Genomic DNA, 217,806 nt, shown 5'->3' on the forward strand with positions numbered 1-217,806 from the left:
ATACCTGTGCATTTGATTTTTCCTGCCTAAATGTAGAACTTTACTTTTTTCACCATTGAATTTCATTTTGTTAGATAGTGCCCAGTGTTCGAGTCTGTCCAGATCCTTCTGTATCTTAAGCCTATCTTCTGGAGTATTGGCTATTCCTGCCAGCTTGGTGTCGTCTGCAAATTTGATGAGTTCCCCATCTATCCCCTCATCCAAGTCGTTAATGAAGATATTGAAGAGCACTGGGCCCAGAACAGAGCCCTGGGGCACCCCACTACACACTTCCTTCCATGTAGATGCAGTTCCATTGAGGACCACACGCTGAGTACAGCCTGTCAGCCAGCTACGAATCCATCTGGTGGTGATGCTGTCTAACCCACATTTTTCTATCTTATCAAGTAGTAGGTTGTGATCTACTTTATCAAATGCACGGTGACATCACATATGATAATTATCAAGTGGAAATTTCAAAACTCCTGATACTTCCAAGTACATTTGTTTAGATTTTTTTATCCTGACTTTATTACTCAGTCTATAGTAACTCAAGGTGGCTAACATTTTTTGTATTTTCCCCACAACAACAACTCTGTGAGATAGGCTGGGCTAAGAGAATGACTGGCCCAAAGTCATCCAGCTGGCTTTGAAAAGGCTTGCCTGATTGCTAGTCAAATTGACAATTCTGAACAACAGTTTCTATGTACCTAAAACTTTTTTAGAAGACAAAGAACTTAACATTTACTGGAAATGCTGGTTATTTCACTATGAAACAAGGTTATGAACATATTTGTTCCTTTTCTTCATTATACATCCCATGTCACATCTATGACTTTAATGTTGAAACACCTTTTTAGTTTTATCAACCTGTTTTTAACAAAACCAGATGATTTCTATCTGGAAGTTTGGTGATGAGAGGGAATGCTCATAGTTGGCTGCCCAGCTGCAGCAAGTTCTAACTTAGCTACACCTTAACTAAAAAGTTACACCTTAACTCAGGGTGTCAAACTGCTGGCCTATGGGCCGGACATGTCATCTGGAAGCTGCGCCCACCCCATTGCCGACAATGGCAATACTGTCCAATACGTTGTGCGACATCCTGTGACATTGTGAGTTTGACATGTCTGCAAAAGTATTTTAAAATTGATTATTTTCTTCTCTGTTCAAGGCAAAGACACAAAAGACTTCCTGGTTCTGATTGTTTTAAAAATGCATTGTCTTCTTGCAATCAAAGAGATCAGCCTAGTTAAGATTTGTAATTCAATCAACCTTTCAGCAATACACCTACTTGCTTGCTCCATGTTCCCTCAATAGAAACATTATCTCTATAGGTAGTGCATTGACATTTAACCTGAGTAAAAGGTTAACAATACATTTGTAATGGTGGGGGAGGGGAGGGGAGGGTGAGAATCACTCTGTATAAATTTCATATCTCCTCCAAAAGCTGCTGTGGTTCTGGCAAAACTCTGTTCTGTGGTTCCAAGGATTTCAGTTTTATCATAGAGGGGAACAAGGGAAAGGCTCCAGACCGGAAGTAGCCAGAAGGGTTGAGAAGAGAGATATGCTAGGCCATTCAGGAAATATTTATCAGATGGTTATAAAAAGAAGAGAGGGACACAGGATATACTGTACTGTGTAAGTCTTGTGTTTCAGCTAGGAGTGAAAGACGAAAACTTGGCAGATCTAATATTGCAGGGACTGATTATTTCTGAGCAAAAGCTTCAAAGGATTTCCACTTAGCAACACAGGAAACATTTGTGAAAACTTCAAGAGACTAAAATAACCTGCTCCAGCTTGTACAATCAAACACTCATAGTCTATTAGATCACGGATGTCAAACTCGATCGTGTCACGTGACGTATCGTGACTTTTTTGCCTTTGTGGAGCCAGGGTGGGCATGGTCTGTGTGTGACACATCTGGCGTGTGGGCCGCCAGTTTAACACCTCTGGTATCGATGGAAAATTTAACCCCAATGCATGAGACTAAAGCTCAGAAAGTGAAAGTACCCATGATGGATTAAAGAAGCAGGATGAACTATAGCTATGAGGTCACCAAGGTGTGATGAGAAAGCTATTGGCTGAGTCCTTTTGATCTTTGTCATGACTCTAGTCAGAAAGAAAATCAATAAATACAGATAAAATGGGTATTTGTTCAAAAAAGAAATGTTGCTGAGAAATGTCCTATCTTATCCTTGCTGCAAAGGATTAGACATTGCCTTACTCCAGCAAAACAGAGATTGGGTTTACCCCAATTACATGACATTGTAGCTGGTGAATGCAGTTTTCCACCATGGCCAATTCTTGTTACGATTAAGCTGATTGGCAATGGTTTGCCACTTCTAAGGCATCATTTCCAGGGTGGTCTGATGGATGTACCAATGCCAAATTTCTAATGTTATATTCAAAAGAGGGGGCAATTTTATGAAATTATGTTTATATATCAATCCACTGTCTAATATAAACCAAAATGTTTGGCCATTTAGAAGATTGGAAATACCTTCCAAACTGCAAGGAGTTGGGTTCATTGATAAATCATTAAGCAGTTCAGATGCAGAGGTGAGCTCCCCATTCGCACAAATATTTATCAGGGATTCCTTGAGGTAAAAATTTCTCAGGGTGGAAGCAGGAAGTATAGGAATCAGAGCAATAGTAGAAAAGCAGTTGCTCTGATAAGTAAGTCCTTACTAGCACCTAGTTTGGGTAATGAAATATCTGCAAGAAAACAACCAAGCTCAGAGAGAAACAAGGACACCTCATTTCAACTCAGAGCTACAAATATTTTCCTTTATTGATACACTCAATTATAATAAATACCAAAGTAGTAGTAATTTAGAATAACAAAACTTGAGCTGAGAAATTTGTCTGCTCCTGCTGTAAGGAACAGGCTAAATTGAAGGCACATAATATAATAATTGGAGTTACATTACTTTAATTAGATTTATTGGAATTAAGAGGAGTTATTTTATCCTGAAGACAGTAATGCTGAGAAATGCCAGATGAGCACGCAACAACCTGCCCTATCAACGGTCTCTGAATTTAAAATAAACCTTTTAAAAAATATGTTTAAATGAATGATACCTGGTGAGGCAGCTCTACAGTCTTACCAGTTTACTTTGAACTAAGTTATCTATGATGTTTATATACTTTATCCCTACTTGGTAAAGTCATTGAAGGTTATATTTAACAGATGACTTGCTGTTGGCACCATTTAAATTGTTGCCATATATTTATTTTATTTATTTATTTTATTGGATTTATATACCGCCCTTTCCCGAAGGACTCAGGGTGGTTTACAGGGTATTTAAAACAAGAAATACAAAAGTTAAAACAATTTAAAAAAATTACATCAATCCCTGAAAAAAATAAAAACCCCAATTAAAATTAAGATTCTCAGCCTGGACCAGAGAGCTCGAAGAGCCAGGTCTTCAGATCCCAGTGGAATGAACGGAGGTCGGGGGCAGTCCTGAGCTCCACGGGCAGCTGGTTCCAGAGGGCAGGCGCACCCACTGAGAAGGCCCTCCCCCTGGGTGTTATCCGCCGGCAATCTTTTACCGGCGGCACCCTGAGAAGACCCTCCCTGTGGGAGCGCACTGGACAAAGGGAACTTGATGCTGGCAGCAGGTGCAAACTGGATCTCTCATAGATCCAGAACAATGGCAATTGCAATGTTATGTTCTTTTCTAATGTTGGAAGAAAAGTCTTCATCATGGTCCCATCCAAGATGGGAATAAACATGGCGACTGCTTTAGGAATAAGTTTATTGTAGTTTATTGAAGAGGTGAGCCAGACAGGAAGATGGTCTGGCAGGAAAAAAAGGACTAAGCACATGTAGGGAGTGGGTTTTTATACCCTCTTGAGCCTTTTGTTTGGAGTGATTTCCTGTTCCTGTTAAGGCTATTTCCTGTGTCATGAACTTTTGACCTGAGTCTGAGTGTGCCTTTCTGGTATTCTGATGGGTTAATCCTATTTATGTCCAAGGGCTGGACTGATGACTCTTAAGAATTTGGGTGAGGTATGCAGAGTGAGCGCCTGTTACTTGTCCCAGTTTCTGCCCACCTAGCAATTCGAAAGCACGTAAAAATGCAAGTAGAAAAATAGGGACCACTACGGTGGGAAGGTAACAGTGTTCCGTGCACCTTTGGTGTCTAGTCATGCCGGCCACATGACCACAGAGACGTCCTCGGACAAGCGCTGGTTCTTCGGCTTTGAAACGGAGATGAGCACCGGCCCCTAGAGTCGGAAACGACTAGCACACATGTGCGGGGGAACCTTTACCTTTATGCATATTTTAGGTATCTTTGTCTTCTTAATCTCCCTGCAATCTTCCTGGATTTATATCTACATTTGTACAGAACTGGTTTCTGCTTGGGGGAGGGTGACCTGGGGCTATTAAGAAAACTGGGCATGCTTTCCTGCCTCTTCCAAGATCCTTTGAGGAAATATATTTCTTCTGCCCTTTTAATATTTCCTTTTCTGGGGAGCTGACTTCCCACACTAATATTAAATTTCAAAACAGGTTGCTTTTAAACAAAATGCTTTGTCTTTACTAGAGAGCCATGGCTTTGTGCAACAGGAAATCTACAGAAAATCCTTTATAACCTAAAATATAAAATGATGAATTGCAAAATCAAGTCATCAGATGTCACATGAACTAGAACTACAATCTCATTTAAATATTTATCATTAGATATAAAAAAACCATCCCATCAGTAATCTTCAAGCATTGCTTTGGTTTATTAAGTTCTACAATGATTGCAATTCAATTTTGAAAGATTCATTCAAGTTCTAATTTGTGAATATAGCACCAATCTGCAACAATTTAATATCACTGTGTTTTTCCCCCAGGTTTGTCCCCAAATAAACATAAATATGCATTAGGCTGCATATACAACTACAATATAAGAAACAAGAGGAGCTAATGGATGATCTAGAATTAACTGACTCCACTTTTATGCTACAGTCACGATCTTATTAAATTAATAGTTAATGGATTAAAAATAAAAATGATGAAGTGATTTGATATGAAACAAGTGAGAGAATGGTGGGAGGATTATTTTAGAGATTTGTATAACGATATGTTGAAGAATGGAATTTAAATGAATGCTGTACATTTAGTGTCCAAGAAAAATACTGCAAAAGAAGTCATAAATGGTGTTAAGAATGTTGAAAAATGTAGACAGAGTGACTGAAACAATGTTAAAATATAGATACGCTTGCTTATGAAGCAACTGTGCAATGTGTTTCACATGTGTGTGAAAACTATATGGGTGCCTAACAGAAGAATGTCAAGGTGAAATGTAGCGAAAAAACATTGGTATAAATTATATTTAGCTGTATTTCCTTCTCCCCCTTTTATCTCACAGTTTTAAGTATCTTACTTTTCTTATTTTCTGTACTGTGATAAATGTTCTTACCTCAAAAAGAAATAGCTCATGGTTGTGCATTGTGTATGGATGTGTTAAAAAAGCAGTATAGAGTTTTGAACCTACTTGCATCATTTTTTAACTCCTCCTTTTAAAGGATTTAATTTTGTAAATCTATATTTAATATAGTATTAAATGAACATGCTCATAGCTGCAAGCAGAGAGAAGTTGCTTTTGATACTTCAAAATCCAGTACTCCAATGATAACCAAGATACGGTTTCATGTATGAACGCAATGGGTGCTATTACTCATATTGAGCAACATTTTAAAGGAAGCAATAGTTGTCAGAGAATGAGGCAAAAACCTTAAAAACCTCAGTCTTACCATAATTACTTAAGACCTGCTGATCATTTTGGAATATACTATAGACAAAATATGTATAATTATATTTATATAATTCACCATGGAAATACACCCGAGTTTGTTATGTACTTCTTTATGTCAAACATCAAAGGGGACGAGAGGAAATGAGAAACCTATAGGCAAATACATGATGCCTTATTAAAGATTTAGAAAACCTAGAAACAGAGATGTTAAGTTCTAATCTATAGCCCAGTGACATTTGAGTGTTAATTATTCATACTACCAGGCTTTACTTTGATCACTTCCAATTTTTCAGTGAGCTGTCAACAAAAACAATTCAAACCAAATAATAGGTATGCTAAAGAAAAGACTCCAAACTGCCTTTGTAATAAAAGCAGCTACATTTTTCCTGCAGGTTGTAACAAAGGGGTGAGGCCTATAGCAAAGACCCATGGATACTGAAAGCTTCCTGTTTCAAACACAAACATATATTTTGTGTCCTAAAAAGTTAGTGGCATTAGAAACTAAAGAATGTAATTAATTCTAGTACAACTTTTTTCTATGTTTGCTTATTTTCAAATACTCATTAAACAGCGGGGATATCCACAAAAACACTAAATAAATAAGATGAAGAAAAGTTCAAGAATGTCACATTTCAGCAAATAGACAGCCTCAGTTCTTAAATGGCTGCCAGGTTCTGATGTAACTTAGTCTCAACGCCAAACACCTTCCCTTTATTCTTGCACTTTGCCAACTCTCACAGTCTGTAATCTGCATGACAAGCAATAATGACCCTAGTCACAAGACCAGGAGTGTTTGCATTGTAGGAACAAGCCCAGGTGTAGCTTTTCTTTGCATGCCAGCACAATTGTAACATGTACAAACACACATGTATTGCACTTGGTACAAACTAAGTCCTGTAAAAATAAAAAAAACACTTTCAGAGTTAACATGACTCAGATTCATATGGGAAGTATAATAGCAGTGAAAGTTGAGAGTTCAAAAATCACAATGTTTACAATTCAAAATGTGCAGGATGGAATGCAAAAGCAGAACTTTTAATGGATGAAGTGAAGGAAGTTGCTATGGGATACCAGATTTCATAAATGGTAGTGGTGGTAGTATAGCTATATTTTTATGATTTTGTGTAATTCTGTAAACCATTTGGTGTATTTGAAAGTCAGTGGCACAGAAATGGCACAAATAAATAAACAGATCTAACTGGTGAAGTCAGGATACTACACAAGACTTTTGTATAGTTACGTGAAAATGTTCTAACCTCCCAGGACAACATTCAAAGGTTAATATCCTTTTACCTCAAGGGAATATACATGAGAAAACCTGTACAAGACATTTTGGCTTTACTCTTACATTGAGTTGACTCCAATCCTATGCACACTCATGTGATCATGAAAGTCTGTTGAATAGAACAATTCTTCGAGTAGATGTAGAGGTTTACACTGTAGATGAGATTAACAGATAGACATGATTGTTTAGGATTCCAAGATTCAAAGCTAGAGAGGATACTTGTTAGACTTTAAAAGTACTATACTGTATAGAACAGAGTATTTTGGCAGATACCTAAGTTGTCAAAGCTAGAGTGACCAGTTGCACCTGTGGCTACAGGAAATCAATATATGAGAGTTCATGAACCCTTAAAGACTTAGTTAAATACTTAGCCACAAAATCTAATGAAACCTAACATATTTAGGTTAATATAATTATATTATATTCTTAGAACAGGGCTTTTCAACCTTTTCACTGATTGTACCACTTTTAGGATATGGCAACATCCGAGTACCACCAGTTGCCTAGCAAGGTGTCAAAAACGTGATGTCAAAAAAAAGGAAAAAAAGTGATGAAGTACAGGTAGTCCTCGACTTACAACAGTTCGCTTAGTGACTGTTCGAAGTTACAATGGTACTGAAAAAAGTCAGTGCCGAGCCACAGCTGAGCAAGACACCTGCCTGCCCGGTGGTGCTCTTCCTCCTGTCTGAGGTTTTCATTTTTGTGAGCATTTCTGTTGAGGATTGGCAGAAGGGGTGGGGTGGGGGGGATGTTTGGTTCTTCTTCCCTCCCCCCATCTGCTGGGTGGTTGCAGCAGGTTTTGGTCACTTCACATGAGCCTGGGACACTGACCATCATAAATATTAATCAGTTGCCCAGCATCTGAATGTAAATCACAAGACCCTGGAGATGCTGCAACATTCCAGCTGATCAGCACTTCTTCTGGGTTCAGCAGAAACGCCAGGATCAGTGCCGAGCTCCAGCTAGAGCCTGGCACTGATCCTGGTGCTTCCACTGAGCCCTGACAGCCCTGCAGCTCCAGCCATCTCTCGCTCAGGCTTGTGCGGTGCTGCCACCCATTCAGCTCATTCCCCTTCACCGCTACCACTTTTCTAGAATGGTCATGTACCACCTGCTAGGTGCCAATGTACCACAGGTGGCACCTGTACCACTGGTTTGAAAAGCCTTGTCTTAGAATACCATGGACAGCCAAAAAACAAACTGATGGATCATTGAACAAATCAACTCAAGAGTTCTCACTTGTAACACAAATGACCAGGCCTAAATTATTCCATTTCATACACATTATGCAAAGACCTAGTTCTCTGGAAAAGGCTCTAATGCTGAGGAAGGTGGAAGGAAAGAAAAAAAAAGGGATGACCACCACAGCTTGAGTTAGAGGGGATAATTCATGATTCACCGTTGGGTGACTTAAAAGAACAGGTTGGGATAGATCCTCATGGGGAAAAAATCTACGGAGTCTTCAGGAATTGAAAAAGACTTGGTGGCATTCAACCAATCAATCTAATTAAAGGTACTGGACCATTCTATTATAAAAGCAAATGGGCGGAAAAGAAATCTACAAACAAAACCCTTAAAAGTTACTGAACCTTTCGATTGCATTTTTTTCTCACTGGTGCTCGCTAACTCGATCAAGAGGGAAGAGCCGGACTGAGTTGGGTTTGGCGGATCGCAGGATCCACTTATCCGAGAAACCAGTTGCGGCAAGGAATTCTTCCTTTCCCACGACTTGGTGCCGGCTAGCCGAAGCGAAAAGGCTAAAGGCGTTTCAAAAGGGATCCATCCACCTTCCAGTTTGGGTTTGGGGTCTTACAAATGATCAACAATACAGGTGAAAGACTTCTCGTGGAAATGGCAGTTTGCTCACAAGTTCCAGAAGCGCCGCGCTGTTTCATCCAGGAGCTGCCGCGGCTGCAGAAAGAGCGTTCCCTTCTCGCTCGCTGCACCGCCGGGCTTTTCCCCGCGGTGCCTCTCAAAATGGCTCCTCCGCCTCTTGCTCGAGGCAGATGTTCTCGCGGACTCGAGTCCATTTCGTCGTCTGAACAGCCTAACAAATGAGCCACACCAATATGATCTTCCTCCTCGCTAGTTATAGCGCCGATCCACTGATAACTTTCGGGCCCCGACACGACCAGGGCTCAGCCTGCACAGAATCCGCCTAAATTAAAACATAGCTGCCTTAATGGTAGCCAAGGCTAACAAATGGCTTGTGGTTGAATAAGATTTTTGCCAGGATATTCCTCTCCGTGGGCTTTATTTTTCCCTCGTCTCCTTAGGAAAATTGAGAATTGGATAAAATCAGAACTATATTCGCTTAAATGACAACAGATTTACTCTAAACGCAACTAAACTTTTACTTCTGTTTTAATTCGTAAGTTACGTATTTCCTTAACCTGGAAAACAGCTGACCAAACGGACAGCTTAAGCAAAAAGCGTCCATATTATAGGGCTTTTAAATTGGGAATTATGAGAAAAACCCTCCAAGTCACTACTTCTTTGCTGCGCTCTAGTGGCCGCCAGATTTATATGCACAGGTCTTCAAACGTGGCCCTTTGATGACTTGTGGACTTCAACTCCCAGAATTCCTCAGCCAGCATGCCTGGCTGAGGAATTCTGGGAGTTGAAGTCCACAAGTCATCAAAGGGCCAAGTTTGAAGACCCCTGAATTTTAAGGCTTCGATCATTCGCTTTTGCTGAGCCCCACCCCGTTCATTTGCATCGACACGCCCTTCTCGTTCGGTTGCATTAGTACCTAGGAGTCGCTTCCACTGTAGGTCGCGCGGGGCCTGGCAGTAGGCGGAACATTAAGTCAGAGATGGCCAATCCGCGATAGAAGAGCCCTAAAGCTCTGCTTGGTCCGCCTATCAGCAACAGAGCCTGCATGGCGATCCAGCAGGGACGTAGTTCAGGAATCGGGCTCACGGTACCGTAGGCAGCACTGGAAGAAACAGTGCTGCCAATAGGAGAGTTGTGCGCATGCGTTCCGGGACATCGTGACTGTTTGATAGCGTTCGGGAAAGGTCTGGTTGTGGATTCCGGAAATCGAGATATTTTCCTGCGAAGCTTCTGCTGCTGCAATAAACGTGTTGATCCTTATGTTCCAGAAGGTTCCGTCTTTTTCACTTTATTAAATCTGGCTTTGGTGCATATGCGGAGGATCCCTTCTTGCTTTCGCTGCTGATTAGCTCTCGCAGCCATGAGCAACCGTGACTAGCGTGTTGTTAATGTAGCTCTGGGCATTTGCACATTGGCTTTGCTTCCAAGCACCGACGGGAACTGTTTTTCAATATCTGCCAGCGCAACCTTAATCCCTCCTCGGACTTGACAGCAAATGCCATTCTTGTAACTTTTAAGTTTAGCTTTCCTGCAAAGATCTTATCGTTTTTTGTTTGTAATCAATCACTGCCAGATTAAAAAGGACAGTTAAATTAATCCAATGAGTTAATGTGGAGTTATATCACTGAATCATCTAAATTAAAAATCAGTTTTGATCTACAAACGGCTTTATTAAAAAAAGAATTTGTAGTATGACAGTTGGGACCTACATATGTTGATGAGAGAATCCAACTAGTATGTGCTGATGGAGGCTGGCCTCTAGGAAGTCAATTTGGGGAAGACAGAACGACCCTTAAATGAGTGTTTAAACGATGGGGAACCTAAAAGCAAGGAGCTGTTACTAATAAGTCTGCTTCCAACTTTATTAGTAATGACACCCAGAGAAAGTCCTGATGTGCAGGCTCTATGGATGGTAGATCAGAGAAAGCAGTCCCATGTAGATTTAAATAACGTGATTTAAATTAAATCAGTGAATCTTTAAAACATCTTTTTAAAGATTCAAATTGGGTAGGCTTTAAGGAATGATATTTGGAATTATTCTTGAAAAAGTAATGGCAGCAGTGAAGTTATATAAATACAGTAAGGGACCCAGATTGTTGGGGGCAGTTAAGCTGACTTTGTAATAATGCCGCTTGGGGTGTGTGTGTGTGTGTGTGTGAAAGCCCTAATAAGCAGGCATATACATAGAATGAAGGCTACTGCTAAGCTTGTAAGCCGCCCTGAGTCTTTGGAGAAGGGCGGGATATAAATGGAATTAAAATAAAAAAATAAAAAATAAAATATGATCTCTTTTCAATATTGTGCTAAAAGATTTGAGACTAGCTGGGATTTTTTGAGCTCTTTTTGGCTAACTTGTTCTACCAATGTGTTTATCGTACTAATGTCTACTATTTTTCAGATTAAAGCATTCATTTAATTTTACGCAGTACTCTTTCAATGGCACATATCAGTATCAACCAATATTTGCAGCAGGTAATTCATAAGTATAATTTGAAGAATTATTAATCATTCATTTTGGTATATTTTGAAAAATTCTTCTAATATGGCTAGAACTCTTCCAATCTTGATAATGCTCTATGGAATGTACATGGAAATAGTAGAAGCATTTCCCCTTCAATAATTGCATGAGATTATTTGATAAAAGTAATATTTTAATAGACTAAATTTCATGAAGGGTTAATAGTGATCCTTGCCCACTCTTCTGTTATTTTTAAACATGACTTTAACAAACAGTTAAAAGCATTTAAAACTCATTTTTAGTTTACGTTACCCTTAAACTGTCTACAAAAAATAGTACTCATACTTGTGTGCTTTAATTTTTCTATATTTCTGATACATCAATATTATTTATTATGTACTCTACTTTTATTTTACAAAGTGAATCAGCTCTTAAGCAGATGATCTATTCTAAAGAATTTGAATTTCCATTCAGTTATTACATAGCCACCTATTCTGCTATTAGTCTTATCCTCCTCTTAGAAACACTTGAGTGGGCAGCGTACACATAAATACAATCAATCTCAAAAAATATGTTTTTACTTATTGTACTGATTCAGGCAGGAGGTGTAGCTCTCTGACTGAAAGTTTCATTTATATGAGTGACATTTTGAATTCATTTTTCATTAGAAAGAATCAAATAAAAAAGTTCACTTTTAATTAGTCATATCTTTTCCTTATTTCATTGCTATTTTCGCTATTTTTAGTTCAAAAAATGAGGCCCAGCTCTATTCCATCAGTGATTCTGAGAGGTTTCTCCATAATATAAAACATGCATGGACAATATGTGATTTCCAAATGTTCATGGACTCCAGTTCCAATTAATAGTGGTGAGAACTGTATTCAGCAGTATCCGGAAGGTCACATGTTACTCCCTACTGCTGGCACTATGGTTGTCATAGTCAAAACTATCAAAGAGTTAATACAGTTTTCTTACTGGTCCTCTAAACTAATCCTAAATTTATATTGTTTTCTTTCACAGGTACTAGAATCTATTGATGGCAGAGATGGATTGTTTTGTGCAGAATTAGTGTCATTTAAACATCCTCATGTTGCAAATCCTAGACTGCAGGTAACACATTTGTGCAATCCTGTAAATGTACTGAAGTCCTGTTTAATTCAATAAAGGAACATAACCTATTTATTCCTAAATAGAAATATATAGGATTGTTAGATAGCCGTAATTAGAGCCATGGAAAATTTTTTAAAATACATCTTTGAACTGTTCATTTGCTGTGGATTCCATGCCTAAAAGTTATTGCAATGTTTGCTTATGTTTTTAATGACGAGGTATCTACAATAACTTACTCAATGTAAAAGGTCTATTCAACAATCTTCCTACAGAACTGTTTGGACATCTTTTTAAGAAAAGGCTGGATATCAACCTCTGAAAGAAGGTTTAACTTATTTTTCTATGCATTGCAAAGGATCGGAATAAATAATCTTTGTGGTTCCTTCTAAATCCAGAATTCTGTGATTCTAAAATCAGTATATTGTACAGTGTTTTTAATCACCAGCTTCTAGATTAAATGTTGCCTCATGAAAGGATTTGGTTTAACATGCATCATTGTATGTTAAGCTGTTGAAACCTAATTGCCTTCTGAGGCTCATTTCTTTCCTTTTTTGAGTTGCATCTATGATTTATCCTTGTTATAAAATGTGAACCTTAGTCATTCTTGAATCTGATTCCAGTGACACATCCCTCCCATGCTGTATATTATTGACAGAAAGAATAATGACATTGTAAATATCTTCAGGATTTCTTAAAAATGGAATTTGGCCAGGCAGTTTACTTATAAAATCATTTCTGTTATTTGTTCTGTTATATGAGAAAAAAAGACATAGGCAGTTAAGTTATACTTCTTCGGCTTCATGGGTTTTGTCAAACTGTTTTGTTGCCAGCAAGGCCTTATTTTCCTCTCTGGTCTCTATTTTATAACTAGCTTTCATCTCCAGAAGAAAAATGTCAACAAGTGTTGGAACCACCTTATGATGAGATGTTTGCTGCTCATTTAAGGTAAAATTGGGTGGGATAAGATGCCCCATGGAGCACAGTGCACTTACTTTCAAGTATTCCAAGTAGTCACAAATGGAACCTTGCACTAAAAAAAATGATATCTTAGCAATTATTCTGAAAGTGTGGAAGTGGCTGAAATGGTGTAAAAAAATTGTTCTGTCCCAGCCTATGTGAGTCCTTGTTATGCTCACAAGGAGAAACCCCTCTTCCAAAAACAGGCAGGAACCGCAAGAAAAAACCCTTTTATTCTCACAGACCTGAGTCAATGTCCAAGGCAAACAAACACAGTCCACAGAAATTCAATCCTCAACACAAACGGTTGCCTTTGGCAACCAGCACCTCCCATACCTTCCCTTTTATAATTCAGCCAAAGCGTGGCTTCCTAATGCCTTCTCCTTTGCCTTTGGAGGCGCCCCATTGCATTCCTCTGTCTTACTCGCTTCTCTTGCCTGCGCATTCATGCATCCGTGATTTGTCCCAACTGTTCTTTAACACTGTCCAACTCAGGCTCCCAGCAGACCTGTGTCTCAGCCTGCGCGCGAGTAGAGGGGCCAGGCTCCTCGTCCTACTGTAAGTCTTGGAGCTCCTCGGAGCCTTCCTCTTACTCTAATATCACTCTAGGCCCCTCCTCCTCATCCTCAGACTCAGCTGCCGGATCCACTGACTGGCGAGGAATCACAACAAGAATAGTTATTCTTTTCAAACCCAGTTATTCCATAAAAACAAAAGCATAGTTTTTTACCTGAAAAGTTTTAAAGTAGAAAAATAAAACATTCTAAATACCGTATATCAAAAGAAAGCATTCTACTCAAGTACCCTTTTTAGCAAATGAAATTAGGTATCATTTGTTGCCATTTAAGAAGTCTGATATTTAAGTTGCAAGACAAGCATACTAAGGAGCAAGAATCATGAATCATCAAGAATGGTTAAGATTTATTAAATTGAAGAAAACAATATAACCTAAATTAGTTTTGTTTATTACTTAAAATTCATGTTTCATTTTTCTTAATAGATGTACTTATGCAGTTGCCAACCATGACTTTGTAGAAGCGTATAAATGCCAAACAGTTGTTGTACAATATCCTTTATCATTCACTCTTTCAAAAACGTGCAGTGGAATTTGGAATAAAGCTTTCAGCACAAACTACAGAATTACCAGTGTTGGTTTAAGGACCAAGTAGATGTACGATCTACTACTTAGACTCAGGATCTATCTATACCAGTGATGATGAATCTTTTAGAGACCAAGTGCCCAAAAACCGCCCCTGCCTCGCCTGCCCACAGGGCCACCCACCACTTCCATGGCCTGCCACAGCAGATCGCCCAGGCGGCCCAGCAGCTTTATGGTGGCCACGCCCTCTGTCCGTGCTCCGCAGCATCATCTGCACGCAATGGGGTGTGAGAGCGGAGTCTTGTCCTCGCTGCCCGGCTGCCATGTCCTTGACTACGCTGCTCCGTGCAGGCTGACGACTCTCCTCTGGGTGGTTGCTGGTGAGGGGGCCATAGGGGGTGACAGAGCTGGGGCGATGGCATGCGTGCCCACAGAGGGCTCTGAGTGCCACCTCTGGCACATGTGCCATAGGTTTGCCACCACAATCTATATTATAGGGTCAACTATACTGTTGGATGTAAATACTTAAAGAATCCTGACTTTGTTAAATTGCTGGCCAATATAATGGGGAGCTGATTATACAAAACATACCCAGTGTAAAGAATCTTCATGTCTGGCTTTTATAGTCAATGGGTTTGCATTTCTAGATAAGGAGGATGCTAACGTTTTGTAATTAGCAGCATGGTGTAATAATAGTTGTTGTTTCTTCTGATCAGAATGTGAGTGACTTCTGTCATATATGTCCTTTGAACGTTCATATTAAACCATGGACATTATTCTTTTTATATCAGTGTTAAGCTGTGGGTTCACACTTAAAGTTGTGTCACTAAATTGCATAATGCTTTTTTATGAATCAAATTTCATCAAATTTCCCTATACTCTCTACATCTTTCCTGAGAGCTTTTCAAGCACACAAAGAAGAAAACTGGTAAGTACCTGGTTAACATAAATCTATATCTCAAAATATAAATGAATTGGCCTGATGAGAAATATTCCATTTTACGTAGGTAGAGGAAGACAGGGAATAACCCATTTTAATATCTCAAATGTTTCTCAACTTTGAAGATAAACAGAAGTAAAGTGATCTCTTAGTGGACCAAAAGTAGTACTTTGTCATACATAGAGAATGGCAAGGAGATTAAATAAAGATATAAAGACAACTAAATCAACATTTGATTTTATTTGCATTAAGCTAGCCTTTTCCTATAATTTTCAGCCATTTGACTATCCTCAACAAATACTAACAATAGCCCATGGAAGAATTTGAAATAGCCATGAAATCTCTCAAGGCCTCATTTGTCCTGGGTAAATATGGACTTGGATGTTGGTATGCTTTTTCCGTACCCTGAATATTTGGGGAAATTAAAGGAACTCATTAGAAACTGTAGAATTTCATTGTCCATGTTACAATAATAAATATAAAAGATGTTTTGTTGCTATGTTTAAAAGTAAGCAGCAGATCATTTATCAGTGTTTGCAAGATTAATCCTGGGTTGAATTCTCATTTGCCAGGGCTTTGCCTATTATGTATGCAGTGGCACTTGATCTTCGAGTTTTTGCCAACAGTGTAAGTATTGCTGCTTGGGCCAAAATTATAGATGCTGAAGGAATGGAAGAGATTGGGATGGACTCAGTAACAAATGGAGATGCTCTGGGCTTGGCCTGAAACATGCTCAAGAATACACAAAAGTATTTGCTCACTTGTGTATGCACTATATCTAAGTTCTGGGTGATTGTATCTCACTATTATGTCATGATAGGCTGATCAACAACTGGCAAAGAAAGGCAAAGGCAAAGTTGGTGACATGTTGGAAAAAGCAGCTGAACTTCTTATGAGCTCTTTCCGTGTATGTGCAAGCGACACGTGAGTATGTCCTTAGTCCTAGGTTAAATTATTTGGAAATGTAGATTATGGTTTTTTTACTTTGTAAATTGGTCTGTAGACTTGTTATATGCCAATCTTCCTTGGTTCAGGAGATAATTGTGTGAAATTGCCCATAAGTAGAATTTGGATTTCTTTTTTTTTTAATTACAAATTTTATTATTTAAAACTTTGGACAAGGTGTTAATGGTCTGACATTCCTTCTTGTCCTACATTATTTTTGTGTTTTATATACATTTTATATACATATCATTTATATACAATTATACAATATTCAATCTTATCGACCACCTTATTCTAGTAATATGTGAAATCAGCATCTTGTATATCTCTATTGAGACCTTCCTTTCTGTTCCCACCATAGGTAAAACTTACTCCAAATTTTGTAATAATCTGACTGATCTTTATTTTTTATTTCCAAAGTTAACTTGTCCATTTCTGCGTACGCCCATATTTTATTTATCACTTCACTCTCGTCAGGTATTTCACTATTTTTCCATTTCTGGGCGAACGTCATTCTCGCTGCTGTGATGATGTGTATCATTATATATAACTCTTCTTTGGTATGTTTCTCTGTTGTTATGCCAAGCAGGAAAAATTCTGGTCTATAATCAACTCTCTGTCCTGATATTTCTTCTAGCCATATCCATATCCTTTGCCAAAACTTTTGCATCTTATTAGAGGACCACCAAACATGAAAATAAGTGCCTAATTCTTCAGAACATTTTCAGCAACTAGGGGATACTGTTTTGTACATTTTGGCTAATCGTGCTGGAGGGTAAAATATCTTATATAAATTTTCTTTGTAAGCTGAGGCCAGCGTTATCGTTTTATTTCTATCCCAAAGAGTTTGCCATATATCAAGATCGATACCATGTCCCAAATTTTTAGCCCATATCAGCATTGGTTCTTTAACTTGTTCCTCAATCATTTTATACCAGTTAGGACGCTGAGCTTGTCGATCAGAAGGTCGGCAGTTTGGCGGGTCGAATCCCGAGTGCCGCGTAACAGAGTGAGCGCCTGTTACTCGTCCCAGCTTCTGCCAACCTAGCAGTTCGAAAGCACGTAAAAATGCAAGTAGAAATATAGGGACCACTCCGGTGGGAAGGTAACAGCGTTCCGTGTGCCTTTGGCATCTAGTCATGCCGGCCACATGACCACGGAGATGTCCTTGGACAAGCGCTGGCTCTTCGGCTTTGAAACGGAGATGAGCACCGGCCCCTAGAGTCGGAAACGACTAGCACGCATGTGCGGGGGAACCTTTACCTTTACTTTTTATAGCAGTCTATACAATTTCCTTATTTGTTTCTCATCTGGCCCCAATAAGATTTTATCCAATGCAGTTTCTTGAATATTTATCCCCCACTCTTCACCATATTGTGTTTGTATCTGTAAGTAAGCCCACCATTCCAATTTTATCCCTTGTTCTAGTTCCTGTCTGGATTTCAATTCTCCCACATCATATCTTTATACATAGTGCTGTTTTCCAAATTAAACAAATCTGGGTAAACTATCGCCTCTAGGGTGGACAACCAGACTGATACTTTAATGTAATTTTGTTTTCTAATTTTATTCCAAATTTTGAGTAGCGCTTGTTTAATCCGATGTTTTTGAAAATTATTATTATTATTTATTATTTATTTGACTTATATACTGCCCTATTCCCATAGGACTCAGGGCGGTTTACAGGGCAATTAAAACCATACAATACAAAAGTTAAAATAAATTTAAAACAATTAATTAAATTTAAGCCCAAAAGTTAAAACTTTAAAACCCAATTAAAAACCCCTCAGTCTAGGCCAGACAGCTCAAAGAGCCAAGTTTTTAGGTCCCGGCGAAATGAACGGAGGTCGGGGGCAGTCCTAAATTCCATAGGAAGTTGGTTCCAAAGGGCAGGTGCACCCACAGAGAAGGCCCTCTCTCTGGGAGTCACCCACCGGCAATCCTTCACCGGCGGTACCCTAAGAAGGCCCTCCCTGTGGGAGCGCACAGGACGATGGGGAGTTAATGTTGGCAGCAGGTGTTCCCTCAGATAATCCGGACCCAAGCCATTTAGGGCTTTATAGGTCATCACCAGCACCTTGAATCTCACCCGGAGGGCAACTGGAAGCCAATGCAGCTCGCGGAGAAGAGGTGTTACACGGGAGTATCGGGTGACTCCCATCACAACTCGCGCGGCTGCATTCTGCACCAGCTGAAGCCTCCGAGTGGTCCTCAAAGGCAGCCCCATGTAGAGAGCGTTGCAGTAGTCTAACCGAGAGGTCACGAGCGCATGGGTGACTGTGCGTAGGGCATCTCGGTCCAGATAGGGCTGCAACTGGCACACCAGGCGAACCTGGGTAAAAGCCCCTCTGGCCACGGCTCCTATATGATCTTCAAAACTGAGCCGTGAATCCAGGAGGACGCCCAAGTTGCGAGCCCTATCAACGGGGGGTAACACCTCACCTCCCATCATTAACGATGGAACAAACTGGTTAACCCGAGATGCCGGTATGCACAGCCACTCAGTCTTGGCAGGATTGAGACGAAGCTTTTTTCTCCCCATCCAAACCCGGACCACCTCCAGGCAATGGGACATCACGTCGAGGGCATCACTGGGTTGGTTCGGGGTGGAAAGAAAAAGTTGGGTATCATCAGCATACTGATGATACCCCACCCTGAAACCACGAATGAGCTTGCTCAGCGGCTTCATATAGATGTTGAACAAGAGGGGAGAGAGGACCGACCCCTGAGGGACTCCACAAACGAGAGACCGTGGGGCGGACCTCTGCCCTCCCGTAAACACCGAATGCGAACGCCCCAGGAGATAGGGCCCCTGAGATGCTGCAGTAGGATACCATGGTCGATGGTATCAAAAGCCGCTGAGACGTCTAATAGGACTAGGACAGAGGAACATCCCCTGTCCCGAGCCCACCAGAGATCATTCACCAGCGCGACCAATGCCATCTCCGTGCTGTACCCGGGCCTGAAGCCCGATTGGTACGGGTCCAGATAATCAGTTTCCTCCAGGAACAGAGGAAGCTGATGCGCCACCACACTCTCAACAACCTTCGCCAAAAAGCGAAGGTTGGAGACCGGACGATAGTTGTTCAAAATCGCCGGGTCCAGTACAGGCTTCTTGAGAAGGGGCCTTACCACCGCCTCCTTCAAGGCAGCGGGGAATGCATCCTCCCTCAAAGAAGCAGTTATTACTGCCTGGAACCAGCCTTGTGTCTCCTCCCGGGCCGCATAAACCAGCCAGGAGGGGCACGGGTCCAATAAACAAGTGGTGGAGCTCAGTCTCCTCATGATCCTGTCCACGTCATCGGGGGTCACAGGATTGAACTCAGTCCAGATAACATGCTCAAGACTGCTCGTTTCCTCCACGTCAGACTCTGCCCAGTCAGAGTCCAAACTGGCCCGGATCTGAGCGATTTTGTCTGCCAGATGATGACTAAACTCCTCGGCCCGCCCCTTTAAGGGCTCCTCCCTCATCTCCTGATTAAGGAGAGAGTGAGTCACCCTAAACAGGGCGGCCGGGCGATTATCTGTGGACGCGATGAGGGCAGCGAAGTAATTAGACTTCGCCGTCCTCATCGCCGCGAGATAAGACCTTGTAAAGGTGCTTAGTCGCAATCAGTCCGATTCAGACCGGGTGGACCTCCAACCACTCTCTAGACCTCGTCTCCAACGCTTCATCTCCTGGAGCTCCACAGAAAATCATGGGGCCCAGTGGGATCTGTGCTGGGTCAGGGGTCGCAAGGGTACAACACGGTTGAGTGCCTCGGTGGCCGCCCTTTCCCAGGCATCCACCAAGGCATCGGCCGGGCTGTGAGTGAGAGAGATAGGTAAAGACCCAAGCACCATCTGGAACCATTCTGGGTCCATTAGGCGCCTGGGGCGGAACCACCTGGTCGGCTCCGCAGCCCAGCGGCGGGGGGTGGCATAGCAGAAGACCAGCCGCAGGAGATAGTGATCGGACCATGACAGGGGGACAATAGTTGGCAAACCCCCTCCCAGATCATCCAACCACTGTCCAGATAAGAAAACCAGGTCGAGAGTGTGACCCCCCCCATGAGTCGGGCCCTGAATTACTTGGGTCAAGTCCATGGCCGTCATGGAAGCCATGAACTCCCGAGCTAACTCTGACAACCCTCCCAGGGAAGGCAGGTTGAAGTCACCCAGAACTATGAGCCTGGGAAACTCCACCGTCAACTCTGAGAGGGTGTTGAGTAGCCCGGGCAGGGCCGTTGCCACACAGCTGGGCGCCAGGTATGTTAGTAACAGACCCAACTGAACCCGAGGGCCGCACCTCAGGAGGAGGGACTCACTCCCGCCTATCTGCACAATGGTGGTCTCCCGCGGACATAGGGTCTCCCGTATAACCACCGCCACCCCACCGCCCCTACCCTGAGCCTGTGGCCGGTGTAGCACACAGAAACCTGGAGGGCATAACTCAGTCAGAGGGACCCCTCTCTCCGAGCCCAACCAGGTTTCTGTAATGCATGCCAGATCCGCATGTTCCTCCTTGATCAAATCCCGGATGAGGGGAGCCTTGTTTACAACGGATCTGGCATTGAAATACACTAGCCTGAGCTCAGGGGCCTGATCCCTCTCACCCCCAGACAAAAGGGTGCCAACCGGAGGGTCGGAGCACGCCACCGCTTGAAGACAGCGGGGTCGCAATCCCAGATGTTGATATGGCCCTCCGAGCAGACACCTGCTGCCATTCCCAATCGTCGTGGGGATTTGCAACCCCACCCCATGTTGATATAGCCCTTGTTTCTCATTCCATAGGAATGCGTGCCAGCCTAATTGCAAATCTTGGCCTTCTAAAATTAATAATCTTTTATTCTTTAAAATTATCCATTCTCAAATCCAGGTTAGCGCCGCTGCATAGTAATATGTTTCCCAGTCCGGTAGTCGAAAAACCCCATTTTCTTTAGTATCCTGCAGGTGTTTCATTTTAATCCTCGGTTTTTTCCCTTGCCATATAAAATTTAGTGTTAATTTGTTCAGGTTCCTGAAAAATTTTTCATCTAGTTGTATAGGAATATTTTGGAACAGGAATAGGATTTTAGGTAGTACATTCATTTTTACAACAGCAATTTTCCCTAACAATGAAAGACTCAAGTTTCCCCATCTTTCCAGGTCTTCTTTTATTTGTTTCACTATTTTGTCATAATTGTCTTCTTTGATTGAAGTGCATCTGGCTGTAATAGTATTTCCTAGATATTTTATCTTCTTAACTATTTGTATGTCCATAATCCTAGCCACGTTTTCTTTCTGTATATTCGTCATATTTTTAACAATCATTTTAGTTTTACCTTTATTTATTTTCAGCCCAGTGGCTTCTCCATATTTATCTAGTTCTTCCAACAATTTCGGTCCTGATTGTTGTGGATCCTCCATAATAAACACCAAATTGTCCGCAAATGCTTGAAGTTTAAAAATTTCTTTTTTAATTTCTAATCCTTTTATATGTGGTTCATTTCTAATTACCGGTATCCTCGTTAGGACCTCTAGCGTCAGTATAAATAGTAATGGGGATAAAGGGCATCCTTCTTGTGTTCCTTTTTGCATTTGAAATTTCCTGGTTGTTTCCCCATTTATTATTATTTTAACTTCCTGAGTAGTATATATTGCCTTTATTATTTTTAATTTCATCTGTAACTTTTGGTAGTGTTGCTTTTTTGAAACATTCCTCCGCTTTCTCCTCATTTTCCTGGTTATCTTCCTTGTATAATTTCTCATAGAATTCCTGGGCTATAATTTGGAATTCTTTAGAGCTTTATTGTGGCAAATCATTAACTGTACTTATCCAAAGCAGATGTTATTTTTCTTAAGACAAAGTTTCTTCACTCTTAAGATCTGAACTTGTTGGGTTGAAAATTAATGTAAATATTAATTTATCAATAAATGTCACAATTGAAACAAGCCTTCATAACATTTATATTATTTATTATGATTTTGCTTATTAAATTTTTATACGGCCCATCTCCCCTATAAGGCGATTCTTATATATGCCACTTCAGATTTGATGAGCTCAATAGAATGTTTCTGAATATGTGCAAAGAGGATTATAATGATTACAGATCTTGGTTATGATTTTGGTATGGAAAAATATTTGTTTAGGAATGTAGCTCAACGCCTAATATGTGTGTTTAAGGACAAATTTTTAATTTTGATCATTTTTATAATATTTGTTACAGTCGAGCCAGCATTGACGATTCAAAAAAGTGGGGCATGTTATTTCTGGTGAATCAACTATTTAAAATATATTTTAAGGTATGACATGAACCTTGAAAATCTTACCATGAATTCTTTATTTTTAACTCAAGATTATTGTTAACATGTAGCTTCCCCTTTGCTAATATTGTTGTTCTTTCCAGATCAATAAACTTCACCTATGTAAACCATTGATAAGAGCAATTGATAGCTCAAACCTTAAGGATGAATATAGCATGGCACAAAGAGTCACATACAGATACTATGTTGGAAGGAAGGCTATGTTTGATAGTGATTTTAAACAAGGTATTTATCATATTATAACGTGTTTTTTTGCTATGAGGTTTTGCAGATTGATACATTTAAAAAGTTGGTTTGATATGTCTGATCCCAGCATCTTAAAGATAGCACAGGTTACAGATGTGTCTGGATAAACTCATCTTAATTCATTGTAAATACACATTATTGAAATAGATAAATTGCTAATTTCATAAAACTGGGTAGAGGGAACATTATTTCCTATTTTTATTAGAAGGTCCAACCTGTTGTGGATTCTATTTATTTATTTTATTTATTTAATTAGATTTGTATACCGCCCTTTCCCGAAAGACTCAGGGCGGTTTATTTTTATTTATTTATTTTTTATTTTAATTCCATTTATATCCCGCCCTTCTCCGAAGACTCAGGGCGGCTTACAAGCTTAGCAGTAGCCTTCATTCTATGTATATGCCTGCTTATTAGGGCTTTCACACACACACCCAAGCGGCATTATTACAAAGTCAGCTTAATTGCCCCCAACAATCTGGGTCCTCATTTTACCTACCTCGGAAGGATGGAAGGCTGAGTCAACCTTGAGCCTGGTGGGACTCGAACCTGCACTAATTGCAGGCAGCTGGTGTTACTTAAGGAGGCATCAGCCCACTGCTCCACCAAGGTTTACAGGGAATTAAAACAAGAAATACAAAAATTAAAAACAATTAAAAAGATTATAACAGTCCCTGAAAGAGTAAAACCCCCAATTAAAATTAAAATTAAAATTAAAATTCTCAGCCTGGGCCAGAGAGCTCGAAGAGCCAGGTCTTCAGGTCCCGGCGGAATGAACGGAGGTCGGGGGCAGTCCTCAACTCCACGGGCAGCTGGTTCCAGAGGGCAGGCGCACCCACTGAGAAGGCCCTCCCCCTGGGCGTTACCCGCCGGCAATCTTTTACCGGCGGCACCCTGAGAAGACCCTCCCTGTGGGAGCGCACTGGACGAAGGGAACTTGATGCTGGCAGCAGGTGTTCCCTCAGATATCCCGGACTCAAACCATTTAGGGCTTTATAGGTCATTACCAGCACCTTGAATCTCACCCGGAGGGCAACCGGAAGCCAATGCAGCTCGCGGAGTAGAGGTGTTACATGGGAGTATTGGGAAACCCCCATCACAACCCGTGCGGCTGCATTCTGCACCAGCTGAAGCCTCCGAGTGGTCCTCAAGGGCAGCCCCATGTAGAGAGCGTTGCAGTAGTCTAAACGGGAGGTCACGAGCGCATGAGTGACTGTGCGTAGGGCATCTCGGTCCAGGTAGGGTCGCACCTGGCGCACCAGGCAAACCTGGGCAAAAGATCCCCTGGTCACGGCTCCTATATGGTCTTCAAAATTGAGCCGGGAGTCAAGGAGGACACCCAAGTTGCGAGCCCTATCAACGGGGGGTAAAACCTCACCCCCCATCGTTAAAGGTGGAATGGTCTGGTTAACCCGAGATGCCGATATGCACAGCCACTCAGTCTTGGCAGGATTGAGACGAAGCCTGTTTCTCCCCATCCAGACCTGGACCGCCTCCAGGCAATGGGACATCATGGCGAGGGCATCGCTGGGTTGGTCCGGGGTGGAAAGAAAAAGTTGGGTATCATACTGATGATACCCCACCCCGAAACCACGAATGATCTCACCCAGCGGCTTCATATAGATGTTGAACAGGAGGGGCGAGAGAACCGACCCTTGAGGAACTCCACAAACAAGAGGCCTCGGGGTGGATCTCTGCCCTCCCGTCAACACCGACTGCGAGCGGCCCAGGAGATAGGAGAACCACCGTAAAACGGTGCCTCCCACTCCCAAGCCCCTGAGACGCCGCAGTAGGATACCATGGTCGATGGTATCAAAAGCCGCTGAGAGATCTAATAGGACTAGGACAGAGGAACAACCCCTGTCCCGAGCCCGCCAGAGATCATTCACCAGTGCGACCGAATTCTCCTGATTCTTTTACTTCCTTTCCCATTTCGATATTCCTTCCACCCATTTGGATCTAGCTAGTATTTCTACACTGATGTTTTCACTAGTCATATATGTTGGATTAATACTAGCTTTCATTGATGCTACTACATTGACCACAATTAATCTGAGAGCTGAATATAGAAGCTTAGTGGAAAGAGGAGCATGTGAGGGCCTTTCTGTAATTATACAGAAAGTCTTAACATCAAATTGAGAAGTATAAATTGTTTCATATTCTTGTGTTTTGAGCTGTGCTCAAAATTGATTTCATTTTGTTTCTTATTTCCAGAGTTAAAAGTAGAATGTGGGGAAGAATGAGATGGTCTTGTTTCAGGTTAAACCAAACTCGTAAATTAGGTTGATTAAAAATTAAGCATTCCTTTCCACTTTGAGCACTGTCTTGTTTTCAAAGTGCTTAAGTTCAGACAAAGATTGGGAGGTTGACATTTGTTGCTCTTCAGAAAATTGATGTAGCAAAATTCAGGAATAATTATGATTTGGGAGAACAGTTTTGTTAAATATTTGTAGAAATGATTCTTGAGAATAATCATGATCTTTCTATTGTATGCTGGTTGAGGAATTCTGGGAATTGAAGCCCACCCATCTTAAAATGGCCAGTGTTGAGATACATTGCTTTTAATGTATATAATGTATACTGAAATCTCAGCTGATTTAATTTTGCCTTGATATGGCATAAAAAACATACACTTTGGACAATCATTTGTCTGAAATGGATTAGGATTTCCTGCCTGAGCAGGGGGTTGGACTAGAAGACCTCCAAGGTCCCTTCCAATTGTTATTCTGTTATTCTGAAGAGCTAGATTTTACATTGTAGTAGGATATCTGCATTCTTCCAGAGGACTGGCTATGGAGCCACATTTGGAAATATTGCTAAAAAAATGTATTGTCACCCAGTACTTGCTCATGGTCTATGCTGATAAGTTATGGTATTTCTCCTCTTTGTCTTCTTGCAGCTGAAGAGTATCTGTCTTTTGCTTTTGAGCACTGTCACCGGTCTAGTCAGAAAAACAAAAGAATGATATTGATTTATTTGCTGCCAGTGAAAATGTTACTGGTAAGTGGCATTTGAACTTACTAGTCTTCCAGAAAAGATTCCGAACTTTTGATGAATAGTGAAAGAATTTAGAATTATAAGAATGTCCTGGACATTCGCACATACCCCTTTTATCCACTCTAATTTCTATTCAAGGTTTGTCTTTTTTCTGAGCGATGTCCTACAGCCTTCCCACATGGGGAATGGGGAATGTGTTTCTGAAAAGCTTGGGCTGGCATCTGTCCATTTTTTAAAAAGAGACTAGAGCTCTGTTTGGAGTTCATTCAATGTAATGGAAGAAGCTGGCACTTTGTAACTTGCTGGGTTTCTGTTTTTATTCTTGCCAACCTAGTGAACTGTTAGAAAGAAATTATATAAAGAGCACAAGACTGTTTCTGTTTATTTGTTTGGCAGCAGGATGACTCTATAAAAATTAAACAGAATGGGACAAATCTGGAAGTCAACAGAAAGATAGTGTTCAGAAATGGGCCAGATCTGCCTTGGAACTGTAGAAAAAAATATCCCCATTTGGGAAGGCTGTAGGACATGGCTCAGATTGCTACCTACTCCACTCCTCTGAGTCCACTTCCCTCCCCCTTCATGATCATGTGATCCAGAGTTGAGTATATGTAGCCAACATATACACAAACACAGATATAGTTTAAGGATAGAGCAAAAATACAGTTGCAACTTGTTAATAATTCATTACAAAAGTACAGATGGTTCTTAAGGCTCCTGGCAAAAGGGGTTGTAAAGAATTCCTGAAGTCACACATTCTTTATCTTGTTTAAATGAAAATGAATGTTAACGTTAAAATTATTAGGATATGTATCTTGATAGATATTATCAGGTATCAGCAGAATGCCACATTAGAATCTCTGGTCTTAAAATATGTTCTGGTACTTAGTAAAGAACTGGGGAATGAGCCCTTTGTTAGCCAGAGATTTATGGACTTGCCCATCATAGGTAAAAGTTTACAGAAGACATGTAAGATTTGGGACCCACTAGGCCAGGGGTAGGCAACTTGGCTGGCTCAGGAATTCTGGGAGTTGAAGTCCATGAGTCATAAAAGAGCCGAGGTTGCCTACCCCTGCACTAGGCATATAAATTTGTTAGCTGCGTACTTGTTAATCTTTTTGTGTTTTGTAGCTCCAGTTAGTTAGGGAAAACATGAAACTGGATTGAGCACATAGTATGCCATCAGATGTGGTTTGAGAATGACAACCTGCATTCCAGAGAACTGGAATCATTAATGAAATTCCAGAACTGCTTAGTTGGAACTCCTGTTGCAAGCACTTAGGAATAAACTGTAGTTTAAACTTCAGAACACAGGAAGAAGAGAAAGAATAGTTCTTTGATATCTTTTGCTAAATGCAAAACTCCCAATTCCAAATCCAAGGTAGTGTGACTGCTTTCAGTAGATCCTTTCTGCTAGAATCAGAATTGGTCTTTCGAATTGGGCTTTCTGTTCAAAAATGGCATTCTGACTAGGAATAATATGTAATGGAAATGGGCTGTAGGACATTTTATAGAGATGACTTTGGTCCCCATATGATATGACCCAGTTTGGAATCCGACAAATGCTGGATATTATTTGGGGTAAGATACAGTCAAAAACAATCCCTGTAGTGCTAGGAGATTGACTGTGGTGGTAGAACAACTCATGACCATTTATAGCTTTAGGAAAAAACTGATTATTGGTGTTTCTAATTTTTGGCATTGAGTTTAAAATTACGCTTGGATTTTCAGGGGCATATGCCAATGGTCCAGCTTTTAAAAAAATATGACCTCATGCAGTTTGCAGAGGTTACAAAAGCTGTGAGGTAAGTTTCATTTATGGAATTGCATATTTATAATCCTATTAGTATAATAAGACTGCAAACTATATTTGTCTTACAATGTAAATAATACAAACTGCTTTATGTTAAAAAAAATGGAGAAAAAACCACAGTTTTTCTCTACTTCCTCTTCTTAGTCCCTAATTTCAGACAAGTGTAATGAAATAATGAGAATTGTAAAGCAGATTAAACCAACATTCTTCTCTTCCCAGGATATAAATGAAACATCCCAACCATAACCACATGTAACTCGGCCTGCTTTGTACTAATGCCTTACCATTCTTTGCAAAATAGATCCCAGAATCCAAAAAGTTGCCAATCCATTTGCTTAATATTGGTGTCTCTAAATATTGGTTTAGTGTGATGTGCACAAGCAGAAACACCTCAGGCAAAATCTTGGTTTGTGGACTCTCCTTGTTTCTTTCCTCCATGGAACCAGAAAGATGTGCTCTCTCTAGGCAATTGGATGGTGTATCTGTTGTATCTCTTCTTGCAACAGGATAGCTGCTTACAATGGGAAGTTAGTAGTGTGTAGTAATGATGCTTTCATTAGATTTTGAAAGAGCTTTCGGGTCTTTATAGTTTAATGTAGGGTGGGAAGAAGTAATTATGTTTGGGAATTCAGAGAAAAGAAAAAATGGGAATGGACCACTACTTATCATTGTTGCATAATGATTGTTGCTTAATTTAGATAATACCTCTGAGTAAGCCAGGAAAATAAACATTGAACAAGTCTATAACTCTTGGACTGTTAGATTAGAATTCTCCACATTCTCTTTTAATAACACGTCAGGTTTAAGTGAAACAAGACTTCTAGTTTACTCTTCCTCTTGGCTATGGGGGAGAGGCAAAGATACTGGAAAAGTAAAAAAAACTGATGAACTCCTATGAAGCTACTTGTTGCTTATCACTCAGAATGTTATTATGCACCCCAAGTTATATGTAGATAACAATCACTGAATTTTTGGGAATGTTCAAAATCTTGATTTTCTAATTTAGTGAAGGGAACCTTCTTTTATTGAACGATGCTCTGGCAAAACATGAGACGTTTTTCATTCGCTGTGGTATCTTTCTTATTCTTGAGAAGTTGAAAATCATCACTTACAGAAATCTCTTCAAGAAAGTGTAAGAATTTCATTTATATTGCTTGCCATGGCTAAGGTGTCATTAACTGTATACAGTATGATGTTATAATAGGGAAAAGGCCACATCAACCAGAATTATACTGCTTACTTTTCCTTTACTGTTAGGAATAATTTTTGTTGAGTGAAGAGCCTCTGGCTTTTAACAATTTCCCTAAATGGAAATTTCTGCTAGTAATTTTTTTTAATCAGTAGTGTGTTTTCCAGAAGCATCTGGAATCTATTGTTTTAAATGTAAGAACCATGCTTTCAATTTTCAGAGAAATGCCTGCAATATTTATTTTAAATATCTGGCAAGAGAAAAACTGTCCTCCATGCTTTAAAAAAAAGAGAGGTCTCTGAAATGGGAATTGGAAAGCTATCTTTTCTGATTGTAGTAACAATACAGACGAGCCGAGAAAAGTCATAGTCAGGGAATAAAGTGAAGCTTGGTTAATATGAATTTTATACTCTGTTTTGATTAAGCATTTATAGTTATTAATGCAATTAATACTTTTAATGAACTGATTTATTCTGGAATAAACAGGTTTGCTTATTTGGGTTACTTTTAACCCTAATCTATTAGTAAAATGACAAGATTCTCTCATTCCCCAAATAAAGTAATAATGGGATAGTTTGCTTCCAAATATTAGGGACTAACTACACAACTCATGATCCATTGGGTCATCCTTTCAGATATATTTCCTTACCAAAACACAGAATGCCAGTCCAGATCTGCCACAGTGCTTCTGTCATCAGCCATGTTCACATGCCCTTTGACTTTCTCCCTGCAAGCTTCCCCATTGACTTATGGGAAGGTGTCAGGGAATGTTGTAAATGAGGATCACATAACCATGGCAGCAGAGCAGTGGCATTGAATAGCAGTGCAGCTGTGCTGAAATAGCAAGAATTTTCCAAAATGTCATTCCCATAGGACTAATGGGTCCTGACATTCTGTAAGTTGGCCTATTTGAAGTACCTTAGTTGAAAAACTTTGTCCTTTTAATACACCTTTTCTCCCTAAATGAAATTTGGCTGGATTCACCAGACTATATGACAGAATCTACAATAATTTTCTCAGAAAAGTAGAATTTGTACATGTTTCCATTCACAGAAATATAAGTAGCCAACAAGGGGATGATAGATCTGGAGGTTGAGGCATAGCCTATTGTAAATTATAGCAACTGTGATGGGTTTTTTTTTCTTTCCTTAAGATACTTGTTACTTAAAACTCACCAGCTAGCTCTAGATGCCTTTCTGGTTGCGCTGAAATTCATGAAAGTCACTGATGTCGATATTGATGAAGTCCAGTGCATTTTGGCTAATCTCATTTACATGGTAAGTGTTGGCATTCATAACATGGTATGGATAGAAACAACATTTGCTATTGTTGTAAGCTTGCTGTACTATAACTTTAATGTCTCTGAATCCTACTTACATACACTGAACGTACTCTGTATATTCATAAGTATAAAAGGACAAATGGTTACTCAATAGGACAATGGAACTGGGCAATTTTTTTTCACAATTACATATTTCTCCAACATTGTATTAATGGTGTATTAATCACTAGCTTGTAGTCAGAGGAACGTTGCCAGCTGCCCCAGGTTCTGTATTAGGATGAAAGTACATCGGCCTTTTTCAGCCTTGTGTCTTTGGCCTTCACTGAGGTAACAGATCCCAAAATTCCCAGCCAGTTTAATCAGTGGCCAAATTGGCAGAGAATTCAGAAATTCATAATTTTGGTATAGCTGGAAGACAACAGATTCAGGGAAAATAGACATTCAAGGTATCAGCAGCAATGATGTACGGAAAGGATTATATATAACACAATGTTGATTCAAGAAAAGCAATTCCTTTATACCTGCTTGATACCTTTTAGTGCACCTTTCCCAGTCTAGTGCCTTCCAACCGGTGTTGAACTTTAACTGCCCAAATTCTTATCTAGCATGGTGAAAGAACATCTTAATTTGGAATTCAGGGATTTAACTATAAATACGTGTGTTTACATTTTGCTAATCTAGAGGATGCCAAATTGATTTAGAACAACAATTCTTAAATTGGAGATAATTTGGGCATATTTTAGGAATAATGGACTAATTTGTAATTGCTGGTTTGTGAGTTGAGGATTCAGTTTGGGATTATCATTCTCCTGAGACACTTGTGCAAAACAAGAAAATCTAATTTTTAGGGGGCGGGGAAGTGGGGTAATGACATTATTCAAGACCAGGAAAAAAGAACATTAATTCAGAATATGTCTTAACACTATTTTGTTTGCAGTGACTTTGTTTCCTTCTTGAATATTGATACAAAATAATCTGTTAATCTTAAAATCCCATGTTACCTACTCTTACTCATTACCACACATTAGCCCTGCACCCTGTACATGCTTATTCAAATTATCTAGTGCCTAAGTCACACAACCTTGCACAAGAGCATGTCCCTGTGTATAATATTGCTCTGTTCTGTAATTAATCTTTGAAAAACGGCATACATTGAAAAAATATACTTAGTTAAATAAACATTGAAACCGAAGAGAAATATGTAAATTATTCTAGATTTACCAGGCTGATGCTTGTGGGTTTTTCTCCCCAAACTAGGGTCATATTAAGGGCTATATATCACATCAGCATCAGAAGCTTGTTGTCAGCAAGCAAAATCCTTTCCCTCCACTTTCTACTGTATGCTGAACTGAGATGGAGGAATGTTGCTCCTGGACTAGGATTACGATTGGAGAAGCCCTCTTTAAAAGTCTTGTATTTAGGACATTGCAGTGGAGAACTGGCAAGGACTTGTTGAAGAGATGGCTGCAACACAGAAGAGAACGAATGGCTCCATTACTTTCTTCCACTCAAAGGAAATGATTATGGTCCCCTCACTGTAATCTTCAAAACCGCCTTCTGGAAGGCTATTTTCAGAATAGTTACAGATTGAACTATGTATTGTTCCAGCAGAACCTTTTTGTGGATTTTTCTTGATAAAAATCCCAATTTGAATAAATAGCATTATATTCTGTTGATAATCTCTAGTGAACTCTGTGTTCATAATGTGATGATAATGTTTTCAATTTTAATATTGCTATATTTTTTCAAAAATGTAATGACCAAATGTATTATCTTTCAAAGTTTAATTAAATGTAGAAAGTGAAAAATAATAGTAAAAACAGAACCCATTTTTGGATGTTTTACATTTTTTAAATTGTAAATTTAAGGGTACTTTCAGTGAGACTGGCTGTTGTGTTGTTAATTTGCCGTTAGCATCTATAAGCAATTTAAGGCTCTTATTAAGCATACTGTATCTAAGTAATTATCTGCAGGGCTCATACAATGAATTTAGTTTACAGTTTCTTCTTTATGTCATTGTGCTAGATTTTCTCCTTTGTATTTCCTCATGTTTATATATTAGAACCAGTGATATCAGAAATTATTCTCCTGAAGAGAATACAAAATTAAATGCACATTACTGGGGAAAGATAGTCAAATTTAATACCAAATCACACAATCAGAAAAATTGGTACTGGGATTTATACTGAGAACAAATACTGATTCTATCTCTGGATGTTCTATGAAATCTTTCCACAGAGGCAAATGAAATGAATCATTGCTTTGTTCGTGAAAGGCAAAAAGTTTTATTTCCATAGATAGTCATACATAATATTTACAGTAGTGGTTCAAACCTGAATATGTAATACACTGAATACTCATTTTATATACATATATATTTCTTTTTATATTTCATTATCCCATTATTCGTTTAAACCACATCATGTATCTTGAGGTCTTGGTAAATATAAATGTTTTCCAATTAACTATTTCTGTTGCCCATGGTTCTAAAACTCCGGTGAGAAACCATGTGCCTTTATAGGGAACAGCAATAAAACTTCCTCCCAGAAGCATCTCTTTTGCTTGTACTTGGTTGTAACCACAGAATTCCCTTGTTATCAGATTTCTGTTGAGAATTTGCTTGCAATTATTCTCACTGAGGTAGGAAATAGGCCTCTGTACCAGGCTGGGGGTCAGATGACTTCTGTTTGCATTCCAGCCACTAAGAGTTCCTTCCATTTCTGAAATCAACACATGCTCTGCAAAATCCCTTTCTGGAATGCATATGGGTAAATGGTTACTGTCACAATCAATTTGGCCGCTAAGCTCAAGCAATGCCAGGTTGTTCTCGCCAGTGGTGTTGTCATAGCGGAAGTGTATATTTGACTCTTTCACTGGTATTACTTGATTCAATCCTTGCACCTTGTTGATTCCTGAACAGGTTAAAAAAATGTATTCATTGGTCATTACAATAGCTTTTCTTTCAGCTGGGTTTACATTAAACGAAAAATGCCATCTTGCTATGCTAATTAAGTTGCTAATGTTATGGAATAGAAAAGAATAAGCACAGAGAGGAACGGTGTCTTGAAAACATTTAAATATATACATGGATATATTTAATCCATACATCCATAAATATATGGTTTATGCACCTCTTTTGGGATCTATGGGGTCTGTTCAATATAACAAAGATAGCAAAATTTATTCACTTTGCTTGGAAGAGTAGACACTGTCCTGGAGCAAGTGTAGAAAAAAGGAAATACATGTTGGCTGTAGTCCTATTTTAACTAGGGCTGAAATAAGCAATATTATTATTAATAATGTATGTAGCCGAGGCTGGTCCTACCAATTGGTGGGGTGAAACTAATTTTATATAGCATCACGGAAAAGGAGGAGGTGGCACCAATTTTACATAGTGGAATATATAGGCTGGCAACCTTTGTCACACTTAGAAGGATCTTGTGGTTTGGGGGAAGGGCTGTAGTGACTGGAACAGTGTCTGCAAAAATACCTATAGTCAGATGGCAGCAAACATACTGTAACCCATCATTTCTTGCATGGTGCAATTTGTATGAAAGGAATTGCCACACGGAATAACATAAAGATTATATCCACAATCACACCAGACCACAACTTTTCTACATCACATGACTTTCACTGACATTAGGGAGGAGTAAATAAATGGCCACAGATTACCATATCAGGTGAGATTTTAACAGTCTTATAAGATCTTGTGTGAGAAGACAGAAATCTTAGTAATCTTGTGACATTTCAATATGTTTTTATTTTTTTAGAAAAGTTTCTCTTGGCATCACTGCGGCTACATGATGCATGTGTGCACTGAGGAAATGCAATGTTACTGTTCCTTAACATTTCTTTGTTCTTGTCGCTTAAAAGGTTAAAAAACTTCCTTGATTCAAGCTTGATTCATGGTGGTATCATGGATGCAGCATGAAAAAGCACTTTGCATAACTACCTTGCACAATGTTCTTGGACTTTCTAGAGTAGCCTGCAGCACTGGGATTTTCTTACAAAGTCTCCCATCCAAATGAATTCATTAATGATGGCTGACAATAACTTGAGATTAGGCAAAGTTGTTAACAGTTAAGGTGATAGCACATCTGTCTATCGTCCATCCATCCATCCATCCATCCATCCATCCATCCATCCATCCATCCAAACAGTAGCATGGCAAGTTTGCAAGGTGAGCATTCTGAATTTACTAATACTTGATGTATTTGAGTTTCTTTCTTTGAAATTCCCAATACCGAAAGAAGAAGCGGTTATTAAGTTACTTACCAACCACAGCACTAACAGGAGACAGCACTGCACATTCAGCTATAGTCAATACAAAGTTAGTTTTCAGGAGAACACCTCCACAGATCCACTTTCCTTCTGAATTTAACAGCAAGACCTTAAAAACAGAGCAAACTAGAGTTTCTCTTCCTCTTTACAGGCAGCTTGCCCATTAAGGTCATAAGTAGTAAGGGGGTCATCACATGACTGACTTAATTTTATGATCTTTTTTGTTGCAATTGTGCAAATCATGGTCATTAAGTAAAGCTGTAGTCATTAAACAAATGCTGTGATCATTAAGCAAAACCATTATTTGCTGTTTTTTCTCAAAACGTAAACATCTGTTTCTGGCAAAACAATTGTAAATTGTCATGACAATGGGACACTGTAAATGGCTATAAATGTGGGCTTGCTGAGTACATGAAATACTGTCAAATCACCACAGGGGGGCCTGACTGTCAAAATTCCAGAACCAGGTCATAAGTATCTTTTGGGGATCTGTCATTACTTTGAATGTTCACTAAGTGACCAATTGTAGGTTGAGGACTACCTGTACATCCACTAGAAAGGATATGTTGCTATTTCATTCAAGATTTCTTTATCAAGAAAACTAGCTAGTAGCTGTAATCATTGTCTTTATGAACTGGATAGTTGGTAAGTCAATTAACATAGGAGAAAAGCTGTGCAGCTTATAGCAGCTTTGACCTTTTAATAAAATTTCTTAGTTGGAAAAGGTGCTACCAAACTCCTGATTTTAAGCCAACATTTGGGTTATGCTGAATTATGGCCAGGTGAGATTTAGTAAGGAATATGGGGTAGAAAATCCAGATTGGTGTAGACTAGCAAAAATTTATGCAAATCACAAATGGATAAGAAGACGGATTACCCAGCTGTAATTCTCTTAAAAAATGTTTGCTATCGTTTGAGTAGAATTCCAAAAATAATACAATAATTTAATGCTCTCTCTGATGCCACAAAGTTTTAAACAGTGCACACTACACTTCATCTTAGCCAAAAGGCCAGAATTAGCTCCCTAAAAGAGAGCTACAGAATGCTCATTACCATGAAATTTGTGAATCATTTGAATGTGTTAACCTTTCCCAGCCTAAGGGAAAAATCCTTTAGAGCTAGATATAAGATTAAATATAACATACATGAAATACGTCCATGTGTTTCTGAAGAAAAAGAAATTGTTGAGTACCGGTACATCCCCCCTCCTTTATTGCGACTACTATAGACAAGTGTGAAAGTACTATATACAGTATACCAGTCCTCAATTTCCATGAAAATTGTACTGTACTAAATTATTATCTGATGTCAAGATGAAATAAGGAGAATTGCCACCTATTGATGGGCAGCAGTAAAGACATATCAGTTAACTCCCTAAACTAATTTTAATTTTTTTGTAATTTATATTTTAAATTTTATTTTTCTGATCTACAGTCAGGATTTGGATTTGGATTTGACCACCTGTAAGCATTACAAGTCTTCATTTGAGCCCCCAAAGCCAGACCAACTCAGGAGCTCCCCCATCTCTTTGGGTACCTGCCAGGGGAATTCTCTGTCAAGCCTTCCAGCTGCATTGGGTGGACATGAAAGAGGATCTTGATATTTTCCACAGGCACATTCATCTAGCAGTATATTGTAAGAAAAGAAAACAATTTCATTTTTAATAGGTAGATTTCAAGAGGAACTATTTTTGTTAAATTTGATTAAAATAAAATGTTTTTTAAACAAGAAATTGGGTGTTTGATGAAAGCAAGCATGCTTTAACTATTTTGCTACCATTTGCAATTTGTACAGTGTAACATCTTTGTAGGTTATTTTTCCTCACAAAACTTTGGTATTCAGTCTAGGGGAGATGGCAAACACCTCCTGAGCTTTATTACTTTAAAATGTAGAAATAAATAAATTTAAAATAAATCTAGAAAGAATGCAGAGAAGAGCAACAAAGATGATTAGGAGACTGAAAGCTAAAACATATGAAGAATGGTTGCAGGAATTGGGTATGTCTAGTTTAATAAAAAGAAGGACTAAGTGTGACATGATAGCAGTACTCTAATATCTAAGGGACTGTCACAAAGAAGAGGTGGTCAACCTATTCTACAAAGCACCTGAAGGCAGGACAAGAAGCAATGGATGGAAACTAATCAACTTAGAACTAAGAACTTTCTTAACAGTGAGAACAATTGATCAGTGAAACTACTTGCCTCCAGAGGTTGTGGGTGCTCCAACACTGGAGTTTTTAAGAAGAGATTGGGTAACCATTTGTCTGAAATGATATAGGGTTTTCTGCTTGAGCAAGGGGTTGGACTAGAAGACCTCCAAGGTCCCTTCCAACTTTCTGTTATGTGTGTTGTTGTTTTCTGATAGTTAATTTTTTGGTAGATGTTGTAGAGCAAAGCTGCAGTAGGATCAAAACTGTTCATCATTTCTTATGACTGGAGACCCAACCGCTTCTAAAGGGAGTGGCAGTGAGTTGTGTTTACATTGCCCATTATGTTTAGAATGAGCTACATTTTGCACAGATAATCAAGGGCTTATTGTAATATGTAAACTTCTCCCAGTCCTTAATGCAACCTCAGTTACTGACAAATGAGCCAGAGATAATTTTAATTCTTTTGCTTAATATTTATACAATATTGACTCCTGGGTTACCTTTAAAAAATTCTACATACCTTGTGGAATGCATGATTTACTATCTTCCCCCAATTCATAGCCTTGGGCACATGAACAGCGGTAAAAGTTGAATTCTGGATAGCAGAAATGCTGACATCCTGTGTGGATTTCATGTCGGCACTCATTTTTAGCTATGGAAAATAAATTGCCACTTTTAGAAGGCAAACATGAAATGGGAAGTAAAAAATAAAATTATTCTGCAAAAAAACAACAAGAACTTTGTTTCTCTGAAAATATCATTTGCCAGACTTTATTTCTCTGAGATGTACAGATTCTTTGTAGCTCCCATAAGTTGTTGGTAAGTGTTTTTGGAATCAAAAGCTGCAGCTGTGTTCTGGAGAATGATGAGTAGCACCCAGATTTAGTCATAGAGAAGATTCACTGAAATCATTGCATAAAGTCCCATTGTTTTTTGCCACTCTTCTTGGACTATAGTATGACTAATTTTGGAATGAGTCATATGCATAGAGTCAGCTTTAAATTTGAGTAGTAGATTTGAGAAACTAAGAGTGGGAAAAGTCCCACAATGGACTGAAATGGCTGGATTGTATCTAGTTGTGATCATTCATGGTAAAATAATTTTGTATCTGCAGCCAAAACATCCCACATTGCTGTCATTTTCAATGCACCAATTAAGCAGAACTTCAGTTCCTTTACAGTATGAATAAAGTACAGAGACGGCCGTGTAATTTTCTTTGAAGTATGGCAAGATACAGCGATATATCATTAGATGATGGGCTGTGAGTAATTCTTTTTTAATCATTTTTCCCTTTCAACTTTTACTCATAAAAATAGATGACCTATTAAAGGCTTATTGTAGTTTTCATTTTGCAAATGCATGTACACAATGGAAAATCGTATGACTGCTATTGTGTGGTTTGTCTTCAGTGAGACAATATTGAAAGGAAAAGGTCTGTACTGTAATCCAAAAGGAAAAAAGGGAAAAGAGAAGTGGGATTTCTTCAACCATGGCAGGACATTTGGGAAGAAGAAGAGAAAGTACTATTTATATTATTTTATTTATTAGGGTTTTAATCCCAATTTTATTATTCAAGGCAACAAACATACATAATACCACTTAAGCATTCTTGTCCTTGTTGCCACCAAAACAATGTGAAAGCAGGCTTTTTTCTCCTAAAAATCTATTTGGGATGGGGGAATCTCCTGAAATGCTGCAGAGGAAGGGGACCTGGGCAGAATCAGTTCCCTACTCCTTATCTATTCAAACTCCAGGAGGTCCCAGGCCTTCTTTTGCAGTAGAGCTCTTCTGGAACCAGACAAATCTATCTGCTTGCAAAACAAAAGGATTTAAAGAGAAAAATGTCCACTGTGACCATATATTGCTTATACATTATTTTATGGCACCAAGTATTGGAAGACAGCAAACTAAATTACTTATAGTACCTACATTATTGAACTATTACTAATTTCTCATAAGAAGTAATGGCACACATTCTGGTTGATTAACAAAAATTGGTTTTTACCAAAAGCGCAGTTTACTCCTTCAAAGTCATCTCTACAGCTACATGTGTAGCTGCGAATTGTGTCCCTGCATACACCATTGTGAAGGCAAGGACTGGAAGAACACCTGATACCACCTGGGGGGAAAAAACACCTACATTTAGAGCTTTCTAACAAAGGAGTTTGTATTTTGTTCCTCTTCATATGTTTATCTGTAAGATACCAAGCAACATTTCCAAAAGAATTTCCTAGGCTCAATAATAATAATTAATAATAATAATAATAATAATAATAATAATAATAATAATAATAATAATAATAATAATAATAATAATAATAATAATAATAAGTTGGAAGGGACCTTGGAGGTCATCTAGTCCAACCCCCTGCTAAGGCAGGAAATTTAAATTTTTGAAATAATTTCTTCTATGCTGAGTGCTGTTCACCACTCAGGCATTCACTAGATGAGTTGGAAATGTCCCCCCACCCCCCAAAACCCCCTTTCAATCAGCAGGGCCAGTTGTAGTCCCAATACATATCACTGATGGCAACAAAACCCTTTATTTAATTGGCTTCACCCATCATTGGTTCCTGTCATGTGATCCCTGAATGCCAGTAGCCCCTAAAAGACTGAGGATTCCTGATGAGGCTCCAACACATCCCCAAAATACTCTTATGGGGGGAAAAACCATCAATAAAAGTGCAATGAAGATCAGATCACAGATATTCTCAAAAGAAACCAATGGTAAAGGTAAAGGTGGATGGAAATCAACCATATCTGAAAAATAGATCAAATTCTGCTTGCATTATTTCTGTTCTTAGTTTTTATATCAGGTATAAGCAACTTTTGTTAAGGGATGGAACATTTTTTGAAACAAAAAATCTAATAATTGCAGGGAGCAATGATTTAGAAATGTCACTTGGGGAGTAGAACTGAAAAAAAATCTTTTCTACTGTTTTCTGATACTGTTTAGAAATGAAATAAATGTAAGCCTGGTAGAAGCTTTTTGCAATTTTGTTTGTTTAACAAAAGCCTTAACTTATGGTCATCACTCTTTTTGCATTTTACTGGCATAATTAGGCACTGTGATCTAAAGTAACTATTGACTGAGACTATCTTTAGCCTGCAGAGCACAGTTTGACCTTCTGCTTTATTCAGAGATAGTTTTGCCACACTAACATGTGGATTACTTCCAAGTGCAACTAGATAAATTATTTTTATCATGATTAAATTTTAATAAATGTGTACTTTTAGTCCAGGGGTCCCCAACCTGTGGGCTCCGGCCCAATGGCTAGCAGCCCACGGCCCACTACTGGGACAGGCTGGCCAGTACATGTACGTGTGCACACGTACCCCCCCTTGTGCTAGCATTGCTGCCATGGGGCGTGAAAAAGGACACGGCACAGCCGCACTGCGTGAAAATGGGCCAACGCCACACCTCAGGGCACAAAAATGGGATGCTGCCTCACCTCAGTGCACGAAACCGGCTGATGCCGTGCCTTGGAGCACAGAAACAGGGCACTATGCACAAGAATAGGGCAGGGCTAGTGAATATCATGCAAGCACTAGCCCCGCCCTGTTTACACCACACTTATGCTTATGGCCCTGTGCGTAGGCATGCATGTGCATATGCATAAAATGCTTCCCCCTTCCTTTCCCTCTGGTCAGTTCCCTTGTTTTGTCATCAATTAAATCACTGAGTTTCCCTTGTGAAGGAAATTCAAGGTAATTAAAACATGCATAAATAAGATTATTTTGAAATACCTCTCAGCTGATTTGAGATTATTCTGCTAATAAGCCCTCTGAAAAAGCTTAGTGTTTTTCTAAAGAAAGATATGATGTATTTTTGTGGAAAAAAATTAAAGCAGATCAAACAAGAAACAAAAATAATGTATTCCTAGGGATAAATTTGTTGTAAAACAAATTAGCAAACTTAGTGCAGGATGAGCAGACCCATTTAATAGGTAACTGGAGAGCATGATTTATGAAAAAATTAAAAATTAAAAAAAGAATCTTCAAATATCACTATTATTTTTAAAAGAAAACACTGCTTTATGACATTTCTATGTTTGTTTATTACTGCTGCAAGACTAGCCTGGAACTGTTTGAAAATTCTTTCATATGATTTAAAGCAACGAATCTGGATTAATAATACTGACTAGAATTACTTCCTTTCTTCCTTTGTTCCTCCCTCCCAAAGAAGGCTAAGAATAAAAAAGCAAAATTTGCATTAATGGCAGTATCTTCTTTTGGGTGTCCTTTAGAATAGTAAATTATACCAGAATAGCTGGTGATTTATAAGAGAACATAAACACTGAAAATTCTTCTGTTACAAAATATTTTAAAATTTCTTCTTAGGAACTTACCAAAATAGACATTCCAAAATTCATCCTAGAAAAAAGAAATGTAATTGTTTTCTTGTGCAACTGCAGACATGTAAAATAACTGATTGTAAGAGACATAAAACTGCTGCTCTACACTGCAGTGTAAAGTTTATCAGTCTCTAGCATTTGGTCAACATCTTTCAACTTTCTGAGTCCTACTGCTAAGTAGACATAGATGTGATTATGTCATTCCTTTATTGTTGTTGTTGTTGCAGAAATAGGCTGCAGCAAATCACAAACATATTATTGCCCCGTACATTTTCTCTGCTCTGCAGAACACTAACTATACTGTCTCCCGGCTTTGGGCTCTTCCCCACAGCCAACTTAAAGTACATCCATCACTCCCTGAACTGACAGAAAAACATCCACACAAAATAAGAACAGTACTGGCAAATGGTGCTTCATATTATGGACAGAGATTGATGGATTGCTCCAGGTTTGTTTGCTTCTCTCCCACTAAATATTTGGTCCAGTTTGGTCTAGTGCAGACGTGTCAAACACAAGGCCCGGGGGCTGGATCCGGCCCACGAAGTGGTTTCATGTGGCCCGCGAAGCCATCCTGGAAACAGTGAGGGAACGGCCCCCACTACCTTGGCCCTGGCCCAGAGACCCTCCTTCTGCCAGAGACCCTCAGATCTGTCCCACTCCTGCCCAGGCCCCCATAGGCACCCTTGATGCGAATGATGTAGAGCTGGCCATGCCCACCCAGTAGGCCATATGCACTCTAGCCACGCCCACCCAGTAGGCCACACCCACCCTGGCCATACCCACCCGGCCCCCTGAGGGTAACTGCAATGCTGATGCGGCCCTCAATGAAATTGAGTTTGACACCCCTGGTCTAGTGGTTAAGGACTCTGGCTAGAAGCTGGGAGGCTATACATTTTAGTCCCACCTTAGGCAAGAAAGCTGGCTGGGGGGCCTTGGGTCAGTCATGCTCTCTCACCACCTTGAATTGTTTATAAAACATAGGAAAATATTTAACTTTTAAATATAAAAGATAAAACCTTGGAGTGGAGAAGGCATGCTTGCATTGACCTAAAGTGGTCAACAGGTGTCAGGCTTAGTTACTGTATATGGAGTGCAAAGCTAACACCCTGGTTAAGGTTTCTGCATTTGTACAGAAATGGTTACAATTCCAGAATAAGTTGTCTGAGGGTATTATAGCTGTGCCGTACCTGGATTGGAATGCCATTAAGGGGGCTTGTCTGATAAGGGAATTAACTTGTCTGTATGTGAATAATTGATTTTTGAAAATACATACAGTTTCTTCTGTGTTTTCGAAAGCCTCTCTTGCTTCTTCATATGTACACCTTTCCTCAAGGCATTCTCTTTCTAAATTCCCTTGGAGAATTTCCTCAAAAAACATAAAAGCAGCACGCCTGGATCTTCTCAGGACTTGATTTGCATCTTCTGTTTTCAGGAACACTTAAGAGAAGGACAAGGGGAAAAAATCAGATTTTTTTCCCCAAAAAGGACCTAACCCATCCCCATCTCAGCCCAGCCTCTTAAGTATGGAAAGGATCCAAAACATCCCCATGCCTTTGTGCCCCACCGCTGGAATAGATTGAAAATATCCTTCCTTGGGAGAGACGACTGATTAGATGATGAAAGTTTATCATGAAAGGATGAGAAGGTGCATGGGAGGACTACTTATCTCATGGTTTGCATCTGCTAACATTAATATGGGAGTTCTCCTCAAAATTCTCCTTCAACAACAGCAAAATGAATATGTTTGGTGCTGGATTAAAATGGTAAATTGGATGCGATAGCAAAAAAAATTGGTCTCCACCTATGTGCTATATACACATAAAACTGAATGGGGATGGGAAGGCTCTCATTTTTGTTACTAAATATGTCTCTAAGTATGAGAAGCTAAGCCCTGCTATTTTTGTTTCAATGCTTCATATGAAAACAAATCTGCAGGCTTCATTTTCCAAGCATATCTCCCTGGAACTGGTAGAATATCTATAGCAATAGAGGAGATAAGACAGAGAAGAACAAAATGTTCAGTTTCCTTCCTTCCTTCTTTCTGGTAAAAAGAAAAATGCCACTTAGTTTTGCATCTGAGGCTGCTGTCTCAGTTTACCCTTAACTAGGCAGTAAGTCTGGTAGCACTCAATAGAACAATCTCTAAGTATCATGCATCGGATTGCATTTCCACTTTATTATTAAGGGGTAAATGGCATGATTCATGTCTGGATGCCAGTACTAATCTAAAGCTTCCTTCTTCTGATTTATTTTTCCCTCCTGTGCAATAACAAACATTATTCGGGGATTAACTCTTAAAGATATAGAGTAGTAAGAGGTTAGTATATACTTTCCTTGTGCTCTTGTTTCTTTTTTGAAAAGTAACAGTTAATACTACGTGAGTAAAACTTCCTACCTGTTAGGTCTACGGAGTGAGTAATAAATGCAAATAAGAAAAAGCATATTATCCATTTGCGAATTCCCATTTTGGTTCCCTAGGCGTAGTTTGCTGAATTTTGTCTGCCTAACTGTGGCCCTTTGATGAAGACACAGAATGAGCAAAGTTTAAAGTGCAACTTTGGAAGCCCATTTCAAAAAAAAAAGGTAGCGCAATAACGCAGAGTGTCAACAACTAGAGATTTTGCTTAAAAGAAAAAGAAACCTATGGCATTTATATTACGTTTTATCTGATGAACTAATATGTGTTTTAAAACTGCACATGTGCATAAATGTCCTTCTGACTTTGCTCTTTGATAAAAATACTGTATTGTAAGCCTCAATAGGTGGACAGAAGATGCAACCCAGAGCAGCTGCTCAGAGTCTTATCCATATGGAGGGACAAGCTACTAGGGATATTTTGCTAAGTGTTAAGCACAGAGACAAACGTCATCACAGGCAGAGTGTTTTCCACATTGCTCTTAGCTAGGCAAGCAGGTAACATTATGCTTATGACCACTGTGTGAATGGTGGCGTACTGTAATATTTAAAACAATTCTTATCCTAATGTCCTTCACAAGGATCAATTTTACTTGTATTTATGACAAAGGCGAAAACTTTAGACTCCTAAAATGAAAGATGACTCACACCCTGGACGGTATCTCTTTACTCTCCTACCATCGGGTAGGAGATATAGGAGTATAGCCAGCCGTAACAACAGGCTGAAGAACAGCTTTTATCCATGGGCTGTTAGGCTTTTGAACAGGAAATAATTGTATAAACTTTATGCATGATTGACTTGCCAGGCCGGTGTATTGTGCAATTAGCTCACATGGTGTAATAAGATGGAGGGTTTGTTGTCACTGTGAGTTGGGGGTGGGGGCACGAAGGGAGGCTCAGCCAATCTCAATGTATACATGGTTGTACTTTGACAATAAAGGTTCATTCATTTATCATTCATGGTATTTAGGTATAATAAACACATAATTCAGGTCCCAGTGGCACTTCTAGTTTCCAGTTTCCTCTTAAATGTCTCTTGTTCACTACACTTTGCTGTTTCTCTTTGGAGATCTTTGTAAAGAGTTTAACAGGAATGTTTGCTGTGACCTTACAGTGTCACTTGTCTTGCAATCCTACATAAAGCTGTGAATAGGTATTATCGTGTCTTTTGACAGTAAGCAAACATACAGCTTTTTGTCCAGGTCTTCAAGAAACTCAGCACATGTGGACTGTGCACTGTTTGTTTTGTAGGGCTATAAACAGAATTTCTAACAAACCATTTGTCTGTAATGGGCAGGGATTCATAAACTGGGTCAAGACATTGGTCTACAAGATCTCTAAATACCCTAAATGATTCTTCTAACTAAAACCTTCTACTCATAGATGAATCACTCTAACTATTCCCTCGTTTTCTTACTTTCTCTTACTTGTCTAAACTTTAACTTACTGCTCAAGAAATGGGGCAGTGTTTCCCCAAAAGAACAGATTCTCTTAGTCTAATTACTTCACAAGGGCAATGCTGATTCTAACCTTCATAGCACAGTTGCGGCCACATTCCAGGTAAACTCTTTACAAAGATCTCCAAAGAGAAACAGCAAAGGGTAGTGAACAAGAGACATTTAAGAGGAAACTGGAAACCAGAAGTGCCACTGGGACCTGGCTAGGTTGCTGTCAGACTCATGAAATTTGGTCATAAATGCATGCACTGGTTAGAAAATATTTTTATTACTGTTATATTTATGAATGGTTGCTAACCCAGATAATTGCTAAAAAGTTTATTTAATTTTTGGGATAATCACACAGTGGTTGTCCTTTAGGGTCAGCTTTGTCATTGTCCCAATTGCATGTACTCATCCCATCCACTCTAACAGAAAAGGCATGTTGTGGGTCCCATCCACAAAGAAATGTCACCTGACAGGACCCAGGAGAGGAGCCTTTTCAGTGCAGCACCCGCCCTTTGGAACATCATCCCCCCAGAGGTCAGACTTATCCCACCCTTACTGGCCTTTCAGAAGAGCTTGGAAACATGGCTTTGCCATCTGGCCTGTAGATTTGATCACAAGGTGTGAAGCCTGCAAAGTGGTTACATTGTTAGTGAATTAACTGCATTTTCCCACTGGATATGTTTTCATAGTTTTTACTATTTTAATGTTTTTATTTTGTTTATGGGTTTTTTATTTTGTTTTTGCATTGTTTTTGTTTGTTTGTAATCTGTCCAAAGTCACATAGGCGAGATGGGTGGTTCTATAAAATGAACAAACAGAGAAATGAAACAAGTGTCCTCTTTGGCTCTGCATATCCTGCAAAGGGAGGGCTTCTTATTATGCAGAGCATTCATGAGGCACTTTCTTTGAATCACTGAAAGAGCTACCTCTTTTTCCAAGGTCATAAAGCTGCTATCGCATTGTTCCTGCCTGCTCTTATATGCACAGCTGTTTTGCTGGGCAGCTTTTAATAACCAAGCCAAGTTCAAGGTTTTGTTTTCACATCTGAAATATAAACAGTTTGGAATAGAATATTTGACAGACCATCTTCACCAATGCAGAGAAAGTCAGTCACTAAGATGAGCACATTAGGCTATGCATGCAACAAATTGGCGTATGAAGATAATTTTGACTTTCCTTATATTAATCAATATAATCTATGGTAATTATTTCCTATTCACTTTTCTTCATCAAGTATAAGCTCAAAAATACATAAAGTAATTTTTTTTTAAAAAAATCAGACATTCAATGTGTGTTAATGATTGCCAGATTAATCTTTGAACTGCCTAAACAATCAGTATAGTTAAATAAATAGTTATAGCTAAAACCTCCCCAAGTTCTGGTTAGAAAAAAGCAATTTCAATAGAGTAAACACTCAATATCTTTTCATGTTAGTTTTTAATTTAGTATTAAGATAAGGTTGTAGTGTCATAGAGACAGGAGATGGCTACATGACAACATCAGTAAGAGAATGTGATCCTAGTTAGGAATGAAAACAGGTTAGAACATGATCAGAGAAACATTTTGTGTGATGCCAAAAGTATGTTGAAAAGGGTTAGGGTGTAGATTTATTAGCCTGTGGGAAATATGCATGAAAAATCATTTTGAGTCAGCAGTGCCATGACCTATGTCATATAATTCTTCCCTTCCAAGAACTGTACAGATGTTCGGTAGTAAGATTTTGTCCCAAACTGACAGCATAATTTTGCTGATAACATTGGAAGAATGTTGGACTTTGCTACTGACTCATAGGATAGAATGTCAACAAGTGAATTTGGTGTTCAGGAGATTATAGATGAAAGAAAAACAAGAAGGAGAGACCTTGTCTAATATGTCTTGGACATGCAGATGAAGATTGATTTTCTTGTGTCCTTTCATCTTGCACCATTATTTCATTATTAAAGTACAGAGAAGGAAGCTTAGAAGAGCTCTGAGCTCTGCAAATACTTGCATGAAATTTTGTTGTAAATTTACCCAAGACATCTAAAAAGAAATAAACTTATTTTGCTGTCTTACAGTAAAATGGGAATATCTTTTTGCTGAGTCAGATGGCTTGCTGTAATATGCATTTTCATTTCGTTTTTAAAAGATTAAAGCTGAAAGTGGAGCACTAACATTCCCTTCTCTGATTTTTTCATACCACAACCACCTGTCAGGTAATGTGAACTGAAAATAATGACCCTGAAAATCATCTAATGAATTTCCATGGTGGGGATAACCCTGGATACATGTCTCTATGGTTCTTGGTCTAACTGCTACACTTGTAGCTTCAAAAGAGAGTACTGTATTTCATTTACTGGAAATGTAAGGGAACATTATTTTTTTGAGTCTGTAGTTAAACACAGACTGTAATTTTCTTGTTATTCAAGAGTTTGGATTCCAGTCAATATTTATGTGCCTGTAAACTGTAATATAGGGACGCAGTGGCTCAGTGGGTTAGGACGCTGAGCTTGTTGATCAGAAGGTCGGCAGTTTGGCGGTTCGAATCCCGAGTGCCGCGTAACAGAGTGAGTGCCTGTTACTCGTCCCAGCTTCTGCCAACCTAGCAGTTTGAAAGCACGTAAAAATGCAAGTAGAAAAATAGGGACCACTACGGTGGGAAGGTAACAGCGTTCCGTGCGCCTTTGGCGTCTAGTCATGCCGGCCATATGACCACGGAGACGTCCTTGGACAAGTGCTGGCTCTTTGGCTTTGAAACGGAGATGAGCACCAGCCCCTAGAGTTGGAAACGACTAGCACGCATGTGCGGGGGAAACTTTACCTTTACCTTTAAACTGTAATATGGCTTGAATTATTCAAGCTTGGGTTAGTGTGCTAGTAAACCTGGAAAGCATGTTAATCCTGCTACTTTTATATTGTATCTGCATGAAGCCTGTTTATGTAATGGAGTAATTTCCTCCTCCTCCTCCTCCTCCTCCTGTCCCGACATAACTCTCCACCATGATGTCAATGAACAAGCTGGCCTGGACTGATGAGGGGATTGGGGGGGTTTGTTATTGTTTTTACTGGGGTTTTTTTTAAGATGTATTTTAATATGGGCATTTATTTAATCTTGTTTTAACTTTTGTAATTTTGTATTTTTATTCTTGCCCTGTACACCGCCCTGAGTCCTTCGGGAGAAGGGCGGTATAGAAATATTATTAAATTAAATTAAAATTAAAATATTCTGCTCCATCATTAAAATCATAAATCACTTTGCCATTTAGCAGCTCAAGTCATTTTACAATAGAAAGTTGGCAAAGACTATGAATGAATGTAGAAACAGAGATGATCCAGGATTAACATTTTGAACAATTCATTGTAAAAATATCTGTTTCATAGAGAGATCTGTAAATTTTTGTGATATTTTCTATGCTACTTTAACATAACTAAACTTGAGAAGAGAAACTTCTAACTGCAGCTCTAATTACAAGAACTATGTAGGTATTTAATAGTATCTTAGACCTTCATATTCTGAAATCAGCTGGAATAGATCAATTTCTGGATCATATTAAATTAACAGTTTGCACAGCTATGGTTGCTGCATTGATTCCTTCTATTCTTGAACTGTCTAAACTTTGTCAACTTTCTTGTACTAAAGATTAGTTCAGTTGATGTGTGCTTCACATTTAAGTCTTTCATCTCTGTTTCCACTGGGGCATTGTTGTTGGAATAAAAATATTGCTGTACTCTAAATTAAGAATTTGAGATGAACATTAAGCATCTCTTAAGAAAACCTTCCACTTTATATTTATGAACAATGGGCACATTTAGACACTTTATGATAAAATATCCTAATTGTGTACCAGAAGTATGGGATAGAGGAGAGTTTATATAGGCCCTGATTCTTTTTAGTTTTGCTTAGACTTGAGTTCATGATGCATTTAGTAAGAATGGTCTTCCATATTTTTTAATACAGTTGGATCTTTTGGGAATATTGATTTGTAATAAATATGAAAGTAGTTCCAAAGCTGAGCATTTTATTTTATTACTGCATATCGGCATATAAATAAAAGAATCATTCTTCCGGTTCTTTTAAACTCAGCCCCATATTTCATTTATCTGTACGTGCTACTTTAGCATTCCATTCTCATTGCCAGAATAAGTGGTTGTTACTATTGGTTTGCCTCTGAATACCAGTGATGTAAAAATTGCCCATCACCTTCAAAACGAATATCTGATGAAAGTATGGTGAACTGTTTCACACATGGAAAAGGATTGGATAATAAAGTCACAGTACTGGTTTTATTACTTTATATATTTATATTGTTCATATAGGTATATTATACTGGTTGTGTGAACTTGCTACAGTTTAATATAGGATAAATGAACATGGAAAACCTACTAACCAGTAGCAGAGGAATATATAAACTTTGTGTAAATACGTGGAATGATTCTTGTTGGACACTAGCTATGAAAACAATGAGGTTGAATGATTCTTAAATTTTTTAAACTAATGCCTGCTACATTAGTTCAATGGAGAAGTACACATGCAATATTGTTTGCTTTCTTTTGAAATAATAGACAATATAAGAGTTGCATAATATTGTCTTCCTCTAACAGGGCTCTTCCAATAAATATTTTAGTTTAATTATTAGATATTTGAGAACTCTGTGTTCATGTCCTCTGTCAGCTAATATGTTTCTATGGTTTCAAAATTTAACACTTTTATGCTTACTGAGCTTTTAAATATTCTTCCTCTCTTGCCTTATAATTTAGGAGCGTTAATTTTTGTAGCTGTCAGTCATTGACAAGGGATTTCATTTCAAACCTTTACTAGGGCCTATTGTGCTGCTCCCTTTGCTGCTGAACACAAACATAAAAATAATTAGTTATATTGGAAGCTCATAACTAGATTCAGTGTACATTATTTTTCTTTGCTGATGTGTCAAAATATTAAGTTAATTGTATTAAACTAAGATTCATGGTACAAAACCAGAAGATAATGCACTGAAGTTTTCACCAAGAGAAAGATAATTTGTAAATGTGAAGTTTACACTCTATTTTAATCTCCCAAAAATCTTCTGATGTCTAGAAAATATACCAGTTCACTTCACAGGTAGATAAAACTCTCAAATAGCTTTAATTTGATATATATCACAAATCTCAAAAGTCTTTTAACTTTCAATTAAACATATTTTCATAACACCCCCCACAATGCTTGTGATACAATAAATAAAACTTTCAAATAGCTTTAATTTGATATATATCACAAATCTGAAAAGCCTTTTAACTTTTCAATCAAACATATTTTCATAAAGCCCCCCACAATGCTTGTGATACAATAAAAAAGTTAAAAAGCATATCAAATATATCACTTTTATCTTGTTCCTATAAGAGACTTAACCCAGTTAGTAATCAGATCAGTCAGATCCTGTCACTGGAAATTCTGTTTACACAAAATAGCACAAAATATGAGTGTGTGAGTGTAATTAACATTTGGGAAATAAAGAATCTCTGTTCACTTTCTTCAAGAAATTTCTGATATCCCATGAAATGTTAGATTAGGAGAGCAAGATTTTATGATATCCCCAAACTCTCCTCCATTGAAGTGGCAGGCAACAGTTCTGAAGGCCTGGCCTCTCTTCTGTTTGGGGTAAATTAAATTGAAAAACAATTAAGCTGATTACCCAGATGGACACTACTCAGATTAACTCAACTGGTCTCAAGGGAACTGGAGGTTGTATTACAAAGGGACCCAATATTGCTGCTGAGTTTCTACTTGAAGAATTATTGTTACCTTTATAAATCTTTTTTTTAAAGGTTGTAATAGACACACAAGAGGTGAGAGCTAAAATGACATAGTCTACTCATTCTGGCACTCTATTTGCCAAAAGAGGGTTGACACCGGAGGAAAAAGACCTCCATAAATTAAAAAGCTACATGACTTTAATGTTATATTTAAAAAATAGAAATATGTCTGAAGAGTTCAAACCAAATGAATATACTAAATGTAATCTAACCCAATGCATTATCTCTGCATGAAATGAGCCATTGAATGAATTTTAGGGCTGAGCAGTGCTTGACTCTGTTCTTGGTAGCTTTTGACGCATTATTCTTTTTATCCAAGGGATGAATTTGGACACTTTTGTGTAAACACCATATTTGCCTTTCTGTGCACACCCTTCCCCCCAGCTGATAATCCCAGTAACAAAGTAGGTATCACTGTATGCAGTGATGTGGGGGCCCCCACTGTCTCCCTGGCATGCATCTTGAGGCAGAGTATGATAGCCAGCACAGAACATATTTTCAGTAATTGGGAAATTGCTGGAAAGCTTGCAGGCATGCCTATCCACATAAGGAAGCTTAACAACTTTAAGTGTGTTGGAGGTTCGTCCTCTTTCTTGAGTACGCCCAAATCCACTAACAATGCCTACATCTTGTTTCATTAGGACTTGGTTGGCAAAATCAGCAGTAGGAAGGCAGGCAGGAATCACATTTTCAGAGAACCGGATAGGAGTCTTCAACTGGATGAGGGCTATATCATAGTCGTAGGTGGCCAGAACAAATTTTTGATGCACATATATTTTATCCACAGCGAGAAGACGTCCAGTTTTTTTTCTTGATATGTCCACTTCCCCTGTGGAAGACCAACTTAGTAAAATTATGGTGTGATACAACATAGCTATCCAGCTTTCTGATAATCAGAAAAATATTTTTAGATTGAAAAAAAAGTTATAAAATATATCTATCCAAGAAACATACCTAATCAGAACTATATATCATTGTTATAACTATAAGGCTACTTTTGTCTTATTTTGTCCCTGTGCAATTAATCTATGTTAAAGCAATGCTTGAATGTGTTTCTTACATAGGAAAAGCAATACCAGACCATAGGACAAAAATATAAATAGGCATGGTAAACTTCCATATATTTTTTTTAAAAATACTATGAAAAAAAACAGAAGGGGAGAATTGTGTAGAGCATTTCCATTTTTGCTGAGCAAAATACTGAGCCAAAATACATGATTTACAAAGCACAGTTGGCAGCATCTGTAACAGATTGTGGCAATGCCAAAATGCAAAGCACGTGACATCAAAGCATAACACCAATGCCATAACATATTTATACTGGGACATCTGATGCAAGCTGAAGTATTTCATCATCTATATTGCTTGTCCATTACCCATCTTCACTTCTCCTTTTTCCCCCCTTCCTCTGTGAATCCTTGTGACCACAATCCTTGGGTTACACAACATTCGCAGCCAAAACCAAACAAATTCTATTACAGCTTAGTCCAGTATTTTCCGACCTTGGCAGCTTTAAGATGGGTGGAGCATGCTGGCTGGGCAATTCTGGGAGTTGAAGTCCACGCATCTTAAAGCCACCAAGGTTGAGGAACATTGGCTTAGAATGTGTAAGAATCCAGTGTTGTGTGACATGAATAGAGTTATCACTGTGAAAACAGCATACAGGCTACATGTCCTGCATCCTTAAACATAAAATGTCAAACATGTGGCCATAGTAGAGAGTGAAGAATGTCATTAAATGCCATTGCCATTAATGTTAGTATGGCAAAGAGATTGTACTCTGATTCTGTCTGACTTGAGACATATTAGTAACCAAAATTATGTATGTAATTAAAGCTGCAATTTTAGGCATACTAATTTGGAATTACATCAGAAAACACAGATGCTGTTGGCTTGCACTATAGATATTTTTAAAGATAAAATACCCACCTACAACAACTTTAATGTGCTTGGTTTGGTTCATACAGTGGGCTGCAGTAAGCACATACATGGGACTCAAAATTGTTCCTCCACAAAACCCATCTCCTTGATCATTTATCAGAAGTGCCTAAAAATAGAAGTCATAAAGTTATATGAATAAAGCTATCCAGGATCACCTTATACGGATGATAGGTGGCATAAACATTTAATAAATAAAATAAAATAATTAATTAAATAGTCATTATTCTTGGAATATTGATTTCATAACAGATGGCCAGGAACATCTTCAAGGAGATTCAAAAAAGGCAGCTGAGAGTATAGAATTTAAAATCTCATGCCTTTTTATCTATGTGATATAACAAATATTAAAAAATAGGTGGAAATTTCATTGTACAATCACAGCCACACAGCCATACAGCCACACAGCCACACACAGCCCCACAGCCCCCCCCCCCACACTCACTCTCATTAACTTCTCATGAAGAGAATGGTTTTGGCCATGCTAAAAGATTCACTTGGTCTTCAGAAGAAGGGGTTTGCACATGTACAGTAAAAGGACATTTATTCCTGAAACTAAATCATATATATTATACTTTTCTATTATACTTGTGTGTATAATTTGAAAAGTTTATTTTTTGAAAAATTTATTTTAAAAAGTGAAATTAATTATGGTACCAAGTTACAGGATCATAGCCTCATTTGATTACTAAATTTCATGGCTGCTGTATTGCTGCTAATAAATGGTTGATTGAGCATCAAGGTCAAATCCTAAATATTAACAGAAATGTATTTGAGCAAAATTAAGATATTTTGGATAAATGACCATGTATAAACTGGGAAAATAATTGGCAAATTTTCCTTTCCTTTTCTTTTTCTTCTTTATTTCTTATCCTTTCTTGTATCTCTTTTGCCAGCTCCTTCTCAAATTATCTCCATACTTTTTACTTGCGAGGCCGCTGTGTTGTGCAATTAGCTCACATGGTGTAATAAGATGGAGGGTTTGTTGTCACTGTGAGTTGGCGGTGGGGGCACGAAGGGAGGCTCAGCCAATCTCAATGTATACATGGTTGTACTTTGACAATAAAGGTTCATTCATTCATTCATTCATTCATTCAATTATCTCCATATTTTTACAGCCACATCTGCAGCCATAAATCTTTACCAAAAAAAAATATCTCCCCTTAGCTGACAAAACATCCCCATCAAGTATTCATTACTGTGCAGGTAGGAGAGAGGAAGGATACAACCAACAAGAGAGGTTTAATCCCTCTCCAATAGCGATCCCATTAGGCTTTATTTTTTAAAAAGTCCATCATTTTAAAACTAAATTGCCATATTGGAGGAGAAAAAAGAACTCTTGGATCAGATGGAAAAGAACCATTGACTTTCAGTTTCACCTCCACTTTCTGATTTATACGATAAACTATAGTGATCTGTAGATCATGCAATTCCTTCAGACAGCGGTCCCCAACCTTTTTGGCACCAGGGACCAGTTTTATGGAAGACAGTTTTTCCAGGACGAGGTGTTGGTGGATGGTTTCATATGCAACATAGATTCTGCGCATGTGCAGATGAAGTTTTGTTTGCTCACCCGCTGCTCACCTCCAGCTGTGTGGCCCGGTTCCTAACAGAGTGGGATTGGGGACCGCTGCCTTTAGAGTTAGATTTTTTTACTCTACTTGAAGCAGGGTGAGGTATTTACATTATAGGTAGTCCTCAACTTACAACATTTCATTTAGTGACCATTCAAAGTTACAACGGCACTGAAAAAAGTAACTTATGACCATTTTTCACATGACCATTGAAGCATCCCCATATCACGTGATCAAAATTCAGATGCTTGGCAACTAGTTCATATTCATGACAGTCGCAGTGTCCCGGAATCATGCGATCACCTTTTGCAACATTCTGACCAGCAAAGTCAATAGGGAAGCCAGATTCACTTAACAACATTTTGACTATTTTAACAACTACAGTGATTCACATAACAACTGGGGCAAGGAAAGTTGTAAAAAGGGACAAACTCACTTAACAAATGTTTCACTTAACAACAAAAATGGGCTCAATTGTGGTCATAAGTCGAGGACTACCTCTATATCACAACATTGATTCTTAAATATATGTAGGCCTGTATACTTAAATGCACACATGGCTATGACTTTTTCCATATAGAGGTTATGAAAATGAAGGGTTCTGTAACTGGAACAAAAAGAAATTGTTTAGCCTAACTATCGCTATCTCGTTTCTGTAGTCAGTGTTTGCATCAGGGAAAAATTTCATGCAAGCATGGGAAACATGTACATGGATGGGATGTACTGAAGGAGGGAATAAGGGAGTGTACAGGAATGATTGATGTCTTCTTTATAATGTAATGACTCTGTTGTCTGATTTTCATTGGCTAATAAATTTTATAAAGCAATGCTACTAACTTTCTAAGGTGTGGCACTTCTGAATGCAACACTGAACACTGGTTCAGATTGTGTTCCCACCCAGTAATTATTTCAATCGAAAATAAAGTGATGTATCTTTAAGAAGCTTCCACTTGAGTTTTCATGATTAGATTTTTTTATGACTTCTCAAGTTTTGCCAAGGGCCAGTGACCTTACAAAATAATTGGAAATTAAAAGTAATGTATGTTTCATTGTTTCAACAAATTTGGGATGCAAATCAGTCAGTATTCTGACATACACATTGAACTCATTTACCTGCCATGGACATTCACCCGGTTTGCAGTCTGTTCCATTAACGACTCTCACTCTACGGCCCGAATCATTGGGCGAGGTTGCATTCTTGGACTGCACATTAGGACCCATGCTAGAGAGGTTTGTAGGAGATTCAACAAAATTAGCTTCATCAATCACATCGTAGGCCTCAGAGAAATCTGTTTGATCAGGCAGACTTGCTTCCCTTTTGTCCCTTGCTTTTTTAATTCTACCACATGAAAAGTCACCTGAAAAATATAATGAGAATTTCAAATTAAATGATGCCGCTGCAATAGAACATGAAGTCAAGAAACAAGAATACAAAAAAGGATAGATTTACATTTAAATAATCTCATTCTGAGTGAGAAAACTAACAAATTAGATAACTGCCATCTCTGTTCTTTTAATAAAGGATATCTGTTGCTGTAAACTACATTTTGGAATGCTGATTAATTAATAATAATATAGTAATAATAATTTCTATTAAAGTAATATTTAGATAGCCTTAGTCATCAATGGACAGAGATAAATTGTGTCAGTAAAATTACACCAGAATCAGATTTGAAAGTCTATCAGGATGCAGAAAAAAAGCAGTAGATAGAGCTCTGTTACTTTCTTGCCATATAAAATACTGCCTTTCTCCTTTATAATAAAATAATATATTATATAATACAACCAAACTCAAACTAATTTTTTTTAATGCTCTGACTTTTAAATTACAACAGCCCAATAGGAATAACACAGCAGTCTTTTGGCTAACCCTGATATGAAAAAAACAAAATAAAATGTTATAATTTTTTAACTGGATAAACACAGTCATACCTCCAGCAACACAAGATTGCCCATCATCTCCCAAAATGTAACCTTCAGCACAGGAACACTGAATATCATTCTGATCAAGTTTGCAGAAGTGCCAACAGTCACCATTGTTCAATCTGCAGGACTTATGTATGACTATGTAAAAAAAATAATAAGCAGACAAAGCATTAGCAGATAACAAACATCTTTTTTATATAAAGATAAAATTTTGACAGCCGTAGCCAATTTTCTTGGCACAGCAATCCTATGTTGCTTGTTTATAAAATTGGTTGCAGAAGCAGAAGTGATGCTGGCAGGACTCTGACCTCATCTCTCTTCTCTGGAGATAGACCTTGTCCTCCATTATTGATGGGGCAAACTGAAGAAAACTATAAGCCTCATTTATTTATCCACAAAATAAAGGAAATCTATCAGCTAAACCTGGAGTTCTATTTGGGGGGGGGAAGGGGGGAGTTAGTTGTACGTGGCTCCATCTTCATATTGGGACACGAGTGCTCTCATCCAGCCTGAGTAAGATTCAGCCCATTTTGGTAAATGTCCTTTAAACTAGAAAATGTGAGTTAGGGTAACAAAGTACCAGATTTTAGGTATTAATGCAAAAAACCCCACCTATTTGAGATACACATTAATTAAATATGAACTAACAATGACTGATCAGAAAAGGAATCTTGAAATACAATGACCAAATAGTTTTAAAAGAGAAGTAGACAAATTAAAGCTACTGCTCTTTTTCACAGTATACCAGCTGTACATCAATAAGAGAAGAGGATGTTAGCTACAAGACATAGTCTTTGACCTGATCCACCCAGGTGCTTTTTATATTCTAATATCTCTGAACTGATTGTCCATATATTTAGGAACATCCTTTTCCATTACTTCTACCAAGAATATTATTATTCAAGTTCACCTACAAAAGCCATTAACTTCCCATAAACTAAATTTGGGCCATATATGTTTTTCTTGGATGGCAGTTAAACCCTTGGAAAATTGTGTTTATTTTATTTTATTGCTATGACCTCTATGATGCTTCAGTCTAAGTGACTATCAGTTCTCATAAGATTTCACTGAAGTCTCTGAAGACTTAGGGGGGAAAAATCTCACACATTTTCAAATCTTGGCAAGGAGGGGGCGGGAGGAAGAAGTATGGCCACATGACTCTGATAAAAGATAATATTTGTAGCTCAGGATTGAAATGAGGGATTCTTGGTGCTCTCTGAGCTTGGCTGTTTTGATGTTTCATTACACAGTGAAACTGATGATGTTACGTAGTATGGGTGATGAAATGTCAAAACAAGCAAGCCAGAGAGCACCAAGGACCCCACACGACTCTGCTCTTGCCCTTAGGTCTTTTGACTAGCTCCAGTTCAACTTACTATATTCACAGTTTTTTCCTTGATAGCCAGCCAAGCATGTACAGGTATAGCTACCAATGCCGTCTTTGCACGTCCCACCATAATGACAGGGGTTTGATAAACACTGATCCCCATCTAGCATGAAAAAAAAAGAAGTTAAAATCCAAAATATAGAAATACTGTATTTACATATTCAGAACAAAAATCCAAATTACTGTTACATTGTTTCCTAGAAAAGAAGTTCAAATGCAGTACCAAGAATGGAATTTTTAAGATGTCCATAATGACTACTACTTATACTGACCATTGGATCAATCAACTTTACCAAATGAACACACTGCACAGAAGAAGAGTTTACCTGCAAATTACCAAGAAAGCTTTCTCATAAGGTATATAGCAAATCTAAGCCAGTTTAACATATGGAATTACATTACTTCAGTCTTCTATAGGAAAATAAAACTGGTTCTCTGGACAGATGGATACAGTTTGACCAAATCATATAGTGTACTTTATTAGAATACATAAAACTAGCCTTAGAATATAATAGAACACATACCCCCAAAATAATTATTGATCATTGAAATTATTAGAAGTTCTCCCCAGATGACTTGATTTGAATAGGATATTAATAACCCCATATATTATGGATATGTATCATCTTTGAAATGCCCAGTATATGGATAGTAATAAATACCTAATAAACTTAAAAGGTAAAGGTAAAGGTTCCCCCGCACATGCATGCTAGTCGTTTCCGACTCTAGGGGCCGGTGCTCATCTCCGTTTCAAAGCCGAAGAGCCAGCGCTTGTCCAAGGACGTCTCCGTGGTCATGTGGCCGGCATGACTAGACGGCAAAGGCACACGGAACGCTGTTACCTTCCCACCGTAGTGGTCCCTATTTTTCTACTTGCATTTTTACATGCTTTCGAACTGCTAGGTTGGCAGAAGCTGGGACGAGTAACAGGCGCTCACTCTGCCTTCTGATCGACAAGCTCAGCGTCCTAACCCACTGAGCCACCACGTCCCTTAGAATAACTATAACTTTTCTAAGCTTTGAAGAGCTTAAGAATCTGAATTATTAAAAAATGGGGATGAAGCAGTCATCTATCCTAGATATACAGTACAGTACTCTTAATTTTAATCAAAAGTAATATATTTATTTCATCAAATACACTGAACATATTTAACTATTGTTTAGGAAAAATGCTTGGAGCAAAAGCAGACGATCTCTTACCTACATAAATATTCCAGAAGTTCTCCTGATTAGAAAAAAAATACATACATATGCACATTAGAGTTTAGCAGTGTCAAATAAAATTTACATAGCTAGAGAATGAAACAAAAATAATTTAAGAAGAATCTCATGCAACATTTCAGTGATCAGCAATTAAGTACTAATGCTAATATATTACAATATATCATAAATAGTTTTTCTCTCTCAGCTGCATTTCCACTTTAAAATTATTTCTATACTATATTTTAAAAACTGTTATCTTTTTCTATTCTCTTGGTGCAAATATGAACAGTCCTTTATTGAAAAGAATGATCAAGAATTTACACATCTTGATCTATTTATGAGCTTGTTGCCTTTTAAGTAATGGATTAAACTGTAGTTGTTTAGACAAACATTCCAATATTTTGGATTATTAGTGAATTTTATTTTTATTTTATTTTTTGCAGGATTTTAAGCATGGTTAATCACCTGATTAATATAAAATATAAGAAGTGGATGAGAAATGTAGCAAGATAATAAATTAATACAAATCTAGCAAAAGCCAGTATGGGAAGAACCCTACAATGTTCTGATATTAGTGGTGGCAATATGGAATAGTTTATATAGCACCACTACCATTGTAGTACGAGGGCAATTCGGAAATAAACCTTGGTTTGATCATGTGCGAGAAATAGGCGGGAATAGTGATGCCCGTCCTATGGCACCATACACATTAGTTCAGTAGGCAATGAGAAGTGGAAGGAGAAGATTGTGTTGCAGATGACCCCAAGATGGATGAACTGATGTGCACGATGAGGCAAGATGTGGCCATCCATAACAAGCATCAGGACATGGGGACTTCCAGTGTGGTGTTGGTTCACAATAATGCTTGCCCGCATACCACTAGACGCACCCAAGAACTTTTGAAGCAGTTCCATTGGGATGTTTTTGATCACACCCTCTATAGCCCAGATTTGGCGCCAAGCGACTACCACCTCTTCAGGAACATGAAACAGTGGCTTGCGTCTCACTGCTTCAATGATGACAATGCACTTCACAATGCTGTTACAGGGTGGCTTCATTCCCAGATGGGAGATTTTTTTTTGCAGAAGGAATTTCAAACCTTGTAAGACGTTATGATAAGTGCCTCAATTTGAATGGCGATTATATCAAAAAATAATGTAATGTATTTTCTAATGTGTATAAAAAAAGTTCTGTATCTGTGAGTGTCTGTCATTGATAACCAAATGGAGGTTTATTTCCAAATTGCCCTCGTACAAACATATAAATTACTTCTTACAAAATATCTGTTGATTTGGTTTCTCTGAGTTTTTCATTTCTGCAAATTTGTCAAGTCTGGTTTCTCAAGAATTGATCCAATATTTTTTATTCAAAAAAAATATAAAATTATACTGCCAACTCTTCATCAATTCTCTTTTTCTACTTTTTACAACTGAACTTACCAAATATAGCACCAAACTCCTTTCAAAAGTTCAGCTTATCAAGATATTTTTTAAGTGTCTGAAATAAAACGTGAATGTATTTTCGTGCACAACCTTTTAAATATATGTATTTGTAGCTCAGATCAATATTCTACTGTCTGAAAATCCTCTAGTAAATATCCTAAGGGTGCTACCATACATTTACAAAATGTATTGTAAAATCTTTATATTTCCCTGCCTTCCCATAGTAGCCTTCCCCAAATAGATGCAGATAACTGGCACTGATAATAATGCTGGCGATGAAATAAACTGTAGTCCAGTGCATTGGAAAAATTACTTCACAATATGCTTCTTGGTTATATCATAGCTATTTAAAACTATTTAAAACTTAAAGCCTGCTGTATAAAAGGGGAAAATGCTGCAAATATAAGCAAGGCACATGACAGGATTTTGCTTCACATTCTTCCCTTTACAATCTCTAGTGCAGTGTTTCTCAACCCTAGAAACTTTAAGATGAGTGGACTTCAACTCCCAGAATTCCTTAGCCAGTAGAAGCACTGCATTAGAGCAGAAGTGGGGAACTATGGCCCCTTTATGACTTGTGGACTTCAACTCCCAGATTCTTGAGCCAGCATGGCTGGCTCAGGAATTCTGGGAGTTGAAGTCCACAAGTCATAAAATGGCTATAGTTCTCCACCTCTGCTCTAAAGATTCCTTCCACTGGTCTTGATCTCTGGATCATCTGTAGTTTTATTTTTGTCACCTTGTAGCTTGTTGATCAGAGGATAAAGATTGGTAAGAACAGAAAAATGAAGAAAGAACCAGTTGTTTCTACTTAAGCGCTAGACAAATGCAAGACAAAAACAGGACATACTATAGCCACCACAGTTCCTTCTCACTCATTTCTGAAAACCTCCCTTCCTATCTTCTGATACTCCATCCTCCATAGGGTGACTTCCTCTGTTTCTTTGGCAATGTGAAGGCTCTCTTGTGCTGAGATTGATACTTTAGTGTAAGAATGATCTTGGTCAGAGGTCCCCAGGGGACCAGGGACCAGTTCCGTGGAGAAAGATTTTCCCACACACCGGACAATACATTGTTTTGTGTGCTGCCTGCATCCCCTGTATGGGGCTTTGCTTGTTTATGTGGCCCGGTTTCTGGTATGCTGCGGCCCGGCACTGGTCCATGGACCTGGGGTTGGGGAGCCCTGATCTGGGTGACACACAGCTTTGTTGGATGCTCAGAGTGTGGGATGAGATATATATGGGTAGAGATATACAGTCAAGAGCATGGAGCAGCCAAAAGCAAAAGAAAGAACCACAGAAAAAATGATCTGGTAAAATATTCCATGATGAAGACATACTTCAAACCCATTTCATGCCATCTGATTTTGATTCTGAAGGCCTCACAGAAATAAGAGGCATAGAAACACACATGCACCAAAAGAGCACATAGAGACAGCAGTCAAAAATACACACTTACAGTTTTCTCTTGATCTTCAAATGCCTCCCTGGCTTCTTCTTTTGAGCATCTCTCCTCAATGCACTCCCTTTCAATGTTTCCAGATTTAAATTCCTCAAACAGCGAATTAGCTCGTTTTATTCTGTGCAAAAATCTATTTGCCACTTTGCTTTGTAAGAATACTAAAGAAGAGCAAAACAAAGATCATATGGATATGTACTGTCTATTTCTCCTGCCCCCCCCAAGCCAAGAAATAATATTCTGTATAATTATATTTAGGGAAAATGCTATGAGAAATTATGGTCCTGAGTTTTAAAAATCATTATTTCTGACACGGGAAGGATTTTTATGTGAGTAAGTGTGAATATGTGAAATGTGCAAGAGAGGAATAATGAGTTATTAGAGTGGCAACTATGGGGAACCTTTCATGATCACAGAGTTTTATCAGGCATGACCACAGGTAAGCTGAATAGAAATAGCCTGCTATGGACATACAGAGCAACACACACCATATTTATTTTACTGTAATGAGATTCATAAGTTTTCCCATAAACTTTTTCAACCACTGAATTCCACAATATGGGATTACAAGAGGCCCCAAAGTATATTTGGAGAACTTGCAGACATCAGAGAGCTGAGCTTTATAGCCAAAATGCTCCGTTTAGGCTGCAGTACATATTCTACATAATGGCTCATTCAGAAGTAAACTTGCAATCTGGGTCTACAGTATCCCCTACTTCCCTTTCCACCTCAGAAACCTATTTTTTCTTTCCAAAAACAATCTGCCACCATCCATGTTCGTTTCAGAGCAGAATTCAGTATTTTCTTTATTAGAGACCCTTTATTTTCAATTCTTTTACAACCTATCGCATTTAATTTTTTTTAAAAAAACCCTATATCTCCTTATTTATATTTTATAGTTTTTATTGTTTTACTTGTTCCTGTTCTGTTTTGAGAATGAATTGCCAACCCTTGATTGTTTCTTCGGTTACTTATTTGTACAACATAATCTATAACCATTCAATTAATCTTCATAGTCTTTTTTTAATGCTGATACTCTGCAACTTTCTATCTGTCACTGCCTCCCTTTCTCCTTTTTACCTTGATTTGTTTTTCAGTGATATGAAAACTTCACAGCAACACTTTTCTCAGTTTCCCATCCTTCTTGTTAATATTTAATATATAGAGATGGGCTTGGACTCTATGGCTACTAGACCTTGATACAATCACTTTAACCTGTGACTAAAGTTAATTTTCTTCCCAGTGAAGTTGACCCCATTGGTTCTTTTTTTGTTGTTGTTAGCTGCAAAGTCATGTCTGACTCATCCCGACCCCATGGACAATGTTCCTCCAGGCCTTCCTGTCCTCTACCATCTTCTGGAGTCCATTTAAGCTCACGCCTACTGCTTCAGGGACTCCATCCAGCCACCTCATTCTGTCGTCCCCTTCTTCTCTTGCCCTCAATCTTTCCCAGCATTAGGCTCTTCTCCAGGGAGTCCTTCCTTCTCATTAGGTGGCCAAAGTATTTGAGTTTCAACTTCAGGATCTGGCCTTCTAAAGAGCAGTCAGGGTTGATCTCCTCTAGGACTGACCAGTTTGATCTCCTTGCAGTCCAAGGAACTCGCAGGAGTCTTTTCCAGCACCATAGTTCAAAGGCCTCAATTCTTTGGCACTCAGCCTTTCTTATGGTCCAACTTTCATAGCCATACATTGAAACTGGGAAGACCATAGCCTTGACTATATGCATTTTTGTTGGCAGGGTGATGTCTCTGTTTTTTAGTGTGCTGTCTAGATTTGCCATAGCTTTCCTCCCCAGGAGCAAGGGTCTTTTAATTTCTTGGCTGAAGTCCCCATCTGCAGTGATCTTGGAGCCCAGTAAAACAAAATCTGACACTACCTCCATTTCTTCCCCATCTATTTGCCAGGAATTGAGAGGGACGGATGCCATGATCTTGGTTTTCTTAATGTTTAGTTTCAACCCAACTTTTGCACTCTCCTTCTCTACATGCAACAAGAGGCTCTTTAGTTCCTGTTCACTTTCTGCCATTAGAGTGGTATCATCTGCATATCTTAGGTTGTTGATATTTCTCCCGGCAATCTTAATTTCAACTTTTGATTCATCTAGCTCTGCATATAAGTTAAATAGGCAGGGTGACAGAATACAGCCTTGCCGGACTCCTTTCCCAATTTTGAACCAATCAGTGGTTTCCTGTCCAGTTCTCACTGTTACTTCTTGACCCGCATATAGGTTTCTCAAGAGACAAATGAGATGATCTGATACTCTCATCTCTTTAAGAACTCATTGGTTCTTATAGGCTACTTTAAGTCATTCTGGGTTTTTTAAAAGTTACTGGCAATCTATGACTTTTTAGAAAGTTCTGACCAACAAGTTTTGACCCATCACCCATCATCCACATTACTTATTCAGTTCTGGTGTCTCTTAGTTTTTCATTTAATTCTTACATGAATCTTTGTTCTTATGCTTTTCTGGATCCTAAATTTCATGTCTCAAACAATGAGCCAATCTTGTACCACACCAGCCATTCCTTTAATTTCTTATAGAAAGTAAATAATTTCAAATAGACTTTTTATTTCTGCAGTCCTGAAAACTGCTAACTCCCTGAAAATTTCTTTCCCTAAATTTGGCCAATCATATACATGTATTCTGAATTGCTGGAATATTCTTAGATTTCTCTTTTTGTATGTATTCTTAACTTGCTACAAGCTGACTCTTGGCCTCTGTGCTCCACGCATTGAAACTGAAATTCCAAGTTGTTTCCATACTACAGTACCAGATCTAAACGTCTCTCACTTTGATCTTTCTTGACCTTTCTGCCACCTTTGATAAAAATGCTCCAGTCTCTAGCTTATCTGGTTTTCCCCTTATCAAACAATCATTTTCTGATGTAGAAAGCTAATACTATCTGCTTCTTAGTTCCTACAACAGAAGTTCTCTTTTTTTCGTCTATTGCAATAAATTTTCCAGTCTTCTGCCTCTCTGTATGTTCAATATCAATTGACCCTAACTGACCAAATTTATTTATTTATAGAATTTGTTAAAATTACCCAGAAGGTTTGGGTAGCTCACAGTATAAGAAATATATATACCGAAACCTAGGTCTAGGAAGAGGCCCAAGTCTTAAGAACCTTCCAGAACTCTAAGAGAGTGAGTGCTTTGTGTCTCTGGGGGCTGTGAAGAGAAAGCATGCTCCTTCAGTTCTAGAAAATGACATTTAATTAAAGGGCACCGCTATTTGGTTTATTTTAAACATTCACTAAGCACCTTTCACAAAGAATTCCAAGACAGGTATGCAATGCATAGAGTAAAACAGTTACAGATAGTCCTCAAATTATGACCACAATTGGGACTGGGTTTTCTGTCTCTCAGCGATGATGTGGTCGTTAAATGAATCAGCATGTGACCACACTTGATTTTACTACCTTTTAACCATGGTTTTTCATTTAATTATGTAGACATTAAAAGAATCACATAGCGATTAAGCAAATCCAGGATCCCCTGGCTGCAGGGATGCTTCAATAGTGGTAAGGGTGAGGAGTGGTTGTAAGTCAGTTTTTTCAGCGCTGTTGTGTTTTTGAACAGTTTCTAAACATATGGTCATAAAATGAAATATTATATATTATACCATAACTATATAACAAATAAGAGAGATATAAAACCTGTTCAAATAGGAATTAAACAGAACCCAAAGCAATTAAAATGCCTGAGAAAATGTAAAGGTTTGGTTTTGTAAGAAAAAGAGAGAATAGTACCAGTGTACATAACTGCAAAAAGGGACACGGTGGCTCAGTGGGTTAGGACGCTGAGCTTGTCGATCAGAAGGTCGGCAGTTTGGCGGGTCAAATCCCAAGTGCCGCTTAACAGAGTGAGCGCCTGTTACTCGTCCCAGTTTCTGCCAACCTAGCAGTTCGAAAGCATGTAAAAATGCAAGTAGAAAAATAGGGACCACTACGGTGGGAAGGTAACAGCGTTCCGTGTGCCTTTGGCACATGACCATGGAGAAGTCCTCGGTCAAGCGCTGGCTCTTGGGCTTTGAAACGGAGATGAGCACTGGCCCCTAGAGTTGGAAACAACTAGCACGCATGTGCGGGGGAACCTTTACCTTTACCTTTACATAACTGCAACATTGAGGAATACAGAATAGACTTTCTTTCCCTTACTAATAAGGGAAAGATAATAATATGATAAGCATCTGCATTCCAAAAAACAGGAACAGCAGATTTGCCTGATCTCTCACAAGCAGCAGCTCTATCTTATTTGGATTCAGTTACAACGCATTATCCCTCATTCTAGCCAGTCATTGGTTCAAGCGTGGGAGCCATAGTATTTCTTGGAGAGGTCATAGAGAAATAGATCTGCACTTCAAGGATACCTTGCTCTAAATTTCCTGGTGAATTTCTTCAGTGTTTTCATGTAGCACAGGAGATAGAATACAGCCCCGAGGGATACCACAATATTGCTGCACTTGAAAAACTCCAAGAGACACAGACTAAACATAACCAGAGAGTCAGGAATGGAGCCACTGAAACTGTTGTCATAACAGGCAATACAAAAAGACATTATGCTTGACTCAGTAATAAAATACCGGAAGTTCAAGAAGAACCAACAACCATAACTCCCTCTATCCATGCTAAAAGATTATCCATCAGGCTAATCAAGACAGCCTCAACCCCAATAATCTGTAATAACGCTAATTTGAAACGAGTTGAGATAATCTACTTGTCAGCCCTTTGAGGTAACCCAGACAAGAAGTACCAACCATAAGTATCGGCATTACTTTAATTGTAAGATTACAGTAATGAATCATGCAAATCTGAAAGTAACTCCCTCCTACCTTTTACTTTCCTGAAAATGAGGAGGTTCAATAACTGTCTACCTCTGGTGGATAATTGCCTTATTTAAATGGGGTGGAATATTTCTATACTCAAAGAGGCATTTATGAAAGCATCTCTAATTACATCCTGGACTGATGTTACAAGCCAAATATCTAGAGGACAAGTGCTGGAACTTTCCATAGAAGACACATGCCCCTCTCTGCATATTGTCATCACAGGGAATGCTGGGCATATCACTTTGAACTTCTAAAGGAAGGCATGATATAAATCTAAGAAATATTTAAATACAAAAAATAAGTTGCTATTTGAATAAAATTCTTTATTAAAAAATTTGGAGGGAGGGGCCAGGACTGCTACAAGGCTGGAAAAAAATAATAATTTCCCCACACCAACCTCAGTGAGGTTCTGTTACATTCAGTGTATTGAATGATCATTGTTCACAAAAATCTTTGCAAGTGTCTAGAAGTACATTACAAATAGGTCAAAGGTTTTCCATGTCAAGTGTTCCTCTGTCCTCCTAACTTGTGAAATGTAAGGAAATCTTTTTCTCTCCAGGCACTTCTTTCATATTTCACAGCGGCCATTCTTGCATTTTTGACTTTTCAAAGGTTATCTTCATTTGTCATTGTACACTTTTTAATTCTATTTTTTAAAATATAGTTACCTGCTGATGATGGGAACTATTACATACAATGATTGTGTGGTATATGTGATTTCCTAATTCTTCTGAGTGGACATAATTGCAATGTGAAGGTACTTAAACTCAGCCTTCTCTATTCATCTCCTGCCTCCCACACCTGAAACAGGAGATATTTCTGCAGTCTCAGAAATAGAATAAATTGCACTGTTGTTTTCATCTTTAATAGGAAATGAAATTACACAACTCATGCACAGAAGACAGCAGATATATGAGTATTTCAGCATGAAGACTTCCTCTAACCTAATCCTTAGGTTAGAGGGCATTCTCTGTGGGCACGCCTGCCCTTTGGAATGATTTACCGGTGGAACTTCGGACCGCCCCCGATCTGCGTTCATTTCGCCGGGACCTAAAAACCTGTTTTTTTGATCTACCAGGCCTGGACTGAAGGGGTTTTAGCTTTTAATATTGTTTTAATTGTTGGGCTTAATTAATTTAATCTATTTTAATTTTATACTATTTTTATATTGTATTTTATGCTGCCCTGTAAACCGCCCTGAGTCCTTCGGGAATGGGGCGGTATAAAAATTTAATTAATTAAATAAATAAATAAATAAATAAATAAATAAATAAATAAATAAATAAATAAATAAATAAATAAATTTGTGGCTGCACAAAAAATGATTAGTACTTCTTCAAAATATATTAAACCAATTACAGAAAGAGAAAAGTTGTAGGGGGAGAGCCGTATGTATGACTGCACTAACTCAAAAGTCTGGTAGCACCTTTTCAGACTAACATATTATATTAAAAAGCATAAGCTTTCAAGAGGTTCGTCAGGTTCACGGAGAAGCTTAACTGATGTGGGGTTTAAACTGAGACAGAGGAAAGGGTGAGAAAGACCATGCGACCGTGCAAATGTGAGATAAATTATAAGGAGGAGAGAAAGAAATCCAACAAAGAGCTTCTTACCATTACTTTCAGCCTTTGGGAGACTCCACAGAAAAGTGAGGATCAGACAGAGGAGCAGCTGAGGAGCCATGGTGCCTATCGGTGGAAAAGAGCACTTTGTTCTCTTTCAGGGCTGGCTATGAACAAGGTTCAAGCAAGCAGGCTTCCTGTTGTTCTGCTCCAGCCCTTATCATGTCCTCCAAAGCCTGTTTGTGTTTAGATATGGATTCTTCAGATCATTGTGCTGACTAATTCAAAATTCGGGTCTTTGCCAAGTAAGGTCATTTTAGTCAGTACAAGATTAATAGTATGGAGTAGGATGGATACCTCAAGAGAGAGCTGCCCCTCACTGTTAAGCATGGATACTGATATTTAAAGGAAGTTCACCCAGAAGTTGAAAGCAGATTATAGGGGAAGATCTTCACTGCTCTTTGAGTTCTTCATAAAGAAATCTTAACACGCTATACATCCAGAGCAACTTGCTCCTAAGGAGGTCCTAGCAAATGCTACCTATAATAAGCATACTTCTGCAATATTTGAACATAAGAGGAAATTGCATTTTACCCCTTTCTTTCTCTCATACATATCCCCCAAAGCAGCAGAAAGCAGAGCACAGTAAGACATGTTTTTCAAATCAAATCTTTATTACAATATTTGATTAGCCTTCACAATAAAAGTACAGTAATTTTACAGTACAGTAAAAAAGAGAAATACTTGAACACAACATTTATTACTGAGAATAAGAACAAATAGGGCAATAAAACCATATATTTAATTAAAGTTTTGGGCAGTTGTAGGAAGGTAACAGCGTTCCGTGTGCCTTTGGCGTCTAGTCATGCCGGCCACATAACCACGGAGACATCCTCGGACAAGCGCTGGCTCTTTGGCTTTGAAACGGAGATGAGCACTGGCCCCTAGAGTTGGAAACGACTAGCACGCATACCTTTACCTTAGAACTTGGGAAAGATATTTGGCCACTTGATATGTGATGTGAGGTTACCCTTAAAAATAATAAATGTAACATTTATCTGTGTGGCCTTCTTATTTGGAAATGATTGGAGTGATTAGAACACGTCTTGGGGCATCATAGAAAGGACACCATATGAGGACATGAGTGAGAGTTTCTGTTCTGTGTGTCCACAAGGGCAAAGTCTCTGCAAATAAGAAGTCCCATGAAATCTTCCTGACAGCTGAGCTAAGAGAACGACATCAAAGCAGGCTTTGGAAAAGGCCCATCTATATTTGCTTAGGATTAGATCCTATAGATTAGACCTGGGAATTTTACGGCCCAATGGCACATATGGCCCTTTGGCTGTTCCTGCCCAGCCCACATAAGATCAATTGAAAATTAAAAATCCAATGTAAATAAGTGTGCCATAGGGGGCAGGAGAAGAAGCCAAGTTGGCTCCCTCAGTCGGCTGCTGGCAACAGGAAGGCAAGGAGAGAAAGCCCTTTTCTGAGCCTGTTCAATGCTCAGCCTTACCTGGAGCAGCCTGAGGAGTTGAGGTGATGGAGTTTGAGCACATCAAATCTCTGCAGTAAAGGGCTTATGACTGTAACATTTAGCAATCCAAAGGCACTGGTGATAATATTTTGATGATCAATGCCCGAGCAGGAGGTTGAACTAGAAGACCTCCAAGGCCCCTTCCAACTCTTACACTATTAACTGCAAAGTGCTTATGAGATTGGTAATTATATGACAGTAGCAGAGGCATCAGGTCTGTAGAGTCAAACATGATTGTAAGTTTTTATAAACTCCTAATATTTCAAGTAACTTCTGTTATGTACTGGGCTCTTGTGTAACACCACGTGGGTTGCTGGAGCAGCTAACGGCTCTTCAGCAACCCAGACTTTTAGTCTCCTGTGCTGCAATTGGCTATCTCCAGGTGGCAATGGTTGTTTCAAACCTATTGGCTGCCACCTAGGGGCTAGACTATATATTGCGGCTAGTTGCAGACAATTCCCCAGTACAGTTCCAGCACAAAATAAATAATGAGTTATCCTGTACTCAGATTTGCATCTTCATTCCTGCACCGAAGAACCCACTATTTAACAGTGGCAACAAAGGTGGGATCCTGTTTCACCGATTAAAGAGCTGAAGTCTTCGAGGGAAAGGCAGCACATGCCAGAGGGAAGAGGCATTTCCCCCCACCTCTCTCAAGGTTGGCTAGCATCTACGATAGCAACCTCGTGCTCAGGGAACTCACTCCCTGAGTCTGAAGCAGGATCCAGAAGAATGCAGGAACCACATAGAAAGAATGCTGAAGGTTGGCAAACTGAGAGAATTTGACGTGAAATACCCGGAGGAATGGCCATCATATCTATCTCAAGTAGAAAACTACCTCAGAGCCAATCAGGTCACAGAGGAAGGACTGAAGGCCGCAACGCTACTCTGCGTGTGTGGCCCTGCTACCTTTGATTTAGCCGAGAACCTTTTCGCACCGACACCAATCGAAGTGGTCTCTTACGCAGATCTTAAAAAGAGGCTAAATGGGCACTTCCAGCTCAAGATGTCTGAGAAGGCTTGGTGGTTCAAGTTTGACAAAAGAGTGCAGCTTCCCGGGGAGTCAGCGTCGGAGTTCATAAAATCGTCAGAAGATGAAGAACCTGAAATCAACCGACTCCAAAAGCAACCCAATGCGCCACACCGCAACGGCCAGCCACGAGAGGACAATTACAAGGCAGTTCTCTTACTGAGATGTAAGGGGTGTGGCGGCAATCATTTTTTGCACCAACTGCAGATTTCGTTCAGCCATGTGTAGAGCTTGCGGAAGGACAGGCCACATGGCGGTGGTTTGCAGAGCCCAACAGAGACCGGCCACCTAAACACCTGTCGGAAATACCGACTAGGAGAGGTACTGGGGCCCAGGGTCCAGTTAGTGTGGGATTCTTCAGAAGCCGTAGAAGTGTATGCCGCACCAGGGCTCGACGCCCCCTCAAGCCCAAACTTAAGCTCATGGTAGAGCTGCAAGGAGTTCCATGTAAAATGGAATTGGACTCTGGCTCTGCAGTCTCAAACATTTCTCAAGACACGTTTAACTTCGTGTGTAGGTGCAGTAACAATTGGGCCAAACTAAGATCCTCAGATATAATCCTAATGGATTTTCAAAATGCGCATGTTAAAGTTAAGGGAGAAGCCACCTTGTTGGTTAAGTTTAAAGGGTTTTTGGGGCACCTGGATGTAATAGTAGTAGGGGGCCAGAGAACGAGTCTCATTGGACTCAATTGGTTTGATGCCTTAGGTATTCAGATTACTGGAATAAACCGGACACACTGACCTCGCATCAGTGTGCAAGGAATACACGGATGTTTTTGATTCAACCCTTGGAACATACATAGGCCCACCTATCTCATTTAAGCTTGATCCCAATGTAGTTCCAATCAGGGTTAAGCCTTGTAGGGTCCCCTTTGCCTTAAAACATAAAATTGATTCCGAAATTGATAAGCTGGTAGAACAGGGCGTGTTACAGCCTGTTGATGGTGGGGAGTGGGAAACTCCTATAGTCACCCCACTTAAAGCCAACGGGGAAGTTCGCATTTGTGCTGACTATAAATGCACACTAAATAAAGCCCTCAAGCAACACGCTTACCCGGTCCCAGTGGTCAACCATATTTTAGCCTCCTTGCAAGGGGGTACTATTTTTGCTAAACTTGATTTAGCACAGGCCTATCAGCAATTGCTGGTTGATGAGGCCACAGCCGCGGCTCAAATGATCATGACTCACAAGGGGGCTTTCAAAGTTAAACGTTTACAGTTTGGAGTCAGTGTTGCACCGGAAATTTTTCAGGGAATCATGGAGCGTACACTTAAGGGTATTCAGGGCATCTGCCCTTATTTTGACGATGTTCTTATTGCAGGGGAATCCCCAGAAGTGTTGGCCAGTAGGCTCAAGGCTGTTTTGCAGAGGCTTCGCGAAGCAGGCCTCAAATTAAAAAAGAACAAGTGTAGTATTGGGGTTTCTACAACAGAACTCCTGGGTTTCCAAATTGATGCTAATGGTATTCACCCTGCTGATTCTAAAGTGAAGGCCATTAAAATGCCCCCTAGGCCCAAATCAAGAGAAGAGCTACAAGTATTCTTGGGTCTCCTAAACTTCTATCACACATTTCTACCACATAAGCAGAGTCCCTCCACAGACTGCTGGATAAGAAAGCTCCATGGAAATGGACTAACTTACATGAAAAAAGTTTCCTGGAATTAAAAGCACTATTGTCAGAAAAGTCCACTGTAACTCACTACAAAGAGTCTAAACCTGTATGTCTTGCATGTGATGCATCTCCCTATGGGGTGGGGGCAGTTTCGAGTCACATAGAAAAAAATGGGAAACAGGTTCCAATAGCATTTTACTCAAGGACATTTTCTTTTGCTGAGCGCCACTATGCTCAGATTGACAAAGAGGCCCTAGCCATCATTGCTGGAATAAAAAAATTCCATGACTATTTATATGGCAGGGATTTCACGGTCTACACTGACCACAAACCTCTGTTGGGACTTTTCACAACAGACAAACAAACCCCCCACATACTATGTCCAAGAATGTTGTGATGGTCTATCTTCCTATCTGCATAGAATTTTAAATTAATTCACAAACCAGGCAAGGAAATGGGCCATGCTGATGGCCTCAGCAGACCTACCACTGCCACTAATGGATCCAGATCCAACTCCTGCTGCTAGAATATTGTCCATACAAGACATACCTGAGTTTCTCCTCCATGCAGGGGACATTGCTGCTGAAACAGCAGAGAGTATTGTAGAGTATTGTCATGGGTATACATGGGCGGGTTGGAAAAAAATCCAGGCTCAGAATTTCAAAACTATTTTGTCAGGAGGCATGAGCTATCTGCACATAAAGGGTGCATATTATGGGGGAACAGTCATAATTCTCACTTCCCTAAGAGACAGGGTTTTATAATCATTACATGAAGGCCATCCAGGCATTGTCAGAATGAAAGCTTTAGCTAGAAGCAACCTCTGGTGGCCTGGCCTTGATAAGGCCATTGAGGGTCAAGTCCATGGTTGTTATACATACCAGCAATCTAGGCCTGAAATGCCACAGGCTCCAGTTCACAGGTGGGAGGAAATGCACATTCCCTGGTCTAGGGTTCACATCGACTATGCTGGGCCTTTTCAGGGGCAGCTCTTCCTGATAGTAGTGGATAGCTACTCAAAATGGCTGGAAGTAGTTTCAGTTCCTAACATGACTACTGCTAGGACCATCCAGGTGCTGAGAAAACTCTTTGTCACACATGGGTTGCCAGATGTCTTAGTTTCAGACAATGGGGCCCAATTCACTGCTGCTGAATTTCAGGCCTTTCTTAGAGCTAAGCTCATCAGACATGCAATGTCTGCGCCTTTTCATCCATCTTCTAATGGTCAAGCTGAACGCGTAGTGAGGACAACGAAGGAAGCACTCAAGCGCATTGTTACAGGTGACTGGCATCACAGATTGGCAGATTTTTTTTACTCTGCCAGCATACTACACCCTGCACTGCTACAGGAAAAAGTCCTGCAGAACTACGTTGGGGGAGGCGTTTGATTACTAAACTGGACAGGTTGCATCCAGATAGAGTGGCAGCAGAAGCCTCTTGACCCAACCCCCTGAGGGGGCTGTACATGGGCGATTGGGTTTGGGACAGGAACTATGGTCATGGGAATCTGTGGGTTCCTGGCATCCAGACTCCTATCTTATGAAGTGAGGGTAGAGGGAGGGCGAGTTGTCAGAAGACACATTAATCAGCTTAGGAAACTAAGTGAGGACTGCATCATAAGTCCCTCCCAAGGTCCTCAGACTTGAGGCCAAGCCAGCTCTCACATGGACTACCAGGATTTTTCCTTCTTAACTGAGGTGGAACCAGAGGGAGAACTGGGGAGCTCTAGAGTGCAACATGGACCTCCTGAAGGAGCAAGCCAACAGAACTTCAGCAACCGCTGTGCCTACTCTGCCAATCAGTCTGACTCTGGGGTGGGCCAACCTGGTGCAGCCAGCCAGAGTGCATCGGATCCCCTTGACTCAGGAGCACAAAGGGACACAAGTCTACCCCAGCCCACTGGGTAAGCTGGTAGACCACAAAGTGATGGGAACTCCGAGACATTCCTCTAGGGCACACAAGCCTCCTTCATATCTTGCAGATTACATTGTAAAATAAAGAGCTATATATTGTTGTAAAACCTGTTGCCACTAGACTACAGAAACTAGTGCTATGATGTAACTGCCATAGAGCAAATGGTGAAGGCTGTTCATTGAGACGTTGTTTAATCTCATTGTAACCTAGTGTAAATGGTGAAGCCTTTTTATTGAGACGTTGTTTAATCTCATTGTAACCTACATTGTTTTTTATTATTATTTTATTATTATAACTTTAGTGTGTTGGGATAATGAGTCTTGACAATTGTTGAGACTAATTGTTGTTGTCATAGTCTGAGCTAAGAGGGGAGGGGTGTTATGTACTGGGCTCTTGTGTAACACCACGTGGGTTGCTGGAGCAGCTAACGGCTCTCCAGCAACCCAGACTTTTAGTCTCCTCTGCTGCAATTGGCTATCTCCAGGCGGCAATGGTTGTTTCAAACCTATTGGCTGCCGCCTAGGGGCTAGAGTTGCTAGACTATATATTGTGGCTAGTTGCAGACAATTCCCTAGTACAGTTCCAGCACAAAATAAACAATGAGTTATCCTGTACTCAGATTCGCATCTTCATTCCTGCACCAAAGAACCCGCTATTTAAGAACTTCCTAATTCAATCAGAGCATTTAGCTTACGTGGTGAATTAGCTCTCCCTCTATCCAGGTTTGCAAAGTCTCAATTAGCTTTTCAAAATGTAGTGTGTGTTTCATTTATTAGTCTACAAATCCCCAAACAATCAGACATAAAAGGAGGCTGTATTTGACTAAGAGCTCTTGAATTTTTTGAGGGCAAAATTGTGACACTTGAAACAAAATGAGTAAACCACTAGAAAAAAAAAAGAAAATATCCAGAGCAATCAAAAACACAATGAATCAAACATTTAAATATGCTTCCCAGCTCTTAAACAAATATTTTCCATGAAATTTTATGAAATTTATACACAATAGTCCCTATAACACCAGAAGTTAATTTATTTTAAATGTATTTCTTTTAAAGCTAACTTAAGAAATCAATAAAGTATGAACTCAATTTAACCAGCCATATAGCAGTATTTTATTGCTATTTTTGTTGTTGTTAGCTGCGAAGTCGTGTCCGACCCATCGCGACCCTATGGACAACATTCCTCCAGGCCTTCCTGTCCTCTACCATCTTCTGGAGTCCATTTAAGCTCACGCCTACTGCTTCAGTGACTCCATCCAGCCACCTCATTCTCTGTCGTCCCCTTCTTCTATTACCCTCAATCTTTCCCAGCATTAGGCTCTTCTCCAGTGAGTCCTTCCTTCTCATTAGGTGGCCAAAGTATTTGAGTTTTAGCTTCAGGATCTGGCCTTCTAAAGAGCAGTCAGGATTGATCTCCTCTAGGACTGACCGGTTTGATCGCCTTGCAGTCCAAGGGACTCGCAGGAGTCTTCTCCAGCACCAGAGTTCAAAGGCCTCAATTCTTTGGCGCTCAGCCTTTCTTATGGTCCAACTTTCACTGCCATACATTGCAACTGGGAAGACCATAGCCTTGACTATACGCACTTTTGTTGACAGGGTGATGTCTCTGCTTTTTAGTGTGCTGTCTAGATTTGCCATGGCTTTCCTCCCCAGGAGCAAGCGTCTTTTAATTTCTTGGCTACAGTCCCCATCTGCAGTGATCTTGGAGCCCAGGAAAATAAAATCTGTCACTACCTCCATTTCTTCCCCATCTATTTGCCATTTTATTGCTATATGACTCGTTAAATTGAATTCATACTTTATTGATTTCTTAAGTTAGCTTTAAAAGAAATACATTTAAAATAAATTTTTATTTTATTTTATTCATTTCAGAACATCTCTAGAATCCAAATGTGTCATTTACAGCAATGGACATAATTTGTGTATTGACAGCATTATGCAAATGGCATGATCAGGTTATTGGATATTTACATCATGTGCAAATAATGTAAATAAAGAAACATTTAAAGTAAATCTAAATGCCTTGTCTAGATCCATTATGGTGGTACCTCAGTACTTGGAGCTGGTTCTGAGAGACACGAGTAGTAAAAATGATGAGGGCCAAACAAACCATGTGACTTACCATGTGACCTTGTTTTGGCCAGGAAGGACTTCCTGTCTGTCCCTTTTCCTATGCCAGTGACCTTCCCAGCATGGACAACTTTCTGTCCACTGTCCCCCTTTTCCTTTTGCAGCAATCTTCCTGGCATTGCTGACTTCCTATCTCTTTTCTATGTCCATCCCCCTTTTCCTATCACAGCGCACTGAGTACCAAACAAATACTGGGACAACATTTTTGTGTCAAAATGCGTCGATTACTAAATTAAATGATTTTTGTAGTAATTGAGTACCGAAGTATCACTGTATTGTGAATGGTTGAAAGTTTTTAGCATTCAAATTATTTAAGGGCAGTTAATTAAACTGAAGTTTTACTACAGATTTAAAATGTAGAATCTAATTTAAAATATATAATCTAGTTATAAGCTAAATTCAAACATTACGGATTTGGACAATGAAAGGACAATGAAATTGGAAGCAATATGTATTAGGAATCCATATGATTAATTAGCCACTGATAGTATCTTATAACTTTTGTATAAATTCCATATGTTCCTAATGAAGCACACCCTTCACCCCAGCTCACAATTCCTGTTAGATACCAAGTATTTTTGTATTCAGTGACATGCGGTCCACCACTGTCACCTTCACAAGAATCTTTACTTCCGTCGAGATAACCAGCACAGAACATGTTGTTGGTAATATTGAGTTTAGTGTGCAAAATGCATTCCTTTTTGTGTATTTTGGGGATTTTCACTTGCATAAGAAGTGCTGAAGTAGCCCCGCCTTCCAAAAGACGCCCCCACCCACTCACTGTGGAGAATTCAACATAGTTCAATATGTTTGCTGCAAACTGTGGAGGTGGCAAGCAGATGGGCACCACATACTCAGAGAAGTTGACTGGGGCTGATAATCGCAGCAAGGCAATGTCATTGTCAACGGTTTTGGAAGAATACTTTTCATGGATTATAACTTCAGCAACTCCTCTTTCTTGTTCACCTTCATCTCTCTGATTTATATTGTATTCACCTGAAAAAGCAATACTTGATTTATTTAGAAGATAACAAGTCTTTTCACAATGCACAAGGCCTAATCTCTTCATTTTTCACTGGAAGTAAATGAATACAAAAAGATTTATTTATTTTCTTCCTCTCTTACAACAGAAATATTTATTTTTTCCTCTCTTTTTATAGAAAGTTTTTAAAATGTTCCTTTTCTCTTAGAGTGCTGGATTACTGTTACTGACAAGTGTTTACTGAATCAGGATATCCTTTCTGGAATATAAAATCTGATTTTGAGGAATCATTTTTGAGAACTGTGCAGAACATTTCAAACACAAAACTTGCTTAGTTCAAAATGGCTGTTCAAGTGTGCCAAGTTTGAGACATACCCCTATTCCAAAATTTTGTCTTGACCATGAAACAAATCCGTACTTTAGTTATTGTTTGCAGTATGTGTTCAAATGAATCCATTGCTGCTGATGCTGATTTGCTATGCTTACATCTAATGCTGTCTGACATTGGCTGCAAAATACATACTTAACTGCTGTAGTCATGTCATGGGACTTAAGGTTTCTATCATCATTGTTATAAGGTGCCCTGGGTGCAATCCTAAAACAAGTGGAGCATCACTTGAACACCATCAGCACTGACAAAATCAGCACCAGTCAATTGCAAAAGGCAGCTTTACTTAGAATAGCTTACATTCTGCGACAATACCTTTATAACAACCAAACATTCACATCCTGCCTATCCCAAGTTCCACTCAATAGGTAGGAAAAAATGCCAAATCTAATCTAAACATCTGGCTGACTGGGCAATGAACCATAATGATAATATTTATTTTAAACACCTCCTTGCCAGTTTTCTGGATATTGCATTGTAGGTAGTGCTCTTAAAGGGGTACCACCTTACTTATGTTTGTGACCTTAGGATGAAGAACAAGGGGATAAAGAGTTTATTTCAGGTTCCCATTGTTCCTTATTTTGGAATGCTACAAACTATTTCAATTTTTTTATTATTATTTCAGACTAGGAACTGTTCAAAGCAGTGGCGTAGCGTGGGGGGTGCAGGGGGGGCCGGCCGCACCGGGCGCAACATCTGGGGGGGCGCGCTCGCACTCGGGAGGGATGGAAGACGCGCCGAAGCGCCCTTCGCGCAGCTGGAGTCCCGCGGGGGGATCCGGGGCTGAGGCGCACTCGGGGAAGCAGCAACTCACAACCAGCTACTCTTGGGGGACGGAGGCACAAAGCCGGCCAGACAGGGCTCGGAGCCATCCCAGACCACAGCTGCACTTCCACCTTTCCCAGGGCGGCCCCCGCAGACGGAGCGCAGTGCAGGGCACCAGCATGCCCCACTGCCAGAGAAGCGCCCGCCGGTGCGGCCCCGACTCCCTCACCCCGCGGCAGGTGGCGGCGGCGTAGCGGGGCTTGCGAAAAGCGGGGCGGTCGGCGGCGGCTGCTCCCGGCGCCGGGCAAGGGCAAGCAGGGCAAGGTCGCTCCTGCTCAAAAGCCAGAGTTCAGCGGCTGGCGAGGCGCTCGCGCGGGGCTCTCCCGGGGCTGGCGGGCCGAACGGGGACCGGCCTCCCCCTCTCCGCGCTAGAGCGGCCCCCACGGTGGCGGCCCGGCGCACGTGGCTGAGGGGGCGGCGGTGGCGGGAGGGGGGTCAGAGGAGCGAGCCGAGCTCTCCCGGGGCAGCAGGTGCGGGCTGGTGCGGCTCCAGACTCAGCCGCAGCTCCGGCCAAGGGCTGCCAAGCTCACGGGGCATCGTGCCGGCCCCCTCCCTCGCTCCCTGCGCCCGGATGCGCCCCCGGCGGAAGCCCCGGCCAGCCGCGGTGCATGCCTGAGCGAGATGGGCAGCTGCGCTGGCGGGTCCCGCTCTCTTCCAGGCATCAGAGGTAAGAAAGGGATGGCGGCGCCCCCAGCCGCCCCCCCGCCGGCTCCGAAGCGGAGGCTCCGCTGCGCCGCCCGCCTCCTGGCACGGCCTCGGGTCCCGGCGCTTCTGCCGCACGTGAGGGAGGGGATGCCGGACCTTCCCCCTTTTCCCGGGGGAGGCGTGGGTGGGGGGTGCGGCGGACGCCCAGGATGCGGGGCTCCCTGCGGCAGACTCGAGTGCTAAAATCCACGGGTTAGGGGGCGCAAATTACTTGCCTTGCCCCGGGTGCTGACAACCCACGCTACGCCACTGGTTCAAAGAAGTCATATAAAGCCAAATAGTTCGTGTGCAGGAGCAATTGATATGAAATGTTTAAAGATATTTAAACATAGATGTTTAAAGATATAGGTGAAATTAATGGGATAGGCCTTCTTGTGATTTTTCCTCCTCAATTTCACTGAGTTTTAGAAAGTTAACAAAAACCATCTTACCAAGCCTTATCCTGAGATTTTGTTGGTGGACATGATGAAAGCAGTGGGCTGCTGAAATGATCCAGGACGGAGCAAGCAGAACACCTCCACATTTTTCATTTCCATTGTCTAATATGAGAGCCTAAATATTTGATAATCAAATCATACGATTTACTTGCATGTTATGAAGGAGTAATCTTGCTGTATCATCCAGACCAGAGAACAGATGGACAAGCATTTTTAGGTTAAAGGCTGCATTCAGTTTTGTGTGATGTGCCAAGGGCTGCACTCAAAAAGGGGGCAATGGGAGAAAAGATAGGATAAGTAAAGGGTAAGGCCTGTTATCTATCACAACATTCTGCATAGCTTCAGTATTTTATAAAAAAATTTTTTTGTGCACTATAGTTAATCTATTTCTTTTGAAACTAGTGATCTGACCTACATTCTCCTAACATACCTTGCAAAATACAAAGAAAGTGGGTGGATGAATATACAAATGTGAGTGATTCAACTGATTTTAATTTAAAGTGTATTAAATTCTTACAAGCACTTACTTGCCATGGACATTCGCCTGGAGGACAGTCATAACCACCTATGATTCTTCCTTGTTGATTTGGCCTTTTTGCAAGAACAGGTATTTTCCCACAGGGATAATCAACTGTAATATTACAGTCAGAATAATATTTCAAAACCACATTAAATATTTTCAAGCAAATCAATAATATTTGAACTGTAGTACGGTGAATGCTTTTTAAAGTCAAAATATGCAGACTTCTTTATTCACACAGGTATTCACCCATTCACATTCACACATGTAGGGATATACACATAGGCACATACACAAACACACACATACACACAACAAAAGCTCTATTTCTGTAGCCCTGCTCGACAGAAATACTGCAATATTTCAGTTGTAATAATCTGTCTATTTGCTGTTCATTTTCTATAATTTCATGTTCTTAATAGTGTTCAACTATGTTCAAGTGTGAATTGCTATCTTTCCTTTTCTGTCAAATGAAAAATCATTAATTATAAAAATTAATGATAGCCAATGGTGAATTTCTCCTTTTCCTTCTTCTGAAACAGTTTTGTGATTTCCAGTTCAGACGACAATATTTGAAAGTGAAACAACTCCCTGAGATATGAACTTCCCCAAACAAGGCTCTTTCTTGTAGAGAGAATATTGAATTGCATTTTCCAGCAATGCTACTGGCTCAAACAGTTGAGGAGCAGGTAAAATTTATGTTTCCAATAAAATCAAGGCCTATCTCATAGGGATCCAATTATTCATGGTCTTTAGGATTGGACACCAAGAAGGCATCAGACTGTCTTCACTGTAGAAAGATCTTATTCTCACCTACCACCACTCTCTCTGCCCAATTTTGCCTCATGCAGGCAGAAGCATGACTTAGACTCTGGCATCTCCTAGTTGATGAAAGATGCCTACCTGAAGCCATGAAGAGTGCCAGCATGACATGGCATGAGGCATTTCCCTCCCAGTGCAAATGAGATGTCCTAATGGTGAGCTCTGGCCAAGGGTTTGAATGTTGGCTCCACAGGATATTCCTGCTTTCCATATTGAGATCAGTATTTCAATACCGAGACTGATAAAATTAGAAAAGGCTGGAAGCTGACCACTTATGTAATTCATTCTACCATTGTGACCAGTTCACTGTATGTCAATTAATAGTAAAAAGGCATCTATCTATACCAGTGTTTCTTCACCTTAGCAACTTTGAGATGTCTGGAGTTCAACTCCCAATATTCCCCAGCGAGCAACCAATGTTGTCAAGGTTGGGAAACACTGGTCTATACTTTGGCATCTATCTGGAAAGGAATATCACGACCATACACTGGTGTGGTGGCTCATGCTTACCTTCTGCAATGCATGAAATTTGGTCACTTGCTAGCCTGTATCCCTCTGCACAAAAGCACTGCCTTAATGTGGTTGGGGAATCTACACAAAACTGCTCACAATTGCCATTTTTAAAAAAGCATTTCAGCTTGCTTTCTGGTCCTAAGTATAGAAAAGAAGATGTGAATTAACATTTCCTGGTTTGGGTAGAAAATTGTTATGGGGTGGGATTGCCACTGGCAAAGAAGATTAAAAAGTCAGATTCTGGAACAGGAGCCTCCATGTTCTTAATTCTAAGGAAGAATGGAAAACAGAGTTAATTGGGATTGGGATTCATATAGCACCTTAGAAGGAAGGATACTGCTTGCTAATGAATTTGCATCACCATTGTTTTGGACTGCACAGCTATGCAAATCTGGATAAGCACCTGCCTCCATTTAAACTCAAAAAATGAAGAAAGACAGCTCAAGTCTCAAAAATCTAGATTTTTAAATAAATGGCTGAGAGACTATGGAATGATTCAAGGTTGACTCAGCCTTCCATCCTTCCAAGGTAGGTAAAATGAGGACCCAGATTGTTGGGGGCAATAAGCTGACTTTGTAATAATGCCGCTTGGGGGGGGCGAAAGCCCTAATAAGCAGGCATATACATAGAATAAAGGCTATTGCTAAGCACATTGGTTTGAGCTTAAATTGTAAGCCGCCCTGAGTCTTCGGAGAAGGGCGGGATATAAATGGGATTAAAAAATAATTTTTTTTAAAAAAAATGATGACTAATCATCAGGGGCACAACACTTGTTATTTTTTTACCAAGTTAATAAGCATTTACCTATTTCACAATTTCTGCCTTCATGTTTTGGAGAACAAATGCAAAAATAGCCTTGATATCTATCAATGCAAGTCCCACCGTTCTGGCAAGGGTTGGAGACACACTGATCAGGATCTGTGAAAATGAGCACTCAACTTTAGCACACATTTTAGGAAGGCATTTGTGGCAGAATTGGCTAATTGGTGTTCACATGAATGACCCTTACCTGTATAAATTGCCCAAAATTCTTTCTAAGAAAGAAAAAGATAAAACAAATTATCCAACATTTATGTTAATTTTTTTCACAAGAAAAGTAATACTTGGATCAATCCCCACCAAACTAATATTCCCTAGGGTGTTCTTCACTACAATTCCTACAATGCTTAGTGATTGCTATGCTGTCTGAGAGTGATAAGAAGAGTAATCCAAAATAAATGGAAGGAACAAATCCAGAGAAAAATTGCCAACACAGAAACAAGGAGATTTCCAAGCTGTCAGCTTCAGCTTTAATATAGAGAAACATGAATTCTTCCATCACTAATTCTGATAATCAGGTTTTGCTCTTAAAACATTTCTAGGTCTATTATTAGTTAGAAATGTTTTGGGGATCCTCGACACATTCCATTCATGTATTCAATAAGCTCCAAAAGTAAAAGTTTTATTTTATTTTATTTTTATTTTTATTTTTAACCTCTTTTAATTTTGTATTTTAACCTACCCCTTTTTAACTTTTTAAACCCATTTTTAACCTACTTTAACCTTTTAAACCATAGTTTTAAACTTATTTTTAAACCTGTTTTAACAAACTTGAATGGGGAAAAGAAGGAAGAGACAGCACTCTGCAGCAGAGTTTATCCAAGCCTTTGAAGCAGCAGAAAATGGAAGATTATATTGCAAACAGACAGTCTGCTCCAGTAAGTAACTCATTCGCAGGCACCTTATCAGATAAATTTAATTTATGTCTCATTGGAACGGGACTTACAAACCAAACTGGAGAGCAGACAGCGTGTGGAGTTGTCCTCCTCCCTCTCGAATGGCTCCCCTCCTTGGAACCCAGCAACAGCCTTTTTTGCACAGGAGGGAGATGTAACAAATTTAAAGGGGGAAAATGTCACAGACTTCCTCTCTAGACAATTTGCTTACATCTCAAACTGTAAACTCAATATATGATCTTTTGTCAATTGTCATAAATAAGGTCGACTGCCTGAAAGAATCTTTTGTAAAGTTTGTTAGGAGCCACCCAAATACTGTGGAAGGACTTGGGAGGATAACCTTGGACAGACATGGGATGGCTAACTCAGAAAATGAAACTAGAGAAGGACCTTATTTTCCTCCCAAAAATTTGAACACCCACAGAGAAAACACTCAATCAAGCAAAGGCCTAAGAGATGACCAATATAACTATAGTCTGCAAACTAACTAGGTTACTTTGCAAATTTATGACAAGAGAGTAAATAGAAGGCGTTGGAGTAATATTGAAGCTATTAGGCTGTCCCTGAGCCAGCTGCTCCACTGTGAATTCACTCTGATAGATCTACTACATGCAGAGTGGCTGCCAGCAAAAACACAATGTATGAGAATTCTCCTATTGTTCAAGCAGCCCACAATTCCCTCCATGCTCTTCAGAATGAAGCCCTTTCTGAGCATCTTCTCAATATTTCCAATAAGGGTCTTTTGCTCAGAAAAAGTGTGCCCACTCCTGAAACAGCATCACCAAGAGGGAACTGTCACTTTAAATTAGGCTGCAACAGCCCTCACACTACTAAGCCTGAGGCTGCTGCAACTGAACTGACCCTGACAAAGAAAAGAAGCAATATACAAACTGTGTTACCCACAGCTGCAGGAACTGCTGAGGATGTGCCAGAGGAAATGTTGATTGACCTATTCAGTGCATTGCCAGAACCTGAGCAAGTTAACATCATTCAAAGATTGGATGACCTAAAAGAGGCACTGACAACAACTCAATCTACAGCAAAGCCTCTATTTAATTTGGCTCCATTAACCACGCAACCTTGTGACAAGATATTTAATCAACAATCTGCCTTTACCTCAACAGTAATAAAAGGTGCTGTCACACAGGCTGAGAGTGGGGTAACTGCACTGACTGACCCAGCCTCTGAGAAACAACTGAAAGAAAAAGGGCTTCATCACACAGTGCCCCCTAAACTGACAAACACTAAGGATATAATCCAGCTTCCATCCCCATTTGATTTAGAAGTTCCCACAACATCTTTCCACAAGATGAAACCTCAGCTATACCTCTCCAAAAATGGACATAAATCTACATTTATAGACTTAAGCCAGAGTACCTGCCCATTGGAAAAAAATCATTCTTGGAGCAAGAGCAGAGGCACACTGGCAACCGAGATATAGAGGAGCAACAACAAATTCTGCAACCCATGAGGAGAAATATCGAACCTCACAACAACTGTGTTTATATGGAAAGCTTAGATGATATCGACCCAGCTCCAATGTCAAGTTGACATCTGGCATTTTTACCATCTAGCCAATCAACCAAGCCAGACCACCTTGCCTCTGAGAACTCCATACAGTTGATGACCTGGAACATAGCTGGCTGGAAAGGGATGGTTGATAGTAGACTAATGAGCTTTCTGTCTAGATTTGACGTAATAGCCTTTCAGGAAACCTGGCTAACCAAAGTGGATGAACCAGTACAACTGCCAGGTTTTCAGGGATGGACCTCCCCAGCCCTAAAAACAAAGAACAAAGGGAGACCCTTTGGTGGGCTATGCATTCTTATAAAGCAAGAGTTGCAATGGCAGGGAGAGAAATTATATAATGAAGATAAGTATCCGTACTTTCTAGCTGTCAAATTTGAACATGACCAGTTTGAGTTAATATTGGTAAATGTGTACATTCCTCCAAGCACATCCCAGCACTATAATTCCAAATACTGGATGGGCTTGGAAGTTATCCTAGAAGATATATCTATACTGTACCCTCAGTCCATAGTGGTATTATTAGGAGATCTGAACGCTAGACTGGGTCCCTCTCTGTATGAGCTTGCCCAGAAGAAGGGAATTCCAGGGGAGTTCTTTGATAACCATCCTCAGTGGCTCTTGAGAGACTATAAAAGTAATGCCGCTGGCCTGCTCCTAGTCTCCTTAATTTTTAAGGGTAATCTCCAAATTTTGGGATGTAAGGACAAGAATTACACATACCCTTATACATACCACTCAGCCAATTCAAGTAGTTTACTGGATCTCTTTTGTGTGTCTAGAGATAAGGCTGACCTCTTCTTGGAGGTCACAGTACACCTTAGTGACAATAGTGACCATCAGCCTGTAAGTGTGACATTGCAAGGCCGCTCAGATTTAAGACCATATAACATGGCTGACAGATGGCTCACCAAAAAGGTAGAGGTGACCCAAAATAAAAGGTTAATTTGTGCCAAAGTTGATTCTAAGGTAAAATTAGAATGCCTTAAAACAGAGAATGCTACTAAGTGGGCTAGAACAATCCAGTCATCTACTACTGACTGGATGTCAGCCTTCAATGCATTCTCCAAACTTTGTAACATACCCTATTTTCCGGTGTATAAGATGACTTTTTAACCCATGAAAATCATCTCAAAAGTTGGGGGGGTTGTCTTATACGCCCAGTCGTCTTATACGCCGGAAAATAGTACATAAATCAATCGAGCGCCCCCGTTCTTGCAAAGAAACTTCAAGCCTCCTTAGTCCAGTCCCCCCTCCAATGTGACTCTCCCTTCCCACCCCCAAGAGCCTCTCAGCCCCTTCCCCTCCCCCTTGCAAACGCCAGACCCCGGGAGCTCTTGCTTCTATTCCAAAGGGTGGGTAGAAGGAAAAGCCCCTTTCGGCTCCGGCTTGGCTGCAAGTCAGCGAGCCCGGGAAGGCACGCCCTCCCCTCTCACTGTGGAGGAAGCAGGGCAGGCTGGCGTCTGGCGGGAGCCGGCAGGGCAGTCCTGCGCACGTGTGCGCTCCCCGGCTCCTAAGGAGTCCTTGGGGAGCCATGGCAGGCGCCTCACACTCTTCCCTCTTGAGGCAGCATCGGCAGAGCTGTCCGGCGTCGGGCGGGAGCTGGCAGGGCAGTCCTGCACATGCGCGCACTCCCCGGCTGCTAAGGAGTGCTCCTTAACAGCTGGGGAGCGCGCGCGTGCGCAGGACTGCCCTGCCGGCTCCCGCCCGATGCCGGACGGCTTCGCCAATGCTGCCTCAAGAGGGAAGAGCGTGAGGTGCCTGCCATGGCTCCCCGAGGACTCCTTAGGAGCCGGGGAGCGCGCACGTACGCAGGACTGCCCTACCGGCTCCCGCCAGATGCCAGCCTGCCCTGCTTCCTCCACAGTGAGAGGGGAGGGCGTGCCTTCCCGGGCTCACTGATTTTCTGGCGTATAAGACAAAAAATCTTGAAAATCATCTCAAAAGTTGGGGGGTCGTCTTATACGCCCAGTCGTCTTATACGCTGGAAAATACGGTACAAAGGAATCCTACTGCCCATATACAAGCTAAGATGCTGCACACAAGAAGGGAATATAAAAAAACTATAACATTAAAGAAAAAACGTTTTGCCATTTCAATCTGGTCAGAACTTGAGTTGGCTGCCAGAAGTCATAACTCAGTATTATTTTGGCACTCTGTAGCAGGTATCCTGAAGGAACGGAGATTTGCATTTGACATACCAATCTCTGCTGCGGACTGGAAGAATTATTATCAGTGCTTGTTTGCCCCCACTGAACTGGTAAAGAAATTATTTTTAAAAAGTGATTTGGTAAACCCTAGAACTCCCCCCCCTTGGCCACCAGTCTCAGAAAAGGAGATACAGTCCATCATTAAAAGCTTAAAGAGCAATAAAGCCCCAGGCGAGGATTTTTTACCAGCAGAATTATTTAAGAAATTTCCCAACTGGTGGGGCCCTGTATTTGCAGGTCTTTTTACACACATAAATAACACCTGCCATATACCAGATGGGTGGAAGATGGCAATAGTTGTCCCCATATATAAAAAAGGGAATAAAAAGGATCCTAGTAATTATAGGCCCATCAGCCTGATTGACATTGTAGCAAAAATATATGCTAGGTACCTTTTGAACAGAATTGAAATCTGGGTAGAGGAAAACAACATCCTCACAGAAGAACAAGCAGGTTTTAGACAAAACAGATCTACTATTGATAATTGCTTTGTCTTGAACCATCTAATTGCCAAATATGCCTATAAGAGGAGACCCCTGTTTGCTGCTTTCATAGACCTTACAGCAGCATTTGATATGGTAAATAGAGATGTACTATGGAGTAAACTGACATCCCTTAAAATAGAACCCAGACTCCTGGCTTTGATTAAAGCCCTTTACACAAGTACCTGTTTGAGGGTGCGGTATGGGGTTAATGGGGCCCTGACTAACAGGATTCACACAAATAAAGGGATAAGGCAAGGGTGTATCCTGGCCCTATTATTATTTAATTTATACATCAATGACTTGCCAGGGTTAATGAAGGATACCATGGTACACATGCCGATGATCCTAAATACTTACTGTAACAGCTTGCTTTATGCTGATGATATGATTTTATTATCATACTCACAAGTAGGATTACAGAGGCTATTAAGAAGATTCAGCTCTTATTGCAAGGATAACTCCCTAATCATTAGCAAATCTAAATCGAAAATAATGGTGTTTGGAAGAAACCATCAGAGACATAAATGTCAATTAGATGGTGAACCAATTGAGCAGGTTAATACCTTTGTATATTTGAACGTAACTTTTTCCAAGACTGGATCTTGGGCCTGCCATCATCAACGGAGTACATTTAGAGCAAAAGCCCGTTTGAATTTATTGCTCAAACTAAAGAACCATAGTTACCCAGGTTCCCTAGCCCCATTAATCAAGGTTTATAAGACCAAGGTTATCACAATGCTCTTGTATGGAGCAGAAATTTGGGGTCTTTACTCAACCACAGTACTAGAACAAACACAGTCCCAGCATTTGAGATGTATTTTGGGTGTAGATCCAAGAACATCTGCTGCAGCAGTTAGAGCTGAATTGGGAATTCATACAATTCAGGCATTATCTAAAATTAGAGCTTATAACTAATGGTGCAAAGTTAATGAAATGGAGACTGATAGACTCCCCAAATTATGCCTACTAGAGCAAATAAAACCACAATCACAAATCTCCTGGATCACCAAACTAACAAATTTTGTAAGAAGCTGTGGCCTTCCTGTCTCTTGCGTAACAGGAGAACAATCTAAAAAAAGAGTTGCCCAAAGAATTAAGGATATAGAAGCACAAACTGATATAGCTATCCTTAGTAAGGTGGGTAACTTGAAATGGCTGAGTAAATACAAACATACTTTTCAAGTAGACAGTTATTTGAAGTTACAACTCCCAAAACATCTTAGGGAGATATTTACGAGAGCGAGATTTGAACAGCTTGACACAATGGTCAGATATGGGAGATTTCATGCTATACCGTACAATGAGCGTCTCTGTATTTGCGGAGTGGCAGAGGTAGAGGACCTGGCTCACATCCTATTTGACTGTTGTCTGTATAAGAGGGTGAGAGACAGGTATCTTGGTCTATATACCAAACGAATGACCCATTGGGATCCCCACATCAAAATAACTTACCTTATTTCCAGCCAGAACTTGAAAATAACATTTAACGTAACACAGTACTTAAACAAAATGATCTGGTTGAGATCTGCATATGTGGGACTGATTGGGGTAGATTGCAAGGGCGACTCCAAAATATAATGTCATCATATTTTATCTATATCTTAAATTATTGTACATTATTACAATTTCATTTTAGATTGTATTTTATTACTATTTTATCTTAAATTGTATTTTATTTTAATTCCATTTTAAATTGTATTTTATCAAATTCCATTTTAAATTGTATTTTATCAAATTCCATTTTAAATTGTATTTTATCAAATTTTAGTAACAATTTGTTGCTGGAACTTTGCACTTTGATATGGCCCAAGGGCTAATCAATAAAGTTGTTGTTGTTGTATTCAATAATTTATCCTGACAAAAATTAAGCAAAGGAATTATATTGTTCTTTTGCTTAAGTTGGCTTTAGCTCCCTTGATCTGCATTCTGTATGGTCAATAACAGAAAATGCTGGGAGCTGTTTAACATCTAGGAAGAGAGACTTTTTTTCTAAAGCTAGCTTAGTAAAAGTGCCTCAAAATATCCTAACAGTTCAAAATGGTGTTCTATTACCAGACGTAGCATATCAAAGGAAATTGATACCTATCTGCTTCATATTCATACATTTTTGTTATGTAGTATATACATATACAGGGAATCACAACTCCTTTTAACACAGATTGTCCCATTACCGTACACATGAATTATCAAAATAACATTTTGTGTTTCCTTTCACAACCAGACAGAATTACCAAACAATTAAGTTGGCAAATCTAACTTTGACATTTTTATTTGAGTGCAAGTGCAGATAATATATTTTCTGGGTTAAATGCATGCAAGCTAAGGTTTGAAATCAAAGTAGTGATGGTGTTGGTGGAAAGTAAGCCTAAGTCAAGGCAGGGAAGAAATGCTGTTTAGTTCTTGTTCAAATACAATTTATTTCATTAAAATTCTTTAAACCTGCATTAGCTACTTGGTACTGTAGATTACTTCAGGTGACTTGGACCTTTCACTTAGCATAATCTGAACTCTTCTTTTCTTCTGAAGAATGTAACTATAGGAGATCGTAGCCTCCTCTACCTTCAAACAGTTCACAATTTCTTTGGCATTCCAAACTTACCTTTTCAACCACTAGCTTCAAACAGCATTAGGCCTCTGCACAAGTGCCTTTTGCTTGTTTGAGCCAGTCAGTGCTCTCTTCAGCCAATTTTAGGGAATGCCAAAACCAAGACACAGTTGGCATCCCATTCCCTCACCAAAACAAGGGGTCAGAATTTGACAAACAGGAAAGCTTTGGTTCTGGAAGAAAGGAAGAATCTGAAAATCAGGAAGAAGGATGAGATGGAACTCCTACCAATCGTAGGCTCCCAGCCTGCAGCTGTTGGGGAATTGTTGCTTCTAGATAGAAAACATAGCCAGAATTAATAATTCCACTTTTTAATGAATGTTTGAAGTCCCGCTTTGTTGTGATATTATATAGGGATTATGGTTTGGCATCATAGAGCCTCTCTCTGAGGGAGATGGGTGGTTAAGGAATAAGAAATATAAACAAACAAACAAATAAACAAATAAATATCCTGGAATGTGAAATGGCCATTAGTCTGTCTTATTGAGATTTGCTTTGAGATCCTATGGAGTCATTAACAAGCTGTCTGCAGGAACTGTTTCAGGCCTTGGATTCTCCTAATACTTTAGATTTTTTAAAAATAAAATTATTCCCTACTCTACCCTAAAAGCATATTTTGAAAACATTCTGCCTAGATAATACTTAGAACTACTTTGGCCTATAGAAGTTCTACCCTTTCTTTTTCTACATATTTCTTTTTCTGGATGTGCATCAAGATATGGCCCAGAAGAAGGGCAAGTGTGGTGGGATAAGGAGGTTACAGACCAGACTTGTTGCCTGTTGGCCAACAAGACAAAGAAGGTGAGAAATCTACTAGGGATACACGTAAGGAACCATCTTTGGAAGAAAGAAGTTGGAAGAGACCACAACTTAGGGTTATCCAGCTTTTCCCATTCTTTGATGCCATTGTGAATGAATTCTGGCAAAGTAAGATAACCCAATTTAGATTTTGTATAAGTGCTACTTGGCTATGTGAGATCTGCTGAGAGGTTTAGAATTTGTTTGTGAGAATTTATAATAATATGCCACGGTTTGTAGTACTCATTTAATATTCTCAATGGAATGTCTTAAACAGGATTCCTGGTATGTCCTATATTTTGGCTCTATTTACTCTTTATAATAATAACAGACTTATTATCAAGTTCATTAGAAACAATAATAGGTCAGCAAAAGACGACTATTTGTCCATAATAGTTTGTTACTTACGGTCCTCAAATCATCTTGGAAGATTTCTCTTGCTTCCTCCCATGAACATTTCTCTTCTTGGCATTCCCGCTCGAGTGATCCTGCTTTAAGCTCCTCTAAGAAATAATTGGCTCTCCTATATCTTTGTAAGATGTTGCTGGCTTCCTTGTGCCTTATGAAAACTTAAAAATAGAAATAATGAGCAAGCTGCATTCATCAGACTGAAGTGTAACACCATCCCACTAGAAATCACATATCCTATCTTAATATCCATTTCAGTGGGCAAAGTGGTTCTCATCTGAAAAAGTTTTCAACATTTAGTGTGAGATATTGACATCATTTTAGTGCTAGCTCAGCTCAGTGTCTTCTAATGCTGCTTGTCTGCATCATTTTCCTTGCCTGTTCACCTGAAGGCAGTAGCAATCTCCATGACCCGTCTTCAGTCTACTTTTTAACAGTAAAGTTATACTATACAACACATACATCACCAATCAGATTAAATGGCAGTGATGATGGTAGTCACTGTGATTAGGTCTAGCAGTAATTCTTCAACTAAAAAACATCCTTTCTTGTCTAGGATGGTCAACTTTTCCTTGATCCTATGAAGTGGACTGTACAGGATAAAGTTAGGTTGGCTTTTAGGCAATGCCAGTGTATGGAAAACAATTCTTTTAAAACAGGAAGCCTCCTTCTCTTTTCATACAACTGAGCTAATTCTCTATCTTGCATCATATTTCAAAACAATTAGCTCAGGAACATCCAGGAATGTCCAACAAATACAAATCTGAAATTCTCTTGGATTTACTAAGGGTCGTAGAACCATTAGATATTAAAAGGAATCCATGCATCCTCTGTACAACCATTTAAAAGTCTTTTCAATATTTCTCCCACAATTTTATGATTTAAATTTTCTGCTTGAAGGACTTAAGAATCTAGGAACCACCCTTCTGAGTACGCCAAAGTTCTTCATAGAGCAGCAATTTGTTTCCCACTGTACCCAACCAGAAGCCTCTTGGGTGCTCACAAACAGGAGACAGAGATATATTCCTCTACAAACTGATATTTGAAGGCACGCTGGCCCCAGTCAAGAGGTAACACTGACATTTCAAATCTAGTAGCCCTTGATAGTCCTGTCCTCTATTATTTCCTTGATTCAAAGACCATTAGGCACTAGGCCTGTATTTTTAAATTCTGTCAAGGAAAGCATACAAGAATTTAAAAAAGAACCAGTTAATACAATGAAGACATTATTATCATTATTATTATTGACTTGGGAGGCCGGTGTGTGGTGTAGTTGGTTAACATAGTGTGGTGGGATGGAGGGTTTGTTGTCACTGTGTGTTGGGGGGAGAGAGCACGGGGGGAGGCTCATCTAATCTCAATGTACACATGTTGTACTTTGACAATAAAGGTTTATTATTATTATTATTATTATAATTATTATTATTATTTAGTATTATTATTATTATTATTAATATTTTATTGTATTTTACATTTACTAACTGGGAACTAAGTTGTATTTTAGATGGAATGGAAAATGACTTGGTTTTAATTTGTGACTTTAAAATGAAAGAATGAATCTACAGCTAGGCTTGTGTCATTACTTTGATGAATAAAACCACATCATGTTTACTATAAATTCCCTTCTTGAAAATAGACAATACAAAGAGATTTTTGTTCACCCTAGAAGTCTTTTATAATAATGCTTCATAAATTGATTACAGAAAAATTTATAAAATGCTATTTAAATACATTGTATAACATTTCTGTTTAGATGTGTTTCTTCATACTAATATCTGCAATATACAACAATCAGAAAATTTGTTTCAAAAATGGTTCAACTTGCTACTTTTTATCTTGTTCTTGGAATGTGATTGCTGAGTTATGAGGCATTAAAATCTGGTTTACTAAATATCTTAAGTATAGTTTTTCTAAGACATTGAACACTATTGCATAAAAATTGGATTATAGAAAACAAGACAAGCATTTAATAATTAATTCATGACTGCAATAAACATTTTCAGATGTATCATACCTGAAGCCCTTGCAATGGGAGATGCAAGCAAAAGAAGACAAAGCAAAACACCGATGTGGCAGGAAATCATGATGAAACCAAAATGTTGTGTCCAAATAGTGTACTGATATTTCAGCAAGGACTCTGAGAGCAAAGTTCTCTGTTTCAACGCTTCAGTTGGAGGAGGGGTGAAGAAGAAAAAGCTCCAAAACCCGAACACGGCTCTGGCACACCAGATAGGCCAAAAGAAGGGGATGGAAAAATCAGGTTTCCAATTCCGGTAGACTCAAAACAGGCAGGGTTGATTGATTAGTGCGATATCTTCTCACTATTAGTTTGATATTTGTTCTGCTATTTGACCCATAGTGCTTGGAAGACATTGCCAGGAACAGTCAAACAAAACATTAGATACTTAGAAATATGTAAGTGCATTTTAAATAAACTAGTAGATTAAATGGAAGAAAGCTTGAAATCACCAGAGGAAACAGGTAAATTATTTCAAATAGAAACAACAGAACATTATAAGACTTCGTATTTGATGATAAAAGGGAAAAACCTGGAGGGATAATAGGGCAGGGTGTTCAAAGGAGGTGGTTAAAGAAGTCACAAGTGATACACATAAAAAAAACTAACAACACCAGGCAGCGCTTTGATTACACCATATCTATCTATTTATCTATCTATCTATCATCTATCTATCTATCTATCTATCTATCTATCTATCTATCTATCTATCTATCTATCTATCTATCTATCTATACACACACACACACACACACATATATATAAAAATAAATAAATAAATAAATAAATAAATAAATAAATAAATAAAAAAATAAAAATAAATATATATAACTTGCAGACACCCCCAAAGAGGGAGTTCTGAACCTCAAAGAATCTCAGCTCCCTATTTGGTGACATTAACACTGTTCTGATTTATTTCATGTACAGTTACAGTTCAATTCTATTTCCCTGGCATAATTTTGTTACTTTATAATACTCAACCCACTCTGAATATCTCATTCAGTTTGTTTTTTATTTTATGTAAAATAAATATTAATTACTTTATTAACTGGTAGAAGTCTGGGCAATAAGTTCTTTATCCCTTATTTTACCATCCAAGACTGAAATATTACTTGAAATATTAGAGATGTGGGTAAGTCCCTCATGTGAAATTATCAATACTGGTGAGGTCAGTAAGGCCCAGACTCACCTAATGAGTTCCATAGCTGAACAAGAAGTTAATCACACATATTTTCTGAATTTAAATATGCTGTAGGGTTTTTTTTGGTTAAGATTGGAAAGACTGCTGATTTTGGAATGGAGGAAAATATTTGTCAAGTATAGAAAACAGACAAATAATAGTTTCCTGAAAAAGTATGTGCATGATACAAGATGTGAGGAGAAAATTTCTGCAAAACAGAAAAGAGGAAGCATGACTTGCAAAGTTATAAAAATTTGGAAATGTTTCAATTCTGGCCTGTCCCCCCTGCTTTGAGATGTTACAGCAATAGCTGCAGCAGCTTATGGAGAAGATGTATTTTCTCCATTTTATCTGATAAATTACATATTTTTAAATAATTTGGATCTTCTATTGCTTTAAGTTTAAGAAATTCCTTAAATGGAATCCAGGAACTGAGCTTTACCTATTATCTATTCTCCTAATTAAAATGACTCCTCTAGCTTTTTTATTTGTAGTCCACACAAAACAAATAAGTAAACTTGAGAGATGGAGATCTTTCATTTAGAAAAAAAGCAGATACCTGGGACGATTCTCATTCTACTGAATGCTGAATAGTCTTCTGTGCTGAATGGTCTTCTATGGCCACGTTTCTGAACTTTGGCCACCTGAAAATGTATAGATTTCAATTTCCCACAGCTGGCAGGGCAATTGTGGGAGTTGAAATCCACACATCATCAACTGGCCAAGGCTGAGAAATCATGCTCTCTGCATTATTTTTTTATATTAGATTTTTTTAACCTGCCTTTATTATTTTTATAAATAATGCAAGGAAGTGAACATACCTAATACTCTTTTCCTTTTTTCCTAAAACAGCAACTTTGTGAGATGAGTTGGGATGACTGGTCCAAAATCACCCCACCAGCTTTCTTGTCTAAAGCAGGACTAGAACTCACAAATTCCAGGCTTCTAGCTTAGTGCCTAAACCAGGGGTCAGCAACCCAAAACAGCAAAAGAGCCACTCAGAACCAGTTCCGTCATACACACAAAAAAGTGGGAGCTGCAAAATGTGCGCGCGCATGTGGGCATGCACGTGGGCATGCACATGCATGCGCAGAACAAGCAAAAACATACACCACCCCTACACCCACACCGCATCCTGAGCCGCACGCACCTGTCGCTGCCCAGTGCCGCCAGCTTACACGGGGGGGGGGGAAGGGACGGACTCGCAGGCGACGGGCACTGGGTTGCTGCGGCGCCTTCAGCCCGGGCGCCGCCGGAGCCACCTGAATGCCCTGTCCCTCTCCTGGGACCTCCAAACCTGTGCGTTTGATGAATGCAGCAGCTCTCCAAACCGCCGCTGCCCCATTTGCAGAGCTGCTGCATTCCTCCGTGTTTGAAAGAAACTGAAAGAAACACGGACGAAAGCAGCAGCTATGCAAAGAGGACGGTAGCAGTTTGGAGTGGTGCGCGTGCACTCTCCAAACCACTGCCTTCCCGTTCGGAGGTCTGCCAAGCTCATCAAACATGAACGAACGCGGCAGCTGTGCAAACGGGACGGCGGCAGTTTGGAGAGTGCGCGCGCACTCTCTCTCTCTCTCTTCCCATCAGCCGGCTCTGGTGGGGCTGCCTGCCATCCTCTCTTTGCTCGGCTCCGCTCTGCCCAGCTCGCCTCTGCCTCTCTCGCCCGCCATTACCTCAGGCAACATCCTCGCTAGTCCGGAGGCGGCCACTGGAGCGGGGGTTTTAACGCCTCACCCCCTCCCTTATCCTTTTCTCTCTCTTCCCTGCCACTGCCAGAGAGAGAGAGAGAGAGAGAGAGAGAGAGAGAGAGAGAGAGAGAGAACTTCAATCTGCGTGTGCCACTTCTTTCCCATCCTGCCAAAAGCACCCAAGCAGAGCGATGGCATTCCGTCCCAACCACCCCAGGACTAGCGCCGGCGGAGATTCCCGCAGCACCTCGCTTGCTCCTCCGCAGACTGAGGAGGGCCTGACTAGGCGCTCCCTGCCCAGAGTGGAGTGGAGACGGCCATGGAGGGGATTTTAGCGCGCAGGTCCAAGCAGTCCCACGCTGGTCCAAAAAGCGAAGGGAGAGGCGAGACGTGGCAGCAGCAGCCCCGGCGAGCTCCTGCCGCTTCCCCTCATAGGAAGGGGAGGGCAAATCGCCCCTTCTCCCTGCCGGGGCTGCTAGCCACGGCAGGAAGGAAGGGGGGGACGCGCCTTCTCCCTCGCCGGGGCTGCTAGCCACGGTGAGGAGAAGGAAGGGGGGAACGTGCCTTCTCCCTCGCCGGGGCTGCTAGCCACAGCAAGAAGGAAGGGGGGGAACGCACCTTCTCCCTCGCCGGGGCTGCTAGCCACGGCGAGAAGGGGGGCAATGTGTCTTCTTCCTCGCCGTGGCTAGGAACCACGGCGAGAAGGAAGGGGGGATGCGCCTTCTTCCTCGCCGGGGCTGCTAGCCACGGCGAGAAGGAAGGGGGGACGCGCCTTCTCCCTCGCCGGGGCTGCTAGCCACGGCGAGGAGAAGGAAGGGGGGGACGCGCCTTCTCCCTCGCCGGGGCTGCTAGCCACAGCGAGAAGGAAGGGGGGGACGCGCCTTCTCCCTCGCCGGGGCTGCTAGCCACGGCGAGAAGGAAGGGGGGGGCGAAGGCAGCAGATCTGCTCACCTTTTTAGTTCTCCTGTCTCTTCCTCCACTCTGCCAAGTGCAGTTAAAAAAACAAAGAGGTTTCTGGGTAGTCCCACAAACGGTTTGTGGGCGGTCCCACAAACCAACCAATCAATTTAAACTTTTCAAGTTTTTTTTGTGAGAAGTTTTAATTGATTAATTTTTTTTTAGTGCCACTTTTTTCCCCAAAAGTAAACATGGCAGAGGGAGAAGGCCTGGGAGCCACATGGGACGGCTCAAAGAGCCACATGCGGCTCCGGAGCCGCAGGTTGCCGACCTGTAGCCTAAACCACTGACTCTATAATCCCTTCATAACCTCTCATAACTTTCAGCTAACCCACATCATAACTAGTTTGGCTTTGATACAAGTCCTGGCAGAAGACAAAGGAACATGTTAAACATAAAAGTTGCATATATTAGGAATTATTTCCTTCTTATTCTTCCAAAATTGAAGTCTCAATATTAGTGGTCCAAAAGAAAATCAATATCAAGTTATAACAAATCCAATAGACAGAATCCAACTGAAAGTGATAACTGCCATTAATAGACAGCTTTGTAAGAGACACTGATTCGTAGCTTCTATTAGATATGATAATTTCACTCTATTTGTTCCAGCTATTTATTCTACAAGAAACTCATTTACATGATATTTATCATTTAATCTAATCTAATTTAATCTAATTAGGAGGAGAGTGGAGTACCGCGGCCTCTCTGGTATGGCGACCTGGCCTGGTGGGGGAATGCGGACGCTGATGCCTCGGACGTTAATGAGACACAATTTTAACCTCTGCGCCGCCAGAAACTGACTAGACCATGTTTTGTGGTTCGGTTGAACTACCATGGTCTTGGTTTCCCTTCCTGGCCGACTATTATCTGGTCCTCTTACAACATGACTTTGAACTGTAACCGGAGTTCTCCTACCATTCTGTATCTCGACAGGCTTATCAGCCCTGATGTATTTCGCTGACTCTCTTGCTCTAATTCCCTCTTCTCTCCTCCCCTCCCCTATAATTTTGGAAGGTCTGGGGTACAACCACTGTGGGAGAGTGGTTGGGAGTTTACATCTGCTGCCCCCAGAGGTGAGAGCTCTGGGCGGTATTGCTTCCCCCCCCCCCGGTTGCATGTACCAGGCTGCTCCCCGGCCCTGACCGCCGTGAGAGGGCGGGATTCGATCTGTTCTGGGGTTTCCAGCTCTAGTGGCAGTGGAGCTGGGCTGGCACTCTGGTCATTTGCCTTCGATTTATTTTGAGATCCTCCCGTATCGATCTGGTCTGCCTTACTGCCTTTTGTCAGACTTAATTAATAACCATCATGCGTCTGACTTATCCTAGCACGGTTTTACTCGCCCTCAGGGGGGCCCCCCCATCCTGGGAGTGACCCGCCTTACTTTTTACACCTCCTCTTGATGAAGGGCCCGATTGTTGGGACCCTGAGAGATGGCTGGGCACGGATAGGGGCCTCCGATATAAACCAATTAAGAGGCCCCTGGTTAGGTTTTTGGCTAAATTTTTTAGGAGGTTAGGGAGGGGGGTGGGAACTTCTTCTGGTTGTTTGGATATGGGGGGTAGTCCAACAACCGTTGTTCAGGCCAGGTCCGGGATTGATCGCGGGGGGGGAGGAGCGGGGGTCGGTTGCCCCCGGGGCTCCAGGGCAAGTCGTGGGATTACCCATTCCCACGACGTTAGGGAATGGCAGCAGGTGCAGGAACAGAGGGCCGTACCGATCTCAGGGAAGGCCTCTCCGCTACTTGCAAGCGGTGAGGCGTTCCGACCCTCTTGTTCTGCCCCGAGGTCCCGGGAGTGAGGATGTGCAGCCTCCTGGGCTCCGGCTGGTGTGCTTGAATGCCAGGTCTGTCGTCAATAAAGCTCCTCTCGTCCGTGACTTGGTCGAGTGTGAGCAGGCGGACCTGGCTTGCATCACGGAGACTTGGTTGGGCCCAGAGGGCGGTATTCCTCTGGCTGATCTTTGCCCACCAGGTTTCCAGGTGCTACACCGGCCTCGGGCTCAGGGTAGGGGTGGGGGAGTGGCTGTTGTTATGAGGGAGACCTTAGGTCCGCGGGAGGCCACCGTTCCGCAGATAGTCGGTTGTGAGTCTCTCTTTTTGAGATGCGGCCCTGGTGCGCAGTTGGGCTTGCTGCTGGTGTACCTTTCGCCTAGTCACGCAGCAGCAGCCCTGCCTGAGCTTCTCGATGTCCTCTCTGGGCTGGTGGTTGAGTTCCTGAAACTTATAGTTTTGGGGGACTTCAATCTACCATCTCTGGGAGGATCATCTGAGTTGGCTCGGGAGTTCATGGCTTCCATGACGGCCATGGACCTGACGCAAGTAATTTCAGGACCGACTCATGAGGGAGGCCACACCCTTGACCTAGTTTTTTTATCTGGTCGGTGGTTAGATGATCTTGGTGGGGGCTCTCCAATTATTATGCCCCTGTCATGGACCGACCATCATCTCCTGCGGCTGGTCTTCCGCTTTGCTACCCCCCGCCGTGGGTGTGTGGAACCAGTTAGATGGTACCGCCCCAGACGCTTAATGGATCCTGAGAGATTCCAGGCAGCGCTGGGGTCCCCACCTGCCTCCCCCACTCACAGCTCGGCAGATGCCTTAGTGGAAGCCTGGGAAAGGGCAGCCACTGAGGCTCTTGACCGAGTTGTACCCTTGCGGCCCCTGACCCGATGCAGATCCCGTCGAGCTCCATGGTTCTCCGCGGAGCTCTGGGAGATGAAGCGTCGGAGACGGGGCCTAGAGAGCGGTTGGAGGTCCAGCCGATCCGAATCCGACCGATTGCGACTAAGAACCTACATTAGGTCTTATCTCGCTGCGATAAGGGTGGCGAGGTCTAATCACTTCGCTACCCTTATCACGTCCACAGATAATCGCCCGGCCGCCCTGTTTAGGGTGACTCGCTCCCTCCTTAATCAAGAGGTGAGGGAGGAACCCTTGCAGGGTCGTGCCGAGGAGTTTAACAATTATCTGTCGGACAAAATCGCTCGGATTCGGACCGGTCTGGACTCTGACTGGGCAGAGTCTGGCGATCAGGACACGGGCGGTCTTGTCGATATCACCTGGGAGGAGTTTGATTCTGTGACTCCGGAGGAAGTGGACAGGATTATGGGGAGACTGAGCTCCACCACATGTTTATTGGACCCGTGCCCTTCCTGGCTGGTTTATGCAGCCCGGGAGAGGACACGCAGCTGGTTCCAAGCAGTTATATCAGCTTCTTTGAGTGAGGGTAGCTTCCCTGCCGCCTTGAAAGAGGCGGTGGTGAGGCCTCTCCTCAAGAAGCCTGCCTTGGACCCAGCTGTATTGAACAACTTTCGTCCGGTCTCCAACCTTCGCTTTCTTGCGAAGGTTGTTGAGAGTGTGGTGGCGCATCAGCTCCCTTTGGTCCTGGATGAAGCGGATTATCTAGACCCGTACCAATCGGGTTTCAGGCCCGGGCACAGCACGGAGACGGCATTGGTCGCGCTGGTGAATGATCTCTGGAGGGCTCGGGACAGGGGTCATTCCTCTGTTCTAGTCCTATTAGACCTCTCAGCGGCTTTCGATACCATCGACCATGGTATCCTGCTGCGGCGTCTCAGGGGATTGGGAGTGGGAGGCACGGTCTTACAGTGGTTCTCCTCCTATCTCCAGGGACGTTCGCAGTCGGTGTTGACAGGAGGGCAGAGGTCGACCGCGGGGTCTCTCGTTTGTGGAGTTCCTCAGGGGTCGGTCCTCTCGCCTCTCCTGTTCAACATCTACATGAAACCGCTGGGTGAGATCATTCGTGGCTTTGGAGTTGGGTATCATCAGTATGCTGATGATACCCAGCTTTTTCTTTCGACCCCAAACCACCCCAGTGATGCCCTCAACGTGATGTCCCGTTGCCTGGAGGCGGTTCGGGTCTGGATGGGGAGGAACAGACTTCAACTCAACCCCGACAAGACCGAGTGGCTTTGCATACCTTCATCCCGGGTCTATTCGGATATTCCATCTCTTTCTATGGGGGGTGAATTATTACCCCCCGTGGATAGGGCTCGTAACTTGGGAGTCCTCCTAGATTCACGGCTCACCTTGGAAGATCACATGGTGGCTGTGACTAGGGGGGCTTTCGCCCAGGTTCACCTGGTGCGCCAGTTGCGGCCCTATCTAAGCCGGGATGATTTATGCACGGTCACTCACGCGCTCGTGACCTCTCGTCTAGACTACTGCAACGCTCTCTACATGGGGCTTCCCTTGAGGACCACCCGGAGGCTCCAACTGGTACAGAATGCAGCCGCGAGAGTTGTGTTGGGAGTCTCCCGATACTCCCATGTCACACCTCTGCTCCGTGAGCTGCATTGGTTACCAGTTGTCTTCTGGGTGAGATTCAAGGTGCTAGTAATGGTGTTTAAAGCCCTTCATGGCAGGGGTCCGGAGTACCTTAGGGAACACCTGCTGCCGGCGTCTACTTCCCTCCGCCCTGTGCGTTCCCACAGAGAGGGCCTCCTCAGGGTGCCACCGGTCAGAGAATGTCGACTGGTGGCCCCCAGGGGGAGATCCTTCTCTGTGGGCGCCCCAGAGCTATGGAACCAGTTACCGGTTGAGCTCCGGACGGCGCCCGATCTTCACTCCTTTCGCCGCGATCTGAAAACATACTTGTTCGAGCAAGCCGGCCTGGCCTGAGGGGGGATTGGTGGGGTTTTTTACTATTTTTATTGGGGTTTTTTTATTATGTATTACTGTATTTTTAATTGGGCATGTATTTAATTATCTTTTATCTTTTGTAAATCTCTGTGTTTTATTCTTGCCCTGTACACCGCCCTGAGTCCTTCGGGAGAAGGGCGGTATAGAAATATTAGTAAATTAAATTAAATTAAATTAAATTAAATTAATTCCCATATTGTTGAACAGTATTTTCTCCCTGAATGTGTTAGGAATATAGCCAGTTTTGCACCTCACAAGTGACATTTTTTCTTTTACAAATCATTTCTCAACATATATTCCCACAATTTTTCTGCAACTAATTATCATATGGCAGTGATTTCCACACCAATTCCTTGCTCAGGTATTAGCAAAAAATCAGGACAGAAAAAATCAAGTTAGATAACCATTGCTTCTCTGTTTTAACCAGATGTTAATTTAAATTTCAATTACATAATTGTAGAATTCTGTAAAAACAATGATGTTGGATGGGCTCTTAAAGGCCTATACATCAGTAGATTACAGTTCAGTTGTTAGAACTCTGTCAAATGTCTTAAGCTGGCAATACATATCGTTTCTCTTTTCTAAAGTCAAGTTTTACCATGGAAAACTAGAAACAAAAACTAAGCTTTGACAGATTGTAATGGTAATACAGAAGACCAGTTATTTTAAGGAGTTTAATGACACATTTTGATTTCTTCCTATTAATAAAATTGTAGAAGTTTAGAGCTCATTTTGAGCTAACCTGTTTTGTTTTTTTATTCTTATTTATTGCATACAGGAGAAGAGTAGGGGGTCTTCATGTAGCTGCAAAGCTTTTCTTTTTGTGAAAGTCTCAGATTTTCAATTCCCAATGCCAGTCATGTACCACCCAGTCAAGGTCAGGTCTTGTAGTTTCATGACTATAACCATGGCACCATGTTTAATAAAAAACCTTGAGGCTATTGTTGTTTATTGGGAACTTCTGCACAGGACCTAGCATGGGATACTCTGGAATTTGGTCACACCTGGAGTATTTCTGCTGTTATTAAGGAGCTCTTGGTAACTTGTAAGATATTTGGGTATCATCTTGTTTGATCTGTATGCTTATTATGTTATGCTTTTAAATCTGTTTGGTTAACAATAAAGCTTAAAATCCATTTATTTACTGGTGTGCTTATTGTCCAAAAGAGTCAATTGCCTGGGCACCTGATCATTGCCCTCACACTTGGTAAAATACAAATTTATATTGTAAAGTAAGTGGTTTTGGGGAAAGGGGAGTAGACAGCCTTGAAATGCTGCCTTATGAACAGAGACTATAAAGGCTTTGTCTTGTTTTGCACCCACTATGAGTGCAATTGGATTTACTACACCAATTCAACTTCTGTTTGTGCCAAGAAACAAAACAAAATCAAAATAATACACCCGTGTATGCGTGCGTGTGTGCACACCCCTCCCCCCTCAATATGTTCAGACCAACCAACAAGTAATGTTTAAATTTATTCAAAGTTTCATACATACAATAAGGATACTGGATTCTGTAGTAGTAATTTACATCAGCAGTAGAAAATTGAAATATTGGCTATTAAAGTGCAATGATACATGTACAAGCACATGAAATGACACTGGCAAGTATAAACAGGGTTTGATAGGAGAGCCTTCTGCAGAGCTTTATTTCCCTGCGGTAGCTCTTTCCAGAACTCAATGATAACCAACCATTTTATACATATTAAAGAGTCACTTACTGTTTCCCAAGCCAAAGCAGACTGGCAGAGGGAGGAAGCAATAAGCCCTATGTATGTACTTCAGCATTACATTCTTCTTTCTCAGTCAATGTTGTAAATAAAAAAAAGTTTTTTTCCTCTTTTTTGTCACACTCATATTTACAAAATAAGTTATAAAGAATATTGCTAGTAGATTAGCAGAACAGAGCCAGTGCTGACTTTGCTGGCATGGCCCTATTTTCTGAGAAGGTTCAGAGAAAGATAATTTTATGCTGAAAGTGTATTGATTAAAGCCTTGGAAAGACTGCACACTGCTGCCTTTTAAAAAGCTGAAATGCAAAGATTGGAAAATTATAAATAGACATTTTTACATTAATACATAGCACAGATACATATAAACAGGCTTACAAAAATAATATTTTGGTGTACTAACCAGGTCAGCTGCAGAAGATGGTAATGTTGGCCTGGAACTTTTCTGACATTTGGAACAATCAAAGTCAGTGGTTATAACGTATATCCAGAGCCAAAACCCAGACAAACTGTTCTGTTTTTACTGTTTTCATAAATATTGAAAGTCAAACATTCATTTCAACATAACACCAGCATGAGTTGTAAATTAATTCAGATGATAGGTTAATCCAGCATGGTTTAAATGTGGTTTTAAGTAGTACTTCCTTTGGCAAGATAGATTTATGAACCATTTTCTAAGAAGAAATTGTTTGTACAATATCACTCTATTTCACACAAAGAAAGTAAAATACTTAATAATTTCTTTCTTGTTGTGTGATGCCTTCAGTTTTGCAACAACCAAATAAAAAAAAATAGCAGCAGGGTTTCAGTCACACAGAGAATTAGAAAATTCTGAAATGATTGGACAGCTTTTGGCCTAACTGCAACAACAGAGGACAATTTTGTGACACTGTAGCATCATCTTAACTAATACAAAAATGGATTTCAATGTTTTTACTTCTTTTTTTACAAAGATTTTTATGACCAAATAACTACTAATTTATCACAATTCCATAAACAGTAATTGGTCACAAAATTTGATTCCGTGTTAAAAAAATATCTGAGTTATTAATTTTGTTCATCATGGCTAAAGGAAATGCCACAGAAAATGAAGTTAGAAAATAATTACTATATCAAATTAGCAAGTACCCAACTCTGTAATTTCATGCACATTATATTTTGACCCCAGAGTTTTTATTCATTTATTTATGAGGATCAAGTTTTTCAGTTGTTGTTTTCTACATTCTATATTAATTTAATTATTGATTTAACTAGTCAGATTTACACAATGGAAACTACTAGCTGCTGGTAATATTCTTCCCAAGTTATCCATGCCAAGGTCCATTTCCTTCTTGATGAGTGAAAGGTTTCTGTGATGCAGCTTCCAAAAGTGTTATTCCCACTAATCCATTACAAATGTATTCAGGTTCTTCAAGAATAACCACTAAACCATCTTTACACACAAGAGGAGAGATGTGCAATTATGATGCTTCTTTACTTCTTTAACATCTGATAGTCACACTGGCAGTTTTAAGTCTTCAGAGAGTTGTGGTGGAATTTTCAATTTAACCTTTAGTATCTGAGAAAGTGGTGCTACTGACATTGCAACTTTCACTACAACTTGAAGATGAACTCAGTGTACTTGAACCCGCTGCAGATTCTGGAAAAAAACCCCACATATATATTAACAGAGTATTATACAGTTAGGATTGTATGTATTTCTAAATTGCTTATTGAGATTTTCCCTAAATGTAAAAGAAACTTGCACAAGATAAAACTGAATAAACCATTTCTGTAAAACAATGTAGATACAAACATTTGTATATTAATCCAAAGAGTACAACATTTCACTTAAGGCAGGGGTGTCAAACTCGCATCGGCATGTGACGTATCATGACTTTTTTTCCATTGCCGGCAATAGGATGGGTGCAGTTTCGGCATGACACATCTGGCCCACAAGCCAGTAGTTTGACACCCCTGACCTAAGGAGAAGAGATACCTAAGCAAAGACACATTTCTTTAAGATATATAATGAAATATATTTGATAAATGAAACTAAATGCAATCATCTGCAAAGTGAACCTTACCTGAGCTGCTGAGAGAGAAAACAGATTTTGAGTTGCTGAGTAACGGTATCAAAATGTTGATAGGAACCCATCCTTCTTTGTTTGTACTCAAATTCCTAAGATACCTAAAAATACACATACGCTATCAAACTGTTTGAAAAACCCAGCATCTACAAGAAATCAAAACATTATGGCTAAATTCAGAAGCAATCTGGCCACCCTGTGTTTAGATATAGATGGTATTTGGAATGTAATCTTATATACACTCTGAAGATTCCAGATTTCCAGCTGTGGCATGAATGTAAGTCAGAATCTCATTCTCCCATCTCAGACAATATTTTGTCTTGTAAATTCTCTCCTGAATGGTTCTAGCCATGATAACACCTATATTAAATGTAAATTTAGTTTGAGAGACAAATTGGAAAATTTATTACATTTGTAAATCAGATTAATTTCCCAAGACTCTAGGCTATTTATACTGAATTATTTTAGTTTGTTTTATACTGTATTGTTGTAGTTTTATCAAAGACTGTTCTTACCATGGGGGGCGGGGGAAGCAATATTCTAAGCTTCTTCAAGATTTCTTAACCATGGTTATATATATATATATATATATATATATATATATATATATATATATATATATATATATATATATATATATATATAAGGTAAAGGTAAAGGTTCCCCCGCACATGCGTGCTAGTCGTTTCCGACTCTAGGGGCCGGTGCTCATCTCCGTTTCAAAGCCGAAGAGCCAGCGCTTGTCCGAGGACATCTCCGTGGTCATGTGGCCGGCATGACTAGACGCCAAAGGCGCACGGAACGCTGTTACCTTCCCACCGTAGTGGTCCCTATTTTTCTACTTGCATTTTTACGTGCTTTCGAACTGCTAGGTTGGCAGAAGCTGGGACGAGTAACAGGCGCTCACTCTGTTACGCGGCACTCGGGATTCGACCCGCCAAACTGCCGACCTTCCGATCGACAAGCTCAGCGTCCTAACCCACTGAGCCACCGCGTCCCTATATATATATATATATATATATATATATATATATATATATATATATATATATATATATATATATATATATATATATATATATATATACTTCAATATATTTTGTATTAAAATACAATACCAAAGACCATCTGCTCCTTCATGGATTAGCTGAACTACCTCTCCACTGTTCAGGATCAAGCCATTTGAGTTGCCTTTATTATAACAGGCTACAACAGTGTATTTACCAGGAACCTAAATACAAAAATAAGAAACCATAATTGGTTTAATAAGAAATAATCATCTAAGTATTAGAACTGTCACAATAAATAGATTTGACATTTGGGACATAACTTAAACAGTTAGTTTTTCTACAGCAAAGCTCCCAAATGCAGTCTTCAGGGTTAAATTAAAGACTATTTTATAACATTTCAGGATTATAGCTTTCTCATATATATGATTTTACATTCATACAAACATCTAAAATTTCAGAACCTTTGAGAAATGTTATAATTATGACTTATAATTATGTTACATTATTAGTAGCTACATTAGTAAAGGTAAAGGTAAAGGTTCCCCCGCACATGCGTGCTAGTCGTTTCCAACTCTAGGGGCTGGTGCTCATCTCCGTTTCAAAGCTGAAGAGCCAGCGCTTGTCCGAGGACGTCTCTGTGGTCATGTGGCCGGCATGACTAGACGCCAAAGGCGCACGGAACGCTGTTACCTTCCCACCATAGTGGTCCCTATTTTTCTACTTGCATTTTACGTGCTTTCGAACTGCTAGGTGGGCAGAAGCTGGGACGAGTAACAGGCGCTCACTCTGTTACGCGGCACTCGGGATTCGACCCGCCAAACTGCCGACCTTCTGATCGACAAGCTCAGCGTCCTAACCCACTGAACCACCGCGTCCCTTTTAGTAGCTACATTAGAATTGTTCAAAACTATATATAATTCTATTTTGAATTATAATTATAAAAACCGCAAACATTAATTTTTTCCTAGTGATTACTTATTGAGTGAGTGGATTCATATATCTCATCACACTTCTACATCAAAGATGAAAATTACCAGTTTCTTCTCTCCCTTTCCCTCTTCTTCTGCATCTGATGAATTAACTGGATCTTCTGCACTAGACCAACCATCATTTTCTTCAGAAGCATCAAGAGATTGAGATGTTTTGGACCAACCTGAACAAATCAATACTTATTATTAGAAGATATTTGAGATTCTCTCTTTCTCTGACATATACACATAGAGACACATAAATGGTTTTAATATAAAAATGCAGAATATATTTAGAACTAGGAATGACAAAACAAAATGAATTTAATTTTTTTTCTGCTATTAGTTTTACATTCCCCAAATTTTGGTTTTAAATATGAATAACGTTGCATTAAATCATATAGAAACATTTAATAATACCAGTAGTTAATATTTTATACTACAATACACAAAAAAGTACAAAACGAGTTCATTCAATATTGGCAAAGGTATGCTTAGAACAAGCAAATGATAATCACTGCATTTAATTTTGAATCTCTCACTTCCAATATAAATAACAACTACAAACATATAATTTTCTTTATTTAACAATACAATTTCAAACAACTGCACATATTGTCTCATGTATCTTTCTATATTGGTTCAGTAATCTATCTTCCTCTCCTACTTTATTTATCACATGCAAGAAAGTAAACATAGCAGCAGGAATATAATTAGAAAATATTTACTTGCTAATAAGAGTTTCTATTGAATAAAATAACAGGATGGTTTAGGGAAAATCTGGCAGGATGGTTCAGGGAGAATTTGAATGTACTTTTCCTAATAGCTAAGATTTATTTTTATTTTTAATTTTTTTAAAATTTTAATTCCATTTATATCCCGCCCTTCTCCGAAGACTCAGGACGGCTTACAAGCTTAGCAGTAGCCTTCATTCTATGTATATGCCTGCTTATTAGGGCTTTCACACCACACCCCAAGCGGCATTATTACAAAGTCAGCTTATTGCCCCCAACAATCTGGGTCCTCATTTTACCTACCTCGGAAGGATGGAAGGCTGAGTCAACCTTGAGGTAGGATGCAAACCTGCACTAATTGCAGGCAGCTGGTGTTACTTAAGGAAGCATTAGCCCACTGCTCCACCAAGATTATACATTTAATCCTGCCCAACTGATAGCAATAAATAGAACAACTTCTTTAATGGACAATGTCTGGAAATGTCAAACAAAGGAAACAAAGGAGATATATTTTTGTCTGAATTTTACTTTCTGAGATTTTTGCAGTCTATCCTCATTTCCACCAGATCCCAAAGCATTTATACTTAGCCAGTCGCAGACTGCTAGTGCAGGGTTACGCTGCAGCTAGACATACTTGAGCTTATATTGGTCATTATATTGGTCACCTGAATCAAATTAGATCTGATATGGGGTCAGAGGGCTGAAAATTCCACAATCTTTGTTTTATTGAAAAAGCAGAAATGAAATTATTTTTCTTCTATAGCCCTGCTAACTCTCTGATCTAAATCACATACTCACTCAGCTACCATCAGAGGACTAAACAGATACCTAGTACAGATGGTCCTTATTTAGCAATTGCGGCATTTAGTGACCATTCCAAGTTAACTAACATTATGACCAATACTCACATTTATGACCTTCACAGGTCTGTAAAGCTGAAGCAAGATCATAAGCACAGTCATGGTTTCACTTAGCAATTGCTTTGCTTAACAACCAAGCTGCAGATTGCAATTGCTAAATAAGGACTATCTGTGCCTTATTTTTTTTCCTCTCCATTAGTAGCTCCTTGAACAAGAAACAGATCAATTTTTTGTGATAATGGTAAATGGGAAACCTTCTGATTACATCCTGACATCTTTAGAAGGAAAAATATACAGATCTGAACAACAAATAGAAATTCTAAAAAGAACTAAAAAGGAAGCTTTTATCAAATAAATGTGCACAAATGAAGAATTAAAGGCAACAATAAAGGTAAAAAAGGTAAAGGTTCCCCCGCACATGCGTGCTAGTCGTTTCCAACTCTAGGGGCCGGTGCTCATCTCCGTTTCAAAGCCGAAGAGCCAACGCTTGTCCGAGGACGTCTCCGTGGTCATGTGGCCAGCATGACTAGACGCCAAAGGCGCATGGAACACTGTTACCTTCCCACCGGAGTGGTCCCTATTTTTCTACTTGCGTTTTTACGTGCTTTCGAACTGCTAGGTTGGCAGAAGCTGGGACGAGTAACAGGCGCTCACTCTGTTACGTGGCACTCAGGATTTGACCCGTCAAACTGCCAACCTTCTGATCGACAACCCACTAAGCCACCGCGACCCTCAAAAGGCAACAATCCTATCTACCAAATCCTACAAAGACTAAATCAAGCAATTAACCAGTGTTTGAGAGGTCTGTTGTGTCTCAAGAGGGCAAGGAAAGAAAGTCACAACAAACCACACCATGCAGAAAGCTCAGTGATCTAGGCCCAAGAAAAATACGTTACCTTGCCTGCCTTGTGTTGTTAGTAAAAGGTAAGTGGCGCTGACCCACTTTGCCCTGTTCCATGTTAACACAGAACTTGCATCTGTGAAAGAACTGAATAATAAATATCCCTTTTTCATTACACTGCAGCTATATTATTTCTCTATTATATCCTTATATCAACAGAGCTTTCTCCTGTCTCTAATGCCAGTTGCTTGCTTGCCAGGAAGAGAGCTGATGAATAAATAAACAAGAGCAATAGCAGCAGGTTTTCTTTTTCCCCCTCACTTACTCATATCTTTAGAACGGAGACAGAAAACCCTAACTCTTTTTGTCATTTACCAGACAATCTGATTTTTGGAGTCCAAACCTGGTAGCCCTAGTAAGGGACAACAGTAGCCACAGGCTTACAGTTGTGAGACTCCTACCAGGTCAAAACATGCTGATGTTTGGTGCTACCTATATTTCAGATATGAGACTCACGTTTTACACTGACAATTTTTAATAGTTTCCAAATGAGAGCTGTAGGTAGGTAGATCAATCAAAGGGATCATTCTAGTGCTTCCTTATAATGTTGAGTTCATTTTATCATGGATACAAATTATTGTGGTTGCTATGTCAAAATATCCTTAAATGCCAATTAGTTGGATTGACATCTTAGAGACAGCATTGACAAATGCTGACTATCTCAGTCTCTACTTAGCAATATGCTAATATGTAGCACTATTAAGGACATTCCTACAATCTCTTTGTTCTCACCCATACCCTTCATCCAGTGATCTTCTATCAATGTCACCCTCAGCCTTGCAGAACATAATCATATCTTTTATCTTTTAACAATCATATCTATCATCTGCTCACATTATCTGCTTGCAGCATAACTGCTTATATTTCATTTGAATGGAATATTTCATATTTCCCTAGTTTAAGGCTGATTGATCAGTTCTTCTGCAGTCTTTAGAACTGTAGTAACAATCAGATCCATTATTTCTACAAATGTTTCTCAATGTTCATGTTTCACAGACACACATTAACACTGGAAATACCAGTGATTTAATTATACGGATTGCTGTTGCCATCAAAATAGTCTTATCATTAATAAATTTGCCTAAGTTTTCTTATTGTAACTTTACTTCCCTAAGATTAATCTGTTCTTTTATCTCTTTAGCACAGTCTATCCTTATTCCTGATTTAAAGAAAATTGAACTGTTGACCATCTTCACTATCAAACTTAAATTTACTAAGCAATTCATATTGGAATCCATATCAGTTCTTCAATTCTTCAAAGAATTGACAAACATAGCCAGCACATAGTAGAGACTTTATTGGGATTCTCTATTTATAAATGTGATTCTACTCTTTCACTCAAACAAAAAGGAGCTGGTAACCATTTCAGTGCAGTTGTTAAACAAGACTAAGGACAGCAATGGATAAAGCTAAGCCCACATTTTTTGAAACCTGAAAGTCAAATTCCATAGAGGCATTAACCTCTATAAATTTTAATATTTTATAATATTTACCAAGATCTTACATCACAATATAATAAAGTGCCACAGCATTTTTTGTTTCATACCATAACTCTTCCAATTGGTTTCATGGAAAGCTGAAGTGTATTCTGAATTTACCTCTGCTTTTTTCAAGATTCTTTGATGCTACTGAACTGACACAACCATCTGGACTATCTGCATTTCTCATTTCTTGTTTTCTTAAGTATCTTCCCTCATTTTTTGAAGGGCTATTCATGGAAGAAAATGAGATTATATTTATCATTTATAGTTATCTTAATAGCACTACATGCATGGATGATTTACATCACAGAAAGATCTTTAAAACAAACTGCAGGGGATGGGATATATTTAAAAGAACCCCCAAAGTAAATGAAAATATTGACTTATTTTGCATTAGAATCTAAAATCACATGGGAAAACTGGTTTTAGGAAACCATGTGTAACCTGAGTCCACAGTCTATTTCTTGGGAAAGCCCCTAAGGGACATTTAAGTACTGTACAAAAGTTAAGAATTTAAATCTCTTACTTGGCCCATGACACTTGAAATCCAAGAGCGTCAGTTGTTTTCAATATTTTAAAAATAATCTTTGAGGTAGAGAGTGACTCACCTGGTACTAGCTGAGAGAGACAGAGGTAAGCTCTGAGTATGTTCAAGAGCTTTATGCTGGATAGCTTCTGTGAGTGAGAAAGAGAGAGAGAGAGATTATCTTTCATTGACAAGCTTACGTTTTGGAGACAAACATTAAAGTTCTCTAATCATGAATGAAGGCAAACTGTAGTTCAAACAGGATAGCTATTTTATCTGCAACCTAAATACCTTAATAAATGTATACACATTTTTTACACTATAATTTACTGAGTGTGAACAGAATTCTCACTTAAATAATAAGGTTTTAACTAGAGTAACTGCAACTTATGGTAACTTGCTCATGGCCATCACTTCTAGCTCGCAATATTTATTTATTTATTTTATTACATTTATATACCGCCCTTTCCCGAAGGACTCAGGGCGGTTTACAGGGTGATTAAAAAAACCAAGATACAAAAGTTAAAAACAAATTTTAAAAAAAATTATATTTGTCCCTGCATAAATAAAACCCCAGTTAAAATAAGATTAATCCTCAGCCTGGGCCAGAGAGCTCAAAGAGCCAGGTCTTCAGGTTCCGGCGGAATGAACGGAGGTCGGGGGCAGTCCTCAGCTCCACTGGCAGCTGGTTCCAAAGGGCAGGCGCCCCCACTGAGAAGGCCCTATCCCTGGGTGTCGTCCGCCGGCAATCTCTTACCGGTGGCACCCTGAGAAGACCCTCCCTGTGGGAGCGCACTGGACGAAGGGAACTTGATGCCGGCAGCAGGTGTTCCCTCAGATATCCCGGACCCAAGCCATTTAGGGCTTTATAGGTCATCACCAGCACCTTGAATCTCACCCGGAGGGCAACTGGAAGCCAATGCAGCTCGCGGAGTAGAGGTGTTACATGGGAGTATCGGGAAACCCCCATCACAACTCGCGCGGCCGCATTCTGCACCAGCTGAAGCCTCCGAGTGGTCCTCAAGGGCAGCCCCATGTAGAGAGTGTTGCAGTAGTCTAAACAGGAGGTCACGAGCGCATGAGTATATACTTTGCCATCTCTATTTATCTTTGCCTTTTCTTTATTGGGGCAGAGAAATGTCAAAAACAACCTTGCAGACAGATGAGAGTTTTCTGATGTGAAGGAAAAAACATGCTATACCTTCCCCTCCCCCATTTTCTATAGGAAAAACTATGAGGGTGCATCTAGAGATGGAAGGGTGTTGGGAGTTCTGCCTCAAATAATGACCACCATTTCAAGGAAGAAGAGTAAGCTTTGCTCTTCTCCTAAGAAATGTGTTTCTGTTCAGAAAAATAAATGCAATCTTCACTCTATGCGGATATTTTACACCTAAGTAATAGATATCTGGGAGATTGGTGAGAAAGACTTAACTTACGCCTGCAAGCCTGTAATTGGCCAGTCAATACTTTTCTAATTTCATTTACCCAGGTAGCTTTGATTTCAGGAGTTGCAGCCTATGTCAAAAAGAAAAAAAACAGAAATTTAATTCTTTTGTCTTTCTGAAGGCAGTCGGTCAAAAAGAAGAGAATTTCAGCAAATAAGGTTAGAATTGCGTCAGAGTTGAAACTGGCAAGAATTGTGACTAAGTCTTATTATGTGTGCAATATTTATAAGTAAATGTGTGCAATATTTATAAATATCCCCTTGTATTTTGACCCCCACTGGGATGCCACTGGCTTGTTGTCACATGCAAGTAACTGTTTCTTCCTTCTGTTTCCCAACCATCTCGCCCCAAGACCTAGAGAAAAGACTGGAGCAGGTTCCTTATTGCTGCATAAATTATGTTAATGATATTCTTGTATTTGTAATTATACTATTGTTTTCATGTTTTATTAGCTTCCTGGAGCATCATAGTTGGCAGAAGTGGGAAATAAACTGATCAAATAAATAGCCTTTTCAATAAGTAGTATTTAAAGAAAAGATTTTTACCTGTATTATGTAAACTTCTTCCCTTGCATTATACCAGATTTCAAATTTTTTAATATCGCCTTTCACATTTTCTGTTATTCCAACTGCAGTCATCTAGAAAACAAAATAAATTTAAAGCAATATTCAAGCAGATAATCTTGTCAAAACAAAATTCACACAAAATTTATTTAATTAAATACATTTTTAGTTTAAATACATTTTTGCAATTTTTCTTTTTTATATATATGGAATTATGGCACTGTACATAAGGAAATAATAACTAAAAAGAGTTTAGCTATTTGTGTTATTTTAGAAAAAGACATGTGCAGAAGAAAAATATACAAGAAATGAAGAGAAAACAAGATTGAATTTGTTGGCTCGATTGACTAGGTACTACATTAATTAAACAGTACACTGATATTGTTATCCTAATTTTCCAAGAGCAGACATTGGAGTAAAGAAGATCAAAAGCTTTAAATCTATTTAGACTTCTTTGGTTTTATGAGATATATAAAATGTATATCAGGTTTATCCACCACTTTAACAGAATAGAAACAAGGCAATTTTAGTTTTATTCCAATGTAACTGGACTTCGACCCAACACTCAAATATTTAAAATTAAACAATTCAACATTCAGAACTTCACATCCAAACATTTGTCTATATATTTTAAATGTATCTTTAAATCTTACATTTAAAGAATTCTTAAAACTGTACGAAGGAGCTTTTTCATATCCTTCTCCATTTTCTTCTCTCTTTTTACAAAATAAGATCGCCTTCTCGTGGAGGAAGAGGTGTCTTTGCATTGGCTTAAATCGAGCCAAATCTTTCACTATAGAGTGGCCCTTTTTATGATCAATCCATACGTTAAAGGATCCTTGCATTAAAAGTTTGCCCAGTTCATTCAGGTTCCCCTTCAAGAAAAAAAGTGTGTGTGCGTGCACATACACACAAACACACACACACACACAAGTCAATAGAACTGCAAGTAGATGATTTTATTTTTGATTACTAACATTTGATTGTTAAACAATGATGGCCCAAGTAATATAATTTAGCTGAAGTTCAAAACCAAAGGAGAGAATGATTATTTTGTTTACATGTAGTCCTTAACTTATGACCATAATGGATCCTGCACATTATGATGATAAGTATCATCATTAAGTGAGGCACCCACCTGATTCCCTCACTTAATGACCACATTCCCTGCTCTCTCTGTTGTAGAGCACAGGGTGCCTGAAGGATGGGGGGGAGGCCCTGGGAAGCCTAGCCCAAGCCCAGGCCTCCATTGCCCAGGCCCACCCACTCTCTGTGAGGAACACAATGCTCTGCTTCCCACCCCGCTGAATCCCTGCAGGTCTTGAGCCTGCTTCCCAACAGACTGGGTCTTACAACGCTCTCTTCCCTATCACAGCTTAGTCTATATTTTCTAAAGGTTGCCTTTGGGAAGAAACAGCTGACCTTCCCATAGGACATGTGGTACCATCCTGGAAGCAGTGACCATTTTGGGATTGGAGGCAATTCACAGATCATACTGCAACTGCTTCCAAAATGGTGTCTGCTTCCAGGACAGCACCACACAGCCTCTATACGTACAGGAAGGCTGTGGGGCAGATTGGCTGGTTCTCCCTTTCTGAATGTGATATCAGAGAGACTGGAGATTGATGCCAGGGGAAGGTAAGCAGGTGGGGAATACTCACCCCAGCAATTTGTGAGTTTCCCTGTTGACTTCCACATTGACTTTGTGGGGAAGCCAGCAGGAAAAATTGAAAATTGCAATCGAGTGTGGGGTGATTTGCAGCCTATCTTAAATGTGCATGGGTTGTCATCCAGATAGGGGGCATTGGAATGACTGGAACTCTGAGAACTGGTCCCAGGCAGCATTTGCTCAGGACAAGTGTAACTTCAAGCAGTTGCTGAAAAAATGCCATAGATCAAAGAATACCTGTATTAAGCAGTAAACATAGGCTACTATTCAAATATCTGATCTCCAAAGTATGGTTTGTAATAAAACAATCTTATCTCTTTTTCCTCAATTAGCTTTATGGGAAGAAAAGCTTGCAATTTAAAACTGTGTATGGAAGAAATCAAATAGGCAAGTTCTAAAAAATTCCAATTACAGGTAGTCCTTGACTTACAACAGTTCATTTAGTGACTATAAGTTACAACACCACTGAAAAAGTAACTTAGGACCATTTTTACACATACAACCGTTGAAGCAACTGGCTTGTATTTATGACAGCTGCAGTGTCCTGGGGTCATGTGATTATCTTTTGTGACAAGCAAAGTCAATGGGAAAGCCAGATTCATTAACAACCTCTTTACTAACTTAACAACTGCAGTGATTCACGTAACAACTGTGGCAAGAACGGTTATAAAATGAGGCAATTGTCTCACTTAACAACAGAAATTTTGGGCTCAATTGTGGTTGTAAATCAAGCCCTACGTGTATTTATTTTTAAGTTGGGTTAAAGACATTTCCATTTCATTTAATTAAAGGGAGAGATAAGATGCAGAGTTAAGTGAGAGATATCACCTGAAAAACAGAACTTTCTGCAGTTTAAAAAAATATTATGAAAGGTACAGTATATGGAATTATGAGATGTATATAACACTTTGTTTATCATCCTCAGCTCTTGAAGGATCCTGGATGCCTTTGGGTCAGCCACCCTCTTGCAACCCAACCCACTTTACATAGTTGTTGTGATAAAGAAAAATAGGAAAGATTAACTATACTGCCTTGAAGTCCTAATGAAATTTGGGATTTAATTTGAACAAAAAATATTTTTTTCATGCTACTGGAAAAATAAAATATTTGTACTACTTATATAGGCTTGGTATATAAAATATGAGATAGCAAAAACTGACAGTTGGCTTGGGATCCCAATGGGGGAATATCACACTAGAAATGGTTGATTGACTAATATCATCTCCCACCCAGCCCCTTGTATATTCAGTCTCCTTCTTCCCTATCTTTGGTTATAATTTGGAATTTATTGCAATTTTAATGTAATTTTAAACATTTATGTGTATATTTATAGTTTTATTTTAATGTTGTAAGCTCCCCAGAGTCACTTTGTGGCAAGATGGGCAGCAAATTTAATAAACAAACAAATAGTTACCTCATAGCCAGTGATCGCAATCTGATGCATGGAATCATTAACTGCTTTAAGAATTCCCAATATTGACGTCAGGGCCACTTGGAGATCTTCAGCACCTTCACAATTTTTACTATATTTTAACATTTCCTGTTGGAAAATTACATATACTTCAGGCAACAGAAAATCACCTGTAGTGAATCCTTAAGGGAATGCTTAATAGGCATTTTTTAATCTACTGTGGCAAAAGTCTTGAATGATTTCAAAGATGAATACAATTTACATTTAATTATTTTCAAATAAATAGATATTAAATCAACTGGATAGAATAAAAGACCATTAGCTTCATGATCAATTATTGATCACTTCAAGGGCCATCTTTGTCCAGTGCCTAAGTTGTCCTCCCCAGCCACTTTCAGAATGGAGAGTTTGCTTAATCAAGCTATTGCTTCTTGAGTAGCATTTCTCTGCAGAATACTACTTCTGTAAAAAAATGCTGGCAACTTAACAAACTCAGCTGTGACCTTAATTAGTTGATCAGAACAGTCTGAGCAGGCTGCTGCCTGAAACTGAGTAGATCTTAATCAGTTTTATAGAAAGGGTTTTATTTTTATTTTTCCCCTAAGTGTGTGAGCATGCTAGCCAAACAGTCAGTGGTAGCACATTTCTCTCAATGTATATTCTCTACTGTGTGCCTACTTACTCATCTATAACCCATCTTTCCCAATGAATGTAAATTCAAATATTAATTTACTTCTTGCTAATTATCTGATCACCAGAGTGAACATTCCAAAGGATAGGAGAATGAGAAAAAGCGCTACAAGCTTGGCCTCTCAAACTTGGCTTCCTTGGGAATCAAATTTCAGAGATCATCCTTACAGTTTAGGCTCACCCAGATCATAAATTTCTCTGACACTGTAAGTATGTTCAGGGATAATTTCTTAATAATATTTTTGAAAGGTTTGCTGCCATCCTGGTGTTTCCTGGTGTTTCCCTTGGTGCTCTTGTTCTTTGATATCTATCCTGCAAATCCTAAATTAAATGATGATGCACAAACTAGCAGCAACCATCATTTTCTGTATTCCTTCTATCCTCTTAAGGTGTTACTGAAGGTGTTGAGTAGTCAAGGTGTTACTGTACAAACTCTACTTTCCATTTGTAAAGTAGAAGCATTCAGAATCCTGGATTAGACTTTTTTCCTGTAGAAAGAACCAGTTTTGATTCAGCAAAAGGATCCGACTTTCAGAAAGGATAAATTTTATTGCCCTGAAGTCTTTCTTGGAGCATCATCTTTTGCTTATTTCGGGGAAGAGATTATTCCTTGATCTTCCAATTATGGTGAAAGTAAGTTATACAAAGAAATAGTAAATGTAACAATGTTTGCCTTTCTTTGTCCCTTCCCAAATATCCCTTCTGTCTGAAAAGATGATTCCTTAAGAGGAACATGGAGTTTTCTATGTCATAATTTGCTAAGGACAACCTCAAAGCATATTGCAAATTTCAAGTCACTGGACAAAAAATTATTTTTTTTACAGTTATTAAAAAAAGATAATCTCTGAAGTGTGCCACAAATGTGACTGCCTGCATTTCCCCTGGTATGTACTAGATTTCCTGTTTTTTGTCCCACATGATTTCAGTTGATCAACCAACCATTCCTACCTTTAGCAACAGTTGATATTTGGTTATTCTTTGAACGGGCTTTAGTAAATAGGAATCCAAACTCAACTTGTGATCAAGTTTTCGTTGACACTCCTACAAAAAAATAAGACAGACAATAACATCTTCCCCACAAGGTAATAATTTACTAAGCAATATGGTCCCAAGTACATAAAAAATACCTGGAAAAATGCTGAATCTGAACACTGCCTCCAAAGGCTTTCTGATCGAGGTTTATTTTGACAATATTTTTCATAAATTTTGAAGTCTTTCATCTTAATTTTAAAAAAGAGAACCATGAATTAAACAATGAAGCATCCATTTAATAGCTACATCTATAATAACAACCTTACCGAAAGACCATATTCTTCTGTCTAGAGATATTGGCAGAGAGTACTGATGCATCTCAAAAACATTTTTCCTGTTCATATTTCTGCTATTATTTTTCCTTTATAGGAAACCTGAAAATCTGTAGTATACATTTACATAAATCAAGGAAAATAATGAGACATTAAGTGGGCACTTTGCTTCAAAGTAATGCTATCTCTTTTTAGGGAAAATGAGCAATGGGGGATTAGTTGGATATACAAGTCCCATATGCAATATCCCAATGTGTATGTTACAGTGATCATCATTTATTTAGTGTAGTATTTCTCAACATATGCAATGTTTAAGATTTGTGGACTTCAAATCCTAGAGTTCTCCAGCCAGCCATACTGCCTGGAGAATTCTGGGATTTGAAATCCACATATTTTAACATTGCTGGTGTTGAGAAACACTAATTTAGCATAAAGATCAAGATCTATATAGACCACTATATGAGAATGGTGGGAGAGTAGCTTGACTTTGCAACAAAAATTTCTTTCTTTATATGCAAATGTAATCTTGCACTGATGATTAAAATTTTTCTTACTTCTGGAGTATTATGGCACTAGTACAGCTGATCTGTAATTAGGCACTTCATATAATCAAAGCATTACATGAAATGGAAATCTGGTTGTTACATGGTCAAAGTATCTGTTCATCTATCTGAGACTCATCAAGGCTCTTCTGAATGAACCTGAGATCTCCTCCTTCTCCTCTTTCCATTTCCTTCTTCTCCTCCTCCTGCAAATGTTGTGTAATTCGCCTTCTGAATACAAATCCTAGCAGGGTTTTTTTTACAAATAGTACCAGCAATAACAATTTCTGGAATTTTCCCCACAGGGTATCTGTTATAGCACTAAGGGAGAAGACTTATAAAATGTTGGTGAGTATAACAGGGATACCTTGGTGGTATTGCTCTGCTGTTCTCACCAACATTTAAAATCAGTCTTATTGGGAATGATGGAAATGCCAATCAGAGGTCAGCGAGTCCCAGGGATATACATCCTTGGATCCTGAAAGAATACTGAGAAAGAGCAATTTAGTAACAAATGTTGATTCCAAGTGACTTAAAATCTAATACTTACCCGTTCAAGGAAACAACGTCCTATCAGTTGAGGGTAGTCTATATAATCTTCTATTTCTCTCAAGAATATTCTATCAAAAATAATAACTGTATTTTATTGATGTGATGAAATAATGTAACATACCTACATGTGCCCACATGTATTCTATTCTAAATTTACATGCACATTCTAATACATTTCTGGAGCAGGAATCTATAATGGCTGTATGTGCATAAGCAAAATTTACTATTTGCATTAAAAATAAAACAGTTTACCCTTACACTATATAAGTTACTGATGATGCCGGAAAAAATTCATTTACATAACATTATTGATATGTATGGTCATAACACTGAGCAGTACTGTCTTCTCCAACATGATGCTATTCAAATATCCTGAATTTACAGTTTCTAATAAACCTTACTTTCACTGCCAACTCATTTAGTTAATATCAGGTTTTGAGCCATATAAGCAGTCTCTACCTTGACTTATATCTGACTATATGTAAGAACAATTGGAAAAGAAAAAAATAAGAGGAAAGACAATGAGACTGAAATATATACATGCACATGTGCATTTTATATAAAACATAGTCTGAAAGACTTTGAAAAATGATTCTACATAAATATTAATTTCAAATAAAAGCTTAACCACATTCAAATGTTTATAGATAGGTATTTAGAATATAAAAAAAACAACACTGAGATTTTGTTTTGGTTATAGTGAGCAGCTAAAAGATTGCCAGTAATTTTTGGAAATGAACCAATTATAGCATGAGAAAAAATTCTCCCAGGTAATTTACCAGCAGATGACTTGTTATTTCGATATCTAAGCATAATTCTAAAATTGTTGCATTTAAATTAAGTTCATATAATTTTCATACACACAGACAACAGTTCAAGTAGGTAGTAGTATAAAGTCAGGACTTCATGAAAGATATAAAAGGACAAGAGCAATAATTGTACTTAATTATTTCCAGTAAATCACAATTTCCAGCTTATTCATTAACAGTGAATAACAGAATCAGCAACCATTTTTTAATTGGAGCAGTTAATATCACATAAGGGTGCATTTCTATAGTTTGGCCACTGGGCGGACTGTGAGTCATGTGGGCTCTAAAGTGAGGAATAATGCTTAAAAGTTTTTAAAAAGCAGATGCCCAATTCTGAAATCAGAAAGCATCCTTCCAGGATCTCTTCCTCTGTTTGCTTAGACCCCCTCCCCCTCTATTCCAATTCACATAGAAAACCACATAATTTTGTCTCCCTAGCATTATATTCATTGAGAAAGATGCCAGGCTCATATTGCCAATAATAAAATGGCATTTATTTCATTCAAAGTGTTTCTCAATCTCAACAACTTTAAGATGTGTGGACTTCTGGGTTATGCTGATTGGAAAATTCTGGGAGTTGAAGTTCACACATCTAAAAAATTGTTGAGGCTGAGAAACACTACTGTACTCTATTGAGAAACACAGTTTGCAATACCTGTATGAATCCTTATAATATCACAGAATCAAGGTTGGGATTTTAGAGACCACTAATCCCAGCCCCTTGCATAGTGCAAGATCCACTGGAGTTATCTCTGACAGATGACTATCCAGCCTCTATTTGACCAGCACAAGAGAATTCAGCATTTCATCTGATATTTTGTTCCAGTGGTTGATAGCTTGTATAATCAAGAACACACTCCTGGCAGCTAATAGCACATATATTTAAATTTGCACACAAAATGCATGATTCTCTGTTGCCCCATTAAAAATACAGTGAAACTATTACTTCTGGTCCTGTCTTCTGGGCAGCAGAACTCAAAAAAAGAATCATGCATTTTGTGTGTATATTACGGTAGATGTATACATGCATGTGTGAACTCCATGGGAATCTTAACAACATGGATTATGAGGAATCCCTATTCAAGAAAGAGAAATTAAATTTATTATAAGTGAAAATTTTATGAAAATTATAAGCAGGAGTCTTATGGAAAGAACTTATGCCATCATTGTTAGTTTTGTTTGTCAGACTATTATGAATTTCAAAATTTCTAATACAGCCTTTATTTAACACCCTGGTTTTCATCCTATGCTGGACTACAGTCTCATTGTTCTTGGCCATTATGGCACACTGGAGGGTATCATGTGGGAATATGGTGTTCTAACTGTGTTAACAATGGGACATTTCCTTTGTTATTATTTTAATGCCCTATTTATATTGCCAGAAAGCTTGTATGAGATATAAATCCCAACCTGTTGTGAAAGTGATAGATTTCTTCCATATTTCCAAACAACACATCTTTCTTATTTTGTAGCCCAGATGAAATGAGATGTGCCATTAAGGGGTTGTCCATTTCTGCTGCATAGCCCTGTAATACAAAAGGGAAGCAGATTCATTGCTTCCACTGAATTCCATTTAAGAGTCTTCTATCTTCAACAATTGCAGCCTGCTGACTGCTGATAAACATGTTTCAATATTAATTTGCTCAGGCTTTTAATACAGAGTTTGCATATCTTAACAGTATTATATAATTTAGTTATAATCTATGAACATTTAATTTAGAAAAATAGTTAACGTGAACAAATTTTGTAAATAATTAACATGTGTTTTTGAGCTGTTTATTACATGCAAGTCAGAACTATTTATAGCCACATATACAGATGCTAATTTGAATGTTTTGACTCCAGAGTTGATCACAAAGTCTGCAGGTTTTCACAGAATGACCTTTCAAGGCAATTGTTCTTTCTTCTTCCTTCCTGACCCAAGTTCCTGTTTATGGCTTCTGCTCTAGGCAACAAGACTAAACCTATTATTTAGCATACCAGGAAAGACGCAGAAACCTGCTCTTTAAACACTCATTAGACTAGAGAAGATTCTGCTTTTAGTTGATGTATCCAAAACAGCTGGCTTTGAAAGGGAAGTAATACAAAATGGCTGTATTTGGTCCCGGGGAACTTCTCTCAAGGGAGAATACATACTTAGAAAAGGAAGAAGCTTCAATGACATTCTAATTCTCTCTTCCATGCCCTTATATTTAAGCCCTTATATTATAGTCTTTATTTCATCCACCACTAGAAACAAGAAGAGCAAAAAAGGGGATTGTCTTAATCTTAATGGGAACCAAAAGAATATAATGTCCATGTCCTTGATTTTCAGTTTCTCTTGCCTTCAGTAAAAATAACTTTAAATTAAAATAGGGGGGATCAGAATATATTCACAATGGGCTAGATGGTTGTGAATCAAGCCAGAAAAAAGGAAGCTTTTCACCTTCTTGACTTCAGCGATTGTGGTGGAGAAAATACTGACGGAAGCTGAAGCTGTTACTTTTTTGGTCACAGAACAGAATCCTTCACAGCATTCATACATTGCACTTAGCCATATTGTTTCTTAGTTTATTTCTTCAGCAAATTTTAATTAGGAAAAAAACCCACAGATTAAGGTGACATGTGAACTCAGTGGACCACCTCTTTTAAAGTGAGCAGTGCCCAGCAGTATTCACTTTAAGAAAAAGACTCCAATTTCCAAAAGTCAAATCTTTCTAGAAGAAGGCCGATATATTTTTTAGAACATTTGTGTTCTGTAAAGTAACATTTTTGTCCCACAAATATTTGATTCCATGTACTACCTATGTAAATAAACCACAGCATTTTCTACATTACAGATTAACTAAGGAATCATTTGAAATAAACCATTGGCAAGGATTTAAAAAATGTACCTCAAGAACACAGAGAAGTTCCTCCACATAAGCTCGTTCAGTTTCAAGAAGTTCATTCATTACATGTCTATCAACATTAAGGAATAAATGAGTTATTAAATGGTTTCAGATTTTAAAGCCTTTAAATGTGTAGAATTTTCATCAGTGGAGATCAAGAATTGATTTTTAATAAATAGTAGCAACTGCAAAACAAATTGGATGGTGTTTCTTAGATCTGATCACAGAGAAATATTTTACCAAAAATTGTTTGCCTTAAGGCAACTAATATGACAGAAAAAGGGTTTTGCTGTAGCCAAGAGGATGGATACAGAAATATTGCCAAAAAAGGATTAGTGATTAGAACTGAATGACTCCTGCTTGATTAACACATTTGAGTTGCCCATTAATAACTTCTACTATCTTTAAATGCATTTGTTTGACATTATTCTGGAAACATTTCTTACATATAGTTGCTTGGATAAAAATATACTCACTTGCGTAACACTGCTAGATTTTCTTCATCATCTGTCACAGACACACTTCTAGACTGCTGTATTTCACTTATCTCACTCTAATAAAAACAAGAACAACAACTTGGCATCAATTCTTTAAAGCCAAACCTCTCCTTTCCAAAATGTGTTTGGCTAGAGACAGACGGCTCTACACATGGACATCACCAGACGGTCAACACAGAAATCAGATTGACTATATGCTCTGCAGCCCAAGATGGAGAAGCTCTATACAGTCAGTAAAAACAAGACCAGGAGCTGACTGTGGCTCAGATCATGAGCTTCTCCTTGCAAAGTTTAAGCTTAAACTGAAGAAAGTAGGGAAAAGCACTAGGCCAGTCAGGTATGAATTAAATCATATCCCTGTTGAATATACAGTAGAGGTGACAAATAGATTTAAGGAATTAGATCTGATAGACAGAGTGCCTGAAGAACTATGGACAGAGGTTCGCGACATTGTACAACAGGTAGCAACCAAAACCATCCCAAAGAAAAAGAAATGCAAGAAAGCAAAATGGCTGTCTGAGGAAGCTTTGCAAATAGCTGAGGAAAGGAGGGAAGCAAAAGGCAAGGGAGAAAAACATAGATATGCCCAATTGAATGCAGAATTCCAGAGAATAGCTAGAAGAGATAAGAATGCCTTCTTAAATGAACAGTGCAAAGAAATAGAAGAAAACAATAGAATAGGGAGGACCAGAGATCTTTTCAAGAAAATTGGAGAGTTGAAGGGAACGTTTAATGCAAAAATGGGCATGATAAAGGACCAAAATGGCAGGGACCTAACAGAGGCAGAAGAGATTAAGAAGAGGTGTCAAAATTACACAGAAGAACTATACAAGAATGAGCTTAACGTCCCAGATAATCACAATGAGTTGGTCACTGACCTCGAGCCAGACATCCTAGAATGTGAAGTGAAGTGGGCCTTAGAAAAGCTGAGCAACAACAAAGCTAGTGGAGGTGACAGTATTCCAGCTGAGCTATTCAAAATCTTAAAAGACAGTGCAGTAAAAGTGCTACACTCAATTTGCCAGCAAATTTGGAAAACTCAACAGTGGCCACAGGATTGGAAAAGATCAGTTTACATTCCAATTCCAAAGAAAGGCAGTGCCAAAGAATGTTCAAACTATCGCACCATTGCACTCATTTCTCATGCTAGTAAAGTCATGCTTAAAATCCTACAAGCTAGACTTCAGCAGTATGTGGATCGAGAACTACCAGAAGTACAGGCAGGATTTCGAAGAGGCAGAGGAACTAGAGATCAAATTGCCAACATACGCTGGATCATGGAGAAAGCTAGGGAGTTCCAGAAAAACATCTACTTCTGCTTCATTGACTATGCTAAAGCCTTTGATTGTGTGGATCATAACAAACTGTGGCAAGTTCTTAAAGAGATGGGAGTACCAGACCATCTTATTTGTCTCTTGAGAAACCTATATGCGGGTCAAGAAGCAACAGTGAGAACTGGACACGGAACCACTGATTGGTTCAAAATTGGGAAAGGAGTCCGGCAAGGCTGTATACTGTCACCCTGCCTATTTAACTTATATGCAGAGCACATCATGAGAAAGGCAGGGCTAGATGAATCAAAAGTTGGAATTAAGATTGCCGGAAGAAATATCAACAACCTAAGATACGCAGATGATACCACTGTAATGGCAGAAAGTGAAGAAGAACTAAAGAGCCTCTTGTTGCGGGTGAAGAAGGAGAGTGCAAAACTTGGGTTGAAACTTAACATTAAGAAAACCAAGATCATGGCATCTGGCCCTCTCAATTCCTGGCAAATAGATGGGGAAGAAATGGAGGTAGTGACAGATTTTATTTTCCTGGGCTCCAAGATCACTGCAGATGGGGACTGTAGCCAAGAAATTAAAAGACGCTTGCTCCTGGGGAGGAAAGCCATGGCAAATCTAGACAGCACACTAAAAAGCAGAGACATCACCCTGTCAACAAAAGTGCGTATAGTCAAGGCTATGGTCTTCCCAGTTGCAATGTATGGCAGTGAAAGTTGGACCATAAGAAAGGCTGAGCGCCAAAGAATTGAGGCCTTTGAACTATGGTGCTGGAGAAGACTCCTGCGAGTCCCTTGGACTGCAAGGCGATCAAACCGGTCAGTCCTAGAGGAGATAAACCCTGACTGCTCTTTAGAAGGCCAGATCCTGAAGCTAAAACTCAAATACTTTGGCCACCTAATGAGAAGGAAGGACTCACTGGAGAAGAGCCTAATGCTGGGAAAGATCGAGGGCAATAGAAGAAGGGGACGACAGAGAATGAGGTGGCTGGATGGAGTCACTGAAGCTGTAGGCGTGAGCTTAAATGGACTCCAGAAGATGGTAGAGGACAGGAAGGCCTGGAGGAACATTGTCCATAGGGTCGCGATGGGTCGGACACGACTTCGCAGCTAACAACAACAGAGACAGAAAACTTTGGTCCACATAAACGCAACACATATCCGATTTTTAAATGGTATGACATACATGCATATGCTAATATATATGGCCTGTCATTTAAAATTAAAGATTAAGTACTTATATTGCAAGAAAGTATCCCAAATGCATTATGCAATTAATAGAGAAGATGAGAACATTAGACAAACTGTATAATATGAACTCATATTAGGCAAAATGCATGTGACACATAATTATTGCTAAGTTCTTCCATGTTAAACAAAAATTTATTTTCCAAATCCTGGTATAGGATGCTGGGACACAATTCGACTGTTCCTGATCTCCAAATCAAGGTCACCTAGCAGATCAAGGAAAAAAGTGTTAATGCAGAGTCTTTCTCTTGCAGGAAATGCCTTGCTCTACTCCTTACTGTAGCACCAGCAATAGAAAAATGATATCTAAGCTCAGATGCATCAGGAATCTGATTCAATAGGCTGCTTCATATGCTTAGGGAGAATTTAACATGTCAACTGTCTCTATTTCATTCATACACTGTTACCTTCATTTTTCTGACGGTCACTCCCCTTATTGCATGGTTATCAGAGCTGGACGAATCTTCAAACTCTATTTGAAGGCCTGGTATGTGAAACAGAATCAACCACTGTAACTAGAGCTCATGTCAAGCTAAGCATACTTGCCAGATCAATAATTTTTGTTTTCAACTAAAACAATACCTTGACTGATTGGTTTCTTACCTGGATAAGGACAAGGTGATTTTAGATATCCCTCTGGTCTAGGTGCCACTGGTTGAACAGGGCGTGTTTGCTTAGCTGCTAGCTTCTTAAGGCTGACTTGCCTCTTTTGAAACATTTCTTCCATACTTTTCTGTTTCTGAAAAACCTTTTTTACATGTTTCTGTAAAAAGAGGAGGCAAAATTCTATGTGGACCATTGAATTCATATGACATCATTTTAAAAGCTGAATATGGAAAGCGATGCACAACAATGTGCTCAACATTAAATTGATGCACTATACAAAATACATTTATTAGACCGAATCTAAGCCAGTGAATTATGTCTTCTTAAATAGAGCAGGACTGGGATGGTCTGGAGAATTTGCAGCCATGGTGAAAACCAAGTGACTTACCACTCTTTATGTGAGTATAGTGCCTCTGTTAAAATAAGGAGTGTTGATATAAGATAGCGTATTTAAGAGTATCTGAAACATTTATGATTCCCAAATCTCAAAAATATTATATTGCAGTAATTGGGTGGCTTTTCCAGTAAATTAAATGACTTTTGGAAATTTAGCAATGACAAATACACTGCCACTATCTATGTTATGGTAGACATCTATAAGTGAGTTCTTTAACCAAACAGTTAATTTACTTGAAAAGTTACCCACCTAGGCCATTGATGTTATAGTTTATGGAGGTTTTGGTTCAGTAAGCTGAACAGACATATTAAGTGGTTTCAACTCAAATATTCCAAGTCACTACTTATATATGTTTTTGTAAAAATGTGATGAAATATGGTTCTGAAATCTTGATATTAAGATTACCATTAATTCCTCAGTAAGGATAACTTCAAATTCTTTGGACAAGTAACTTGGTTCCCTGAGTTTATTATCACCACCCATGTCCAAAAACTGCTCAATTTCCTGAAGAGCTGCTTCTGCTCCATCCTGCGATTGGCATTTGTCTACAGGTTGAGAAGCCAGCAGATAAATTCCATCTTCACACCACTTCATGCACTACAAGGGAGCCAAGAAAAACACATCGTGAAAATGCTGCATTATACAAATTATTTATGTTATCAAAATTACCAGAATGATGATACCAGAAACCAGGATTCTTTTGATTGTACTATTCAAGCTACTATGTTGTGAGGATAAGTGAGCTTGGCTGATCCAGAGACAGAACTGTGAAACTTGGAAATGGTGGAAGAGATGAAAGATTTTATCTCCAAAGACAGTTGAAGCAAGAAAATATTCTGAAGTTGCAGCCTCAGCAACAGTAAGAGCACATATTACTGGCATTTTTAAACAATGCATTGTATTATGTATAATGTTTACCCTAACAGAAACTGTTCAGAAGATGAACAAAAAATGAGATCAAGTTTTTCTCTCTTCACACTAACAGTCCATAACTGTATGACATGACCACATCCTATATATTGAAAGAAGACATTTTCTGATTTGCCACAATCTAAATCTAGGCTCCATTAAGATTATACTTTGAGGATTACCTGTATATTTAAAGCTTAATCAGCAAATAAGAGAGAAAATGGAGAGAAAAGACATTAACTAAGTTTAATGCTGACTATAATGGAAACCCCTTATAGACCTTTTGTGTGAAACCAAACAAATGAACTTGTGAGCACAGGGTTGTTGTGAGGAAAATAGGAGGAGGAGGACGATATGTTGGGTATGTTTGCCACCTTGAGTTATTTGTAAAAATAATAAAGGTGGGATGGATGGATATATAGATAGCTATATTTGAGATTTAGAAAAAATATAGAAAAAATAAAAGCCATGCTATATTCACAGAGGAAGATGTTAATTTATATTTATAACTGCTATAAAAGACAATTGGAAGTTACTTCTTTATATTTTCTTTCTTTTTTCTGCACTTTTGACTTTCTTTCCTTTCTTTCATTTCCTTTCTACTTTATTCTAAATATGACTTCTTTTTAGTTTTTATCTTGTTAAAAATCTTAATAAAGTTGTATATAAAAAAATAAGTAAGAAGGGAAGAGGGTAAGATTAGGTTTACCTTTTCCAACCGTCTATGTAATTCAAATGAATGGTTCAGGAGAGCCGTTTTTTTATTCACTTCTGAAATAATCGTTTCATAGTGATGTCGGAGTTCACTGCACTTGGGAAGAATAGAGTCCACTGCATAATGCTTGTTTTCTATAAACTCGTCTCCTTTGGAAATTAATAAGCTGGCTTTTCCCAAAATTTCCTAAGTAAAATAATATAGCAGAAAAAATAAGTTGTAACATTATCTCATTATAAATATGTCCCACAGAAAAATGTGTCAAAGTAAAGAATCCTTATATCTTTACTTGTGATTTTTCTTCAAAACTGGCAAGATCTTTCAGAAGGTGCTCCACATGTGAACTGCTGTTTCCCATTTCAGTGAAATGAAATAATTTCTCAGACACACTATCAAGTGCTGTTTTGACCTAAATGAAATAGAATATATCATTTTTTGTAAGTCACAACAGTGTAGGACAACTACAAATCAGACTTTGGATCACAGAAATCAACTAGCGATCATGATCATAGAAACATATATAAGCAATATTTTTTTAAGAAACTTTATATTATGGTTCTTTAGAGCATACAGAATAACACCATTGGAAAGGACTTAGAGTTCTTCTAGTCCAGCCCCCTGCTGAGGCAGGAGACCCTATACCATTTCAGACTGATGATTGTCTAATCTCCTTCTTAAAAACCTCCAGTGTTAGAGCACCCACAATTTCTGGAGGCAAGTCATTCCACTGATTAATTGTTCTAACTGTCAGGAAATTTCTCATTAGTTCTAGGTTGCCTCTCTCCTTGATTAGTTTCCATCCATTGCTTCTTGTCCTACTCTCATGTGTTTTGGAGAATAGCTTGACTCCCTCTTCTTTGTGGCAACCCCTGAGATATTGGAAGACTGCAATCATGTCACCCCTAGTCCCTTTTTTCATTAAACTAGACAAGTTTTTAAATTATTAAGACACATCAAGTAAGCCAATAAACTATAACTATTATGCTTTTAATTTCATCTTATCACTTAAATAAACTACTATTGTATGTATATTGTATGTAAATTATTACCATACAATGGTAATCATACAATGGATGATCAAAAACATCTCTGATGAAATGTTTTGTCACTTAAATATTTAAATTACTATTTTATATATATTGTATGTAAATTATTACTATACAATGGTAATCATACAATGGATGATCAAAAATATCTCTGATGAAATGTATTTTCTAGTACAGAATAATGGAAGCTTTTAAATTCAAAATTTTAAATAAAAATACTGCTAATCCAGAATAGTTTTAATTAGACCAACATATCATATACCTCTTTGAAATCCACTTCAAAATACCTAAGTTGTAAGCACTGCTCAAGCTTCTGTTGATGTTTATACCAAAAGTCATCAAAAGCTGCTTCTGTCTCATCTAGTTGAGATAAAAGCCTTAAAAGAAAAAAGATGAAGCAGTTTTAGATCATGTATTCCCCAATTGAAGATGGGATAAGGGAAATGAGAAATCCCAAGAAAGGAAAGGATATGAAACCGTTAGAAAAAAAATCACAGCACTGAAAAACACAGTAATTATCAAATGAAAATCTCATGTAGTGGAAAAATTGGTGGAAAAGGCAGATTGATGGGAGGATGGTGAGTGCGTGGCAGGAAGACTGTTGGCAGATTGCTAGAAAACTGAGGGGCACAGAAGCTCAAAATATACTTTTAGGAACATACAAAATAATGGATGTATTTAATTTGCACGGGAAGGCATGAGGTTTCTAAAAATCAAAAAGGGAGATAAAAAGCTTGGGCGTCTATTCTATTTCTTTTCCAAGTCTAATATATTAAAAGTCAAAATTTTGATATTCCATGCAAACAAACAACATGCATGTTAAACCACATGTAATGTTATAATCTAGTTTAGCCTCTTCCAACCTGGACTCGCTTCCAAATATACGGACTGCAGATCCCAGAATTCCCAAACCATCATGTGTATTAATGAGAATTTGGGACAGTTGAGGTTTATACTGGTTGGGGAAAAGTGGTTTAATTAATTGCTTGTCTGACTCAATCTAAGCAATTTATTATACCTACGTTCTTCCGTGTGTGTGTGTGTGTGTGTACATAGCCCTGTATTTTGCCTGATACTCGAGGTTTACACTGGTTGGGGAAAAGTGGTTTAATTAATTGCTTGTCTGACTCAATCTAAACAATTTATTATACCTACGTTCTTCCGTGTGTGTGTGTGTGTGTGTGTGTGTGTGTGTGTATGTGTGTGCGTAAAACCCTGTATTTTGCCTGATACTCTCTCATTCTCATTTTCATTCTTTTGCTGAGAGGATAACATAACTTGCCAGATGACACTGGCAAGGTGAATATTGGACCTTCACAAAAGTATTAAAATATTAATATCAGGAAGATTTTGGAAATAGAATAACAGGAATACAGTGAAAATATATATTAAATATTCTATTAAATACTAGATGTATCTCACCTTTCCACAGTAATTTGATTTTCTATTTGATCTGGATTCAGTTTGTACTCTGGATTTTCAAGGACTGGTTTTTGAATATCTTGGAGAATATCATGACCTTGCCTTAAAGCTATTTTCAAATCTTCCTATAGAAAAGTTTAAGAATATATAGTTAGACTCTGTTACATCAGAATTCAACTTGGAAATGCCATCCCAGGGTTTTGAAACAACACAGTATAAGCCAAGAATGGGTAACCTGTGGTGTGTGGCAAACTCCCATCTGTGCTTTCAATTTTTTTGACACAGTTGAACAACAGTGTGATTTTACACTGATAGAAAATCAGCACCAATGTATTATACTGCTCATAGTACATGTGAAATCTAGAGGTGGTATAAATAAATAAATAAATCTTAAAAATTGACTTCCGGTTTGCCAAGCCAGCCGACATGGATGTCTGGAGGACGGCTCTTGTCTTCCACGTCCAGTTTCGCATCGCTGAGGGGGTCCTAAAAGGGCCAAAGAGCCGCTTTGGAGGGGTGACCAGATAGAAGGGGCTTTTGCAGAAACATGGGGGAGCTGCAACCCCCCGTTAGTACCTGCATTCCCTTCGTACCAGCAGATGAAAGACGGGCCATAGTAATATGGCCAGTTACTAGGCTGCAGACAGCTGAAGTCAAACTCACCATCAGGCAACATTAAAGCAGCGTGGAAGAGATGGGGGTAAGATTCCTCTCTTATACCTTAATCTTCTTCTTTTCACCTAAATAAGCTGCTAAGTACCTTCCCCCCTGTGGAGAGAGGGAGGAATTCAACCCTCCCTTCAAATAAGCGGCGAGCAAGCCCAGGGGTGTTTTTTTAAAAAAAAAGTTGAAAAAAGAAACAGACTAAAAGAAAGAACTTTCAAAGTACTTGGGGGACACCCAGTGGCTAAATCTGAAATTGCAATCTGAGTTTCTTTTTAAAAAATTCAAGAAAATATATAAGAAAAACAAGATAAGATTAACCTTGAACACCAGATGTGAAACTCCAACATGGAAGAGTTTCAAAAACAAATCTATGCTATGTGGGAAATATTTTACCAAACTTATATCAGTTCCTTTCTACAGCTGGCGATGAAATAAGAGCTTTTGGAAAAGAATTAGAAAGCATCTCGAAGAAACAAACTCAAACTGTGACTACAACTAATATTTTATCGGGACAGAACTTAATAGAAGAAATTGAACAATTAAATACATTGGCAGAAGAATTAAATATTCAACAAATACAGACTTTTGAAGACCATAATGGGAAACAGCTGGAAAATTTTTTATTCAGTCCAGAACAATTATATCAAGAGGTGAAAATAATGAGAAGATTTGGCGCTGTTAACAGACTCCTCAATTCTTCAAAAATGGAGACTGGAGGGCTACTTCAATATGATATAACAACACAATAATGCTTTGATGACCCTGAGGCAAAAAAGCGAAAAATGACATGGCAAAGGAAGAAAGCAAGAATAAGATTGAAGAAATATAGACATTTTTAAGAGGCCTGAAATAGATAATACCAAAATAGACAGGATTGTACTTGGATTACGAGAGATTGTTTTGATGAGTAGACAAAAATACTAATTAAAAAACAATACAGATGTATGAATACTAACATTGAAATATTGAGCTCTTTAAATGACATGGATTAAGATGTATATATGTTAAGAATGATAGAATGTAACTAATATACTTGGATGTAATGACATGAAAGGATGTATTAAATGTTGAAACGGAAGAAATTTTGGTTAATTTTTAATATGTGGAAACTATAAATGAGAAATAAGAATATTATATTGTCCTCCTCCTTTTTCTCCTCCTTGCAATTGGTATCCTAACGACTACCATTCTAATATTGTACTACTAACATTGATATGAAAATGAGATAAATAAGAAGTGTATTTACATGACTAGGTATCGGAGAAAATTGTGTAAAGAGAAAGGAAGTTATTTAGCAATATGAAAAAGAGAAATTTTAAACGTTTAATTTTAATATCAATGTAAAATTAAAGCTGGAAAAATATATAAGGTGTTTGATCTTTTAAAGATGGAATGTTAAAATATAAAATAAACTAAAGTATTGACAAATATAAGAAAATATTAAATGACTGATGGATAGCAATGAGAAGTATGTTAATTTAGATAAGGGATAATATGTATTAAAGGAAACAAGAGAGAGGAAGTATTGGTTACAACAATTTGGAGATTTGTAATAATATGTATTTGTCTGAAATGGAACTATTGTAACCCAGACACCATGTTGCTTTTAAAAGATACTATTGTAATACTGGAAAACTAATAAAAAGTTATACAAAAGAAAATCTAAAAAATTACAAAACCTAATTGTGTGTGTGTGCACAAACTCAAAAAACGTATTCTAACATTATAAGGCAAAAATAAATGTTAAATAGTCCACTTGTTAGAGATAAAAATCATGTCACAGGAATTGCTTTGCCATATTTATAATAATCTGCATTTCGGGATTTTATTACTGTTTAGTTCCATGGAAAATGTGAAGGATCATAAAATTTACTGGCACTGATTTAAAGGGAGGATATCACACAACATTCAAATGAAACATTTGTAAAGGAAAATAAAACTAAACACCAATTAATGGGCTAACTCAATAAAATTATCTTATGTAACAACTGCTTTAACATACCTTCAGCTTGTCTCTCCTTTCTGTATGTGTTGCAAGGAGGTAGCTGGTGGCCTCAGCATCATTTGGTAGCTCTGTTTCTGCAAGCTCATTCCCAAAGGATTGAAGTGTTCGAGCTGTCTCCTTAACCATTTGAGCAAAACTCTCTATAGCCTTATGAATTACAAATACAAGACACACACACATTGGATACTGAAGAGATGTATTTATATATTTTGTTTTAAATATAAATTACATCAATAGGCATAAATACAATTATCTGTGGAAGTCCTTGGTGCTTGCAGACATTTCATTACCCAACTAGGCAGCATTAATCATGCAAATTAGCATGGGGTTTACTCCTTGTTTATATTCAGTAGCTTGCTTTGCCAGTTTTGGTGACCTTAATGTTTTTTCCTTGAGAGTTCCAAGACTCCATAGTTCAAACCCCAGTTAAATATATTCTAGTAAAAATTATCTCCACTATTAACTCCTTAATAATATATCCTTAAACTTTTAAAGAATACTTATGATATTAAATATCATTTTTAAAATGTTTGTTATATACTTGCATATTCACGAAAAGTGCACAAAGGAAGCAAGCTACAATAAGCCAAAGAAAAGACACAATGAAAGAAATGGAAATATAGCTAAATTATATTAAACCTACCCCTCTGCACCTGTTTATTTTTTAAAGTCCTCATCTCATACTTCTTCAGGGTTTCTATCCAACCACAACATTCTCATCTATTCCTTCTTCTTCCATGCATTTGTTCTGCAACTGAATCATTCCACCTGAGATTAAACCACCTTAATGTACTTCTTTCAGTGGTTCTCAACATTTTCTTCCCCATGGACCCCATTTAAATATCTTTGTGGCCATGGATTATGGCTATGGACCCTGAAGATTTAACTCAGGATTTAAATCATAACATTCCTTCAAGTTTTCATGGACTCTGTGATGACATTGCAGCCTGCCAGGGGTTTGTGGACCACAGGTTTGGAACCACCAATATAGATCCCTTCTGATTTTATATAAAAATAATTCTTTGCTGTTGTGCAGCCCACGCAAGATCAGAACCAGGGGCCCATGCAACAGCAAAGAACTAAGACCGGCGAGGGGAAGGAATACCCAATACGATCCGCGCAGGAACTCATGATGGGAGGTGGGATGCTACACACACAATGGCCATAGGACAGGAAACATTGGAAGACCATCCCACGGCAACAGGTATCCAGCCACGCCCAAAGCAGGCAAAGAGAGTGACAACAGGTGAGGTGAGGATCCCTGAACTCATGAATATACAGACAGATGCAAGAACTAGAAGCAATACGATTAGCAGGGGTGGGTAGACTGGTGGCACATTCCATGAGCAGAGCACAGAAGCAGTTGGTCTTATAGGCAGGCTTGTGAACCTCCGGCATTCCACTCTGACGACGTTGGCAGTTAGCCGACAAAAACTAAGTTTATTAAACAGTGTTCGACTATTTTTCTCAAAACACACACACACACACACACAGACACGATATGTTCATGAGGACAGTTTTGAAAAAAATGTATTTTCTCAAAATTTACTTAAACATTCCTTTTAATACAAATCAACACTTCCAAAATCATTAGTCCTGATGTTTTTGAGATGCAATAGTTCGTATCTATTAACAGGGTATAAAATAGAAAGAGAAAAAAAACTTACAGTGCGCTGTGCAAGCCACCTATTATGGCAATAATCTAGGGAACCCCCGAGATCTTCAGTTAGCTGGGCTGTATCAATATAGTTATTTAATTCTGTTAGTGAGCTCAGCATTATGATCTATAAGACAGAAATCACACCATCAATTGAATAAAATCAACATTATTTTAGATTTTTGCTTTAGTAGTTTTGGCAAATTTGTAGTCATGAAACTAATAATATTCAGTGAAACATTATTTATCAGACAAAGGAGAGTTTCACTATGATAACAGCATATAAAGTATCTCCTTCAATCACAGCTGAAAACCATTATGGAGAAGTTTGACATTTGTAGGCCATGTAAAATAGCAGAAGACCTTATTCTTATCTAATAGGGCTGGCAATGTTTTATATTTGATTGAAAAGTGTTATTTTGGAGCGTTAACAAAAGTAAACATTTTTTGGAAGTCTTTAAAGCAGCCATTTCATTTCCTAGGTTCATGTGGCAACTTCAGAGAACAGTGATATAATCCTGGAAAAAGACAGGACTGTTTTAAAGAACAGCAAACAGATGCTATGTTTGTACTCCTAAGCAATCAGATGAGCCTTTCTGAATGATTTACGAAGCACTGCACAGCCTTATAATCCAATGTAATAGCATTTAAACTGCTTGAAGAACAATTCTGAAAAACCCAGAAGCTTTTGTACAAATGTGTATTATTTTGACTAATCCTAGAACCTATTAGCCTAAAGGCTTGTGTGTGAGTTTGGGTGACTTTTTCCCACGTTAATTGCTTTTTACCAAATAATTATATCAAATAAATATTAGCTGAGCATGGTTTGAAAACGTTTTGGAAGAAATTCTTTTGACCTCATGTAAAGACAGCACTTCTCTATTATTCAAAAACCTATGGCAGCATGAATACAGATAAACCTGTAGCTAATTTAGAGTCTTTTAATTAATATTGAAATTATTATCAAACAATTTTTAAAGCTTTTAAAAGCCTGAAAAAGCGAGCTCTTTAATGAAAAGCAGATAAATGCTTTACTCTTTCTCTCACAATGTCCAATGTAGTTTTTCCAAGTCATTTTTAAAAAAATGTAGTTATATAAGAACATTTACAATATTTATTTATTTATTTAAATTTATATGCCGCCCTTCTTCCTGAGGACTCAGGGCGGCTCACAACAATAAAAATTAAAAAACGTAGGATGAAAAGTTTTTAAAAGAATTAAACAATAAATACAACAATTACGTGACAATTTAAAAAACCTGATAAAACCTAATTAAAAACCGTAGTCAGTCCAGACCCGCTTGTTGGAATAACCAAGTCTTCAGATCATGGTGGAAGGACCGAAGGTCAGGGGTCATCCGCAGCTCCGGGGGTAATTCGTTCCAGAGGGTCAGCGCGCCCACAGAGAAGGCTCTCCCCCTGGGGGTCGCCAGCCGGTATTGCCTGGCCGATGGCACCCTGAGGAGGCCGACTCTGTGGGAGCGAACCGGGCGATGGGATGTTGACAATGGCAGCAGGTGGTCTCGCAAGTACCCCGGGCCTAAGCCATGCAGGGCTTTAAAGGTTATTACCAGCACCTTGAATCACACCTGGAGGGCAACCGGAAGCCAATGCAGCTCGCACAGGAGTGGTGTAGCATGGGAGTACTGAGATACTCCCATGAGCACCCGCGCAGCCACATTTTGCACCAGTTGAAATCTCTGGGTGCTCTTCAAGGGCAGCCCTATGTAAAGAGCATTGCACTAGTCCAGGCGAGAGGTGACGAGGGCATGAGTAACCGTGCATAGGGCATCTTGGTCCAAAAAGGGGCGCAACTGGCGCACTAGGAGAACCTGTGCAAAGGCCCACCTGGTCACGGCTGTTAAATGATTGTCCAAATTGAGCCGTGAATCCAGGAGGACACCCAAGTTGCAAGCCCTTTCTGAGGGGGGCAATACCTCCCCCCCATTAAAAGAGAAGGAACTAGTTGGACAACACAAGATGCACAACCACTCAGTCTTGGAGGGGTTGAGCCTGAGCCTGTTCCTTCCCATCCAGACCCGCACCGCCTCCAGGCACCGGGACATCACGTCAAGGGCATCACTGGGTTGGCTCGGGGTAGAGATGAATAACTGGGTATCATCCACATATTGGTGATACCTCACCCCAAAGCCACGGATGATCTCACCCAGCGGCTTCATAGAGATGTTAAACAGGAAGGGGGAGAGAACCGACCCCTGAGGTACTCCACAAGTGAGGGGCCTCGGGGTAGATCTTTGTCCCCCTGCCAATACAAACTGTGAGGGGCCCGAGAGGTAGGAGGAGAACCACCGTAAAACAGTGCCTCCCACTCCCAAGCCCTCAAACCGTCGCAGCAGGATATCATGATTGATGGTATCAAAAGCCACTGAGAGGTCAAGTAGGACCAGGACAGAGGAACAACCCCTGTCCTGGGCCCGCCAGAAATCATCTACCAGTGCAATCAATGCCGTTTCTGTGCTGTAACCGGGTCTGAAACCGGACTGGTACGGGTCCAGATAGTCCACTTCCTCCAGGAATTGCGGGAACTGACGCGCCACCACACTCTCGACAACCTTTGCTACAAAGCGAAGGTTGGAGACAGGATGGTAGTTGTTCAACGAGGATGGGTCCAGAGCAGGCTTCTTGAGGAGGGGCCTCACCTCTTTCAAGGCAGAGGGGAAGTCACCCTCTGTCAAAGAAGCATTGACCACTGCCTGGAGCCAGCCCCCTGTCACCTCCCGGGAGGCCGAAACCAACCAGGAGGGACATGGGTCCAGTAAACAAGTGGTAGCGCTCAGTTTACGCATGATCCTGTCCACATCATCCAGAGTCACAGGGTCAAACTCACCCCAAATGGTATCATCAAGACCTGCCCCCTCCACTCTGCCGGACTCCGCCCAGTCGGAGTCCAAGCTAGTCCGGATCTGAGTGATTTTGTCCTGCAGATACTGTACAAATTCCCCAGCCCTACCCTGCAAGGGGTCATCCCTCGGTCCCTGGTTAAACAGGGAGCGAGTCACTCTAAACAGGGCAGCAGGGTGGTTATCTGCGGACGCAATGAGAGCGGAAAAGTAAACAATAGCCTCATTGTGCATGTTTTTTTAAAAGTGCTATCATGTGCTCAGTGAAATAATCAATAAATATTAGTTCATGAATAGTAATTAGTACTTTTTCCTATCTTCTAGGTAAAAATATTAAAATTATTTAACAATGATCTAATTTCAAATATGACACTAAAAGCATAGGAAAATCAGTGCTTTTTTCAAAGCCATCATTTTGTCTACAGAAAATTCTGTCCATTTATTAGTTATGAAAAAAAATGCCTATGCAGAAAAAAGTGTAAGAAGTTATATTAAAGACATACTTTTTACTGTTCCAATATACTTATTACACTACTCTGTGCACAAAAATAAATTACAAGTGAAAATAAAAAGATTAAACACTAACCGGCAGCTTTATTTTATAGTCATCTCTATGAAATTTAAAGGCAATGTCGAAGAGAGTTTTTTGAAAGAATCCAGTTGGACGCAAAACCAGAACGAGTTGCAGATTTCCTGGAAATGATGTCTGCAAAATGGTAAAACAGAATTGTCATATTTAATGTATTACAATCTAAATTATTTCTTGTAATATTTTGATATATCAGATCACATGTAATAGATTCAACAAATCAGTTTACAAATTACATTACACTTACTTTGTATTAACCACAGATTAAATTGGACCACATTTTGAACTTTAAAAGATATAGACAAACTAGGGTTTAATTTCTATGGAGTAATAGATGTAATTATAATCTGCCAATGCAGACATTATACCAAGTTATAATTTATGGCTTCCAAGATCTATGTTCTGAACTAGCTTCTGTATGTGGTATCATTTTTAATTAAGCTATTGCACCAAATCTTAGATAAGCTTTCCTAAAAGCATAATTTGATGTACTGCCTAAACTGAGCCAGTATATTATCTAATTGATATATTTATACTGAACAAAAAAAACTGTGACTCTTTGAAATAACTTATAAATAATAATGTGATTGTGTACTTGAAAAATGCATAATCATTTTTTCCTATGTGTCATCTTTTACTTAAGAATGGGCATTTTATAGATAATAACATGTTGCTTGCCACAAGCTAAGCTATATATATAGTTCCATCCATCTCTGCCTTCAAAGATTCTTAGTCTGACAAACAATCACACATACTTTTTTCCTCAATGGAATTTTTATTATAGGCAAAAAAAACCAAACCCCAAACAAACCAGATTTTAGGCACATTTGGAAACAAATAAACAAAAAAGCTACTTTCTCTGTTTAATAAAACAGGTTAATCTTACAGAATCATCCCTACAGTTGGATCCTTTGGTTGTAATCAGAAAACAGAGATGCTTTATTATATTTTAGATAAGGTGTGTGGCATTTGAGATATGTGTTCCTATGTTGGTTTTCTGTGAGGAACTGAAAAGAGTAACAAAACCTGAATGGAAAAAATACAATAGAAGAAAGTGATTTTATGACTCATTGTAGACTCAAGAAGAGATTTCTCCATTAAGTTGCAATTTTATTTAGGTTTCAATAAAATTTTATTTCATATTAGTTCAAGAAATCCAGACATTCTGAGAAACAATATATTTTCAATAGACATTATGTAGAAGTCATTACACTTTAAACTCTGAAAGCTTCAGAATTTATTTTCTATTTCTACTTCTATAAAGAATTTGGAGCGGAGAAATGATTTCTGGAATATAGGTAAAACTGCATGCTATACTTCACTGACATGCCCTGGAACTTGTCACATTGTCTACAAGCTAATGAGCTGAAGATTCTGAAATGAATAAACTTGTCACCTGGAAGGATATGTAATGGTTTTCAAGGCCCTACATGGCATGGGTCCGGAGTACCTTAGGGATCACCTGCTGCCGGCGTCAACTTCCCTCCGCCCTGTGCGTTCCCACAGAGAGGGCCTCCTCAGGGTGCCACCGGTCAGAGAATGTCGTCTGGTGGCCCCCAGGGGGAGGTCCTTCTCTGTGGGCGCCCCGGATTTATGGAATCGTTTGCCGGTTGAGCTCCGGATGGCGCCCGACCTTCACTCCTTCCGACGTGATCTGAAGACTTATTTGTTCGAACAAGCCGGCCTGGCCTGATGGGGGATGGGTTTGGATTTTATTGTTGTTTTAAGTGTATTTTATCCTATTGCTGTAACTTGGGCATCTCGTTTAATTCTTTCTTAACTTTTGTATTTTTGTACTTTTATATGTTTGCCCTGTTCACTGCCCTGAGTCCTTCGGGAGAAGGGCGGTATACAAATAAAATAATAATAATAATAATAATAATAATAATAATAATAATAATAATAATAATAATAATAATAATTATTATTATTATTATTATTATTATTATTATTTTGTTTCCATTTTCTCCACAGCTAGCTCTTTCGGGTTGATCAAGCTATGCTTCCTCAAGTGGTTACCTCACCATAATCAATCTGTTCTCCCCTAAAGCTTTAGATGCCAATGAACAACCATGGTATCCTGCTGCGGCGTCTCAGGGGGTTGGGAGTGGGAGGCACCGTTTTACGGTGGTTCTCCTCCTACCTCCAGGGCCGCTCGCAGTCGGTGTTGACGGGAGGGCAGAGATCCGCCCCGAGGCCTCTCATTTGTGGAGTCCCTCAGGGGTCGGTTCTCTCGCCTCTCCTGTTCAACATCTATATGAAGCCGCTGGGCGAGATCATTCGTGGCTTCGGGGTGGGGTATCACCAGTACGCTGATGATACCCAACTTTTTCTTTCCACCCCGAACCAACCCAGCGATGCCCTCTCTGTGATGTCCCGGTGCCTGGAGGCGGTTCAGGTCTGGATGGGGAGAAACAGGCTTCGTCTCAATCCCGCCAAGACTGAGTGGCTGTGCATATCGGCATCTCGGGTTAACCAAGTTATTCCACCTCTAACGATGGGGGGTGAGGTGTTACCCCCCGTTGATAGGGCTCGCAACTTGGGCGTCCTCCTGGACTCACGGCTCAATTTTGAAGATCACATAGGAGCCGTGACCAGGGGGGCTTTTGCACAGGTTCGCCTGGTGCGCCAGTTGCGTCCCTATCTGGACCGAGATGCCCTACGCACAGTTACTCATGCGCTTGTGACCTCCCGTTTGGACTACTGTAACGCTCTCTACATGGGGCTGCCCTTGAAGACCACTCGGAGGCTTCAACTGGTGCAGAATGCGGCCGCGCGAGTTGTAATGGGGGTCTCCCGATACTCCCATGTAACACCTCTACTCCGCGAGCTGCATTGGCTTCCGGTTGCCCTCCGGGTGAAATTCAAGGTGCTGGTTATCACCTATAAAGCCCTACATGGCCTGGGTCCGGGGTATTTGAGGGAACACCTGCTGCCGTCATCAAACGCCCTTCGCCCAGTGCGCTCCCACAGGGAGGGTCTGCTCAGGGTCCCGCCGGTAAGAGATTGCCGGCGGGTGACACCCAGGGATAGGGCCTTCTCAGTGGGGGCGCCTGCCCTCTGGAACCAGCTGCCGGTGGAGCTGAGGACTGCTCCCGACCTCCGATCATTCCGCCGGGGCCTGAAGACCTGGCTCTTCGAGCTCTCGGGCCCAGACTGAGAAGAAATTTTAATTTAGGGTTCTTTTTAATCGACTACAGGGTCAATTTAATATTTTTTAATTTGGTTCTTAATTTTTGTATTTTGGATTTTTAATTCCCTGTAAACCGCCCTGAGTCCTCAGGGAATAGGGCGGTATATAAATATAACTAAATAAATAAATAAATAAATAAATAAACAATAGCTTACTTTTTACAGACAGCTCAAAACCAGTTTTTTAAAGTAGTTCCCAACCATTGTGAGTCTTAAAAAAACAACAAGAACACTAAAAGACAAACAAATCACCAAGTTCACAAATGCCAGCTTAAAACTGGGTGTGGGACCTGGAACACACCAGCTCTACAGAATCATCTGTACTGAAAAAGAATCAGAAAGTAAAAAAATGGAGAAAATTCTCCTGCTATCCTGCTAGGAAATACATTTCTGAAATGCCATGGAACTAAACACCTTTCAGACAGAGCATTGTAGAGGACATAAAGGAAACACAGGCAGTGTCAGATCACAATGAATATTTAGCCACAGGAACTATTCAGAAACAAGTCTACCTGACTAGGTGGTATTGCTATAAAATTAGCTCCAACTTTCCTATCCTTATTCTTTTTCCAAGAGTGTCTTTGGTTGACATCAGTTTGTCCCCCAGAATATTTTTTTTTAATTTTGGAAAATCAAAAGGACCATAAAGCTGGAGAAGCTTGGAGAAAATGCAGAAATTAAAAACATATATTTAAAAAAATCCAAAACTTTAGATGTGTTACAAACTAGTTTATAAGATGATAATCCAAATACAGTAAGGTTTTCACCTTGGGAAAAATTCTGTATCAGAACAAGGCCAGAGGCAATAGATCTGAATTGTTTCATTTTCTATATTTGTCTCATACTTTGAAGACAGTACTTATTATTGAACAATCCTTGATAATATAACCCCTTACTGTACGCTGCCCAGAGTTGTTCAAAACATTTATGTTTATAGTCTGCAGATCAGAAATGTGTGACAGGTTCACTTTTCCTCCCCTTTTTCCATACCACTTCCTTTCTCCTTTTTCCGATTGAAATAATGATGTATGCTATGCCAGATGAATCAGACAAACTATTAGCACACATCAAGAATTATTCAAAACCATAATTTAAATGACAATGGGTTGGTCTTTCATAGTTTGTACTAATCATAATGTCCTTACCGCAGGTAACTCAAATGGCTGTAAGCATAGATTAGAATAGGGTAATTTGGTCACAAAGAATGATATTGAACGTAACTTTATTCTGGTCACATCCTAATTCAGTGATGGCAAACCTTTTAGACACCAAGTGCCCCCAAACCAACCTGCCTGCCTTCACTCCACCCCTGCCCACTCCTTCCCCGCTCCACCCATCCTGCCCGCAGGACCACCTACCGCCTCCACAGCTCTCCACAGATCGCCCAGATGGCCCTGTAGTGCCAGGGCAGCCATGCCTTCTGCCTGCACCCCGCAGCATCATCTGCACGCAATGAGGTGCGAGGGCAGAGTCTTGTCCCTGCTGCCCGGCTGCCATGTCCTTGGCGACTCTCCTATGGGGGGTGAGGAGGGGGCCATGGGGGGAGGCGGGGCTGGGACAACAGCATGCCTGCCCACATAAAGGGCTCTGCGTGCCACCTCTGGCACACATGGCATAGGTACACCACCACTGCCCTAATTGCTACAGTATAAAATGAAATTAATAAGGGATATTGTCCATTGATTATAGTTAAAAAGTGGAAAACACTTTTTAACTATATCCAAACAGGGATGAACAGTTATTAATTTGTGGTATAAAAACTGTTCATCCCTGCAAACCTCAAAGATGAGGCAAGCATGTCAACCCACAATCAATTAACTAATCTCCCAGGACAGCAACTATCTTGTTGGCTAATTATAGCAAAGCTCATGTCAAGGAGAAAGCTGATGGACCCAACTGCTCAACAGAAGAGAGAGAATCATGCCCTCAACTTTCTATTTGTCGCCTTTCCCCCCCATTAAAGGACCAATACTTATTGCAAGTTGGAAAATTGAGATGTGGAATATACTTGAACTAGGCCAAACATTGCTAGACTTGGAAATGTTAATGTTATCAACTTAAAAAAAAATCCTTTGTGAGATTCTAATCAAAAATAACTTTATAACTAACTCCAGTGTTCTTGTGCCATAGAAATATTAAAAATCCTGATTTTGAAAATGGGCAGTATTTTCTGGAGATTATTCCTTAAATCTTCAAATTTCTGAACCCTGCCCTTATTATTGCCTTTAAGTAAACAATTAATAGCTCTAGATTTAATATTTTTCTGTATGTAATTATGAGATATAATTTCCCTTAAATGGAAAACTTAACAACTCAAAATTTTTACTATATAGATGATGTGGCTGTTTAAAAGAGAAGAAGATGCTTATCTCTAATCCATTGAAAGTGTAAAATTGAGGTAACAGTCAGTAATTTTATCTTTCATTCTCATTTTCCAGAAATAACCAATCAAACCGTGTATAAATGCATACTGATTTGCATATCTCATTTTAATATAGTATTTTTCAGTACTAATGAGGCCTCCCTCCAAACTAACCACAAACACAAAAACAAAGAAAAAAAACATATATCTATAGCACAGTACTAGAAGACTGTTTTACATTATAGAAGCATAAATGAAGTATCAGTTTTAGTGATAATTGGAAGAATTGCTTATAAATTCTATCAATTTCTTTTTATATTCCTCATTATAAACAAAATCATACACAATTTTTTGTTAGTGAATACAACACACATCTTAAAATGTTTTTAAGTTTCAACTCTGTTAAGTAGTTTATCATGGACAGATATTTGATTAAAAGCAAGTCCCTGGAATCAATAAAAACAGAATATCAGTAAAGGTTCCGTAATTTGTATATACTTTTACAATATATACTTTTACAATCAACTAAGATACAATATTGATAAATATTGATATAAAAATATTAGATTTACTGAATCTCTCGATATAATGCAGCAGCTTCTACAAACTTCAAATTTTATTAAAGCCGTTTTTATATTACTACAGATTATTTCTGCTTCTCAAATAAACAACATTTATTTTAAAAGCAGATAATTTTATAAAGTTTCTAGATTAAAAAAAATAGTATCCAGGTACTTTGGAAAACAAACATGTTACTCAATGAAATTCACACAGATTTGTCAAGGGGAAAAAAGCATTAGCTGCACAGCAACTCACTGCAATTCGCATTATAGAGGCGTGCACCGATGTCCATTTGTCTTGCCTGCGGTCTATGACAAGGATAAATCCAATTCCAGCATCCTGTGAACTGAGTTGGAGAGGGAGGAGGAGGAGGAGGAGGAAAGAGAAAAGAAGTTATTCGCCAGATCTTACAGCAACAATGCCCTATAGAGCAGCTGATTAAACTACGTATGTTAATTAATTACAAAAATAGAGTTAATCCTCATTAAAAACAGACTCAACAAACATTACATGCAACTTCAGCTGCTAAAAACATTCATTATCCTTCTTCCTGAAGACCAGGTCTTTATTAATCTGGTATACTACTTTATACACAATTATCTCTTTTTTTAACTCACTGTTTCCTTGTACAGTGACAATCTATCCTTTAAAGAATGATCGATAATGTCCACTCCAGAATAAAAACCATTTTCCTTAAGTGATTTTTGTCGCTAATATGTAATTTTATATAGAGAGTAATGTAACTTTCATATTATGAAATACAAGTTCCTAGGTTTTCTATCCCGATTCTGTCTAAGAAATCTGGCATTGCTAGCCCCAATCTTTAAAGGATCATGTGAACAAAAACAGGAAACTGAGATATGAAGGAAGCTCCATGACAGCCTACAGGTGAGAGGTACTGAGAGGGAAGAGACAACAAAAGAGCCTTGGTGGAGCAGTGGGCTAATGCCTCCTTAAGTAACACCAGCTGCCTGCAATTAGTGCAGGTTCGCATCCCACCAGGCTCAAGGTTGACTCAGCCTTCCATCCTTCCGAGGTAGGTAAAATGAGGACCCAGATTGTTGGGGGCAATAAGCTGACTTTGTAATAATGCCACTTGGGGGTGGGGGCGAAAGCCCTAATAAGCAGGCATATACATAGAATGAAGGCTATTGCTAAGCACATTGATTTGTGCTTCTTAGATTGTAAGCCGCCCTGAGTCTTCGGAGAAGGGCGGGATATAAATGGGATTAAAAAAAAACAAGATCTTTCCTTCTTTTGCTCTGATCAGCTGCATGTGAAGCAATTGGAGAGTTCAAAGATACCCACTCTTGTTTTCTACTTGACAATACAAACCCATCATGTAATGTCAAAAATTGATTGCCAACCAGTTGCAATATAATAGAAGTGGCAGGCAAGCATAAACCAAATTGACTTGAATGTCTAATTATTGTGTATGCTGAGGAGATTGTGTTTGAAAAAAAAGTTGCAATGTTTTTTTCTTTATTGGAAAAAGGAACTATGTTACTGAAACAGAATCTCAGTGACAAAGAAGAGACATACCGCCACTTACTTGAGGGATAGGGAGTTTTTGCTCTTACCAAGTCCCTCATAAACAAATACAAATTTTCAAAATATAGGAAAATGAAAAATGTTTAAAGATTTTTTAAAAAAAATTTCAATTCATATCATGATTGTGAGTCTCATGCTGTGCCCAATCTGAACTGACTGAAATTGGCATCACGGATAGGAACAGACTTTAAAAGAAACATTTCTAGCTACAGGAATTGTGTCATTTTTAAAGATTGATACGGCTCTGCATGCAGCTTTCTGAACAACCAGATAAAACTAAGAGTATTGCTAAAAAAATATTATTCAAATACTTCAGTACCAAACACTGAAGTAAGACAAAGGCACTTTCACCATTTGCATGTCATTGTTCTGGCAAAACCAGATCTCGTATCCTGAGCTCTGAGTAAACACCTTATTTAACCAAATCTTTAAAAACTGCTTAAATCTGCTTTTTTTCTTTTGCTTTTAGTTATCTATTTAAGTTAAGGTCCAATGAATAAAAAGTACGTCATGTGAGCAAATATATAGAAGTATTTAAATGTGCTACATCTCTACTCTCATCTTAGCAGTACAATCTCCTAACTCATTTCTTCTTGCAACTTATTGAGGCTTATTCTCAGGTAAATGGTACCTAATGGCACAGAATGCAATTTGGAGATGGAAAAGGAAATCACTTAAACACTACATTAGTTTGAGAAAAGGACAATTTGCATTATTTCTGATAGGAAGGACTGGATTCAAACAATGTTTAAATTATCTGTTTTTGAAAAGGAAATTTTATCTAATCAAAAATGGCACAATATATTTTCTTCAGGAACAGATTTCATGACCTTATCATATCTTATTCTCCTTAATTTAGATTTAGAGGTGTTTATGTATTGTTTAATATTTGAAAGTGTGATATGTGTAGAAAGTTTGTAATACCTTTTTGGTCAAGTTATTATTATTATTATTTGGAGTTTAGCTTGTTTCTTTTGTTGGTTGGAAAATTTTCTTTGTTTCTTCTTTATTGTTCTGGTTAAAAATGTTAAAACAAACGAACAAATCAAACTCCCACTTCCAGTTTCTTTCAAATAATAATATGCCCTGTTTTACATTAACAGTGTTCTGTCATTGTCTTCCCTCCATTAAAAACTCCCTCTGTCCTAGATTTCCTAGCCAAAAATGTTACAAGAGTGTGCATTCTATGAATCAAAAATTTGGGAAGACTTCAGTAGGTTGTACAGATTGTTCAATTGTAGCTGAGAATTTTACCTGGGAATATTAGTGAGGTATGTCAAAACACTCTGAAACTCCTTTTCTGGAATTTCACTAAACATAGAGAATTCAGGAAAAGTGATGACAGGACAGCCATCTCTTCCTCGCCCACCTAGAAAGACAAAAGAATTTCATTCCCAAAATAAATCTTACCATGTTATTTAAAAGGACTAATATGAAACCAGATGAACTGATCTTTACTGATTGTTTGTAGTGACAACCTCATCCATGGGGATCAAGATCAAAACCAGTGTTGTAGATACAAAATGAAGACCAAGACACAAGTTATATAACTGATTTTTGGCAAAATTAGAGTAGTTTTGCCTCACTGCCCAAAAAGTTCACTTCAAAAGAGAAATGTTGCCTTTGCTTATGGATTTGATTTGTACAAGATACTTGACAGAATACTGTATAGTTTGAAAACACTGTATACCAATTCAGATCAGGCTGTATATCTGTACTGAATGAAAGTGGAATATTATAAAGTAGGAGGACAATATGTGTCACTCCAATATCAGTATTTGCATATCTCTGGCTTGCTACATTTTTTTTTACTCCTGTTGGGTTAGGAGAGAAACAGAAGATATAAAAAGCGTTTTATCTTTAAAATGCACATCTTTGAGCTTTGTAAGGCAAAGACCTTTTTAATGGTTCAAACTTTACAAATCTTAGATTTTAATTGGTTTTAGCTTTCAGTATTTCCTTTCAATTCAGGCTTCTTTTGAAATTTATCATTTTTAGATTCTTTTTATTACTGAGATCATGTTCAACTTGTTTTAGCAATGCAACAAGCTTTAGTTAGTAAGTATAGTTGATACATACATTCCACTAAAACAGCCACCATAACAAGTTGCACCTCAACATCTTCCCTAGATTTTCTGGATGCTTTTATCCTACTTCTATACTTCTGATTTTTCATGAAGGGGGAGCACACAAAAGGAAGTTTAAAAGCAGAAAAATGTCTTGTGAAAGGGCTCTGAAGGACTGCTTAAGAAAGACCTGTAGCTCAAAGTTTAATCTGGTGGCAAAATACTCAGCTGTGAAATACTGTTGAAATCAAAAACAGAGAAATCAATAGAAAGAAAAGAACCATCAAGTGCACTAGAGAAGAGCACAACAAAAGTAGTACCGACTGAAAACAAAAAAAAAAGAACTTTAAAAGGAAAGGGAAATAAGAAAAGTCTTCTGAAGATAAGACCAGGTGTTAAAGTAAGCATAGTTGGGCCTAAGAAAAGGCAAGTGGAGTTCCTTTCAACATTAAACTTTATAGGGACAAAGGAACAGCATTATTGCCAAATTTGATAGTACCTTAGATAATAAATGGGATAAATATATCCATAAAAGAGCCTTGGTGGAGCAGTGGGCTAATGCCTCCTTAAGTAACACCAGCTGCCTGCAATCAGTGCAGGTTAGAGTCCCACCAGGCTCAAGGTTGACTCAGCCTTCCATCCTTCCGAGGTAGGTAAAATGAGGACCCAGATTGTTGGGGGCAATTAAGCTGACTTTGTAATAATGCCACTTGGGTGTGTGTGTGAAAGCCCTGATAAGCAGGCATATACATAGAATGAAGGCTACTGCTAAGCTTGTAAGCCGCCCTGAGTCTTCGGAGAAGGGCAGGATACAAATGGAATTAAAATAAAAAATAAAAAAATAATTAAAGGCATGCAGAGTAAACAAACAAGAGAAAGATGGAAAAAAGACATAGAAGGATATTATGGCCCGATGAACAGTGAAGGTGGGTTATAGCCCCACAGGACCCCAGCAAAACCAGGATGAGATAATGCAAGCATCCCGTTCTTTTTGATCTCTCAGCAGCTTTCATGGTATCCTTCTGGACTGATTACAGGGTTTGGGAATGGGAAGCACAGTATTGTACTAGTTCTGCTTTTTTCTTGGTCAATGCCACTCAGTATTGACAAGAACAAAGAGGTCCAGCCCAAACCTCTCATTTGTGAGGTGTCTCAGGTTTCAATACTCTTCCCATTCCTGTTCAACCGGATGTCTCTGGGTAAGATAATCCATGGGTTAGGCATCATCAGTATGTTGATATTGTGTGTGTTGACCTTCAAATAACTTTTCGATTCCTGATGACTGCCTGGACTAGTTGCTACATTTTTCTTGGCAAGATTTTTCAGAAATTGTTTGTCATTGGAAACTAGGACTGAGATAGACTGACTGGTTCAGGGTCATCAGCTTGGCTTCATGCCTAAGGCAGGACTGGAACTTATGATCTCTTGATTTTCATAAGGGAAAGAACTCCTTTAACCCTCATAAGACAAAGTGGCTATATATGCATCGTACTTCTGGTACCAAAGATTCTCTATCTAAATGAGGTGGCAGTTTGAGGGTCCTTGTGGACTCAAAGCACTTTCCTGTTTTCTAGCCAGGAAGGTTGAGAAATAAGTTAAATTCCTCATATTTAGGATGTTCAGGTTGGGAAGGATGGCATATAATAAAAGGACTTCAGAATGTCACTTTGTGAGGCTATAATCTTTAATTCCCACACCAACGCTAACATCTAGAAGAATATTAATTTCTGTGAAAAGATCATTTTGGAAATTTCATTGATCAGATTTCATTTCATTTCATTTCATTTATTATATTTGTATACCGCCCTTCTCCCGAAGGACTCAGGGCGGTGAACAGGGCACATAAAAAATACAGAATACAAGAATTAAAAAAGAATTAAATAAGAGCCCGAGCTAAAAACAGTAGAATAATATTAAAAATCCCCAATAAAAACCCACTATTTCAGTCTTGACATTTTAATACATTTTATCAAAGGAATTAAACAAATAGGATGATTACTAGGAAAAGAGATGAACTTACACATACTGATTAGTAGAAAGTCCAGCAGAATTTTTCTTACCTGAAAGATATGCAAACTTTTTTCTTAACTCATCTTCAATATCTTCAGCACAGAGGGGAACAATATCCTGATGCATGATTTCATCTGAAACCAAACATACCCACAAAATCAAATTACATGGAAAACATTTGGTTCACATTTACATCTTTGTTTACTAAAAGCACTTTATGATTTCACAACTGTACTTAATGTCAGTTTAAATCCTTTTATACAATCAAAGATATATATAGGACTAAAATTGGCAGTGTTAAAATCTAACTATCAGCAGCATAAAGCAATGCCACAGTATTGTAAGGAATCTAATGCTCAGGTGTTAGGATCAGAAGCTGGCAATAGTGTTCTAAAATGAGATGTCATAAAATCATGGAACACAAGTTGAAAGATGAGTTCCATAAGCAAAATGATTATTCTTACACAAAAGAGCCTCTCATCTTCCTTAAAGTACTTACAAAGCAAAACACTCAGTCATTAAATGTGTTTTAGTTAGCAAGAAGACTCTTGAAATAAGGAAAATATGATAATTTATATACACTAATGCTATCCAAGCACATTTATGTGTACATGACACTATCATGTTCCTATCAAGTGTTACGTCAGAAGTTAAATTAAAACAAATTTATATTTGTATGTTCAACTGTTTAAGCTAGTTTTATATCTAAATTATTTCCATGCATTTGTTTTTCTTTCCCTTCTCTATTAATTAAAGCGGTTCCATTTTAAACTATCTAGAAGAGATAGCTGGAAAAGTTGCTCCAACCTATTGCTTCTAGGTCTAAAATTAATGGACAAAAATAAAAATAGCAAGTCTGGAACAGACCTAAAAAGCAAAAAAACCCTTAATTGCAGTCATTTGTGTAGGAGTTTCTAAAAAAAATGTTTGCCCCATCTTCTCTAGCCACTTTTAAAGTGATTAAATAACTCAGAAGAATTTATGGTGGCCAAATTCAATATATTTCATGTGATCACCTTTTGCAATCTTCTTTTTTTTAATAAGAGTTTTTATTGAATTTTATAGGGTTAGGAAGGGGATATAACCAGGGTAAGGATCAGGATTTGGGATGGGGTTAGGATCGAGATTGGGGTAGAAATGGGGTTGGGAACAACATTGGGGTTGCCCCCCAATAAGATTTTCAAGCTTTAGCACAGACTATTGTCTGGGTACATATGTTCAATTAACGCTAATTAATATAACAGTAAATAGCTATAATATATATGCTAAACAATAATCATAAATGGTATCAATTAGTCAATACATATCATTCTTCTTACTAATATATATTCAAAAAAACATATCATGTTCATTTCTTGCTAGTTTGTTTTCCTAACCATTGGTAAAATTTATCCCATGTTTTAAAATAAATTGAATCCTCTTTCTCTTTAATCTCTAAGGTTAATCTGTCCATTTTTGCACACTCTAAAATTTTGATTAAAACCTCCTCAGTTGGTAGGTTTTCATTTTTCCAGTATTGGGCAAATGCTATTCTCACTGCTGTCAATACATGTAATATTAGATACACAGTCAGAACTTTTTCACTTTAGGGCATACCCACCAGATATGGTAGTAGGTACCTGACCTTTGTTTACATTTCGAGCAATTATTTGAAGTATTTTTAAACATTTTAGCTAATCTTACTGGTGTCATATGCCATTTATAAAACATTTTATACAAATCTTCTTTATATGAAACTGCTTTAGTCAATTTAATACTTCTATCCCATAATTTTTGCCAGTCTTCCAAATCTATAGAATATCCAAAGTTTTTTGCCCATGTTATCATTGTATCTTTTACTTGTTCTTCTTTCATCTTCAAGTTTAGTAGAAATCTATAAAGTTTCTTAATCAGGTTTTCATCTGTTTTTAATAATACTTGATCAAATTCTGTCTGTTCTTTATAAAATCCCATTGTCTTTGCATCTTTTCTGTATCGTTTGAATTTGTAAATATGGCCACCATGCTAAGTCAATACCTTGTCGATGTAAGTCCTGTCTGTCTTTCAATTTTCCTTCCTTATCTAGAATATCTTTGTAGGTAACGACTTTGTCATAGTTAATTAAGTTTGGGTAAGCAAAAGCTTCCATTGTTGGAAGCCACTCAGGTAGTTTAATATAGATTTTCTGCTTTATTCTTTTCCATTCTGAAAGAAGTACATTCCTTATAAAGTGATTTTGAAAATATCTATGTATTTTACTTTTCTTGTACCGTAGAAAGGCATACCAACCAATTTGAAGGTCATGCCTCTCTAGGTACAATAGTCTTTTATTTCTCAACATAATCCATTCTTTAAGCCATGGTAAAATGGCTGCTTGATAATATAGTCTCCAGTCCAGGTGTCCAAATCCTCCACTATTTTTAGCTTCTTGTAACATTTTTACTTTAATTCATGCTTTCTTCCCTTGCCAGATAAATCTCAATATTCCCTTGCCAGATAAATCTCAATATTAGGTCTTCAAAGAAGACCTTTCCCAATTTTACAGGATCGTTTGAAATAGGAAGAGTACTTTCGGTAAAATATTCATTTTAACTGTAGCTATTCTTAACAGCAACAGTTGAAGATTTTTCCACTTTTCCAAGTCCAGTTTTATTTGTTTCAACAATCTTTCATAGTTATCTCCTTTTAATGTTATACATCTTATTGTTAGGTGGATTCCTAGATACTTAACGTTTTTAGTTATTTGTAGGTTTGTCTTTTTTGTAAGTTGAGTTTTCTGTTTGTCTGTTAGGTTTTTTGTTAATACTTTTAGTCTTATCTCTATTTATTTTCAAACCTGCCAGTTCTCCAAACTTTTCTATTTTCTCCAACAGTTCAGTAGCTGTTTAAGTGGCTCCTCCAAAATAAAAACCAAGTCATCTGCAAAGGCTTGTAATTTATATTTTTATTCTTTTATCTCCAATCCTTTAATTTCTATGTCTTGTCTAATATTTCTGGTCAATACTTCCAATGTTAATATAAATAAAAGTGGGGATAATGGGACATCCCTGCCTTGTACCTTTTTTGATATCAAAGTTTTCTGTATGGTCTCCGTTTAGGATTATTCTAGCCATTTGTTTATGGTAAATTGCTTGAATTGAATTTATAAAGTTTTCCCCAAAATCCATTTCCATCAACAGTTGAAACATAAATTGCCAGTTTAAATTGTCAATATTAATGCCATCTGTTTCCCTGAATGATTTTCATAGTACTCTAAGAAATCCAAAATCATTCTTAAGTTGTTTTTTATCTCTCTTTTAGGTAAAAAGCCATTTTGATCTGTATGTATGAATTCAGTCGGGAATTTCTTAATTCTTTCTGCCATTATCGAAGCAAAAATTTTATAGTCCACATTTAATAACAATATTGGTCTATAGTTTTTTATATATGTCAGATCAGTATATTCTTTAGGTATCAAAGTAATATTAGCTTCAGTCCACGACTTTGGTATTTTAGTCTCCAAAAGGATTTCATTACACAGTTTTTTCAACCTTGGACCTAATACATCTTGTAATGCTACGTAAAATTCTGCAGAAAGTCCATCTGGTCCCAGAGTCTTATCTTTCTTTTGTCTTTTTATGGCTTTAGTAATCTCCATCATTGATATTTTCCCATTTAATATATTTCTGATATTCTCCGGGATTTTTGGCAAGTCTGATTCTGTATTTTCTCTTGGGGAACTTCCTCTGCCTTACAGAGTGCCTCATGGTAGTCTTTAATGATTTTTCTCATTGCAACATTGTGGAACTGTAATTCTCCTTTTGAATCTTGTAGCTTATTTATCAATCTTTTTTCTTTTTCTTTCTTCAGTCTATATGCTAGCCATCTTCCCGGCTTATTGGCATTTTCAAAAAAGTTCTGTTTAGACTGTTTAATCTGTTGTGCCATTATGTCCATCTCAGCCAGGTTTAGTTTATGCTTTATTATCTCCATTTGTTTCTTGAGGATTTTCTTTTGTGGGTCTATTTGTAACTCTAATTCCATTTTTTAAAGTTCTCTCAGCTTCAACTGTAATCGTTTCTTTTCCTTATTCTTTTTAGAGGTGTAAGTTACAGCCAACCCTCTCAAATATGCTTTAGCCGTATCCCATACATTTTGGAGTGATGTTTCTTCTTTCTTATTTTTTTAAATCCATTTCCTTTGTTGCTAGTTGTAAAAATTCTTTTTCTTTCAATACAGATTTATTCAGATGTTTGGTCTGCCCAAACATTAGTTTCTATCTCCATCTCTTGTATTACCATTTTCAAGTCAAAAGATGTCCATATCACATCAATTCTAGACCATGATTTATGCCTATTTGAATAGAATGTATATTGTGGTTTTTCTGGATTTCTCTCTCTCCATACGTCTTGAATACACAATTCTTCTTGCATTTTTGAAAATGCTTTAGGTAGTATGTTTCCTCCTTTTCTTCTTTGTTTATGGCTTTTGTAGTCCAGAGTCGCATCTACTATTGCATTAAAGTCTCCCATTATACAAAGATTTGGGTAATTTAGCTCCAATATTTTCTTGTGCAGTTGTTGGTAGAATCGTTCTTGCTTATCATTAGGCACATATATTGCTACCAACAATATCTGTTTTTGATCCATCATGATTTCCACCATTAATATTCTCCCCTCTTCATCTGCATAAATTAGTTTGGGATTCATCTTTTATTTAATATAAACGGCTATTCCCCTTTTCTTTTGAGATGTGGTTGTTCGGTTGTTCTAAGATTTTAAAGTGTTGTCTCTTAATATGTGTCTCTTGGAGGCAAATTATATCCATTTTTAATTTCTGTAGTCTTGTAAAAAAAATTCATCCTTTTAAAGGAGAGTTTGGTCCATTTATATTTATTGATAAAATTCCAATCTCCTCCATAATTTTCAATTATATCTAGGTCTCAGTCTTCTAGTCGATCTAATCTGTCTCTGGTCTCTTGGTCTTGCACCTTCTTCTAAGCATGTGTTTTTATCTTCTTTCTCCTCTGTTTGTTTGGCCGCTCCTTCAGCTACCATTTCCTCTTGTTTCTTGGGTTCAGAATCACCTTTCTCAAAGAATGTTCCGTGAGTGTCAAAAAATTCCAATGCTTTAAGCGGTCTATATCTTTTCGTATCCCAATAGATTAGGATCCCTTCTGAGATCAACCATCTAAAATTGACTCCTTTTTCAACCAATTTCCTGGTTAAGAACTAATAATCTCTTCGAGCCTCTCTTACCCTTCTAGGAATTTGTTTGAGCACAACTACTTCTTTGCTTTTGTATTTTAATGGCTGATCTCTTACTTTTCTCAAAATCTTGTCTCTTATGGATCTTTTAAGAAATCTAACATGGACTTCTCTAGGCACTTTATTTCTTCTAGCATAGTTTGAGTTAACTGTTAATCCAATTCTCCTTCCATTTGGGTCTTCCCCATTCCTAGAACATCTGCAAGTAAGTCGGTTATCAGGTCTAGGAGGTCCTCTTCCTTATCTTCTATTAAATTTTGAAATCTTCCAATTCTTCCTTTATTTGGACCAATTTTTCATTTTCATCTTTTAAGGATTCTAATTTCTGGTCAACTTTGACTGACTTATCTTCCATTTTTTGGATCCTTTGCTGATTATCTGTAATCATTTGTTTAAAATTTTCAATTTGAGAATCTATGTTAATAATTTTTTTATTCATTTTATCAAGATCATTTTTAAAGTCTTCATAGTTTTTTGTCAAGGATGCCGTCTGGGCTGCAATTTCCTGCAAAATGGTCTGAGTGTCTTTTTGTTGGGCATCCATTTTTTCTTGCTGCAGCACTGTCGTAATTGATTTTTGATGTACTGGACTTGCAGAGGTCAAGGCAGGGGCGGAAGATCCTTTTCACCCAAGTTCACCTTTTGCGATCTTCTGACAAGCAAAGCCAATGGGGAAGCCAGATTGACTTAACAACTGTGCCACTAATTTAATAACTACAATGATTCATATAGCAACTGTGGCAAGAAAAGTTGTAAAATGGAGCAAAATTCATTTAACAAATGTTTCACTTAACAACATAAATTATGGGCTAAATAGTGGTCGTAAGTCGAGGATTACCTATAACAGTTTGGTTCTACTCATATGCCCCTGTGAATTTGGGACACATAATCAGTGGTTTATGATGCTATGATTTTCGTGCATTATTCATTCATTCATTCAGTTTCGATAGCCACCCAATTCAACCAAGTGACCTTACAATTCTAAAATTATAAAACAATTAAAACAATGTAAAAATGTTAAAGTAATAAAAACATCCACAATAACATTTATTATTATTTTTTTCCAAGCATTTCAGCAACATAGCTAAATTTTGTACTATTATTTTCTGTGTACATTGGTTTCTGGTAAAGGCAAGTCAATGAGTTCTGGTTTGATAGAGAAAAGATTTTTAAAATATTTTAAACAGAGGATATTTTAAAAATGAAGATATTGTAGATGGCATTTATAATAAATCCTTGTACATTCAATTAGCAGTACTATGCTGTACTGCTAAAATATATCTGTAGAGCTTACTCTATTTCCATTACTGATCACCTATTCTAAGTTACCCCTTCATGGATTACTGCCTTGTCGTGGCGAAGGGGCTTGCGTAATTCAATGAAGCTATGAGCTATGCTGTGCAGGGCCACCCAAGACGGACAGGTCATAGCAGAGAGTTCTGACAAAACGTGATCCACTGGAGAAGGAAATGGCAACCCACTCCAGTATCTTTGCCATGACAACCCTATGGACAGTACCAAAAGGAAAAAAAGATATGACACTGGAAGATGAGCCCCTCAGGTCAGAAGGTGTCCAATATGCTACTGGGGAAGAGCAGAGGGCTAGTACTAGTAGCGCCAGAAAGAATGAAGTGACTGGGCCAAAGCCGAAAGGACGCTCAGCTGTGGATGTATCTGGTGGTGAAAGAAAAGTCCGATGCTGTAAAGATTTTTTCTCCATAGGAACCTGGAATGTAACATCCATGAATCAAGGAAAGCTGGATGTGGTCAAACAAGAGATGACAAGACTGAACATCGACATCTTAGGAATCAGCGAACTAAAATGGACAGGAATGGGTGAATTTAATTTAGATGACCATCCGGTATACTACTGTGGGCAAGAATCCCTCAGAAGAAATGGAGTAGCCTTCATAGTCAATAAAAGAGTAGGACAAGCAATACTGGGATAAAATCCCCAAAATCACAGAATGATCTCAGTTCGAATCCAAGGCAAACCATTCAATATCACAGTAGTCCAAGTCTATGCCCCAACCACTGGTGCTGAAGAGGATGAAATTGACCGGTTCTATGAAGCCCTACAGCACCTTATAGAACTAACACCCAAAAATGATGTCCTTATCATCATGTGGGATTGGAATGCTAAAGTAGGAAGCCAAAAGATAATTGGAATAACAGGCAAGTTTGGCTTTGGAGTACAAAATGAAGCAGGGCACAGGCCGACAGAATTTTGTCAAGAGAATACGATGATCATAGCAAACACTCTTTTCCTACAACCCAAGAGACGGCTCTACAGATGGACATCACCAGACGGTCAACACAGAAATCAGATTGACTATGTGCTCTGCATTATGTGCATTTGGTCACCTAATGAGAAGGAAGGACTCACTGGAGAAGAGCCTAATGCTGGGAAAGATTGAGGGCAAGAGAAGAAGGGGATGACAGAGAATGAGGTGGCTGGATGGAGTCACTGAAGCAGTAGGCGTGAGCCTAAATGGACTCCAGAAGATGGTAGAGGACAGGAAGGCCTGGAGGAACACTGTCCATGGGGTCGCGATGGGTTGGACATGACTTCACAGCTAACAACAACAAATTCTAAGTTAGCACCACGTATAAAATTATTTTTAAAAAACTGAAAATGCATTGCAATTAATTTCATCATATTGAAGTTTAATTCTTAGTTCTGACTAAGGATGTTGGAAATCACAGCTCAACAAATTTGACAAGTCACATTGTACTCTGTTCACGAGCTACAGACAGATTAAAACAGAGAAAGTACATTAAAACATTAAAAAGCAGAAGTACTGTATCATGAGTTTGTGGCATGACAAATCTATGGATTTAAGGGGGAGAATAAAAATGACAGGGAAATCCAATATTACAGTACATTTTTTCTGATGTAAGCAATATGTAAAACATAGTAATGTTAAAACCAGAAGATTTTCTGGCTTCAGTTTCGTTCACTGGGTGTGGTACTTTACTCTTGCTTTGGACATATTGCATGGGGAATGAAAGTCATATTAAAGAGACAGTAAGATAAGATAAGATAAGGGACGCGGTGGCTCAGTGGGTTAGAACGCTGAGCCTGTCAATCAGAAGGTCGGCAGTTTGGCGGGTCGAATCCCGAGTGCCGCGTAGCAGAGTGAGCGCCTGTTACTCGTCCCAGCTTCTGCCAACCTAGCAGTTCAAAAGCACATAAAAATGCAAGTAGAAAAATAGGGACCACTCCGGTGGGAAGGTAACAGCGTTCCGTGCGCCTTTGGCGTCCAGTCATGCCGGCCACATGACCACGGAGACGTCCTCGGACAAGCGCTGGCTCTTCGGCTTTGAAACGGAGATGAGCACCGGCCCCTAGAGTCGGAAACGACTAGCACGCATGTGCGGGGGAACCTTTACCTTTACCTTTACCTTTAAGATAAGTACAGTACAGTAACACAAATCTCACACTTTTGAACAAGAGTGCTGATAAATGTAACACCAATTAAAAAGTTTTATTACTTCACATAAACTTATCAATTAAGTACTACTGAACTTATATATCCAAAATACTAATAACAGGGCTATTTCTGTACAATTATACAGAGTAGTTTGATAATGTAAATGTGAACTATAACTATCTTATTGCAACTTCATTAAGCTACCTACAGTAGAGATGTACCATGGACAGCACCACTTCCACAATACTTATAAGGATAATATTTTCATACAGGAAACTGAACGCTCAAGTTTTTAAAGATGGATATTTATACCTATAATGAAAAAATCAGCACAACTATTGCATATATCCATGATCATCTTCAGTAGCTTTCAAGAGTGCCTATGCAGAAAGAGAGATGTTTTTCTTAACACATAATAAGAGCACAAACACATGGAAACAGAGATGTATTGGAGAAAATTGTTAATTTTGGGGGATTATCAAAAGTCCTAGGTTGATAAAATTTAACATGGTAATCAGGAAGAATGGTGAGATAATACAGAGAGCAGACACAGAGAATGATCTGATTACAATGATCTTATTGTTTCCGTAAGGGACTCAGCTATAAAAACTGTAACTCAATCCTATATAAGGAATACAGGTAGAACTTACAAGAGTTTTTTCAGTGACCATTCAAAGTTACAATGGCACTTACGACAGTTTTTCACATTTACAACCACTGCAGCAGCCCCATGGTCATGTGATTTACATTTGGATGCTTGACAACTGACTCACATTTATGATAGTTGCAGTATCCTGGGGTCATATAATCACCTTTTGTGACCTTCTGGCAAGCAAAGTCAATAGGGAATCCAGATTCACTTAACAAAAGACAATAACAGGGATGCTGAAAATGAGGTTCTATGTATGTAAAACATAACAGTAACACTAGAAGGAAACACTTTTTCCCATATATCCTTGTCAACTCTAGTTTGAGAAGCTGTCTGGCTGCAGGTAATTGCTGCTGTCCAGTGGTGGGATTCAAATATGTAAACAACCAGTTCTCTGTATGGATGCCGCTTCCGGAAGTCCATTCTGGGCTTGGGCAACAAAAAATTAGCTACCGGTTCTGCCAAAGTGGTGCATACTGGCTGAATCCCACCACTGCTGCTATCTAAATCTTGGTCTTGAAACCAAAGCTAGACAGGGTTCAAGCAAGTTATTTGAACGCAAAAAGATTAGAGCTTTGTCACTTACACAGTGTCACCCACATACTGTATATGGATCTGGTACTGCTCCTTATTAAGCAGGGACATAAAGCTTTGTCCTAATACGTTAACAGATGTTTGTCTCCTCTTCTTCTTTTGAATAACTGAAAGTATAATTCCCAGAATATTGAGTGACCTATTAGGAAGTGAATTCTAATAACTCATCAACATATTGGAAAGATATTTTATTGGGGAAGGCAGAAATTAACTACCCTTTAGTAATAATACGGATGCTCTTAAAAGTATTTATTTTTTTTAAGCTCTTAGGAATCTTTAAATTCTGTTATTAAATAAAGCAATGCAAAAAATAAATAAATAAGAAAACACCATTTCTGACAATATTTTTGGCATTCTTAACAGCAGACATATTGGACAGCCAAAGGAAAAACCTAATGATAAATGTTCTATTTTAAGTACATAAAACACATATTTGAGAATCATGTCTTGGAAGTGAAATACTGTTCAGAAAATACAAGGGAATCTTTTGTAATAGTGTACAGCATGAATCTTTCATTTTATTTAAGAATGTTCACTATATTATGACTTAAATACATAGCATTCATCATCTGCAAATGGGAACTGAAGCCCTGAGGCTCATCTTTAATTTTGTATTTCTTTGGGCTCCATCTCATCTCTACCAGCAGCTGGTCTAACTCTCAACTAAGGAGGCTGTAATTAGAAAATGATTAGATTGTTGGGATCTTTATGTGGAAAAAGACTACAAAGCATTGAATGAACTGAAGGAGCAGATGTCACTTTAGGTCTTCTTCACTTAGCATGTCCTTACAAAGCTCTCCTTAACAAAGTCAGACAGAACTGGTCAGAAACAGAGATGGAGTAAAATGACTGAAAATATTTATTAGTTTCAAAAAGAAATAGAAGGAATAGCAAAGCCACAGAAATATTCACCTCTAACTTTCCTTCTTTTTTAATCTTAGTTTTTCTTTCTCTTTTAACTTTGCTGGATGGTTTCAAATGCATCGTCATTTCAAAATATTCTATCTGAAAATTATATATAAAATTATATATCTGAAAATTATATATAAAATTATATAAGCATCGTTTTTATTGAATCAATAACTACACACTTAAAATTAATAGGTTTTAATAAATGTGTAGTGGTTATGATAAAAAAGATGGTTTTATTAAAATATTATCAATTATCAGTTGTGAAGTATGTGTATTTTTAGGTGCAGTGCAATGGCTGAGTGGTTAAGACACTGAGCTTGTCAACTGGAAAGCTGACAGCCTGGGTTTGAGACCTGAGCGCCATGTGATGTGGTGAGCTCCCATTACTCGCCCCAGGTCCTGCCAAAATAGCAGTTTGAGAGCATGCAAATGCGAGCTGATAAATAGCTACCGCTTCAGCAGGAAGATTACTGGGTTCTGTATTTTCATTCTGGACACATGATGACAGAAGTGTCTCTCTGAAAACACAGGCTCCCTTGGCTGAGAATCAGAGATGAGCATGCCCCCGTTGGGTTCCTCATGACTGGAGAGGGGACACCTTTAAACCTTTAGGTGTATTTAATTGTAATAGATGATTGATATAAAGGATTTTTTAAACCCAAAACAGGAAAAATCTCTATGAATTTAGTGAATGCAAGTAATCATGAACATATGACAGAATTTGCATTATGAAGAATTATCTCTTTGCAAACTAGAAAAGTTGAAGTGACCAATGGATAAATGCCACTGGGCATTGAGATTAATGCATAGTGTGATTTCTAGATACAACTTCTCCATAAATTGAAAATACTGTACTCAGTGAAATGATAGATTTTAACCTTCTTTAATCCTTGTAAGGTGCCCAAAGTCACCAAAAGTGAGTTGGATGGCTATATAAATTTTTGTAATGAATAATAACAATGATGCTCTAAAGCAGTGTTTCTCAACTTTGATGATTATAAGTCATCTGTACTTCAATTCTCAGAATTCTTCCGTCAGCCATGATAACTGAGAAATTCCAGGAATTAGTAGTACAGACATCTTAAAATTGCAATGATTGAGAAGCTCTGTTTTAAAAGGATCTTTCTAGTTGCTAAATGTTACCTATATAATCTATAAATTGTACATATAGCAAAATAACAAAAATATAATTATTGAGAAATTAGTAGGGATTCCTCTAATATAATTTCTTTTCAAATTTACTGAATTACAACTAAGCCCAACTACTACTACTATAATCGTGTCAAGAGCATCAAAGCACTTCTGGCTTGAAAGGATTAGCCAGTGACATCACTGTTGCCCAGGAGAAGCCCCGTTGGGGGCTCCTTTCATGTCCCTATTAAGCTCCCCACCAATACTGATACCCAGCTACCTTCCTACTCGTGGTCACCTACTTTCAAACTGCTGGCTCAGCAGGAGCTGGAGTGAATAACAGGAGTCACTCTTTCCCGCGGCAGCAACTGGGTCTCAAATGTGAGCCTGCCAATCATCAGCTCAGCATCTTAATCATGTGAGCCACACACACACTTCTACATCCCAAGTTAAGCATAAGAACAATTATTTCAGATACTGTACATCAATTACAATGTTGTAAAAAGAGATTTTGAATTGAAGATCATTTATCTTATAAATTGCACCTGATTCAGTTTACCCCAATCTAGTAAATGCTCCCACAGCCCAGAAGTAAGGATATTATTATAAAAGCTGCAGAATGAGCTTAGGTTGACAAAAAATGCTAAAAACAACATAAAAGAGTTTTCTGCATATGTTGAAAGGTTAAGAAAAAGAATTAAAACAGCAGCTACTTAGTAAAGATGGCAAGATACTGACAAGTAATAAAGGAAATGCAAAGCTATCATATCTTATTTTTTCTTAGTCTTCTCCAACAAGAATCTGGGTATTCTAAAAAAAATAAATTATGGGTCAATTATGGGTAACATGATTAAGGGGGAGGGGGAAATTGTGATTATCAGTAAAGTGACCAGGGAATGCTTAAGGTACTAAATGAACTTTCTGATGGTCTGGCTAAAAGTTTATTTTTGAAAAATTATGGCAAAACAGTAAGGAATCCAATGATTGAAGGAAGGCAATTGTTTATGTCTTCAATAACAGAAATAACAGGAAAAAGGTAAGATCCAGGAAACTACAAAACAATTAGGCAACTTATTTTATTTATTTGTATTTCAATTTCTTAACCACCTATCTCCCTCAGAGAGGGGCTGTGTGCAGCATACAATTTAATCAATAAAATTAAGCATTAAAATTTCAATATTTGAGGAAATTTTAGGACTAATTAGAAAATGATTCATCTATACTTTGCTTTATTATTACCTAATGAGGGAATGAGATTTTGTAAAGCTAAACGATGAGAATTCATATTGATCCTGTAAACTAAACCCAACAAAGAATTAAAACAAACAATCAAAGCTAACAAGGTCATGTTCCTATTGCAAGTCAAACTCAAACTCATGTTTATAACTATTAATGTCCTGCTCTTATCCTTATCCTTATCCTCTCTTATCCTTATTGTTCTATTTTGAACCCACAGTTAATATGCTAAGCACTCTCTTGCCTACAATGTGAACTATCAATAACATTTTAGAAAGGACCAAGAGTAGTCTTGTAGTTTAGGGTATTTTTACAATAAATGAACTACAAGACAGTCAAGATTAAAAAAATTATTTTCCTCATAGGTTATCACAGAACTGTCAAGCAGCTGTGAAAAGGTTTCATTTCTATATATTATTTTGGCATAACGCCCATCTGCAAGTTTCATGAAATTTCACCTGCTGTTTAATAGCAACAGCAGCAAAAAAATTCTCTCTCTCCAATGGCAACTTAAACTGGGTTGAACAATAATTCTAGCTAAAAGATGATTCAGGTGATTCATGATTCTTTGATATTATTTATACCAAAGCAGCTGGACTAATAGCTGAATAGATTTCTATTAGAATTCACCTAAAATAGTTTGTTCCCATTTCCCATAAAATGTTGCAAACCTGTAACTGACGCAAATGGTTAAAATTTAATTTTTTATAAGCTATGTTTCAGCTTATTTAATGTTTACTTAACCACAAATTTTATTATGTTCAGCAGAAACTATGCCATCAAAAGGATCACATTGCAATGAATGGAAAATACCCTGGGAAGACTGAAGTCACTCTAAACAGAAAGCTGTTCATTCACACTATACAATGATGTTTCAACCGTCACTTAATGTAAATCTTACTCTAAACAGAATTTAGAAAAAAGAAATGTTAAAATGCAAATCACCAACCTGACATGAGACAGCTCTCTATCCTGTATTCCTTTGCAACAGTTAGGCACCAAAGAGAATACAAGGCAAACGACGTGAATAGAATCAGCAGTATTTGGTTTCTCCCTCCCCTCCTCCCAAATTTCCACAAAAACAAGCTTTCAGTTTCATAGTGGACTGTAGCTTCCCTTTTTGCTGAAAAGAGGGTCTCCGATGTTTCATTTATACCCTTTTAAAAGGTAAGATTACAATGGAAAGTTTAATTAAGTTCAATTAAATACAAGGTTCTGTGTGTATGAGTGAACCTTTTCTGCTAAAAAAAAATCAGAAACAGTGGAATAAAAACATTTAAAAGCACTATATCCTCATGCCTGCACTAGTCTCAAACAGCATGTTTCAAGTCAGAGAAGGGTTTATAAAAGAACAATCAACTATGTGCAATCATTCTGTGCAACATCCTGTAGCAAGTAACCTAAAACATTTAAGTAATAAATGCAAATGAATTTTTAAGTGGTTTTGTAATACATGAACACTTCAGTTTTACAAAAAGAAAATAATGTAAATGGTATTATAAAATAATCTAACAATATACAAAAATTACTAAAGTTACCAGTTACATTACTACAATAAAGTCAACACAAGGAAAACACAGAGCAAGAGTGGGGGGGGAATCATGAAAGTCAAACAAACCTTTGTTTTTCTTTAGAAGATATTATAATTCTGCAATAATCTTGGAAAACAAAAAGAAATTGATTCAAAATCTTGCAATAAATTAATGTACTGAAAACTCAGTATATCTGTGAGCACTGCTTTAAAAGAGAAAAAAAGTAACTGCCTTTCACCATAAACTTCCAGCTCAGTGGGTTACACTGCCTTTTTTCAAATTACATTTAAATCAGTATGTTTTTCAACAATCCAGCAAGGGTTAGCTTTTACTGGCATAGCCTTTTCTATTCTATGGTCATAAACAAACATCCACTGAATTTACCAACTTGAGTTATTCAGAATACGAGGGCAATCCCTGAGCAAATTTAACACCCAATTTTCCAAACAAATTAATTCCAAACCTCTCCTGGAGTGGCATGTCAAAAGCCTCCCTCAAGGAACCCTTCTTTAACAAATGGTAACCTATCAAGTAGAGCCATCTCTTTTCAGCTGCAGAGAACCTCACAAGTCACCTGATAGTTGCCTCTCTTAAGGAGCTTTGTAATGGAAAGTTTCTTTGAAATGGAAAGGGAAGTTCACATTTGAAATAAAACCCCCAGATCTCATACTTTTACAGCAAAGGCAGACAAGAAATAATCACTTTAATACAGCTCTTAAATCTCTGTGTAGCTTTTGAGCATCACAGAAATGTGTGTATGTGTATAAAAAAATTGTACATACTGTAATAAATATGATTTTTTAATTTTTCAATCATGGCAAATTTTCCCTTTATACTCCTTACAAGTCTTTCTTTGAAGTAGCATAAATGCAGTCATTCTCGTTGTTCTTGATACACTGGCATAAAATAGGATAATTGAGATTTTACAGAAATTTAGAGATCTATAAATATTTCTTATCCATGCAGATGAATTAGGTTACAAAGCGTAATATGATCTAATTCTGTTTATTTGTATTCTTTTTTAAATCCCATTTATATCCCGCCCTTCTCCGAAGACTCAGGGCGGCTTACAATCTAAAGCACAAATCAATATGCTTAGCAATAGCCTTCATTCTATGTATATGCCTGCTTATTAGGGCTTTCGCCCCCCCCAAGCGGCATTATTACAAAGTCAGCTTATTGCCCCCAACAATCTGGGTCCTCATTTTACCTACCTCGGAAGGATGGAAGGCTGAGTGACATTTATAAAATAATTTTTTAAAAAAGATATGGTCCTCCTTAAATCTAATTCAAGCAGGCCAGTGAACTCCCAGCTACTATTGTTAAGAAAGTTCTTACTTCATTGGATCCTTTTAAGTAACTGTTGAGCAGATTATCTGTTAATTAGTGACTTCAAGATTACTTATTAGCAATCTTGGACTCAGTAAAACAAATAAGCACAAATATAAATGAAATTGACAGAAACAACAGTTAAGGATTTCAGTTTTGCTTTTCCTTGTATATTTATATACTAAAAATATTCAATCTGCATTTTTATATCAATAGATTTTGTCTGATCAGTAGCAATAAGTTAAAACAATATTCTTTGTAAAATAAAATTTATTTTTAATGCAGTATTTTCTCTTTATTTATAAAAGATGGGTCAAAACATTAAGATACTTAAATGCTATCATGGTAATTCTACCTAAAATACACTTCACATTCTATACTGTAGCAAGTAGTGATGAACGTACTTTGATTTCATTAACATAAAAACTAATAATTCATGCAAACTATTAGTAAACACCACAAAACAATAAGGAGTGTTGCACATCAAATCAAAATGAAAGTTTTTCAGTGGAGTCCGTTCACATGCTTGATCTATCAATAGAGCTTATGGACTGTATGCAGGTCAATACAGACAGGATAGCAACATAGCTTCTACCATCTTGCCCCCCAGCAGGAGCATCTGAAATCATATGAACCCATGGTAATTATTTCAAATTATTATTGTTACTTCTTATCATGCTCTGACATCCAAATGAGAATTTCAAGAAAGAATCTCTGCAATTCATATTGCAGAAAGGGTGTGATGTATCACATTAATAGGACCAAATCATGATTCCAAAGAGATTTGGAGCATGAGGTAGTGTGAACCCAACATCTGTCTACAACTCCTTAAAGCAGCTGCATTGTTTTCCAGAAGCACACTGCAACTGCAGAATCACAGAAAAAGACTAATCTGTTTTGAAGAGTTGCAAATGGGTGATAAGTTTGCATTTCCATATATCATGAATATCTTGTTCAGGTTACTTACAAAATGCTGCATATTACTCCTTAATATTTATATTGTTTTTAAAAAGAGAAAGAAATACTTTTTTGCTTTGGCTATGTCTCTCGAAGCACCAGTATTTGCCTTGATGTTGTTGCTGAATAACAGCATAAAAGTCTTAAATCTAATCATGAAACTTGGCAGGATTTATCTCTTCTGAAAATGATTTCCAATCTGCCAAGAGACAAAAATATTTGCAGTGAAAATGAAAAAAAGGAAATAAAAAAATCATGTTTTGTCACATGTCATCCTCTTATCAGAGGCAATCATTCCTGCAAATGTACCTCAGTTTCACTTTAATTTAATGGAAAGCAGGCCAAAAAAAGAATTCATTCTATCACAGAGAAAAAAAGTAATTGCCTTTTAGTCTTTTTCAACTGTGAGTAATGAGGAATCTTGAACGTTTGGGATTTCAGATTAAGTTTAATATTTGAGCAAAATACTTACCTCCTAGGGCTGTCTTGGATAGGAAGTTACCAGCCTGGGAGAGAAACCAGGGAACAATTTTGCAATGGACAAAGGCAGGAATATGGTGGGAAAGGCCCCTATGGGAAAGCACCTGGTCCAAGGGTAAAGGGGAGACCTAGAGAGGATGACGTAGCTTTTCTGCTTCAGCCCCAAAGCCCAGCTGGAAGAGGCTACACCAAGAGTCAATATTTGCCTTCCTTCATATCAAGAGGAATACTTTCCTTCCAGCCAGGTTTCCAGAGGCAATCTGCAAGCGCTTACCATTCTTTGCACAGTAAATGGGTAAATCTAGTGAATAGCCGCAGAACACGAGGAAATAGGGAATAGGAGCAATAGCAGCAACTCTCAACCTCCCCTGGAAAACGTGGCCAGGACATGCACCTCCGGCTGTGAAGGAGGGCAGAATACCAACCCCATTCAAACAGAAGAAACAGGTTCCCTATAGATTTGGCCATTAGCTATCACATTAGTGGTGAGCTGATAAGACAGTGGCCGGAGCTAAGGTAGTGCTACTGTGCAAAGCTATAAGTCTGCCAACCTGTCACAATTTCTTCATGGTCAGAGGATCAATAGTACTGGCTAAGATTGGCACGCTGCTGTTATACTTCCTGCTACTGCTCTCCTGCTTTGTCTTCGTGCACAGGCTACACACAATTAATAGGATGGTTCCATGCACTCATGACTGTGGCTGAGACCTTTGTTAAATCTCAGGTTTCAACAAAAATTTTTAAAAGGTAAACATATAAATGGTAGGCACTTATTTCTCTTTACAAGCAGCCACATTCTGGTTTTGTTTCTTCAAATAATGGAACAAAGAGAAGCAGTTGTTTGATTGCATCATTTTTGATAGGTATGCAAAAAGTGTGCATTTGGGACCAAATCTGGATAACATTATTCCAAATGATAAATTGAAATACAAAACAGACAAGTATAAAAAGTGGAAAGAGGGGCAGATAACTAAGGCAGAATATCAGGAAGTAGGCTGAATCTGCAAAGATGAAGTGAGGAAAACTAAGTCTCAAAATGAACTAAGGCTTGCGACAAAAGTCAAAAATAACAAAAAAAAGCTTCTTTCAACATATAAAAAACAAGAAAAAAGTGAAGGAAATGATTGGTCCATTAGTGGGAGAAAGTGGCAAGAAGGTAACAAGCAACAGGGAGAAAGCAGAACTACTTAACTTGTTTTTTGCATCTGCCTTTACACAAAGGGAAAAAAGAGTCCAACCTATCAAAAACAGTACCATAAAAACAGATTAGAAACACAAGTAAGTGAGCACCTGTCCACCCTAGATGAGTTCAAATCACCAGGACCAAATGGATTACACTCCAAGGTTTTGAAGGAACTGACGTGATCCCCAAACCACTGAACTATATATCTTTCAAAGATTCTGGAGCATTGGGAACTACCAGAGGACTGGAAAAGAGCTGATGAAGTTTCCATCTTCAAAAAAAGGGGAAAAAAGATCCAAGAAACTACAGGTCTATCAGCCTGGCCTCAATTACCTGGGAAGATTCTGCAAAAGATTATCCAACAAAGAATCAGTGAACATCTGGAGGCAAATAAAGACATAACCAAAAGCCAAAATGGGTTTATCAAAAACAGATAATGCTAGAAAAATCTTATTGCATTCTTTGACAAGGTGACAAAATTAGTGGACCAGAGAAATGGTGTGGATTTAATTTACTTGGACTTCAGTAAGGCATTTGATAAAGTAGACCACAATCTACTATTTGATAAGATAGAAAAATGTGGGTTAGACAGCATCACCACCAGATGGATTCCTAACTGGCTGACCAACTGCACTCAACATGTAGTCCTCAACGGAACTGCATCTACATGGAGAGAAGTATGCAGGGGGTACCCCAAGGCTCTGTTTTAGGCCCAGTGCTCTTCAACATATTCATCAATGATTTGGATGAGGGGATAGATGGGGAACTCATCAAATTTGCAGACAACACCAAGGTGGCAGGAATAGACAACACTCCAGAAAATAGGCTTAATATACAGGAGGATCTGAACAAACTGGAAGTAACAAAATGAAATTCAATGGTGAAAAAAGTAAAGTTCTTCATTTAGGCAAGAAAATTAAATGTGCAGGTACAATATAAGTGGTACCTGGCTCAATAGTAGTAACTGTGAGAGGGATCTTGGAGTCCTAGTGGACAATCACTTAAATATTAGCCAGCAGTGTGTAGCCAGCAGCTGCCAAAAAAGCCAACACAGTTCAAGGCTGCATTAACAGAGGAATAGAATCAAGATCACGTAAAGTGTTAATACCATTTTATAATGCTTTGGTATAAGGCCACACTTGGAATACTGTATCCAGTTTTGGTCACCACAATGTAAAAAGGATGTTGAGACTCTAGAAAGAGTACAGAGAAGAGCAACAAAGATTATCAGGGGACTGGAGGCTAAAATATGTAAAGAACGTTTGCTGGACTTGGGTATGTCTAGTTTAATGAAAAGAAGGACTAGGGATAACATGATAGCAGTGTTCCAATATCTCAGGGGCTGCCACAAAGAAGAGGGAGTCAAGCTATTTTCCAAAGCGCCTGAAGGCAGGACAAGAAGCAATGGATGGAAACTAATCAAGGAGAGAAGCAACCAAGATCTAAGGAGAAGTTAGAACAATTAACCAGTGGAATAACAATTAACCTGACAGTTAGAACAATTACCCAATGGAACAACCTGCCTCCAGAAGCTGTGAATGCTCCAACACTGGAAGTTTTTAAGAAGAGACTGGACAGCCATTTGTCTGAAATGGTATAGGGTTTCCTGCCTAAGCAGGTAGATGGACTAGAAGACCTCCAAGGTCCCTTCTAACTCTGTTATTCTAATTTCTAAATGGAAAGAGGTGGGGTTGGGTGGAAATCAAATGTTTGTGGACCTTTTGCAATTTCGTGGACTGAAATTAAAAGACAAAATAGATTTTTTTTGCAGATGTTTAATGTGTCAATTTCTCCCTTAAAGCACCTGAAATCCCTTCCATAGGTGAGCATTGCCCTCATCTTGATAAGGAATGCTGCCTATAAGCCAATGGAAATTCTGCACTCGGATGTGTGGCATAATATTGAAAGTCTACTATATAAAACCAACAAACAGCCTTCTGAAGAGGAAGAGAAAGAAGGAACTTGTTCATCTAGTCAGCTAGAATGTTACAGTGCAATCTTTTTCTAGCTAAAGTTTGTACCTGACATTTAAGAACTATGCAGGTTATTATAATCCAAAAACCTGAATGGAGCATGACAAAAATTCAATTAACTACAAATAAAATTCAGCAAGTCAGTAATCAGAAATTATGCATGGGTTGCAAAGATGAAAAATCAAAAGATGGCAGGAAAGAGATATGTTAAATATTCTGACTCTGCTATTATCCAGCATTTTTGCAGTTCAGCTAGAATAACCCTATTCATACAGAAGACAGTCTCCCTAAAATGTGTTTTTCATAACAGAGATACACAGTGAACTGAAATGTGCCTCAGCTCCTTTGCAGATCCAAAAGGAAATATGCCCTTACCTCAAAAAAGAGTTTTAATCTTCCAAAAGGTCTTCTATTTAGAACAATGACCGCTCTCTTTATTTTTAATTTCCTACGAAACTTCCTGTTCAATCCCAGATGCAAAGAATGGAATTGAGTAAGAAGACGTCACCTTTTACAATGCTGTTTATATTATTTCTCTATGTACTTTTCTGCTATGTACACAAGGGATAACTTCCGTATTAAAGAGCCTCTGCCCTACAAATGTGCTAGAGGAAGTTATTTTATTTTACATTAGTTTGTATATTACCCTTCCTGATGTTCAAAAGGCAGTGTACTTGAAAACCATATCTAAAAAATTACACAATGTGTATGTCTGCAAAGTAATTCCCATTCTTTAGTCTCCAAAGGGAGATTTTTTTAAAATGCCACGTTGAATTATTTATCCTGTCCTGGACTGCATTTTTAAAAATTGTTCTTGGTGACAAACGCTACACTACCATGGGTTTGAAGTGTTTTTTAAAATCCTGATACACCTATCCAATCTTCAAGTACAGATATTCATAGAACGGTAATATTTTGGGTTTCTTTTTAATATTTACCTTTCAAGTATAAATATGGCACACAGCCAGTATAAAGTTCTAGCTCACTTCCATTTCTTTACTATTATATTTTTATATTTTGTTGGTTCTTATCCCTCTTGCCATCAGCTTCATCTTGGGGAAGAACCCTAATTAATGGCAAATATCACTGGATCAAACTTTTTTTTTTTAAAAGTGGATACTGTAGTTGATTTTTATATATTTATTGAAATAATTTAGAGCTGCTCAATTCACAGCAGTAACTCTTATGTCTCCAGTTAAAATCACTAGTACTGTGTTACCAGAAGGCACCTACATATTGAATTTATAACTTAACTTTTGAGAACTGAAGACTGCTGACAAGGCATTTTCCTACAATATGATGCTGTTCCCTAATTTTAGAGAATGAGTGACTTTCAATTTAATCAATGGACTTTATATCTTGGTGGGGCCTTAAACATGGTAACCTTAGCCATGTTCAGAACGGTACAATGGTTGTAAGTGTGAAGAAAGGTTGTAATCACTTTTTATGCGGCCATCATACTTTTCAAATGCAGTTAAATGAAATGGTTGTAAATTGAGGACTACCTGTACAAATTTGCATTTTTTTCACCTTCCCTCCAAATCTTAATTCATTTTCAGTATTCTCATCAGAGTTCCACTTTGTATTTACTGTAGTTTCTCTCACATCAATGTATGCAATAAAGAACAATTCCCTCCCTCTTCCCATTCTGAAAATAGTGGTTGAAGAAGGGTTACTATTAAATGAAAGAACCCAGCCACAGCTGGAGAATGTGATTTTGAGAAGTGTGTGATGACTGGACACATTTCTTCTCCATTAACATCTTTTGGATTTATCTGTCTCTACAAGAAATATTTATGTCAAAATACAATCTTACTGTAGAGAGAATTCTTCCTTCAGCCTCTCATTGAATACACATTTGCACTGAATGTCCCAATTGTTCCAAAATAGCCTTTAAAGCCAAACTGCTGTTTAAACTGACCTTACCTTGTGCTCTCATGTGCTTCCCACATATTTCAGTACCCTCAGATGTATAGATTTGAACTCTCAGAATTACTAGCTAGCTGTCCCATTTGAGAATTATGGGAGTTAACTCCCACAATCAAGTTGCAGAAAGCTAACATAAGTCACATAATATAAACTGTAACTTGAATGCTCTAACCTGGATAACAAAACAGAAATTATATACTTACCAGGAACCATAGAAACTAGGCAAGAGCAATGATAGGAAAAGAAATAGTAACATTCCATTTCTTCTACTGAAATATCAGCATAACTCATCTTTACACAAGTGGGATTTATTTTACTCCTGGAATGAATTGTGTTCCTTTAAAATCATAACCTATGTAAAGCAATTTGTAACTGCCCGTCATACTTAAATTACTCTTAGCAATACAAATTATTTACAATAACTTTAAGCAGGATGTTTACTTAAACCTGGTAGGCCTACTTTACTGACCACACCTTTAGAGTACTCTTCTGATCTAAAATTAACTACAAGGATACGGATATATCTTGGTTTTCATTTTTTTTCAGTTTTGAGAGAGCACAATCTTTATCAACTAAAAGATTTTTATTGAAATAAGGAAACATCTCAAAGAAGATCAGACAGATAAACAAATAGGTGGTAAGTTACTATGGTTCTTTTGGTATAAACTCAAATCTCTTTTGAGCAATGGCAATATTAGAGCTTCAGCAATATGGTGTTATATCATTTCTGAGAATGTAATACTTAACTACTTAGAACAAACAAGTGTGTGAGCGATAACCTCAAAATGTATAGGATAATACTGTAAATAACATAGGTGATCCACCTTATGGTTTACAGGAAGTTTGAATACTGATCTGGTAGATGCTGGAGAAAAATTGGCAGAAAGTATGGAAACTGGATGGATTCAGCTTCAATGCAAGAACTGCAGTTGAAGATTATACATGGCTCACATGTGACTCCAGTTAGATTGGCATAGTAAATATATCAAAATTATTCTTCCAAATGTTGGAAATGTAAAAAAAACATAGGGAGCGGGTTTATTTGTGGTGGCGGCTTTATTTTGGGATAAATATTGGGGGGAGATGAGTACCATCACTAAACAAAGAACTGAATGAGCCTCAAGAGTTAGGCAGTGCATTTATTTACAGGACCAAATCTCAAGCTTAAAAATAAGGAACTCGTCTAATTTTAGCAGATAAAATAATTGTCCAATATTGGAAAACTCTAGATAACAACTGAAATACTCATTAATAAAACTACTTCAATTGCTACAATAGGAAAAAATTATAAAGCTAAAATAATAAGGTATCAGAAACAGACACAATTTTATAAAATTTCGATGGATTTGATGGATTACCTCAATAGCAATAGACTATACCAGGGGTCCCCAGCCCCTGGTCTGTGGACCAGTACCAAGCCGCAGCATGCCAGCAACCAGTCCGCACAAACAAGCAAAGCCCATCTGTGGGATGCAGGCAGCACACAAAACCACGTTTCCTCCAGTCCACGGAAAAAAACTCTCTCAATGGAACCGGTCCCTGGTGCCCAAAAGGTTGGGGTCCTCTGGACTATACTATGTTAATACTTTACATATATGGTAAATCTGTACATGTATATTTTAATAGATTAATATCGGAAGTACAAAACATCCATTTCTGAGGTCCAGCCTGAACTTCTAACATCTCTCCCCAGCCCCATGTACACATGATAAAATTGTAAAAGTGCATATGATACTATATAAATAAATAACCTGAACTTTTATTCTCTGTACTTTGAAACTAAACTTTCCATTGACCAGAACCTCCTTGTGTAGTTGGCTCACCACTGTGTGAACTGGTGGAATAGATGGGCCAGGAGTCTGTTTCAGGAGACATTGTTTGCTATGTTCTAAAAGCACTTGATTTCACATGCCAGAACATAATTTGTACATAGGAATAACGGTGTTGGGGAAGGTGAGAGGGTAGTATAAATACTGCCCACAAGATATTCAGTATCCTGAGAGGATATATTAGTACAGGCATCTAATAAATTTTGCAAATCCAATCCTCAAGGGCAGGCCTTAGAAATGTTGCTCATGCTTTACTATCTATTGTTCCTCTGCTATTTACTTGTTACATTTATATCCTATTTTTCTTTCAGTTCCAAATGGCATATGGAATACTTCTATTTTTTTCTCCATAACAGCAGGCCTTTGGAGAAGTTTGAGTTTTGTTTGTGTGTAATTGTGTGTATGTGTGTCTGTCTGTCTGTCTGTGAGCCTAGTCGAAAGTCGCTCAGTGGCTTTCACTGTTTTTGTAGTAACTGATCTTGAATCAGTTGCCGGCGTCAACTTCCCTCCGCCCTGTGCGTTCCCACAGAGAGGGCCTCCTCAGGGTGCCACCGGTCAGAGAATGTCGGCTGGTGGCCCCCAGGGGGAGGGCCTTCTCTGTGGGTGCCCCGGCTTTATGGAATCAGCTGCCGGTTGAGCTCCGGATGGCACCTGACCTTCGCTCCTTCCGACGCAGTCTGAAGACCTACCTATTTGAGCAAGCCGGCCTGGCCTGATGGGGGATGTGCTGGGGTTTTTATTGGGGATTTTTATATTATTCTACTGTTTTTAGCTCGGGCTCTTATTTAATTCTTTTTTAATTTTTGTATTCTGTATTTTTTATGTGCCCTGTTCACCGCCCTGAGTCCTTCGGGAGAAGGGCGGTATACAAATATAATAAATGAAATGAAATGAAATGAATCTCCTCAGTTCTAGACCCAACATTTTCTCCACTACAAAACTCTTGATTTTCTGTCAGTTTTATTTTGTCTTTTCAATTCATTTAATTAAGATGCACTTCATTTTTACTATAGTGTGTACTGTGTTGTAATCACAGCAGAAGCAACCTTTTCTTGTGACTTCTTGTGGCTTATTTAGCTTAGATGAATACTTTCTTCTTGGCTTTTAAGGAAGATTTTATGAATTATTTTTAGTCTGGATGATGACAATGAAATAAAGGATTTTGACTCTGCTAAATTTAGGCCAGACATTTTAGCCTAAGGGGAGCATGGCAGTGAACAGTTAGGCATGCTTTAGTCTTGTAGCATCTACTTTGCTTTCATTAGAATCCTAAGATCCATCAACAAGCAAGAAGGAAGAATCCAGAGGGTTTTTTTTTCCACCAAGAGAACCAGTGCAATCAGTAGAAAGAGGAAGGAGGGCTATTTTCCTCTTTGTTCTTGAAATTTCCTCAAACGCTATTCCAGAGGTCTCTGGGGGAATCGTCTGAAAAAGGACTGAGGCTAGCAGGGATGGGGAGAAAAAGATTTGCTGTGCAAGCAGAGTGCCTGTAATGCAACTTACACGCTTTAAAAACCATCTTGAACTGAGAATGATGGGAAAACTGAATGCAAAGCACACTTGTTTCAAATAAAAATTCACAAGGATGTCAGAAAAAGGCAGAGAAGTTGGGATACTTTGAGCCATAGCCTTGGAACCCATGTTCTGAATGCTTATCATGTATTGATGATATTAAAGTATTAAGAAAATTACTAAATTTGGAGGAAAAATAAATATCTGTAGAAAACCATTTTAAAAAGCATTTTTGACATATTAGCATTTCTAAGATGAAGGCTACAAAGGGTTAGCTGTCTCCAATTATGAACACAGGTTTGTAAGATCTCTTTTCAGAATATCTGATTTGCCTTCTAATACTCTTACCTTGCATAAATACGTAAATATGCTGTGAGCAATAATCCAAAGATTTATGGAACCATCTTCCGGTTGAGCTCCGGATGGCGCCCGACCTTCGCTCCTTCCGGCGCGATCTAAAGACTTACTTGTTCGAACAAGCCAGCCTGGCCTGATGGGTGATGGGTTTGGGTTTTATTGTTTTTATGTATTTTAACTTAACTTATTGTTATAGTTTTTGGGCATCTTGTTTAATCTTTTTTTAACTTTTGTACTCTTGTTTTTTAACATGTATTGCCCTGTTCACCGCCCTGAGTCCTTCGGGAGAAGGGCGGTATACAAATATAATAAAATAAAAATAAATAAAAATAAATAAAGTACAATAATGGCAATAATACAAGTAATAAAATGGCTATGTATTTTATTATTCGGTTTAAACCTTTAAACCACGTTATACTTATGTCACTATATTCGTAAATCCATACTTCAGTTCTACATTTTGCCTATTACCTAGTCAAGAGGTATGTCATTTTAAACACAAATATTAATATGATTACAAGGGTAAGGTAAAAAAAATGTTATTAAGAAGTGAAGAAAGTATGTTAGAGGGGACTTCCAGGCAAGGAATAGGGAACTAGACCTCTCCAAAGGTGCAAAGATGATGCAGCAGCCAAACTGGCAGCAAGCACAGTCTAATGGAACATCTCTGGAAAAAGAATGATCATCAGCTTGTGCTCCAGAGAGCTGCTCCTTGCAAGGAGATGGCAAGATTTCAGTCAGCCCCTGTGACTGAGTACCAAAAGACAAAGGAAGCCAATGAGTTTCAACTGCAGTGTACCTTCTAAGGACACTGGATTTGTCCAGCCTCACTTTTACATTTATAATAATTTTGAAGTTAAAAACTACTTGGTGAGTAAATTTCATCCCAAAATAGTTATAAAATAATAGTATAAAATAAATGAAAAAAGGCAAGTAAGAATTTAAGGCAAGAAAACTACAAGTAAACTAACAACTAGACAAATTTGTAACATTTTGCTCAGATTTTTGAAACAGTGAAGTAAACAAATTATGCTTGTAGGAACATAATTAACATTTATTTAATCTATCAAGGAAAGTGATGCTTGGTTGAAATTTGAAAACAAACCAAGAAATCTCCGACTGATTAGAAATGGGACACCAGAGGGGACTAAAGTTCTAGAAAAGAAAAGAAAAAAAGTGGGGTAGAGGGAACTTGTGCTTTGTTTTTGAACCCAAAGAAGAGCGGTGAAATTTGTAAAATGATAAAGGTATGACACTTGAGACATTTCTAAGGAGTTTTGAAAAACTGAAAGCCAATTTTATCACTAAATTGACAGAAATATTTTCTGCGCTTGCAAGTGCATTTTTTGAAGAGATTATAAAGAAGAAAAAGAAACATGTAGAAGAAAACAATATGAAAGAAGTTATAGACCGACAGGACAAAGAGTTGAGACAAGCACCAGATGAGTAGAAATAGTGAAAAAATAAAGAAATTGTAGATTATAAGACGGAGATGCCAAGGTGAAAATGCAAATGACAAACCAAATGATGGAAAATGACCTGGGAAAGAATTTACTACTGGATTTACAAAAGAGAGATTCTAAATCTTTGAGAAGGGAGAAAGTTGGAATGGAGATTCAATCCTACAACAGCAATTTTGATGAATTAAAGATCAAGATAGGTAAAAACAAAAGAAAGGAATATAAAGTTGACTTGTTTAATCAGTGTTAAAATAGAAATGTTTCTACAGAATTCTGGAAATGCTTTATTTAATGTTTTGCTGACAGAAATGAGAATTTTTGGAATTACAAATGGATAAGGGGGTGTAATGGAAAAAAGTGAAATATGTATGTAATCTTATAGTGAGTGGGAAAATGTTAAATTTGCCTGTACTTGTTGCAAGAGAGATCAAGAGTAATTTCTTTAAAAAAATTTCTGTTGCTTTTTATTTTTCTTTGTTCTTTTTACACTTTGTATTTCTTTTCTACTTTTATCTCTTTTAATACAAGTTTTTTTTAAAAAAAGAATGTCTATTGGATGTCTTACACAGTCCCTTATAGCAGTAGGTCTCCAACCTGTCTGGCTTTGCAGACCAGTGAGGGAGGAAGGGGAGAAAGGGATGATTCTGTGCAAGTGGTGGGCAACCGCATCTGCGCTCACCTGCTGTGTGCACAATTTAATTTAATTTAATTTAATAATATTTCTATACTGCCCTTCTCCCTGAGGACTCAGGGCGGTTCACAGGACGGTTCACAGAAGCTGCGCACACATTCAGACTCATCCACTGCTTCCATGGGCCCATTTCTAAACAAGCCACAGCCTGGGGGTTGGGGACCCTTGCCCTATAGTCTTCTAATTTACTATCAATATATGAAGTGGTAACATTAAGTAACTTTAATTGCCTGAGTTTAATTGCAGCAATTTTATTGAGAACCAAATGGATGAAAAATCAGGTTAGAAATCTGATAAGGTTTATTACAGGTGTGTATTTGTGTATGTGTTATTCAAACAAATAAATAAACAAAAATCAAACATTACGAAGAAAAGAAATCCACTAAGGACCTAGCAGATAACTGTGGATCATTTTTGGACCAGAGTTACCTCATACAGCAAGATGGGGCGCATATAAATTTACTGAAATAAACAAACAAGTAAGTCCAAACTCCAAAGTTTCTTTTCTGCAAACTCTACAAGCAGAACTAAAGGACCGATTCACATCCCTGGATTCAGCCAAAGCTTGTTTCTGATAGTTTTAAAACAATGAAATATTAAAAGTTATTGTGTATCTGAACATACACTTACTAAAATTAATATAGAAAATTTGAGGATGTCAACTTAGTCAATTCTAAATTCACTTTTAAATGATCTTTGGTCAGCATAAGACAAGCACATCAGTACCATCACAGAAAATAAAAACATTCAAAATGATGTAGTGATGATATTGGCTAAAAGGAAGATTTCAAATGAAAACCATTTGTACCAACGCATGCAGGCTTTTCTAAGGACTATAAGAGACTTTGACATCACTGTGTTGTGAAGAGAATGGAGCTGTGCTTAACTATTAGTTTAGGTAGAGGAAAATCCAGGTTGGTTAATGACCCAGTAGGATACTAACATAACCAGTTGATGCACATACTTTTCCAATAAATTAAGAGCATATTTTAAAGCATATTAAATAATGGTGCAGTAATTTAAAAAAATACAGATAAAATTGAAGGGGAAGAAAAATAGAGACAAGTGCCATAAGAATGAGCATACAAAACAAACATTACACTTTTATGGATAGTTAGTAGATATATGCTAAAAATAATTTGGGACAGCTCTCACCCGACCAGGTGTGGGAAAGGTAATTTCTTCCATGCCTTTTTGTAAGAGATCGCTGAACGGCTGAGGTAACCCTTTGGCGGAAATAACTGACTCTGCGAAGTATCTGGTGGTGATTTTCTTGCCCATCTCTTGAATATCCACGCTGCGACATGGTGTTGCTGTCTCATTAACTTTTAACGTTTCCTAGAATGAAAACCTGCACAGTATTTCTCTTGAAGCTTTGATTGCAGTTGGTACTCCAGTGCTACTTAAAAGGGAGTCTTTTTAAAGTTACCAAACAACGCAAGGCAAGAATAAAGTTAAATCACATTTATTTAATTAAGAATAGCAGTGAGTTTCTTGAAGAGCTTACTGTATACTTTGTTGAGCAAATTTCAAAGCACATCCAATTTCTTGATGCACAAAAGACATTCACTATTTCTCTAATAGCCGGTCCTTCAAATCAGAAGAAACTAGACATACACTTGATCCAGAAGTGTTTTTCATTAGAATCTTTGACTGCAGATGCACCCAAATCTTTCTCTTTACCATGTATCTTTTCATAGCATTCTCATCTGTTTTTCATTTCTAATTGCACAGGAATATCCTCTGAATTGCCAAGCAACAGTTATCCATACAGGTCCCTCTTCAAATATTGTAAACAGACATCTTTCTTTTGAAAACTAAAAATTTCAAATCTTAGATCTGGCTGTTAAGAATTTTGTTTTCTGTCAAGGTTGTTTCTAGAGGCAGAGAAACCTACCAATATTCAAATTCAAGGTTTATGGAGTCATCATATAACAAGCATTAATTGTTCGTCAGCCTATCCAGTACAAAGTATGTTGCTTCGGAGCTCTTCAAAGCTAAAATTGATTTTTTTGTCAAAGCTTTCAAAACGGAAAAGAACAACTCCCAGAAAAACTCTAGTTTAATAAACAACATGCAATGGGAAGGAAGGGAGGGGATACAGACCACTGTTCTGCAGGATTTGTTCTCATCTTATTCAACATAGAAGAGAGGAAACTGCTTGCATTGCTTTCCTTGGCAGAAACTCCTTTCCATGAAAGATAACTGGGGTGCATTCAGAAAGCCAGCACTTTCCCACAATAGTATACTAACATCTGCAAATACTGAAATATAACAGTTAATCTAACACAACATGAGACTTAAGAGTTGGGCATTATCTGTTTCTTATGTGAAAAATGCATAAGGAGCATTATTGTCACTTTTCTAACAAGTGTGTGTGTGTATATATGTGTGTATGTATGTGTATATATGTGTGTGTGTGTGTATGTATGTACACACACACATGCGCTTATGGAGTTTTCTTTTAAAAATGTGATGACATAATAAAAGACAATGTCAATTTTTTTACATGAAAAGAACCAACACCTTTTAGAGTTGTATCATTCAATTTGTACTACAATATTTTATTTTCACTATTTTTTTATGATACACAATTTGACTATTTTCTTTTTGCAGTAGGACTTTAGAGTTGCTTTTTAAAACACTCACATGCTGCATGTTGTAACAATGGTTTGGGAAAACATAACTTATGGTATAGCTACATTGAATATAGAATGTCTACACACCCGTTAAAATTTCAGGTTTTTGAGATGTAAAAAAAAATCAGACCAAGATTTTTTCCCACCTTTAATGTAAGATATAAGCTATACAATATAATTAAAAACAAACTGAAATATTTTGGGGGGGGGGAATAAAAAAAATTTACAATGAAAAGATTGCAGAAGTGTGCACACCCTTAAACTAATGCTCTATTGAAGCGCTTTTTGATTTTATGTCAGCATTCGGTCTTTTGGGATAGGAGCCTATCAGCATGCCGTATCTTGCCTTGGGAATCTTTGTCCACTCTTCCTTGCAAAAGAGCTCCAAATCTGTCAGACTGTGAGAGCCTCTCCCACACACAATCCTCTTCAGATTTTCAATTGGATTCAGGTCCAGGCTTTGACTAGGCCATTCCAAAACTCCAAGCTTCTTCTGGTGAAACCATTGTTTTGTTGATTTAGAGATATGCTTTGGGTCATTGTCATGTTCCTCTTTATCTTCAGCATTTGAGCAGAGACCTGGAGATTTTGTACCCAAATTGATATTTAGAACGGTTCATAAAATCCCTCGACTTTTACTAAAGGCCCAATTCCATCCGAAGAAAAGCAGCCCCAAAGCATAATGCTGCCATCACCATGCTTCACTGTGGGTATGGTGTATGTTTGGTGATGCACAGTGTTGTTTTTCCACCAAGCATACTTTTTGGAATTATGGCCAAAAAGTTCAATCGTGGTCTCATCAGACAACAACACATTTTCCCACATGCTTTTGTCAGACTTGATCTAGGTGTTTCCAAAACTTAGCCAGGCTTGGATGTTTTTCTTTATACAAAAAGGTTCCACCTTGCCACCCTACCCCACAGCCCAGACATGAAGAATATGGAAGATTGTTGTCACATGTGATACACAACCAATACTTGCCAGAACTTCCTGCAACTCCTTTAATGTTGCTACAGGCCTCTTCGCAGCATCTTGCATCAGTTTTCTTCCTGTTTTTTCCATCAAGTTTGGAAAGACATCTAGTTCTTGGTAATGTAACTGTTGTGCCATATTTTCTCCACTTTACTGTCTTCAATCTGTGTTTCATAGTATTTACAATGCCTTGGAAATTGTTTTGTACTTGTATCCTGACTAATACCTTCCAACAATGAGATCCATTTGATGCTTTGTAAGCTCTTTGCAGAACATAGATTTTGCTGTAAGAGGCAACTGAGTAAATGTCAGAAAAGTCCTAATACTGTAGAACAGCTGAACTTTATATGGGCTTGATCAGAATCAATTGATAGCAGGTGTGTACTGACTAGTATTTAACAATAGTTTGATTAACTCTAATACAGCCACATCCCTACTTAGAAGAGTATGTGTACACTTATGCAACCACATTATTGTACATGTTTATTATTATCCATTGTACATATAAAGACAAAGACAAATCAAACAATATGAAAAAGTGAGTTCCTGGAAAAAGTAAGAGTACCAATGATTAGTAGTAATTAAAAGTACTATAATGTGTGTATGTGTTATTGATGTGCAATGTCACAGTGATGTCATTGATAATCCATAAATCTTGACAGAAGCGCACAGAACCATCCGGTTTTTTAACCGGTCGTATTGGTGTATTATAAGGACTAACAATTTCCCTTAGAAGCCCATAAGCCAGGAATTTAGTGATGAGGGGTTCTAATCCTTGTAAGGGCTCCAAGCTAATTGGATATTGATGAATAGAGACTGGCTGTGCATCAGGGTGCAAGGCTACTTTCACTGGAACTGCATTAACAGCCCAGCCAGGAATTCCCGAATATGATACATTAGGGCAGGGGTGTCAAACTCAATTTCACTGAGGGCCGCATCAGCATTGCAGTTGCCCTTGGCGGGCCAGGTGGGTGTGGCCAGGGTGGGCGTGGCCTGCCAGGTGGGCGTGGCCAGCTCTACATCATTCACATCAAAGGTGCCTGGGGGCCTTCCTTCCTAGAACAGAGTGGTATGAAAATATTTGAGATGAGGGAGGTAGAAAAACAGGCAAGAAACACAGCTGGGGAAGTGTCACCCTTCGTGAGGAATGAAGAAATGCATCATCGCCTGGAAGTGACCAGCACATGGCTCTCGCCTACTTCACATATCCGGCTTGGTGGGCTCTGGTGGAGGGGATGCCATGAGCAGCATGAGAGTCGATGTTACCTGCACAATGCTGCCCAGCCCCCAGCCTTCCCGGTTTTGGCAGACAGCGGGGTGCTGTCCTCACAGTGCTGAGAGGCTGAGCCAGCTGGCATGAATCTGAAGAGAAGCGCAACGCTGCCCAGGCCCTAGCCTGCCCAAAGTAGGCAGGGCCATGTGCTGGCCCCTGAGCTCAGGCTGGTCTATTTTAACGCTAGATCCGTAGTTAATAAAGCTCCCCTCATCCGTGATCGGATCGAGGAGGAATGTGCGGATCTAGCGTGCATCACGGAAACTTGGCTGGGCTCGGAGGGAGGGGTGCCTCTCACCGAGTTATGCCCGCCGGGTTTCCGGGTGCTGCACCAGCCACGGGCTCAGGGCAGGGGTGGTGGGGTGGCAGTGGTTATTCGGGAGACATTGTGTCCCCGGGAGGCCACCATTGTCCAGATGGCCGGGAGTGAAACCCTCCTCTTGAGGTGTGGTCCTCGGGTTCAGTTGGGCTTGTTGCTTACATACCTGGCGCCCAGCTGTGTGGCAACAGCCCTGCCCGAGCTGCTCGACACCCTCTCAGGGTTGGCGGTGGAGTTCCCCAGGCTTGTAGTCCTGGGTGACTTCAACCTGCCATCACTGGGAGGGTCGTCGGAGTTAGCTCGGGAGTTCATGGCTTCCATGACAGCCATGGGCCTGACCCAGGTTATTGAGGGCCCGACTCATGAGGGGGGTCACACTCTTGACCTGGTGTTCCTGTCTGGACAGTGGTTGGATGATCTGGGAGGGGGTTCTCCGTCCATCACCCCTCTGTCATGGTCAGACCATTACCTCCTGAGGCTAGTTTTCCGTCATGCCATCCCCCGCCGCTGGGCGGCGGAGCCGACCAGGTGGTTCCGCCCCAGGCGCCTAATGGACCCAGATCGGTTCCAGAGGGCGCTTGGGCCTATACCTATCACCCTTACCCACAGCCCAGTCGATGCCCTGGTGGAGGCCTGGGAAACGGCAGCCACCAGGGCACTCGACTGCGTTGTACCCATGCGACCTCTGACCCGACGCAGATCCCGTTGGGCCCCATGGTTCTCTGTGGAGCTCCGGGAGATGAAGCGGCGGAGACGAGGTCTAGAGAGCGGTTGGAGATCCAGCCGATCCGAATCCGACCGATTGCAGTTAAGAACCTTTATAAGGTCTTATCTTGCGGCGATAAGGACGGCGAAGTCTAACTACTTTGCCGCCCTTATCGCGTCCGCAGATAATCGCCCGGCCGCCCTGTTTAGGGTGACTCGCTCCCTCCTTAATCAGGAGGTGAGAGAGGATCCCTTGCAGGGACGAGCCGAGGAGTTTAGTCATCATCTGGCGGACAAAATCGCTCGGATCCGGACCGGCTTGGACTCTGACTGGGCAGAGTCTAATGTGGAGGAATCAGGCGGTCTTGAGCACGTTATCTGGAATGAGTTCGACCCTGTTTCCCCTGATGATGTGGACAGGATCATGGGGAGACTGAGCACCACCACCTGTTTGTTGGATCCGTGCCCCTCCTGGCTAGCTTATGCGGCTCGGGAAGGAACACGAGGCTGGTTCCATGCAGTAATAACTGCTTCCTTGAAGGAGGGTGTCTTTCCTGCCGCCTTGAAGGAGGCAGTGGTGAGACCCCTTCTCAAGAAGCCTGCTTTGGACCCGGCTGTTTTAAACAACTACCGTCCAGTCTCCAACCTTCGCTTTCTGGCGAAGGTTGTTGAGAGTGTGGTGGCGCATCAGCTCCCTCTGTTCCTGGAGGAAACTGATTATCTGGACCCGTAGCAATCGGGCTTCAGGCCCGGACACAGCACGGAGACGGCATTGGTCGCGCTGGTGAATGATCTCTGGAGGGCTAGGGACAGGGGTTGCTCCTCTGTCCTGGTCCTATTAGATCTCTCAGTGGCTTTCGATACCATCGACCATGGTATCTTACTGCGGCGTCTCAGGGGGCTGGGAGTGGGAGGCACCGTTTTACGGTGGTTCTCCTCCTACCTCCAGGGCCGCTCGCAGTCGGTGTTGACAGGAGGGCAGAGATCCGCCCCGAGGTCTCTCATTTGTGGAGTTCCTCAGGGGTCGGTTCTCTCGCCTCTCCTGTTCAACATCTATATGAAGCCGCTGGGCGAGATCATTCGTGGTTTTGGGGTGGGGTATCATCAGTACGCTGATGATACCCAACTTTTTCTTTCCACCCCGAACCAACCCAGTGATGCCCTCTCCGTGATGTCCCGGTGCCTGGAGGCGGTTCAGGTCTGGATGGGGAGAAACAGGCTTCGTCTCAATCCCGCCAAGACTGAGTGGCTGTGCATATCGGCATCTCGGGTTTACCAAGTTATTCCATCCTTAATGATGGGGGGTGAGGTGTTACCCCCCGTCGATAGGGCTCGCAACTTGGGCGTCCTCCTGGATTCACGGCTCAATTTCGAAGACCATATAGGAGCCGTGACCAGGGGGGCTTTTGCTCAGGTTCGCCTGGTGCGCCAGTTGCGTCCCTATCTGGACCGAGACGCCCTACGCACAGTTACTCACGCGCTTGTGACCTCCCGTTTGGACTACTGTAACGCTCTCTACATGGGGCTGCCCTTGAAGACCACTCGGAGGCTTCAACTGGTGCAGAATGCGGCCGCGCGAGTTGTAATGGGGGTTTCCCGATACTCCCATGTAACACCTCTACTCCGTGAGCTGCATTGGCTTCCGGTTGCCCTCCGGGTGAAATTCAAGGTGCTGGTTATCACCTATAAAGCCCTACATGGCCTGGGTCCGGGATATCTGAGGGAACACCTGCTGCCGGCATCAAATGCCCTTCGCCCAGTGCGCTCCCACAGGGAGGGTCTGCTCAGGGTCCCGCCGGTAAGAGATTGCCGGCGGGTGACACCCAGGGATAGGGCCTTCTCGGTGGGAGCGCCTGCCCTCTGGAACCAGCTGCCGGTGGAGCTGAGAACTGCCCCCGACCTCCGATCATTCCGCCGGGGCCTGAAGACCTGGCTCTTCGAGCTCTCGGGCCCAGACTGAGGAGAAATTTTAATTTGGGGTTCTTTTTAATCGACTACAGGGTCAATTTAATATTTTTTAATTTGGTTCTTAATTTTTGTATTTTGGATTTTTAATTCCCTGTAAACCGCCCTGAGTCCTCAGGGAATAGGGCGGTATATAAATATAACTAAATAAAATAAATAAATAAACTTCCAGGCGATGGTGCATTTCTTCATTTCTCACAAAGAGTGATACCTCCCCAGCCTGCGCCCAGGGGGCAGTGCCGATGCAGCATGGGCCGGTCCCTCACTGTTTCCAGCTGGCCTTGTGGAGCTAAGGCTGAATGTATTTCAGCATAGATGACCACCATGAAATTGTACATTGGCTTCAGGCAGGCTTGGGCCGGGGCCAAGGCAGTGGGGGCCGTTCCCTCACTGTCTCCAGGATGGCTTCGCGGGCCACATGAAACCACTTCACGGGCCGGATCTGGCCCCCGGGCCTTGTGTTTGACATGTCTGCATTAGGGTCAACAAAGCAATCTAACAAACCTGAACACTCATGTGTATCCTCAGATGAGGAAAGTTGAAGGGTCTGGACATGCCAGGCTTGTTCAGGAGGAACTGTCAATTCAATCTGGTCCCCTTTGAAAGAGATAGTTGCCTGTAACTTAGCAAGCAAATCATGCCCTAAAAGAGGCATAGGGCAATCTGGAAAGTAAAAAATTGATGAGTAAGGCAAGTATCACCTAAAGAACATTCTAAAGGGTCCAGTATTACTGCTGACATAGATTGACCACTGGCCCCAATAACCTGAAAGTTTTGTGAGGAAGAATTTCCAAGGGGCTTATTTAATACTGAATGTGATGCCCCTGTTCCCTCTGACTTTAAACTTTACCAGAGGTGCAGAGAATCATTTGAAAGGGCAGGGAGACAAAGGCCCCCCAGCCCCTGACCCCCCTAGTATTTAAAGCATAGTTGTGGAGCAACATGCCCTAGAGGACGTATAGGAAGAGAACGTAAAGGACATTCCCTGCCCCAGTGCATTGGACGTTCCGCAGGTGCCTGGAATCTTGGTGGCATCATTCTACTCTTCTCCCCAGGAAACCCTACTGCTCCTCGCCCTCCTCTTTCGTGAGTCCCACTTCTTCCCCCTCCCACTAGGGGTGTCCTTTGTAGAGCTTGAGCCAGTAAAACAACACTCCATTTTTCATCCTTTCTAACCCCCTTGGCTGTTACTTCTGATCTTGAAACGTAAGTTTTATAAGCTACTTCCAACAATTTTCCAATTGTGTCACCTGAAGCCCCCTACAGCTTCTGTAATTTCCACCTAATATCTGGGGCACTCTGCCCAATAAAGAGCATCTTCACCAAACAGGAATTTTCTGGAGCTTCTGGATCCAAATCACTATATTTTCTGAAGGCTTGGTAGAGGCGCTCAAGGAAGTCACTGGGGCTCTCTGATGCCAATTGATGAACCTCATAAATTTTGCCCAAATTCTTCTGTTTAGGGATAGCAGTCTGCAATGCAGTGACAAGAAGGTCTTGAAAGCCTTTTAAATATTCATAGTCTTTGCTTTCATAAGTATCAATGACCCATCTAGGGTCAGTTTCAGGACAAAGAACCTTCCTTTTTTCAGCTAATCATTTTGCAGCATTTCCTACCAGACGTCTTTCCTCTGATGTTAAAAAGACATCCAGCATGGCTTGGAGGTCTGCCCAATTAGGGTTATGTGTTCATATGATAGATAGAACCAATTCAGAATATTTATGTGGTGCTGCAGTATAAGAACCTAATTGGTCTTTCCACGCATAAAGATCAGATGTGGATAAGGGGGTATGAACCAGGACCCTATTAGTGTCCCCCCTTCCAATAGGTACCTGCCCCATGACGGGTAAATCCCCTTATAAGGTGGTGGAGCAGAGGATAAAGCAGGAAAAGGTGGTGCTGTGGGAAGTTGCCACAACCCACAGTTTTTAAGCATCTGCTTATTCCTTTGTAAAGTCCAAAAAAGTACATAATAAGCCTATTGATCATGATCCATGCCTCTTTGAGCATAATCTCCCATAGCTTCAAAAACTCCCAAATCTATGGACCTCCCCTTTGGGCCAAACAGTAGGCATATCCTGATGCCAAAGAGCATTGTATTTAATCAGAGTGTCAATTTTCATATCCCGACAGGTTTTGAGCTTATCACAGTTCCTGATAACACACTCAAGGGGGCTGAGGGCACATTCCTTTGTTTTATTCATTTTAATAGGTTTTTCCTGGGCTGAACCCATGTGTCTAAATCTCTCACATGCACAGCCTGTTGGGCCACAAGAGATCAATCACTTCCCCTTGCTATGCGAGACCCCCAGTCAATGGTTTATCCTCACAGGGGCCCATGGGCGGCTGGAAGTGATATCATGCCTAGGCCTGGTCAACAGTGGGAAATTTATAAGGAACAACACAAACCACAAATCATTCACAACCCATTGGAGCAAAAGAGTACAATTAACACCCCTTGCTTTCTAGGAACCCCCCCAAAAGGGGGGGCTAGGTGCAGCTGGCATAAACCCCTCCACCAAGCTCTGGTCAACAGTGGGAAATGATTCAAGGAAACAGACACACGTTTACACACACACACACACACACACACACACACACACACACACACACTCTCTCCCCTGGGCAAGCTTGTGTAATGTATGCTTACCTTATCTTCAGCCCTCCTGAGTATGCAGGAACCAAGCAAAGGCAACAACCACAACAAAAAAGGAAGAAAAAAACCTAGTTCCTGTAGAAAAGCCAAAGGCAAGAGTCAAGAAGGGGGGCACCAACAGGAAACCCCAGAGCGCGCTCGGCGCCTTCCCTGTCCTGAGCCCTCCTAGGACCAAGCCCCTCTCCTGCCTGGCTCGCCAACAATGATATGCAGATTCTGAGGTTTTGTTTGATAACAAAATACAGGAAACCAGAATTTGCCTTCAAAAATATGTGTTCATTCAGCTGGATAGAGACAGGCTTCCCTAAAAAGAGGAAAAGTCCCAAACAGCAAAAATGTCTTATTTATATACCTATTTTGGTTATATAAGCAATTCACCCAGCAAATCTGACACACATAAGATCAAGACTTCACCCCTTAGGGCTAGCACACTATAGATAAGAAACTAGAAAGCAGAAGTAGCTAGCATGTTCCCTTTTGGGTGTTTCCCCAGGACACATCCAAGACTCTAGTTGTCCCCGGGTGAGTTAGAATATTGGGTGTTTCCTTTGCTGTCCTTTCATGACCCAGCATTCAGAGGCCTGCAAGTGACCAGAGAGAGGGGGGCCATCTGAACATATTAACTATTGATACTGTCCCCTAAGTCCTGGTCAGCATTATGCCCTTTCTATCACATCAACATTTTAAAAAAGATTTTAAAAATATAGCCAATAAGTACCATCTCAAGATTCTAGAGTTCAATAATTGTTTTCATTTTATTCATCTGGTTTGAAATATTGTTTCTTAATTTGAAAGTCTGCTACATTGAGCAGAGTCTCTAGGATAGGAAGCATATTAAGGCCTCATACAGTAAATATTTATTTACTATATGTTTAAATGAGGCCATTATAATTCAATGTGAACTTGCAAAATATTTTAAGTGAGCACACAAATGCTACTGCTGAGCATAGGCAATAACAATATGTGGGGATTCAACTGCATGGTTGGCACCATCTAGGCTGCCATTTTGATCGTTTTGATCCCCTGTCTGTGGACACCTCTCACTGAGTAGTGGAACTTTCCCTGCAAAAATGTCAGAACCATCCTTGGAACCACTTTTGAAAGCAGCAGTAAAGTTGAAGATAAGCAAAACTCAAGATATTACATGTATCTCCCTATCTCCCTCCCTCCCTCCCTCCAAGATGGCTATTAGTTAAGTTTAACATAGGCAACAAAACTTGAAGATTTCAAAGTATTCCAGCAGGATGCACTCACAATCACTGGGGAAAAAATGAATGGTAACTCATTTTTGCGTATTCAGAGTTTGTGGCTACAACTACAGCTGTCATATAAATCATAATTTGTAAGAAAAAGGATAGCCGCTCCGATTTCTTCTGAACACTAATCTGTAAGGTTCAACCAGATTTCTCCCTTCTCCATAACAACCCACAATTAATTAGCACCTTCAAAGAGAGCAAGGACTTAACAGCATTAATTGGAAGTTCTGAACAAATACCACCTGCTCTTCTCTCTCCCCTGTGCAAAGATGAAACAAACTGCATTGGAGCGCAAACAAACAAGGCCCTGAAAATCTGAGCTATTCCTTGGTCTTTTTAATGCCTGGCAATTCTAATGAAATATTAGTCACACTTTTTTCATACTTTTGGGAAGACAGTTGGAGGAAAAGCCAGCATGGCACAGAGATCAAGAAACTGACAAGCTCCAGGCTAAACCAGGTCCAAGCCTTTACCTACTTCACAGGATTGTCATTGTGGGAATGATTCCCATGCAAGCTGCCATGGGTTCTTGGAAGAAGGTTGGGACATCAAGTAATAGATAAAGTGCTTGCAACAAGATGGAATATTACCTGAACATATGCACACATAAATAATTAGCATTATTGCTAAAGGGAATGGTTGAGATATAGTAGCAAATCACAACTGATTACTAAAAGAGTAACTGTCAGTGAGGTGCTACTGTTTGATGCAGACTATTCTACCTGTGATTAGTTCAAGTGAGCTTTTAACACTCAGATGTTAAGCAAAAACCATAGTTTATTCAAAATTCATAGTTTTTCAATCTCTTTCTTTCATGCTACTTATGTAAAATATTTACATTACTGTCCATCTTATGTACCATAATCCCAGATGGCTTACAAATAATGCAGTACTACATATGGAAGTTACTTCAAGTATTTTTTAAATAACACAAACATTTTGTTTATCCAATTATTTTTCCAGAACTTCCAATTGCTCAGAATCTTACAGTTTTTCAGTGACACCCCCTTAACATTTCTATAAGGATGTCAAGGTCAGGGCTTTTTTTCTCATAGAACGCTCAGAACGGAGTTCCGGCACCTTTTTTGGATGGAACCTTGTAGGGTAGGCAAGGTGGTTTGTATGACATGTGTGAGTTCCGGCACCTTTTTCTTTTACAAAAAAAGCACTGGTCAAGGTCATATAAAAATGTCAAGCTTCTGAGAACTTAAACACGACATCAATGTAATACAATTCCCAACATTTTAATAGGATTTAGTTTAACAAAATTTAAGTTGGGGGATACTATTTCCAGTTTTTTTAAAAGCCAATGGATACATTGTTTCTCACAGAGCATTAGTTACAAACACATCAATCACTAAGAGAATAGATAGTCCTGTATAATTAATATATGAATCTCCATATAGACATAGCTACTTTAAATACTTGTAGAGAAGTGGTACATCCATGTTCTCACATCCTTTGAAACCAAATCAAAACTGAAGAACTGCAATGCCCTAATCTGTAGTTCTAAAGACAGACCTTTCTATTAGTTTTAGTAATCATTTTATTTTATTTATTTATTTATTTTATTTTATTATATTTGGTGGAGCAGTGGGCTGATGCCTCCTTAAGTAACACCAGCTGCCTGCAATTAGTGCAGGTTCGCATCCCACCAGGCTCAAGGTTGACTCAGCCTTCCATCCTTCCGAGGTAGGTAAAATGAGGACCCAGATTGTTGGGGGCAATAAGCTGACTTTGTAATAATGCCGCTTGGGGTGTGTGTGAAAGCCCTAACAAGCAGGCATATACATAGAATGAAGGCTACTGCTAAGCTTGTAAGCCGCCCTGAGTCTTCGGAGAAGGGCGGGATATAAATGTAATAAAAATAAATAAATAAAATAAATATTTGTATACCGCCCTTCTCCCGAAGGACTCAGGGCGGTGAACAGGGCAATACATGTTAAAAAACAAGAATACAAAAGTTAAAAAAGATTAAACAAGATGCCCAAAAACTATAACAATAAGTTAAGTTAAAATACATAAAAAACAATAAAACCCAAACCCATCACCCATCAGGCCAAGCCAGCTTGTTCGAACAGGTAAGTCTTTAGATCGCGCCGGAAGGAGCGAAGGTTGGGCTTCATCCGGAGCTCAACCGGAAGATGGTTCCATAAATCTGGCGCGCCCACAGAGAACGCCCTCCCCCTCCCCATTCTTTTATCAGTACCATTAAGGAAATATGAGTTGAACGCTTGTGGAAAGAGTATTTACATCAAATTTGTTTTTGCCAATGCAAAGGCAAACAGTAGGAGACAATCATTTATTAACTTTATCTAATTTGTCTTGGTTACTCAAGAACAGAAAATGACAAACTGTAGCATTTGTGTTACATGTTTTGAAATTTCCTTTGGCATTGAAAGGGTCACCAGTAGTGAGTCTGCTTTGCATATGCTGTCTCTTTTTCTGCTTCAGAAGTTATTTTGGAAAAGCATGTTCAGAGATTGTTTGGAGGTGGCTTAGTCCCCTTGCCATCAATCTAGATGGAGAATGAGACTTGGGATGTTCCTGTTGGTGCATTTCATTAGCCTCCTCTTCCTAGGAAATACTAGATTTGGACTCTGAAAAAGGAATCTGGACTATTTCCCTTTGTGACAGTCAGGCTGGACTTTAAGTCTCCTGATTTTGTGAGGGCCTCCCACTCCCTTGTGTGGTATGTATACAAATGTGATGGGGGGAAGGGCCAGGTAGGTAATGTACTATATAATGAGGAAGTAAAATTCTCACTACAGTTTCTACTGAATGCAGGTAGAGACTTCAAGTAAGAGCTGTGAAGGAAGCAAGAACTTGGTACTCCAAATCCAAGAAGGTCTAAAGCACGGGTGTCAAACTCGCCATGTCACGTGACATGTCTTGATGTATCGTGACTTTTTTCGCATTGCCGGAGCTGGGATGGGCGCGTCCTCCACATGATGCAAACCACCCTGTGGGCCGGCAGTTTGATACTCCTGGTCTAAAATATCCCCAATACATTATTTGTTCTAGAAGTACTTCTACATTCATCAAGTTTTTCCCATGGTCTTTTGCCTAGACATAAAACAATATCTATGGAGACCTTTTCCTTGACTGAAGAGTTTTCCTTTATTGTAACCATACTAATGTAAGTAGGGATTAGAATTGTTCTTCTGTTGTCATAAATTTCCAATTCTGCCATACTTTTTGTCAATTGTCTAACTCCTCAAAGTGAAAATAATATTCCATAAATATAATTTTCATAATATTAATATTTTCTTCCATTGAAATGCCCACTGATGCTATTACTATATTCAAGTTTTGCATCTAGCTAAACATAAAATACTTTGGCCACCTAATGAGAAGGAAGGACTCACTGGAGAAGAGCCTAATGCTGGGAAAGATTGAGGGCAAGAGAAGGAGGGGACAACAGAGAATGAGGTGGCTGGATGGAGTCACTGAAGCAGTAGGCGTGAGCTTAAATGAACTCCAGAAGATGGTAGAGGACAGGAAGGCCTGGAGGAACATTGTCCATGGGATTGTGATGGGTCGGACATGACTTCGCAGCTAACAACAACAACAAAACATAAAATCTTTAAGATTTTGAGATTCTGAGTCATATTTCACTAGTAGCGTATAACTTATACCTAACTGGTGTTTGTCATTATGAGTAATAAGTTTTCAAATTCAATTCTCTCAATATTATTTCTACAATTCTTTTGATGCTATACTATTACTTATTTGGAAATATTGCAACCAGTCAAGTGGAATACACTATTATGAAATGAGAGATTTGTTTTCAGCCTATTAACATTGAAATCTTGCAATGTAAACAAATAATTGATTTTCCACTGAGTAAATTTCTTAAGTGTTTTCATCTTTATCTTTTTCAGAGTAACAAAGCCTAAAAACAACACCCAACATAAATCAAAGGGATAATGAATATATTTCTACTTTTTAAATATTAATTCTCTTTTAATAATTCCCCCAACTGTTCAAATCAAGACAGTAATTTTTTTAATTTCTTATCTTTTGCCAAGGAGTTCAGGGCAATGTATACCCTCCTCCAATTTTCTTCTCACAACTACAGTAGTGAGGTAGATTAAACCAAAGATTTAGTCAGCCAATAAATGTCCAGAGCTGAACAAAGTCGTGAACAGCCTGTCTAGCCTTTTGCAAGGCTCTGAAGATCCTGGCAGTTTGTCCAGGTTTTGGAGACATGCAGTTAGGCAAGCTCAGTTGGTGTTGGTGATATGGTTTTGTTTCAGGGATTATTGTGATAGCTGTAATCTCTGTATGCCACCCTCTACTATGAAATGAACAGTTCTATAAATCATTTAGCAAATCAACCAACTTGGGCTTCCCTAGACTTAATCCAGCATTGGCATAGTATAAAAGATATGTCATTCCTAGAGAGAATGTCATTGGTCTGAGGACACCCAATGGGTTTTACAGTTTAATAAGGATCTATGCATGGTCATCCAATGTTTCAAGTCCAATACAGCATGTTGATTTCAACTGAAATCAAACAGACTTAATTCCAAATACAAGCACCTAGAATTTAAGGTCAATGTCACATACATAGCCCAACTTTTTCCTGATAAATTGACCTCACTTTTGCAAAATTACTAGTTATTACAGTACTTTATAACAATTACATTTTGTGAACATAAACATATCCCATTGAAATTGGATGAAATATTCTTCAGTGTATGTGTGTGTGTATATATATATATATATATATATATATATATATATATATATATGTGTGTGTGTGTGTGTGTGTGTGTGTGTGTGTGTGTGTGTTAAATGTTTGTTAAGCATTCAGAATACACTTGCTTAGTCCCAGACACGGGACAAATCTTATTTCCTGTTTCAGCCTAGCCCAAGGCCATCCACAGGCAGTAGCCACAGCAGTGGCAGCTCATATTTGTGTAAATTTTTTGGCTTGCTAACAAAGGTTCAAATCTCAGAAGGGTATGGCTGACTGATGAGAACAAATAAGTTTGAAATGATCATATCAGTCTCCCTTTATTCTTTGTTAGCAAGCCAAAAAATTTACACACACACACACATATATACACACATACACTTCACAGTATACCTTTGTCTCCAGGATGCTTGCAGACCCCATAATTGGCAGAGCTCAGGCAGCTGAGCCAATCCTATTTCAGCTGCTGCTCCAAAGGGAATACTATAAAGACAGCTTTACAGTATTTCTATTGGAACTATAGGATCTTACAAGCAGGAATTCTCATCTCCTAGATTTTCCTCCTAAGTGTTTTAGCACCATTTGCTATTTCTCCCTTCGCCTTCACTAATTAGGGAGAGAAAGTTGGTTTTGCCATTATCAGAGAAGCACTTCTTTTTCTTCCTTATTGTGAAAAAGCCAATTCAGCAAGGAAATTATGAGGGTGGAAAGTGGGTGCAGAATAAGGAGCTAAACTTTTCAATCCCTCACTGGTGAGCAAGAACAGAAAAGAGCAGCAGAGCCAAATGCCATAAATAAAAATCAACCACTGTTGACTTTGACTGTACCCTTTGGTTTGGAACAGAATATTTTCATTCCTGAAACAGAACAGCTTACTACTAAAACTCATATGAATTACCTTTGTCACCTAACGTCTTACTGAGGGAGGCATAAAAGCACAACATTTCACAAAATGTTTATGGTTAATGACTACAATACATTTATTGCAAATTCTTATTGAATCAATTTGAGAATTTAGACAGAGCAAAATCTATGTTTCCAGGTACAGTGAATTCTTACACATCTAGAGAACTCCATCAATTATTTCCAATATTTCTAAATAGAAATTGATAAGCTGATTAGCAAGAGGAGAAATACAAGTAACCGGTATCTTACTTTAAGGGGAGGTATTGGAAATTCTAGCTAAGGAAATTTTCTTCCATCTTTCCACAGCTGTTCAAAAATGTTTAATTATTTTATTAAATATTTTAATGTTGTTCTTACATTGAATTAGCAGAACTAGGAAAAGCTAACAGACCCCAAACACCCATGTATAACAACTAAATACAAATTATGAACCACTTGTATTGTACATGAACACCACCCATTTAAAAAATATTTCATCTATTGAACAATTACATGTTTTTATTGCATGTAATTCATAGCAAGACAATACTGCTTATTTTGTGGTATGAATATTTTTTTTACAATCTATTACCTGGATTATATATTTGAAGTAAAAAGAAAAAGCCCTCTATAAATACCCTAAAAGCTTTAACCTATTATTACTTAACAATTATTGCAATTCTAAAATAAAATAAAGCTTATTTCTCAATAGCATATAGACAGTAGAATAAAAAAATTCTATCATACAGTTGCTTATTTGTGTGAAAGTACACAAATAGGAAAAAATGCTTTGGAACAACTAAAATTATCTGTAAAATTTAAGATACATCCTTAAACCAGGTTCATCACTCATATCAGATTTCTAGTCTACAATGATTCATAAATAATGTTCAGAAAGTTCTGTGTTTCTATATGATTCTACAGAACAAACCATCACACACAAATATTTAAATATTTATTTAAACATTTCACTTTTAAAGATTAAAAACACAGATACATATTTTAGATAGAGACATTATCTGTAAATAATGCAATTTTAAACAGATTCAAACATTCCTTTTTCTATAAAAAGCCAGTAAAGATGCAACCCACCATTGGCTTTTAACCCTTTGCATTCAAAGCAAGCATTTTCAGGTTTTAATTTTAGAAGACAACCCTGGAAGAAAATCATGCATCTGAGTGGAACTGATTTCCTTGAACAAGAACAATCCATGAATAGTATCTTTCAAAAAGCTGTATTGCTGACAGCTATAATTTATTGTTACAATAGCTGTAAAAAGGCATGCTAAAATCTTATTCCCAATTAATGAATAATCACCTTTCTCATCAGCACAGCTAAACAGGATTGAGTAATTATTCCAGTGACAATTTGATTCAAATAAAAGATACTATCAGACACAGAGATAAATCCCATGTGCCAAATGCACAAATAATTTAAGGCAAGCAGGTCTTCCTACCGATGTTCAAGGAAACAGAACACAATCTCCATATGAATTCTTCTGAAGCCGTTTCTTGGATTTTCTGCCAGCATTTCATTGTCAAGCATTAACCAAGAGAACCCACATTTCAGAATACAAAAATGGGGAATCTACAGCCCTGCTTTAGTGCTGCATTTCAATTAACTCTCTACACAGATCCTCCAATCCAGCTCAAATGGAGGGGAAGTACTCTTCTGCAATGCACCGGCAGAAGGATGCTCTTCAGAACCAGAGGCTTATCATGTAATCGCATTAATATCACTTTAACATGTTCGCTCTTTCCCTGTGACGTGTTCCCCCTCTCTGGCTGAAAAGATGTCAGAATTAATGCGATGCTTTCTTTAACCAGTTCTTTCCCTCTGGAAGATCAGAGCAAACATTTCTCAGGGTATCTGCATTAGAGCAGCAGATACAGCTTGTTGCTGATTGTTGTTCCCTTATAAGAGGAAATATAACAGAGCACTCACAGAGAATCTTCATTCTCAAAGTAAGGTGAAAACACAACTCTTAACTCTGTTTCAATCTCTTGTCTGACATCAAAGCAGATTTGTATCATTTTAATTTTGGTTACCTGAAATTTACATAATTTACTAGCACATTAATTAATGCAGATATTTTGCTTTTTAAAAAGGGACCATGAAACAATGTAGGGACAGAGCATAATTAGGCTTTGCATAGATAAAAGACATAATTTCAATTCCTGGAATTTCAAGAGACTATAAAAATTCCTATCTGAATCACTGAGAAAGAGGTTGCAGGCAGCGCTTACAATATTGGAGTAAATAAAGTAAGGATAAGGCAGCAACTTAGATTGACATCCAGTAATTCTTTTGAGTTGTTCTTTTTCAACAGAAATCTAACTACATTCAGTTGATTGATGATTTTACCCAACTGGTGAAATCAAGGAATTGAATAAAGTAGTGGCCATAATCTCTCTGTCCAATAGTTTTAATTCAATACTAAGTGCAGAAACAACTACTGGGTTTACAAAGATGTCAGATGAATTTACAAGGGTTCTTAAAGTTAAGGAGCCTCTTCAGCATTTTGCTGATTTAAGCTAGGATATTTTTTTTATTCAATTTGGAACCTACCTGATTCCTAAAAAAATTCTGGTGGCTTATGAAATATACAAAGAAAAAGAAAACCACGTATTTTCTAAAAGGCACTTGGAAGAGTAAAACAACTAAACATACCAAGGCCTGGGAGCAAGATCCATATTGTTGATTTCTGGAACAGCTGTGGGGTGGGAGCCATATGAATTTCTGAGGTTATATTTTTCCAGAGGGCAAGTGCCACAGTAAAAAAGGTGGATTGCAAATCCCAAAAGATAGCATGGTTTGATTGAGATGACCTTGAATGCTACCATTTCATCTGATCTCGATGGGAAAGTTCATTGGGTGTATACTGAAATGTAGTATAAAGGTAAAGGTAAAGCTTCCCCCGCACATGCGTGCTAGTCGTTTCCAACTCTAGGGGCCGGTGCTCATCTCCGTTTCAAAGCCGAAAAGCCAGCGCTTGTCCGAGGACGTCTCCGTGGTCATGTGGCCAGCATGACTAGACGCAAAAGGCGCACGGAACGCTGTTACCTTCCCACCATAGTGGGAAATGTAGTATACCCACTTCTAAAGCTGGCAGAGGTTTTCTGGGCATAAATCTCTGGAGAATAGTACCCTTTCTTCCTCCCATCAAATCTGGGAAGCCACTTCACATATAGGACTTTTTCTGAAACTGTTTCCTTCGAAGTGGATGAAAATTAAATATTATAAATTTTGAAAAAGGGGAAAATGAACTGGCTAGATTGCTTCAGTTCAGCCTTACACTGTTAAATTAAATTATAACCCAAGCATATGTTATTCAGAAGTCAGTTATGTAACTTCTTTGATTTGAGAGTTATAAGCATTATGAATGAAGATAATAAATCTTATTTCCACATAAAGCAACTAAGAATCAGTTATGCCCATCATTACAAACAACTATTGACAGATGACCCTAATCAGGATGGCTGCCACAGGAGCGTGAATTATGTTCCAAATTAGAAACAACATATTTGATCTCTCACATCATACATTAAAAATTCTTATATGGATACCTGATGATAATGCAAGCAACTTGCTAAAGAAATAGTAAAAGACTGCAGTTTTATTTATACTTACATGGTAGTGAAATTTCACTCACCTACGTAGAAAATGGATACAAAAATTATTCTTCTGATTCCATCTACTTCCCCACCAACATCATCATATATGTGCTCTCATTCATAACATTTCTGATACCACACTTAGTACCAGAGCTTGTTTTGTTCTGCTTCATTTTTGGCAGTCTGCCTACCATTGCATAAGCCTATCAAAAGCAACTAAGGTTCTTTGCTGATGTTTCTGCTTGCACATGGGTTTGCTAGGTGAAATAATGACAATAATAGTCACTGATGTATCATTGAATGAACATTCCAAAAACAAAACATAATAGCAGACATACAGGTGAAACTCAAAAAATTAGAATATCGTGCAAAAGTTCATTTATTTCAGTAATGCAACTTAAAAGGAGAAACTAATATATGAGATAGACTCATTACATGCAAAGCAAGATAGTTCAAGCCGTGAGTTGTCATAATTGTGATGATTATGGCGTACAGCTCATGAAAACCCCAAATCCACAATATCAGAAAATTAGAATATTACATGCAATCAATAAAACAAGGAGTGTACATAGAACAATATCGGATCTCTGAAAAGTATAAGCATGCATATGTACTCAGTACTTGGTTTGGGCCCCTTTTGCAGCAATTACTGCCTCAATGTGGCATGGCATGGAAGCTATCAGCCTGTGGCACTGCTGAGGTGTTATGGAAGACCAGGATGCTTCAATAGCAGCCTTCAGCTCTTCTGCATTGTTCGGTCTCATGTCTCTCATCTTTCTCTTGGCAATGCCCCATAGATTCTCTATGGGATTCAGGTCAGGCAAGTTTGCTGGCCAATCAAGCACAGTAATCCCACGGTCATTGAACCAGGTTTTGGTGCTTTTGGCAGTGTGGGCAGGTGCCAAGTCCTGCTGGAAAATGAAGTCAGCATCTCCATAAATCTCGTCTGCGGAAGGAAGCATGAAGTGCTCCAAAATCTCCTGCTAGACGGCTGCATTGACCCTGGACTTAATGAAGCACAGTGGACCAACACCAGCAGATAACATGGCTCCCCAAATCAACACAGACTGTGGAAACTTCACACTGGACTTCAAGCATCTTGCAGTGTGTGCCTCTCCATTCTTCCTCCAGACTCTGGGTCCTTGGTTTCCAAATGAGATGCAAAAGTTGCTCTCATCAGAAAACAGGACTTTGGACCACTGAGCAACAGACCAGGTCTGTTTTTCTTTAGCCCAGGTAAGACGCTTCTGACGTTGTTTTTTGTTCAGGAGCGGCTTGACAAGAGGAATACGACATTTGAAGCCCATGTCCAGGATCCGTCTGTGTGTGGTGGCTCTTGATGCACTGACTCCAGCCTCAGTCCACTCCTTGTGAAAGTCCCCAACACTTTTGAATGGCCTTTTCCTGACAATCCTCTCCAGGTTGCGGTCATCCCTGCTGCTTGTGCACCTTTTTCTTCCACACTTTTCCCTTCCACATAACTTTCTATTAATGTGCTTTGATACAGCACTTTGGGAACATCCAACTTCTTTTGCAATTACCTTTTGAGTCTTTCCCTCCTTATGGAGGGTGTCAATGATGGTTTTCTGCACAACTGTCAGGTCAGCAGTCTTCCCCATGATTGTGATTCCTACTGAACCAGACTGAGACACTATTTAAAGGCTCAGGAACCCTTTGCAGGTGTTATGGCTTAATTAACTGATTAGAGTGGGACACTTTGAGCCTAGAATACTGCACCTTTTCACAATATTCTAATTTTCTGAGATTGTGGATTTGGGGTTTTCATGAGCTGTACACCATAATCATCACAATTATGACAAATCACAGCTTGAACTATCTTGCTTTGCATGTAATGAGTCTATCTCATATATTAGTTTCCCCTTTTAAGTTGCATTACTGAAATAAATGAACTTTTGCACGATATTCTAATTTTTCAAGTTTCACCTGTATAATGCAGAAACGCATCAAATGTCAACAAGTCATGTTAACAAGATGTCTAGCTTCTCCCTAGCCAGGATGTAATCAGTTTAAGTCAGCAAGAACGTCTGATACCATGAGTGAATTTCCTTCACAATGTCCTCCCTTGAAATTGAATTAAAGGATAGGAAGCAAGGAAGATTCCATAATGCTGGAAATAAAGTTGTACAGTGAAAGACAGATCAGTCTCATGTGCTGTTTTCAAACATCTTTAACTATAATAAGGAGAGAAATCCTGCTTCATACCTGTTATGTCGTGGGTTCTGGTGAGCAGGAATGAAGACTCAAGGCTGAGTACAGAGAAACTCATTCTTTATTTCTTGATGGAACTGTACTTGGGCTTGGGCTGCTCCCAGCCCCAATATATAGCCAAGCCCTATGGTAGCAGCCAATAAGATTGAACCTGCGCTTGCCACCTAAGGCTGACCAATTGTAGGCCTGGAGATGGCCTGTCTGGGTTAGCTCTCCAGCAATGCATGTGGTGGTACCCAAAAGCCCTGTACATAACACCCCTCCCTCCTAAGATCAGGCTACAATCCCCTTAATAAACTTGACAACAGCCAAGACTTATGAATCACTCCTAACAACCAAAATACATAACAACAAAATAATAATAATAATAAAATAATGCTTATGAATTCACGGTGGCTAGAATGACATTACGCGACCTTTACAGATGTGCCATTGCAGTAGGGACTACAATAAGATTTAACAACGGCTAAATGGCTTGCCAATGCCGTAAATGCTACCAAGAGATTAAACAATGTCTCAATGAACATGCTTACAGGCAGTTTCAAAATGCCCCAATTTCTGTAGGTAGTGGTACAATTGTCACACACTATACATCACTTTATTTTACAATATAGTCTGTAAGATATGCTGGAGGTTTGTGTGGCCTGGAGGAACGCCTTGGAGTTCCTCTCACTTTGTGGTCTACCAGCTTACCCGGTGGGCTGGGTAGACCCATGTCCCCTTGTGCTCCATCGTCCAGGGGAATTGAAACGCTCTGGCTGGCCTCACCAGGTTGGCCCACCCCAGAGTCAGTCTGTTCTGCAGAGTAGGCACAGCGGTTGCTGAGATTCGGCTGGCTCGCCTGGTCAGGGGTTCCATGTTGCACTTCTGAGCTTCCTGGTTCTTCCTCGGAATCAACTTCTGCTGAGAAGAGGAAACCCTGGTGGTTCTGGTGTGGGCTGGCTTGGGTGCCAGTTTGAGGACCTTGGGAGGGACTTATGCCACACTCATCTCTTAGTGACCGTTCTGGAAACCTCTTTCTAAGCTGGTCAATGTGTCTTCTGACCCGTTGCCCTCCCTCCAACCCCACTTCGTAAGATAGGGGTCCGGATGCCTTGGTCACCTGACCAGGAACCCATAAATTTCCTGGCCCATAGTTTCTGGCCCAAACCCAATCACCCATTTGCAGCCCCCTTGGGGGTTTTGGTCTAGACTCGAGGCTTTTGATGCCACCCTGTCTGGATGCAACCTGTCCAGTTTAGTAATTAAACATCTTCCCCAACAAAGCTCAGCAGGACTTTTACCTGTAGCAGTGCAGGGTGTAGAATGCTGGCAAAGTAAAAACATCTGCCAATCTGTGATGCCAGTCACCAGTGATAATATGCTTGAATGCCTCCTTTGTTGTCCTCACCATGCGTTCGGCTTGTCCATTCGAAGAAGGATGAAATGGTGCAGACGTAGCATGTCTGATGAGGTTAGCTCTAAGAAAACCCTGAAACTCAGCAGCAGTGAATTGAGCCCCATTATCAGAAACTAAAACATCAGGCAACCCATGTTTTGCAAAGAGTTTTCTCAGCACCTGGATGGTCCTAGCAGTAGTCATATTAGGAACTGGAACTAATTCCAGCCATTTTGAGTGGCTATCCACTACTATCAGGAAAAGCTGTCCTTGAAAAAGCCCAGCGTAGTCTATGTGAACCCTGAACCAGGGGGTGTGCATTTCTTCCCACCTGTGAACTGGGGCCTGAGGCATTTCAGGCCTAGATTGCTGGCAAGTATAGCAACCATGAACTTGATCCTCTACAGCCTTATCCAGGCCAGGCCACCAAAGGTAGCTTCTAGCTAAGGCTTTCATCCTTACAATGCCCGGATGGCCTTCATGTAAAGAGTGTAAGACTCTGTCCCTCAATGAAGTGGGGATAATGACTCTGTTGCCCCATAAAATGCAGCCCTTGTGCGCAGACAACTCATCTCTCCTGATAAAATAAGTTTGAAATTCAGAGCCTGGACTTTTTTCCAACCAGCCCATTTATTTATTTATTTAATGGGACTTATATGCCGCCCTATCTCCTGAAGCACTCAGGGCGGCTAACAACAGTAAAATACAAGTAAAAATACAAATATTAAAAATTAAACTATATCTATAGCCCCAACTACAACCAATAAAACCTTAAGTAAAGGTAAAGGTTCCCCCGCACATGCGTGCTAGTCGTTTCCGACTCTAGGGGCCGGTGCTCATCTCCGTTTCAAAGCCGAAGAGCCAGTGCTTGTCCAAGGACATCTCCGTGGTCATGTGGCCAGCATGACTAGACGCCAGAGGCGCACAGAAACCATATTAAAAACCCCTTATCATCAGTCCAGGTTGGCCTGTTGGAAAAGAAATGTCTTAAGGTCACGACGAAAGGACCGGAGGTCTGGGGTCATCCGGAGCTCCAGGAGAAGCTGATTCCACAGGGCAGGTGCCCCCACAGAGAAGGCCCTCCCCCTGGGGGTCGCCAGCCGACATTGTCTGGCCGACAGCACCCTGAGAAGGCCCTCTCTGTGTGAGCGCACAGGGCAATGGGAAGTCGTTCCTGGCAGCAGACGGTCCTGCAGGTATCCCGGGCCTAAGCCATATGTATACCCATGACAACACTCTGCTCAGAATTTTATCTGTGGCAGTTTCAGCAGCAATATCCCCCGCGTGGAGGGGAAACTCAGGTAAGTCCTGAATGGACAATATTTTAGCAGCAGGAGCTGGTGGCAGTGGTAGTCTACTGAGGCCAACCGCATGGTCCATTTCCTTCCCTGGTTTATGAATTAACTTAAAATTGTATGCAGACAAAAATATAGACCATCTCAGCATTCTTGGAGATAGTATGTGGGGAGTTTGTTTGTCTGTTGTGAACAACCCCAAAAGAGGTTTGTGGTCAGTGTAGACAGTGAAATCCCTGCCATATAAATAATCATGAAATTTTTTAACTCCAGCCACTATGGCCAAGGCTTCTTTATCAATCTGTGCATAATTGCGCTCAGCAGAAGATAAGGTCCTAGAATAAAACGCAATAGGAACCTGTTTCCCATTTTTCTCTATGTGGCTTAAGACTGCCCCCACCCCATAGGGAGATGCATCACATGCAAGACATACAGGTTTAGACTCTATGTAATGAGTTACAGTGGACTTTTCTGATAGAAGGGCTTTCAGAGCCTGGAAACTTTTTTCGTGTAAGTTAGTCCATTTCCAAGGGGCTTTTTTATCAAGCAGCCTGTGGAAGGGCTCTGCTATCGCAGCCTTATGAGGTAGGAATGTGTGATAAAAATTTAGGAGGCCCAAAAATGATTGCAGCTCTCCCTTTGATTTAGGCCTTGGAGCCATTTTGATGGCCTTCACTGTTGAATCAGCGGAGTGAATTCCATTAGCATTGACATGGAACCCCAAGAATTCCGTTGATGAGACCCCAATACATTTTTCTTTAATTTGAGGCCCGCATCGCGGAGCCTCTGCAAAACAGCCCTGAGCCTATTGGCCAACACTTCTGGGGATTCCCCGGCAATGAGAACATAATCAAAATAGGGGCAGACACCCTAAATACCCTTAAGAGTGCGTTCCATAATCCCTTTAAAAATACCTGGTGCAACACTGACACCAAACTGCAAGTGTTTGATTTTGAATGCCCCTCTGTGAGTTACTATTGTTCAGGGGTGTCAAACTCAATTTCATTGAGGGCCGCATCAGCATTGCAGTTGCCCTCAGGGGGCCGGGTGGGTATGGCCTGGGTGGGCGTGGCCTACTGGGTGGGCGTGGCTAGAGTGCGTATGGCCTACGGGTGGGCATGGCCAGCTCTACATCGTTCGCATCAAGGGTGCCTATGGGGGCCTGGGCAGGAGTGGGACAGATCTGAGGGTCTCTGACAGGAGGAGAGTCTCTGGGCCAGGGCCAAGGCAGTGGGGGCCAGTCCCTCACTGTTTCCATGATGGCTTTGCGGGCCACATGAAACCACTTCGCGGGCCGGATCTGGCCCCCGGGCCTTGTGTTTGACATGTCTGCTATTGTTTGAGCCGCGGCTGTGGCCTCGTCAACCGGCAATTGCTGATACGCCTGCGCTAAATCAAGTTTAGCAAAAATGGTTCCCCCTTGCAAAGAGGCTAAAATATGGCTGACTACAGAAGCCAGATAAGCATGTTGATTAAGGGCCTTATTTAATGTGGATTTATAATCTGCACAAATGCGAACTTCCCCATTGGACTTCAAGGGGGTGACAATAGGAGTTTCCCACTCCCCCATCAACAGGCTGTAATTCGCCCTGTTCTACTAACTTATTGATTTCGGAATCGATTTTGTGCTTTAGGGCAAAGGGGACCCTGCGAGGCTTAATCCTAATTGGCACGTTAGGATCTAACTTAAAAGAAATTGGTGGGCCAGTGTACGTCTCCAGGGTTGACTCAAAAACATCCACGTATTCCTCGCAAATATTCATGATGTCTGCTGTTTGTGTACGATTAATGCCTGCAATTTGAATGCCTAAAGCATCAAACCAATCAAGTCCAATGAGACTCGTTTTTTTGGCCCTCTACTACTATGACATCCAGGTGCCCCCCAAAACCCTTTAAATTTTACCAATAATGTGGCTTCACCCTAAACTTTAACGTGAGCATTCTGAAAATCTGTTAAAATAATATCTGAGGGCCTTAGTTTAGCCCAGTGGTTACTGCGCCTACACACAAAGTTGAATGTGTCTTGCGAAATGATCGATACTGCCGAGCTGGAGTCCAACTCCATTTTACATGGAACTCCTTGTAGCTCTATCAAGAGCTTGAGGGGACGACGAGCCCCGGTGCGGCAAATGCTCCTCCGGCTTCTGAAGAACCCCACACTAACTGGACCATGGGCCCCAGTACCTCTCCTAGTCGGTTCCTCCGACTGGTGTTTGGGTGGCCTGTCTCTCTGGCGGGCTCTGCAAACCACCGTGATGTGGCCAGTCCTTCCGCAAGCTCTACACGTGGCTGAGCGAAATCTGCAACTGGCGTGAAGATGGTTGCCTCCGCACCCCTTATACAGTCATGCTCGAAATTGTTGGCACCCCAGAAATTTTTCCAGAAACTCAAGTATTTCTCACAGAAAAGTATTGCAGGAACACATGTTTTGCTATACACAGGTTTATTCCTTTTGTGTGTATTGGAACACAACAAAAAAAGGGAGGAAAAAAAGCAAATTGGACATAATGTCAAACAAAACTCCAAAAATCGGCCGGACAAAATTATTGGCACCCTTAACTTAATATTTGGTTGTACACCCTTTGGAAAATATAACTGCAATCAGTCGCTTCATATAACCATCAATAAGCTTCTTACACCTCTCACCTGGAATTTTGGACCACTCTTCCTTTGCAAACTGCTCCAGGTCTCTCTTATTGGAAGGACGCCTTTTCCCAACAGCAATTTTAAGATCTCTCCACAGGTGTTCAATGGGATTCAGATCTGGACTCATTGCTGGCCACTTCAGAACTCTCCAGCGCTTTCTTGCCATCCATTTCTGGGTGCTTTTTGACGTATGTTTGGGGTCATTGTCCTGCTGGAATACCCAAGATCTCGGACGCAAACCCAGCTTTCTGACACTGGGCTCTACAGTGCAACCCAAAATCCTTTGGTAATCCTCAGATTTCATGATCCCTTGCACACATTCAAGGCACCCAGTGCCAGAGGCAGCAAAACAACCCCAAAACATCATTGAACCTCCACCACATTTCACTGTAGGTACTGTGTTCTTTTCTTTGTAGGCCTCATTTCATTTTCGGTAAACAGTAGAATGATGTGCTTTACCAAAAAGCTCTATCTTGGTCTCATCTGTCCACAAGACGTTTTCCCAGAAGGATTTTGGCTTACTCAAGTACATTTTAGCAAACTCTAATCTTGCTTTTTTATGTCTCTGTGTCAGCAGTGGGGTCCTCCTGGGTCTCCTGCCATAGCGTTTCATTTCATTTAAATGTCGACGGATAGTTTGCGCTGACACTGATGCTCCCTGAGCCTGCAGGACAGCTTGCATTCCTTTGGAACTTGTTTGGGGCTGCTTATCCACCATCCAGACTATCCTGCGTTGCAACCTTTCATCAATTTTTCTCTTCTGTCCACGACCAGGGAGATTCGCTACAGTGCCATGGGTTGCAAACTTCTTGATAATGTTGCGCACTGTGGACAAAGGCAAATCTAGATCTCTGGAGATGGACTTGTAACCTTGAGATTGTTGATATTTGTCCACAATTTTGGTTCTCAAGTCCTCAGACAGTTCTCTTCTCCTCTTTCTGTTGTCCATGCTTAGTGTGGCACACACAGACACACAATGCAAAGACTAAGTGAACTTCTCTCCTTTTTATCTGCTTTCAGGTGTGATTTTTATATTGCCCACACCTGTTACTTGCCCCAGGTGAGTTTAAAGGAGCATCACATGCTTGAAACAATTTTATTTACCCACAATTTTGATAGGGTGCCAATAATTTTGTCCGGCCCATTTTTGGAGTTTTGTTTGACATTATGTCCAATTTGCTTTTTTTCCTCCCTTTTTTGTTGTGTTCCAATACACACAAAGGGAATAAACCTGTGTATAGCAAAACATGTGTTCCTGCAATACTTTTCTGTGAGAAATACTTGATTTTCTGGAAAAATTTCTGGGGTGCCAACAATTTCGAGCATGACTGTATCTAGGTAAGAGAACTGCCATGTAATCGTTCTCTCAGTGGTTTCCGCGGTTTTGCGCATTTGGTTGCCTTTGGAGCTTGTTGATTTCAGGTTCTTCATCTTCTGATGATTCTCCGACGCATTTGACGACCTCAAGATGGATGGAATCTTCAACCCTTGAAGGTTTGGTGGGCTGCACTGTATGCACTGCACCCCCGGCAGCTTTGTTGGCCATGACCTCATCCTGTGCCTTGGAGAATGTGAGATTGGGTCTAGCAAACAGTCTCTGCTGAAGGGTTCTGTCTCGAAGACCACAGACGAGTCGGTCTCTCAGTCGTTCCTCTAAGTTCGAGAACGTGCAAAGGTATGCGGCCTGCCTTAGGCCCGTGATAAACTCTGAAGCTGTCTCACCAGGTAGCTGCACTCTTTGGTCGAACTTAAAACGCCACGCCATCTCCGACATCCTGTGCTGAAAATGCCCAGTCAGCTTCTTCTTAATGTCTGTGAACGATACAGCTTCGATGGGCGTCGGCGCGAAAAGGTTTTCTGCTAGCTCGAAAACTGCTGGTCCACACACGCACAGCAACGTGGCAGCTTTTAGCCCTTCCTCTGCAATTTGGTTTGCCCATAGATAGTTCTCCACTTGCGAGAGGTAAGACGGCCATTCTTCTGGATGTTTTACGTCGAACTCTCTGAGCTTGCCGACCTTCGGCATCTTTCCTCGATTCCTACGTTCTTGGTTCCTGCTTCTTGGGCTCAGGGAATGCATCCACTGAGAACGCGGCTGCTAGTGTAGCTTTACTAGCCGGCCTAGAGCGGGGGGGAAATGCCTCTTCCCTCCAGTGTGTATTGCTGTCCCCTCGGTAACTTCAGCCCTTTTAAATGGTGAAGCAGGATCCCATCCTCATCGCCACTGTTATGTCGTGGGTTCTGGTGAGCAGGAGTGAAGACTCAAGCCTGAGTACAGAGAAACTCATTCTTTATTTCTTGATGGAACTGTACTTGGGCTTGGGCTGCTCCCAGCCCCAATATATAGCCAAGCCCTATGGTAGCAGCCAGTAAGATTGAACCCGCTCTTGCCGCCTGAGGCTGACCAATTGCAGGCCCTGAGACGGCCTGTCTGGGTTGCTGGAGAGCCATTAGCTCTCCAGCAACGCACGTGGTATGGTACCCAAAAGCCCAGTACATAACAATACCCATGAGAATTTAATTGACTTTTTAAATATATATGGTTGGGGCTACAAAAAGAAACTATGTTTTCCATATAACTATGTTTCTCTTTTCATGGTGTATGCTTTCAGTGTTCTCATTATGACATACTCAGACATGAATCATTCCAAATTTCTTTTTCCCCATTCTGTTACTAGTTTTACTCCAGAAATTCCATTTTCTTTAAGGAGCTTGCTCTGCTTGCACAGATATCCTGTCCTTAGGACGGGGATTTCTATGACATTTTCTTTCCTAGAGTGATGCTTTCTCACTACTTGCTATCACTTCTTTATGAATACTTGGATATTCTTCTTTAGCTATGAAGGCAATTTTTCATATATCGAGCTTTCCCATTTAGATAAAATGGGGATAACTACAGAGTGTTATTTTTAAGCAAGATAGATGAAATAATGAAATACATGATCTACACAAAATTGAAGATCACACCAAATATAATTTTTTGTGATGGCAGGCAGACTTATCTAATATGGAATGAATGACCATATGAAAGTTATTTGAAGAAGTAATTTGCATCATTGTAGATCCAGTATCTTAAATCTTGTAATTTTTTTCTAAAATGCAAAATGAATATCACTATTTTGGGGGGGTCTATGGAGTTCTGTACTGTCATTCAAACACTTGTCCCAGGAATCCTATTAACTTTTCATGTAGCTTTTCTGGTATTCCAATTCTGCTGTACTAAAGCATTTCATATTTAACTCTCTGTCTCTATTTGAATAAAATAAGTTCAGAAATATTTTTTAAAAGTCTCCAATTCACAGTGACATAATCAAAAACAGTGTGACAGATTCAGTTTAGTGCAGTCTCTTCACAGTGGATTGGTTACCTTGGAAACTGAAATGATCACGTCTTGCAACAGGGAAGAGAATTTTTCCTGCAAAATTCCAAGCTCACTTGGAACAGATTCAAGCAAAGATAATTTATTAATGTTCAATTATTTTTATTTTAGGCATTGCTATTAAAAGTTCCACATAGAATATATACAGTATCTCATTTAATTTAAAGAGGGAAGAAATAGCAGATTGAAGCTTTACAATCAGTGTTTCTCAATCTTGGCAACTTTTAAGTTGTATGGACTTCAGCTCCCAGAATTCCACAGCCAGAGTCTAGCATGGCTAGCTGGGAATTCTGGGAGTTGAAATCCGGACAACTGAAAGTTACCAAGGTTGAGAAACACTGGCTTAGACAATCACTCTTACATTGTATAGGGAAATCTTTCCCCTCTCCTCTCCTTTCCTTTTGGTCATCAAGCCTACTATAATGATTCAACAGCAGCATCTACTGGTCATTGTTGCTAAATACAGTAAACTTGATATAATTTTTAATATCTCAGACTATTTTATTACTATACAAACAAAATGTTAACAATGCAATACAAAATCTAAAGCTATGGAATCATGTCAAAAATCCACAGTCCTCACTTTATGCACCAAATAAGGATCAGACCAGAATCAGAAGTGTTTAAACAAATGCCTTTGTTATAAGTACAATCCACTAGATATGGCTGTTAGAAAAATGCATAGCTTTTTTTGTCATAGAATGCACCGTAACGGAATTCCAGCACCTTTTTTTGACGGATTTTCCATAGCTGCGTTCTTTTCCTATTGTTGCCCTTCCTATCCTCATTTGCTTTTGAAAATGCCCCACTGGTGGTACGGTGCGAGTGGGGTTCCCTCCGGTGCTGTCTGTCTCCTCTAAGAGGAGCCATGAGGCACTGGAGCACCACAGCCAGAGCGTGGCTTGATTGGCTGGGTCAGACCATGTGGTGTGGAAGCCGATGGTCATGGTGGGAGACACAAAAACATGGAGGCCATATTTTACCAGAGGGTGAGTGAGCCTTTTGCCTTCCCTTATAGAAGGTGGGGTGTGAGGTTAAAAAGAGGCGAAATGAGAGGAAAGAAAGATGGCTGGCATGGAAGCTTGCCCAACAGCGAAACTTTGCTGTTTTGGGTCCTTGGGTAGTTCAAAGGCTGGGATGTCTACAAAAATCTCTTTTTGGTCTTTTATACTTCAAATTCAAACTGCAGAGGAGAAGAATAAGAATAAAGCCAATGTCTTGTGATTTGGAGGTGTTATTATTAATAATATATATTAATTATGTATTGGTCAGATGTAAAGGTAGACCTACAGTATGAGGTTTAATCAAATCTATTTACTAAATTGGGTTTAACTTAAAGGTAAAGTAAAAGTAATCTGTTCACTGACAAAGTTTCAACTTAGTTTGTTTCAAGTCAATATCCATATTAAACTCCAAATGTAAATTTTTCCACCTTGTTTGACAACTTCTTAAAAATAATCCAATCTTTTACAAGCAACCAAGTTTTGTTTTATTGGGCCAATTTCATTCCACACAGAAAGCTGACATTTTCACTCATTAAACTAAATGGGTATGTCAAAGGTAAATGTCACAAAAGATTAATAAAATGCCTTCTTGTAATTTAAAGTCACACAGTGCATGGTAACATTAATAGTATTAACTTACCTTGAACAAAATCCTAGTCTTTTAGATACACTAAAAATTGAAGGGTAAGGTTTTTTTTTCCAACTACAAAGGTAAGGCTTGTAAGGTAGGCAAGGTGGGTTGTATGATGTGTGTGAGCACTGGAAAAATGTTATATTTAATCATAGCTTTTAGGTGCTGCCAGTTGTAATAGTTACAAACATTACTGTAAGATAGGAGATCATTATTATGCTTGCATTTAAAAATTCACTAAAAAAGTGAAAGAGTAATTTATTATGAGATTTCAACCCTGACTTCAGGTTGACAACTCTCTGTTTTAACAACTATATTATTCTAATTATCATTTTTCTACTTACTTACTTCTTACCCAGACCAGACTGTACTTATAACAAAGGCATGTGTTTCATCTGACAAGCTGAGTGTCTTTAATCACTAAGCCATTGTGGTAATTCAACTACTTGTATTTTAAGAGTTGGTGATATCTCTTAAAATACAACAAATCATCTCTTCATCTCATATCTACCGCATTTCCATAAACAGATCTTTAAACCCTCATTATTCCATCCTAATCATCAAAAGTCCATTATGAATTATCAGAAATAACAACATATCTATTACAAACTAAATCTAAGAGTTTATTAGTCATATGACCATGTTAAAAAATACAGGAGCTAATTCAGAGGTAATATAGATAAAAGAAAATACAATAATAAAATACAGATGTGGTAAATACAAATAATCAACATTCAAATAAATGCATCACCTTTGCAGGATACTTCAATCTTAGCTCAACTGCCTTAACCATAAATATAGCTGTTCTACTTACAATGCATAGATTGCAGCCCAGGAGGAAATAGGGCAATCTGCAATTTAGATCCCAGAGGGCAGTTTTCTTTCTTTTTTTCTAAGCCTAAGAGGGGACATATAGTTGACAGTAGAACAAAACATAAGCATGGCTGGAGCTCAGCATATACACATCATCTCATGATATGGCAAGTGGTGGAATCGCTCATATTTGGCCATGAAATCCAATTACTTAAATCTTGCTGTAGGATAAGCCCTTCTTGAGAATTGTGTCAAACTCATTGACAATTGTGAACTGAATCTAATAAACTCACTTAAAATCTTTTCTATTTATATCTCATTTTCTATTTTTAAAGAAAGCCCCCAAACCGCGTCATTCAAACTTATTCAGTAAAAATCCAATAAAAATTAATCTCTTATAGACAAGCAAAACCTTTAAAACATTATCATCCAGTGCAAGTCAGCAAAATCGATTAAAAATTACCAAAGATAACAACCATTTTAACATTGATCAAATATGCCAACATTATTCTTTCCCCTTTATCCAAACAATTTTAATCCCTTCAGATATTGTCCTACTATCTGTGTTCTTTTTATATTTTCCGTCTCTTCTCACAAAATAGCTAACAAGCCCCCTTTGTAAACCCAGTATAAAAAGGTGCCTAAAAAGCACGAAATCTGAATGTTAGTACTAAAGGAGAAAAAGGATCAGACAATACATGAGGCATGTGAGATTAAACAAAGAGAGAAATATGGATATCTGCTTGTATACACTCTGTTGTTTCAGAGTATCCCAAATCCAGATAAGACCCCATAAGAAAGAAGTTTTTTTAAAGTCGTTCATCTATAGACATAATTTTCATACTGAAAAAAATTATTCCCTCTGCTGAATAGACTTACATAAAATATCAGATTGTTAAGCCCTAATTGAAAAATCCACAGAAACAAGAAGAGACAAATGATTGGATAAATTACTTTGCTCAATTTCTTACTATAAATACATCATTGTTCTAATTATTTTTTTCCATCTTTTTTCAGAATAAGGACTAAAGCACATTCAGACAATATGTCAATTCATTCACCTATTTTATCTGTAAATTTATTTAGCTACCTGAAACTAAATAAAGATTCTAGTTGGCTTACAAAACTGTTAAAAAACATACGAATCAAAAATTAAATCAGGATTATAACACAAAACTAAAAACTATGAACTTAAGTGGTGTCATGCTAGGTTATTCCCCAAAGGCCATCTGAAACAGCTCTGTTTCCACCAGCTTACAGAAAGTTATCACACTTCGGGGAACAAGTTGTTGTAAAGAAGGGAGCTATTATAGAAAACATTTCTTATTGGGCCCCTCACACTATAACTTTTGGTTAATGGATACCCTCACAGGCTCTCCCTAGTTGTCCAAGTAGGCATGTCAAACTGCCAGCCCACGAGCTAGATGCGTCATGCAGAAACCGCGCCCACCCCATTGCAGGCAATGGGGAGAAAGTCGCAAGACGTCACATGATGTCGTGAGTTTGACATGCCTGAGGTGGACAGAATTTACTGAAGAAAGAATACAATAAAATGTTTAGGCAGTGAGCCAAATCTGTGAATCAAAGAACCCCGCCTCCCGCAAGATTACAAGCCTTTGGGCACAACACCATCAAGAGTCAAAGGTAGTAATGTCCTGATGACTAAGTTGATTTTGCCACTTGTAGACTTTCTACATCCCAAATTTCACATTAGTATTGATCAGAAAGATTAGCAAAGGAAAATACTGTAGAATGTTCTACAGAACAGGACAAGAGCCAAATGGGTAAAACTGGAAGAAGTTAGATGTTACCTAAAGAGAAACATCCTAAGAATAAGATTCATATGATACAAGAGCAGACAAGATATGATTATCTTTCATGAAAACAGTTAAGCAAAGAATAAAAAGTGGGTGGCCATCTGCTAGTTTCCTGACATTTTATATCACAGATGCAAATACTGATGGTATATTAAATGATCTCCAGGTTCCTGCTCGCTATGTGATTTTTAGAACAGAAATAATTTGATGATTTTTTGGGGTTTTTTTATACACCAAAGTGTACTTCATGTCATGTTATTAAAGCAGACTACTGCACTGATCTATAGTTTATTATAATTATATATATATATATATATATATATATATATATATATATATATATATATATATATATATATATATATATATATATATACCGTATATACTTGAGTATAAGCCGACTCGAGTATAAGCCGAGACCCCCAATTTCACCCCCAAAAACTGGAAAAAGTTATTGACTCGAGTATAAGCCGATCCGCCGTTGTGCAAGCCTCCGCCGGCGGCGGAGGCTGGATCCGCGCTCTGCAAGCCTCTGCCGCCAGCAGAGGCTCGATCCGCCATTTTGCAAGCCTGAATACACAGGAATACCCTGTGTGGCCGCGGCTCTCGGGGAAGCCCTGGCTGTCCGCTTCCTCGCTCCACGCTGCCATTCGGGGCCCGCGCGTTCCCCGGGCAAATCGCGGTGCCCAGCAGGCGAGGAAACACACCCGCTCCAGTCGCCCCCCCTTCCCTCAGGAGACGCGAAGCAAGTGCCCGCCCGGAGCTTACCGAGGACTTGCGCGCGGCGGAGGCTTCGGTGCTTCCAGGATCGCGCGCACCTCTCCCAAGCCGCCGCCGTCCGGAGACCTGCCGAAGTTTGGGGAGGTTTGGGGAGGTGCGCGTGCACCTCCCCAAACCTCCCCAAACGTCGGCAGGTCTCCGGACCTCCGCGCCCTGCCTGCCTGCTTCTTTCCGCAGCGGAAAGAAGCAGGCAGGCAGGGCGCGGAGGTCCGGAGACCTGCCGACGTTTGGGGAGGTTTGGGGAGGTGCGCGCGCACCTCCCCAAACCTCCCCAAACTTCGGCAGGTCTCCGGACGGCGGTGGCTTGGGAGAGGTGCGCGCGATCCCGGAAGCACCAAAGCCTCGGCCGCGCACAAGTCCTCGGTAAGTTTTTTTGTTGACTGGAGTATAAGCCGAAGTGGAATTTTTCAGCCCAAAAAGTGGGCTGGAAAATTCGGCTTATACTCAAGTATATACGGTATATATATATATATATATATATATATATATATATATATATATATATATATATATATATATATATATATATATATATATATATATATATATATATATATATTACTGTATTATTATTATATATATTATTATAAAAGACAATGTAACCATTTTTGTTTCATAGTGTTCCAAATTAATTATGGGACATATGTTAAAATGCACCTAGTCAGATTGATATATTTTATTAGGTTTGGCTGGTCATCTTCAATTCTGTGCATTCACTCTCGGATATAAACATAGCCTCAAGATTTGCATAGCCTAAAAACATTAAGGACTGTGTGAAAATGTGATCTGCATTTTTAATTAAGTGATATGTATATTGTGGTACACTCTCCTCACCCATTATTGAGATTATATGCAATCAGAATATAACAGTGTTTAAATTTCTAATCAAAAATAAAATCTTATGTTTGCAATTTTATGAAGGTACACTGTTTATATTAATAAATCAATAATCAGCAAGGATACAAATTTAATCTCATATTTAAGATCATATTTTGTGTGCGGAAATTCCCTATAGAACAAGGGCAGTACAGGCAATAGGTACTTTAGTATGGAAATTAAGGTGGCTGTGGAAGAATTCTAGAGTTA

At 39.2% G+C, this 217,806-nt stretch overlaps 5 protein-coding genes and 1 long non-coding RNA gene across 7 annotated transcripts; 2 read left to right on the forward strand and 4 right to left on the reverse strand.

Annotated features, from left to right (window-relative positions):
* Positions 1-9,920: 9,920 nt before the first annotated feature.
* On the forward strand, positions 9,921-32,554 carry PCID2 (PCI domain containing 2). Of its 2 annotated transcripts, none has more exons than XM_081327072.1 (15): positions 9,921-10,124; positions 11,252-11,325; positions 12,332-12,421; positions 13,293-13,366; positions 14,379-14,444; positions 15,364-15,405; positions 15,990-16,044; positions 16,238-16,341; positions 22,551-22,626; positions 22,731-22,872; positions 25,790-25,890; positions 27,619-27,692; positions 28,707-28,832; positions 30,043-30,166; positions 31,429-32,554. In XM_081327072.1, exons 2-15 carry the CDS (start codon positions 11,290-11,292, stop codon positions 31,516-31,518), a joined length of 1,200 nt encoding a protein of 399 aa, XP_081183198.1. In that variant the 5' UTR covers positions 9,921-10,124; positions 11,252-11,289; the 3' UTR covers positions 31,519-32,554. The 2 variants fall into 2 exon arrangements, with proteins under 2 accessions (XP_081183198.1, XP_081183199.1); XM_081327073.1 differs by lacking the exon at positions 9,921-10,124 and adding an exon at positions 12,694-12,746 and having other exon boundaries at positions 11,288-11,325; positions 31,429-32,552.
* Positions 32,555-32,565: 11 nt separating this feature from the next.
* PROZ (protein Z, vitamin K dependent plasma glycoprotein) lies at positions 32,566-41,023 on the reverse strand (the record flags this gene model as incomplete). The annotated part of the gene is given in 7 exon segments (XM_081327074.1): positions 32,566-33,083; positions 34,450-34,564; positions 35,992-36,077; positions 37,125-37,256; positions 38,610-38,723; positions 40,954-40,978; positions 40,982-41,023. Coding segments are annotated over 7 exon segments (1,032 nt in total).
* Positions 41,024-49,897: 8,874 nt separating this feature from the next.
* On the reverse strand, positions 49,898-68,107 carry F10 (coagulation factor X). The gene is made up of 8 exons (XM_081327071.1): positions 67,959-68,107; positions 61,517-61,677; positions 58,614-58,638; positions 57,403-57,516; positions 56,033-56,164; positions 55,214-55,458; positions 52,518-52,635; positions 49,898-51,417 (listed from the first exon to the last, which is right to left on the reverse strand). Exons 1-8 carry the CDS (start codon positions 68,026-68,028, stop codon positions 50,843-50,845), a joined length of 1,440 nt encoding a protein of 479 aa, XP_081183197.1. The 5' UTR covers positions 68,029-68,107; the 3' UTR covers positions 49,898-50,842.
* A 7,504-nt stretch (positions 68,108-75,611) lies between these two features.
* On the reverse strand, positions 75,612-94,243 carry F7 (coagulation factor VII). The gene is made up of 8 exons (XM_081327477.1): positions 93,084-94,243; positions 91,070-91,230; positions 82,331-82,355; positions 82,126-82,239; positions 81,319-81,459; positions 79,994-80,097; positions 79,461-79,581; positions 75,612-77,125 (listed from the first exon to the last, which is right to left on the reverse strand). Exons 1-8 carry the CDS (start codon positions 93,151-93,153, stop codon positions 76,584-76,586), a joined length of 1,278 nt encoding a protein of 425 aa, XP_081183603.1. The 5' UTR covers positions 93,154-94,243; the 3' UTR covers positions 75,612-76,583.
* On the forward strand, positions 90,391-93,145 carry LOC308667896. The gene is made up of 3 exons (XR_014026417.1): positions 90,391-90,664; positions 91,970-92,139; positions 93,073-93,145. It is a non-coding gene; the product is annotated as an uncharacterized lncRNA (long non-coding RNA).
* An 8,801-nt stretch (positions 94,244-103,044) lies between the features above and the next one.
* On the reverse strand, positions 103,045-181,141 carry MCF2L (MCF.2 cell line derived transforming sequence like). Its single transcript, XM_081326604.1, has 30 exons — positions 180,916-181,141; positions 151,398-151,481; positions 148,526-148,640; positions 145,976-146,066; positions 139,603-139,722; positions 136,166-136,282; positions 134,496-134,645; positions 131,828-131,952; positions 130,668-130,782; positions 129,649-129,768; positions 129,354-129,545; positions 128,141-128,332; positions 127,336-127,495; positions 127,140-127,216; positions 124,182-124,258; positions 123,709-123,775; positions 122,246-122,361; positions 120,025-120,094; positions 118,756-118,848; positions 118,577-118,669; positions 116,942-117,067; positions 114,512-114,733; positions 113,841-113,933; positions 113,287-113,365; positions 111,933-111,999; positions 111,442-111,551; positions 107,415-107,533; positions 106,489-106,601; positions 105,368-105,471; positions 103,045-104,940 (listed from the first exon to the last, which is right to left on the reverse strand). Exons 1-30 carry the CDS (start codon positions 181,064-181,066, stop codon positions 104,846-104,848), a joined length of 3,453 nt encoding a protein of 1,150 aa, XP_081182730.1. The 5' UTR covers positions 181,067-181,141; the 3' UTR covers positions 103,045-104,845.
* Between the last annotated feature and the right edge of the window lie 36,665 nt (positions 181,142-217,806).

The sequence above is a fragment of the Vipera berus genome, assembly GCF_964194415.1.
Source record: "Vipera berus genome assembly, chromosome: 4".
NCBI lineage: Eukaryota > Metazoa > Chordata > Lepidosauria > Squamata > Viperidae > Vipera > Vipera berus.

Bases quoted from the DNA above. Each gene is read 5' to 3' on its own strand.
- MCF2L (XM_081326604.1), bottom strand. From the start codon at position 181,066: ATGTCGCAGCGTGGATATTCAAGAGATGGGCAAGAAAATCACCACCAG. The intron at 128,333-129,353 runs GTAAACCTAATC...GCTCCCTTGTAG, and splicing joins TACATAGACGGTTGGAAAAG to TGCATGAAGTGGTGTGAAGA. The intron at 114,734-116,941 runs GTAACTATTTGT...TTTTTCTTGAAG, and splicing joins TTGCGATCACTGGCTATGAG to GGGAACCTGAATGAACTGGG.
- F10 (XM_081327071.1), bottom strand. From the start codon at position 68,028: ATGGCTCCTCAGCTGCTCCTCTGTCTGATCCTCACTTTTCTGTGGAGT. The intron at 61,678-67,958 runs GTAAGAAGCTCT...GCTCTTCTTTAG, and splicing joins CCCAAAGGCTGAAAGTAATG to TATTCTTACAAAGCAAAGTG. The intron at 56,165-57,402 runs GTAAGTTGAACT...TTTTTTACATAG, and splicing joins AGGAAAAAACTGTGAATATA to TCATACATAAGTCCTGCAGA.
- PCID2 (XM_081327072.1), top strand. From the start codon at position 11,290: ATGGCACATATCAGTATCAACCAATATTTGCAGCAG. The intron at 12,422-13,292 runs GTAACACATTTG...TTTTATAACTAG, and splicing joins TTGCAAATCCTAGACTGCAG to CTTTCATCTCCAGAAGAAAA. The intron at 22,873-25,789 runs GTATTTATCATA...GTCTTCTTGCAG, and splicing joins TGATAGTGATTTTAAACAAG to CTGAAGAGTATCTGTCTTTT.
- F7 (XM_081327477.1), bottom strand. From the start codon at position 93,153: ATGATTTCCTGCCACATCGGTGTTTTGCTTTGTCTTCTTTTGCTTGCA. The intron at 82,240-82,330 runs GTAAGGGTCATT...TCATTTTCACAG, and splicing joins ATTTTGGGCAATTTATACAG to ATCCTGATCAGTGTGTCTCC. The intron at 79,582-79,993 runs GTAAGTGCTTGT...TCAAATATTTAG, and splicing joins CAGGCGAATGTCCATGGCAA to GCTCTCATATTAGACAATGG.